This window comes from Geotrypetes seraphini, chromosome 7 (assembly GCF_902459505.1).
Source record: "Geotrypetes seraphini chromosome 7, aGeoSer1.1, whole genome shotgun sequence".
Classification (NCBI taxonomy): Eukaryota; Metazoa; Chordata; class Amphibia; order Gymnophiona; family Dermophiidae; genus Geotrypetes; species Geotrypetes seraphini.
Genome location: NC_047090.1, coordinates 50,247,281 through 50,482,156, shown reverse-complemented (window position 1 = coordinate 50,482,156; position 234,876 = coordinate 50,247,281). Strand labels below are relative to the sequence as shown.

Genomic DNA, 234,876 nt, shown 5'->3' with positions numbered 1-234,876 from the left:
ATATTGGACTACAGGTTCTGTAGTTATTGGCTTGCCCAATAGTAGATTATTGTTTAAACTATGATTCAACAGCATTAACATGTTGGCAGAATTCATGTACAAGAATAAATCCCCCATGTGTCAGAAATGAATATTCCCCATTCTCCCCCAACTCTGAGGGCTCCTTTTACTAAGGTGTGCTAGTGGTTTTAGCGCGCGCTTAGCGTGCGCTACAATGTCCTGCACGCCAAACACTAACGCCTTCATAGAGCTTGCGTTAGTATTTTTTTTTTTTTTGCACGTGCTAAAAATGCTAGCGCACCTTAGTAAAAGGAACCCTGAATGTCATACTTTGGGGGAATGAAATAAGCCACTAAGGACCAGAATATTTATGAAATTCACAAACTTTAAAGTATAGAATGCAACTGGGATTAAATTGGGTTATATATAATTAAGCTCTATGACAATGACAATGAAAATGTGTGGAGAAAGGCAGGTTACTGGGTTTACTATTCCAGCTGTTTAGTTGTATGTGGATGTAGTAAAAATTGTTCACTGAAATGTATGAGGAAAATTTTATTACAGAAATACGTTTACAAAATGCACAGATTTTTGCTTATGTTATTGGAATTGGATTTCTTCCACCCCTCCTTACTCTAACCCAGACACTGCATTTCAATTCATATACATTGCTGAAAATAAAAATAAATTGAAGCTTACAGCTTTGTAACTGTGAAGAACTGAATCTAAAATGGTTTATTACTACCAATTAGAAAAACTTAAAGACCATTCTGAAACACTTTTGGGCCTAGCTACTAAACATTTTCCCACAGACAAAACAATGGAAAGAAAATCCTTTAATATCACTGTCCACTGAAAACAAAGTTTGTATTGTTAGAAAATGGAGAGGCATATAGTGTTCTCTGGATAACAGTTTACTGAGACAAATGAGCTTATCACTTCCCCAATCAACTGAAACATTAGCATATAAATAAGCATCCAATTCTTTACAGCCTTATGGGTTTTTTTTGTCTTTTTTGAATTGCACTAAAATGTGGAATGGAAAAGTTTTAAACTGTATATTTGTGTTGGATTAAGGTTTAACAAGGGATCCTAAATCTAAAAACATCTACCTAAGTATATTTAAGATAAATAGATATGTGCCTCTGGGAATGCCTTTATCTCTTTAAGTCCCTCAGTGCTCCAGTTTATTCTTAATGGTGTGTTTTTGTTCACACTGCTTTCAGGTCAGAAACAAGGAGCTTGATATTCAAAGGCTTTATGTTTCTGAGGTAGGCTCCTAATATACTAGATCCAAGTGTCTAAATTTATACTCCACATTTCATTAAACTTCTAAATTTAGAAGAATAAAGCATGGGTGGTAAAAGAGGAGGATAAAGGTTAGGAATTTGGAACTGATTTGCAACACACTTGGGGGTGGGGATGAGTAATTCTAGTACAGAGCACCTATGTACAGGTGGCCTAGTAGAATAGGAAAGCAGTGGGCAAAACTGAAAGTGCAATAAACCATTTTTTAAGGAAAGTAAGCAAAGGTTTAACAGGAAAAGAAGCTTTGGTTATTAACAGTAGTAGCTGAGAAGGGAAGGTAAAAGAGATTAGTTTTTATAAACTACAAAAGATCGGTGAAAGAGGAAAACATGTAAAAATATCTGGAAAAGTTAAGAAAGGTTGGTTAAGTAGTCGGGAAAGCAAAGATGCAAATGGAAGAAAAAATAGCCAAGACGGTATAATTTTTTTTTTTTGGGGGGGGAGACAATTTCTAGATATATTAGTGATAGGAGGAAATGCAAAAGTGGCATTGTAAACTCAAAGGTGAAGGAAATATGTAGAAGTTGATAAAGGCTGAATTGCCTAACAAATATTTCTGTTCTGTGTTCACAGCTGCAGTTCTGTGAGTAGGACTGCAGAAGACAAATGCAAATAGGTATGGAAGTGTAATAAACCCTGAATAATTTTCAGAGAACTGTGTTCATGAGGTGCTAGTTAAACTAAAGGTAAACAAAGCAATGGGGTCTGAAAAAACTTAGGGAAGTTCCAGTGGCTCTGCTGGCTGACCTTTTCAATGCTTCTCTAGAGTCAGGAGTGGTACAAGAGGACTGGAGAAAGTTGGATGTGGTCCCTCTCCACAAAAGGAAATTATAGGCAGGTAAGTCTGATTTTTGTGCTAAGTAAATTCATGGAAACACTTAAAAGACAGACTAGTGATGTTTCTAGAATCCAGTGGATTACAGGACCTGAGACAATATGGATTCACTAGAGGCAGGTCTTGTCAGACAAATCTGAACAATTTTTTTGACGGGGTGACCATAGAACTGGATAGAGGGAGAACACTAGATATGGTATACGTATTTAGATTTTATCAAAGCCTTCAACATTGTTCCACACAGGCAGTTAATAAATACTATTACTTATCATTTCTATAGTGCTACTAAATATATGCAGCACTGTACACCAATCATGGACTAGTCAGTCCCTGCTCAGAAAAGCTTACAATCTATTTATGAAAGACAAACTGGTAAAAAAAAAAAAAAAAAAGGTGCGTCTATACACAGTACTCAGATGGGGAATTACAGAGGGAATGAAAGACATGGGTTGCAGTTAGGAATTGAAAGCAGATTCAAAGAAGTGGGCTTTGAGCATGAATTTGAATACTGCCAGTGAACGAGCTTGATGCAGTTTGATCCAGGCATGCAATGCAGCAAAGTAGAAAGAATGGAGTCTGGAGCTGGCCATAAGAGAAGGGTACAGATAAGAGAGACTGACTTACTCAATCAGTGAGGAAGAGATGAGAGATACTGAAGAACTGTGGAGTGAATACACTTGTAGGTTAGTAAGAGGAGTCTGAACTGTGTGGAAACAGATAGGGAGCCAATTAAATAACTTAAGTGGGCATAATATTGTAGTAGTGTGGGCATAATATTGGCAGAATAGGCTTAAACAGTATATAAAATTTTAAAATAAATAAATGAAGCGTGCAGCAGAGTCCTGGACAAACTGAAGGGGAGAGAGCTGGTTTAGTAGAAGACCTGTGAGAGGTGATGAGGGTCTTAGCAGTACATTCAGAAAGCAAGGGTCGGATTTTAGTGCTGTTGTAGATAGAGAATGACACAGTGACTGTTACCCGTGGCTAGCCAAGAGTAATCTGCCAGAACGGGGGATATAATTAACTGGTTGCGCAGGTATGGGGACAAGGCCATTCACCGTCCCAAAATGTCCTGTTTAGATTAGATTGTAATCTCTTCTGAGCAGGGAATGTCTATTGTATGTTAAAATGTACAGCGCTGCGTACGCCTTTCAGTGCTTTAGAAGTAATAAATAGTAGTAGTAGAAGGATGAGAGGGAGAAATGTTGGATGTGGTGGAGAGGGAACAGAGGGACAGATTTAAAGGGATGAAAGGGGGAGGAATGTTGGACATTGTGATGGAAAGGTGTGGCATGGTGCTGGAGAGGGGTGATAGGAGAAAGGTTGGGCATGGGGCTGGTGGACAACAGTAAAAAAATGCTGCACATTATCTGGGGGATGAGAGGGAAAAATGTTGGATATGGCAGTAGTTCCCCATTCCATGTACACAGGAGGAAGGGATCATATAATGGTGAGATAATGAAGGCAGGGAGATGGGCACAGGGGAAATACTAGAAAGGGACATATAGGAGACATAGAAAAGAGAGATGCTGAACATGGGGAACAATACATACATAAAGACAGAAGATAGATGAACATGGAGAAAGAAATGTCAAATGGTAAGGAGACTCTGGCAAGTGAGTTAAGAGAAGGCAAAAGAAGAGCCCAGCACCTGAGACCAACATGATTTGAAGAATAAAATGACCAGACAACAAAAGGTAGAAAAAAAATGATTTTCTATTTTGTGATTAGAATATATCAGAATTGAAAAATGTATCCTGCTAGAGCTGGTGTTAGACATAACTGGGGACTCAAAGCCCAGGCCATGCTTCTTTAGCTTTCAGCTGGCTTAGGGCTCTCTCTGACCAGAAGGCAGTTGCCCTAGTTGAACTCCCCTAACATTATTCCTGTCATATGTGACTGCGGTATTCTGTTAGCATGATATTTCTGTGTAGCATTCTGTAATAATTTGGCTTATTCAGTTTTCTTGATAGTGGAGGGGATATATGTAAAGGGAGGGGAGACAGAGGTTTTGTTGATCCTTGCTCCATATTACCGTATTTTCACTCATATACCGCGCACCCGTGTAAAACACGCACACGGGTATACCGCGCGGGGAACACAAATTTATGTAATAAAATGTTAATATAGCGCGCGCACGCGTATACCGCACATGCTAAAACCTCCTCCCGCCTACTCCGAACTGGCATCCTCCCCCCCCCCGCTCGCGTCACCCCCCCTCCCCCTCTGATCCAAGATAATCTGATTCGGCATTCCCCCTGCGAACCGGCATCCTCCCCCCCGCTCGCGTCACCCCGCTCCCCCGCGATCCTACATCTCTCCCAGCACCGCAAATACAACTCTTACCCGATTGGGCACCGGCACCAATGCACAGCATGTGCCAGTGCCCGAAGATCCTCCCTCGTTAGTTTGGGCTGGGCCGGGCGGTGCGAGAGAGATCCTCCTTCTTCCTCTGCTGGGCTGGACTAGGCTTTGAGCATTTGCGCATGCTCAAAGCCTTCTGGTCTCGCTCTCTCCAAGATTATCTCGGAGAGAGCCCAGCCCAGCCCAAACCAACGAGGGAGGATCTTCGGGCACTGGCACTGGCACATGCTGTGCATTGATGCTGGTGCTGGTGCCCAATCGGGTAAGAGTTGTATTTGCGGTGCTGGGGGGGATGTAGGATCGCGGGGGAGGGGGGGTGACGCGAGCGGGGGGGGAGGATGCCGGTTCGCAGGGGGAATGCCGGATCAGAATGTTAAAAAAAAATTGTAAAACGCACTCACATGTATAATGCACATGGTTATGCACGGTTTGTAAAATCGTGCATAACGCGCGCGTTATATGTATGAAAATACTGTATTTGTATTTATAAAATGACCAATTGTACAGATTATTGTTTCTTTTTATACTTTAATAAAATAAGTTCAATATAAAATCATAACTATTTGAGGCTTGTGCGGATGGGATCAGATGGTTTACAGGGACAGGGCAGAGACCCAGCTCATGGGGATGGGGCAGAGATGGGGACCGAGCTTCCAGGGACGGGGTGAAGATGGGGACAAAATTTTTCCCCTTGTCATTCTCTAGTTATGGAGAAAGAAATGACAAGTTTTGGTGTAGAGAATAACATGGGGACAAATTTTCCCCATCCCTGTGGATTCTCTCTATTTCTGTCCCATCCCTGTGAGCTCTGTCCCATTCCTACAAGCTCTGTCCTCATCTGTACAAGCCTCAAACACTTAAAATCATAAATAATAATAATGACAACTTTATTTTTGTATACCGCCATACCCAGGGAGTTCTTGGCGGTTCACATCAATTAATCAGATTTACAAGCAACGGTCATTAAGTTGAGCATGAAAGGAATGTACAAGTCCTTGGAGTTAACAGGTTGGGAATGAGCAATAAGGAGTAAGAGGAGAGGTCAGATCATTGGTGGAAGGGGTGAGAGAAGTGGAATAGATGAATTTTGAGTAGTTTTCTGAAGTCAAGGTAGGTGGGGGCCTCGAGCACAATTTGGGCTAGCCATGGGTTCTGTTTGGCCGCATGGAAGGCAAAGGTTTTGTCGAGGAACCTTTTGAGGTGGCATAGTTTTAGGGAGGGGTAGGCGAATAGATGGATTCTGCGGGAGATCTTATTGTTGCAATTCAGGTTGAAGTGAGGGTTGAGGTAGCTCGGAGATAAACCAAATACAGTTTTGTAGCAGAAGCACACAAACTTGAATAGGACTCTAGATTCAAATGGTAGCCAATGCAGTTTGTGGTAGAAAGGGGTGATGTGTTCCCATTTGTTCAAGCCAAATGTTCGAGACTTGTGCAGTTAAGGCAGAGCTTGCAGATATGAGGCAGGGACAGAACTCGTGGGGACAGGATGGACATTGAGATCCTGTGGGGACAGGGACAAATTTATCCCCATGTCATTCTCTAAATTTGGCGATCTATTTTAATTTGTGAAGAGGAGATAGATGAGTCAAAGATTACCCGAGATTGTGAGGCAATAGGACAGGGAAGATGTTGTCCACAGAACTAGAGAATGGGTGGAGAGGAGAGGTGGGTTTAGCAGGAAAGATAAGGCCATGTTTAGTTTTAGATAGTGGTGAGACATCCAGGTAGCGATGTCAGACAGGCAAGCTGAGACTTGAGCCTGAATGTCTGTAGAGATTTCAGGTGTAGAGAGATAGATCAGTGAGTCGTCAGCATAGAGGTGATACTGAAAGCCATTAGAGAAGCTTAGAGCACCAAGGGAAGTATTAATGGAGAAAAGAAGAGGTCCCAGGACAGAGCCCTGAAGTACACTGATAGATAACAGGATGGCAGCAGTGGAGGATCTACAAGAGCAAATACTAAAAGTGCAATGGGTAAGATAAGAAAACCATGAGAAATCAGAGCCCTGAAACCCAAGCAAGGACAGCATATCGATGAGTAGGTAGTGATCTATCTTGTCAAATGCTGCAGATAGACCAAGAAGGATGAAGATGAAGTAGAGGCCTTTGGATCTGGACAGGAGCACGTCATTGGAGACTTTAGTAAAGGACATTTCTGTAGAATGAAGAGGGCAAAACCCAATTAAAGAGGGTCAAGGATAGCTCAAGATGAGAGAAAAGTCAAGACAACAGAAGTGAATAGCTTGGATAAGAAGGGGAGGAGGCTCAGTGATATTTGGAAGGGCAGGTAGGGTCCAGAGAGTTTTTTGAGGAATTTTGTAATAATTGCATGTTTGAAGGCATCGGGTACAGTTGCGATAGAGAGTGATAGGTTGAGGATATGGCAGATAGAAAGAACAACAGTGGGAGAGAGAATAAGTAGGGGTGGGGATGGGATTAGAAGAACAAATGGCGAGTTTGAAGGAGGAAAGAAAATGAGCAGTTTCCGGGATTAGAGGAACAAATGATGAGTTTGGAGGAGGAAAGAAAATGAGCAGTTTCCTCTTTTCAGGAAAGGAAGATAAAGCAGTGAGGGCTGAGGGGAGGGGTGGTTAATGTAGCAGACTGGGGAAGGTGGCTCAGTTGAGAACTCAAGATTAATTTTATGAACTTTGTCATAGAAGTACTCAGCCATAGTCTGGGGGGGAGAATGACGGATGGGGTTGTAGGTGGAGGTACTTTGAGCAGAGTGGCAAAGAGACAGCGAGGGTTAGAGCCGTATCAGTCAGGAGAGTGTGGAAGTCTTGTTTGACAAGCGAGACAACAGACTGGATGGATATCAGGAAGAATTTTAAGTAAATGAAGTCAGTGTGTGCGGGATTTGAGCCAGAGATATTCAGCAGACCTGGCACAGAAGCGTAAGTAGATGATTTAGAGTTTAGCCAGGGCTGGAGTTTGGCATGCCTTACAGAGCATGGGGTGGGGGAGCAAGGGTATGTAGAACAGAGGAAAGAATGGTTTTATAGGAGGAGACAGCCTCATTTACCAATTTGTGTAGCAAGGTGGTAGAGAGGATGGATGAAACAGTAGTGGAGAGATTGCAGGGGTCAATAACCTGAAGATTCTTAAATGTACAGGTGATCGCCTGGGACTGGGAGGGAGGGTGATGGATTATGAAAGTTATCAGATGATGCTCAGAGAGGGTTAGGACTGTGGTGGAGAAATTTGTGATAGAGCAATTAGTGCAGAGGACGAGATCAAAGCAGTTGTCATTCTGGTGAATAGGGGTGGTGGATCAAAGTTGAAGATCAAATGAGGATGTTAGGACTAGAAATCTAGAAGCATAAAAGTCAGAGCAATTGTTAGCATAAATGTTGAAATCACCGAGAATGAGGGAGGGAGATGAATGTTCAAGAAAGAAGGAAAGTCAGGAGTCAAAGTCAATGAGGAAGGACGAGCGGGACTTTTGTCAGTGGGTGGGTAAATGACAGCTATGCGAAAAGGTAGGGGAGCAAATAGATGGATGGAGTGGATTTAGAAAGAAGAAACGCTTTTACTAACTTATAACATGATATATATTTGTATATTGCATTTTTGAAGTTTAGAAAATCAATAAAGAATTAAAAAAAAAAGAAAAAGAAGAAACGAGGTGGGAGAAAGGGTTGAAATCTACAGGAGGGTGAAAGTAGCAGCCCAACAACACCTCCATGACCAACCAGGCAAAATGTTTGGGAGAAAAGGTAGCCTCCATGACACAGGGCGGCAGCTGAAGTAGAGTCAAGGCAGATCCAGGTCTCAGTTAGTGCAAGCAGATGGAGATATTGATAGATGAAATGGTTGTGAAGGGGGAGTCAGAGGTCAAGGAGACCTTAAAGGCACTCATTCTGCTGTCATTTTGCTGATAGTAAGCATGTGGATGTAGGCAAGCTTATTGGAGACAGAGCTAGCACTTTACAGTGAACATGAGAAGGGTAGGGAAGAAAGGACAAGGAGCTTCGATGTGTGTGGACTTTGATGCGTCATGTAGAATGTTGTACAGGGTGGATCAGATACTAGTGCTTGAAGTTCACTGACAATGTGTGCAGACATGAGGGTTATGAAGAAGACTATATTCCAAGTCAGATATTTGAGGGAAGACGTCACAAGAGGTTCAAAGGGAAACTTCATTAGAGTGGATAGCATAATACTGAGACACAACATTGAGATCCCAGGGGAGGCTTGAGAGAAGGGTTGGTATGGTAGAGGACCTTCATGAATCTGGAACCCAAGAGATGTACAGATAGTGGTTTCTTATTTAATGATGCATGAAAAATACTAATTGCACTGAGATGAACTCAGACTGAATTAGTCTTGAGAATTGGAACAGTGTAGGAGTCAGTCTGGAACCGATGAAAGAAGATGTGATTAGATCTAGTGAGTTGAGATTATACCAGACTGTGATGCGAGTCCACTTGAAATAATAGCAGTGCTGTGTGAAAGATTTTCTAGAAGCTTCAATGATGTCTGACACTGGTGCAGATAGTGCAAAAGCATCTACTCAGTGGAAAAAATACTATGTTGTGAGCACTAGTAAATGTTGGAAATGCTTGAAGTGTGATGGGTTCCCTTACACTGAATTGAAGGAGAAGAGGGAACCATGGTTGGCATGGCCATCGAGGTGTATGAGTATCATGGTGGCTTGATTGTCTGTACAAATAAGGAATACTTGATTCTGGAGGCAATCCTGGAAGGTACGAAGGATGCTGCAGATTGCTCAAAGCTCTAGGAGATTGAGGTGGAGAGTTTTCTTATGAGGGGTCCAGAAGATGCCTTGGGTGAGCTCTCCAACAGAGCATGGAAGCATCTGTTGTAAGTAGCTTCTGGTGTAGTAGAGATTGAAAGAAAGGCTCCTGGTAAGACTGGCAGGAAGTATCCACCACTGGAGGGATTGACGAAGCTCTGAGGTCACTTGTATTGGTTGGGAAATAGCCCTGGTGGCTTGAGACCACTAAATGAAGAAGATCCATTGAGGCACTCTGAGTTGTAGACATGCTAATGGAGTAATGTGAACTGTGGATGCCATGTGACCTAGGAGACGTAACATCTGATGTGAGTAATGCACTGAAAGGAGGAGACTTTCTGACATTTGTGGATAAAATTGTCAAGTTACAAGTGGACAAAGAAATCATCTTTCTATTGCTGGGCCCATTCTCTGGAATGTCCTAACAGGCATATTGAGATTTTGTGGCAACCAGCTACATTTTCGAAAACTATTGAAAACTCGTATTTTTGCTCATGCATTTTTACACTAATGTCTAGTAAGTTTGAGAGCAGAGAATGCATAAATGTCTCGATGCTTAGGACCCTAGGCACACCAGTTATAAGGGTCTGTACCTGAACTGGTCCTTTTATATCAAGTGCATCACTAAAGCCACTAGGAGCCTTGGACATCGATGAAAAAACTACTGACACAAAGTCAAAGGGATCAATGGCCTGGGGAGGTTGAGCAGAAGAAATACAGAAAAAAAGAGTTGATACTCCCTGCATGGGAACAGGCTAAAAAGAGTTGTAAAAAATGAAAAATGTTTTGATAAAAGGGGAAGAAATAAGAACATAATAGTCTTTCTGTGTCAGACCAATGGTCTCACGTTGGCCTGTTCTCACGTTGGCCAATCTAGGTCACTCGTACCTGGCAAACCCCCCCCCCAAAAAAAAAAAAAAAGAAAAAAAAAAGGGAAGGCACAAAAAAGTTTGGCATGCTTAGACAGAAAGACTCTAAAACAGTTTCTCAGCGCCATGGAAAACTAAGAACCGTAGGTCCCTTGAGCTGACGTCAGGCAGGAAAGCACCAGCACACACGTGGCATGGGCAGTCTTAGAGTGACAGTACACTTTATGACAGTCTATGCTGGGTTCTGTGGATGATATCATTCACATGTGAGAATATGTCTGCTTGTCCTTGGAGAACAGACATATACATGTGTCTGAACACAAAAACAAAAGTGGAAACGCACATCGGTGCCTGGTCATCTGAACCTAAATATGAACCTTGTAAAAATTCTATGTTATGAGCAAATTTTGTGAGGCTTATACAAGGGTTCTTCCAAAAGTTTCCATACTTTCATATTTTCGCAGGAAGTGGTTGGAGCAGAACTGGTAAGAGGACGTGTTAGTAGGACACTGGGAAAAATGTATTGCAAAACAGGGTGATTATGTGGAAAAGTGATGTCATTTGCTTTTGAAATATTTAATAGTGTTTAAAAAAATAAAAGAACAGAAACTTTTTGAAGATCCCTCGTATTTAGGTACAGAGGAACAGAAACTGATATGTACTGATATTTTCAAAGTTTGTTTGGACGTACATAGAAGAAATTGTATTTACAATGAATCCTTTGTGTACTGTACAGCATACCCTTTTTATTAGCCAACAAGATTTCTGAACACAAAATTTGCATTCCATCAACTTTTGCATGGAGTGGTAATATGCTTGCAGTAGAAATCATGCATTCAGATATCTGTGTATGGTTCTACCATGAGCCTTTATGCATCTGCCCCTAAGATTGTAAGCTCTTTGAGGGTAGGAAAAACCTATTGTACCTGAATGGAACTCATCTTGAACTATTTTAGTAAATCCGGGCCAGCCAATCACTGCCTGGCTGGCCCGGAAGTTCCTCCCCAACGTTAGAATTGACGTCAGGTGGCGTGAATTGGTCGGCCCCGCGCTGGGGAAGATAAGCAGGGAGAGTTAAGACCTCGACGCTGGCCTGTTCCCCGATTGTGGCGGCAGCAGCCTGTTCCCCGATTGCGACGGTGGCGGCCTGTTACCTGATTGCGGCAGTGGCGGCCTGTTACCTGATTGCGGCAGTGGCGGCCTGTTACCTGATTGCGACAGTGGCGGCCTGTTCCCCAATAGTGGTGGCTTGGGGGAGGGCAGGGAGAAGTAAAGAAAGAAAGGGGGGACAGGGAGACAGAAAGAAAGAAGGGAAATGGGACACAGACAGAAAAAGGCATGGAGAGAGAAAGACAGAAAGAAAGGGCGGGCATGGAGAAAGAAAAAAAGAAAGAAAGGGGGCACGGAGAGAGAGAGAAAGACAGACATATAGAAAGAATGGGGGTATGAATAGAGAGAGAGAGAAAGAAAGAAGGGGGCAGGGTGAATGAAATAAAAAGTTTGGGGAGGGAAGGAGACAGATGCCAGACCAGGGGAAAGGAAGGAAGGAGGGAGGGAGAGAGAGAAAGGAAAGAAAGAGATGTCAGGAAATAGGGAAGACCATGGAAATAGGGACAGAAGAAGAGAGAGATAGAAGGGAAGGTAAGACATGGAAATGTAGATTTTGAAAAGAAAGCAGAAAAATTGAATATTAAGTTAATGCCAAAGATGGATGCAAGGCAGAAAGTGAAGACGGAGAGAAAACCAGTCAAAGGACAAGAAGACCCTGGAAACATAGTTAAATGCACAGAAAAATAAAGTCACCAGACAACAAAGGTAGGGAAAATGATTTTATTTTCAATATAGTATTGAAATGTGTCAGTTTTGCAAAAGGAAAGATATTAAACTTTAAATGTGAGGGCTGCAGAAAAAATAGGGTACTTGGAGAGCCGCGGGAAAAATAGTTAATGACAATTTTGCTTAAGGTAAAACTCTTTATAGTTTATAAATCTTTCCTTTAACTGTTAAAGGAAAGATTTATAAACTATAAAGAGTTTTACCTCATGCAAAGTTGTCATTTCTTTAATAAGACATTAACTATTTTTTCTGCTGCCCTCCAAGTACCTACAAATCCAAAATGTGGCCCCACTAAGGGTTTGAGTTTGAGACCACTGCTCTATACTGTATGGAATTTTAGATGATGAGAGAAAGACGTTCATTCTCAAGGAGCTGCAGACAGATTGAGTAACTTTTTTACAGACTCTTTATATATATAAATTTTGTCTTCTGTCTCCCCTTCGTTTTTAAGGGATTCCACCGAGTTTTTATAATCCTTTACTAATGCAGAGTCAATCAGCTCCTCCCTGTTGATATCAGTGGCTCCTTCTGAGGTTGTCATTCGGCAAAGTGTTTCTAAGAGAGTCTTCTCAGAGACACTGTTCTCCCAAATGTACTCTTCCATGTCAGCTTCTGTTTTCTCACTTTCCCAGGTTTCTGTTTTCTGAAAGGGAAATACAGTGATTAATGAACTTATGGAAATAAATCAGCGCACTAATACCCAGTCATTAAAGCAAAAATTTAAACTGCCAAAATGTTGGAGCCTCTTAATAGCTGGGGGGGTTTTGGGGGGTCTAGGACAACTGGGTCGCTAACATGCCATCTTAAAAGAAGTCTGAGCTGTATAAATAGTGGCCCTTCTCCCCCTCTTTCCCTTATATGGCAGATTTACCCCTAGTGGCAGTTCCATAAGATTTCCTCTAGTGTTCAGAATTAACATTTTGAATCTGGACAGGGCAGGAGTGGGGGAGGACCACTACTGTCCACTATACTAGATTACTAGGGATTGCTTAAGTAAGTGAAGGGGGAGTCAGAGGTCAAGGAGACCTTAAAGGCACTCATTCTGCTGTCATTTTGCTGATAGTAAGCATGTGGCCATGTCCCACTTGCTAGTTGTCGGTGCTCACCATGCCCCGTGGCAACTCACCCTTACCCATGCTAAACAGTCAGCACACACTAACACCCTCATTTAGCTTAGCATGGTTTAGAAAACAGGTGCCTAAGTGTATACCCTGATCTTTACCTCTAAGAATACCTGTTACAGGCAAACAACAATTACCCATGCACCTAGCGGGATAAACCTACAAATGTAGATAGCCCCTTCCCTGAAAGTGTTAAAAAATTTGTTGGCAAAGGAGCTCTGTCTAGAATGTTTTCTTTTGTTGTTTAAAGATTGAGAGTCAATATACTGTGTTTCCTTGAAAATAAGCCCTAGCATGATTTTCAGGGTAGGTCTTAATATAAGCCCTACCCCCAAAATAAGCCCTAGTTAAATCGCCCCTGAAACCCCTCCCTCCCGCCCACAGTTTAAGTTTGTAGTTGCTGTAGCACAGTGGAATTAGAAATATGATTGATTCTCAGGTTTTTCTTTTTGTACTTCTCTAGATTATATATATTAGCCATGAAAGTTTTTTCTGCCTATGATGGATGGATGGTTGGGTGGTTTTCCCCTGTCCTGTATAACTGAGGCTTTTTCTTTTGTTGGCTTTCATATGGATCAGAGTTCAGTGCTTGTTGCTGGGTGTTCAATTCTCTTTTGGGGAGATTTTGTAAATGGTATTTAGATTGAGTTTGAGTAACTGTTTCATGCATTGTCCTGAACGAAAACATTAATTCATATGTTAACTGCATATCCTTTAAGGGGATGTTCATGGACTGCATTTCCTAAGCGGAAGATGGATAGTGTACCTGTGTTTCTCTGTGGTAACTGTAAGGGAAGTTGCTGGGGAACAACCCCAACATTTATCAAACTGACTCAGTACTCACTGCATGACAAGTACAAAACGTTACTGCACTTTAATAAACAGGATCCCACAGTTTATTTTTCAAAGAAAGAAATACATAAGCCTGATATTCAAAAGGATTTAAACAGGCTCCTGTTCAAACCCCACAGAGCTAGTCATCAGACAATATTCAGCAGCAGTTAAGCAGTTAGTCCTGCAGGAGACTGCCGGTGATTTTTTGTTAATACTTGTACTACCACTGTAGATAGTTTTAAGGCAGAGGTTCTCAATTTAGTTAGTGATGTTTTCACTGTCCAATTTAGCCCCCATCTCTCTCATTTGTTACCTAGTCAACACAATACTTAAAACATAACATTAACGCCTTTAATTTCCAACACAGCTCTTAACAGAAAGATCCCATGGTCTGTTCTTATTTGTAGCATATCTTTCTGTATGAGTAACAGCACAGATGTCAGAAACTGTGAATTTTTAAAATCATGCCTGCACCCAATGGATGGTAAATGGAAACTACTACAACATTTTTTTGTTTAATCAATCCAAATGTTTAGTCAGAAACTGTGATTAATATCTCTAAAGGGTTCATGTGCCTGACATTTTAAAACTCCATACACAATGCAGTGGAGAAACGAGAACACCATTCAACTATTTAGGAAAAAAAATCTCTTTCCAGACCCTGCTCCCCTTTCACTCCCTATCACTGCATGTTAACAGCCAAGAATGTATACAGCACGAGTATTCAAATAATGAGTATGGATTTTTATTTTTTCAGGAAAGGCTCTAGATTTCTAGATTCACTAGCCACACCTCATTCGTTCCAGCAACCACTAAAATAAAATATGCTTCCAATAATCTATTTTACCACTGGTCCATGTCTTTTCATGCTTGTTACAGTCCGAGATGGCATTTAAGAGCAAAAGAAATAACAAGCGTCTCTCACAAGGATAGAATTGCTGTGGAGTAATGAAATACAAGTGTTGCACCTGGTCATTCTGCCTAGAGCAGAACTAGTTCTTTCTCCACTGATGTCCTCATTTAACAAAAGATTGTTGTTCAGTTCTCAATGCACTGAAGTTCAAGGGTGCGTTTTTTTTTGTGTGTTTTTTTTTTAAGGAGAGGTAATCAGAACTGAGTAGGATCTTAAAAAAATATTTTCTAAATCTAAAAGCTGGATCACATTCTGAGCAGATAACAGTTTGATAGTGGATGGAGGGCAGAAGTGGTTGCATCAGCCCTTCACTCTACAACCCTCTTTTTTTATTCAAGATTTAGCTTGCACTTTTCTCTCCCTTTCATGACTTAGCTTGCATTTCTTTCTCCCTTCCTTCAGCGTCTCTTTTCTCTCCCCACCACTCCAAAGATGCATAGCCCTGGCTCTTCTTTCTGTCATAGATAATGGCAGTAGATTAACCATCCCCTCTAATTGTATCCCCCCACCCTGGCATCCTGCTTGTCTATTTAGATTGTAAGCTTTTTCGAGCAGGAACTGTCTCATTCGTGACTCTGTGTAGCACTGCGTACGTCTGGTAGTGCTCTAAAAACAATACAAGCAGACTCTCAGCTATCTGGCACCAGTTCTGACAACCCCACCTTCATTCCTCCCACTTACCTGAAAGCAGTAGCAGTGATGTGGCCGAGAAAAGGCCCTGCCAGGGCTGGTCAGAAGCAGCCTCTGCTCACTGGCTGCTACTTCAGGTAAATGAGGGAGGTGGGGTTGTCAAGACCGATTCCGCTGCTTTGGGGAGCAGAGGGAGGGAGGAGGTGTTGTCAAGACTGGCTGCCACTGCTGGTTCGGGGGCTGGAGGGAGATTTGTGGATGCCGCCACTGCTGCTTTGAGGCCTGGAGGGAGATTGTGACTGCCACTGATACTTTGGGGGGCTGGAGGGAGGGAAGGAGAGAGGGAGATTTATGGCTGCCATGGATGCTTCAGGGGCTTTATGGAGTTTTGTGGCTGTCACTGATGCTCTTGGGAGGGAAGAGGGTTATTGGGTCAGAGGCACCCAACTTAAGAGGTTGTCAGGTGAAGAGTGTGGGAGACAATGATTTATTTTTTTTGCCAGTTGGTTGAGAGCGCCAGTTAGTTGAATACCGGTTAACTGGGATTCTACTGTAGTAGTAGAAAGAAACTAGCCATTCTGTCTGCTTCTTGATCCATAAAAAGATTTTTTTACAAACTCATATTGATACCACTACTCATCTTCAAAACATGAGAAAAAGATTTCCTGGTTCCTTAGCTACTTCCTTTTTCTCCTTCAAGGCAGTGCTGTCTTCCTGAGCAGCAACAGCAGAACAGAAAAAGATTCCCTTCTCAATAATACAGCAGCAAAATTATCATGGGCAGCTTCAAGGCACCAACTTAAAAATCCCAGGCACCTACATTTTCAGTCACTGGTCATTTATATTTCTCTAATTGCTTCTCCACTTACATTCTCCAGTAAGATTTTCAAGATGTGTCAAAGACATTATGAAAGTTCCCTTTTTCAACACAAAGAACATATAGATCCTTATTTTACAAGCATTTCAATGTCCAAATAGTATTAGCACATGTAGATTGGCTACCTATGCAAACAGTGTTTTTAGAAAGCTGCTATTCATATACAGAACTATACAGCACATCCAAATTTCAAGGGGTGTAGATACGACAGGTTTGGATGGATCTGAATTACCAACCTATATTTCCCATTTCAGAGACTGAATACATATAGATATCAAAAGGTTTGGGTATGGTTGTAGACTCCAAGGCATGCACAAATGCAAGACTGAAGGGGAAGAAGCAAAGGCTAACATTCAGAAACCCCTGATTCTTCCCACAAGCAGCAACACCCCTCTGGCACCATCCCAACATTAAACTCCCAGGGGGGAATTTCAAACATCAAGCACCCCCAAAAGTGCACAATTTCTACACATTAACACTCTTCCCCTAACGGATGTCTTAGCACACCCACTAGTTCTTATTAGGTGTCCCTGGTGATGTAGTGGAAGCTGGAGAGATCCTGTTTTCCATTCATTTTCTGATAATTCCTAACATTCTATTTGTTTTCTTAGCAGTCACCGCACATTGAGCTGGGGGTTTCAACGTATCCTCAACAATGCCACCTAGATCCTTTTCCTGGGCAGCAATTCTATTCTATTTTGATGATTAATTGATGTGGTTTTAATAAAATGAAATTAATAATTTAGTATTTATATAGAATTCTATAAACTATAACGTAGAATTAAATACTTTAAATTAGATAGATTTATTTAATTTCAAAATTTAGAGTAATGGCTATTTCTTAGCGTATGCAGAGTGAGTTGATGCAACTGCGCATGCTTGAGATCGATTTCAGTTGGAGTTAATAGTATTATCATCTTTAGTATCTGGGAGTAGCTGATTATTAATATAATTAGGAAGAATGATTTAGTCAACTAATTTGTATTATTAGTTTGAATGGGTGATTTGAGATATTGAAATTGTATTTTTGAAAATTGTGCAATAAGAACATACTGCGCATGAGTAAGATGGATTATACTGCGCATGTGTAAAAAAAATGGTGGCTTTAAAAGATGCCAGAACAAATGGTGCTTTCGCAGATAAAGCCTAGCCCCTAAATAAGTCCACTTCAGTTAATTAAAAAGCTCTCTGTGGAATTGATTTTGAGAAACAGTATATGCTATTTAAAAGCTGTAACTGATAAATTTTAAATCACTGATTGTACGGGGTGATTTAGTTTGGTAATTTAAGTGATAAAAGAAATAGTGATAGTTAATTAAATAGCTCTCCTTGGAATTGATTTTGAGTTTTTAAGTTTTATTAAAACTTTGATAAAACGCTTATATCATTTCTAAGCCAGTTACATTAAAAAATTAAAATAATAATTTACAAAGAAGACATATAAACAATACTAATGTTAATACTGACCTACATGAGACATAAGGAAAGAAGGGGGAGAACTACAATTTTTTTTTAAAGCAAAGAGACATTCAAGGTAAACACATTAAGGGAGGGTAGGGTTATTTTTAGCCTTATAAGGCTAGTTTCTGGTATTTTAAAGAGTCTATCTATATATCCCTGTTACTGGATAATTTCAACCGTTTCTGAACTTAATGCTAAAAAGCATCATTAAATAGAAATGTTTTAAGAGCAATTTTAAATTTATCTATACCCTGTTTCTCCTCTTAAGAAAGACAGAAATCAATTCCAAATTTGTAGAGCTGTAATGGAGAAAATCTCCACTCTTCTCGTATTTATGATTTTCAACGATGGAATTGTCAAGAGATTTTGTTCCACTGATCTAAGGGCTCCTTTTACTAAGGTTCACTAGCGTTTTTAGCACGTGGGGCATTGCAACACACACTAAAACTGCTAGCGCAGCTTAGTAAAAGGAGCCCTAAGTGTTCATGAAGGAGCATAAGGCAATAGCAGTCTGTCAAGGATAGGTTGTTGTGTTTGCCGGATTTTAAATGTCAGAAGCACTAGTTTATAAGTTATCCAATGTGGAATTGGTAGCCAATGGGCACTTTTTAGAAGGGGTGTGACGTGATCAAACTTTTTTGAATTAGTAATGACTTTTATTGCTGTGTTCTGAATAATTTGTAAACGTCGTATTTCTTGGGGGGGGGGCAAGTTATTGTATAAAGTGTTGCAATAATCCAATTTTGAAATGACCAGAGAATGTATTAATACATTGAGGGATGCCGAATCCAGTACTTTTGCTAAATATTAGAGAATGACACGGTGGTTGTTACCCGCGAGTAGCCACGGGTAACCCGCCAAAACGGGGAAGAAAAAATAGTGGTCTCTGCGGGGACAGGGACAAGGCCATTCACCGCCCTGTGGAGTGGTGAATGGACTTGTCTCCGCAGTGAGGCATTCAAGGATCGCGTGGTCCCCACCTGCCCGATCGCAGCGTTCCGCCATCTCCCTCCCTCCATCTCACCTTTGATGTAGAGCAGGGCCGGCAAGATGGACAGGCGCAAAAAAAAAAAAAAAAAAAGCCTTCTTCCTTTTCTCCTGCTCTTACCGCCATGCTGCAGCTACTAAAGCCGACAGGAAGTCTTTCCGACGTCAATTCTGACATCGGAGAGGACGTTCTGGGCCAGCCAATGGCTGGCCCAGAACGTCCTCTCCAACGTCAGAATTGACGTCGGAAAGACTTCCTGTCGGCTTTAGCAGCTGCAGCATGACGGTGAGAGCAGGGGAAAAGGAAGGAGGCTTTTTTTTTTTTTTGAGCGGCAGGGAGGCAGCAGGCTGGCTTTGGCTAGGGAGAGAGGGACAGAGGTAGACAGGCAGGCTTTGGGGGTGGGATGGGACAAAGTGTGGAAGGCAGTGAGAGGGAAATAGGAAGGAGGCACTAGGGGCACTAAAGACATGGGAAGGATGCACTGAGGGCACTAAAGACAGGAAGGGGCACTAAGGACATAGGAAGGAGGCATTGGGGGCACTAAAAGACAGGAAGGAGCACTAAGGACATAGGAAGGAGGCATTGGGGGCACTAAAAGACAGGAAGGGGCACTAAGGACATGGGAAGGAGGCACTGGGGGCACTAAAGACAGGAAAGGGCACTAAGGATATGTGAAAGAGGCACTGGGGGCACTAAAGACATGGGAAGGAGGCACTGGGGGCACTAAAGACAGGAAAGGGCACTAAGTATATGTGAAAGAGGCACTGGGGGCACTAAAGACATGGGAAGGAGGCACTGGGGGCACTAAAGACAGGAAGGGGCACTAAAGACATGGGAAGGAGGCACCGGGGGCACTAAGGACATAGGAAGGAAAGAGGGAGGGAATAGAAAGGGACAATTCTTGGACCTGAGTGCAGAAAGAAAGAAATGAAAGAAAGGATACACAGACAGAAGGAAACGCAACCAGAGACTCATGAAATCAATCACCAGACAGCAAAGGTAAGAAAAATGATTTTATTTTCAATTTAGTGATCAAAACATGTCAGTTTTGAGAATTTATATCTGCTGTCTATATTTTGCACTATATTTGTCTATTTTTCTATAGTTACTGTGGTGACCGAGCTCGCGGATATGGGTTTTTAAATTTTAGTCCTAGTTGTTTGCCGGTCCACAAAATAATTCTTTTATTTCTGCCAGTCCATGGGTGTAAAAAGGTTGAAAAACACCGATGTAGAGTATGCCGGCTTTCTTTTTCGCCCAGCCGCACGCGCAGCTGTTCAATCTTCTCCTCTCCTGTAACTTCCTGTTTCCGGTTGCGTCAGAGGAGAATATTGAACAAATGAGCAGCTGCGCGTGCGCGGCTTTTTGAATGCGTGTGGCTGGGCGAAAAAGAAAGCCGGCATACTCTACATCTAAGGTGAGGTGGAGGGAGGGAGATGGCGGAACGCTGCAATCGGTCGGGTGTCTGCTGTTTTTGAATCACTGCCTGCCTGCGCTCACGTTCCAGATCCTCTTGTTGCTCATTGTACTACAGCATCTGTATGATTATGTGCTCAGGTGGGCATTTTTAGTGTGCACAATTGACCTGATTCGAGCTATAGGTGAACATGGGGGACACGTCATTGCAAGGGAGGACAAGCCAATTGATTTATTTTATATTCTGTTTTTACTACAGGGCAGAGGCACTGAAACAGATTCTCAGTGCAGTAGTAGTAGTGGCAGGACTCTTTTCTGTCTTCATGGTGTTTCGCAGTACTGAGGCTTATATGGATGCTACGGGGACAGTGACCGGGCAGTGAATGGTATGGCAGTGACAGTGACGGGGCGGTGAAGGGGATGACGGTGACGGGGCGGTGAAGGGGATGGCGGTGAAGGGGACGGTGATCCGGGGACGGGGCGGTGACAGGGACAGATTTTTGCCCCGTGTCATTCTCTACTAAATATCTAATCATTTTTAATTTAAAGAAGCAGTTTTTGACGGTTGAGCTAATCTGATCATGATAGGTTAATTTGTAATCTAGAATGACGCCTAGGATTTTAACTGAACTGTCAGGTTGAATGATAGATTTATCAATCATAATTGGACTTTTTTGTGTGATGCCTTCCGTCCAAGGAATTAACATTGTTTTGGTTTTGTTGAGATTGAGAGCCAGCATATTGTCTCTTAACCAGCAACTAATTTGTTCCAGTTTTGCATTCAAATATATCAGTTGGGTTCTCAGTGTCTATTGGATACAGGATTTATATGTCATCTGCATACGCATACATTGTTAGACCAATTGATTGACCTAATGCCATAAGTGGTGAGAGGAAAATGTTGAAAAGGAGGGGTAAAAGAATTGAGCCCTGCGGAGTGCCATAAGTATTTGGGGTAGATTCAGAAGATGTGCTATTAAAAATAACCTTATCTTATCTTAGATTCACGATCTGTAAGATATGACTGGAACCAGTTCAGGACTGTATCTGAGACTCCAATAGAAGTCAATCTAGCTAGCAATAGAGAGTGGTCAACCGTATCAAAGGCCACTGAAAGATTAAGAGAAATAAGCATAAACTGATTTATGATGATCCAAGCAGTAGAGTATACGTGTCGTTAAACCTATCTTTGAGTGTTCTGTAGAGTAATTTGTTCTGAAACCCATCTGATTAGGATGTAACACCTGTGTTTTTTCAATGAAGTCAGTGATTTGGTAAAAAAACAGCCTTTTCAGTTAATTTTGCCAAAAATGGTATATTAGCAATAGGATGAAAATTTACTTCGGCGGTAAGATGAGTGGTCTTTAATGATAGGTCGAATGATTGATTTTTTTCCATTGTTTTGAAACAGTGCCTGTATTTAAACTATGTGATTATTTTATGCATTGTAGGTCCAAAAATTGATAAAAAACGGATAAGAATTTTCGGAGGGAGCAAATTGAGTTTAGAAGCTTTTGTATTCATATTTTGAAGAAATCTTTTTAAATCAGACAGTGTGAAATTGTTAAATTTAGAGCATCTGGAAATTGAAAGGAAATTTAGTTCTGCTTTCGTTGAAATTTTTGGTGATCTCTGTGGTTGAATGTTGGCTCTAATTTTCTCAACTTTATTAGAAAAAAGAATGCTAGAGTTTGTGCTGCTGGTTGGCTTTTTTGATCAGTATTTCGATTATGCTTTTAGCCTGTCAATGATTTTAGGATGGAAAATAGCGGAGGAGTTTTTGGCCTTCCTAATACAGGTGGAGTAATATTTCTTTCATGCTTCAACTATTTTTTGTTTATAGAAATTTCCTTGTTCTTTAAATTTATACAGATTGCTTAATGATTTATTTGAGCGCCATTTGTTCTCCAAAGATCTTAATTGCTTTTTAATTAATGAAAGTTCTGCTGTATATTAAGGATTTTTAAGTGTCTTGGGGCTGATGGTTTGCGATTTGATAGGTACTAACTGATCAAGCAGTTTTTGTATAGTGGAGTTTCAAAGTTCAAGCTATATGCTATTTAGAAGCTGCAACTGATGAATTTTAAATCACTGATTGCACAGGGTGATTTAGTTTGGTAATTTAAGTGATAAAAGAAAGTGATAGCGAGATATGGGAATAGTATATTTTTTGAAAATTTGCGTGAAAAGAACATACTGCGTATGAGCAAGATGGAGTACACTGCGCATGTGTAAAAAATAGGGGCTTCAAAAGACGCCAAAGTAAATGTGCATTTGCAGACAAATTCTAGCCCCTAAATGAGGAAGGACGCTTCAGATTGTAAGTCCACTTCAGTTAATAAAAAAATTGATTCTGAGAAATACTATATGCTATTTAGAAGTTGCAACTGATGAATTTTAAATCACTGATTATACAGGGTTATTTAATTTGGCAATTTAAGTGATAAAAGAAATAGTGATAGTGAGTTAAGTAGTAATGAATTGAATATGAATGGAAGTTTAATTTAATATCTTCGATGTGATGACAAAAAGATAGGGCACTGTTGTAAGATTGATTAAATTGCACATGTGCAAAAAATGCAGTTTTAAAACATGCCATAGTAGATGGTGGTAGTTTAATCCTAAATAAGCAAAATGTTTTAAAATGCGTTGACTTATAATTGAAAAAAGTGTTTGTGAAAATAATTTGGAGTGGAATTCACAATAGTATGTTTTAGGATACTGAATAGTTTTAATTATTAATTACACATGGCCATGTAGTTTATGATTTTGAAAAAGGATTAAGTAAGGGTGAATTAAGTTTTAATTCTTAGAATATATAATGAATATTCTTCAATAGAAAACAATAACTTAAAATGAAATAGATATATTTATATGAAGTTTTAACACAGTCTCAGGGTGTTTATAATGTAAACTGTAATAGGTTTAAACACATTTTCTTTATATTATTCAGAGCTTCTTTAGAACACTTGACAAAGCCTTTATATGGCAAATCGGGTCCTGTCAGGGCAGGCTAGTGATTCTGCACATTAAAGATAAGTGAAAATACTTACTGTTATAATGTCTTATTAAGAGTAGTTTATATAACTAGTTAACAACAGCAAGTGTTAAGCAAAACATCAAGGAGGAGGTGGTAATAAGGGCCAATGATTAATACTCTAACCAACCCATGAAGCTCTGAGATTACACATTAAGGCCAGGATTCACTAAACCTTCAAACCGTGCACGATCCATTTTCATTTGCATGCCAGCCGACTGATTCAGTAAAGGCCTGCATGCAAATGGGGACGATCGTTAGCACGCCCCCTACCCACAGCCAGAGCAATCCCCGCTCATGCGCACACCCTGACAGTAGTGACAGGAGAAACAGCCTCCTGTCAGGGCTCAGCCCAGCCCAGATCTCTCTTGCCTGCTCCCGTACTCTCCTGCTCTCTCTGCCGTTCCCTGCAGTGCAAGCCCATGCTTTTAAAGTAGGCCTGCACTGCGGGGAACAGCGGCAGAGAGCAGGAGTCCGGTGAGCAGGGAAGAGAGATCGGGCACCAGCCCGACACACTCTGTCCATGCTCGACACCCTCCCCACCTGCCGACTCACCCACAAACGATCCCCCCTCCCGTGACCTACAAATATCAGGAGGGATACCCACTCCCTTCTGCCACCACCCGATGCTGCCCTCCCTGCCCGTTCCAATATGGCAGGAGGGATACCAACTCCCTCCCGCCACCAACTGAGGCACCCCCTGACCGGCACGCGACTCACTCCCCCCAACCTGCCCGGCCCACCCCTGGTCAGGCCTGGCCCGACCCATCCTGATCCGACACCCCCCTGTTGGAAGCAGGAGGGGTGGTCAGTCCCTCCTGCTCCTTAGGCCTCCAGCGACATCTTCCGGAGCAGGAGGAACCACAAAGCCCTCCTGCTCCTTCGCCTCTTCCCGCTCCCTGCAAATGTGGGCCTTAGGCCCTGCCCCGGTGCATCATGTGATACACGGGGAGGAGCCTAAGGCCATGATTGGCTAAGGTGCCACAGGCCTCTCACAACAGTTTTGTGCATCCGCAGACAAAGAAGGAGTACAGACTTAGATATAAAACCACTTGTGATATCCCTTTTGTGGTATATGGGATTGTATGCCCTTGTTCAAAGCTCTACATTGGGCAAACTTCAAGACCCTTTCAGGTACGGATGAATGAACATAGGAGTAATTTGACTTGTAACAGAATTGAGGAACCACTGGTCGAACACTTCACTGCAGTAAACCATGGCACCAGGGAATTTCAATGTTTTATTCTGAACCATGTGCCATCAATGCCAAGAGGAGGTGACAGAAAATTAGTTTTGCAAAAGAAGGAGCAGGAATGGATATTCTATCTACACTCTGAAGAACCACATGGATTGAATCAGAAAATTGAGTGGCACTTGTTTTTTCATGGAATAGCAATATCTGTACCTTTACTTGGTTGATTATGAGTAGCACACAGAGAGTGAGCCGTGCGAAAGCAGTTTCTGCAGGGCTCGAGAAAGAGGCTCGTTGGTCAGCTGAGCGAGACATCAGATGCCATAAAACAAGGGCAGTTTGCTCTGAAGCCATCTCTGCCGTGGTGAGCTTGTCAAACACAGAGCCGCAGTAAGTTTGAATGTTATTTAGAGAAGTGTTAAGTTTGCTATTGCTGCTATTGCTCTTTCTCTTTTAGACACAGGTCCACAGCCCTGATGCAGCCTGAGGGCAAAATGGCAGCTAGCTTAATGTTGGCGAGAAGACTAGCAGAGACAGCAGAAAAGATTGAATAATGATTTTCACTGCTAACTTTCAAAACACCCTGCCCGGGATTTAAAGTTAAGTCCTTGTTTCTCTAAGAACTCTGAGTATTTTTGGTTAATAACAGGGCAGGAGGGGAACCAGAGCCAGTGAGGTTAATCCCCTTTCTAGTGTGATTGTAAAACATACACAACACATGGGGATCTGAGGCTCTGCTCCTTTGATAGTAATTAAAAATGATTTAAATGTTCAAGAGCTATTCACAGCGGATTAACATCTCTGAATAATCTGGATTAAAAATTTTGAAATTACATTTGAGAAGGGTATTTTTTGAAAAAAGAGCCACACTATTTACCCTTCTCCATTGAGAATATTGACCATTTAAACCCACTCTCTGATTTCTGTCTTTCAATTAGCTCTCAATTCATAAAATGACATTACTTCCTATCCCATGACGTTCTAATTTTCTCAGAAGTCTTTCACGAGGTACTTTGTCAAATGCCTTTTGAAAATCCAAATACACAATAGCAACCGGGTTCACCTTTATCCACATGTTCATTCACCCCTTCAAAGAAATGAGGTAGATTGGTGAAGCAAGATTTCCCTCGACTAAAACCATGTTGGCTTTCTCTCATTAATCCATGCTTATGTATATGTTCTGTTATTTTGTTCTTTATAATAGTCTCTACCATTTTGCCTGACTCATCGATCTATAATTTCCCAGTTCACCTCTGGAAGCCTTTTTAAAAATCGGCCATATTTGCCACCCTCCAGTCTTCGGGTACTATGCTGGTTTTTAAGAAAAAATTACAAATTACTCTATTACCTCTGCAAGTTCATTTTTCAATTCTATCAATTCTGTTCAATTTGTCAAATTGACTCATTACACCATCCAGTGTTACAGATATTTGAATGAGTTTCTCTGATTCATTAGAACTGAATACAATTTCTGGCACTGGTAACTGCCCCCACCATCTTTCTTGATAAAGACTGAGGCAAAGAATTCATTTAATCTCTCCGCTATGGCCTTGTCTTCCCTGAGAGCTCTGTTTATCCTTTGGTCATCTAGCGGTCCAACCAATTCTCTTCTCAGCTTCTTGCTGTTAATACACCTAAAAAAGTTTTTACTGTGTGTTTTTGCTTCCAGCGCAGTCTTCTTTTCAAAATCTCTCTTCGCCTTCCTTATTAGTGACTTGCATTTGACTTGACATTCCTTGTGTTGTTTATAATTATTTTCATTCGGATCCTTCTTCCACTTTCTGAAGGATTCTCTTTTCTTCCTTCACCTCACTCATTAACCATGCTGGCTGCAGTTTGGTCTGCCTGCCTCCTTTTTTAATACAGGGAATATATCTTGTCTGGGCTTCCAGGATGGCATGTTTAAATAACATCCAAGCCTGATGTATATTTTTGACCTTTGTAGCTGCACCTTTAAGTTTCTTTTTTTTACCATTCTCCTGATGTTATCAGTCTCCATTTTTAAAGTTAAGTGCTGTTGTATTGGATTTCCTGTGTAAACTTATGCCAGGGATTATATCAAATCTGATCATGTTATGATCAATTAATAAGTGGCCCCAGCACCATTACCTCCCTCACCAATTCAAGTGCTCCGCTAAGAACTAGATCTAGAATTTCTTTATCTCTTGTTGATTCCTGAACCAGCTGCTCATAAATACGTCTTTATGAAATGGATGGTGGATATATGAACAGCCTTCCGGTAGAGGTGTTGGGGATGGGGATGAAAAAGTATCTGAATACAAAGAAAGCATATACCAAGTATACAGGATCTCAAAGAGAGATGAAAGAATGATATATGGTATGGATGGGCAGACTGGGTAGGGCACATCATCTTTATCTGCCATTATTTTCTGTTTCTATGTTTAATGGCTAATAAAGGCCAAAACAGCCTATCTATCCAGTCAAGATTAATGCAGTTTGTACATTTATATATGAGTTCCTGCTTGCTGGCCCAATTCAACAGCTTCTAGCCATATCTTTTACCTATTAATCTATATAATTCCCAGCATACCCAAAATTTGCTTTCAAAATGGCTTCAACTAGCTTCAGTCTTACATGTTTAACATTGCTTCTTGGAAGATCAAGTCAACATCTAGAGCCACATTCATGATAAAATTCCTCTTATTTACTAACCCTCCCTTTTATGAACCGTATTAGGCTTTTTTTTCCTCACTGGCCATGGCGTTATTAGCTCAGACGCTCACAGAAATTCTATGAGCGTCAGAGCTAATACGACCACAGCTGGCGATAAAAAAGCCTAACATGGCTTTGAAAAAGGAGCCCTAAAATTTGGGATTTACTTTTCTCCAAGCTGTTCCATGCAGGCTATCCTGATGTGCCTTTCAGGAAGTCTGATGCAGTGCTAAAGCATACACATAGTTATTTTTGTTAACTTATGTGGCAATGTTCTTGGGATTACAGATCATATTTTCCCAATTTACTCATTAAAGATCTGTTTTGAATGTGTTCAGTTGCCGTACAATAGAATACCTTAGGATGTAGGAAGAATCTTTCAGAGGCTGACTCAGAGAATGACATCCTGATGATGTAAGCTCCAGCATGAATCATCCTGAGTTCACTTTAAAGGTCATTTCCAACCTATTTATGCTGGAATTTTTTTTCTCACATAGCTAACCAGACAAAAGCATTGATTCAGGGTTTTGTTTTGTTTTTTCTGTTATAGCTGTAAGGGACTTTTTGAGTGCTGATATCACAACTTAAAGAGAAGCTTTTTCCCTTTTTACAGATGACTGTTAACAACTTGTTGAATTAACATTTATATTAGAGGCTCTGAAATAGACCCATTTACAAAGTATGCATTTTCCCAATTAATATTTCCAAATTAATAAAGTGTATTTGCCTATTTGTAAAAGGGTCTCTACCAGAGTCTTTAATTCAGTAGCATAAGTAAATTAAATAACTACTCCTGAAGTTTATGGGGATGGGTGGGGATGAAGAGATTACTTGTGAGGATGGACGGGGATGGATTCAATTCCAGTGAGGATGGATGGGGACGGGTTTCATTCCAGCATGGATGGGCTTGATTTCTGTCCCCGCATAACTCTACTGTTGATGTCAAAACTATCTTCTGAAATTAATTTCACATATTAAACACACTATTGCTACTGTCATATGACAGTGACCTTTTGAAAGCAACAATCAGGCTGCATTTATGAAGATGATGGGCTAAAGGCTATACATCCTACAGAAGATGTAGGTTCAAATATCAGGACAGATTTTTGCTTTTTGGACAGCTAAAGCTGAAAATGCTGTACAGGCAGTGCTTACAGCCTTAGAAAGGAAGAAAATCAGTTACTCTACAACAGGGTCATCTACTAATTTTATTCCTGCAGGTCTTGCAGCAGATAGCATGTGCTAATGCTGTTAGTGAATGCTCATCATTAGTAAATGACCCCTTAGTGTCCAACTCAAAGTACAGTTTCCAGGGTGATCCGTGGTATATAGCTCATAACCTAAGGCTGTCACATCAATAACTGGCCTAATCTGGGAGTTGGAGGAGGGATCCAAGATGGCGTTTGCATGAGCTCGACGAGAGGACGCCTGGGAATTCATCAATAATTTACCTTTTTTTTTCCTCGACGAGAATAATTCCTTCTGGGCATGCCAAAGAGAAGAGGCAGGAGCGCGGCTGGTGCCTTGCGGCGCTCCGGGCCGGCTGCAATCAGCAATATTGATGGACTCCTGCTACGGATGCAGGACATGACAGCGGTGTCGGTAGTTTCCCCGGTGGAGGCGCAGCAACGAGGCGAGATGCAAGCGGTCTCCTTGGGGCTAGAAACAACACTCAGCCCCGACGCTAGAGCACCGCCCCAACAACCCCACACTACTAGCTCTCCGTGGAAGGGGGTGTTGCCAGGAAACGGAGGACACTACTCCAGAGGCCAGAGAAATTGATCAAAGCTTAGGCTCTCATTTTTTTTCAAGAGAGCCTGAACTTGGAAAGTGAAGATTCAACACCAACTGGAGTAAGATCATTCCAGACTGTACAGAGACAGGAAGAATTAGCAGCTGGTGAGCAGTTTGAATTAACTTTACAACCTTTCTTGCCTCAAAAACCCCATGAAGTCACACTAGAATCCTTTGAGACTTGATTTCTAATTTGGGAAAAATCTTTAACTCTCAGTTCTAACAAATAGAAGGGAAAATTAAAAATCATGATAGTGAAACTGTGAATCTGAAAAAAGACCTAGAAGTTTCTAAATCTTTAACAAATAATTTACAAGAAGATATGGGACTATCAAAGAAATTCCAAGAGACATTAGTTAAAGATAATATAAATTTAAGAAGGAAAATTGAATCACTGGAGAACTTTTCTAGGAACAATAACTTGAGATTGATCAATTTTCCAGAAGTTCCTATGATAACACCTAGAGAAATGCTGAAACGATATCTTCAAGAAATATTGGAAATTCCCGAGTCTTCATTACCACCTTTTACGCAAGTTTATTATCTTCCGACTAAGACTCGAGATACTCAACAAGTAATAAACCAAGAATCTATAAACATTTCAGCTGTATTAGAATCATCAGATAGGGAAATGTCTATTTCAGCTACTTTATTGTTCACGCTTGCACTTACCCCTGATAAGAGTTGGCTCATGAGAATGTTTTATAAACATAGGCTAAAGAATTTCTAGATTATAAGATACAAATGTTTCCAGATTTAGCAAGGGAGACCCAAAAACGTAGAAAAGAATTTCTTTTGTTAAAACCTAGTGTTTTGGCTTTAGGGGCAACTTTTTTTCTTAGATATCCTTGTAAATGTGTAATTCATTATAAAACTCAGAAGTATGTTTTCTTTGAACCTCTCCAGCTTTCGACTTTCCTGTCCCTGTCCCGATTGGAGAAAGAGAGTGCTCAATAGAATAAACGTCCTTACTCTCTGATAGCTTATGATTTTATAAAGAATATTTTTCTTTGGTTAACTCGCATTTGAATCACATTTTGGATCAATTTGAGGACTTGAGAAGATTTATGTTAGTATATAATTGCTTATTTAGTTTTGGTGTTATAGTTAATTTTCCTTATCATGAATCCTCTTTCTGTACAAGTTTATCTTGATTGTATAAATTGAAAACTTATAAATAAATAAAATAAAATAACTGGCCTAATCTGGGGACATATTAATACAGAGGATAACCCTGTGGAACTGCAAACACTGCTGAAACATAATACTGATCAGTTCAAGTTAGAAGCTCCAAAAAAAACATGCTTTTGATTATATTCTCTTTGTTCTCTCGAAATTGGTAGCCCAGGAAAAATTATACTTTCCAGTTGTTAAAGGAGTAAAATGTTTGTTATTGTCTTCTTTTCCCTACTAAACTGCTTTGATTAGGAATAATTTACTATCTTAAAGAAGTCAATCCAATTATATGATGTTCCATCATTAACTGAAATTTGACTTGAGAGATTTTAATATGTAATCATCCTTAACTTGTATTTGCTCTACTACTTGAAAACTTATTCACTCAACAGATTTTTAGTTTTGTAGTCTTATTGTACTCTAAATGTTGTGAATATTATTACTATTGGAAGCTAGAAATGCCTATCTCTTTTCTTAATCCACATTGAAATATTTGGTAAATGGCAGATTTGAGTGGGTGCTCACCTGGGAAGTAGTTTGATTTGATATATCGGCTAAAGTGGAGAGCAGCCGCACGATTCTTAAAGTCCTAGATTTCAAATGTACGGACTTTAATGCTATGGGAGAGTACCTGAAGAAAGAGCTGTTAGGATGGGAGGACATAAGAGAAGTGGAAAGACAGTGGTCTAAGCTGAAAGGAGCGATAAAAATGGCTACGGACCTTTATGTGAAGAAAATCAATAAAAACAAGAGAAAAAGGAAGCCGATATGGTTCTCCAACCTAGTGGCTGAGAAAATAAAGGCGAAAGAGTTGGCGTTCGTGAAATATAAAAAAAAACCAAGAAGAGGAGAGCAGAAAGGACTACAGGGTGAAACTGAAAGAAGCCAAGAGAGAGATACGTCTGTCGAAAGCACAGGCGGAAGAACAAATGGCTAAAAATGTAAAAAAGGGAGACAAAAAATTTTTCAGATATATTAGTGAAAGGAGGAAGATGAAAAATGGAATTGCTAGGCTAAAAGATGCTGGAAACCAATATGTGGAAAGTGATGAGGAGAAAGCGAATGTGCTAAACAAATACTTCTGTTCTGTGTTCACAGAAGAAAATCCTGGAGAAGGACCGAGATTGTCTAGCAAAGTTACACAAGAAAATGGAGTAGATTGTGCGCCGTTCACGGAGGAGGGTGTTTATGAGCAACTTGAAAAACTGAAGGTGGACAAAGCGATGGGACCAGACGGGATCCATCCCAGGATACTAAGGGAGCTCAGAGAGGTTCTGGCGAGTTCTATTAAAGACTTGTTCAACAAATCTCTGGAGACGGGAGTGATTCCTGGGGATTGGAGGAGAGCGGATGTGGTCCCTATTCATAAAAGTGGTCACAGGGATAAAGCAGGAAACTACAGGCCGGTGAGCCTCACTTCAGTTGTTGGAAAAATAATGGAAGTTTTGCTGAAAGAAAGGATAGTGTACTTCCTTGAATCTAATGGGTTACAGGATCCAAGGCAACATGGCTTTACAAAAGGTAAATCGTGCCAAACGAACCTGATTGAATTTTTTGATTGGGTGACCAGAGAGCTGGATCGAGGACATATGCTAAATGTAATTTACTTGGATTTCAGCAAAGCCTTTGATACAGTTCCTCATAGGAGGCTGTTGAACAAACTTGAAGGGCTGAAGTTAGGACCCAAATAGAGAGAGTTGCGCGGGGACAGAAATCCCACCTGTCCCCACCCATACCCGCCAAAGTCCCACCCGTCCCCACGAGGAATCCCCCCGTCCCCACCCGTCCCCGTGAGGAATCCCCTCTGTCCCCACCCGTCCCCGCGAGGAAATCCCTCCGTCCCCACCCGTCCCTATAAACTTCAGAAATAGATATTTCATTTAATTATGCTACTGAATTAAAGGCTCCGGTAGAAACCCATTTAACAATAAGTAAAAAAGACTTTATTAATTTGGAAATATTAATTGGAAAGAATACATACTTTGTAATCGGGTTTCTACCAGAACCTCTAATGTTTATAAATTTTTATCAACACAACTAATATATCCTGAAGCAAAAAAAAAAAAAAAGAAATAGAATTTTTTTCCTATCTTTGTTGCCTGGTTTCTGCTTTCCTCATGTTTGCATTCAATTCCTTCCATCCACTATCTCTTTTCTCTCTGCATCTTCCATTTGCTCTGTTACTGTGCCTCTCCCTTTCTCCCCCCTTCCAAATTGGTCTGGCACCCATCTTTTTCCCTCCGCTCCCCCCATAGTCTGGCACCTCTGTCTTCTTCTCTGCCAGCGTCTTCTCCCCACTCCCTCTTCCCCATTTCCTTTCAGTGTCCTTCTCCCCCCCCCCCCATCTTCCCCATGTCCTATCAGGCAGCATCCTTCTCCCCCCTCTGCCTTCCCCATGTCCTTTCAGCGTCCTTCTCCTCCCTCTGCCTTCCCCATGTCCTTTCAGCGGCCTTCTCCCCCCTCTGCCTTCTCCATATCCTTTCAGCGGCCTTCTCCCCCCTCTGTCTTCCCCATGTCCTTTCAGCGGCCTTCTCCACCCCTGTTTTCCCCATGTCCTTTCAGCGTCCTTCTCCACCCCTTTGTCTTCCCCAGTGCTTTCAGCGGCCTTCTCCCCCCTCAGTTTTACCCATTTCCCTTAAGCGTCTTTTCTTCTCCACTCCACCTTTCCTCCCTTTCTCCCTCCCTGTCCCTTACCTTTTGGCACTTCCCCACCCGACCGACAACAGAACAGGCCCGGTCGGACAAATCTCTCTGTCCTGTAGCCGCAAATCTAAATTACCTTCTTACAGAAGCTGGAGTATTGAAGCTGCTGTAAGAGGTAATTTAGATTCACGGCTACAGGGCAGGGAGGTTTGTCGGCCGGTCCTGTTGTCGGTCGATCGGGGGACCTGACCGGCTGTACACACTCCCCGGGGCGGGGCGGACCGCCCCCCTCCTTTTTCGTAAGCCATTGCCTTCTTCCTAGCTGCCCTGCTGCACACAGCCGACCGGAAGTCTTCCCTATGTCAGCGCTGATGTCGGAGGAAGGGAGGGCTTTGCTTAAGCTCTCCCTCCGATGTCAGCGCTGACATCGGGAAGACATCCGTTCGGCTGTGTGCTGCGGCAGGGCAGGTAAGGAGAAGACTAGCCTCGTGGCTCGAGTGCACTGCGATCCAACCCCGCAGGAATCCCGCGACTCTCGGAGGCGTCCCCACGGGATCCCCGTGACCCTAGGGGGCATCCCCACGGGATCCCCGTGACCCAAGGGGGGAACCCGTGGGATTCCCGTCGTCCTCGTACCGTGCAGCTCTCTAGACCCAAAGTGGTGAACTGGGTCAGAAACTGGCTGTCGGACAGGCGCCAGAGGGTGGTGGTTAATGGAAGTCACTCGAAGGAAGGAAAGGTGAGTAGTGGAGTCCCTCAGGGATCAGTGCTGGGCCAATCCTGTTCAATATGTTTGTGAGTGACATTGCTGAAGGGTTAGAAGGAAAAGTGTGCCTTTTTGCAGATGATACCAAGATTTGTAACAGAGTAGACACCGAAGAAGGAGTGGAAAATATGAAAAAGGATCTGCAAAAGTTAGAGGAATGGTCTAATGCCTGGCAACTAAAATTCAATGCAAAGAAATGCAGAGTAATGCATTTGGGGATTAATAATAGGAAGGAACCGTATATGCTGGGAGGAGAGAAGCTGATATGCATGGACGGGGAGAGGGACCTTGGGGTGATAGTGTCCGAAGATCTAAAGGCAAAAAAACAGTGTGACAAGGCAGTGGCTGCTGCCAGAAGGATGCTGGGCTGTATAAAGAGAGGCGTAGTCAGTAGAAGGAAGAAGGTGTTGATGCCCCTGTACAAGTCATTGGTAAGGCCCCACTTGGAGTATTGTGTTCAATTTTGGAGACCGATCTGGCGAAGAACGTAAGAAGACTTGAGGCGGTCCAGAGGAGGGCGACGAAAATGATAGGAGGCTTGCGCCAGAAGACGTATGAGGAGAGACTGGAAGCCCTGAATATGTATACCCTAGAGGAAAGGAGAGACAGGGGAGATATGATTCAGACGTTCAAATACTTGAAAGGTATTAACGTAGAACAAAATCTTTTTCAGAGAAAGGAAAATGGTAAAACCAGAGGACATAATTTGAGGTTGAGGGGAGGTAGATTCAAAGGCAATGTTAGGAAATTCTACTTTACGGAGAGGGTGGTGGATGCCTGGAATGCGCTCCCGAGAGAGGTGGTGGAGAGGAAAACTGTGACTGAGTTCAAAGAAGCGTGGGATGAACACAGAAATCTAGAATCAGAAAATAATATTAAAAATTGAACTAAGGCCAGTACTGGGCAGACTTGCACGGTCTGTGTATGGCCATTTGGTGGAGGATGGGCTGGGGAGGACTTCAGTGGCTGGGAGGGTGTAGATGGGCTGGAGTAAGTCTTAACAGAGATTTCGGCAGTTGGAACCCAAGCTCAGTACTGGGTAAAGCTAAGAAGAAAAAATTAAAAAATTTAAATTGAATCAGGTTGGGCAGACTGGATGGACCATTTGGGTCTTTATCTGCCGTCATCTACTATGTTACTATGTATGACAGTTTTCTAAAATAAAATTAATCAACCTCTCCCTCCTAATAAGTTAACAAGAGCATAAGAATTGCCGCTGCTGGGTCAGACCAGTGGACCATCATGCCCAGCAGTCCGCTCACGCGGCGGCCCTCTGGTCAAAGACCAGTGCCCTGAGACTGAGATTAGCCCTACCAGAGTATGTCCTTGTTCAGCAGGAACTTGTCTAACTTTGTTTTGAATCTCTGGAGGGTTTTTTCCCCTATGACAGATTCCAGAAGAGTGTTCCAGTTTTCCACCACTCTATGGGTGAAGAAGAACTTCCTTACATTTGTACGGAATCTATCCCCTTTCAACTTTAGAGAGTGCCCTCTTGTTCTCCCTACCTTGGAGAGGGTGATCAACCTGTCCTTATCTACTAAGTCTATCCCCTTCAGTACCTTGAATGTTTCGATTATGTCCCCTCTCAATCTCCTCTTTTCGAGGGAGAAGAGGCCCAGTTTCTCTAATTTTTCACTGTACGGCAGCTCCTCCAACCCCTTAACCATCTTAGTCGCTCTTCTCTGGACTTTTTGAGTAGTACCGTGTTCTTCTTCATGTACGGCAACCAGTGCTGTATGCAGTACTCCAGGTGAGGGCACACCATGGCCCGGTACAGCAGCATGATAACCTTCTCCAATCTGTTTGTGATCCTTTTCTTTATCATTCCTATCATTCTGTTCGCCCTTTTCGCTGCTGCTGCCGCACATTGCACAGACTGCTTCATCGACTTGTCGATCAGAGCTCCCAAATCCCTTTCCTGAGAGGTCTCTCCAAGTACCGCCCCAGACATCAAGTTTCAAGTTTATTAGGTGACTTGATTAATCGCTTAATCAAACTTCTAAGCGATGTACACATTAAAATTTACATTTGTTAGGGGAAAATACAATACATACAAATACTTAAATAAGACTAAACTGCACTCAGTTTAACATATTGTAAACATTAGGTAAGGAGGGATGAAATACAATTCATTAAAGTAAAGAAGAAACATTAAGGGGAAATACAAGAGGGTAATAAATAAAAAATGTATAATAAAGTAAAGTGGATTAAAAAGATAATAAAACTAGGTTGCAAAGGCATCTTTAAAAAGGAAAGTTTTTAAGTTACTTTTAAATTTCCCTGTATTCGTGCATGAGATTTTTGTTACCGACATGCATCACTTTACACTTGTCCACGTTGAACCTCATCTGCCATGTCGATGCCCATTTCTCGAGCCTGATTATGTCAGGTTGTAGATCTTCGCAATCCCCCTGCGTCTTCACTACTCTGAATAACTTTGCATCGTCTGCAAATTTTATCACCTCGCTCATCGTACCTATGTCCAGATCGTTTATAAAGATGTTGAAGAGCAGTGGTCCAAGCACCGAGCCCTGCGGCACCCCACTGGTGACACTCTTCCAGTCCGAGTATTGTCCATTTACCCCCACTCTCTGTTTCCTATACTCCTGCCAGTTTTTAATCCACTTGAGTTTTCACCCTCAATTCCATGGCTCACAATTTTCCGAAGTAGTCGTTCATGCGGATCCTTGTTGAACGCATTCTGAAAGTCAAGATATACAATGTCGACCAGGTCTCCCTTGTCTATCTGCCTGTTTACTCCTTCGAAGAAGTGCAGCAGGTTTGTTAAACAAGACCTGCCTTTGCTGAAGTCGTGCTGGCTGATGTTAATCAGCCCGTGTCCGTCAAGGTAATCAATGATGCAGTCCTTTATTAGCGCCTCTACCATCTTTCCAGGTACCGATCAGACTCACCGGTCTGTAGTTTCCCGGGTCTCCCCTCAAACCTGTTTTGAAGATCGACGTAACCTTCGCCACCTTCCAGTCCAACGGAATCTTTCCTGATTCGATCAACATATTGGCTATTAGTTGAAGCAGTTCATCTATGGGCTCTTTCAGTTCCTTGATGACCCTCAAATGGATGCCATCCAGTCCCGGAGATTTATCGCTCTTAAGCCTATCAATCTGATGAGGATTAGGCAACACTCTGAGTTTGCTGAGCAGGCAGCAAACATTTGCCTGCTCAGCCAATCAAATTCCATTAGGCAAAAAGGACCATGTCCTGAGGGCGTTCAGAGGGAGCCACTGAATCTGCAGCCCACAGCAAGCCCATGAGATGACAATGCCCCACCCTATGGCCAGTTCCTTCCCCCCTCCTCTAAAGTGGAGAGGAAGTGGGATGGGAAGCTGCCCATTTCAGCCCAAAGCAGTGTGAAGGCCCAGATATCATTGGAACCTGTCTGCTGTCATGGCCCACTGTCTGACTCCTCTCCTCTGCCTCACAATACCACGGTGCTACCATGGCCCACCACCCAACTCCCCAGCCTCTTGCCGACTCACACCACCATGGCCCACTGCCCATCTCTTCTTCGCTGCCTTGCATACTACTGTGGCTCATCGCCAACTCCTCTATGGTGCCTCCCACCGCTTAACCTTACTCCTGGTCACACTCCTGAGCCGTGGCCCAATGCAGACTAGTAGAGAAAAGGAGAAGGAAGGACTAGATACTTGAAAAGAAAAGGTAAAGATCAGGGAAAATGCTGGATATGCTAGAAAGGAAATGTAGGATGTTCATGATATAAAAGGAAGACTGTGGGAGATGCTGGACAGGACGAACAGTGGATGGGAAGATCAGAGAAATGACTGGGCAAGAAGGAAGGGAAGACTGGAGAGATGCCCAATATAGATGAAGAGGGGAATGTTTGACGTGGGTCAGATAGAGATGGAGAGCTAGATAGAAGCAGTATAAGAGCTTGAAGACTTGAGGATGAAGAGGGATTACATTCGAAAAGTAGACAAATTGGAGAAAGTAGAGCATGAAAAATCAATGAAGAAAACAGGAGAACAGAAAAGCAGTGACAAATGGTCAGGAAGCCCTAGACAGCAAAGGAAGAAGGTAGAAGGAAGAAACAGAAACTAGGACCAATATGATTAGAAAAATAAAATCATCAGATAAAAAAGTAGATAATTTTATTTTTCATTTATTGATTGGAATGTGTCAATGGAGGAGGGCTAGAGAGAAAGGAGAGAGGTGCTAGATTTGCAGGTGGAAGGCAGAAGATAAGGCCTGCAAGGGGGGGATTAGGGGCTAGAGGGAAGTGAGAGGTGCTATACCGAGGGTGATGGTTTAGAGCAGGGGTGTCAAAGTCGGTCCTCGAGGGCCGCAATCCAGTCAGGTTTTCAGAATTTCCCCAATGAATATTCATGAGATATATTTGCATGCACTGCTTTCATTGTATGCTTATAGATCTCATGCATATTCACTGGGGAAATCCTGAAAACCCAGCAGGATTGTGGCCCTCGAGGACTGACTTTGACACCAGTGGTTTAGAGGATGCTGGAAGGGAGAAGGAAAAAGGAGAGAAGCTGGATGGGTGAGACTGAAGATGAGAGACACACAATGGTGTGGGTGAGGGATAGAGGGGAAAAGGTGGACATAGGGAGAATAGTTTCCAGTTTTATGTACACTGCCTTGGCCTGTTTCAGAAAAGGTGGTATAGCAAGTTTACAATAAACAAACAATATACAAAATCAGAGGGGAGATGATGGTCATAGGGTCGGGAAACAAAGCTGTATTATGCTGTATGGGAATTACATAAGAACAGAGGGGCAAAGGTTGACACGAGGGTGGGGCATATGGGAAAATAGGAACTCAGAAGGGAAATGCTGGACATAGAAACACAGTAGGTGATGCCAGACACGAGGAGAGGGGATATAAACACAGTAGAGATACTGGACAAGGAACTATTGGGGCACAGAAGTGAGGTGCTGAACATGGAAGAAGATAGGGACACAGAGATGAGAGGAACTGCATAAAGAATAAAATAGCCAACAAGCTAAAAAGATATACTACTCCCAACAACTATTAAAGACCCCCAAAAGATCAAAAAAACCTTTTTAGACTAACAAAAGACAACATAACAAGGAGACAACCAATGCCTCAACACTGAACTTGATAACGAAACACTCTCAGACTACTTCGCTGACAAAGTACACAAAATACAGTCTCACCTCGACTCCACTGCACTACATACATCGTCCCCCCACAACTCAAACAAGATAATTAAAGCTACAACTAGGAACCTAACTCAATTCAAAACTGTCTCCTATGACAACATCACTGAGATACTAGATGCCACTCACCCTTTCGGCTCAAACCTAGACCCCCGTGGCTATGAAATATGCCTTTGTAGACTCCATCCTTTCTCTCATCAACACCTCTCTACAAATGGGCATAGTGCACACAAACTGGAAGTCAGCAGTTATTAGACCAATCTTGAAAAAACCCCACACTTGACCCTAATGCTGGCAACTTTAGACTTGGCTCCAACCTGGAAAACAGTGTTGAACAAATTACACGGAAGTCTTCCCGATGTCAGCGCTGACGTCGGAGGAAGGGCTTAAGCAAAGCCCTCCCTCCCTTCGATGTCAGCGCTGACATCGGGAAGACTTCCGGTCGGCTGTGTGCTGCGGCAGGGCAGGTAGGGAAAAGGCAGTGGCATACCAAGGGGGGGACGGGGAGGGCGGTCCGCCCCGGGTGCAGCACAGCCGGCCAGGTCCCCTTACCTTTGTGGCGCTTCACCCGACCGACCGACCGACCGACAACAGGCCCAGTCCGACAAACCTCCCTGCCCTGTAGCCGCGAATCTAAATTACCTTCTTACAGCAGCTGTAAGAAGGTAATTTAGATTCGCGGCTACAAGGCAGGGAGGTTTGTCGGACCAGGCCTGTTCTGTTGTCGGTCAGGCGGGGAAGCGCCACGAAGGTAAGGGGGCAGGGAAAGAGAAAGGGAGGAAAGGTGGAGTGGAGAGGAAAAGACGCTTAAGGGAAATGGGTAAAACTGAGGGGGGATAAGGACGCTGAAAGCACTGGGGAAGACAAAGGGGTGGAGAAGGACGCTAAAAGGACATGGGGAAGACAGAGGGGGGAGAAGGACGCTGAAAGCACATGGGGAAGACAAAGGGGTGGAGAAGGACGCTGAAAGGACATGGGGAAGACAGAGGGGGGAGAAGGACGCTGAAAGGACATGGGGAAGACAGAGGGGGGAGAAGGACGCTGATAGCACATGGGGAAGACAGAGGGGGGAGAAGGATGCTGAAAGCACATGGGGAAGACAGAGGGGGGAGAAGGACGCTGAAAGCACATGGGGAAGACAAAGGGGTGGAGAAGGACGCTGAAAGGACATGGGGAAGACAAAGAGGTGGAGAAGGACGCTGAAAGGACATGGGGAAGACGGGGGGAGAAGGACGCTGACAGGACATGGGGAAGATGGGGAAGAGAAGGACGCTGAAAAGAAATGGGGAAGAGAGAGGGGGAGAAGACGCTGGCAGGAAAGAAGACAGAGATACCAGACTATGGGGGGAGCGGAGGGAAGAAGAAGGGTGCTAGACCAATTTGGAAGGGGGGAAGGGAGAGGCACAGTAACAGAGCAAATGGAAGACGCAGAGAGAAGAGAGACAATGGATGGAAGGAATTGAATGAGAACATGAGGAAAGCAGAAACCAGGCAACAAAGGTAGGAAAAGAATTCTATTTTTTTTTTTTTTTTGCTTCAGGATAAAGTAGTATATTAGTTGTGTTGATAAAAATGTATAAACATTAGAGGCTCTGGTAGAAACCCGTTTACAAAGTATGTATTCTTCTCAATTAATATTTTCAAATTAATAAAGTCTTTTTGCTTATTTGTAAATGGGTTTCTACCAGAGCCTTTAATTCAGTAGCATAATTAAATGAAATAACTATTTCTGAAGTTTGTAGGGACGGGCGGGGATGGAGGGGTTCCTCACGGGGACGGGTGGGACTTTGGCGGGGACGGGTGGGATTTCTGTCCCTGCGCAACTCTCTAGTGTAGAGGAGGAAAAATCAAGAAAAAAAATTCTGAACCATATATTTTTTTTCTTGGTTTTTCCTCCGCTACACATAGGTGCATCTTATGGTCAGGTGCGTCTTATACTGCAAAAAAAAATACAGTAAAATACTTGGACATACCAGCTAAGATGATATGCTGAGAATGGAATGCTCCACAGCAAAAAAATTCCTCCTCCCTCCAAATGTATGCGATTCTTCCCCTTTTTTGATACTGAGGCCTTGGAATGCTATCAGTTGCAGACAAAACCAGGTTTGAGCATATCATCATCTTCTCTTCTTATAAAATACCATTTTTCTCACGTTTGCTTTTATTCAGGGACAAGTAAAGATGAAATTTTAAAATGAGGAGCCTAGTTAATATTCATCAAGAGGGGGTTTATTTTTGTAATTCTTACAAGGTGTCCCTTTAGGATTTAAGAACCGCACACAAGGTATTCACAGTTGACTGAAATATATTTTGAGAAATAATATGAAATTTTTCTATTTCCCTTAAATGACTAATGATTTCTTGACCTTTTGTTCTTGATCAACATCAAAATTTGGCCTATCTTTATGGAAAAAAAAATGAAACAATCATTTTGTTTTGGTGGGTCTTTTAAAGAAAATATGATGAAAATACTGCAAATTGTTCTACACAAATCATAATTGTTAAGTATAATTAAATACATCTTTATTAGTTCTCCTTACAGCCAATTTCAATGTCAAAGCTTGGACAATTTAACAGGTTAGCCACATGACTGTAAACAGCTGAAGTTACTGCAAAACAATTTGATAACTTTATGTAGCATGTATAATCTTTGTAACATTTAACTCTATACAAAATTCTATGTAATATGTTGACTGTAACTCGTCTAGAAATGTAATTAATGAAGATTCGGCGAGATAGAAGATAACATACTGTATGTACAATGTACAGTATTTCTTACCCTTTGAAGTAGCAAGTACCACTAAACATATGAAAACCTGGAAAGGTAACTTGAATATCCTGAACATCTGGAGACAAATGCAGCACTGCAGAAAGCATGGTATGACAATTTTTAAATTTTATTTTTTTTTACAACAGATTTATAAGGGTAGTGTTGAGAGGAAAATAGGATCTTGGCAAGAGAGAGTTAAGAGGGACAGATACACAAAACTCCAGCAACCCAGTGGAAAAAAATGGGTTGGGAGCAACTTTCATTTTCCAGGCAATGCTCAATACAAACAGCATGAAAATTATATGCATGCTGTTTGTGCCAAGTACTGGGGTGAAAGTGGGCGGAACTGTGCCTGGCACCTGTGCACAAGAGCTGAACATGTCCAGCAAGTGCAGGGCTATGATTGCGCTCCTAACTGACGTAAGCAGCAACTTTTCAGTTATTGCCATAGCAAAGAGGCTTTGGCTGAAGTTTTTTTTTAATTTTTTTCCAATGCAATTTTGGATGCAATTGTGCATGTTTTATGTGCATGTGTGTTCCGTGCCTATGGCCAAGATGCAGCTGTTAGGCATGGGACACATACACATACTTGGAAACAAATAGGAGAAACCGCCTCCACAAGTGAAGAGCAAGAAACAACAACGAAGGTGACCAATTGGTGCTCAATCCCTTTTATTGTGTTAGACTCGACACAATCGTGTTTTGGCCCTCAAAGGGCCTGCCTCAGGAGTCTTCTTGTTAAAATGCGATGGATAAGATATACAAATTCACATTTGGTGCGGTTAGCAGTACATGCTGTTTTTACAAGCGATGGTATTTTCCACGGTTTAATGTCAACTCATGTGAATTTGTACATCTTATCCATCGCATTTTAATAAGACTTCTGAGGCAGGCCCTTTGAAGGCCGAAACACGATTGTGTCGAGTCTAACACAAAAAAAAGGAATGAGCATCAATTGGTCACCTTTGTTGTTGTTTCTTACACATACGCATATAACATACACACAAACAGTTCCTAAATTCAAGCAAAATGCTTCTTCCGAAGCTACCGACAGCTCCAGAGCTGCTGGGAAAGTTTGCATAATAAAAGATGGGCATTCCTTTTTGTGCATTACATGGAGTGCTCATTTTAATTCTAATGAGCTCCTTGTAATGTATTTGCATAAGATTCTCAGTGGCTGCTACCTTGATCTGTAAAAGTCCCCCAAAAAAGAGATTAGATTCTTATCTTGATAATATCTTTTCCAATAGATAGGGATGGTATGCTGAACCAAGAGTCTTCCATCCCTCTATTGCAGGAGATACTGATCACAGTTTTCAGCACCTCCTTCTTCTCCCTGCTCTCTGCTGCCCCAGTCAGTTAGTTTCAAAGCTGGCGACAGCCCTACAGAAGAGAACAAGAATGGGGAAACCCCCCCCAACAGGAACTTGATCTGCTCATACTGTTCACAGCCATGCCAAAGAAATGAAGGGATTTTTCAGGCAGCATCTTTTATAGGCGTGGCTTGCGGAATAGCACATTCTGAAACAAGCATTTCTGTAGTCTCTAGTCACTTATGTCCTTTAGACTCAATGTTTTTGTTCAGTGTTTTCAGCAGTTACTTCAGATCACCTTGACTTGTTTGATCTAAATTTTTGCCGTTCATCTGTTTATCTTTTATCTTTTATTCACTCAGACTATTTATACTGTTTTGTATCAAATCATCACTGGTTTGGTTTGTCTTTTCGCATTTCATTTTTAAAATTTATGTAAACATATATTTGAGATTTTATTTGGTTCACTATGGGTTTTTTTTAAAAAAACATTATACACTTGGTTTGCTGATAGAGATCTTTTTCACTTTGAAGGTTATTTTCATTAATTTTTTTTGGTCATTATATATATTTAGGTCACATTGTATTTGATATTGCAGTTTTTTTGACACCTTTGAGACTTTTCTCTTTGTTTCATATAGTTCCGCATTGGTTTCTCTTAACTTGATTTCATTAGTGGTCTTATTCATAGGTATTGTCAGTGTTATCCGTGTTCTTTAAAAGGAAATGCTGTAGTGCCCAGAAAGTAGGGATAAAGATAGGGGCAAGACTTTAAGGGATGAAACACCTGTCCCTAAAGATAGGCCCAGAGCACTGCAGCACCAAGAATATCCTTTAAATACTAGTGCCAAAACTGTCAAATCGCCTAAGACCTGTTCAGGTTTTCAAAGGAAATTGATATTAGGGAAAGGCAAAGAACTACCAGCCCCAAGGTGGGAAGTATACAAATCAGGGCTGGAACTGCTAGGACCACCAGCCCATGTGGGAAAGGCTATAATCAGCTGAGAAGAACCCAGAAGGTTGCTGACATGAGACAGGGTAGCTCAGTTGGTGTGAGTTCTAATCAGCAGAGAGTGGGAGAAAAGGGAGTGGCTGCTAGGGAGAAGCCTACACCATTTGCCAGAGCAAGACTGACTAAATTTACTCCAGCACAGGGCTGGAAAGCAGCAAGCTGCCCACTCTCAAGGTTCCCAGGTAAAAACCTCTAATGCTGAATCTGCTAATGATATTGGGGACATTGAAATGGAGCAAGATTCTATGGAAGAAGAAGTAGATGCCTGGGAAATGAGTCTGTGGATTGTGGGGGATGGACTGATGAAGAAGGCATGGAGCTGAGTTAGGAGCTTCTGTGCAGTGAATGTGCTTGCTGACAACCAAGAGGAAAGATTATGGTTTAAAGCCAGTGTGCTCTGCACCTTGAACTACTAAGGGTGAGGTGCAGGAAGAAGGGTTTTGGGAGCAAGGTAGCAAGACTGTTCAATACCTTGCCCAAACCCAAAGACTAATAAGATATTGCCTTTGTCATGATTTATTTTTGTTTCACCTTCTGCTGAAGTAGTATGTTAAGGCCCAGTTATTTTGAATTGTGGGTTGTTTTTTTTTCTTTGTCTTAGATAAGAACTTTTTGAGGCTGCCAGTTTATTTTGAGGATTTCTGTGGGTGGGGAACCTGAAGATTTGGTTCCATTTATGGGAGGTGAAATCCCAAAGCTTGGGGAAGTAATATTCCTGGTTTTCCCCCAAGCACTGGCTATCAACTTGTGCTGTAAACAACTTGTTTTGTTTTTTTTGTTGTTTGCTTACCTGGTTTGCATTGTTTGACCAAACGGGAAGCAGTGGAAGAGAAGGTGAAGCGTGAACTGAGTATGATGTGTTTTTTTTTTTTTTGTTTTGTACCACGGATGGAACTATTGTGAAGCTATACAGAGTGATAAACTGACTTTGTGCAATAAAGTTCATTTCTTTTCCACTTTAAAACCATGTGTTTTACTGCATTCTCTACTCCACTCTCCAAGCTTCGTCTAACCGCTCAGCCAGGTTTGTGTGGTCTGGGCAAGGCCCCTAGCTCCGGCCATTTCGGCCACACCTGGTCACAATATGTGTATAGTTTCTCATACTCTCACATTATCCTGCATGGTATTTACTTTGGCACCTACATTCACTATCCTTGCATACAATTATCACACATCTAATAGCATTGCACTATTAGGATTTTCTCTTATTAGTGATTATTAGTGATTTTCTCTTATTAGTGATAGGCCTGCACTATCCTTACATACAAGTATCACATCATAATAATTTTGTTCTCATATCCACACTTTATTTAACCTTTTCATTTTTTCACATCTACATGTTAACTCACTTATTCATTTACTAGATACAAACTACAGTTTTTAAAGCATTTAATTCATAAACATATTTTTATAGGACCCCTGAGGAAGGCTGTTGTAGCCAAAACACAGACTGTGTTGGGTCCTCAAACTCCTTCTACTGTTACCACTCAGTACAGGCACAGCTTAGTTGCATTACCTGTTGGAAGGACATTTTGGCATTTGCTATTGTACCCATTGGACTATTTTTTGGCTTTGGGTCTTTTGACTCCATCGACTGTTGCTACTCAACACTGGCACAGAATTTTAGTTGTATCATCTGCCGGAGTGATATTTTGGCATTTGCTATTATGTTTATTGAACCATATTTTGGTTTTGGGTCACATTTACTTTTTGGCTTAGAATCACTTTTGGCCTAGAATCACTTTTTGGCCTAGAATTGTTCAACTCATTTTTCACTTTTAATTTTATGACTGTTTTAATGAATAATGAACATATTTTATTTTTCAAGTTGTTTATATGAAGTATAATTAGAAAGAACTACTAATTGGAGCATGTGTGCTAATAATGAAAAAAACCAAAACGTTTGGCTGATATATTACATTTTATGTTGTATAAAAGAAAATAATCTATGTATGAAAGAAATGCAGCAGACCCTCATTGATAAACAACAAAAAGATAATTTAAAAACAATGGCGGAACACCAGTCATTTAGAAAAGGTAATATATGATCTAAAACTAAAATTTGAAACAGAACCATAAACTTAGAAGTATAGAACTTTCCTTAACGTAATAAACAAAAAGTGTATAAACAATAAAGTACAAACTGGTACTGATGAAGAATATATGAATCAACAAGTACCGTATTTTCGCGGATATAACGCGCGCGTTATACGTGATTTTACGTACCGCGCATACCCCTCGCGCGTTATATGCCTGAGCGCGGTATAGAAAAGTTTTTAAACATAGTTCCCACCCCGCCCGACGCCCGATTCACCCCCCCAGCAGGACCGCTCGCACCCCCACCCCGAACGACCGCTCGCACGCGCTCCCACCCGCACCCGCATCCACGATCGGAGCAAGAGGGAGCCCAAGCCCTCTTGCCCGGCCGACTCCCCGACGTCCGATACATCCCCCCCCGGCAGGACCACTCGCACCCCCACCCCGAAGGACCGCCGACTTCCCGACAATATCGGGCCAGGAGGGAGCCCAAACCCTCCTGGCCACGGCGACCCCCTACCCCCACCCCGCACTACATTACGGGCAGGAGGGATCCCAGGCCCTCCTGCCCTCGACGCAAACCCCCCTCCCTCCAACGACCGCCCCCCCCAAGAACCTCCGACCGCCCCCCCAGCCGACCCGCGACCCCCCTGGCCGACCCCCACGACCCCCCCACCCCCCTTCCCCGTACCTTTGGAAGTTGGCCGGACAGACGGGAGCCAAACCCGCCTGTCCGGCAGGCAGCCAACGAAGAAATGAGGCCGGATTGGCCCATCCGTCCTAAAGCTCCGCCTACTGGTGGGGCCTAAGGCGCGTGGGCCAATCAGAATAGGCCCTGGAGCCTTAGGTCCCACCTGGGGGCGCGGCCTGAGACACATGGTCGGGTTTGGCCCATGTGCCTCAGGCCGCGCCCCCAGGTGGGACCTAAGGCTCCAGGGCCTATTCTGATTGGCCCACGCGCCTTAGGCCCCACCAGTAGGCGGAGCTTTAGGACGGATGGGCCAATCCGGCCTCATTCCTTCGTTGGCTGCCTGCCGGACAGGCGGGTTTGGCTCCCGTCTGTCCGGCCAACTTCCAAAGGTACGGGGAAGGGGGGTGGTGGGGGTCGTGGGGGTCGGCCAGGGGGGTCGCGGGTCGGCTGGGGGACGGGCGGAGGTTCTTGGGGGGGGCGGTCGTTGGGGGGAGGGGGTTTGCGTCGAGGGCAGGAGGGCCTGGGATCCCTCCTGCCCGTAATGTGGTGCGGGGTGGGGTTAGGGGGTCGCCGTGGCCAGGAGGGTTTGGGCTCCCTTCTGGCCCAACTACACAAAGGTACGGGGAAGGCGGGTGGGGGTGTCGTGGGGGTCGGCCAGGGGGGTCGCGGGTCGGCTGGGGGACGGGCGGAGGTTCTTGGGGGGGGGGGCGGTCGTTGGGGGGGGGGGGTTTGCGTCGAGGGCAGGGGGGCCTGGGATCCCTCCTGCCCGTAATGTAGTGCGGGGTGGGGTTAGGGGGTCGCCGTGGCCAGGAGGGTTTGGGCTCCCTCCTGGCCCGATATTGTTGGGGAGTCGGCGGTCCTTCGGGGTGAGGGTGCGAGTGGTCCTGCCGGGGGGGGGATGTATCGGACGTCGGGGGGGGGCATCAGGCTTTCAGGATGGGGACAGACCTTCAAGGGGGGACAGGACTTCAAGGGGGGACAGTGCACGGAAAGTCAGGGGGGGTGAACGGAGAGTCGGGACAGCGCACGGAAAGTCAGGGCAGTGCACGGAAGTCAGGGGGGGGTGAACGGAGAGTCGGGACAGCGCACGGAAAGTCAGGGCGGGCGAAAGGAGCGTCGGGCATCATGCGCGTTATATGCCTGAGCGCGGTATAGAAAAGTTTTGGTACATATCATCGTGATTTCTGGCGCTATACCCCTGTGCGCGTTTTACACAGGTGCGCGTTATATCCGCGAAAATACGGTAATGATAAGAAAACGTGCTGTCTAAAACTAAAACTAAACTAAACTTTAGGTTTGTATACCGCGCCATCTCCACAAGCGTAGAGCTCGGCACGGTTTACAGGGTTAGGTTGAAAAGGAGCTACAATGAAGGGTTATAGGATTAAGACAGTGTTTTTCAACCTTTTGACACCTATGGACTGGCGGAAATAAAAGAATTATTTTGTGGACCGGCGGTTGAAGAACACTGGTCTAAGATGCCAGGAAAAAATTTAAAAACCCAGAGAGTCCAGGTTGGGACATATACAATTCCAGTAGTATTTTAGAAAAGGAACAGCTGATGTAGAGTCTTTTCTAAAATATCTGAAGGAATGCATGTGGATGTGATGGCTACATGCAGTAGCAGAATACATTTTGCAAGTCAATGTCTAAAACATCAGTACTGTAGAAGTGGCAGCAATTATGGGCATATGTGAGTATTTTAGAACACAGACATATAATTGCCAAAGAATAGACATGCATGTTGGCAAGTTTAGAAACCTACGTATATCTACTTTCTTTCAGTTAAGTCCAGAGCCACAATCATTCAGAACATTCAATTTGAAAAGAGAGGGGTAAGAAAAACTGGGGTGATTACAGAGGAAAGTTCCCCTAATCCCTCAAGTAGAGAGCTGACCAAAATGAATACTTTTCTAAAAACCTAGATATGCCTGGGGGTAGCTGTAACTCTCAATGTCAATCTCGGTGAGCATAAAAGTACAATTCACTACTAAACTGGGATATTCATGTGTATTTTTTAGACGTACTGGTCCAGTCCAAAACATCTGGAGAATATACTCCTTGCCATATGCACCAAATCGCGATTTGGAAGTGTAAAGGAAAAATTATGTCCTTACCTGTTAATTTTCTTTCTTCTAGACCAGTGTTTTTAAACCGCTGTTCCGCGGCACACTAGTGTGCCGCGAGATGTTGCCTGGTGTGCCGCAGGGCCGCCATCAGGGCAGTACTACCAGTCCTGCATTCAGGGTCCCGGAGCTGACAGGGGGCCCGAGGCAGGGGCGCCAGTAGCTCGCCAAGGCAAAGTGAGTCGATCACCCAGGACTCACTTTGTCTTGGCGATCTAATCTATCGAGCCGATAAGTCTTCTTCTCCCCGACGTCAATTCTGCAGTCGGAGAGGAAGTTTGGGCCAGCCAATCGCTGCCTGGCTGGGCGGAACTTCCTCTCCGATTGCAGAATTGACGTCAGGGAGAGCATGCGTCGGCGTCGGCTTTGGGGCCTGTTATCCATTGGTGGGTCCTGTTCCCCGATGGCAGCGGCAGTGGCAGTGGCTTGGGGAACGGCAGGGAGAAAGAAAGAAAGGGGGCAGGCAGGGAAACAGAAGGAAAGAAGAGAAACAGAAAAAAGAAAGAAAGGTCAGGGAGAGAGGAAGAAAAAGTTGGGGGAGGGAATGAGGTGTGGAGGAGAGAAAGCATACAAGCTGAGAGAAGGGAAGAAAGATTGGATGCACAGTCAGAAGAAGAAAGTGCAACCAGAAATCACCAGACAAGGAAGGAAAAATGATTTTATTTTAAATTTAGCAAAGTGGAGGCAGTATTACCACAGTTTTCAAAGGAATTTGCCCAAATAACTTAATAGTTAACTGGGTAAATTCCCAGAGATGAAAACTTCCCTTCACTTACTATGCACAGTTCTGAATTTATATCTGCTGTCTATATTTTACAATATGGTCACCTTTTGCTAAACCGCAATAGTGGTTTTTAGCGCAGGGAGCCTATGAGCGTCAAGAGCAGCGCTGGGCATTCAGCACAGCTCCCTGCGCTAAAAACTGCTATTGTGGTTTAATAAAAAGGATGACGGGTATATTTGTCTATTTTTGTATGCTATAAAAACCAAATACAGAGAGAGACTGAGAGCTGTTGACAAAGAGCTACGTGTGTGTCTTTCTTCGATTCCAGCCAGAATATCAGCTTTGTGTTCAGCCAAACAGGCCCAGGTTTCGCACTGAATAAAGTATTTTATAATTTTTCACTATTCTGTTTACTTAATATTTCATAATAAAGTAATTATAAAATACTTTCTTTGTGTTTATTTGATTCCTATTCAAGAGAATTACTTTATATATAGTCAATATAGGCACAGAGTTAAATTTTTTAACATTTTCTAATGGTGGTGTGCCTCGTGATTTTTTTCATGAAACAAGTGTGCCTTTGCCCAAAAAAGGTTGAAAAACACTGTTTTAGACGCAGCAGATGAATCCAGAGACCAAAGGGATAGCACACATCTACCAGCAGGCGGAGATAGATAAACTGATTAACAGGTGGTCCTATTGGCTGGCACTCCTCCTGTATCTTCAATATAGCTCCTTGCCCAAGCATCCGTAACCATCAATAGGCATAGCATGTAAAAAACTTTTTTCCTATAACAAATCTCAAAAGGCAATAAAGCAGTGTTACTTACCGTAACAGTTGTAATCCAGGGACAGCAGGCAGCTATTCTCACTAATGGGTGATGTGATCCAACGGAACCACGATGCAGACGCTTCTTTGAAGAAAAACTCGAAGTTTTGAGTCGCCCGCACCGCGCATGCACGAGTGCCTTCCCGCCCAGACCAGGGCGCGTCCCCTAAGTTCTTACTTTTCCACAGAGACGAGAAGTCCGTCTTCGACTCTCTGCGCAAAGTTTTCTTCACTTGTGCCTTCTAAGTCCGCGGTTTTGGTTTTATTTGATCCTAATCGCTGATTTTCGTTGTGTTTTATTGTTTAAAAAAACAAAACAATAAAACACAGAGCTTGCGGCGGAGCCTTTTCGGCCTATGTCCCAGCCTATCACCGGTTTTAAAAAGTGTGACAAGTGCCAGCGCGCGATTTCGCTAACGGACCCTCATTGACGCTGTGTTCGGTGTCTCAGGCCTGAACATCTTCCGAAATCATGCCAGCCTTGCTCCACACTCACCGCACATGCTTTCAAGCGCCATTGCGTCTTGTGGGAATCGCTGTTCATGGAGTCCTCGACGGAGCCATCGACAACGAAGGGACCTTCGCCTTCGACATCATCCGCAACTCCACAGCCTACCACCTCTGCGGTGCCGAGTCTCATCAAGCCCGCATCGTTTGTCCCGGCTCAGACTCCGGTGCCTGCTGCGATGCCTTCCTCAACCTCCTCAGGTCAGGTAGCCCAGCAGCCCATTCCTCCAGTAGTGTTAAAAGTGCCCAAGGCCAAGTCCAAGCACTCACACACTGCTCCGAGGGAACGTGAGGCCCGCGCAGGTGGTCCCATTTCAGATGCGGATCCATCCTTGCCAGCCTCATTCCAGACCATGCTACAGAAGCAATTCATCGAGCTCTTTACCACGATGGGGCCTCAGCTTCTTTCCCAATTCCAGCCTGGGCACGTGGAGGCCTCCCGCGGGGTCGAGCCCCCTCCAGTGCTTCAGCGGTGAACACACTCTCAACAGGGAGCAGAGTCTCTGCGAGTGTCTGGTCTGGCAACAATGCATGCATCGCAAGGAGCAGAGTCTTTGCCCATGCCTCCATTGGAACCGATATACTCAATGCAAGGAGCAGAGTCTTTGCGAGTGCCTCCGTTGGAACCGATTCACTCGATGCAAGCAGAGTCTTTGCAAATGCCTCCATTGGAGCCGATCACCCCGACGGGGTTCGAGCCTCTACGGCACACACCCCTGCTTCGATCGACCGCTTCCAGCCCCATCCACTACCTGAGGGCCTCAGCGAAAACCTACTCACCTATCGAGGCCGACCTCTCGACACAGTCCGCATCACCGATCGAGGCACTCCTCGAGATACTCGTTCAGGCAGGTTTCGCCTCATCGGAAGCAAGCATACCTGGAGTATTCGCCACCGACTACTACTCCCCCATCGATGCCAGAGCTCGAGGACACCTTCTCAATCCCTGTCCCCATGGATCCAGAGGCCTCGACCTCATCAAGCCCGTCCCGGGGCCCTGCAACAGCCGACCAATTGTCCTTCTCCTCGTTCCTTCGACAGATGGCTGATGACATGGACATCCCCCAGGGCCCAAATTCTCGAAAGAATACCTCGAGACTATGCGCCTCCCTCGAGACTATGCGCCCACTTGGGGAGTCCCTCAAGCTTCCCTTACACAAGCTGCTGGACCAAACCTTCGCACGGTGCCTCGAGACACCTTATTCGATCCCCGCAGTGCCGAGTAAATTGGACACCAGATACCGCACTGTCCATCATAAGGGGTTCGACGGCCCGCAGCTCTCCCACCAATCCCTTTTGGTGGAGTCCTCACTGAAGCGGTCCCATCCCTCCCATCCCTCCGTCCCACCTGGTAGAGAGGGAAAGACCATGGACCGGTTCGGCAGGAGAGTTTACCAGAACTCCATGATGGCCTCATGAGTTCTGAATTACAACTTCCACTTCACAACATATTTGGAGTTTCTTTTGTCCGTACTCCAGAAGTTTATGCCCTACGTGGATCCTAGGGCTCAGTTCGAGTACCAGGAGGCGCTGGCCTCGTTATCCCAACTTCGGGTACAGCTTATGCAATCCTCCTACGATGCCTTCGAGCTGGTGGCTCGGGCCGCAGCATGTTCAGTAGCTATGCGCCGGCTGGCGTGGCTGCGGACAATCGACTTGGACCCCAACCTCCAGGACAGGCTTGCCAATGTTCCATGCGCCGGCTCTGACCTCTTTGATGAGTCCATCGAGGCGGTAACCAAGAAGCTCTCGGACCATGAGAAGTCCTTCCAGTCCATCCTGCGTCCGAAGCCCAGACCTGCTCCTCCTCGTCAATCACGCCCACCGTTGATCTACCAGCGGCGTTACCCCCCGAAACAGGCTCCCCCCATCTGACAGCCTGTGAAGAGGCAGCACCCGCAGAAACATCAGCAAAAGCCTCAACCATCTGCTGTCCCTAAGGCTCCTCAGCCCTTTTGACTGTCTCAAAGAGGGCATAACCTCTGTCGCTCTGCCATTTTCAGTGATTCCACTTATCGGAGGTCACTTCCATCATTAGTGAGAATACCTCCCTGCTTGTCCTGGGATAATACAGAATACAACCATCAATAATAACAAACTTTGAAAGTTGCAAAAGAAAAAAACGACAGACAATATCCAGAAAGGGTGGGGCTCTGGATTCATCTGCTGTGTCTAAAGGAAAGAAAATTAACAGTTAAGGACATAATTTTTCCTTCCTTAGCAACAGCAGCAGATGAATCCAGAGACCAATGGGATGTAGCAAAGCAATCCTCAATCTGGGTGGGAAGCAAACGTCACCTCCACAACAACCGAAGCACTAAACGCATCCACTGCATGCGCCCCCACATCCAACTGGTAATGCTGAGATAAAGCACTCTCGGAAGACCAAGTAGCCATGAAACTAAACTCCTCCAAGGAAAAAAGCTCTGGACCGAGTCCAAGAAGTAGCCATCACTCTGGCAGAATGGTCATGAAGTTCTGTCGCCAACCGCCTCCCTGCCATCAAGCAAGCGTAAATAATGTCCTCCTGGACCCATCGAGCGATGGAGGCTTTGGACGCTGCCATACGTTTGAGGCGTCCCTTGAAGAATACAAAAAGGTGATCTAAACAACTAAAAATCGTTAGAAACCTAGCTCGCGGAGAAAGCTACGCACTTTCAAAAAATGCAGTGAATAAAAGCACGTCTCCCCATTTCTCCTCCCAGGAAGAAGGAAGGAAAAGTGAGAGTGTCATAAAAGAAAGGATGATACCTCCTTAGAAAGAAATAGTGGCACCGTCCAAACTGACACCCCAGATTATGTAAATCAGAAATAGGAATCCCCACCGAACAAGGCCTGCAACTCAGAAAACCGCTGAGCTGAAGCCATGGCCACAAGAAACCCCGTGTTCAACGGCACAGCCCTTTAGAGTCTCAAAAGACAAGGATGAAATGAAGCCTTTGGTAAACTGCAAAGAAGTCCCTTAAGACTGTACTCCGGACAGGGCTTTCTAAGAGGTGTACAAATATACCGTACTCCATTTAGGAACTGAACTACATGAAGCTGAGAAGTAAGCGAAGAGCAATATACCTAGTCCTTGTAACAAGCTAAGAATGGCACTTGAAGCTGAAGGGAATTGAACGCTAAGTCCTTGGCAATACACTTGTGCCAAAAAAGAACTCTGGGAAGGGTGCAAATGTTGAGAAGTACCCAAGAAAAGAAAAACCTCCAAAAGGAAGCAGAAGCTACAGGTGAAGACATCTGTATCGCCTGGATAAGAGAAGAAACAACCTGCTTCGCATAACGCTTACACGTCAGCTGTAGCTTTTCAAATATCAAAGTAGTACAAATATCCATGTTGATCGGACCCTAGGTGAGCAAATCCGGAGATACCAGGAAACTCAACAGTCCGGCTGTCGAAAGACTCATCAGATCTGCATGGCAAGGATGGCGCAGTCAATCCAGAGATTCTACAAATACTGTGCCCTGAAAGCGAGCTTGAGATGGCAAATCCAAGCCATCATCAGCCAGGGGAAAACACTGAAAAAAGAGAAACCAGAGGCGAGAAAGAAGCCACGCTGCTACCCCCTCTGACTCCCACTCCCTGTGCCCGCCGAAGAAGCTAGGAAGCTTAGAATTGGGAGACGAGGCCATGAGGTCTAGTTCTAGGAGATCTCACTTCCATAAAAAGAGCTGGAACGCCTGAGCCAAAATTCTCAATATCCAGGATGCAGAAGATTTCACTATTACTAACATTTACACTTTCTAGAGCGTACACAGCGCTGTACACTGTAACATACAATAAATGGGCCATGCTCAGATTTCGCGGAGAGAAAGTCTATCCAAACTCTTTTCCTGACCCATAAAATGATCTGCCAACAGAAGAGGAAGATGAGGGTCCTCCCACTGAAGTAGAACCACAACTTTACCCGCCAACTGAGTACATCACCTACTGCCCAGGCTGTAGAGAAATACCCCCATCATAATATTGACTGAAAAGACCTTCAGTGTCATTCCGGAAGAATGGTCTGAAGCTCCAGAAAGGTAGCCTGACCATGCTCCAGAGTAGAAGAATGAACAAGCACTGAGTCGCCTCTTTAAGACCAGACTCCTGGAGCTGAAGATTGAAGGCACCGAGCTCCCCAACCCAACAGCCCGGGATGTTTGGTGACCATGAGCTAGTCCAGCAAAGACCGAGGCATGCCTTTGAAAAGAGGAATCTCGCTGAGCTACCAAATCATACAGAGTGATGCTTGAGGAGCCTAACAAATAATTGGAGCCCTGAGATACCAGGAACCACCAGAACAAAAGCGACTGCTGTAGTGTTATAAAGGGAAAGCAAGCCGAAGTTCCCAGTGGAGTCAGCAGCATAGATCCTAGAAACTGTACAGAATCCCATATTATTGGTCATGCTGACCGAAGAAGAATGCAAACCTGAGACTGTGACCCATCGCCCTAGTCTCTGGGAAGAAACACATTTCTCTCCTATATGAATAAAAACATCACCCCGATATACCAATACATAGTACAGGAGAAAAGAGCGCTGTGCAAATTTGAAGATTCACGTCCACAGAACTGAGGAAAAGAAACCACCCTTTTCATGTCAGTCAAATGGCCTGACTGGAAGACGTCCGAATCAAGAGGTCAGTCAAGAAGAAAGTAGGTGAATCGCCTGGTAGTGCCAAAACGGTACCACTGCCCACATTTTCTAAAATGTTCGTGAAGTCTTGGGTAAGCGAAATGGCATGTGCCAAAACTGAAAGTGCTGCTCCAAGAGAGGCAAGCAAACCTAGTGTCGATTCGGAGTCCATAGTGAAAATGTAAATATTCTCCCAGTTTTTTTGCAGAAATGTGTAACCTTGAGAAACTAATTCAGCAGAATGGGATCCAGCCTGACCAATGCCCCCATCTTGGGCACCATGCAGTAAGTGAAACAATGTCCCTTAGTTCCTGAAGAACTACAAGAACTGCCCTAAGGACCAGTAATACTAAAAAGGGAAACACAAAAACATAGACTCCAAGAACGAACCGGAAACCTGAGGAGGATGCAAAGTTGCAAGCATCCTGAAAAATGTTCACAGCCCCCTGACCCGACATTATAGCGTCTTCTCCCTCATGAGAAAGCATGAAGAATCATTGGAAGAAGTCAAGATCCCCTCAGAATGAAGTGCAGAAGGTCAGGGAACGGCAGGATGAGAACAGTAGGATCTGTAAGAAGAAAGAAATTCTCCTAGGAAAAATCAAGTTTCACAATGTAAAGAGGAGTATACTGGAACCATGAAAACAGTACTAACTCCATGCAATGTGAGCGAAATACGTATGTCCTTTACTAGATGCAATCAAGATGCTGCATCTACCACCCAGTGGAAAACAGCATCCTAACAGGTATCGGACAAAGCTCACATCGCTAATGAGAGCTTCAGGGTTTCAAATTTCAAGTTTATTAGGATTTTATATACCGCCTATCAAGGTTATCTAAGCGGTTTTTACAATCAGGTACTCAAGCATTTTCCCTATCTGTCCCGGCGGGCTCACAATCTATCTAACGTACCTGGGGCTATGGAGGATTAAGTGACTTGCCCAGGGTCACAAGGAGCAGTGGCGGGGTTTGAACCCTCAACCGCAGGGTTGAGGCTAACAGCCACATAGTGCATGCTCCTCCGCAGGTTTGATAGAATAGGGAACTGGCTCCTGGTTAGAAGGAGCTGTACAGCCTTTCCTGTATGGTCGGGGGTCCGTCTAGCATGTGCCATGAGAAAATGGTGACAGGAGAAACCAGCATGATAAGCATGGAAATCTGAAGCCCAGGCCCCCTCAGGAATAGAGAAAGAGAGTCCTGACCGCAGGAAGATGTGAAGTGTCATTATGCCCATAGAGACAGCCTGAACTTGGAAACTGTTAGTACTACCTTTAGGCATATATATCCTATGCCACTACTAGACACATGCAGCGCAGCACAGAGGCCCAAATAAGAAGGAGAGTTACCAACAGACAAAGGATCAATCTGCAGGGACCCCCAAGAGAGACAAATGAGATACCAGTGTGAAATACAGGGCACTATCTTACTGCTGATCTCACTGTGCCCTGATTTGCTGTATGTCGACCCAGTCCGGAGACAAACCGAGACTGGGTGACCTAGCACAGGTCAGAGTCTCTCTGGTAATCCCTTGAGTTTTAACCCCAGAGTCCGATTAAACTAGCAGCTTCCTTCAAGTGAATACAGCAGGAACACAGACATAGACATATAAATCTGCCCAAGCTTGTCCCAAAGCTGGTGAAACACGTACAACTTGTCTGAACTGGAAAGGAGAGAAGCCGCAGCATACCCTGACCAAAGTCAGCTGGAAATAAACTACCGGAACGCTGCAGCTCTCCCGCCATCGCCAGAGACCCAAGCGCACGCCTGATTCTTGCCGCTGCATCAACGCTCCTAGAAACATAAGTCGGATTCAAGCCCCGCAAATTTACCCTGCCGCGGCCTGCATAGAAAGAAAATCAGACTCGGGGAATGCTTCCCACAGCACCGGAAAAAACATGTCCCATCTCATGCTCGCTGCTATAAACTGGCACCTGCACAATCAGCAGCACATGGCCACGACAAATACCAACGAAAGAGAGCCTCGGAATAAACAGGACTACTACTGCTGCACTGAAACCCAATGAGGAGAACAAGTGCGAGCATGAAATCGCACCGCTACTGCCGCACTGTAACCAACAAGGAAACCAAGAGCGTGCACGCAAAGGGCAGGAAAGTCCCAGCTCCCTGAACGGATTTCTCGTCATAAAACTTAGCCTCAAAATATCCATTCCTTAAACGTACGTTGACTGAACCCACAGTACTAAGACTCCCAAACAGAACCTGAAGTTCAAACAACAGTAAAAAAAAAACCCTCACATACATACTCACAAGCTTGTTGTTAGGGCCGGTTGAAGCCAGTAAGAGCTGGTTGTGCAGCACTAACAGGGCAGAATGTAGCAACTGTGATCTCCCTTTTTTTTTTAAACAGAGAAGGGAAAGAAGAAAAAAGGAGACCCAATCTGACCCTCTAGCAACGGAGGGAGGGTGAGACAGGGACCTGGGGGGGCCCAGATGTAACCCCTAATGCCGGCACCATTCAGCCGGACACCCCTGTCTCACTGAAGAGAAACCTCAACAGGAGAAATAAAATTGCCATCTCACTGAAGAGAAACCTCAACAGGAGAGGAGAAAATAATTTTCCAGTCACAGCCAGAATTCAGGAGCTAGTTGAATAGCAACCATTACCTGCTGGGAGATAGAGCATATTGAAGATACAGGAGGAGTGCCAGCCAATAGGACTACCTGTTAATCAGTTTCTCTATCTCCGCCTGCTGGTAGATGTGTGCTATCCCATTGGTCTCTGGATTCATCTGCTGCTGTTGCTAAGGAAGCCTGGTTTTTGAAAATCAGGTTTTCTTCCTAAATGCAGGATGCATGTGTAAATGTTAGTGTTTGCATGTCCAAATTATTATAGTTTCTAAAATACTTGCTACTGTGTAGGGTTTACCACAATAATAAAGTACATTATATACAATATAAGACCCATTTCACATAGAATAGACACTGAAGCTGAGATGTCTGGACTGGGACACTGAGCCTTTTCTAAGATACCTGGGAGCAGCAGAATAAAAAGTGGAAGTGGAGATTTTGTATAACTGTCTCATTTTACAAAACTACATGTGAAACTGCTGACAACCAGGTAGTGAGGCCACAATTTTAATTTGGTTTCATTTCAAAGGCAGAAATAACAGAGGAATAAGAACTCTTAATACCTTATGAAAATCTCTGGCTAAAACAGGCACTTTTAAAATTCTGTGTGTGGTAAAATGGAAAATACACATGTAGAGTTTTTGCCCTACCAAAGCTATACCCCACTTGAAATCTCTATACATATAAATGTCACTAATTACACATGGAGATGTTTCCAAAATAACAACTTATGTGTTTAAGTGCTATTAATAATTAGTTTGCTTTCATTAAATTACTAAGATTAGTATGATGTATAGGAACTAGAATTCATCATTTGGTGGCAACAAACCATCATTCTTTGTCAGACAATTTGTAGTGCATGAAAAATTTCAACATTATTACAAAAAGAATTAATTTTATAACCTTTTTCATGATCTGTGAAAGTTTCACAAACCTACAATAGTTATTTACCTTTTCCTTACATGAGCATAACTCAAAGCTATTTGTGAGTATAAATAGCAATTTATTCACGTAAACTGACCATTTCAAAGCTACCTTTCATCAAAACAGCTGAAGGGCTGTTCAGTTTAGGCACATTTAGGACAGATCTTGAACCCACAACAGCCCATTCATTAGCGGCTCTGCACAGGACAGGAGTGCGGGAAGACCGCTCCTGCTCCGGTTCACTGCTGAACCATCAGGAATTTTAAAGGTACGTGGGGGAGGTAAAAGCTGCAACAGTCAGCTGGGAAAGGAGGTTGAAGGGATTCCTCCTGTCCCGGCCCATTGCTGGACCACCAGGGAATTAAAGGGTACGTGGGGGAGGTGGGAGGGAAGTGAAAGTTTTAAGAGTCAGCCAGGGCAGGAGATGGGAGGAATCCCTCCTGTCCTGGCCCACCGCTGGCCCACCAGGCCTTACGGCAGGCCCGGTGGAGGCCTGCAACAGGTCCATATGAGGTGGGTGGGTGCTGACCCGAATATAAGATGAGAAATCTCAGCTTATATTTGAGTATATGTGTGAAGTCCTGCTGAATAGTACGGGGGTAAGGGGGGGAACGGGAGAAATACTGTTTTACTGGTGCTAATGTTGTATGGCAGGGGTGTCCATACAGTGTTCCCTCTAAGCTGCGCTGGCGTGCGCTGGCGCACAAAATATTGCCTCGCAGCGCACGTCACGTCACAGCGCACGGCGTACGGAGATGGCAAGCCGCGGCGAGAGGAGAATCGGGCGAGTTGGCGCTGGCGCCCGATATTTTTAGCGCACGGGGAAAAAATTTTGCTCACACCACCCGCCCGCTTAGAGGGAGCACTGGTGTCCAACCTTTTGGCTTCCCTAGGCCGCATTGGCCGAAAAAAAAATTTCTGGGGCCACACAAACACTAACACTAGCTGATGAGCAAAAAAAAGGTTGAGCAGGTCCCAAATTTGCAATCACTAATATAGAAGATGTACATATCTAATAATAAACCTTCATTAAAGGGACACTGTGGAGAGGCACCCAAAAAAGCAGTAATGCTTACCCTGATAGAGTGATCCTCCATGTGCACCGCTGACAGTGGGAGCAGCCACAGGCTTCCAGATCCCCACTCTGATGAGCAGGGATGCGCGCTCCTGGTTCTCCCATTCACTTTCTATTACAGCTATGGTGAGCCTCTTCAGAGGTGAGCCTCATCAGAGCGGGGATGCTGAATCAGCTGTCAGGAGCGCATGTGGAGGATCGTTTAATCAGGGTAAATATTACTGCTTTTTTGGGCCTCCCACTTTGAGCTTAGGCTCCCTCAAAATGAACATCTCCCCTGTTGTAGCTAGTAGGGATCCACAAGCTTCACCAACTGACAGCCACCTCTTCCCCCTCCAACTTCCAAAGTTCTGCAGTTGGCAGCAACATTGCAGAGCTGCTGCCTTCCCTCCTCCCTGCCCCCCTCTTTGGCTTTCATGCATGCATGAAAGCAGGGGCAGCTTGAGGATATTGCCATTGGCTGCAAAGCTTGGAGAGTTTGAGTTGCCAGACTGGAGGAAGATGTCTTCAGTTGGCAGGGCTTGGGAATCCCCACTAGCTCAAGTATTTATAAATTGCACTCAGGCGGGGAGAAACTTTGGTGCCCATCCATTAATTTTGGGCTCCAGTCCCTCCTCAAAATCAGCTGTATATGACTATGCCACTGAATACAAAAATAATTGTGATGCACATATCCCAAAGCTAACATATTCCAGTTAATAAATTTAAAATAAAACAATTTTTTCTACCATGTTGTCTGAATATTTTGTTTTTCCATCATGGGTCCCAGTTTCTCTTTCTGCTTTTTCTATATCTTCAACTAATTCTCTTTCCAGTGTCTGCTGTTCATTTTTTTTCTCCTCTTATGCCTGTCCAACGTAGCAGAAAGAGACTTGGGAGTGATTGTCAGGGAAGACATGAAGTCGGCAAACCAAGTGGAGCAAGCTTCATCCAAAGCAAGGCAAATCATAGGTTGCATACGCAGGAGTTTCATCAGCCGTAAACCTGAAGTCATTATGCCACTATATAGATCCATGGTGAGACCGCACCTGGAGTACTGTGTGCAATTCTGGAGGCCGCATTACCGCAAGGATGTGCTGAGACTGGAGTCGGTCCAGAGAATGGCCACCAGGATGGTCTCGGGACTCAGGGAGCTCCCGTACGAGGAGCGGTTGGGGAATTTGCAGCTCTACTCACTCGAGGAGCGTCGAGAGAGGGGAGACATGATCGAGACATTCAAATATCTCACGGGCCGCATCAAGGTGGAAGAAGACATCTTCTTCTTCAAGGGTCCCGCGGCAACAAGGGGGCATTCGTGGAAAATCAGGGGCGGGAAACTGCACAGCGACACTAGGAAGTTCTTCTTCACTGAAAGGGTGGTTGATCGCTGGAATAGTCTTCCACTTCGGGTTATTGAGGCCACCAGTGTGGCGGATTTTAAGGCCAGATGGGATAGACATGAGGGATCTATCCGCAAAGATAGATAGTGAGGATCACTGGGGTGGGCAGACTTGATGGGCCTTGGCCCTTATCTGCCGTCTATTTCTATGTTTCTATGTTACATAACTTGTAGAAGTGGATTTTACACAACAGCAGGTCCTCCTTCAAGTTTAAGCATGGAATAAATCAGCACTGAGAATTTGCTTCAGAGCAGTACTGTAAAAAGCCCTTGTTTCTGTTGTGTTAATTGTGCAAGGCATGGTACTTTGTATTTTGGGGAACCATTATATCTCGTAATCTAATATGTGATAAATATAAAGAAACCAAGCAAATTTGGCTAGTAATATGGGGAGAGGACACCTCTCACCATAAACTCGGGAGAGAAGGAGATAGAAGAAAAATCTTATTGTGACTCTGTTTCATTCAATATCCACAGATTTCCATATTTGTGGATATTGAATGAAACAGTCACAATAAGATTTTTCTTCCATCTCCTTCTCTCCTGAGTTTATGGTGAGAGATGTCCTCCTCTCCCCATATTACTAGCCAAATTTGATTTTTATGTGATTACAAATGTGATTTTTTTTTATGTGATTACAAATGTGATTTTTATATTTTATACACATGCATACAATTTCACAAAAATACAAGTTTAGTCCATCTTTACAGAAGAGGGTCTCAATTGTAAATCAGCTGAGTATACTGGATTGCCACCATTCACCAACTATGGGATATTCATGCTATTTTCAGAAACCATGCTGGTTATTGGAAAATGACAAACATGCTTGTTGTTCTGATGGCTGGCAACGAGGACCAGCAATATATGAGAATATGAATAGAATTTTCCACTAATTATTTTCTTCATTCACACCATGGTCTACCCAATTAACTTAACTGTCTGGTATTTGGCAGGACTTAATGCCACACAATGATAACATTTCCATTCAATTTGCCTAGACATAGGGTCTGAACTAGAGTACTGGAGGAGAGACTGGGGGTGGGAGGTGGGGGAGAGGCAACTATAGATTACTCAACTGCATTTCTAATAAGTCCACTACTCACTGTCAGCTCCTACAGATGAGTCAATATACTATCCGTACAGCTGAAAATCAACATATGTATGGAATTTAATTTCAGCAAAGCCTTGGACAGTTCCTCATAAATAAACTTGATGGCTGAAGGTTAGGACCCAAAGTGGTGAACTGGATTAGAAATCGGTTGACAGACTGATGCCAGAAGGTGATGATTAATGGAATTTGCTCAGAGGAAGGAAAGGTGAGTAGTGGAGTGCCTGAAGGATTGGTGCTTGGACCAATTCTCTTCAATATGTTTGTGAGTGACATTGCCTCAGGGTTATAAGGTAAGGTTTGCCTTTTTGTGGATGATATCAAGATTTGTAACAGAGTAGACACCCCGGAGGGAGTGGAAAACATGAAGAGAGATCTGCAAAAGCTGGAAGAATGGTCTAATGTTTAGCAACTAAAATTTAATGTAAAGAAGTGCAGAGTGATGCATCTGGAGAGCAGAAATCAGAGAAAGCCGTATGTGCTGGGAGGTGAGAGGATGATATGCACGGATGGGAAAAGTGTCTGAGGATCTGAAGATTACAAAACAGTATGACAAAGATGGTGACTTTAGCAAATAGTATGATAGGCTGAATATAGAGAGGCATAACCAGAAGAAACGAGGTGTTGATGCCCCTGTACAAGTTGTTGGTGAGGCTCCACTTGGAGTATTGTGTTCAATTTTGAAGGCCTATCTAGCTAAGGATATAAGAAGACTGAAGCAGTCCAGAAGGTGACGAAAATGGTAGAGGGTTTGAGACAAAAGACGTACAAGAAAAGACTGGAAGACCTGAATATGTATACTCTAGAGGAGAGGAAGGAAGAGGTAATATGATACAGGCGTTTTAATACTTGAATGGTATTAATATAGAACCAAATATTTTTCAGAGAAGGGAAAATTCTTTTTCAGAGAGGGTTTTTGATGCCTGGAATGGATAGGCTGAAGTGAATTTCAACAGCAGCTCTAGTTGTTGGAACTCAAAGTATCAAGCTCCGACAGTAACTTCAGTAGTTCTGGGTGAACCTCTATGGTCTTGCGCAGAGGTAGGCAATTCCAGTCCTCGAGAGCAGGAGTCAGGTCAGGTTGTCAGGATATCCACAATAAATATGCATGAGTTAGATTTGCATCGCAAGGAGGCAGTGCATGCAAATCCATCTCATACATATTCCATTGTGGATATCCTGAAAATCTGACCTGGCTCCGGCTCTCGAGGACTGGAATTGCCTACCCCTTTCATTTTGGATATCCTGAAAACCTGACCTGGCTCCGGCTCTTGAGGACTGGAATTGCCTACCCCTTTCATTGGGGATATCCTGAAAACCTGACCTGGCTCCGGCTCTCGAGGACTGGAATTACCTACCCCTGGTCTAGCACCCAGTAATATCAAAGAAAAAAAAAACGATTCAATTTAAGCATAAATTTTTATAATGAGTTTAACTGTTGGGCAGACTGGATGGATCATTCAGGTCCTTATCTGCAGTCATTTACTATGGGAGGAAATGAATCTTTTTATTACTTTGATGTTGTACTATATGGAAGGTGTAGCTTCTTGGGATTTTGGTTTAATTTGTGTTTATAATTTTTGGTCAGTTATGTATTTGGCATTTGTGTTCTGTGTTTGTAACCGAGCTATTTCGTTAGGAGGAATTTACTATGTAGCATTCAGTTTTCCTGATAGTGGAGAGTATATTTTATTTATTTAAAATTTTATATACCGCTTTAAACCAAAGCAGTGTACAAGCAAACATACAAAATAGAAACATCTAACACACCATCACTTATTAGTAGAAACAGGTTGTGAGGGGAGGGGTTTTGTTGATCTTTTTGACAGTTGTACAGCATATTGTTCCTTTTTATGCTTTAATTAAATAATTTCAATATAAAATACCTATTCAAGACTTGTGTGGATCGGATCAGACAGAATTCGCAGAGACAGGGTGGGGTTGGGGAATAGAGTCCAAGGGGACAAGGCAGGGATAGAGACAATTTTTTTCCCCAGGACATTCTCTAATTTGTGGCTTTTATCCATTTTTATAGAAACATGATGACAGATAAAGGCCAAATGGCCCATCTAGTCTGCCTAGCCACAGTAACCATTATCTCTTCTTTTTAAGACAGTGTACTTCAACCTTTTGACACCTATGGACCGGCGGAAATTGTAACACCATTTTTTTCCATTTATATCCTATATAATAAAAGGCTAACTCGCGCATGCGCATTCCTATTTGCGTGTTCCGTGCGCTGTAGGTCTGTGGCCTAAGGAGTGCGCATGCGCGCTAATACGTCACCAGCCTATCGCCTCCACAAGCCGGACCGCAGCCAGACGATGTTCTCCGTTTCTCCTGCCGCCGCCGCCGATCTCCGTTTCTCCTTTGCCGCCCACCCCCTTCTTTTCCCGCGGGCCCGAATGGCGATTCCAGCAGCGTGTTCATCAGTCTCCACACGCTGCTTCGGGCCCTTCTACTGCCCTGATTTGCTCTGCCGCGTCTCTGATGATGTCATCAGGGACGTGCCAGAGTAAATCAGGGCAGTAGAAGGGCCCGAAGCAGCGTGTGGAGACTGATGCAAGCGCTGTTGGAATCACCACCTTTGTAGTCCGGCCCGCGGGAAGGGAAAGGGGGGGGGGGGTAGAGGAAACGCTAATGCTGCTGCACAGGGAACTGGTGGGGGGGGGAAGGGAAATGGAGGGGAAGGGAATGCTGCTTTGGACAGACAGAGAGAGGAAGGGAAACACAAAGAAAATAAGAAAGACACAGGGGCAGGTGCACAGGGAACTGGTGTGGGGGGAGGGAAATGGAGGGGGATGGAATGCTGCTTTGGACAGACAGAGAGAGGAAGGGAAACACAAAGAAAATAAGAAAGACACAGGGGCAGGTGCACAGGGAACTGGTGTGGGGGGAGGGAAATGGAGGGGGATGGAATGCTGCTTTGGACAGACAGACAGAGGGAGGCAGGGAGACATAAAGGAAAGAAGAAAGACACAGAGTCAGGGAGATACACAGAAAGACAGACAGGCAAAGGAGGCCAGGGACAGAGACAGACAGAAAGGACAGCGGGAGCCGCGTCAGGAGGGGTGCGGGATGCGGCAGTGGGAACTTTTCCAATGGGTGCAACTGGGCAGCTGTCGGGAACCTTTGATCAGGGGCAGAGCAAGGTAAGAGTATCATAGGGATAAGAAGGAGGAGGGAGGATAAAAAAGGAAGGGATGCCTACTGCTGGACAGGGGGAGAAGGAAAGAGATGCTGATGGACAGGGGAGGTGAAGAAAAAGGAACGGAGGACTAATGTTGGACAGAGGGAGAAGGAAAGAGGTGCTGCTGAACAGGGGGGAGGTAAAACAAAGGGAGAAGGGCTGCTGCTGCACAGTGGAGGTAAAAGGAAGGGAAAATGGACAGGGGGAGCAGGCAAGGGGTGGTGATGGACAGCCAAGGAAAAAGAAAGGCAGAAAGAAAGAAAGCGGCTAAGGAGACAGAGAGAGAAAAAAAGACAGACACACACACATATGTTCTAGCGCCCGTTAATGTAACGGGCTTAAAGACTAGTGTGTGTATATATATATATATATATATATATATATATATATATATATATATATATATATATATATATATACACACACACACATATACATACTTATACACACACAATATAATTGTATTAACAACATAATGGTTAACCACAAAATTAAACTACACAAAGCACACTATGCTTCTCAATATTCATTCCTACCAGAACACAGATAACCCCATGCAAATACAGGACCAAAAACGTCAGAAAGAAGGCTTCCAGTTCAGGCACAGGACGCGCGTAGGAGCCTCTACCCATGGCTTTGTGCACTGCAGCACTGAGGAAGAGGGAGCCGGACCGAAGACAACAACGCATCGATCGCACTATGGACCGTCGGCTGAAGAACACTGTCTGGGGCTCGATAAACGTGCCGGCCCTGTGGACCGGCAGGAAATTTCTGTGGACTGGCACCGGTCCATGGACCGGCGGTTGAAGAACAGTGATCTAAGAGAATCCCCCATAACTATCCCAGGCTGTCTTGAAATTGGACACAGCTTCTGCCTACACCATCTCTACCGGAAGACTGTTCCACTCATCTACCATTCTTTCTGTAAAAATGTATTTCCTTAGATTAATCCTCAGACTATCATCTCTTAACTTCATCCTATGCCCTCTCATTCCAGAGCTTCCTTTCAAATGAAAGCGACTTGACTCATGCACATTTACATCACGTAGGTATTTTAAACATCTCTATCAAATCTCCCCTCTCCCGCCTTTCTCCAAAGTATACAGAATGAAATCTTTAAGTCTGTCCCCAAACGCTTTATGACAAAGACTACTCAACATTTTAATAGCCTTCCTCTTGACCCACTCCATCCTTTATATATCTTTTTAAAGGTGTGGCCTCCAGAATTGTACACAATATTCTAAATGAGGTCTCACCAGAGTCTTATACAGAGGCATCAATACCTCCTTTTTCCTACTGGCCATACCTCTCCTTATGCACCCTAGCTAGCATCCTTCTAGATTTGCCGTCACCTTTTCAACCTGTTTGGCCACCTTAAGATCATCACATACAATCACACCCTAAACTGTACCGTTCCCTCAGGTTTTTGCAGCCCAAATTATATTTGGATTGTTTTATATTCGAGTATATATGGTACTTCTTCAGATGGTAATGCAATTACCAAAACCTAAACTAAGTCATTTGCATATTCACCAAACCAATCATCCAATATGCATAAGTGTTTAGAAGGGAAACAAAATGTTACATTTGTAGATTGATTTCCTTTAACAAAATTCATCCCAAAACTACACTGAAAACCAGAATAGCATAAAAACAAAACACCACCACCACATCAAGATACATATCTTATATATTTCAAAGGACCAATAGATTTCATATCTGTACCTTCCCCAGCAACCAACTAACATACTCAAGCCCACTTATGCTTCAAAATGTCCTCCACTTTTTCAGATTTCTAAAATTAACAACTACAGCTGTTTTCAATATAGATATTTGTATTTATTCTAACAAACATATAGTAGAGGTTTCTACTGCGGACTGGAGTGCTAAATGCTCCAACGCTTATAGAATTCTATGAGTGTCAGAGCAGCGTTGAAGCATTTAGTGCCCTGGGCCGCAGTAGAAACCTCTACCGTGGTTTAGTAAAAGAGGGCCATAGTATTAGCTAAATGGTACTATCATTCTAAGCACATGTTTAGAAAAATTTTTAAAACCATGGGGGACACCTCAAAATACTGTGTACTTAGGATGCATACTACTGTGTAAAATAGTCACAGCGTGGGAGGAGGGAGAGTTAAAAATGTACAAACAAAAAATAGCAACCTGAAAAGAAAGAAATAGAAGCCTATTAATGCATGCCATACCCAAAAGGTACTTACCCAAGATTCATGATAAAGAACAGTTAGTAAATACATTCCATAATCATAATTTTGTCTCCTGAGTGGACACCTGGAATTCAAAATATGATCAAATTTGTCATAATCTCTATAAAAACACTAATAATTACCAAAAATGTTAAAACATAAAATTGGCATACTTGTTTTGTGGCTATTGCTTGTGCTTCTGGTCTTATGCCTAATCTCGTATTTTATAATATTGTAAGCCAAAATTTAGGAACTTCTATCTTAATTGCATTCCTCTTTCCCTACTTCCACCCCTCCCCACCATTTAAAAAACCTGATTCTAAGAGGACCCCTTAAGCAATTTCTTAACACCTCACTGGTTAACCACACTGGTCTTCTGTCCTCCTTTTTTAATACATGGAATATATCTAGTATGGGCTTCCAAGGTGGTATTTTTGAATAACATCCACGCCTGATGTAAAATTTTTGACTTTTGCAGCTGTTCCACTAAGTTGTTTTTTTTTTACCATTCTCCTCATGTTATCACAGGTTCCTTTTTTAAAGTTAAATGCTATTGTACTGGAATTCCTGTGTGAATTTATTCCAGAGATTATATCAAGTCTGATCATGTTATGATAACTGTTGCCCAGCAGACCCAGCACCATTACATGCGCTCCACTAAGAACTAGGTCTAGAATTGCTCCGCCTCTTGTCGGTTCCTGAACCAGCTGCTCCTTAAAGCAGTCCTAAGGAGCACGACCTGCTCCTCTAGCACTCCTCCGTCTTGAGTTGCTACTTATGGTTTGCTATGGTTGCAATTTTGTAAATGGTTCATATGTCAGTTGCTCAATAAATATGAGTTAAAACTAAACTCACAAAATCAGTCAACTCACAAGGACCTTGCAGGGGCACATCCCGTTTCCTCCTTGATTCAGAGGAGTCTGCACATTTACATTTAAACATGACACCGAATCACCTTCTGAAAACTCTAGAAGGGATTTTTAACACAACAACTGAGCTACTACTCCAACCCTTTAGAGCAGGGGTCTCAAAGTCCCTCCTTGAGGGCCGCAATCCAGTCGGGTTTTCAGGATTACCCCAATGAATATGCATGAGATCTATTTGCATGCACTGCTTTCAATGCATATTCATTGGGGAAATCCTGAAAACCCAACTGGATTGCAGCCCTCAAGGAGGGACTTTTGAGATCCCTGCTTTAGAGGGACCAGAGGGGGCTAAGTCCAGCGCTTCTATCCCTCCTCATGTGCCCCACTGCACAAATTTGGCATATCGATGTCAACAGGCCTGAGGAGTCCATAAGTGATTTTACCCAGTGATCCCCAACCTTTTTGACACCAAGACCGCTTTTAGAGAAGCTAATTTTTCCAGGGACAGGTAAGGAGGGGAGGTTCATAGGGCAGTTTTATACACAATATACATTACATTTCTACTATTATTAAGTTATAATATCGTAATAGAAATTATACGACTTATTATAATGCAGAATCAGTGGGAGCCCTGAGCTTGCAGAACTCCGATGACCCCGCCAACCCAAACCCCCTGTGCAGCACATTTCCATCTCTCCCTCTTATCCCCCATGTGCAGCACCCTTCCATCTCTCCCTCCCATCCTCCAAGTGCAGAAGAACCCCGATGACCCCGCCAACCCATCCCTCTGCACAGCATCCTTCCATCCCTCCCTCCTATCCTCCACATGCAGCAGAATCCCGATGATCCCACCAACCCATCCCCCTATGCAGCATCTTTCCATCTCTCCCTCCCATCCCCCACATGCAGCAGAACCCAGATGACCCCTCCAACCATCCCCTTGTGCAGCATCTTTCCATCTCTCACGCCCATCCCCCACATGCAGCAGAACCCAGATGACCCCTCCAACCCATCCCCTTGTGCAGCATCTTTCCTTCTCTCACTCCCATCCCATCCCACACAGCAGAACCCCGCCGACCCTCCCACCGCGAGGCTTACATGCCTCTGTTCGAAGCAGCAGCAGCGGCAGCACTGAACAGGCTGCTCTGCTGCCTTCCCCACCGGGGTCTTCCCTCTGCTGCCGTGTCACTGATGCCACTGACGTTAATTTGTAGAGAATAAAAAATTGGATAATTTAAAGAAAAAAATACACGCGAAAGTGGAAGGGAAGAGCTACGGTGCAGACGTTTCGAAAAAACATGACTTTTCAGCTGAGTGGAAAAAAATGAACTGGGGAATCACGCAGCTACGTCGACGGAGGGGGACACTCGCGCATGCATGGTGTGGTCAATTGTGCATTTTCTAAAGTCTTTGGAAGTGCGGGTGCCCTTTGGCAGTTGCCTGCGCTGGGGCTCCGTGGAATGACATCACCCATATGTGAGTATATCATGCCTGCTTGTCCTGGGATAATCTATGGTCATGACTACTGTACCCTGTGGAAAAATTCCGTATAGTTTTTTTTTCCCCAATTCTTTATTCATTTTTAAAAAATTTACAATAAGTGTAACAGCATTTATAACATTTTAAACTCAAATACAACACTTAATATTCTGTTAAAATCCGTATCAGAATTTATCCCCCCCAATCAATAACATTCTTTAAATTCAAGAAAACCTACCATAAACCCCATTCCTATATACCTTATTTAATAGTCAAATCAAAAAACCCTTCCCCCCTCCCCCCATCCTGGATGTGCATTTTTAAGGGGAAAAATAATATTCAATCATTACAATATTTTGTTAATGGCTCCCAAATCTCCTGAAATTTTCTAAAATTCCCCTGCTGTGTGGCTATTGTCCTTTCCATTTTATAAATGTGACAAAGAGTTCCACTAGAAACTGTAATTAAGTCTCTTCCAGTTTTTCTAATTACTCGTAATCTGTTGTATGGCAACCCTTGTCATAATAAGTAGAAGCCTGTTATTCTTAGATGATATTTGGCTCTTAACCCTCATTGACATGCCAAACAGCACAGTATCATACAATAATGCCAACATACAATTTATTTGACCCCATATTGATTTCCAAAAAGCAAGAATCAATGGACAATAGAATAACAAATGATCTAATGTCCCAGCTTCGAGATGACAGTGCCAGCATCTATTTGACTTAGAGCTATTTAACTTCTGTAAACGAACTGGGGTCCATAATGCTCTATGTAAAAGAAAAAAACAAGTTTGTCTCATAGATGCAGACACTGTACATCTCATCCTCCAAGACCAAATTCGTGGCCATTGAGACGTAGTAATTTGATGCTTAATCTCAATGCTCAAAATGTCCCGAAGACCAGTCTTTGGTTTCTTATTCATAAATCCAGATATTAATTTGTACCACTGAGCAGCCTGGTGTCCCAGAAAATCCACCAGAAAACACAAGAACAGCAAACTATACTGATTACTAAGATTTTTCCATTCAGGGAACCCTACCTGAATGGCCTGCTTCAATTGCAACACTTATAATTTTGTGATTTATTAAGATCATATCTGTGTTGCAGTTGTGAAAAGTCAAGCAGCTTACTATTAGAAATAACATCATCTAAAGTGCGTATACCTGCCTTCATCCAATATTTCCAGATGACCTTAAATCTGCCAATTTGAATCTTGGAGTTTAGCCATAGGGTCTGATAAGTTGATTTAAGTATTGAAATAGGAGTTAAGCTATTAACATATCTTAAGGTTTTCCATGTATCTACTAATATTCTATTTTCTTTATATACCTAGGCATTTTGATACTGAGAACATGGCTTAATCTCAGAGGAAACATGAGATGCCATTCCAACGTCAACCAATCTGGGAACTTTTCCATTAGCTCTGGGAGGATTCAATACATACCTTGACGCATAATATAGGATTGACGATACCTTTAAAAATTAGGAAAATTTACCCCACCCGCCACAATTGGTCTTTGTAAAGATACTAAAGCAATTCTTGTAATTTTACCCTGCCAAATAAATTTTGTCAGCATACTATTCAATTTTTTATAAAAGGACCCCTGAAAAAGAACTGGCAATATACCCATTTGGTAACAAACCACAGGCAGAATCATCATCTTTATCGTTTGAACTCTCCCCCACCAAGAAAGATGTAACGGGTTCCATTGCTCACACATTTCTGTGACCTTTAGCAATAAAGATTTTTCATTTACTTTCATTGTCTCTTCCAGCGTTTTTTTATCCAAATACCTAAATATTTTATGCCCCCTCCCTTCCAAAGAAAGGGGAATGAATCAAATAAACCTTTTGTACAGTGTACATTAAGCGGAAGAACCTCTGATTTACTCCAATTTATCTTATATCCTGAAAATTTCCCCAATTTCTCTATCAAATCCAGCAAATGTGGAATAGTAGTTTCAGGATTCCTCAAATGAAGTAGAATATCATCTGCATACGCAGATACTTTGTATTCCCGACCTGCATAAGGAATACCCTGTATCTCCTCCGCTTGCTGAATAGCCAATAACAAGGGTTCCAATACAATATCAAAAAGCAAAGGCGATAACGGACATCCTTGTCTAACTCCCCTTTTCAGAGAAAAACGTTCTGAGAAATTATTATTAATATACAGTCTGGCAGAAGGGGAACTGTACAAGGTTTGATTCATTTGAATAAATCCTGAACCGATACATCATTCCATTGCTTGATACATAAAGGTCCATTCTACCCGATCAAAGGCCTTCTCTGCATACAAAGGTACTGGGAAGGCTGGATCATTCATATCTTTTGATAAATTCAACATATGAAAAGCCAATCTGGTGTTATTTGAAGAATGTCTCCAAGCAACGAACCCTGTTTGGTGCATACCAATGATATGAGGGAGAGCCTTGGCCAAGTGTATAGCTAATAGTTTAGCCAAAAGTTTTCCATCTACATTAATTAAAGAAATAGGCCTGTAATTTGAAACCAACATGGGATCTTTATTTGGCTCTGGCAAAACTATAGTAAAAGATTCTGCCATAGTACTTGTAATAAAACCCTTAGTTAGTTGAACCTGATATAAATTTAACAGATGTGGTAATAGGGTATTTTGAAATGATTTATAAAACTCTACAGTGAAACCATCACTACCTGGAGCGGATCCAACTCTAAGGGACTTCAATGCTGCTTGTAGTTCTTTCATTGATATAGGCTCCTCAAGACTTCTTTTTATATGCTCAGGAATTTTTGCTTCCTTAATTAATTTTAAAAATTCTATACCTTCTAATTCCTTGTTTGAATAAGGCTCGGATAAGTACAAAGCTTTATAAAATTCCAAAAATTGTTTTAAAATAGATCCAATTTGAGAATGGGTATCTCCCTTCTCATCTTTAACTGCAACAATTTTAACCTTTTTTTTCTTTGCTTTGAGAAAATTTGCCAATAATCTTCCCGCTTTATTCGAGTTTCCATAATACAGGGCCTGCTGAGAAAACAAATCTTTCCTGACCAATTTAGAAGAAATCTCATTATACTTACATTTAGCTTTTAAAAGGGCCTGCAAGGTAATTTGTTCCCATTTTCCAGCCAATTTTAACTCCAAGACCTTAATTTCTTGTTCCAAATTAGAAAATTCCCTTTTGAGTTGTTTCCTAATATATGCTGAATATGAAATGATTTGTCCTCTCATGGTTGCTTTGAAAGCATCCCACAAGGTTTCTAAGGAGATTTCCTCTGAGGTACTAATCTGAAAATATTCATTCATTTTTAACTGAAATTCTTCAATAAAGTTTGAGTCTGCAAGCAATGTATTATTAAATTTCCATACGGGTCTACTACTATCCTGCTCAGCAAATTTAAATTCAATCCAAAATCCACCATGATCTGATAAAATGATTGGGTCTATGATGGCATTTGTTATCTGCTGAACTAATTGATCTGAAACAAAAATATAATCTATTCGTGAGAATGATTTATGAACATGGGAGCAAAAAGAAAATTCCCGTTCATTAAAATGAAGGATCTGCCATATATCTTTCAAACCACAAGATTGTATTAAATTTTCTAATCCCAATGACTTCAAAATCTTACTAGTTTTTTTATCCATCATAGGATCATAACAGCGTTAAAATCTCCTGCCACTACTATATTAGAAGCTTGCAAACCGTGTGGCAAAAGTATTTGTTTGATATAATCCAGACTAATAGTAATCTATGTATGTCTAAAATATGTCTAGATTGCATTTAATTTTTCAAAATCTGACGCCTCAGCCCCACCACTCCACCGCAATATTCAGTTTAGAGAGCGGGAAGTTTGATGTGGGTGCCTCATCATTGGCTGTCGGGTTTGTAACGTTATTTAAATCGTTGTGATTTTTAATTTTTGTTTTTAATTTTATTTTTTATTCGATTGTAAATAAACTTTAAGAAATTTTAAGAAATAAATATTCCAAGACTCTTCAGTTTTTGAATGTCGTGGTGTAAACTCTAAAAGTTTTTTATACTTATCTCAGCATAAACCCAGGGAGTCAGACCCGACATGTTTCACAAAGATGTGTTTTATCAAGGGTCTCCCAAGGGCGCCGCTGCCATCCGACTCCACTTTATTCACCCACATCAAACTTCCCGCTCTCTAAACTGAATATTGCGGTGGAGTGGTGGGGCTGAGGCGTCAGGTTTTGAAAAATTAAATTCAATCTAGACATATTTTAGACATACATAGACTACTATATTAGAAGCAGCCAGTGGTAGTATCAGCTTTTGCAGAGTTTTGAAAAACTCAATTTGATTCGAATTAGGGGCATATATATTGAAAAGCACCAGTGTATTATTTTCCAAGCTCATATCCATGTGTAACCATCTTCCTAAGGGATCTTCAGCAATCAGTTTAAACATAAGAACATAAGAAGTTGCCTCCGCTGAGGCAGACTCTAGGTCCATCCTGCTCAGCGGTCCGCTCCCGCGGTGGCCCATAAGGCCCATTGCCTGAGCAATGGTCTATACCTATCTATACCCCTCAATCCCTTTTTCTTCTAGGAATCTATCCAAACCTTCTTTGAAACCATTTAATGTTTTCTTGTCTACAACAGCCTCTGGAAGCGCGTTCCATGTATCCACCACCCTTTGAGTGAAAAAGAACTTCCTAGCGTTTGTTCTAAACCTGTCCCCTTTCAATTTCTCCGAGTGCCCCCTTGTACTTGTGGCGCCCCTTAATTTGAAAAATCTGCCCCTGTCTACATTTTCTATGCCCTTCAGGATCTTGAAGGTTTCTATCATGTCTCCTCTAAGTCTTCGCTTCTCCAGGGAGAAAAGTCCCAACTGCTTCAATCTTTCAATATATGGGAGATTTTCCATTCCCTTTATCAGTCTAGTTGCTCTTCTTTGTACTCCCTCAAGTACCGCCATGTCTTTCTTGAGGTACGGTGACCAGTACTGGACGCAGTACTCCAGATGTGGCCGCACCATTGCACGATACAGCGGCATGATGACTTCTTTCGTCCTGGTTGTGATACCCTTCTTAATGATACCCAACATTCTGTTTGCTTTCCTTGAGGCCGTGGCGCATTGCGCTGATGCATCTACCATCACTCCCAGGTCTCTCTCCAGGTTGCTGACCCCTAGTGGTGTTCCCCCCATTTTGTATGTGAACATCGGGTTCTTTTTCCCCACGTGCATGACCTTGCATTTCCCCACGTTGAAGCTCATCTGCCATTTTTCGGCCCACTTTTCCAGCTGTGTTAGATCCTTTTGAAGATCTTCGCAGTCTTCCCTGGTTTGAGCCCTGCTGTATAGTTTGGTGTCATCTGCAAATTTAATGACCTCACACTTGGTTCCCGCCTCTAGGTCGTTTATGTAGATATTGAACAGGAGCGGTCCCAGCACCGACCCCTGCGGAACTCCGCTCGTAAACTTAGCTGAACATTTCTTATTCACCAAAACAGCTACCCTGGCCTTCTTTCCCACAGCAGGGGCAAAAAAAACCAACAATGTTTTACCCATCCCTCTTCTAGTTTCCTGGATTCTGCTGCCGATAAGTGTGTTTCTTGGATATAGCATATATCCGCATTCTGTTGTTTCAAAAAATTAAGCATTTTCTTCCTCTTAATGGGATGATTGAGACCATTAACATTTAAAGAGAATAATTTAAGATTCATTTTTCCGTTTAACAACACCTTTCATCAAATGTTTTCTAGAATTCCCACTTAACAGATGATTAATTAAAATATTTCCCCACATCCAAGGTCCATAAAAACATAAGCATTGCCTCTCCCCCAAACCATCCTAAATTTAAACAATCATGCACATCCAGTGTCCCTCCCCCCAAATCCCTCCCCACCCTTCTAATTAAGTATCTCATGGTGAACTCAGACCCATCTATGTAGACCCGCAACCACCTCCCTCCCCTCCCCACCTATTAGCAAATTTTGATTTCCCTAAAGTAAGACAAACATCTTATTGCAGGACAATAATACATTACATTAATACATACATTCAGCCATAAAGTAACTAATTTATATCAAATATATTAGCAAATAGCCCTAGACAAGTCCTAAAATGATTGTTAAAAATTAATCTAATCAATTTATTACTTGAAGATTATAATATATTTCTATTAATTTCTCTATCAAATCCATTAATATATATTTATTAATTTCTCTATCAAATCCATTAATATATATTTATTTATATATTAATATAAATCAGCTAATAACCAAAATCGTAAAACTATATTTCAGAACTTCCTTTCCTAACTCCCCTTTAGAAACAGAACCATTTCCTTACATTTATGCTTTTAACCTAGATAAATTTACATTTAAAATATTTAGCTTACCAAACGTTACGCTCAATTAAGCATTGCAGAGAAATGAACCTAATATTAGCAATAAAATAAAATCAACAGCATATCCACTAATGCCATAAAACCTGTATTCATCACTCCTACATACATATTATTTATTTTCTAGTACTTTCAAAATTAATTATCATCAGCATTAATCTAATTATAGAGATCTACAAGAATGAAAAACTTCATAAACTAAAACTGTTCATTTACCTATGTGACCCTACTTAAAAAGAAAGCAGTTTAAAAAACAAACCACAAAACTGCTACTTTATTTATGAACATTAACGAAATCTTTAAAATGCTGACTGTCCATAAAAGTTTCAAGCAGCACTATTAGTCTTACAGCTCTGCCTTTAACAAAATATTATTCCTTTTCCCTGTATGATATATAATCAACTCTCCATGGCACTGAAGATCCTTCTTGCGTTTCAAATCTCAACATTCCTCCTTGTCTTACTTAATTGCTTCCTTGTTCAAATCATTTCCGTGCATTTCCTTTTATTTAAAAACATTTCCAATATATTCAGTGAAAATCCACCAGATGGCAGTATAGCTATTCAAGCAAAGTTTATTTCAGAGAAACTACACTTCTTGAAATTCATGCAGCCTGCAGCTCATTAAACAGGAAAGGAGACACTGTTCACAGGAACTACCTTTTGATGTCGAAAGAGAATTTCCTCAGGTTAGGTAACTTTATTAATTTAAATTATGATACTTGGAAATATCACCGAAATTCATAGTTTTCTAGACAATAAAGTAAATGTTGATGCCCTCAAAAAGATCGTTATAGAACCTTAAAGTGAATGACAGTTATTCCATTGAATGCAATTGATCAACGAAATCCTTTAAAGACTCAATGTTATCATAATGATAAGTTTTATTATTCAAAGTATTCCACATTGTAGATGGATATAGTAATCCATACCATGCTCCAAGTTGTTTAAGTTGTAGTCTAAGGGTTAGCATTTGCTTTCTCAGATCTGCCGTTCGTTTTGCAAAGTCTGGGACTAGTACTATTTTCCCCTCTTGCCATTTTAAATTCTTTCTCTCTTTAGCGGCATTTAAGATATCAAATGCCTGATTAAAAAGCAACACCTTAAAGATTAAGGGTCATGGACCAATAGCTTTACTGTTTAATCTTCCCAGGATCCTATGCGCCTGCTCTACTTCAAAGGACGCAGAAAATTTGAGGGATAACAATTTTGTGATGAAAGTTTTCACAAAGTTAATTGGATTACCCCCTTCTGCCTTTCCGGTAAACCTAAAATACGGACATTATCCGTCTGGAGCAGTTGCTCATGTCTTCCATCTCTTTATTAAGCTTCTGAATCATCTTATGATCTGCAATGCATATATTAAATTTTTTTTCCATACCTGTAACCCTTTTTTCTAAGTTTTCCGTTTGAGCCATACAAACAGCCAATTGTTGAGATATGTTGGCAACTTCATCTCGCAGATTTGTTGCTTTAATATTGATGTCAGAAAGTAAACTTTTCATGGCATTCATCTCTGTTAGCAATGCCTCCAGCACTTCTGAAGATTCTTTTGGCAAAGGGACCTTTGATGGTGTCAGTTGATTGGTTTTTGATCTCTTTCCCCCACTGGATCCTCCAAAAGCTGTGTCCAGCTTAGTTTGGTAGCAGCCATCAAATATCCAAATTTTAAACAGAAATCTCTGAAAAAACTGATTTCAATTGCAGGGAGGTGAGGAGCTCAGTAACTGAGTCTAGTCTCATCAGCATCTAAGCCACGCCCCCAATTCCGTATGTTTTTAAGTGTGGAACAAACTGGTAGCCTAATGGCTGGGAACAATCTATAACATCAGTACATCTTCTTGGACGGTCAATTTCGATAGCTAATTCTTTTAAGTACATAGGCGTCACATCTGATGCAACACTGACATTCGCGGATCATGTGAAAAATATAGTAAGGCATTATTATTTTTACCCTATATAAATTGAGAGCAGTGCAGAATTTAATAGAGATTCATTTTTTACTTTAGAACATTCATTATTCATGTTTAAATTAGCATATGCAAATACTGTATTACCTGTTTTCTCAAAAGAACCTGAAAACAGCTTCAAACTTTGCCAACCAAACTCACAGGCGCATTTTGCAGAGTGGGCAGGTTTGAGCATGCTACCCCTTTGCTACTTGAAAATCATTGGCTCCCGGTATACTATCTTATATGGTTTAAGATCTTAGTTATCTTATATAAGGTGTTAAAAATTGGAATACCCAAAACATTAGCTAAACTGGTTATATCTTATATTTTATATCACATACTGCGTTCAAGTCAGGCCTCTCTGCTACAGGTGTCAGAGTGAAGGAGGCATATTTGTCCAGTACAATAGGGCATTCTTCTATTTAGCTCCAACTTTGGGGAATGATTTACTCCACGGTTTAAGAAAAGAATTGTCTATAATTTGCTTTAGAAAGCATCCGAAAGCCTATTTTTTCAGTCAGCTCTGAATTACAAGAAATATAATATGGCAATAGAGTACGATGGTAGAATCTGTAAGAGGTGGAGAATACATGTATTTTTGTTAACTTTATTTCTTTAATCTTATGGTATGTATGTTATAGGTTGGGCGTTTGGGAGTGTCTGTTCTTTTATTCATGTAGTTCCTTTCTGGGGAATTTTTTTATTGGTTTTATTATGTACACCGCTGAATGAGCTTGGTCTTAACAGTGGTATATTAAGTACAAAAAACTTGTTTTATCATACCTGTCCGTTGTGATGGTAAGTGTATCTGTATTCTTACAGTACCGCTCTCCTACAAGTTTAATGAGTTTCTTCTTTGCATGGTCATCCACGTTTAAACTGGAGAGCTTAACCTTAGGGGTGGGGGGATTGGGGAAGAAGAGAAATAAAAATCTCTAACTCAATAAATATATATCAGATAGTTTCTATATACACTCTCTCCTGCCCAATTTTCCTTAAAAGCTTATATAATTCATCTTAACCAAAAAGGCAGTAATTATCCCAACTCGGTAAAAATTTAGTAGAAAATAAGAGAGATGTGTAGGATGCAAAATATGTTTCTTCAACTTTTCCTTAATTCCTCTATTAGTTGTCCTCACACAAATAAGCTTCAGCTACTACTCAAATTATTAATTTACACAAACTGTTTCAGCACTAGACTTATTATCAATGGGAAATGGTTCATATCATCACCTTTTTCCATATATAAAGAAAACCATTAATATGTGGACACAATCAGCCAGTTTGCTGCTCAGACATTTCTGATCCAAGCATGAGCTAAGCCAGTTTGAAACATGCTCCAAGTTAGACAGATCTTCTTTTTCAAGATGATTAAATTATCAATGCATTTAAAAGATGCAGAAATGGACAGTAGCCAAGGTTGAAGCCTTGACAACCGGTGCTACTGCTCACAGAAGTCAAATGGATGCTGATTCAATTCCTCTAAGTTAATAGACAGGAAACTGGAGGAGGAGAGAAGAGCTGAAGCTGTAGCTTTAAAGAACACCACCTCTGTTTTAGAATGATTTATCAAAAGGAATCCAGAATTCAAACATATGAATACCTCCAAGAAATATTATTTATACATGAAATCAATGTTTATTGAAAGCTTCTATACCGCAACTAATGACTGGAGAATCAATTCAGAGCGGTTTTTATGAGCTTCTGTAATGATGTTACAATTCTTGAGCTTCCGTAACAGTGTTGCAATACTGTTAGAGTGTTTCTGTGATGGTTTCCCATACATGAGCTGTTGTAGTGTTATGTACCACTTACTGATAAGGTCACAATTCTTGCTTTGGGATTGCGGAGAGACAGTCCTGCTGAAATGTAATCTGCAGTCTCAATTTCAATAGGAAAATGCTGTTCACATTTCTCATCACTGTCTAACACAGCTGGCCACTCTGTACAGAAATCTGGAGTAAAAGAAATACGAGAACAATTGTATTATGTCATAGGTCCGACTTTTATGCAGTCTGTACTACAACAGATAGGGATAAGATACTTCATATCTGGTAATAATTACAACTCATTGATTCTACCAGTTAAAATTGTTTTTCTACTGCTATTATACAGTAACCCTTTTTGTAAGTGTTGAGCCTTTTTAGAGTCTTTCCTCCCTTTTGTTTCCTGGTATATGTATAACTGCAGGTTATTGTTATTTGGATTAAATTGTATTATGTTATTCATAACTGTTGACGACACAACTGTTTATGAATGCTTTTAAAGAACAAAAAAGAACTCCAAAAAGCCTGCCAAAGAAGCTTAGCAAGATACCAGAAAAAGAGGCAGTAAAGATCAATTGGTCGTCGAAGAGACTGCTCACTGACCAACACTCGTGAACACACAAGCAGTGAAACTCCAAAGAGTAATTAGAGTAATTTAATTTAATTTAGTGAAGGAATGCCCTCAGTGTGATATAACAGCAAAGGGAGCAATGCTCCTACGCTCACATCATGAGACAAGGACAACCAGTCCCTGCCCCCACACCATCATGGGGCACTTCCAAGGTATGTGAAATAAATCAATAAGTGCAAAAAGTGCAAAAAATAAAGCACAAAGCAACACACACGAGTGAAGTCAATCAACAGTCTCTTAGAGAACCTCCCCCAAGAACTCCCACAAGAATCAAAAACGCCGACTTAGCTGGAAATAAGTGGTGAGGCAGACACCCGAAAGCAAGGAAATCCGCAAGAAAAGTAGGTCAACCAGGCATGGTTTCGGGAACAAAAACTCCCTTCCTCAGGAACCAGAATAACTAACTCTGAAGACCATCGAGCCGGCTGGGGGAGGGCGGAGATAACAAAGAGGAGCGCAACTGCGCGCTAAAAGGCCAAAGCAGGAAACGTCATCCATCATAAGAACATAAGAACATAAGCAGTGCCTCTGCCGGGTCAGACCACAAGTCCATCTTGCCCAGCAGTCCGCTCCTGCGGCGGCCAAAAACAGGTCAAGGCCTGTCTGAATCATCAGAAGGGGCTCCCTTGCCACCTTGGGTTCCCATTTAAGTTCTGCCCTCCTATCGAAGTCCTAGCCCTCCGGTCTTGCACATGCACGACCAGGTTGGTTTACTCAGTACCCCACGATCCCTCTATCCCTCAGGAATCCATCCAATCCCTGCTTGAATCCCTGTACCGTACTCTGCCTGATCACTTCCTCCGGTAGCGCATTCCAAGTGTCCACGACCCTTTGGGTGAAAAAAAACTTCCTTGCATTTGTTTTGAACCTGTCTCCCTTCAGTTTCTCAGAATGTCCCCTCGTATTTGCTGTCCCCTTCAGTCTGAAGAATCTGTCCCTATCCACCGTCTCTATGCCCCTCATGATCCAAGAAAGGCGGGGCCATCTGTCAAACTATAGTATGCCACTCCATACTGTCGTTCAGTCCAGCTGGTTGTAAAAGGAGCCCATATTGAAGGATTGTAAAGAAATACTTTAAAAAAAAAATAAAACATGTCAATAAAAAAAAAAATATATATATATATATAGTGTGCATTATTTATGAAATGACCCTCGTATTGCTCCCCCCCGAAGGCCCCCCTGCGATCCGGCAACCCTCCTCCCCCCCGCGATCGGGCACCCCCCCGCCGCAATTGGGCACCCCCTCCCGTCGCTGCTTACTGTCATCTGGGCACCGGCATGTCCTGTACGTTGGTGCCGGTGCCCGAAGATCGGCCTCCTCTTCTTGCTGGGCCTTGAGCATCTGTGCATGCTCAAAGCCTGCGAGTTCATGTTCTCTCTGTGAACTCGCAGGCCTTGAGCATGCGCAGATGCTCAAGGCCCAGCAAGAAGAGGAGGCCGATCTTCGGGCACCGGCACCAACGCACAGGATATGCTGGTGCCGGTGCCCAGATGATAGTAAGCAGCGGTGGGGGGGTGCCCAATCGCGGTGGGGGGGGCTCAATCGCAGCTGGGGGGGTGCCCAATCGCGGGGGGAGGGTGCCGGATTGCAGGGGGGGGCTTGTAAATCGAGCCATGCTCAGTTTCCGAGGCGCCGATTTTGCGAATGTTTTGCTCGTCTTGCAAAACACTCACAAACCGGAGCACTTGTAAACCGAGGTACCACTGTATGTGAGAAGGATGGGACCTATTTATCACTGTTTTGTATTAATATAAACACAAAACATTTGTGGATCTGTAAAATGAAGATGATATGCCATCATCCTGTGAGTTAATACTTATGAAAAACACCAGCTCAAATGGTTACAGCCCTGGTATGTCTATGGGATATTATCTTAATGGAAATGCAGACGCACTGGGAAATATCAGTGGATTGTGCCAGTGAATACAGTGCATGCCTGGTTCGCATCAGAAAAGTCTGGCACATGTTCTGAAAGAGGTGAAATGGGGGCCTAGGAGAGAATGTTAAGCTATCACCAGGAATATTTTAAGGCCAGGAATATTTTAAGTCCCACTGCAGAGCAATTTGAGACATTCCATCTTTTACTTCAAGTTTAATCTGGAACATTTGAGGGTTAGGATTTATTTTAATAACAAAACATAATACACTTATATACCGCAGCTACCTGACAGTTCAGTGCAGTTTACAGTGTTTAAAGAGAGACTGCGCATTCACAGAGGAATTACAATTCACTTATTTGAAAATTTTCTCAAAAAGATAAGTTTAACAATTTCCTAAAATTTAAGTAGGAATTGGAACTTGAGATCAAATTACTAAACTTCTTATCCCAAAAGGCTGCTTGATAGGCCAAAATTCTATTGAAAAACCACTTGTAAAGACAACCCTTAACTGAGGGGAAACAAAATTCTAGAGTCACAAACAAAATGTCTTCTGTCTGCAAATTTGAAATGGTCAACAATATAGGTAGGTAGGCACAAGTCTGGTTGCAATTTTTTAAATAATATTTAGTGAAAACTAAGGCGACAGTATCAACCAAAATTCATATACTTTGCTCTAATTGAATTGCTTACAGTAGCTTGCGAGAGTGCTTTTACAGATATTGGGTGTTGTTTTGAAGGTGGGCATAGTTAAAACTGTGAGGAGTTGATGGCTTAGTTGAGATGCTATTATGTTTATATACCTTAATTTATCCTAGGACAAGAAGGTAGCATACCCTCATATGTGGGTGATGTCATCCGCAGAGCCTGGTATGGGCAGTAAAAAAAGTGTACCATCACTTTAAATCTTTTGAAGGTCTTGAGACTGCCTGTACCATACACGCACAGGTGCCATCCTGCCCAACATTGGCTCAAGAGACCATCAGTTCTCAGTTTTCTGTGGGGCTGAGAAGTTGTACTCTTTGGAGTCAGCCCAAAGCGCATCAAACTCAAGTTTTTGTGCCTTCCTGTGTTTATTTTCTTCAGTATTTTTCATTTCCTTCTTCCCTTTTCACAAAAGGCTATTTCTTTCAATTTTCGTTTTCAGGCTTTCAGCCCGTAACAAGTCTGTTTTCAGGTGGGAACATCAAATTGTTTTTGGTGACCCATCTACTCGACCTCCCAGGACAACCAAGTCCTTCGATCTTGCATTGGTGATGTTTCCCTCCAAGCCAAAGCTATCCAATGGTTTTAAGCGGTGTACTTGATGCAGCAGGACCATATCAATTACTGATCCACATAATTGGTGTCTTCAGTGTCTTGGTCCTGTGTGTGGCTCTGGAAGAAAAACATGGCCTTTCAAAGTGTTGAAGTGAACTCCTAGATACTCCAGGGATTGTGAAAGTACTAGATGACTCTTCAGGAAGTTGATCACCCAACCCAAATCTTGCAAGAGTTGGAAGATCCTAGTCACCACTGGAGGGGCATTGACCACTTTGAGATCCAGGATGGGCTTCAACTCCTCGGAGTCTTTCTTGGGCATGATGAAATACATGGAATATCTGCCCAAGCTCGATTCTGTGGATAGCACCTCTTGTATGGCCTCTATAGCTAAGAGCTGCATTACCATCGCCCAAACTTTATCTGCTTTCTTGAGGCATCCAGCGGGAGAGTCCACAAAGAGATCTAGTAGAGGGGATGAAAACTCCAGCTTTTAGCCTTCCTGGATAATGTCTGAGCAAATTGCAGCCTAGGCTTCCCAGTGGGCTCTCAGCCACCCCCCATCTGGGATAGAGAAGCCTCCTCCTTGGCATTATTGGGACTTCTTAGGGGCCACTGCTGGGTGCAACACAGTGCCCTAAGAGCATCTGGCATCCCTGAAATATTGCTGGGAAGCTAAAAACACTCTCTACGTGGAAGAGAATGTTGCAAAGCCTCTAAAGGAGCCCCGATCAGCCCTGCCAGGGACCCGTGGCCTGTTGTCAGGCAGGGACCTAGGCCGCTGCTCCACCATGCAGACCCTGAGGTCATTCAGGCCCTTCTCAAACAGCATCTGCCTTTAAAAGGAATCCAAGCATTCTGCGGGCCGAGCTAGAAAAGGCCAAGACCTTACTCACGCCGCTACTTACAGTCCCAAAGTCAGCACTTCAAACTATCTTTTGAGAACCAAATCCAACCTGCATTCCTGTGTATCTTTTAGGACTCCCCTGCACTCACTGGGAAGGAAAGTGCGGCAGATGACCTGAGCTACTAAGGAATCTACTTTAGGCAAAACACAAAACGTCTAAAATTCCTGAGCCATCGGATACAACTTAATCATTATCTTCGCCATCCACAGGGGACTTTCTGGAACATTCCACTGCTCTTTGTCAACATCATGATGATGTCCGGATGAGAAGGAAATCAGGTAGACTGTGGCTTAGCACAGCCCATGACTGTGCTCATGAGTGGTGAGGAGAATGTAACTTTAGCAGTCACAACGATTCTGTAATTACCACCAGTAAGCCCACTGGTTTAAAAAGGTGCCACACCACTGGGTCCTCCCCTTTATCCAGGATCATTAAAGACTCTTGATCCGGGGACCCCTGCTGGGATCTGGAATCCTCCAAAACCAAGGAATCCACACCAGGGAGTAATAGCATCAAATCCGATCCCCAATCATTCCAATCTCCCTCTGACTGGACATAAGACTCTAGAGCCACCTTCTTGTTGGTTGCCAATGACATCAGGTCAAACGTCAAGATGTCCCCATCTTTTCATTATACATGAGAAGGCTCTCTAGGACAGCGGCCATTCTCCTGGATCTAGAGTTTGGCAGCTGAGATAATACACTTGCATGTTGTCCACTGCTACATGAGCCACCTAGAGCGATTTTGAGCTCATCAAAAGAGCATTTGGGCTTCCAGTCATAAAAGGTGCACTCCCGGTGCCCCCTGGCGATCGACATAGGCTACTGTTGTGACATTGTCCCAAGAAGACTCGAACTGCCTTTTTCTGGAGTGTACTCTCAAACTGCAGGAGAGCCAGCCAAATTGCTCGAAGCTCCAAGTAATTGATCAAACACTTTCTCTCGGAAGGAGACCAACATTCCTGGGCCAGATGGTCTACACAAAGTGCCCCCAGTGGTGTCCATCATCAAGATAACCCAGATGGAGATACGATGGGGAACTCCTATGGAGAGAGGATTCAACCACCAGGTTAGACTGCAAAGAGCTTCCAGTGTCCAGGGGAGAAGTTGATGTAGATCAAAGTCTCTTGAAGTGGGTACATGTGAGCTCTCGCCCAGGGGACCACATCTATGGTTGTTATCATCAATCCCAGAACCTGCAAATATTGTCAGGCTGTTAGGGCTTGTGCTCAGAAAAACACATATCAACTGGAGAAGTGTCTCCTTGCGTGACTCCGGAAGAAACACCTTGTTACACCCGTGGTGAAATGGACTCCCAGGTATTCCAGGTCTTGCATCAGAACGAGGTGACTCTTCCAAAAATTGACCACCCAACCTAGTCTCTGCAGCAACTAGACGACTCTGTGAACTGCTTGGCATCTTTCAGACTCTGACTGGGCCCTGATAAGCCAATAATCTAGATATGGGTGGATTCGGATACTGATCCTGTGAAGGTGTGCCACTACACCACTTTGTTGTGTGCCACTACACCTGCGAAGGTGTGCTACTTTGGTGAAGGTCTGAGGTGCTGTCGCCAGGCCAAAGGTAAGGACACAACTGTGCTCTGGAAAAATGGGAATATGAAGGCAGACCTCTGTCAAATCCAGAGAAGCCAGAAATTCCTCCTGTGCGAATGAGGCAATCACCAACCTCACCGTTTCCATTTGGAACCAAAGAATATTGAGGGCCACATTGACTGCTTTGAGATTCATGATCAGTCTTCAGTCTTTGGAGTCTTTCTTTACCATGATGAAATATATTGAGTATCTGCAGGAGCCTGAGTCGGATTCTGGAACGAGCTCTATGGCTGTTATATCCAGTAATCTCTGGATTGGTATGACATTTGCTTCTTTTTCCGGTTTCCCCACAGGGGAGTCCAGAAAAAGCTCTGAGAGGGGACGATAAAACTCAAGTTTATACCCCTCTCGTAGAATATCCAGCACCCAGCAATCTGTGCTGATGTCCACCCATTCCTCTAGAAATGCCAAAAGCCTCCCTCCAATGGACGGAGGCTCAGCCAAAGCTTGGTGTCATAATTGCTTATTTGGGGTGAAAGCAGAGCACACTCCCGAAAATTGCAGGTGCCTAGCTCCACCAAATCGCTGTCTGGCATTCTGAAAAAATGTTTGGACCAATGGACTTCCAGTATACTGCCGATAAAGCCTGGAAATATGAAAAGTAGTATGTCCTGGTCCTTTAGAGCAGTGTTTCTCAACACGTGGTATGCGTACCCTTGGGGGTATGCGGGCTGCTTGTTGGGAGTATGTGGCCTGGCATCTGCCACCGGGGATCCCTCCCTCCCAGAGCTTAGACATAATCTTTGCCACATGCAGAGGACCTTCCAACACCTCCCAGTGAACTGTGAGCATCTTTGTGATGTCCGGATGGTCAGTAAAACAGGAAGACTGCAGCTTCGTGCTACTCATAAGGGAGCACTGCGCTGCTGAGGTCTGAGGAATCTCCAATTTCAACTCATGAAGGGATTCCGAGATCATCCCTATCAGTGTTGAAGGTTTGAACAGTCTCTGCACAGTGGGATCTTCCCCAAGATCCAGAGCATCACCAAGATCCTGCAGATCCATTATTGCTGCATCTTCCCCCACTGTGGAAGTAGCTGTCAGAGAAAGTAAAGGCATAAAAACAGCATCCAGATCATCTGAATCGTCTGCAGGCAGAATGTCTCCCATCTGCACATAGCTCTGTTGCTGGGGACCCGTACACTAGGGAGAAGAAACCCCAGTGCTAATAGGGCTGCAAGACTGGTCAGATTCATTGAACCCTTGTTAACCTAATAAGCTTGAAAAATCATATTAATAAACTCCAAGGGGAAATCCTTTCTCCTGAGGGCACAGGCCCCCTCCAAAACTGTGCCGAGCTTTTCTGGTATTTTGGTGCCAAATCACAGCTACACTTCACTGGGGATGCACTTGCGCTGCTCTCCGGCACAACTTTGGACTTTTTGATGGTCCTCGTATAGACTGGGCACCAGAACCCCCCCAAAGGGGCAGGGGGAAATATAGCAGATGCTACCTCCCCTCCCTCATGTATTAGCATGTGGAACACGGATGCTCATCCGATAGCCATCCACCACAAAAAGGACATGAATCCACAGAACTGTGCCCTGAAGAGTCCATCCCAACCATTCTTGATCAAAAACAAAGAGTTTTGAAGCAGATAAAATGATTTTAATTCAAATTGGGAAATCCAAGATGGTTACTGAAAGGTAATCTAAAACCCCAAAACCGGCGATTTCAGGTGGGGAAACCCAGGACTACCCACCAAACCTTCTAAATGTAATTTTGGAAGACCCCCTCCAAATCGCTCTCTCAGGCTGTTCCATGCTGTATGTGTAGGAGCTGCAAGATGGAAGCTGTTAAAGCTTACAGGGAGATCCTCTGCCTCAAGAAGCCTGGAACCCGGACTGCCGTTTCTTCTGACTGCCTCTCGGGCCAAACAAACTGGCAAATACCTCCACCCCCTCCAGAAACCAATTTTGGGGGTTCAGAATACAAGCATATCAATGTTCTCCACAGGACCTTTCAAATGGGTGCACTGCCCCACTGATTTTACTGACCACCTGTTTAACTTAGAAGAAAATGTTATCATGAATAGATGCATTGTACTCCCCACCCCCACCCAGGTACTATAATTTTCTGAGAACACTGACTACCAGAGTTTAAGAGGAACCTTCTGCAGATGAGTGGTTACTATAGTTGGGTTGCAACAGAGCAGGATATTAATGGGGAAAATCCCCCTGAAGGGCCTATGACTCCTCTGTTTCATGCATTCACATTATAAACAAGTATAGTAGAATGCCAATTAACCGGAACTCAAGCAACGAAACTCTCATCTACAACTGGCAAAAAATAAATAAAAAAATCACTGACAAAAAGAAAATGGTCTTCCCTTCAGGTCCTGAAGCAGCAGCTGTCCTGACCCACCAACTCCCCCCCCCTCCCCCTCAAACCCCAAAGCAGTGGTGACAGCGGTCCTGACCTGCTAACTAACCCACACACACACCCTCCCTCACTTCTGACACGGCAGAGGAAAGGCTCTGCCGGGGCTGGCTGCGAGCAGCCTGTTTACAGCACTGCCTCCGCTGACCAGTTGCAGCTGCTGCTTCAGTTAAGTGAGGGGGGTCCAGGAAGGAAGCCCATGTGGAGAGAGGGCACCAGTTAAGTGAGGGGGTCCAGGAAGCCAGCCCATGTGGAGAGAGGGTAGACGGGGGGGGGGGGGGGGCGGGTAGGTGGAACAGCAGGGTGAAGGGGAGGGGAGATGGATAGATGCTGGACCCATAAGTAGGGGGAAAAGGGGGAGAGAGAAAATGGAGGGTGGAAAGGGAGGACCTACAAGTGGGGGTGTGGGGATAATAGAGGAGGAATAGAGTAAGGTGGGGAGACAAAACTATTTTTAGAGTAACTCTCAAACAACCAGAAGCTATAGTTATCTGGCATCTACCAATCCCTAAAGGTACTGGATAACTGAGAATCTACTGCCTTCAAGAATGGGAACAGGTCTGACTGCAAGTAGAGAGAAATCAACCCAGGCTGGAAAAATGAAAGATGTCCAAAAGTAAATACACTCACCTTTGAGAGCTGCACAGTGCTTTTTAATTGCCACTGGAGTCAAATGCAAAAAATTGGGGATCTAAAAATAAACATATCAGAAACAAATATATTACTGAAACCAACTACACAATGTATGCTCAAAAATCTAAGTAGATTTACTTGTTTCCAATTATGCAATTTAATACTTAGGGGTCCATTAACTTTAAGAAATATACAGTCTATTCTTAGTAATGCTGAGTGAGAACTTGGAATGTGCTTCTGCTTATTTTAACTTAGCCTATGAATAGAAGGAAAGAAATGTGTCTTCACTTAAAGAAATGTATTTCATTATCTGATACTAGAGAATATTAGGAATCATGATTCCAAAATATACTGTCCATAGTATATCTTTATTCCAAATTTGATGTAATCCCAAACTATGGTACAGCTAAATCTCAGCAATTTACAAACAAATCTATAAATATCAAATACAAAACACAAATTTTAGGACTCGATTTATTAATAGGCACTACTACCATGTTACTTTCTGCTAACATGCATTAACACAATTTACCATAGGTCCCATTTTATGCAAAGAAATTTCTTTACTAATAGCATTAGAGCACTTTAATAAATTTAGCCTTTAATTTTGTAAATGCAGAATAGCACTCTATCTGAACATTCTCTTAACCCAAATTCTCATTATTTTACAAAAAATATGATCTCTATGAACTGATACCCATTAGTGCTGCTCGATTCACCGATTCATTTTGGGTGAAATGATTTGAATCGATTAAAAAAAAAAAAAAAAAATCGGCCTCCCGATTCACTGTCTGACTCTCACCCCCTAAAGCAGGACCGGCAGCGCTGTCTCTTTCTGGCCGGCGCTGCCGCTCCTGCTTTAGAAAGCGAGGGGGGAGGGTCAGTCAGAAAGTGCTGCAGTGTCCGGCTTCCCCCCTGGCTTCCCGCGCCTCCCTGACTGCGGCAGAGAGCAGCCTGTAGAAAAGATCGCGGGTACTTTAGCGATCCTTGCAGGTTACCATAGGCCTCCGGAGCTGTTGTCCCTCTGCTGCGATCCTGCCTCTGATGTCAGAGGAGGGGCAGGACCGTGGCAGAAGGATGACAGCTCCTAAGGCCTATGGCAACCTGCAAGGATCGCTAAAGTAACCGCGATCCTTTCTGCAGGCTGCAATCAGATAAAGGGAGGCGCGGGAGGCCAGAGGGAATCACAGGCCTTCAGGGTGGACAGACCTTCGGGGCGGGGGAGGACAGGCCTTCACGGGGGTGCAGGCCTTCAGGGGGGTGCTGGTGTAGAAGTACACGGAGGGAGGGAAGGGGTGGGTTCAAAGATACGTGCCTATGCCAGACTTTGAGGGGAAGAAATAATGGGTCTAAAAACAGGAGTGGGAGATAGATGGTGAATAATGGGATTTAGGGAGGGAAGGAACAGAAAGGGAGAGAAATTGGACACAAGGAATGGTGTGGAGGGGGGATAAAGATACTGGATAGGAGGGTAGTTGGGAACAGAAAGGGAGAGATGGTGGACCCTGGGGTAGTAGGGAAGGAGGGAGAAATGCTGGATGAAAGGGTAGTTGAGAAAAGGTGGATCTGTGGATGGAGACGAAAAAAAGGAAAGATGCCAGACCTCCAGGGGAGGGAAGGGAAACGGAAGGGGAGGACAGAGATAGAAGATGGATGGTTAGCATGGAGAAAGAAGAAAAGAAGGAGACCCTGGCAAGGCCAGCCAAGGGACAGTGCAAGGCCAGCCGAAGGGAGACTGTAGGAGCTGTGCCTAGTCCTGAGCACTTGGCAGAACAGTGAGCGGAGCAGAGAGTGTGCTAGCAGGAAGAAGCGGAGAGAGGAGCAGAGAAGGAGGTGCTAGCAGGGGAAGAGGCGAGAGCTAACTCCGCCCACCCCCGACATCACCAGCCAAACTCCCCCCATAAAAGGCGCTAAGCGAAGGGCCTCAAGAAGGGCATCAAGGAAGGGCTATCAACTTTAGCCGGTCTCTTAACTTCTACAACTAGCTAATTAACCAATTGACTTCAGTCTTTCTTCAAATTTCTTCCAAGTCTTTCAACTTTCTACCTAACCAACAAGCAACTAAACCTTTCACACTTAACAGGCGGACCACACCAATCACTCTATCCCCAAACCATTTTAACAGGCAGACCACACTATCCTCTAACATTTAATCAGACTGACCTCACTAGCACACTAACAAGCAGGCAACCTTAACTGACAATTAACTAACACCTCCAGGGGAAAGATAGACCCAGAGGAATTTTGGGCCCACTACGAAAAGAACTCAAAACTAAGCGAAGAAACAGAACAACTTATGACAGATAGGATCAACGACAGCACAAACATTTTAAACGAAATAGCCCCCATAAAAACCCGACAAATCAGAACTATTAATCAGGAGGGATGGTTCGATGCAGAGCTACTTCAGTTGAAGAGGGACCTTAGAAAATCGGAAAGAGCATGGCTAAAATCGGGATCCCAGGAACACAGAGACACCTGGAGACTTAAACTAAAAACCTATAAAAACCTTACCAAGGAAAAAAGAAAAAATTCTATTCACACAAAATTGGAGACATTACAAACAACAGTAGCACTCTCTTCAAGCTGGTTAACGACCTATACCACATCGAGACACTCACCAACAACCATGAAGATTCCACATTAACCGCAAACACCTTAGCTGATTTTTTCATCTCCAAGATTCAAAAACTAAGATCTACTTTACCTACCTCGACTAATCCTCTTGAGCTTTTTCCCATTCTTCCTGACACCGACATATATAAACTAGAACAAGGGTCCAGTGCAGATCTAAACTGGAACCAATTCAAAACACTGGACTGGGAAACCTTCAATAAACTCTACAACAAATATTCCAACTCCTTCTGCAAACTAGACACCTGCCCTCCAAACGTCATGAAAACTGCGCCCATCCACTTCAAAGCCAACATGCTAACCTGGGTGAATCTCCTACTTTCCTCAGGATACTTTCCTCCAGACCAAGGCCATATTATGTTAACCCCCATCATAAAAAACACTAATGATTCCCCAAACGTCCCTTCTAATTACAGACCAATCGCTAGCATCCCTCTTTTCACCAAAATAGCTGAAGGGGTGGTAAAAGCTGATCTCACCGCTTATCTGGATAAATTCAACATACTTAGTGACAATCAATCGGGCTTTTGAACAGACTACAGCACCGAAACCATCATAGCAGCCTTAATTGACCACCTGCACACCCTCTTCAGCCTGGGCTCCAGCGCCTTGATCCTTCAACTCGACTTGAGCAGTGCGTTCGACCTAGTAGACCAAAACATTCTCCTTGAATGCCTGACCCACATAGGCATCTCCGACCAGGTCCTCAATTGGTTTCGCGGATTCCTACAAAACAGATCCTACAGAGTACTTAAAAACGACTCTTCCTCACCTAGCTGGATTAACTCCTGCGGGGTGCCACAGGGCTCCCCCCTGTCCCCCACACTATTTAATATCTACCTCGCCTCCCTGGGTAACCTCCTTCATAAACTCAAACTCAAATTCTTCATCTACGCAGATGATATCACAATAGTCATCCCACTCTCCACTTTCTCCCCAGAACTTCTAGCCTACATCACAAACATACTCAATCAGATAGAACTCTGGATGCTATCCTACAGATTAAAACTAAACCCGGACAAAACAAAATTCTTCCTAGCCTCCCCCAATGAAAAAATCAAAGACTCCACAATTCAGGTGAAAGGTCTGGTCTTCCCCCTTGAACAAACATTAAAAATACTGGGAGTCACTCTAGACAAACATCTATCGCTAGAAAATCACACCGATCTTACTATCAAGAAATGCTTCTCGTTGCTCTGGAAACTGCGCACCATAAAAAAATACTTTGACGACGCCTCTTTCCGCCTTTTGGTACAGTCCTCCGTGCTCAGCGTACTAGACTATTGCAATGTCATTTATTTGAGCTCCACAAAGAAAACCATGAGGAGACTAAAACTGATCCAGAACACTGCCGTCCGCCTCATATTCGGCCTGAACAAATGGGACCACATCACGCCTTTCTACCACCAACTGCATTGGCTCCCTTTCGAATCCAGAGTCCTATTCAAATTCGCCTGCATCTGCTACAAAACAGTTTTTGGTCTATTACCAAGTTACCTCAATCACCATTTCACTCTGAATCTCACCAACAAGAAATCCCGCAGAATCCAGCTGTTCGTCTTCCCATCCCTAAAATTATGTCACCTCAATAGATTTCTCAACAAAACCTTTGCTTACCAGGCGGCTAAGCAGAATCCTTGGCTTGCCCAAATGATACTAGAGGCCCCCTCTTACCTTAGTTTTAGAAAACTTCTCAAAACGCACCTCTTCCGCGAACAGGGCTTTTAATCCCCCTGCCCCCGGCTTCTCCCCTGTCCCACATTCCCCCATTCCTTCTGCTCCTTCTCCTCCCCCCCCCTCTCCACACTTGGTCTCACTCTCGTTACCGCTTACCAACCCTACCTTCTGTCTTATCATTACCTCTGCTAAATCTCAGTCATTGAGTTCCCCACGCCCCCCCTCTTCATTGCCTGTAATTTTTTGTTAAAATTCTGTAATTTTTGTAATTTTGTTAAAATTTTGTAAATCCATGTGTCAGCGCGGACCTTAGTTAATGACTGTGAACCGCCTAGAACTCGTTGGGTATGGCGGTATACAAGAATAAAATTATTATTATTATTATTACTCTATCTCCCAGACCAAGAACTAACTAGCTACCTCTATCCCTCCAACCTCAACACTTTCTGACAACACCTAACAGCCCCCATCCTAACAAATATTAAAAAAAAACAAAAAACCAACTTTTGTAAATGGCAGGTAGAACTAGAAGCAGCAAGACTTCTATCAAGACAGGCAGTCCAGTCACCGAAAGTACCCAGGGGATGGCTACGGTCTTCGTACAGATGGAAGGGAAGCCAGGACGGAGGGCAGAGGTCTCTGTACAGACCGAGGCCATCCCCTCAAAGATGTCTACAGTCTCCACACAGACGGAAGGAATGGATCAGCCAGATGAAAGCCTTTTGCTAGAGCTGAGGAGCCTGAGAGAGGAGATTCAGCGCTTAAGATGTATCCGAGACGACGAGACCTTCATTGACGGAGTCATCCAGGAGCTGTCTCAGATCACCGAACAGGAACCTGACAAGACCATCCTAGAGACACCCAAAGCATCCAAACCTGCAAACTTGAGACAAACCGTCGGAATACAGGAAGTGGCAGGAGACGCTGATTCCTGGCAGCTGGTGATTTCCTCCACAGGAAAACGCAGAAGACCTTATTCTGTCTCTTTCTCTCACATACAGGGCGGCTCTACATCGACACCACAAATCACCCTGAGGAACAGATACCAGCTGCTACAGGAAGGTCCTGACAACGAGGAACAGGAAGTTGTTCAGCAGACAGTTCCAGTTCCGGAGTCAACAGATCGGCCCACCCCTAAAAAGCGCAGAGTGGTGGTCATCGGGGATTCGCTGCTGAGGGACACCGAGGGTCCAATTTGTAGATCAGACCTGAAATCAAGAGAGGTCTGCTGTTTGCCAGGGGCCAGGATCCGGGATGTAACCGCTTGCCTGGACAGACTCATCAAGCCCGGTGACCACTTCCCCATGATTCTCATCCACAACGGAACCAACGACACCGCCAGGAGCACCCCGGAGAGCATACCTGAAGACTTCAGAGCCCTGGGTGAGAAGCTGAGGAGGATGGATGTGCAGGTGGTCTTCTCCTCGATCCTCCCAGTAAGGGGCAAGGGCAGTGCCAGGGAGGATCGCATCCAGAGGGCAAACGACTGGCTGCAGGGATGGTGCAAGGAGATGAACTTTGGGTTCTTGCACCATGGAGAGACATTGCAAGGACTACAGGGACCAGACGGGTTACACCTGACCAGAAGAGGGAAGAACGTTCTTGGACACTGTCTAGCCCGCCTACTACACAGGGCTTTAAACTAGGTAAGTTGGGGGAGGGTACGGGCACAAACAACCTACCTGGCGAGCTAAGCTGCCAATACTTTTTTGAGACTAAGGTAAGTAAACACCGATCTGGGTCAGGGGAGAGTATACACACTTTTGAGTCTGGGGTTGGCTCACATTATAATTCTGGGTCTTATTGTAATTCTGGGTCTAGGGGGAGTACACATTGTAATTCTGGGTCTAGAGGGAGTACACATTGTAATTCTGGGTCCAGCGAGAGAACACACATTGCAAATTGTACTAAAGGAGTTCAAGTAGCCCAAGCGGGAATACCCCCACAGGGTACACACATTTCCGAGTCTGAGATAGAAACACACTGTAGTTCTGGGTCTGGGGAGTCCGGGATAGGTGCATGTTGTAACTCTGGGTCTAGGGAAAGTACAAAACATGCGAATAATGCTAAAGGTGTCCAAGTAGCTCAAGCGGGAACATCACCACTGAGACGTAACAAACATACAACATGGAGGGCTATGTACGTAAACGCCCACATTCTGGGAAACAAGATCCTGGAATTAGAAACAGAAATGAGGAATGCCGACCTGGATGTGGTGGCGATATCTGAGACCTGGCTCACGGACTCCCACGGGTGGGACATGGTCATACCGGGTTACAACTTGCTCCGCCGGGCAAAGGGAGGGCAAAATGGGAGGAGCTGTAGCATTATATACTAAAGATGACATTAAAGTCACCAGAATCACAGATGTCCACAACACTGGTGAATCCCTTTGGGTAAATTTGGCCAGAGGGAAGGACAAATGCCTGTATCTTGGCGTAATATACAGACCCCCAAAACAACAGGATGACCTAGATATGGAATTAATCGGAGATATAGAGAATATCACCTTGCGTGGGGACACAGGTGACTTCAACATACCTGATGTGGATTGGGACATGCTTTCCTCTGCTTCCGGCAGCAGCAGGAGGCTATTAAACTCTATGAAGGGAGCAAGACTCAGGCAACTGGTGTTGGAACCAACAAGGGATCAGGCAATACTGGACCTGATACTTACCAATGGAGAAAGTGTCACAGAGGTCTCGGTGGGCGACACATTGGTGTCCAGTGACCACAACATGGTATGGTTCAATCTCAGGAAAGGTTTCACTAAATCTACCACACTGACCAAGGTCCTCAAATTCAAGGACACAAACTTCAAAGAAATGGGAGACTTTGTTCACCAGGCGCTACAAAGCCAAGCAGAAACCGATAACGTGGAAGAAATGTGGTCAACTTTGAAAGCCACCATACAAGAAGCAACAAACCGCTATGTTAAATCAGTAAGTAAACAGCGAAGGAACAATAAGCCACAGTGGTTCTCTGCGGAGATTTTGGACCTCATCAAGGAGAAGAAAAAAGCATTCATCTCTTACAAACAATCAGGGAAACAGGACTCTAGGAAAGTCTATCTGGCCAAGTCAAAAGCCGTCAAAATAGCAGTTAGGGAGGCCAAATTCCACATGGAGGAGTCTCTAGCGAAGAACATCCAGAAAGGAGACAAATCCTTCTTCAGGTATATCAGTGACAGAAATAAGAACTCAGGCGGGATAGTACGTCTTAGGAAATCAGATGGAGACTACGTAGAAGCGGACTCGTAAAAAGCCCAACTGTTAAATGAATACTTCTGCTCAATCTTCACTCGCGAGGCGCCAGGACTCGGCCCTCAGCTACAGACAAGGGTTGACGCAGATGATCCGTTTAGTAATTTTGAGTTTACACCCAGCAGTGTCTACTGCGAGCTGTCAAAGCTTAAGGTTAATAAGGCAATGGGGCCTGACAACCTACACCCCAGGGTGCTCAGGGAGTTGTGTGATGTCTTGGCGGAACCGCTATCCGCGCTCTTCAATCTATCCCTTAGTACGGGTAACGTCCCGTTGGTCTGGAAGACGGCTAACGTCATTCCACTCCACAAGAAAGGCTCCAAGATGGAGACAGCAAACTACAGACCGGTGAGCCTCACATCAATAGTGTGCAAACTAATGGAAACTCTAATCAAACGCCAATTGGATACGATCCTGAACGAGGAGAATCTACGGGATCCCCGTCAACATGGATTTACTAAGGGGAGATAGAAACATAGAAACATAGAAATTGACGGCAGAAAAGGGCTATAGCCCATCGAGTCTGCCCATACCAATGACCTACTCCCTGACTTTTACTCCCCTATTGATCCCATGTGAATATCCCATTTTCTCTTAAAATCTGACACGCTGTTGGCCTCAATCACCTGCTGAGGCAGCTCGTTCCAATGATCGACCACCCTTTCGGTGAAGAAGTACTTTCTAGCATCACCCTGAAATTTCCCTCCCCTGATTTTCAGCGAGTGTCCTCTGGTTATCGAGGGCCCTGTAAGACTGAAGATATCATCTTTCATCTCTATACGCCCCGTGATATACTTAAAGGTCTCAATCATGTCCCCCCTCTCTCTTCGCTCCTCCAGCGAGTACATCCGCAGTTTTTTTAGTCTTTCTTCATATGTGAGATCCCTGCACCCAAGACCATCCTGGTAGCCATTCGCTGAACCGATTCAATTCTCAACACATCTTTCCGGTAGTGTGGTCTCCAGAATTGAACACAATACTCGAGATGAGGTCTCACCATGGATCTGTACAGTGGCATTATGACTTCAGGTTTTCTGCTGACAAAACCCCTACGGATGCAGCCCATCATTTGTCTTGCTTTGGACGAAGCCTTCTCCACCTGATTTGCAGCCTTCATATCATTGCTAATGATCACTCCTAAATCACGTTCTATCGTGGTACTGGACAAGGTTTCACCATTTAGTGTGTAAGTTCTGTGTGGGGTTTTTTTGCCTAGGTGCATTACTTTACATTTTTTGGCATTGAAGCTTAGTTGCCAAGTTGATGACCACTGTTCCAACTGTCGTAGGTCCTGCGTCATAAAGTCAGGTACACTGCTTTTGCCTACTATGTTGCATAGTTTGGCGTCGTCGGCAAACAGTGATACTTTTCCTCTAAGTCCTTGGGTCAAATCTCCTATGAATAAATTGAATAGTATCGGCCCTAAGACGGAGCCCTGAGGTACTCCACTCGTCACAGCTGACGTTTTGGAGGGGGTACCGTTTACCATCACCCTTTGAATCCTACCATCTAGCCAATCCTTTACCCATGTAGTGAATGTATCTCCTAATCCCATCGATTTTAGTTTGTCCAACCTGATCAGCTTCTTTGACTGGGTGATGAGGAAGCTGGATGTTGGGGAGTCCCTGGACATCGTATACCTGGTCTTCAGTAAAGCATTCGATAGCGTACCACACCGCAGGTTGCTGAGCAAGATGAGTTCTATAGGATTGGGCGACACATTGACAAAATGGGTTGGGAACTGGCTTGGAGGTAGGCTTCAGAGGGTAGTGGTGAACGGCACCCCCTCCGAAATGACGGAGGTAATCAGTGGAGTGCCGCAGGGCTCGGTCCTGGGCCCGATCCTATTCAACATCTTTATAAGAGACTTGGCAGAAGGGCTGCGAGGTAAAATAACATTATTCGCCGATGACGCCAAACTAAGCAATGTAGTGGGCAAAAGCACAACAAACATAAATTCAATGTCCGACAACATGATGCATGACCTACTACTACTGGAGCGCTGGTCTAGGTCCTGGCAACTCAGCTTCAATGCCAAAAAATGCAAAGTCATGCACCTGGGCAGCCAAAATCCATGCAAGATTTATACCCTTAATGGCGAGATCCTAACAAGAACTGAAGCAGAACGAGACTTAGGGGTGATCGTCAGTGAGAACATGAAGACTGCCAATCAAGTGGAGCAAGCTTCATCCAAGGCAAGGCAAATCATAGGTTGCATACGCAGGAGTTTCGTCAGCCGTAACCCTGAAGTCATTATGCCATTGTATAGATCCATGGTGAGGCCCCCACCTGGAATACTGTATGCAATTCTGGAGGCCGCATTACCGTAAGGATGTGCTGAGACTGGAGTCGGTCCAGAGAATGGCCACCCGGATGGTCTCGGGACTCAAGGATCTCCCGTACGCGGATAAGTTGCAGCTGTACTCACTCGAGGAACGCAGAGAGAGGGGTGACATGATCGAGACATTCAAGTATCTCACGGGCCGCATCGAGGTGGAAGAAGATATCTTCTTTTTCAAGGGTCCCGCGGCAACAAAGGGGCATCCGTGGAAAATCAGGGGCGGGAAACTGCACAGGGACACCAGGAAATTCTTTTTCACTGAAAGGGTGGTTGATCGCTAGAATAGTCTTCCACTTCAGGTTATTGAGGCCAGCAGCGTGCCTGATTTTAAGGCCAAATGGGATAGACACGTGGTATCTATTCACAGAGAAAGGTAGGGGAGGGTCATTGGGGTGGGCAGACTAGATGGGCCGTGGCCCTTATCTGCCGTCTATTTCTATGTTTCTAAGACAACCAGAGCCTAAGGCCAACAAGATTTGAATATTGACCAGACAACAAAAGGTAGAAAAAATAATTTTATTTTCTGTTTTGTGATTACAATGTGTCAGATTTGAAAAGTGTATCCTGTCAGAGCTTTTGTTAGATCACAAATATGAGCTAGGATTTAACAGAGAGAGGAAAAGTCTTTTTTGTTTATTTTGTTTACACCACAGCACCAGTGTGGTTAGGAGAAGGCAAAGGGGGTGAAGAGGCTATAAAATAAACCCATCAGGATGTTTTATAAAAACACCCAATTGGGCAGGAAAATCGAATCGAAAAATTGATTCAATAGGCTGAATCGAATCGAAATTTTTTTTCCTGAATCGGGCAGCACTAATACCCATCATCCAGAATGGCTTCAGTCCCAACCATTCTCAATAAACACCGCATTTACAGTAAAACCTAGGCTTGCAAGAATAATTCGTTCCGAAAACATGCTTGTAATACAAAACACTCGTATAGCAAAGCAAAGTCCCCCATAAGAAATAATGAAAACTCCACAACCCAAAAACTTTAAAACAAAATACTGTATATGCACTCGTATTGATAGACCTTGCTTGTTTAGAACAGTCACTACAATCCTGCAGAGTGAGAGAAAGAGAAAGAAAAAAAAAAAAAAGAACCATCGGCTCAGTTGTGAAGTGATGTGTGTATACTGTATGTACTTGTATTGCAAGACCTTGCTTGTATATCAGGTTAAAATTTAATAAAATGTTTTGCTTGTCTTGCAAAACACTTACATACCAAATTATTTGCAATCCAAGGTTTTACTGTAGGTTGAATTTAGATGTAAAATTGCATGATGGATTCTGAAAGGACAAAGAACTTTGTTTCCACTTCCTGAAAAAAAATGCAGCTATGTTGTTAAATGCTGCAACCAATAAAACTTTGGAACTGATTCAATCATATAACATTTTGCTTTTGTAAAGTGAAAAGAATTTGAGAGTACCAGGGAGAGGTAATTAGGTTCAATTATAGGCTCAGACCTTAGCCAAGGTTGCAGATACTGTGGTGGTTGCATTCTAAGCTGAATTGAAGGGGAGGGGGGGCTGTAATAGACATTGTACAATGGTGACAGCTAGAAGGGAAGATTATGTACAGTTGACTCCGCTTAAGTGCAAGGCCTCCGAACCGGACCGCCACATGCGCTTAAACGGAGTGTGCGCTTAAACGGAGTGTGCGCTTAAACGGAGTGTGCGCTTAATCGGCGTACCACTTTTTAGTCATGAAAAATCACAGTACGCTGTAGTCAAATGCAATAAAACTTTTATTCAGCAAAAAACCACACCAAATACAATTTAACACAGTTTTTTCAGTTATAGAAACAGCACTGTTCCGACTAATACAATACACTGTAAACCTATTTTTAAACCAACATTCTACTGAAATAATCAGTCATTGTTTTCTGCATGCAGATAGCACAGTTACTTACTGTAACGGGTGTTATCCAGGGACAGCAGGCAGATATTCTCAACATATGGGTGACAACCTCGAAGCCCCGATGTGGGAGAGCTTCACAAGCAGACTTGCTTGAAGAACTTTTGGAAAGTTCGCGACTGCCGCACCGCGTATGGCACGAGTGCCTTCCCACCTGACATAGGGCGCACATCTCTTCAGCGTCTCCTCAGTTCAGATAGCTAGCTAAGAAGCCAACCAGAGGAAGTGGGTGGGTTGTGAGAATATCTGCCTGCTGTCCCTGGATAACACCCGTTACGGTAAGTAACTGTGCTTTATTCCAGGACAAGCAGGCAATATATTCTCAACATATGGGTGACCTCCAAGCTAACCAGAATGGGATGGTGGGAGTGTTGGCAATTCAGGAGAATAAATTTTGTAATACTGCCTGGCCAAAGTGGCCATCCCGTCTGGAAAAAGAATCAAGACAATAATGAGAGGTGAATGTATGAGCCAAGGACCAAGTGGCAGCTTTGCAGATTTCCTCAATAGGAATAGATCTAAGGAAAGCTACAGATACCGCCATGGCTCTAACTTTATGGGCTGTGACTCGACCCTCTAGATGCAGTCCAGCCTGAGCATAACAGAATGAGATGGAAGCAGTCAACCAGTTGGAGATGGTTTGTTTAGACACTGGACGTCCCAACTTGTTTGGATCGAAAGAGATGAAAAGTTGAGGAGAAGATCTATGTGGCTTAGTCCTTTGTAACATAGAAACATAGAAATAGACGGCAGATAAGGGCCACGGCCCATCTAGTCTGCCCACCTCAATGACCCTCCCCTACCTTTCTCTGTGAATAGATCCCACGTGTCTATCCCATTTGGCCTTAAAATCAGGCACGCTGCTGGCCTCAATAACCTGAAGTGGAAGACTATTCCAGCGATCAACCACCCTTTCAGTGAAAAAGAATTCCCTGGTGTCCCCGTGCAGTTTCCCGCCCCTGATTTTCCACGGATGCCCCCTTGTTGCTGCGGGACCCTTGAAAAAGAAGATATCTTCTTCCACCTCAATGCAGCCCGTGAGATACTTGAATGTCTCAATCATGTCACCCCTCTCTCTGCGTTCCTCGAGTGAGTACAGCTGCAACTTATCCAGCCGTTCCTCGTACGGGAGATCCTTGAGTCCCGAGACCATCCGGGTGGCCATTCTCTGGACCGACTCCAGTCTCAGCACATCCTTACGGTAATGCGGCCTCCAGAACTGCACACAGTATTCCAGGTGGGGCCTCACCATGGATCTATACAATGGCATAATGACTTCAGGTTTACGGCTGACGAAACTCCTACGTATGCAACCTATGATTTGCCTTGCCTTGCCTTGGATGAAGCTTGCTCCACTTGATTGGCAGTCTTCATGTTCTCACTTAGGTAGAAAGCCAAAGAATGCTTGTAATCCAGAATATGCTGTTTCTCTAGGATGAGAATGAGGCTTTGGAAAAAAACACTGGGAGTACAATGGATCGGTTGAGATGAAATTCTGAAACAACTTTTGGTAAGAATTTAGGATGAATACGGAGGACCACCTTGTCATGATGGAATACTGTGAAAGGAGGGTCCGCTATTAAAGCTTCATCTGAGGTCTAAAGCATAAAAAACCGCTATCTGAACTCTGAGGGAGACAACTACCAGGCCTTTCAAAGCCCCTCTTGAAGAACGCTAGAACCAAAGAAATCAGACACGTAACCAGATTCACCTTCTTCTGTGCACACCAGCTTTGAAAGCTCTGCCAGGCCTTTGCATAAGTGGCCAACACTGTCTGCTTCTAGGATCTTAGGAGAGTGGCAATAACCACTTCTAAATAGTCTTTGCTCACTAAGGCTGTGCGATGAAGAACCATGCCATAAAACCAAAGTGACTGGGTCCTGTGAGAGTAGCCCTAGATGCAATGCTAATCTGAGACTGGTCCCTCTGCCACAGATGCCGCGGCCAGTCTGGTACGACAAGAACTACTAGCCCGGGGTGAGACATTATTGTCCAAAGAACCCTGCCTATCATGGGCCACAGGTAAAACACATACAGAAGCCCTGCCTCTGGCCACGGCTGCACCAAGGTGTCCAAGCCAGCGCTTCCTGGTTTGTATCTTCGACTGATAAACCGATCCATCTTCTTGTTGATCACTGAAGCCATCAAATCGAAGATCGGACACCCCCATTGTTTCACAATGCTGTTTAACACTTCCTTTTCTGGGTTCTAGAGTATGCCGGCTGAGAAAGTCCACTTGCATGTTGTCCACTCCCATTACATCAGGGGTGCCCACACTTTTTTGGCTTGCGAGCTACTTTTAAAATGACCAAGTCAAAATGATCTACCAACAATAAAATTTTAAAAAACACAAAGTACACTGTACGCAGAGAAAATGTAAATTACAATTTATATTTGGGGCGTTTTCAAAGAAGTCAAGGCAGATGACTTTAAAATATGCAATGTTACCTCAGTAACAACTATACAAAAATAGACAAATATACCCCCTCCCCTTTTACTAAATAGCAATAGCAATTTTTAGCGCAAGGAGCTACGCTGAATGCCCTGTACTGCTCCCGATGCTCATAGGCTCTCCCTGCACTAAAAAAAAACGCTATTGCGGTTTAGTAAAGGGGGCCATAGTGCAAAATATAGACAGCAGATATAAATTCTCAAAACGGACACATTTTGATAACTAAATTGAAAACAAAATCATTTTTCCTACCTTAGTTGTCAAGTTTCAAGTTTATTTAGTATTTTGATTACCTCGCATAGTCCAAATCTGGTGATTTCATGAGTCTCTGGTTGCACTTACTTCTGACTGTGCATCCAATCAATCAATAAGTAAGTAAACAAATAAATAAATAAATCTTTCTTTCTTTCTTCCTCCTGCATGCTTCCTCCTCCAGACCTCATTCCATTCCCCAAACAACATCTCTCTCTGTCCCCTCCATGAGTCCAACTTTTTCTTCCTCTCTCCCTGTCTGCTCCCTGCTACCCTACACACTACATTCCCTCCCCAACTTGTTCTTCCTCTCTCCCTGCCCTTTGTTCTTTCTTTCTCTCTCTCTGCCCCTTTCTTTCTAAATTTCTTTCTCTCTCCCTGTCCCCTTTCTTTTTCTCTCCCTGTCTCCCAAGCCATTGCCGCCGATTTCTCCCTGCTTCCCTGACGCTGCAAAAGCCAGGCCTGCACTGGGCCCACAAGCCTTCCCCCTCCCCCTCCCCCAAACGTCAATTCTGACGTTGGAGAGGAAGTTCTGGGCCAGAATTTCCTCTCCAACATCAGAATTGATGTCCGGGGGAGGCGGGAAGATTTGTGGGCCCAGTGCTTGTGCAGTGGCTGCACACGCCTGGCTTTTGTGGTGTCAGGGAAGCAGGGAGAACACAAAGGCAACGCAAATCTGGGTTCTGCAATCGACTCACGTTGGCCTTGCGATTTACTGGTTAATCGCGATCAACCTTTTTGGCACCCCTGCGCTACATGCACTACTGAGAGAGCCAACAGATGAAACTCCCCCCACTGAAATAACATTTGGTCTTCCAAGCATAGAGGAATACCCTTGGTGCTTCCCTGCTGATGTAGGCCACCACCTTTGTATTGTCTGAGAAAACCCTTACTGCTTTGTTCTGCAGTGAGTTGCCCTGTGACTGCAGCACCAGATGGATGGCTCTCGGCTCCAATCATAGAAATATGATGGCAGATAAAGGCCAAATGGCCCATCTACTCTGCCTATCCATAGTAATCATTATCTCTTTCTCTCTCTCTGAGAGATCCCACATGCCTATCCCAGGACCTTTTGAATTCAGACACAGTCTGTGTCTCCACCACCTCTTCTGGGAGACTGTTCCATGCATCTACAACCCATTCTGTAAAAAATTATTTCCTTAGATTACTCTGGATTCTATCACCTCTTAACTTCATCCTATGCCCTCTCATTGAAGAGTTTCCTTTCAATTGAAAGACTTGACTCATGCACATTTACATTACGTAAGTATTTAAACGTCTCTATCATATCTCCCCTCTCCCGCCTTTCCTCCAAAGTATACAGATTGAGATCTTTTAAGTCTGTCCCCATACGCCTTATGATGAAGACCACATACTATTTTAGTAGCCTTCCTCTGGACCAACTCCATCCTTTTTATATCTTATTGAAGGTGCGGCCTCCAGAATTGTACACAATATTTTAAATGAAGTCACACCAAAGTCTTATACAGGGGCATCAATACCTCATCCTTCTAGCTTTCACCGTTACCTTTTCAACCTGTTTGGCCACCTTAAGATCATCACATACAATCACACCCAAGCCCCGCTCTCCTGTCGTGCACATAAGTTCTTCACCCGCTTAAACTACACTGTTCCCTCGGATTTTTGCAGCCCAAATGCATGACCTTGCATTTCTTAGCATTAAACTTTAGCTGCCAAATTTCAGACCATTCTTCAAGCATCGCCAGGTCTTTCTTCATGTTATTCACACCATCCGGGATGTCTACTCTAATGCAGATTTTGGTATCATCCGCAAAGAGGCAAATCTCACCCGACAACCTTTCAGCAATATCGTTTATAAAAATGTTTAAAAGAACAGGCCCAAGAAATAATCTTGAGGCACACCACTGGTAACATCCCTTTCCTCAGAGCGATCTCCACGTCCTTTGAGAGGAGAACCAACCGTGCACCAGTTGTCCCTTGCAATGGGCTCCCCAACTTTATAAGCTGGCATCCATCTTCAGAATCACCCAAGTAGAGGTGTGTCACAGCACTCCTCGAGACAGAGACTACAGCTCCAGTCACCAGTTCAGATTGCGACATGCTTCTGCTGTCCAAGATAGGGGTATCTGCAGTGCATCTGTCTGTGGGGACCACCAGGTTAAGAGTGCTTCCTGGAGGGGGCATAAATGTGCACTCGCCCAAGAGATGATGCCTATTGTTGCTACCACTGACCCCAGCACCCGCATGATCTTTTCTCTGCGGGCTTCTGGGAGAAAAACTTTGTTCTCCATGTTGAAATGAATGTGCAGAAATTCCAGAGATTGTCTTTTTCAGGTGGCTTTTTCAGAAATTTATAATCTAGCCCAGGCTCTGCAAAAACTGGCACACTCGCTGCATCACTGTCCTGCCTCTGAATTTGGAAGGAGCTCATATCAGTCAATCGTCTAGGTATGGATGCATTTGAATCCCCTCCTTGTGAAGGTGCGCTGCCACCACGACCTTCACCTTGGTGAAATTACATGGTGCCGTCACCAGCCCAAATAGAAGGGTCAAGAACTGGAAGTGCTGCTCCAAGAAGTGGAACTTCAAGAATATTCTGTGATCCATAAAAATGGGGATATGTAAAAAGGCCTCTGTTAAATCCAAAGAGGCAAGAAATTCCCCCAGTGTTACTGGGATCTTGAGAGCTGCACTGACCTCCTTCAAACCCAGAATCGATCTCCAGTCCTCTGAGTCTCTTTTGGCCACAATAAAGTATATTGCGGTATCTTGAGAGCTGCATTGACTGTCTTGAAATATTATTCTATGTCCCACCAAAAAACTGGCCAAAAGCCAGAGAGGACTTTTGTGAATTTGTCCTACATAATTCAATTACTCCTTCATACAAAATCATCGCAGGAGACATAAACTTACATCTAGATGAAGAGGACAATCTAGATGTGAAAGACTTTAAAAACTTTCTATCTTTGCTTAATTATACTCTTCCTGTACCCACACAAACACATGAAAAAGGCCATCACTTAGACATGATAGCTATGTCCACAAAGGAGATTTTAGACCCTTCTATCTCTCTACCTGATGGTACTTGGTGCCACGATATCTGGTCTGACCATTTTACTTATTATTTCAAGTTAAACTGGACTCATTTAAAATCTAAAACACAACCAAGGATAAAAAGAGAGCATCTCACAAGGGGTCCTATCAATTCAGAGGAATATTGGTCACAATATGAACTACAAGCGGAGATAGAAGAAGGGGTCGATTTTTGGGATCACTGGATGAAAACTAGCACATCCATTTTATATAAAATTGCCCCTAAATGAAACAGCAAAAGCTGCTCGAATAAACATAACAAATGGTTTGACACCAAACTTCTAAAAATGAAACAACTAGTCAGACGACTAGAAAGAATTTGAAAAAAACAGGAAAATTGACGGACCGGAACAATTGAAAATCCAACATAAAAATCTATAAACAACTGATAAAAGAAAAACGTAAAGCATTTTACTCTTCCATAATCGACTTATCTAACACTAGCCCAAAAGGTATCAATACAAAAGAGCTGTTCAACCTGGTTACGGATTTATTTAACACCACACTCAACTTGTACATAATATCAAACTATCTTCAGCAAAACCTAAGAATCAACTGCTCGACAAATGACACATATGAACATCAAATAGCCAAGGAAATGCTATTCCAGTTGACATGATTTGGAGTTTCTTTCAAGATTTAGAATGGAATAACTATATCAAATTATATAACAAGTATTCAAAATCATATTGCGTTTTGGACTCATGTCCCCCAGAAATTATGAAAGCAGCTTCATTAGACAACTATCTTTGCTGAATTATTTAACCGATAATCTAAAAAATGGAAAATTCCTCACTAACAATGGCCACATAATAATAACCCCAAATCCAAAAAATAGCAAAGAATCTTCAGCACTAGTCACCAACTACAGACCAGTAGCATCAATTCCATTTATTGTAAAACTCATGGAAGGATTGGTACATACCCAATTAATGGAATATCTCAATCAATTCTCTCTCTTACATGAAACTCAATCTGGTTTTAGACTTCTGTTCAGCACCGAGACAGTAAATGCAGCTATCTTGGATAACTTACGCCTCCTGTTCAGTAAGGGACCTAACGCCCTGATCATGCAATTCGATATGAGCTCTGTGTTTGACTTAATAGACCATGGGAAACTGCTACAATGCTTAGATGCAATTGGTATCAGAGAAGAGGTGCTAGGCTGGTTTTGAGGTTTCCTTATGTCTCGCACCTATCAAGTACGTTTCAATTATGATCTCTCTGTTACCTGGAGCAATCCATCTGGCAGGCTGCAAGGGTCACCACTATCCCCATTGCTTTTCAATGTCTACATGTCTTCATTAGGTGTGCAATTGTCCCAGCTGGGGTTAAAATTATTTAGCTACGCAGATGACTTCATGATCATTATCCCATTCACTAACTCTCTCTCGGAAATCACTCCCAAAGCAACAGAAGTACTAAATTTGATGGAGCAACAGATGACAGAATTCAAATTGAAACTTAACATAGAAAACAAAATTTTTTGTAGCTTCGCCACACCCGCTCAATACCAAAACATCACTATGCATCAATAAATTCAGTTATCCTATTCAATCTACTATGAAGATACTGGGTGTAACACTGGACCAGAGCCTAACTATGAAAGACCAGGTGGACCCATAATCAGGGTTCATAGACCTCCAATGACTTTGGTCTCAACATACTACGCATGGTGACCAAAACGGACACAGCAAAAGACACCAATACCTGGACTAGCTGAACAGGACTATCTGATCTGTCTGAATCAAACAGAAGAGATTGTTAGACAGCTTATATTCTGCCAAGACAAAGGCGCGCGCCGACAACTGAGCGCAAGACGGAGGTGCGCGCCGAAGAAAAAGACTGTTTTTAGGGGCTGCGACGGGGGGTTTTGTTGGGGAGCCCCCCCCACTTTACTTAATACAGATCGCGGCGGCGTTGTGGGGGGGTTGGGGGGTTGTAACCCCCCACATTTTACTGAAAACATAACTTTTTCCTTAAAAACAGGGAAAAAGTTAAGTTTTCAGTAAAATGTGGGGGGTTACAACCCCCCAAACCCCCCACAACACCCCCACAACGTGGCACGATCTGTATAAAGTAAAGTGGGGGGTTCCCCCCCCACAACCCCCGTCATAGCCCCTAAAAACAGTCTTTTTCTTCGGCACGCGCCTCCGCACTGCGCTCAGTTGTCTGCTCGCGCCTTTGTCCCGGCGCGCTTTTGACCTGACACCCATAATCAGAAAGGGGTTTTTCACTCTCTGGAAGCTTCGGTCCATTAGAGCATATTTTGATGTGTCATCATTCAGAATTCTGGTACAATCCCTCATACTGAGACAACTTGATTACTATAACATCGCCTACTTGACAATTTCCCTGAAGAATACACAGCGACTACAATTAGTGCAAAATACAGCGATCAGACTGATCCTTGGGTTGAAGAAATTCGACCATGTTACACCTTCCTACCAACTTCTGCATTGGCTACCGATGGAGGCACGTGTGAAGTTCAAGTTTGGTTGTTTCTGTTACAAGGTACTATTCAGTTTAGCCCCTAAATACATAACTGACCTTTTCTCTTTCTCAGCCAACAGACATAAGAGAAGTTCACACTCAAATTTTGTCTCCCCTCTGGTTAGAGGATATATATTCAAAAGACATCATCAACATCTCCTCTCATACAGGCAGAATTATGGGGTAAAGATCTAGAACAATTGCTTACGTCTACTACTTATGGGGAATTTAGGAAACGCCTAAAAACATATCTGTTCCTAAAGTACTTAGGCAACTAACCTCATCCCACAATAACTGATCCCTAGAGTTGTTAATCACTAGTTTCTAACTTTGTTAAATCCACTCAACTTGTGGCATCTTTCAATCAATGTTAACCGGCAGAACATTGTTAAATCCATTCAATCTGTAACATCTTCTAATTATTGTAAACCGCATAGAACTTCACGATCCTACGGTATATAAACTGTTATATTATTATTATTGAAACCCAGAATCGATCTCCAGTTCTCTGAGTCTCTTTTGGTTAAAAGGATGCTCTGATAATACTAATTTGTGCAATCCTGGCAAGAATCTACAAGGAGAGCCCAAGGACTCTAAACCAACATGTTTTGAGGCAAAAAAAAAAATCTCAGTTTTGGAGAAGCAAGGAGCTTTAGAAAAAAAAAAGACTGCTAAAACTCCAAGATGGCCCTTATCAAGAAATTCACGCCAAAATCACAATACTTTTTACACCTACCAAAGTAAAAAAAAAAAAAAAATCTGTGATTTTAGGATTTTTCAGGTGGGGGAACACAGGGGGACCCCACTTTTCAAACCTCCTCCGATTCACCTCTCAAGCTGTTAACAGTCTATACTCACTGTGCTGCAGCTTGCCTCAGCTCTCCAACAGTAGCTGAATGAGAGAATCACTGCTTCATGCTGGGAATGCCTCTGCAAAAGTTGATCTTCTGCCTGCCAGTCAGACCCTAAGCCTGACTGCACCTCTACCCCTGCGGAACACTGGACATGCACTGGGACGGGTGGAGGCGATAAGATGCAGCCAGCACCCTGTGAGGCACCACCGAATCTCCTAAGGGCACCCAACAGCCTGCTCAACCCCTGCTTAACAGTAGGTGAGTCCACTTCAGGGATGGCCCTAAGCTCCAAAAAAATCTCAAAAAAACCATGCAGGCTGGCTAACAGATACCCACTAGGATTGGCCTGTCACAGACCAAAGTCTGTGTGTTCTCAAAGCAGGCAGAGCTGAAAAAAATGCTCCAAGCACCAGAAACCTCGAAAAAGGGACAAAAAAATACACCGAATAAAATAATAAATTGTGGACAGTAGATCAAACACTCCTGCAGGCACATGTGCTGAAGGGAAGAACTGCAGGTGGAGCTAAGGAGCCCAGTGAAGTACAGCAGAGGCAAAAGGAAAATTCCAGAGTAGATTCCTTCTTCAGGTGGCCTTTACATTACATTAGAGATTTCTATTCCGCCCCATCTGTCTAGAATGTCTCACCTATTGCACTGGAACAACAATTAAAAATTTCAGGGAGTAGGATTTTAGAGGTGAGGAACCCTGTCCTTACCCCCCCCCCAAACTCTTAAAAACCCCTCAATATTTTTCTCATAGGCTATACAGCCAGTACTCATTGTGCCATGCAAGTGCTGGGAGCTATAAGAACATAATAGCCTTACTGGGTCAGACCAATAGTCCATAAAGACCAGTAGCCCGTTCTCACGATGGCCAATCCAGCTATTGATATCCTGGGTGTGCCCAGCTGCTATTAATAATTAAAACTGGAAAATAAAAGCATGCAAGGTGATACAAGGAGATTAACTTTGAGATTATTTGGGGTAAATGAGGCAGGTGAATTGTGGAACTGTCTGTAAAAGGTTATTTTAAATTGGCTATTATTTATTTATTCATTCATTCATTCAATTTTCTATACCGTTCTCCCAAGGGAGCTCAGAACGGTTTGCATTCATTTATTCAGGTATTCAAGCATTTTTCCCTGTCTGTCCCGGCGGGCTCACAATCTACCTAATGTAGAATCAACTGAATAACAATAATAAAGCTTTTATAAGCTGGAATTCTTAGAGAGAAAAAAATAGCCTAGAGTTAGAAAGGAAACAGAACATGCTGACATGAATAGAGGAAGCTTATTAAGAACTTTCAGGAAATGAAACAAGGGGTGATGGTTTTCCCAGAGGGACAAGATGCAGCCTCTGCAGAGAGAGGGAAAGTCTATTCCTTATAGATTAAAACACAAAGGGCTCCTTTAACAAAGCCACGCTAGCAGGTTTAACGCGAACGACTTTTTATCACGCGCTAACCCCCGCACTAGCCGAAAAAATAGCAGCTAGCGCGGTTTAGCACGCGATATTACGTGCGTTAAACTGCTAGCGCGGCTTTGTAAAAGGAGCCCAAAGCTAATTAGGAAAGTTCATACAGAAGTTATGGGGATAGAAAAAGTAAAATACTGCCACCTGTTGGGTTTAAGAATTGGGCTTGACATTGGCAAATTAGGGATTTAAATGTAAAGTGACGTAAGGTATTCCAGGGAAGGAAGTCAAGTGATCAACTGTGCCACTGTATTCTAAAGTATGGTAATTATTACAATGATGTCAGATTAGGTATAAAAAGTTTCTGCTTTTAGCCCTCCTTTGGAGAGCACAGAAAATTTGATGACATTATTTGGCTCTCCCCAGACATAAAAGACATTAATAAATATGAATTTGATTATTAAACGGCTTATTCTCATGTCTGTTATTTGAATTCACGGAACAGAGTCTCTAGCCCAGTCATGTTGGGAGACTGCCTCCATTCTGGCAATTCTTTTGGTCCCGCTGTTTAAGTCTCCCAGCTTGGCTTGAACTTTGCCAAGGCTGAAAATGCAGCCAGGTAAACAAGAAGACTTCAGCCTCAGACAAGTCTGGAAATTGGACAACTTGCTTCTTCAGATTACCCCTCAGTCCAACCAGGCGGACTGAGACCTCAAACCCCACCTGACCTTGGGTCAACATGTCGCCGACCCCAACATTCACACCTTTTCCTACGCAGACGACCTCTACCTCCTATGTGTGGCTAAAGACTCGGTACCAGACACAATTTAGTACATTACTACACTAATAGAAGACTTAAACACATGGTCTCACCAGCGCTTCCTCAAATTGAACAAACAGAAAACAAAGGTTTTCTAGTTTGGCAGCCAAAACACACCGCCTTCATGGGAAATCACTTTGAACACGGGCGAGCAGATACCTATAAGCAGAACATCAAGGGTGCTCGGGGTAATACTGAACTCCGAACAGACCATGAGAGATCATGTCAACTTACTAGTCAGGAAGGTCTTCTTTCAATTAAGACAGCTGAGAACAATCAGGTCAGCCCTAAGCCCGAAAAACTTCAGGACAGTGGCCCAAGTAGTCCTTCTCCCCTACTTGGACTATTGTAACTCCGTCTACTGCTGCATCACAGAGAAAGACCTTAGGAAACTGCAGGTACTCCAAGACACAGCAGCAAGGCTCATCCTTCGCAAAACCAAATATGAGAGGGCAAGTCCACTGCTTAAGGAATTGCACTAGCTACTGGTTAAAATCAGGATTCAATTTAAAAATTGCATGTATGGTCCATAAAGCCATATATGGAAAAAAAACTCAGCCGGTCTAACTTCTGCCATCCCAGTCTTACAGTCCTTCAATGACTCGAGGACAACTCAACACTGGAAGCTACTACTCCCCTACCCACGTAAGGTCCAGAGGAAATCTCTCTTCGAAACCACCTTTGAATTTCAAGGACCCAAAGTCTGGAATGAACTCCCAAACAGCCTACGACGACTTACCACACACTTCCAATTCAGGAAGGCACTGAAAACACATTTATTCTCTTCACTACACTGATCTGTTACAATGTATTCATGTACATGTGGTATACACCTCTGTATCATTTCTAATATTATGTAAGCCACAATGATTCCTAGTCGACATTGTGGGATACAAGAATCTGTATGGTATAGTATGGTAACCCTGCGTGAAGTCAGGGGGAAGAAATGCAGTTGGCCCTGATCCAAGTGCAAAACACCCATGGTGCCAGTCAGCCTGTGCTCAAGTTCTCTGCAGACAAAATTTGGAGCAAGCTTTGCTCCCTAGGGAATGGACCCTGAACTCCCGGACTGTTAGTGCAGGCTGGCAAAGCAGGCTTCCTCTTGACTACAGACCTCTGCCCTCTCGCAGCCAGAGATGACCCATAACCAGGATCCTCTGCAGCACCAAAAAGCCTCATGACTGGATAAACAAAACCCTAATTTAAGGGAAAAATAAGCATGAGCAGAACAGAAAGGCTCCTACCATCTTGCGTGTAGAGAGAAGAATTACAGAACAGCCCAGAGTGATGGAAGGCGGAGCATAAAAATGTAAATGAGGCTCTCTACACAGGATTTTGCGATCAGAGGCTTACAACCCACAGGTTCAAGACGGATGTTCCTATTGCACTAGAAGCTGGATTTAGGGTATCTGTTTGGAGGTTTCAGTTCCCACTGCAGCTCATTGTGACCTTAGGCAAGTTTCTAAGTTTATTTATAATTTGATAGACCGGCCATCAACAAGTTGAGGAAAAAAAAAAAGGAGGGGGGGAGTGAACTAGACAAAGATGACTGGGTGATGGGTGAGTTGATACATAAGGGAAGATTTCATAAATACATCTAGATTGAAAGTAAAATTAAAATGGAGAAACTTTGGGTTCGATATTGATTTGACGGGATTCTAGGCAAATTGGGCCGGTTAGGGTTTCTTTCTTTGTGACAGAAAAAAAAAACAAACAACAAAAGAGTACCTGATGTTTTTTCCAGATTCAGAGACAGTTGGTTATTGCATAGCCATAGGCTGATACTGTCAAGTTTGTGATTTATTTCTTGTATGCCTTTTTGATTTGAAGGGTTGATTGGGTGCAGAAGTTGGATGTCGTCGGCATAGGCAAAAGGGGTGAATCCTATTGATTGAGGTAATGTCAGTAGTGGGACCAAGAAGATATTAAAGAGTAAGGGAGAGAGAATAGAGCTTTGTTGAACGCCATAGATCTGAATAATTGGAGAAGATGATGAACCTCTAAAGTGGATTTGAAAGCTGCGCATTGAGAAATAGGAGGAAAACTAGTTGAGGGCATGTCCTGAAATTCCGCAGTGTTTGAGTCGATGAAGAAGAAGATCGTGATCGATAGTATCAAATGCCGCCGAGAGATCGAGGGATATGCAGTGATCTAAATGATAGTAAATAGTAGTGGTAAGTCCAAGAAGGGACAGTTCTATCGAATGATTAATGCGGAAACCTCCACTGCCCCAAGTACAAAATTTAGGATTGTGAATCTACTAGGGACAAAGGAAGGACCTGTATATAAAAAGAGATTATGTACTTACTCTGGTAAGCTCTTTTCCAGTAGATAGGCGAGACATTCAAGACAAGTGGGTAGTGTCCCATGACTACATGCTATCTACAGAAGGAATCCAGTTTGGATTTTTCTCTGTGCCTCTTCTGTACTTCACTGAGCTCCTTAGTTCCACCTACAGTTAGTACCCAAGCACCAAGAGCCACCAAACCAACGTGAAGCAGAGACACCCATAAAAATCAAGGTCATAAATAACTGTTCTGCTCAAAGAAATAACATGAGAATATCAGCTGCAAACAGCCAGCAAAAACCTCAAGGGAGCCCAGAAACTACTCTCACAGAAAAGAGGAATATATTGTGACAGGGGACACTTAGCTGGTCAAGTGGTAACTTGCCAGGGTGCCCTGTCATAATGGATAGGTGTATGACCTTAGAAAAAGTAACAGTGTCTCCCATGCCCACTGTTATGCAATACTTAGAGGCTGTAACATTAGCAGCTTTTCTGTCCGTGCACAATCAACCAGGCTTCACTCACAGGTAAAGAAACTTCACTTTAATCATTAAATCACAGTTCTGTAATCAATCCATGTCAGATGACCCAAGTGTATGAAAAAAAAAAAAAAAAAAGCTTCTAACAAACTCCTTTTTTGTAAGCCACAAGGCTGTGGCAAAACAGATCAGCCCTGCCCTCAACAAAAACACAGGCACAGTTAAGAGTTCAAAAGGGTTCTCAAAATTCCAGCAGTTCAACAGTTAATAGTTCCACATTGAGGTACATGAGAAATAAAAACACACTACAGTATTAAAGCACTTGCCTTTCAATTCACAAACAAAAACACATTTTTTTTTCATCATACTCTTTCTTTGCTCTTCAGGCTCCAATTTAAACTGGGCTGACAACGAGCCTCTATTACCAGGCAGTCTGAGGAGGGGGGAGTTTCTCCCTACATTGGATACCTCCCTCCCAAAACTGTAAAGCAGCAGCAGTGCAAACAGGAAAGCTATATTCCCATAATTTCACCTCCCTGGCAATTGACATAGGCTACTGCCATTGCATTGTCAGAAAAGACGCTGACCGCTTGGCCCTCCAGCTTCTTATGCAAGTGCACTAGAGCCAGCCAAATGGCTCTAAGCTCCAACCGGTTGTTCGACCATTTCCACTAAGAGGCTCCAACCGGTTGTTCAACCATTTCCACTGAGAAGGCATCCAATATCCCTGAATTGAACGTCAATTGCAGGGGGCTCCCCAGCTCCAAAGGCTGGCATCTATCACCACCACAATCCAGGGGGCAATCTGCAGTGGTATGCCCTTGCATAACAATTACGGAAGAAGCCACCATCATATGGCTCATGCCTCCAGAGTTCAGGGAAGACTGGTCTGTAATGTATCTCTGCTCAGAATCCAGTGAAAGAGTAAGACATGCTGGAAGGGATGCATGTGCGCTCTTGCCTAAGGAACCATATTCAACATGGCAGCCATGGATCCCAGGACCTGAAGATAGTCCTACGCCAAAGGAACTGGTAGAAATCTGGGAATACTGTTTCTGTCTGCAAGCCCTTGGAAGACAGACACCACCCGCAGCCTTGTCGAAGAGAACACCCAGGTATTTCAGAGACTGTGTGGTGAGACATTGCCCTTTCTGTAACTCACAATCCAACCTAGCACCTGGATCACCTGATCCACCTTGTATCGGCCCTCATCCAACGAGGTAGCTCTAATTAGTCAGTCGTCCAAGAAAGGGGTGTACTTGCAGACCATTCTTACTTAAGTAACCCGCTATGACCACATCACCTCAGTGAAGGTAGGAGAAGCAGTCACTAGTCCAAAGGGCAGAGCTCAAAAACCAAAAGTATTTGATGCAAGCTGGAAAGATCAGCTGGAAAGATCAGCATGTGCACATATGCTCCCATGAATCTAGAGAGGCAAGGAGCTCTCCCAAGGCCACTGCTGCTATAACAGATCACACTGTTTCCATGTGAAACTGTGGAATCTCGAGAGCCTCATGTATGTGCTGCAGCAATAGGCCCCTGATTGTCTGAGCCATTCATTGACACGATAAAGTAACATAGTAAATGACAGCAGATAAAGACCCAAACAGTCCATCCACTCTGCCCATAAGTTATAACCATTAAAAAATACATGATTAAATTAACTTGTCCCTTCTTTGATATTTCTGGGCCATAGACAGTAAAGACTGGTATTGTCCTAGGTTCCAAATGCTGAAGTTGACGTCCAAGCTCACTCCATCCTATTCAACCATCCCGTTGATTGTAGGATACTACCATAAAGTCTGGCCAGTAACATCCTCATGCTCCAAATTGATGCACATCCCAGACCATCCTACATCATATATGGGACACAGACATGCAGGTCTGTCCAATACCAGCCTTAGTTCCTTAATTTACATCCTTCGTTTTCTAATTAGAGAACCTCCATTTTATCTCACGCTTTTTTGAATTCCATCACCGTTTTCCTCTCCATCTCTTCCCTCGGGAGGGCGCTCCAGGCATCTACCACCCTCTCCATGAAGAAGAATTTCCTAACGTTGCTCTTAAGTCTTCCTCCCATAACCTCAAATTATGCCCTCTAGTTTTACAAATTTTTCTTCTCTGGAAAATATTTGGTTCTATATCAATGCCTCTCAAGTATTTAAACGTCTGAATCACATCTCCCCTGTCCCTCCTCTCCTCCAGAGTATACATATTTAGGTCTTCCAGTCTCTTCTCATACTTTTTTTGGTTCAAACCTCTTATCATTTTTGTTGCCTTCCTCTGGACCACTTCAAGTCTTTTTATATCCTTCGCCAGATACGGCCTCCAAAACTTAACACAATACTCCAAGTACGGCCTCACCAACGACCTATACAGGAGCATCAACACCTTCTACTGGTTACTCCTCTTTCTATACAGCCTAGCATCCTTCTGGCTGCACCCACCCCCTTATCACACTGTTTAGATGCCTTTAGATCCTCAGAAACAATCACCCCAAGATCCCTCTCTCCATCTGTGCTTAGCCTCTCACCTCCTAGCACATACGGTTCCTTGGATTTCTAACCCCCAAATGTATCACTCTGTACTTCTTGGCATTGAATTTTAGTTGCCAGACGCTAGACCATTCTTCTAACCTTTGCAGATCCTTTTTCACGTCTTCCACTCCCCCCGGGGGGTCCACTCTGTTACAAATCTTGGTATCATCCGCAAAAAGGTTAACCCTACCTTCTAACCCTTCAGCAATGTCACTCACAAACATATTGAACAGAATCAGTCCCAGCACCAAGCCTTGAGGCACTCCACTACTCACATGACCCTCCTCTGAGCAAATTCCATTTAACACTACCCTCTCGCGTTTGTCCATCAACCAGTTTCTGATCCAGTTCACCACTTTAAGGTGGTGGCACACAGAAGGCTGGCTCAACAGATCTTCCAGTTTTTCTCTGTGAGTTGCAGCGCAGCCGGCACCGCAGAACTGCCTCATTTTCTCCAACAGGGGACCACCAGGGAGGGGTCTCAAGGCACTGAAGCCACCGAGAAAATAAACTTTAAGCGAAAAAATAAGAAAAAGAGCCACTGCAAAAGACTTCTGCACAGACTGCTTGCTGAAACTGTAACTGGATATGTTTACTAGCTACCAGGCTAAGGGGGTGGATCATGTGCTCAGAAAAGATGTGGATTTCTGCAACACCCAGACTGCGGGTTGGGACTGAATGCCTAGCATTTGGAATCTGGAAGGCATGTAACAGAAATAGCAAATATTTGGCAAATAAAAGGTAGGGAGAGAGAAGACATGCAGAGCAAGAGCAAGTGCTGTGGCTGGCCTAGAAAATGCAAGTAGAATAGAAAACAGAGTCAGCACTATCCTTGCAACAGTAAAGAAGTGTCAGGAAATCCTGTGGTATCAAAGAAATTAACTTATTAAATGATTGGGTATACTAAACTCATATGAAATTAACCCATCCTGGACACAGTGAAAGGGTTTGCTCAACACTGGGATGTTCAAGCATCCACAGCGTGTACAGGCTGGCATCTATGTCCAGGGTGACATTGATAAACATGATTTAAAGAAAATAATGGAAGCGATTGTATGAAAACTAAAAAAGAATCAGCACACTAGAATACAAGGTTAGAAATATGGACCAGAGAAAGTTAAGAGGAAACGGAGACAAAAATCTCAAAAACAGATGATCTGGAAGCAGATCATGAAGAAACATCAGAATTGTGAGAATGCCTGAAGCCTCAAAGGGCCCAGAATTTGAAAAATGTGTGGAAAACAGGTTTAAAGCCATTTTTGCTGATCAAGTAATCCCAGCATCTTTTTTGAGTAGTAAACCTTGCTGTCCAGTCAGAAAAAGATAAAATGTTTACTTACCTTTAAAAATTAGCAATCTTTGCAATTATCAGTCTCTACAGAGCATATGATAGAAAGGATTTACAGGAAGATCTGAATTTAATTACACGTTTGTAACACAAGCTTTACCAACAAGGACAAGATGGCAAACAATGCTTAAAAGTTACATGTTACATATATATCACTTCACATTCTTTGATGACATAATCACTAAAATTACATGACTTTCTAAACCCAAACTCGAAGTGAGTTACCTTCACATACAGTAGGTATTTCCCTGCTTTCAGAAGGGGTTACAGTTATGAAGGGCAATTCTTATAAATATGCATGCAAGAACTAAGATAACCTGCACATAACATCATTGCTCTCAATTCTACAAAACAGCACATCAGTGCATTAGTGTATAGAGTGCTCCCCCGCGAATTAACGGTTTGCAGTCTCAGTCATTCACAGTATTTTCCGATCGCGAATGACGGGCAGGAGAGGGCAGCCGGAGCACCGGCGAGTGAAGGAAATCACTCGCGATATGCTCTGACCGCCTCTTCCTGTACTAAAGTCGGGCCTCACCAATCAGGAGCTGCGTGTCAAAGCATGGCTGAGTTGTTTTGCAGTGCTATAGATTCGGTGCAACGGCATGAACATTTTACTTTAGTCCACTTGTTATTTTAAAGACCATTTGATACCCAAAGACTCCTAAGACTCCTGATGCAGGCCGGATGGCTGAAACATGATCATGTCGAGTCATTGAGTTGCTTTGGATGTTTGAATTGGTTTGGATGAATAATGATCATTGGATTTATCAGATGAGTTGAAAGACACTTTTTTGTGCACCATTCTGATTGGACATTTCCACTTTGCTCTTGCTTGTTCGATTTTTGTGGAATTGGTTCCCCTGTTTTATTGTTACCAGGAAGCTTACCATCCTATATATGACAGCTTTTGTGTTCTATATCTCCGCCTGCTGGTTGATGGTCATAACCCACTCATCTCTGGATTCATCTGCTGCTGATGACAAGGAATATATAAGTGGGCCATTTTTGAAAACACTGCAATAAAGCTCATCGAAAACAGAAAAACCCGATCACATTACACCACTCCTAATAAAAGCGCACTGGTTACCCATAACACAAAGAATAACATATGTATAAAACTCTATACTCCTTTTTTCTTTTTTAAATAATTTTTATTGAGGTAGCAGTCAGCACCATAACAAGGAAACATAGGCTACAATACAACAGTATTAAATAACAAATAAAACAGGCAGGCCCGGGAGGATGACAGTAATGCTCAACCATGAATAGACAGATGAAATAACACCAGCGACTACTCCTACTGTTCAAAACACGCAACTGTAACCTCCCAGAATTCTTGAATAGAATTCTAATCCCTTATACTCCATCAAGAACGCTCAGATCACATTCTCAATACCTCTTAACCGTTTCATCAAAGTCCTTAGCATAACCAGAACAGCAATTTTTTCTGTTACAGCCCCTACACTGTGGAATAGAGAATGACACGGTGACGGTTTACCCGCGGCCACCGCATTTAAGCCGCGGGTCACCGCCGAAAACGGGGAAGAAAACTAGCAGTCGCTGCGGTGACGGGGACAAGGCCATTCACCGACCGCGGAAACGGTGAACAGGTTTGTCCCCGCGGGCCAATGTACCCCCTTCTAGGAACCGCTATTTACCTGTGTTTCACCGCTCCTCGCTCGTCTGGCCAGCAGGCCTGCCTCCGTCCAAATGAGGCGGGCCCGCCCCTCCCCTCCCCTCCCCTCCCCTGCCTCCCAATGGCCTCCCCTAAGATCGCCGGCAGGAGGGTACCCAACCCCTCCTGCTGGACCCCCCCCAACGAACCCTCCCACCCCGGAACCCCCATAGTCTTACTTTTCAAGTTGGACCGGACAGCTCCTCGCTCGTCTGGCCAGCAGGCCTGCCTCCGTCCAAATGAGGCGGGCCCGCCCCTCCCCTCCCCTGCCTCCCAATGGCCTCCCCTAAGATCGCCGGCAGGAGGGTACCCAACCCCTCCTGCTGGACCCCCCCTCAACGAACCCTCCCACCCCGGAACCCCCTTAATCTTACTTTTCAAGTTGGACCGGACAGCTCCTCGCTCGTCTGGCCAGCAGGCCTGCCTCCATCCAAATGAGGCGGGCCCGCCCCTCCCCTCCCCTGCCTAACCCACAGGATCCTAGGGCCTGATTGGCCCAAGCACCTAAGGCCCCTCCTATAGCGGGAGTGGCTTTAGGTGCCTAGACCAATCAGGCCCTAGGATCCTGTGGGTTGGGCAGGGTAGGGGCGGGCCCGCCTCATTTGGACGGAGGCAGGCCTGCTGGCCAGACGAGCGAGGAGCTGTCCGGTCCAACTTGAAAAGTAAGACTAAGGGGGTTCCGGGGTGGGAGGGTTCGTTGGGGGGGGGTCCAGCAGGAGGGGTTGGGTACCCTCCTGCCGGCGATCTTAGGGGAGGCCATTGGGAGGCAGGGGAGGGGAGGGGAGGGGCGGGCCCGCCTCATTTGGACGGAGGCAGGCCTGCTGGCCAGACGAGCGAGGAGCTGTCCGGTCCAACTTGAAAAGTAAGACTAAGGGGGTTCCGGGGTGGGAGGGTTCGTTGGGGGGGGTCCAGCAGGAGGGGTTGGGTACCCTCCTGCCGGCGATCTTAGGGGAGGCCATTGGGAGGACCGGCAGGAGGGGTTGGGTACCCTTCTGCTGCGATTGTCGGGAGGGCCGTTGGGGGGGTCTACATGAGGGGTTGGGTGCCCTCCTGCCGTGATCGCTGGGGGGAGGGGAGACTTGCAGCCGTAGCAGCATTTAAAGTACATGTCGTGTTTGTTTTTGCATTGCTAGCCCCAGGGGTGGTGGAAGATTAGTGATTGAAAAACTGTATGAAAAATAACTATTTTAAATTTAGTGATCAAAATGTGTCAGTTTTGAGAATTTTTATTAATTAATTTTTTCTCTGCGTGTTTTGTTTTTGTATAGTTATTAACTAATATTTAACTAAGTTTTAAAGTTTTAAAGAATGTTTCCTTTATACGTAAATAAAGAAAAGTGAATGGGATTGCAGTGGCGGTGACGGGGCGGTGAATGGGATGGCAGTGGCGGTGACGGGGCGGTGAAGAGGATGGTGAGACGGGGACGGGGCGGTGACGGGGTTGGTGAGACGGGGACGGGGCGGTGACGGGGATGGTGAGACGGGGACGGGGCGGTGACGGGGACCAATTTTTTCACCGTGTCATTCTCTACTGTGGAACGCAATGCCTACTGAACTATGGGAAGAAACATTATTAGAATGTTTCAAAGGCAAATTAAAAACATTTTTATTTAAAGATGCCTTTAACCTCTAAACTTTCTTTGATCGCCGCTTACATACAGGATCTCTTCCTCCCATTCAATCCCTAAATGGCTTCCAATCCTCTCTGAATTTTATTTCCTAACCTCCAGCCTATCGTTACTGTGCATTAGTTCATTGTATGTCTTGTCACCCAAATTTATAATCTTAAATGTGCACACTGCTCAGTAACCTGATGAGTGGTATATCAAATTTTAATAAAACTTGAATCGGATGTCTAAGTCCGATTTGGACATTTCCTGCTAAATGTCCAAAGTTAGAAGCACAGAAATATCCATTTTTGAAAGTCGAATTGCTAGACATCCAAAAATGTATTTTTTTAGTATCTTCTACATGAATGTCTAGGCCAACAGGACGTCCAACCTTTAGGACACTTAACTTTATACCCCATTTTCGACCAAAGAAACGTCCAAATTGAAAACGTCCAAATCCAGACCATTTGATTGTGGGAAGGGCCAGCATTGTGATGAACTAGCCACACAGACATGCCAACAGAGCAGAGGGACACCTTAGAGGGCACTGCTGTGAACATTACATTACAATGTACTTTTTGACCGTGTAACCAGAAGTTCAATGCGGTTTACAAAAGATTACTGATGAATTAACTAGTCAAATATTTAGAAAAAAAGATAGGTCTTCAATTGTGTTCTTAAGTGTTTATAAGAATAGGCTGTAAACAGGAAGGTTCGAAATTCTTTATCATGGAGAGCTGCTTGAGATACTAACATGTGATTTAGAAATTTCTTGCTTTTGCAGCCCTGAACAGAAGGAAAGTTAAACAAGGGAAGAGTTTTGAAGCTAGAGAAAACCTGTTAACCAATTAAGGAGGAGCTGTACCATAGAGAGCCTTGTAGTAGAAGCAGCCCAGCTTAAACAACACCCAAGCCTCCATAGGCAGCCAATGTAGCTCACAATAAAAGGGTGTGACATGATCATATTTCTTCAAGCCATAAATCATTCTAACCATTGTGTTTTGTATTAATACAAGTCTCGCTAGTTTTTTCTTAGTGGTTGTCAAATAAATAATATTACAGTAGTCAAGAAGACTCAGTAATAACGATTGAACCAACAATCTAAAGGCAGCAAAATCAAAGTAAGCTCTGATAGTTCGTAGCTTCCATAAAGTAAAATAGCTTTTATGTACTACTGCATTTATCTGGGTTTTCATGGTATGGTGCTCATCTAAGTACATATAACCATATACCCCTTATAATTTATGCTGAGCCCTCCAAACTCCCCCAAAATCTACTAGACCCTAGATTTTCTGGGTAGATCTTATTTTCGGGGAAACACGGTAGGCTTTCCCATATCAAGTGCTAATGTTCTAGAGACAGATATGTACTCTTTCATTCAGATTTCTTGGGGGTGGGGACAGGCTGGGAGGGTGTTAGTGAGCAGTGTGGGGGGGATCATACCTTAATGAATCCAGTGATCATCTGGTCAGTTTGGGTACCTTTGTGTCTCTTAGACACATCTAAAACAGGTCTAGCTCCGAATGTCTAAGTTCCATCCAAGACATCTTAGAAAAGGTTTGATTAATTATAGCTGCAAGACATCCAAATTAAGCACACCCAAATCCTGCCCAAAATACGCCCATAACACATCTCCAAGGATGCCACCTGGAACTCTGAACATACAGCAGGAGAAACATCTCGCTAGACATCAAGGAAAAGGGTTTTGATTAACAGCACTTGAATAACCCGGTGATTAGGACGCCCAAGTGCCAATTTAAGCTTTTTTTTATATATGTTTTAGTTTTAAATTAGGAGCCCTTACTCATAAATATTTTTACTTGACAAAGCATAGAGGTTTAAAATTACAGCATGACCATATCCCTGCAATATGGTGACCACATGAAGGCTTATTCTGTTCACTTTGTAGTTAGTTACTGCTTGAAAAGAACATTTTATAGAAAATGTTAATATTAAATTCAATTTACAAATAGAATGAAGATTTTAAATTAAAACTTAAAAATAAGAAAGCCAGACACTTCATTCATAAGAGTGTATATATATCAGAAAAGTTAACTACCTTGATTAGTTCCAAGTTCCCTTTCTTATCTGGAGGCACTCCTCTGTTTACAGGGTAGCCCATGCGCACAGGAAGAGGCACTACAGATGGTTTAAAGGCTGCTGCAGTCGGATAAACATTGCTCCAGTCCTGGTCTTCAGTCATCTTTTCAGTTCTGGGAGCTGCAGGCTAGAAAACAGAACAGGCCTCAGATTCTGGAAATTTATTCACACTTTTCTTTTTTTCAACAGAATGGAAGATTACGTTCTTACCTTCAATAACCTTCTTTCTGGTAGTCCCTGGCGGATTTTATACACAAGGTATCCAACCCATTCCCACGATCCGGGACTTGCAGAAATCCCCACACTTTTCTCACCATGTGCTCCTACTACTACTGAGAGAGAGACTGACAGAGCCCCCTACAGTTACATCAAAAAGTCAAGCCACCATATTGGAACAAGGCAACAATAAATTAGGGGGTATGGGAAAACCTTCCCGGAAACTGTAAGGTTTGGTCTATATTGACTCTTCAAGAAATAAGAACATAATTAATAAGCAGACAACATGCAACACAGAGAACAGTTAGGAGCAATATAGAATTAACCTGCTGTGTGCAATGAGCACCCACTGGAAACCTGCCATCGGTAACAATTGTACTCACACAAGAGTGAATTCGGGGGCAAGATGGCGATTGAGCAAGACGTGCGAGTCCAGGCTCCAGCTCCTGTGTTATAATTTTCCTCACAAAATTCTTCCTACCTATTTGCCTGATGCCTAAAAGAAGAGGAAGACTGAGGAGTAACCTTCCACTCCTTCCTGCCATATCAACACCGCGTCAAACTTCAATAACATCTTTTACAGTACCTTCAGCGATGTCAGGCATATCCACTGCTGTGCAGCAGGGAGGACACAGCTTGGAAAGCATATTTTCGTTTAGCCCATTGGGACTTGAGCCTCTCCCAGTTCCCGGAGAGGCAGCAGAGGCGTACCTTCAAACGGAAGACTCTCGCAATCTCGCAAGCAGGAAGGGAACGCTTCCAGTGGCAAATCCGGAAGGAGAGACCTCGATGCTCTTAGAAGCATCGCTGCTTAGCGGGGGAGATGACCCGAAGAGAAGTGGTGATGAGTTCAGCAGAGATAAGAGCCTAGGAAGTTTCCTACGGCTCGAACAAGAGCAATCTCGAATGCCTGACCTCAAGCCACTTTCAAAGCCCTAGGTGATTACTCTTGACTCCTTATAGGCTGCTATTGAAAATCTCCACATGGTATGTACCAACTTCATTTCAGTAACTTTGAATATTCCAACAAAAATTGCACAACTTGACATGGGAGCTCAGCAGAATGAGAAGAGTGGAGAAGTGGAGAAAACTACTAATGAAATTAAAACTGTAATTAAACAAGACTATGGAAAATTGAGAACTTAGAAAATCAAAATAGGAGTTTGAATTTGAGATTTCTTTTTTTTTAATCTATTCATTTTTAAACCTTCAACAAGTAATTTAAATATACATTCATATATACTTTAATAACATTTATTAATCATACATATATTGTATCATAATAAAATTCCTCCCTACCCTCTCCCTCCCATATAACATTTTCAGAAATAACTAAAATTTACACCCACCCTCCCCCACCCTATATTTCAATAATAAAGGGGAAAAATAAATTATTAACTATAATCAATCCTTACAATAATTTGTTATTTGACTCTTTTTCCTCATTGATGTGCCAAATAGTATCGTATCATATGAAAGCGCTACCGGATTCTCAAGTAAATAATTTATTCGACTCCAAAAAGATTTCCAAAAATTATGTATCAGAGGACAAAAAAATAATAAATGATCCAATGTACCAGCTTCAAGATGACAGTGCCAGCATCTATTAGACTTAGAACAATCTAATTTTTGTAAACGTACCAGGTTCCATGATGCTCTATACAACAAAAAATACCAAGTTTGTTTCATAGATGCCGACACTGTACATCTCATCCTCCAAGACCAAATTCATGGCCATTGAGATGCAGTAATTTGATGCTTAATCTCAATGCTCCAAATGTCTCAAAGACCAGTTCTTGGTTTTTTTATTCATAAATTCAGATATTAATTTTCCGTTTCCTAAATTTATGTCTCTGAGGGAAATTTTTAAGAACTTCCTGATTACTATATTGAAAGTTCCTGAGACCAATTTTTCTCCAGTACAAAAACTATACTTTTTGAAAAGGACTTTTAAAGATAAGAATGAAGTTGGAGAAGATCAAGATGTAACAGCTTTACTGGAATCATCAAGTATTGAGTTCACTGGCCACTGGTTACCTTTGTCTTTTATGCTGATAGTTTGCACAGAAAATGGCTTGGTACATTTACAATTTGGCCCTGAAGCAGTGGATATGAATTGAATTCCACAAAACTCTGGCCACGTTGGTACTTTTTGATACACAAGTACTGACTGAAGCTAAGTAACTTTTCAGTAATATTCTAATGAAACAGAACAACAAAAAATTTTTTTCGTTGAATAGAAATGAAACTCTTTGAATAGAAGAAACTTTTCAGTAACGTCTCAATAATATGAAATAGTGCAGACGAACCCGAAGAATCTGTAGAGTGTGTTATCAGCACATAGAAAAAAGAAAACAAGTAAAAAAGTAGAATAATTTTGCTTCAAGATAGTATAGAATGAATTTAAATTTATTGAAGAATTTTTAGATTACTTATTATTTAATAAAAAGAGCAGAAATAAGCTGTTTAAGATAAGGTGATACAGGAGTATGGTCGATGATTGGAGCAAAGGAGCAGAGCAACTACGCTGATAAACCCAGTCAGTGAATACGACTGTGCGTAGGCTCCATTACTGAGGCCTCCTCCTATATAAAATATACTTTGAAGAGGTAATATTGTGCACTCTTTCATATAAGTGGGAATTGTTTGATTCATGTTATTTTGTTTAATTATTTTCCACTAGGGAACTTTAGTTTAGTGTGTTACCTTTGTCTTTTACCAAGATAGAGAGATGGTTCTAAAGCAGTATTATAGCTTGAAGCAAATTTCCTATTTAGATGAAAGAATATATATTTTTCCGGACATTTCTAAGTGGACTCAAGTTAGGAGAAAGAATTTCTAGCTTATCGGGATAAAGTATTCTCCTTAGGTACTTTTTTCCAATTGAGATTTCCATGTAAATGCTTTATTTCATATCAGGAGGTTAGATACATATTTTATGATCCAGTTCAGCTCTGTTTCTTTCTAGAGGGTAAAGGGATTTCATTTTCAGCCTAGGCGAAAAGTGTAAGAATCAAGTCAGTTAGAAAGTTGAAGGATTTGCTCAATTTCTATGGCTTAGTATTTATTTTTGTCTTAATTTCCTCTCCCTGGAGGATTAATATCATTGCCCCCACCCACTCAGTTTGAGGACTATATTTTGTATTATATTTTCTTATTTATACTGTATAACTTTAATCCCCAGTGGGGAAATTGGGAGAATCATATTCTGGTTCGTTTCTTTCAAAGTTTATGCTTTGTATTTAATTAGATAATTATAAATAAATAAAAAATAAAAAAGAGTGAATTCCTCCACAGGGCACGTCTATTGGCTGGAAGATACTGCGGCATGTAAAGAGAAAAGACTTAGGCAGAAAAAAGGCAGGTGAATCAGAAACCTCCCCACAAAAAAAGCAGTGTTACTTACCATAACAGGTGTTATCCAGGGACAGCAGGCAAATATTCTCACATATGGGTGAAGTCATCCACAGAGCCACGGTACGGACAGCAGTAAAAGTGCACTGGCACTTTAAGAACTTTAGAAAGTTTGTGACTGACCGCACCGCGCATGTACAAGTGCCTTCCCACCCGAAGTAGGCATGCGACTCATCAGTTCAGTAAGCCAGTAAGTGGGTGGGTTGTGAGAATATCTGCCTGCTGTCCCTGGATAACACCTGTTATGGTAAGTAACTGTGCTTTATCCCAGCAGGCAACATATTCTCACATATGGGTGACCTCCAAGCTAACCAGAATGGGATGGTGGGAAGATTGGCCTTTAAGAAAACAAATTAAAGATGCCTTTAACTGAAAATACAATGCTTTTAGCTAAAAACATATTATTTATCAATTTTAGCAATTTCTAAAATTGATAATTTTAGCAGTTTCCAAATTTGACATATATCTTTGTCAGCAATCTTTCTTTTCCCACCTCCCTTATGTATTTTCCTTCTATGTACTTTTTCTTTAAAATTGTAGTTCTCCCCCTCTTTCCTATTGTTTCTTGTGACCTTACAAAGCAGTTACCCAAGTATGTCTCATAATGAATCATGTACGTTTAATTTCTTAAAATGTTAAAGTTCTTTTTATTTATTTATTTTTTTACTCTTTGTACAACGCTTTGTACCTTTGGATAAGCGTTTAATCAAAAACATGAATAAACTTGAAACTTGAATTTTGCAATACTGCTTGGCCGAAGCACCCATTCTGTCTGGAATAGATTCCAGACAGTAATGAGAGGTGAAAGTATGAATCGAGGACCAAGTAGCAGTTTTACAGATCTCATCAATAGGGGTAGAGCGGAGAAAAGCTACTGAAGCTACCATAGCTGGAACTTTATGAGCTGTGACACGACTCTCCAGTTGAAGCATAGCCTGAGCATAACAGAACGAGATGCATGCAACCAACCAATGGGAAATCGTTCTCTTGGAAACAGCATTACCCATCTTGTTATGATCAAATGAGAGAAAACGTTGAGGAGATGTTCCATGCGGCTTTGTTCTGTTGAGATAGTAGGCCAATGCCCGTTTACATTCCAAAGTATGAAGAGCCGTTTCTTCTGAAGGTACCTCAGAAGCAGAAACCCTGTGAAGGAATCTGTGGGACCGTTGGATGATCAAGGAGAAAAAGGGGCGCTCAGAGATGATAAGGCCATAACGGAAAGACTGAATTAATTCTTGCTTCGGTCTTTACAGAAGATGTAACAGATCTACCTGAACCAGAAATGGTTTTCAAGGGTGATGATGCAGGGAACTGAAAAATCTCGGTGAATCTGGAAGATGTACTAAGCCAAATCGACAAGTTACAAAGTGATAAATCATCAGGATCAGATGGTATACATCCTAAGATACTAAAAGAACTCAAACATGAAATTGCTGATCTGTTGTTAGTGATCTGTAACCTGTCACTAAAATTGTCTGTAGTACCTGAAAATTGGAGAGTGGCCAATTTTACCCCAATTTTTAAAAAGGGCTCTAGGGAAGATCCAGGAAATTACAGACCGGTAAGCCTCACTTCAGTGCCGGGCAAAATGGCGGAAAGAATTTTAAAAATTAAAATTGTGGAACTTGTAGATCAGGGGTGCCCAATAGGTCGATCGCGATCGACCGGTAGATCGCAAAGGCAAAGTGAGTCGATCGCGGAGCCCATCCCAGGCTCCGTGATAGACTCATTTTGCCTTGGCGATCTACCGGGCCGATCAGCCTTCCTCTCCCCGATGTCAATTTTGCCGTCGGAGAGGAAGTTCGGGCCAGCCAATCGCTGGAACGACGAGTGAGCTAATTAAATTTGCAGATGACACTAAACTTTGTAAACTGCTCTCAACTGCATAGTGCATTCCCTCGCAATGTATCTTCGCTGTGTATGTACAGTCTCTTGCATTGTAAACCACTCTGAACTGTTTGTGGTATTGCGGTATACAAAAATAAAGTTATTATTATTATTATTATTAAACTGTTCAAGTTGTTGAAACACATGCGGATTGTGAAAAATTGCAGGCGGACCTTTAGGAAATTGGAAGACTGGGCATCCAAATGGCAGATGAAATTTAATGTGAACAAATGCAAAGTAAAGCACATTGGGAAGAATAACCTGAATCACAGTTACCTTGGGGTTTAGTGTCCAAGAAAAGGATCTGGGTATCATCATAGACAATACGATGAAACCTTCCACCCAATGTGCAGCGGTGGCCAAAAAGGCAAAAAGGATGCTAAGAATTATTAAAAAAGGGATGGTTAACAAGACTAAGAATGTTATAATGCCCCTGTATCGCTCCATGGTGCGACCTCATCTGGAGTATTGTGTTCAATTCTGGTCTCCTTATCTCAAGAAAGATATAGTGGCACTAGAAAAGGTTCAAAGAAGAGCAACCAAGATGGTAAAGGGGATGGAACTCGTCTCATATGAGGAAAGACTAAAATGGTTAGGGCTCTTCAGCTTGGAAAAGAGACGGCTGAGGGGAGATATGATTGAAGTCTACAAAATCCTGAGTGGAGTAGAACAGGAACAAGTGGATTAATTTTTCACTACGTCAAAAATTACAAAGACTAGGGGACACTCGATGAGGTTACAGAGAAATGCTTTAAAAACTAATAAGAGGAAAAAAATTTTTCACTCAGAGATTAGTTAAGCTCTGGAACGCGTTGCCAGAAGATGTGGTAAGAGCAGATAGCGTAGCTGGTTTTAAGAAAGGTTTGGACAAGTTCCTGGAGGAAAAGTCCATAGTCTGTTATTGAGAAATACATGGAGGAAGCCACTGCTTGCCCTGTATCAGTAGCATTGAATATTGCTACTCCTTGGGTTTTGGCCAGGTACTAGTGACCTGGATTGGCCACCATGAGAATGGGCTTCTGGGCTTGACAGACCATTGGTCTGACCCAGTAAGGGTATCCTTATGTTCTTATGAGAGTACAGTCTGGTACAGAATTGGGGAAACTTATTGTTGGGGTGGGGGGATGCAACCAAATCAAAATGAGGAGTCCTCCATTGCAAGAATATGGGATGGAGAGCTGTTGAGTTGAGCGTCCATTCGTAAGGTTGAAGAATTGAATCGCCTAGAAGTTGTTTGACTATGGCGGTATAGAAAAATAAAGTTGTTATTATTATAATTCTGCTGATTTTGTCTGCTAAGAAATTCTGTTCCCCCTGAATATAGACTGCTTTGAGAAAGATGTTGCAAGCAATCACCCAAAGCTAAATCTTCTGCGCCTCTTGACAGAGAAGGAGAGACCCCATTCCTTTTTGCTTGTTTATATAGTACATGGCAACTTGATTGTCCGTTCGGACTAGAAGGACATGATTGATCACTAGATGCTGAAAAGCTCTGAGAGCATAGTAAATCACTCTGAGTTTCAAAAGATTTATGTGAAAGCATTGTTCTCTGGGGGACCAGTGAACTTGAGTGCAAAGGCCATCCAGATGAGCTCCCTTCACATAGATTGAAAAATCCGTGATCAGAACTTTTTAATGAGGTGGCATTTGAAACAGACCTCTGGAAAGACTGGAAGAGTTCATCCACCACTGAAGCTGAGCATCCACGCTTAGGAAGGCACTCCTGGTACCCCCCCCTTCTGAATGGCATTCTCCGAGAAGACTCCGATGATGGAGATGATCTTCAAAGTGAAGGAGAGCCAGTTGAATTGCCCAAAGTTCCCAGTGATTGATCAACCACTTACACTCTGAGAGAGCCCACCGGCCTTGAACTGGGACGGTCATACACACTGCACCCCAGCCTTTGAGACTCTTATCACCTACTCTGAAATCAGGAGGGGAAGACCCCTGGAGAATGAGAGAGGTTGCAAGACTATTCCGTGCCACTGCTGTCCAGGGCAAGGGTGCATGTAACGGGTCCCGTTGTGGACTCCGGTGGGAAATCAGAGCATCCTGCAGCAGATGCAAATGGGCTCTGGCCCAAGGGACCACATTGATCGTCACCACCATGGTCCCCAGAACCTGAAGGTACTGCCAGGCCTTGTTGGGACCGGAGTGGCAAGAAGGTCCCGTATACCCTATCAGAGTTCTCCTGAAGGGACACAGGCAGGAACACTTTGTTCTGGCCTATGTGAAAGCGAACTCCCAGGTGCTCCAAATCCTGAGTCTGCTCAATGTGACTCTTCCTGAAGCTGATCACCCAGCCCAGGCGCTGCAGCAACTGCACAACCTGATGAACAGCCTGACACCCCCTTAGAATCCAAGGGAGCTCTGATCAACCAGTCGTACAGATACCCAAAGTGCAAAGATGGGCTGCCACTACCACCATCACTTTGGTGAAGGTCCTGGGCACCATCGCCAACCCAAAGGGTAGTGCTGCAAACTAAAAATGTTGCTCTAGGACATTGAACCTCAGATACTTTTGGTGGTCTGGAAAAATGGGAATGTGGGGGTGCACCTCCGTCAGATCCATGGAGGCTAGAAACTCCCCCAAAGCAACCAAGGTAATCACCAAGCGTACTGCCTCTATGTTGAAGCGAGGCACTTGCAGTGCCACATTAACTGCTTTGAGGTCCATAATCGGTCTCCAGTCTTTGGAGCCTCTTGATGAAGTATATCAAGTATCTCCCAGAGCCCATGTCTTGCTCTGGGATGGGCTCTAGAGCCACAATATCCAGTAATCTGTAGCTTTTGGCCTGTACCTGAGCCACATTCTTGGGGAAGCCTGCCAGGTAATCCAGGAAATACTCAGTCATAGGACAAAGAAACTCTAGTTCACACATGTAAAACACAAGGCCCACAGGCCTAATCTGGCCCACCTGGTCATTTTATGTGGCCCGTGGTGGTGACTGTGTAAAAAAAAAAAAAAAAAAAAAAAACCCCCCAAAAAAAAAACTAGCTTCAATAATGATTCTAAACAAAAGGGTTCAACAGCACTATCAAAGTTGAACTGTAATGCCTTACCTCTATCTTGACCCTTCCACTCTGTGGTAATTTGTTGTCTTGAGACGTTGCACCTACAAAATAAAAGTCAAGACATTCAATACTATGTAATATTTCTGAAATATGCATGGTAAGTGAAGAGATCTCCATAAATGAATTAAATAATCTATTTCTTTAAGATATTAAAATGAAAGTAAACATAGAGGCCCATTTAAAGAAGTCCATAAAGAATTTGTACTTAAAATAACTTATCTTTGGTTCTTAACATGCAATAAGTGTAAACCTTCCATTGTAAATACAGAGGTTATTCCTAGGTCAGTCCATGTCAACTGTACAAGTGATCCCCACCTTACCATTGGCTGTCCATTCAGCAAAGAGTACATTTTAAGGTTAATGCAATTATTCATCAGATATTGTATCATATCTCTCCAAGGGTGTTACAAGAGTTGTTTGAAATTTACCGACCAAGAAGAAACCTAAGATCTGAAAATACGATGAAATTGAGTTTAGAGCAGTGGTCTCAAACCCTTTGCAGGGCCACATTTTGGATTTGTAGGTACTTGGAGGGCTGCAGAAAAAATAGTTAATGTCTTATTAAAGAAATGACAATTTTGCATGAGGTAAAACTCTTTATAGTTTATAAATCTTTCCTTTAACTGTTAAAGGAAAGATTTATAAACTATAAAGAGTTTTATCTCATGCAAAATTGTCATTTCTTTAATACGACTATTGAAACGAACAAGATCCGTTTCTTGGTCCCGAAATCGTTCTGCAAAACATTCTATCATCTATTACAGACATCCGGAGGCAATTTCCTTAGGTAAGAAGGATTCACAGAAGGCCCAAAGAAATTACCTGTTTTATTTCCAGAATACATTCAGTTATATATCCTTTCACATGGGTCAGTGGTAACCATCACAGGAAAAGGGGGATGGACAAGAGAGGGGAGGGGGTGCGTGAGCAGGATATGTACTTCATTGTTTAAATCTTAAAGGTGTTAAGAGCTGTGGGGGGTTGAGCCTTCATGTCTCAGACAACTAACCTAGTTAACATAAATTAAATGACCTCTTCCCAAACCATTAAGAGAGTAAACACCCAACATTCTACATTTGATTACTTCCAGCATGGACAGAGACAGAAAACTTAAAATGTGTCCTTTCATAGACAGAGACAGAAAACCTATCCTTTCCTTTCAATCCCCTCTTACGTCATGAAAATGACGTCATAAATGCACAGTATGAGCGTGGAGGGAGAGATATTCTAGATATGTCTCTTGAGGAGGAGTTTTAGGGGCTGTAATATGAGTCAAACAGCGCAGGAACAGTCTAAAAATTACAGAAGCAACAAGAGTGCAGATAATAATAAAGATTATAACAATAAGAAGGTCTTTTACCCACCCCTGCATCCAACTAAAATACTGGTCCCAAGGATGAGATAAACCAGAGTTACGTTTGAGTTCAGCAGAGAGGTCTTCTAATTTTTTAATGGCCATAGTAACCTTACCCGTGGGACCTGTATTGTCAGGAATAAAGATGCAACAGGATAAAGTATTGGGGAGAATTTTACAGACACCCAACAAAGCGTTGCTGATTATAATAAATGTAATCAATCCAATCAACATTCTTATTGATAGTAATAAGTGATTCAAACCTAGCATTAACCTGGTCTCGGGCCTTGAATTCATCTGGGTCCCCTCTTGGGACCCCTATCTCATCTATGTATAGCTAAAGCGCACTGGCCTATCTACGGGCTGGGTAGTTTAACACGGAGTCGAAGGTCTCCACAGAGCCAGTAAATATCACCTAAAGAAAAATCTAATGCGGACTAGGCTGTAGTTAAATTTCCAGTATGCCTCGGACAATAGTTTCTGATTAATACATTAACACATTTTAGCTAATCATGATTTAATCAGGACTACTTGAAACCGTCTTCCTGCCCTCAGGGTCTATCTGCATCCCCATGCCAGAGTCAGATTGATACAATTTCCCATAGGCCTTTGGTGACACCAGCTATGCCAACCGAAAATGCTGAACGCCTGCAACGGCTATGCTGACATCTTCCATATTCTTTGAAGTGAAAGCAAACTTGTGGTACCCTTAGCCAGCTTGCCTCGCTTATGCCTTGCCAATCTCTAACAGTATATCATAGCTGTGCTCCAAGCTATGAAGATGAACAGTTCCCATTATGAGTTCAAACCTCTGTCTTAGGTTGCATAGGTCGTATCTATATCTTACCCGTTGTTGAGCGAATGAACGGTACATAAGGGGTGTAGGAAACTTTCTCAGGAGGCCCAGGCAAAAAGGTACAAGGATGTCATAAGAGAGTATGTAAGTATGGTATATGGGATAATATTATCTCTGACCCTGGTAATGGTAGTGCAATAGGCCATGCCAAATTAAAACCAAATTAGCAAGTTGTCAGAGAAGATACTGGAAATTCATGTATAACTGCCTTAAGAGCTAGAAGGAACTTTGTGAGAAAAGAAATGTACACGTGTTTCACTCTACAGCAAAGGAGAATCATAACAATACATAGCAAAATTTGTAGAATAGTTAAGATAGGATGAATTAAAACATTAAATACATGGTTTGCAGTGGGCGAATATCCAAAGAAAAGTTCCCAAACTGAGACATGAGCGTCTCGTAGCAAATTTTCTATAGTTTGTGCAATCTGTCCATTTTCAAAAGTGATAGTATGATTCACTTCTTTGGAGGTTTTCTTAAGTTGTTCAATGTAAGTATGGAGTTCAGTAAAGTTCAGCAGCTTTTGGAATGTCTCATTCCCCATTCCAAGAGGTAGTGGATGTACAGCATATGAAATAAAGTCTGAAATGTCCATAGAATAGGTTAAATAGGAGGAATTGTACAGCAAAGCGTTCTTAGGAAGGTGGCTATCTCCGATGAACAGGAAACATTGTGTACAGCATGTGTGGAAAAGTCTTTGCAGTCAGGGTGCAGGGAGATGAATTAGTCCAGCAGGAACCGGCAGTCTCTTTAAACTGGTGAGATGGGATGAAATGATGTTTGCACAGGATCTTTCAGTCACTGCAAATTAGTGGTATTCACCCTTGAGATGGAATGATGTTTGTGCATACAGGGAGGGATTTGAAAAGAGTCCCGATATCATTCAGCAGCTGTACTCCAGTGTGATCCAAATAAGAGATAGAAAATGGAGGAGAAACCATGTTGCCTGTACTGAATGTAGAGAGAGAGAGAGAGACCAGGTTGCCTGTACTGAATGTGGCAACATGTGACAATATTAATACATTTACTTGTTATAGTTATGGCAAAAGAGAGACAATATTCAAGTACTTAAGGTTCTTAATCAGACATTCCAAAAATATATGTTTTTGTGTGCCGCATATAACTATTATGGCAATTCAGAGAGACCATAATTCTGTACTGAATGTATTTTTAAAAAATTATGTCAGTCAGAAATGTGTACTGAATGGTTCATATCAAGTGAGCACCATAGAATAAACACTGTATAGATATAGAATAAAACCTTTTCTTAAAAATATAACCCCTAACTAAGCTACATTTAGCATATGCAAATTATAGGGAAAAAAGAACATTGTGCATTTGGGCTAGTAAAAAGTGGGAAAAGAGCTAGCTCTAGAAATGGCCAATATTATATATCCTGGGGTACCCCTCAAACCAAAACAAGTAGACAAAACACAGACCACATGGCACAGACAAGACACAAAACATATAGCTCTAGGCTTCAAACTATTCTTCCATCGGTCAAGTGTTCAGAGCTGAACTTATCTCTGGAAATAAACACATTGTTATAGAAAAACAAAACAGAGATGAGCACATGAGTAAAGTATATGGACAAATAATGCATATCATAACCATCTCATATTTAGAAAAGCTAATGTCTCTTTGGATCGTCTTTATCTCTGCAGTGACAAAGAGGATCCCTGGAAAACACCAGAAACCAGTTTTGTGCCAAAACTGGGATGGGCATGCATATATCCGAACCGCTGCTAAGAAAAAGAAAAGAAAAACACATTTTAATTTTGCAACATCCTAATTTCAGCTAAAACAATAGGAAGGAATTTTTTTCCAAATCACAAATGTGCCAGCTGTGGCTTTCCAGATTTTATCTTTAATAGTCCTGTTCATGCGTTCGACAATACCAGAACTCTGTGGGTGATATGGGAGATGAAATTTCCACTCAATGCGGAATGCGATAGCTAAATCTTTGCATACTCTGGCAGTGAAAGCAGGACCATTATCTGAGTTGATGTGTGTGGGACATCCCCACCTAGGGATGATTTCGCGAAGTAAAATGTTCACCATAGTCTGAGCAGTTTCATTTGTAGTGGGAAAAAACTTCAGGTTATCGGGAGAACATGTCAACAATAACAAGGGCAGCTGGTATACAGGGTTTCCCCTCTTTGCACCAAAGTCCGTCCGAAGGGCGGCTTTGGGCACCGGCCAGATGGGCATTGATTAAGCCAGTGACCAGGGTCTCCGCAATTAAAACATCCAGTACTTCTAGATGGATTATTACCATCTCAATCGGAGACAGGGGCCCGCCCGCTACGAAACCCCATCTTCCGCGAGGAGCAGACAGGCGCGGTCCCCAGGTAGGTAGCTGGCCCTAATAATGCAGGATTTCCCGAGGCTTAGAGATCTCAAAGCGTAGGAGAGTGTTGCGTAGTGGTTAGCGCTACAGCCTAAGGAACCTGAGGCTTGGGGGTTCAAACCCCGCACTGCTCCTTTTTTCAATCTGAAATTATGCACGAGAACTAGTGGGCCATTCTGAAATCATTTGTTTGACCAGAATCTGCAAAGGAGAACGGAGGTTAGAAAGGAAAGTCTGAAGTAGGGAATCCATATTTGCAGGGGCACTAAGTCCTGCCTCTTGGGTCCAGGTTTCATTAAACCTCTTCCATACCTATCAAGCTCTGTCTGCAATCCTAATCGAATCACATAGGATTCCTGTTACTCATCGCATTACCTTTAAAATCCTACTTTTAGTTTTTAAAACACTGTCTCTGAACGAACCCCAATTCATTAATAACTATTTACTCCCCATAGTATATCACTTTCTTTAAGATCCATTAATCAAAAACTCTTAACAATTCCATCACTGAAAGTTATCGGAACTCGTCATCATGATATCTTCTCTATAATGGCCCCACAATTATGGAACACCTTACCTCAGCATGTAAGAGAAGAAAATGACCTAAACCATTTTAAAAGCAATCTGAAGAGCTTCCTTTTTAAAGACGCCTTTAATTTATTTATTCCCTATTCCTATTGCCCTCACCATTCACGTCTTCCCTTGTGCTCTATTAATACAATTGTAGTTCTGCCCTTTCTTCCTTATGCATCTGTTAGTTTGTATGTCAATATGTCAGGCTCATGTAATTTACTATAAATAAGCATATGTGTACACCTTTTGTTTTTTATTTGTAAATCGCTTAGCAAATTAAATTAAGCTATTCAATAAGCTAAAAATAAACTTGAAACTTGAATCTCACAAATTTCCATATTTTTCTTGCTCTATCTGTAAAACTAATTCTGGCCCCTGTATTAATTAAAGTTAATTTATCCTGACCCTCTTTAAGACAATTGCCTCCAAATTATTCAAAATACTGTCATTAAAATCATTTCACCTTAAAAGCTCAAAAATTTGATCATGTCACACCACTTTTGATTAACTCCCATTGGCTTCCCATAGATCATTGATTTACTTATAAAATAATGTTACTGATACATAAAACCATAGCTTCCGGTCTACCTGATTTCATCAACAGGTTATTAATCTCCCACAACCTACATCGCACATTACATTCTTCTTATCAAAACCTGTTATCCATTCCCTCTTTAAGACACCTTGGCACCGTGCATACTAATAAAGTTCATCACTTGATAAATTTAAAACTAGCTTGAAGGCCTTTCTTTTTAAAGACGCATTTGGAGTATAATAGTCCTTTTAAGGACTGTAATGGGACTTTGCTCCTTGCTTTTCTTATTCATTTTAATCTTTTCTACAAAGTGCTAGATTATTTATTTTTTGTTTCCTCCCTTTTGTTTTCATCCTTCTCTCTTTCTTTTTCATTATAATTTGTTTTGCTTTGTTTTTAAATATATGCCTTTCTGACTGTCTGTTTTAATAATTACACAAATGTATTTCTACCCTTTTTCATTTTGTTTCGGTAAGTTCCTCAAACAAACCTGAAATGAAACCTAAAACGGAATTTATTTTTTATTTTATTTTTTATTTTTTTTCTTTTCTTTCCGGCAACACAGCACAAGAAACGGCAGAAATTTAAACCTATAAGCAGTGCAAACACATACGGGAAAGACAAGCTGCTGAAAAGTTCTCAGCCGGCCTACAAACAGTGCTGAAAACTAGTCAGCCTGCTTGTCACTACAACAAAGGACAAAGACTGCCACAGAATCAGCTCTAGGACACCCACTGCAAAAACCAAACCTGATCTAATACATATATGCAGACGACATCTCCATCCTAACAGCATAACAAATGAAATCTCAAAATACATTACTCATATAATGACTGAAATAGAACATTGGACAAGCAACTTCAAACTGAAACTTAACACAGAAAAAAACAAAAATCTTCCTTGCAAGCCCAACGGATAAAATTGCCAATTCAACGCTACATATAAAAGACCATGATTACCCAATTACCAACACAATAAAAATATTGGAGTCACATTGGACACACACACCTCACTATGGTTGAACACACGAATATTGTGGCAACAAAATGTTTCACGATGTTATGGAGATTAAAGACCATCAAAAAATACTTCGACCCACTATCGTTTAGATTACTAGTGCAATCACTAGTGCTTTCTACCCTGGACTATCGTTTATTTGGGTATCATTCAGAACTCAGCTGTCCGCTTGATATATGGATTAAAAAAGAATTACCATGTCATCCCCACCACAAACCACTGCACTGGCTGTCAGTTGAGGCAAGAATATTATTCAAGTTCTCCTGCATATGTTTCAAGCTAGTTTGGGGACCAGCACCTATGTATCTACAAACCCACTTTGCAATCCACAACCCAACAAGACAAACCAGAAACAGCTATCTTTTTTTTTTTTTTTTTTTTTGCATACCCAAGCATAGCCAATTGTAAATACAAAACCTTTCTGGACAGAACCTTCATGCTCCAAGCAGCTAAACAACAACATTGGCTAGACAGTCACATTAATAAAGCCGAACTGACCTACAATGCCTTTTAGAAAACTCATAAAAACTACCCTATTGGACAGATACATCACCTAAACAGAACCTCACCAAGCACTCTTTCTTTTCACAATGTTCTCTGAAATCCTAATTCGTGCTGTTTCTGAATCTCTAAACAAACTGTACATTGTAATTTTTTCCCTTTTTTTTTTTTTTTTTTTCAGGAAAGCTGTGATTTTTTTTTTTTTTACAGGTCAGCTCCGAAATTCTTAGCAAACATTATATTTTGTAATTTTGATTCCTAATAGTCTCTGTACTCTGTACTCCCTCCACATATTGTAAATCGCTGAATGTTCACCTCTCTTAAATGTAAACCGCCTAGAAGTCGCAAGATTGTGGCGGTATAGAAGAATAAAGTTATTACCATTATTATTATTATTACTGAAGCAAACAAAGTCTCATCTGTCTAGGAGGTGGAGAATCCTAAGTGCCTTTATGACCCATTAGAAAACAATATCACAATGCAGGAATTTTTTCAATAAAAAACAATATAACAATGCAGAAATTTTCGCTTACCTTACCTTATAAGCGAGGTACATTAATAATATACAATATAATCTTATACTCTATAAAATCTTATCTAAGCGATAGAAGAGAAAAGCGCATGCAAAGAATGGTACAGATGACAGAATGTGCAGACGTTTCTATAACTCCACAATAGAGACTTTCCAAAAGTCTTCACTTAATTTCATTCTTCCCGAAAGAATGGCAGCTGCTTATTTTCGCGGCGGGAATTTACCGAAAACTCCACATTAATATTTGTCCTTGCCAAAAGGACAGTAACCGCGGCGGGTTTACCGAAAACCCTACAATTTAAATAAAGGGTTGGAACATGATGCCAATACCTGTGAGTATTAAAGAACAGAATTCAAAATTCAGAAATACTCACAAAATATTGGTAATGTCAAGTCCATCACGGACGTAGCCCCCAAATTGAAACGAACAAGATCCGTTTCTTGGTCCCGAAATCGTTCTGCAAAACATTCTATCATCTATTACAGACGTCCGGAGGCAATTTCCTTAGGTAAGAAGGATTCACAGAAGGCCCAAAGAAATTATCTGTTTTATTTCCAGAATACATTCAGTTATATATCCTTTCACATGGGTCAGTGGTAACCATCACAGAAAAAGGGGGATGGACAAGAGAGGGGAGGGGGTGCGTGAGCAGGATATATACTTCATTGTTTAAATCTTAAAGGTGTTAAGAGCTGTGGGGGGTTGAGCCTTCATGTCTCAGACAACTAACCTAGTTAACATAAATTAAATGACCTCTTCCCAAACCATTAAGAGAGTAAACACCCAACATTCTACATTTGATTACTTCCAGCATGGACAGAGACAGAAAACTTAAAATGTGTCCTTTCATAGACAGAGACAGAAAACCTATCCTTTCCTTTCAACTATTTTTTCTGCAGCCCTCCAAATACCCTCCAAGCTATTTTACCTTCGGCCCTCACAGTTAACATTTAACATCTTTTCTTTCTCAGAACTGACACATTTCAATCACTATATTGAAAATAGAATCATTTTCCCTACCTTTGTTGTCTGGTGACTTCATTTTTCTGTGCTTTTAACTATGTTTCCAGGGCCTTCTTGTCCTTTAACTGTTTTACTCTCCATCTTCATGTTCTGCCTTGCATCCATCTTTGGCATTAACTTCATTCAATTTTTCCCTTTTTTCTGTTTTCTTCTCAAAATCTACGTTAACATGTCTTACCTTCCCTTCCTATCTCTCTCTCCGTCCCTCCCTATTTCCATGGTCTGACATCTCTCCCCTTCCCCCCAATGTAACATTTCTCTTTCTCTTCCTCCTTTCTTCCCCCTGCAGTCCATCTTCCTTCCCTTCCTCCTTTCTGGCCCCCCTCCCAGTCCAACATTTCTCCCTCCTTTCCATCAGTCCAACATTTTTTTCTCCCTTCCTCCTGCTTGCTTCTCCTCTGATCCTCCTTCCATCAACCAAACAACATCTCTCTCTCTCCCTCCATGATTCCAACTTTTCACTCTCTGCCCTCTCCCCCTTCCCCAGTGTAACATTTCTCCTTCCCTCTTTTCTACTCTCCCCATCCATCTTGCCCTCTCCATGAGTCCAACACTTTCTGCCTCCTGCATGCTTTCTTTCTCTGTCCTTGCCTCTTCCCTCAGTGGCATCCCTCCTTTGCACCCCCCAACCCAACATGCTTTCTCCCCATGCACCAACTCACCCTCCCCTCCAGTGTGTAGCACCTTTCCCTTCTCTCCCTTTCTGCCAGGTCCAGCAGCACCTCTTCTCCCTTCCTTTTACCTCCACCTTGTCCAGCAGTACCCCTTCTCCCTCCCTTCCTTCTTACCCTCCTCCCCTTAAACATGATATTTTGAGGGGGGAGAAGAATATAATATAGCATTACAGTGAATATATATTCTGCTTGAGACATGGTATGAGACATGGCTGGCCAATACATTTTAGAAGTGTCCCCAAAATTAACACTTCTCTCTCCATATTCACGGTTTCAGCAATCACGGTTTTGATTATTCGCGGTTTTTAGCTTGCTGGCTCCTTCCCCCAAATTACATCAGCTTGCATAGAGAAATCGCTGATTCCAAGCATTTACAGAGAAAATTGCCAATTCCCAGCAGTTTCTTCACTGTGTTTTGCCTCTCCTTCAGGAACAGGCCAGATCTCCCATCATGTTATTCGCGGTTTCACCATACTCCCGATGGTTTTTAATAGAAAACAGCAAATAACATATGAAAAAGTTATTCGCTGTTTTTCTGTATTTGTAGGTCTGTTAATCACTTATCACAGTGAATACGGAGGGAGAAGTGTAGATACATTGCATTAGAAAGGAGGATTAAGCGAGTTTGCCCAGGAGCAGTGCTGGGATTTGATCACACAACCTCAGGGTGCTAAGGCAGCAGCTCTAACACTAGGCCACTCCTCACCTCAAAGGTAAAGGGGATTGGTTCTTTACTGGTTCTTGATATACCACTTTTTCTATGTGGTTGCAATCAAGCTGGTTTTATACATTTTTGGAAGGTACCGTATTTTTCGTTCCATAAGACGCACCTGACCATTAGATGCACCCTAGATTTAGAGGAGGAAAACAAGAAAAAACATTCTGAACCAAATTCTCCCTGCCAGGCTCTACACCCAACCCCACACTCCTTGCCAAGCTCTGCCCCTTGCCCCCCCCCTTCCCTGCCAGGCTGTGTACCCTGTCCCCCCTCTGGTGGTCTAGTGGTAGGCTGGGACAGGATACAGGACAGGCTGAGACAGGGCACAGGGCAGGTAGGCCTAGTAGCTGGCAGGCAGGGACAGGGCAAGCAGGCAGATTTGGTTTTGCGCCATGACATGCAGAGATCTGTAGTTCTGACATTCTGGAAGTCCATGAGCAATATGAGAACTACGATCCCATACATGCAACGGGACAAAACCTGGTGTGGATCACCCTGTTCAGTTGACCTGGGGGAAGGTGGCAACCCTCATTGTACATGGAATTCTGTATAAGCGAGCTGCCTCCGAGTCTAATATTAAACAGTACGATATCCATTTATGCATTTTTACAGGGATTGTTCTGGGAGGTGAGACATTGAAGTGATCATGATTCTGAGTTTATGAACATGTCAGGGGCCCTGAAGTTAACTGGAAGGGGGAGGAGGAAGGCTGAAGATTCTCCTAGGATAGTTAAGGTCTTGCACTGGCCCTGCTCATGTGGACCTTTGATGATGACCTGCCACTGCCGTGTCCTTTATTGTTGTTGCTACAGAAGTCAGAGTCCCATCCTCCCCATACATTCCTACTCCTCCTCCCCTCCAGTAAAAAGCACAAATCAACCCACCCTAAAAATAGAACCCAAAAGGTCCCACGATACCCGGCCATGTCTGTTAAAACTCAATGGTGACCTGAGCAGTTCCAAGAGGCAGGTGATCCCTACCTCATCCCCAGGCCCGACAGCAGTTCATCCACTCGCCCCCGGTACAAGCTCCTTGCTCACCTCCCCAGAAACTTGACACTCCTCTAACAAAACTGCTTGCTGTGATCCGTGTTGGAGGTCAAGTGTCCGGGCAGGCCCAGCACACCTCCCCGGACTCCAGGGTAAGGAAGGCCGCTGCCACCTAACTCAGGACACCCGTTCTCAGGCTCCGGGCAGCCTTCTTTGATCCAAGCACGCAGCGCTCTGCCATTGGCTGACAAAAGAGGTGATATAGATGGAGCCAATCAGAGGTGCCAACGCTGCAGAGTGAGCCAGCAAGGGTAAGGCTGGAGGCCTGGCAGGTTGGTGATAGGGAGGCAGCTTCTTGTGACAGGTGGTCACATAAAGGAAGCGCTTTCCTTCGGGAGCTGCAGTGTATCCTGGTTGGTGGTTGCGGTCTGAGCGAACTCGTGAGGGTTGCAAATAGTCTCCCCTGTCAGCGCTGGACCGGGAGTACAAAAAGGGGAGGGGAGGGAAGAGGAGGGGTGGGTTTGTGGTATTCGCTTCATAAGACACACCCTTAATTCCACCCACTTTTTTGGGGGAAAAAAGTGTGTCTTATGGAGCAAAAAATTTGGTACTTATTTTGTATCTGGGGCAATGAATAGGGTTGCCAGAGTTCCTCTTCAAAAAAAGAGGCCGCCTCCACAGAAAAATCCCCAAAGTCAAAGGCCGCATTTAAAAGCCTTTGCACATGCACAGACGTTGGTACAATGATATCACTAGGCGACGGCCATGCATGCACAAAAGCTTCCAGATGCAGCCTCCGAGCTCAGAACTACCAAAACCTGGACAAACTGCCGGCTTTTGGAAATCCCTCCGGGCTCCCCAACAGTCCTTTAAAAAGAAGACATGTCCGGGTTTTCCTGGACGTCTGGTAAGTGTTAAGTGACTTGCCTAGGGCAGGGGTAGGCAATTCCGGTCCTCAAGAGCCACAGGCAGGTCAGGTTTTCAGGATATCCACAATGAATATGTATGGCATGGATTTGCATGCACTGCCTCCTTGAGATGCAAATCTATCTCATGCATATTTATTGTGGATATCCTGAAAATCTAACCTGCTTGTGGCTCTCGAGGCCCGGAATTGCCTACCCCTGGCCTAGGATTACCAGATTTCCTTTTTTTTAAAAAAAAAGAGGACACCTGGCCCACCCGTTCCATTCCGCCCCTAGTCTTGCCCTAATCCACTTTCAACCCCGCCCCCACACAAACCCCCACGTCTCCTTCCCCGAGCGCGGGGTCGTGTGCCCGCTTACATCAATTTTCATTGCAATAAGAAACTTAGCTGTCGTACAAAGGACACTAGGCTGATACGAGACAGATAGATCTGCCGTTTGGGGTAAAGTCAATCGCAAACTCGAGCACCCCTCCCTCCCTCCCTCCCGCCCCTTTTTCGGGAAAAATGAATGTTTTCATAATATTGTCCGTTCAATATGATAACGCAAAAAGCTTCCTTCTCTTGTACTATTACACTAATATCTCAATACTCCTTTCCGAGTAACTGCGGAACGCTCACCTCTGTTTCTGCCGGCAGTATTAGTACCGCGAGGGAATAAGGCAGTAGAATACCTGCGGATTCCCACTGGCGAATTCAAAGCAATGAAAAATTGCCGCCTTAGTAGCAGCAGCTGCCAGGGTGACATAGAGATCGGCACCCGTGTGCAAGTAGCCATCTTGCAGCAACTACGGTAAGACTATTTGGACAAATTAAAGATGGCGAAGGCAAAAATTGAAGTCAGCGTCGGTGTTCATGGAAGGAACAAAAAGCTCTAAATTAGAGAAAATCAGAGAACAGCCAATGGTTTATGCGGAAAGGAAAAACGAGGTCCTACTGCTGAGGTATACGTCTTATGTTGCAGAACCTTTGAATGTTTTGACCTAAATTATGTACTTTTATTCCAATAGACCCCACTACATTACTGCTGAAAGCAACTGGTGAAGTGCAGCAGCTCTCAGCTCGTCCAAAGAGCAAGTAGAAAGTGATGAACCTGGATCCCAGCTTTTCACGGTGAGGTGGAAGTTGAAGATCAGAGTAGGAGCAGAAGCCCCTTTTGTCACTGCCCTGCGGATAATGATACCCCCCTTACTCCCCCAGTGGTCACTGCCCTCCCTCCCTCCCAAACATGGGGGAAGCAAACAGTGCATTGAGTGCTTTCCATATGCTGATCTTGGCTGAGGAATAACACCTCCAAATTAACCAAATAAAAAAAGAGCTGTTGAGCCCTACCCCCCCCCCCCCTCCAAACATCCCTGGATCCCCTGACATTTCCCCATCATTCCTGGACCCCCCTCCCTCAACCAGAAAAGGTGCCCAAAATACACACAAATGGCAAGGTAGACACACAGATCAATACATCCATTAGTTTTATAGTTAGAACAAACTTTTCTTAGCCCCTCCTGCCTGCCTGCTCGCTCATTGGCTGGAGCAAGGACAGTTAACAAATGTTTTCTTAGCTGCTTTCTATCTCTTCGCCCCTAATTACCTCTCCCATTACTCTTATTCTCCAGACCTCCGACCCTATTTACAATTGCCCATATTTGGGCCACTACTCCTTCCCTTACATGCTTGCCGCTCATGTGACATCCTTGGGTTATTCCCTCTACTGGAATATGAGGTATTACCTTTTTGTATTAATTGACTCTTTATCAGTTCTTTATTCAATTCATGGATTACCTGTGGTTATGGATATATGCTACCCTTTTTCTTAAAGTGTGTGTGAACACTTTTATGATGCCTTGCAATAATTAGCACTATTAGAAATATATTAGTAATTTCATTTCTCACATGGGACTCAAGTCTATTTTTGTTCTATGTCTGGCCATGCAAAAATTATAAAGCTTTTGGTGGCTGCTCAATGATTTGAGCTCCTTTAATGTTTCTGCTGGCATCTTTGTTGCTCTGTTTAATTGCTCATAGTTCATATGTTACTTGTTTTGAGCAGAACAGACTTATTAGTTGGGGAGGTTTTTCCCATTTCCCTACTTGACCTAATTTCGGTACAGCTCTTGCTTGCTTGGGGACTAACTGTAGATGGCAGTAGCGCTTCCAGTGAAGTAGGAGAGCTACAGAAAAAATCAGGAGTAGATTCCTTCTGCACAGACTTGTGACCATGGAGAGGTAACCCGCTTGTCCAGAATGACACACCTACCTACTGGAAAAGATATTAGCAAGGTAAGAACCTAATCTCTTTATAATTCACTTATCCTGGTACAGTTGTGGAATATGTTATTCATGTGCTTTTTTCATAATACACAAATGTCCCATTTATAGGCATTTAGCAGTAAGTATTTCCATATGTTTAGTTCTAAAGGTTTGCTTTTAAATCTATTCTGAAAATAAGTCAGTTCTCCCCTATATAGAATATCACAGCACATTCTCCATGTGGATTTGTGTGTTATATCTTTCTTCTGAAATGAACACCTTTTCCTGTTTTTCAGTTTGATGCTAATTATGGATTTACTGTGCCATTATCCATCTGAAAGGGCATCTTTGTGCTTGTGGTTCCCTCTCACATCACTGGAAGGAATTTCCTTTTATGAGAAGAGTTTCCTTCTTTCAGAGAAATGAAGACTAATTTTGCAATCAAGGATGTCCTCTGTGCCAAGAAGTGTATCAGTTCATTTTATAATAATAAACTGCTGCCTTCAATGTTCAGGCTCCAGTAACTGAATATTTCTATAGGTCATGGTTCTTATTTTAGAAGCATCTGTACATGTAAATAGGAATGGGCACCCAAAATGTTTTTGTGTTTCTGTTTTATTCCATTGTCAAATAAATGCTGTTACAAATATGCAATATGGCACCTACCCCCAGATTCTGTATATGCTGCCCAGATTTGGGTGTGCATCTGAGATGTTTATGCAACTTAATTGGCTAATATGCTGTTAGAGCAGGGCACAGTAATTAAAGCTACAGCTTCAGCACCCTGAGATTGTGGGTTCAAACCGACACTACTACTTTTGACCCTAGGCAAGTCACTTAATCCTATGGGTACATTAGATAAATGCGACGGCTAGGACAGATGGGGAAAAATGCTTGAGTACTTGAATAAATTGATGTAAACCATTCTGAGCTCTCCTGGGAGAACGGTATAGAAAATTGAATAAATAAATAATTCAATGTTAACAACCAATTATTGGCATTAATGGGCACCAATTAAGATTTATGTGTGTATCTGTGCACTATTCTAAAGTGTTGGGTGCCTAAATCCCATAATGTGCAACCTACAAGAGGGCATGGCCATGTAGGAGGAATGGGTAGGTCATAGGCATTTCAAAACATTGCATGCAGTGTTATAGAATAATGGGTCTCCATGCCCAACTTGGGCACCAGGATTTACATCTGCTTTCAGCAGGCATAAGCCCTAAGCACTATTCCATATAAGGTGTGTTCTGAACTTTTCTAGCATTCTTTGTGAGTGCCATTTATAAAAGCCCCCCATAGTGTTTACCGTACTTTTCTTAAAAGATGAAATACTACTTACACATAATGCGTGCTCTTTCCTAAGCAGGTTCATACATGCATACTAGTTAGTTCATGTATGCATGCCCCTAAGGCAGAAGTGAGTACTCTGCAAATACTGTGCCCTCATTGTGAAAAGTGCACACTATTGTCACATTATATATATGGCATCCTAAAGTTGTACATGCAAATTGGTGTCCACACAACTTAATTGTTTAACAAGCCAATTGCTGCCAAAAATTGGCAAACATACCTTAATTAACACTAATTAGAAGTTATGTGTCCAACTTGGTAGGCACATTCTATAAAATGGTGTGCATCAGTTCTTTGCACAAATGTTAAAAGGGGGCATGGCTAGGAGAGGAGCATGGGAGAATCATGGGCACAGCTAAAAGTTAAGTGCATTGTTATAGAATATACCCAATCCATGCACAAATTTTGGCCTGGTTTTTCTTGGCCTAAATGTTAGTGATGCATACGGCCACTAAACATGATTTTTATATATATATATATAGCATATGCCTTTTATAGAATCATGTTAAGTGCCATTCTGATTGGCAACAATTTTTAGGTACCATATATTAAATCAGGCCCCATGTGAACAACATTCATTTTAAATGACTACCCATACTTATAAAATCATGGCGTTTACATGTACAGTCATGTAAAAATTTATGACACCCCATGAAATGTTCTTTCTTAAGAAATGTTCGCATATCAATGTCAAATCTTTTTTTATTTATCTCTGGAAAAGAAAGTGATGTAATTGCAAGTAAACAACAAAAGTTTTCCTTGATTTACTTATGAAACAAAAGATATCCACAAAAATGTGTATTCTAACTGAGAAATAAATTAGGACACCCTACACCCTAATAGCAAGTGTTACTCCCTTTGGCTGAAATAACTGCACGGAGATGCTTCTTGTAGCCATCTACAAGTCTCTGACATCGGTCTGAGGAAAGTTTGGCCCACTCTTCAATGCAGAATTCTTTCAGCTGTGAGATGTTTGAGAGGTTTTTTGCATGTATAGCCTGTTTCAAATCACCCCACAGCATCTCAATGGGATTAAGATCAGGGTTTTGACTCGGCCACTCCAGGACTCTCCATTTCTTGGTTTTCAGCCAGTCCTTGGTGGATTTACTGGTATGTTTTGGGTCATTGTCATGTTGCAGGGTCCAGTTCCTCTTCAGCTTTAATTTTCTTACAGATGGTCTCACATGTTCCTCAAGCACCCTCCGATACATGGTAGAATTCATGGTGGATTCTATGATGGTGAGCTGGCCAGGTCCTGCTGCAGCAAAGCATCCCTAAACCATGACACTTCTATCTTCATGCTTCACAGTTGGTATGAGGTTCTTTTCCTGGAATGCTGTATTTGGTGTATGCCAAACATGTCCTCTTTTCTGGTGTTCAAATAATTCAGTTCTGTCCATAGAACACTATTCCAGAAGTCCTGGTGTTTGTCTATGTTCTCTCTGGCAAACTTCAGTCTGACCAATGAATACCATTTTTCCCCCTTAAAAATGCACATCCAAGATGGGAGAGGGGGGTGGGGGGTATTTTGGTTTTCTTATGAGTGCAAATTGAATATAGGGGAGGGAGGGATATGAAATCTGAAGTAGATTTTGATAGGCTATTAAGTGATGTATTTAAGTATAAAATGATGTTATATGCTGTTACACTTATTGTAAGTTTTAAAATTTAATAATTTCTAAAAGAAAGCAAAAGTTTTCTCCTTGTATACCTCCCATGCAAGTTAAATTTTGCAGTCTCTTTCTGATTGTAGAGGCATGCACTTTCATATCAATAGTAGCCTGCTGTAGGTCCGATGATGACATTTTAGGTTTTTGGAGACTTCTTTTAGCATCTTGCGATTACTCTGAGGGTCAACTTACTTGGATGGCTAGACCTGGGCATGTTGGCAGTTGTTTGGAAAGTCCTCCACTTGTACACTATTTTCCAGACAGTGGAATGGCTAATGTCAAATTCTTTCACAATGTTTTTAAATTCCTTACCAGACTTTTAAGCTGCTACAATCTTCTTTCTGAAGGCCTCAGACAGCTGCTTTGATCTCACCACAGCAGTCATGAGCATACCAAACTAAATGTTTGAGGTTTAAGTAGGGCAAACAAACCTCCTTCAAAATGATGTTTCATAGTGCAGCGCCTTACACAGGAGATTTTCACGCCTGTTTATTTTTTATTTTGTTTCATCCAATCTGGTTTTCTTTTTTTTTTTTTTATAATTCTTTATTCATTTTCAAAACTACAACTTTGCAATACAACTAATGCAATGCATAATAATACAATAAAAGCACATACATATTTCTCATGTTCATAATCATCCATTTTCCCCACCTGATCAATAATTATTCAATATAACATATATTATCATAAATATCCTATCTTATTCTAAATAATGATATCTTCTCATCCATCCCAAGTATAAATATTCAAAAATCAATTTATGACATAAATAATCCCCTCCTACCCTGTCTTGAATATGTATAGAACAAACTGACTCACAGTCAATAAACAATTATAATGAGGTAACATAAGATGCCAATCTGGTTTTCTGATACTCTAATTACCAACATTTGGAACCCCTGAGGAAGAAGTGTTTCTTCGACACATGGACAGTGTCGGGTCCGGCCCACATGAATATTAATTCCAGTTCTTTGGATATATTTTATGTATTTGTTTTTAGATTTTTGTTATCTTAATAAATTCCTGTACCCTGTACATTTTCCTGCAATTTTGTTTTCTTGAAACAATAGACTCCAACATCTTAGTCAAAACTGGAATATTAGCAATCGGGCAATAACTTGCAGGAATTGAAGGATTTTATAAGTGGACTAAGCAAGATCCATACCACACACATTTTTAAAACACAATTGCAAACTGCAGTTACCTCAAACATCATCTTGTAATTAGCTTTTCAACATACTACATCAACTCTGATGGGTGGCCTAGCAATGTGTGACAGAGGGTGGGGTGGCCAGTTATGATGCTTGTATGTGGACAGGGCTGTAGGCCCTTACTGATAAAGATTCTTTGGGGATGAATGGGGAGTGGAGGAACATATATGGATATAGGTAGGATTCTGTGGGGTAGAGGGAGGGAGAGAGAGAGTGGTTTTAGGTGAGACCTTGTGCTGTGAATATGTATTGGGCTGCTGTTTTTAGACTTTCAGGTATATCTTGCAAGGCAGCACCCTAACCTATGGAGCTGACTGTGGTGTATGCAATAGAGCTTAACTTTTTTTGAGTGGAAAAAAAAAAATTCCCCTATTGTTTTGAAAAGTATTTACCTGTAATTTCACTAAGGGGACCTTTTACTAAGGTAAGCTAGCCGATTTAGCGCTCGCTAAATGCTAATGTGCCCATTATATTCTATGGACGCATTAGCGTTTAGCGCACCTTAGCAAAAGAGTGGTTAGTGTCCCCCTAGTCTTGTCATTTTCGATGGAGTAAAAATTCGATTCACTTTTACCCTTTCTACACCACTCAGGATTTTGTTAACTTCGATCATAACTCCCCTCAGACGTCTCTTTTCCAAACTGAAGAGCCCCAACCTCTTTCCTCATGCATGAGGAGTTCCATCCCCTTTATCATTTTGGTTGCTCTTCTTTGAACCTTTTCAAATCTCACTATATCATGTTTGAGATACAGTGACCAGAATTGAACGCAATACTCCAGGTGAGGTCGCACCAGGGAGCGAGACAGAGACATTATAACATTCATAGCCTTATTTGCCATCCCATTTCTAATAATTCCTAGCATCCTGTTTGCTTTTTTGGCCGCTGCCATACATTGGGAGGAAGGTTTCAGCATTATTGTCTACAATGACACCTAGAACATTTTCTTGGGTGCGCACCCCTAAGGTGGGCCCTAGCATCTGGTAACTATTTGAATTATTCTTCCCAATGTTCACATTAAATATCATCTTCCAATTTCCGAAGGGCTTCCTGCAGTCTTTCACACCATGCATGCGTTTTAACTGTTTAGTGCCCATGGCCCATCCATGTACCTCCCCCTGCGAATGGCCCCTTGCATTTGCATACTAAGGGCTCCTTTTACAAAGGTGTGCTAGCGTTTTTAGCGCACGCATCGGATTAGCATGCTCTAGCTGAAAACTACCGCCTAGCACCTACCGGCTAGCACGCGTTAAGGCCCTAATGCACCTTTGTATAAGGAGCCCTAAAATTACAGAATGCCACTAAAGTCCCAACTAGCTCTTACATGTGTAACAGTCATACGTGCAAGTATGTGCATTCTAGAACACGTGCGTGCAATTTGAGTATAACAGTAGTTGCCAGGGAGGAGGAGCAAATTTACACCAACTAAAACCAGGCATAAATGCCTGCGCTCAAATTCTGTGTAGCAACACAACAAAAACCAAAAGGTTCCACAAAGGAAATGAAGCAGCAAGACCAAAAAAAAAAAAAGATTGTGGAACAGATGATTGGATGCACCAGTTTGAACTTTAATAAGTGTCCAATTAGCCTAAAAAAAAATAATCATAAAAACAATCCTCAAAGGGTGTCTACAGTCACAAGTGACCCACAGGATAGAAACTAAATAATATATACAATAAAAATGACCCAACAGGGGCTGTGTTTTGGCAAAATAAAAATGCCTTCCTCAGGGGTCTTATGGAGTCCTTGGCTGCCTTAAATATAAAAACATAAAAGTCACAACAACAACAAAAAAAGCCAAGTAGTTAAGAGGCTACAAACTCACAAGAATCCAATGTACAATGTATGGCTAAGAGATTGTGGTTAGTTGATCGCAGTGATCTAGGTCAGGGGTAGGGAACTCCGGTCCTCGAGAGCTGTATTCCAGTCGGGTTTTCAGGATTTTCGCAATGAATATGCATTGAAAGCAGTGCATGCAAATAGATCTCAAGCATATTCATTGGGGAGATCCTGAAAACCCGACTGGAATACAGCTCTCGAGGACCGGAGTTCCCTACCCCTGATCTAGGTGAATGATAGGGAATGATCAGTCTTATTGATGAATCCTGGGGAGTGGAAGATTCTTGATTTAAAGCAGTGATTCCCAAACCTGTTCTGGGGGACACCCAACCTGTCAGGTTTTCAAGATATCCCTAATGAATATGCATGAGAGAGATTTGCATATAATGGAAGTGACAGGTATGCAAATCTCTCTCATGCATATTCATTAGGGATATCTTGAAAACCTGACTGGCTGGGGGTCCCCCAGGACAGGTTTGTGAACCACTGATTTAAAGGTTAGAAGTCATATTCTGTAGGTTATTCTGTAAGAAAGTGGTAACCAATGAGCTTTTATCAGGAGCGGTTGTTACATGGTCAAATTTTTTGGCCTTAGATAAGCAGTATTTTGTATGATTTGAAGTCTTCCGAGTTCCTTCTGGGATATTCCCTTATATAAGGCGTTATAATAGTCTAGTCAGAAAAGACCAGAACTGAACCTTGCCACATCATCTTTTGAAGAAAACTGAAAACCCATCTGTTCGATACTTAATCTCCTTTACCCTCTCTTCTCTTTCCCTTCCTCTTCTCTCCCCTCTTTTTCTCTCCCTCTTATCTATCCATCTCCTCTCTCTCCCTCCTCTTTCTCTCCCCTCTTACCTCTTTTTACAGTCGCCTTGAGGCAGTATAGGTATGAGCGACGCACAAATAGAAGATTAGATTAGATTAGTCAAGAGATGACTAGCAAGTGTATTAAAATGTTCAAATACGAAGTTTCCAGAAGATTTGCAATGGAACGAATTATGCATAACCTGTAGAAGCATTTTTGTAACATGGAACTTGTTTGCTAATGGTAGGATAGTTTATCATCAAATGTCGCACCAAGAAGTTTAATAGTAGTTACTGAAGTGTAAAATGATTGTTTAATGTAATAATTGTATAGTTAATAGCGTGTTTTTATGCAGTTTGTATGATTTACCATTTGTATTGCACTATCAAAGTTTAAAAATCAATAAAGATTTACAAAAAAAAAAAAAAATAGTTACTGAAGTGACATAAATTTAAGACAATACCAAAAAGACCTGCTCCAATATTTCAAGAAATTTTGTTTTACACTCAGCACCCTGAACACATCTAAAAACACATCTGTTCCTGAAATATCTAGACAGCTGATCCATACATCTCTTTCTTCTCAATAACGGTTCTCTTGACCTATCAACCACTTGCTTTCACCTCTTTAAGTTCAGTTAATTTGTACCTTCTTTTATTCTTTTGTAAACCGCATAGAACTTTACGGTACTGCGGTATATAAACTGTTATTATTATTATATCGTGTCCTAATTCCAAAATAGATGATTGTTTTGGTCGGGTAGCCAATCAGTCTATGGGAATCTCCATTAATATCTAGGAGATTCATCTGGGGTTATCCACAATATACGTGCACCCTACAGCGCACTGCCGGGTCTCCCCACAAACATCATTCAACGCTAACCCGAGTGTAATTTTTTAAAATCTAATTTTATGGGTGAATATATAATCTAAGTCCAGGCGTGAGGAGTGAAAATATAAAAAGAGATATGTGTATCAAGAGTTCATTTAAAACCTATCAATCACTGAACCCATACTTCATGATAGGCAAGAGAAAAGTTCCCAACTGTGCATCATTAATGAGTCAATTCAAAATGGAACTTATCCACGAATTCCAGCATGTCCTTCAAGGGTTGCCTTGGCTGATTGCCCTACAAAGTACCCCGTTTTGTAATCTTCCTCAGGGGCACATCCTGCTGTGCTTCGTATTAAGATTTTCTAGATTAACGCGGCTGGGCTATATTTTTATCATTGTCTGTAAATTTAAGACAAACAGGGGAGATCAAGCAGTCAACATCGTTACTAGGGGCTCCTTTTACTAAGGTGCGCTAGCGTTTTTAGCGCACACAGGAAATTACCGCACGCTACGCTTCTAGAACTAACGCCAGCTCAATGCATTCTGTAAGTTACGTGGGCAACAACGTCAATGCTGTAGGAGAACTCACAAATCAAAATGTGCAAAACATCTCACGTTGTCTGTGTGAAGCGGCAACCAGACCATACAATTCTTAAATATAACAAACAGGGCCTCAAAGTATTATATTAATTACGACTCCAGGTGCAAAAAGCTCCTATAGGGAGTGCTGTACTGTCTCTAATCATTGGCCCACCCCGAAAACCAAACCAGAGAGAAAAATCTCTGGCCAAAAACAGGGTTTAGCAAATTTTTCAAAAGTCTAATTACTTCACCTCGTTCAGACAAATCAAATAGAATTATGCAGAAGATAAGTCATAATGAAAGAGCGGGAGCAAAAGTATTGATCTCATGTTGAGCAAGCTGCTACTGCTTTGATGTCATCGGAAATCATTCCAAAATAGAATAAATCCTTCTAGTCAACCGATGAGTGTAATCCAGCATTTATACCTCCCACTGCAAGAGGCATTTCAAAGGTCAGAGGCTTTTCGAAATCCAAAAGTCGACCTAGTTACGTGGGTAAACCTGGCACCCATTCTTGGCTTCCCAAACCCAATTGCAATTACACGCTGATCAACTTGTAGGCTTACGTTACACTTCCATGCAACACTCTAACAATCACATCCATCAATCCTAGTATTCTGTTTCCTAGGTGTGCAATTGTCACCAGCGGCGTAGCGAGGGTGAGAAGTACCCGGCATGGTGACGCACCACCCTGCCCTCATTTCCACACACACATCCCCCCCCCCACACACACACACACTCCTTCCTCAAACCCCCTGCCATGAGCGCATACCTCTAGGTCATCGCCTCTTCCCCCATACCTCTAGTTCTTCGCCACGACCAACAACTTCAAAGTGCTCCTCGTGACCGTGTCAGCTCTCCCTCTGATGCCACGTCCAATGTGCGGCACCCGGAAGTGATGTCAACGGGAGCCAACGTGGGCGCGAGGAACACATTGACTTTGATGCTCGCAGGGGAAGGGAAGGGGGTGAATGTGTGGAGGGAGGAGGAGTGGGAAGAGGGATGAGGATGAAGAGGAGGAGGAATGCCCGGGGGCACCTAACTTTAACTTACCTGTTGCAGAAAGAAGGGGTATGTGCCTCGTTTCACCCACATTTCATAGAGGTTTTCCCAGAGCATGAGCAAAGCACTAATCTATCCAAACTGAAACAAATCAAATATGGCCTACCACAGGGGGCACTATTATCCCCTCTTCTTTTCAAGCTCTACATCAAACCAGTACTTGGCATAGCCCCAAAATATAAAATCAAAATCCACTCCTTCGCTGACGACATTCAACTACACCTATCTCTAGGAGCAAATCACGACAACCAGACCACCCACCTCGCACAACTGCTTATCCGAAATGAAGCATTGGATGACCTCGAACAAACTTCAACTCCAAGACTGAACTCCTATGGATTAGAAGAGAAAAATGCTCCTAGACCCACCCTTCCCTAACCTGGGAACCAACTACCTTGATGGTAAAAAAAAAAAAACCCAAGTACAGAGAGCCTAGGAATTACTCTCAACTCAAACCTTTCACTCTCCAAACACATCTCACTGGTAGTGTCTTCATCCTTCTACTACCTCCGCGATAATATTGGGGAGGAGCAGAGATGAAACCAACAATTATCCAGTTAGCAGCAGAGCGAATAGCAAACATATAGTCACCCTACATATTCAGCAGCACCACTTGAACAGACCGTACCACCAAATATACAATTTAAGTTCACTGATAACAGTGGCTACCCTGCCTGAAAATCTCAGTCATTTTAATTGTCAGTTTTCAGTAGGATCCACAAGATGGCAGCACAGCCTTTTGACAAAAGTGTACTAACATTGTTGCACTAATAAAAGCATCGTATTGGGGGTTCCCCTTTTTTTTTTTTTTTTTACCATCTTATAAATACCTCATTACAGCATGTTAATGAAGGAGACCATACAGCCCAAAACTCATTGTTTAGAGTACCTGCAATAGTGTACTAACCCTACCTGTCTTTCTGTCCTAGCCCAGTGCGCCTCTCAAAGTTTCTTGAGCTGGGGCACACTAAAGGTACTGGCCCCACAGCTTGAGGCGCCCAGAAGTGCGTGGATACGTCCGCGCATGTGCAGAGGCCCTCCAGATGGGCCCTGAAATGCCAGCTGGGAAGAGGGCCGGAGAGAAGGAGAGGCACTGGCGCCAGCTGATTGCCTACAGCAGTGTTTCTCAACTACTTCAAGCTAAGTACCCCCTAAGTCTAACAAACATCAACTGAGTACCCCAACCACAGACCTCCTTAGGCCCACCCAAGCTCTGCCCCAGATCCCGTTCCCTTTACTAATTGTAATGCAATTTTTTCCGTTCATTTTTCATACAAATTCTCAAAAATGACACATTTCAATCACTTTATTGAAAACTAGTCTTATAGCCCGTTACATTAACGGGTGCTAGAATATATGTGTGTGTGTCTCTCTTTATTTATTTCTCTCTCTCTCTCTCTCTCTCTCTCCTTAGCCGCTTTCTTTCTTTCTATCTTTCTTTTTCCTTGGCTGTCCATCACCACCCCTTGCCTGCTCCCCCTGTCCATTCTCCCTTCCTTTTACCTCCCCTGTGTCCACCACCACCCCTTCACAGGTCTCCTTATGCAGCAGCAGACCTTCTCCCTTTGTTTTACCTCCCCCCTATCCAGCAGCACCTTCCTTCTCCCCCTGTCCAACATTAGGCCTCCGTTCCTTTTTCTTCACCCTCCCCTGTCCATCAGCACCTCTTTCCTTCTCCCCCTGTCCAGCAGTAAGCGTCCCTTCCTTTTTCTCCCCCCCCCCCCTTCTTCTTATCCCTATGATACACTTACCTTGCTCTGCCCCTGATCAGAGGCTCCCGACAGCCGCCCAGTTGCTCCCATTGGAAAAGTTCCCTCTGCGGCATACCACACCCCTCCTGACGTGACTCCCGCTGTCCCGCACCTGCCCCTGTGTCTTTCTTTTTGTCTTTCTGTGTCCCTTCCTCCCTCTGTCTGTCTGTCCAAAGCAGCATTCCCTCCCCCCACACCAGTTCCCTGTGCACCTGCCCCTGTGTCTTTCTTTTTGTCTTTCTGTCTCCCTTCCTCCCTCTGTCTGTCTGTGCAAAGCTGCATTCCCTCCCCCTTCCATTTCCCTCCCCCCACACCAGTTCCCTGTGCCTGAATTAGCGTTTCCTCTACCCTCTTTCCCTTCCCACAGTCGCGACTACAAACGCGGGCCCGAGTCCTTTGCCGCCCCCCCTTCCCTTCCCGCGGGCCCGACTCCACATGGCGATTCAAGCAGTGTGTGCAGCAGTCTTCACATGCTGCTTCGGGTCCTTCTACTACCCTGATTTACTCTGGCACGTCCGGAGCAAATCAGGGCAGTAGAAGGGCCCGAAGCAGCGTGTGAAGACTGCTGCACACGCTGCTTAAATCGCCAGTCGGGTCAGTGGTAAGGGAAGAGGGGGGGCGGCAAATGACTCGGGTCCCAGGCAGCGGAAAGTTGCTGGGCTCCTCGGTGGGGGCACTGAGTGGCCGCGATCCCTCTCCTCCCAGACACCCCCCCCCCCCCCCCCCCGGAGGAACGGAGATCGAGTTGCCGCCATTTTGAAGATCGTTCTGCCCTGCTCCTTGCCTTAGTATATTTTTAAGTTGAAAGACACGGTGGCGGCGGCTCCTCTCAAGATCCCCGACTGCATTGGACTTCCGACGCAGGTGGGGATCCTGAGAGGAGCCGCTGCCTGGTCTTTCAACGTAAAAATATAGTAAGGCAAGGAGCAGGGCAGAGCGAAGAACATTGATTCCTATAAGATCATCCGCCTCGGGGGAGACAGATGCCGCGTCCGACATCAGCCTCGGGGGAGGAGAGAGGACTTCAGGCAAGGAGCAGGGCAGATCAAAAAACAGCACGGGCCGACAACCGCCATGTCCGACATCCGTCTCGGGGGAGGAGAGAGAGTGTTTCAGGTGCATGCGCTCTCCTATCTGAGATGCTGTACATCTCACGGAAAATGGACGCACGCGATGGGACTGCGCATGCGCAGCCTAGCGTTTTATTATATTAGATAAAATCATTTTACCTACCGGCGATCCTCAGCAGGCTGCTGTAATTAGCTTTAAAGGTGAGACCAGGAGGCCAGGGGGAAGCCGGAGGATGCTAGAGAGAAGGGGGAAACATACAGGCCTTCGGCGAATTGGGCAGCGCTGGCACTGCACCGCATAGGGAAGTCAGCTGGCAGGTGCCTCTCTTCCTCCTCAGTGTGCCATGGCACACTTGGAATCTCAGGAGACAAACTGGTGTTCCTTGCCACACAGTTTGAGATACACTGTCCCTGCCATTGATGTAGTCCTCCCTTTCTATTCCTCTACATGTCAAATATGCCTGTCTTTGTTGTCTAAAATGTATAACCCAGATTTTAAATTTCCGTACTCCGAATAGAAAATTGATAAGTGGACTAACAAGTTTTGAATAAACCTGTTAACTATTTCATGAACTTCCTGTTCACTCCAACTCACAACTTGGAGTACCACCCAGGACAAAAGTCATTTTATGGGTTTTTGTTTTTTTTTAGGGGGGAAAGGGAGGTTGGGTCTTGGATCTTTTGAATGCATGAATCTAGAACTCATAAGAACATGAGAATTGCCTCTGCTGGGTCAGACCAGTAGTCCATCGTGCCCAGCAGTCTGCTCCCGCGGCGGCCCTTAGGTTAAACACTAGCATTACCTGCGTACGTTCCAGTTCAGCAGGAACTTGTCCAACTTTGTCTTGAATCCCAGGAGGATGTTTCCCCTATAACAGCCTCCGGAAGAGCGTTCCAGTTTTCCACCACTCTCTGGGTGAAGAAGAACTTCCTTACGTTCGTATGGAACCTATCCCCTTTCAACTTTAGAGAGTGCTCTCTCGTTCTCCCTACCTTGGAGAGGTTGAACAACCTGTCTTTATCTACTAAGTCTATTCCCTTCATTATCTTGAATGTTTCGATCATGTCCCCTCTCAGTCTCCTCTTGTCAAGGAAAAAGAGGCCCAGTTTCTCTAATCTTTCGCTGTACAGCAGCTCCTCCAATCCCTTAACCATTTTAAGGGTGCAAAAAAAATAGAACAAAAAACCCAGTGTGGATAACAAATGCAGTGAAAAGGGCGATAAGGGACAAGAAGGCCTCATTCAAAAAATGGAAAAAGGACAAATCAGAGGACAACCAAAAGGAGCACAAAAAGCACCAAAAGGAGTGTCACCGAGTGGTTAGGAAAGCAAAAAGAGATTATGAAGAAAGACTGGCGGGGGAAGCAACAAACTTCAAATCATTCTTCAGGTACGTCAAGGGGAAGCAACCAGCAAGGGAGGAAGTGGGACCCTTGGATGATGGAGACAGAAAGGGAGTGGTAAAAGAGGAGAAGGAGATAGCTGACAGGCTAAATGAGTTCTTCACTTCAGTCTTCACGAGGGAGGACACAACCAACATTCCAGAACCCGAGGAGATCGTAAAAGGAGATCAGGATGAAAATCTGGTCCAAGTAGAGGTAAGCAAAGTGGATGTCCTCAGGCAGATAGACAGGCTAAAGAGCGACAAATCGCCAGGTCCGGACGGCATTCACCCAAGGGTACTCAAGGAACTAAGGAATGAAATAGCTGAGCCACTTAGACAAATATGCAACCTATCCTTAAAAATTGGAGAGATTCCGGAAGACTGGAAAATAGCAAATGTCACGCCCATCTTCAAGAAAGGCTCAAGGGGAGACCCAGGAAACTACAGGCCGGTGAATTTGACCTCGGTCCCAGGAAAGATGATGGAAGCGCTGATTAAAGACTGCATCTGGGAGCACATCGAAAACACTGGGCAGCTAAAGCCGAGCCAGCATGGCTTCTGCAAGGGCAGGTCATGCCTCACTAACTTATTATACTTCTTTGAGGGGGTAAACAGTCAGGTGGATAAAGGGGAATCTATACACATCATTTACCTTGACTTCCAAAAAGCCTTCGACAAAGTACCACATGAAAGACTACTAAGGAAGCTATGGAACCACGGGGTGCAAGGGGAGGTCCACCGATGGATCAAAAACTGGCTGGCGGACAGGAAACAGAGGGTTGGAATAAAGGGCCATTACTCAGACTGGCAATGGGTCACGAGCGGAGTTCCGCAGGGGTCGGTGCTGGGACCGCTCCTGTTCAATTAACGACCTGGAAACAGGAACAAAATGTGAGGTTATTAAATTTGCGGATGACACCAAATTATACAGCAGGGTTGAAAGCAAGGAGGACTGCAAAAATCTCCAAAAAGATCTGACAGCGCTGGAAGAGTGGGCCAAAAAGTGGCAAATGAGCTTCAACATAGGGAAATGCAAGGTCATGCATGTAGGGAAAAAGAACCCGATGTTCACTTACAAAATGGGGGGATCACCGCTAGGGGTGAGTAACCTTGAAAGAGACCTGGGAGTGATGGTAGACACATCATTGAAGGCATCGGCGCAGTGCGCCACAGCCTCAAGGAAGGCAAACAGAATGTTGGGCATCATTAAGAAGGGTATCACGACCAGGACGAAGGAAGTCATCCTGCCACTGTATCGTGCAATGGTGCGCCCGCACCTGGAGTACTGTGTCCAGTTCTGGTCACCGTACCTCAAGAAGGACATGGCGGTACTTGAGAGAGTCCAGAGAAGAGCAACTAAGCTAATAAAGGGTATGGAAGACCTCTCATATAGTGACAGACTGAAGAAGCTGGGGCTTTTCTCCCTGGAAAAGCGGAGACAGAGGAGACATGATAGAAACCTTCAAGATCATGAAGGGCATAGAAAGAGTAGACAGGGACAGATTTTTCAAATTACGGGGAACCACAAGTACAAGGGGGCACTCAGAGAAATTGAAAGGGGAAAGGTTTAGAACAAACGCCAGGAAGTTCTTCTTCACTCAGAGGGTGGTAGATACATGGAACGCGCTACTGGAGGATGTGATAAGCAGGAGTACGCTACAGGGCTTCAAAGAGGGTCTGGACAGGTACCTGGAAGACAAAGGGATTGAGGGGTACAGATAGAAGTAGAGGTAGGTATTAGGGATAGGATTAGAGGCAGTTACAAAATTAGTCAGGGGCACTGTTTAGGCAATTAGGCCTGATGGGCCGCCGCGAGAGCGGACCACTGGGCAGGATGGACCTCTGGTCTGCCCCAGCGGAGGCAACTTCTTATGTTCTCTGGACCCTTTTGAGTAGTACCGTGTCCTTCATGTACGGCGACCAGTGCTGGACGCTGTACTCCAGATGAGGGCGCACCATGTTGGGAAGATCGTTAGATCCCCAGCAAGTAACAGTATATATGCCTTTTTTGATATTTGTAACACAGGGAAGGGGAAATTGTAAGCACGGACTAGTGCTAAGAGGGGTTATGTTACTGTTAGCCCAAGTTATTAGTAACTAGGTGGGATTTAAGCTATAATAGCTTGAGTTAGTGGTAAAATGACCTGTCTTATTGGAAACTCACACTGATAACTCCTCCCCTCCCCCCTTAGTGTGAAGAGTTCCAGTTTCTGGTAGCCAGAGTTACTATTGTGATGTCATAATGCCTCATTCCACCAATGCCTAAGAGCCAACCTCATCAGTGATATCACAATGGCTTGACTGAGCTATACTCAGATCAAATAAGAACATATGAATTGCCATTCTGGGACTGTCTGAAGGCGTGGCTCACTGGTTTGAGCTGCTGCCTCTGAACCCGGAGGTCATGTGATCAGATCCCAGTGCTGCTCCTAATCCTTCACTGCCCACCACCTTGAATGTAAGCTTTGAAATGCCACAGCCACAAAAAGGAAATATACACATCCCCATTCCGCTTTCTGTTCTCCAAGGGATGAAGACATGGGAAAAATGATGTGGCTTTTTTCAGATTTTGGCAGCAACAGAGGGCAGGGTTAGACTTATGAAAGCAAAAGAAAAATGAATCAAAGTGAAATAAAACCGTGGCAGTTTGTTTGGATTCTGCAAATTATTATATTGCAAAATTTTATATTGCATTAAGTACAGTTCTGCAAGTCAAAGACAACTCAAGATCCTGGTGCATACAGGCTGCAATTTATGCCACATGAAAGCAAAACTGAAAGGCAAATTGTAACCTATAAACTGTAATTCATGTATGTTGAGCTTAATAAAGCAAAAATAAAAATCCAGAAAGCTATTTAGCAGATCGCATTAAGGACATCTAAACTGTTCCTAAGTTCAGATCCTCACACACTAACCCCACCCCCTACTCCAAAGCTCACAGGAATTCTATGAGCATCGGCGCATTTACCACATCGGCTCACGCTAAAAACTTCTAGCGCAGCTTGATAAAAAGGAGCCCTAAGTTGTGGTTGGATAATAACTTATATCATAAACTGTACTGTAGTTATTGCAAATTGTAACCTGCTAACTCAGGGGTAGGGAACTCCGGTCCTCGAGAGCCGTATTCCAGTTGGATTTTCAGGATTTTCCCAATGAATATGCATGAGCTCTATGTGCATGCACTGCTTTCAATGCATATTCATTGGGGAAATCCTGAAAACCCGACTGGAATACGGCTCTCGAGGACCGGAGTTCCCTACCCCTGGTAAGAGCCTCATTTACTAGCCCTAGAGCAGTGGTTCCCAACCCTGTCCTGGAGGACCACCAGGCCAATCGGGTTTTCAGGCTAGCCCTAATGAATATGCATGAGAGAGATATGCATATAATGGAAGTGACAGACATGCAAATCTGCTCCATGCATATTCATTAGGGCTAGCTTGAAAACTCGATTGGCCTGGTGGTCCTCCAGGACAGGGTTGAGAAACACTGTCCTAGATCATCTAAACCAGGGGTCTCAAAGTCCCTCCTTGAGGGCCACAATCCAGTCGGGTTTTCAGGATTTCCTCAATGAATATGCATAAGATCTATTTGCATGCACTGCTTTCAATGCATATTCCATTGAGGAAATCCTGAAAACCCTGGAATATGGCTCTCGAGGACTGGAGTTCCCTACCCCTGGGCTAACTGTATATTATGTATGTTTAACCTGTAACCCGTTCTGAGTTCTTTGGGGCCAACGGGATAGGAAACAAATTAATGTATTTATTAATTAAATAGCAGTAGATATTCTGTGCTGGTTCCTGCTTAATCGTATTGCAATCCATAACACTCTTACTGTCGAACTCCCCAGACTGCTATATTTATACATAACTATTCCTGAGGGATCCAGCAGTGGAGTAGAAAATGTTTGCTCTGATGGTTATAAATCTCTGATTTCCAGGAACAAATCAAGGATAGTGAGTAGTGTGTCAGGTGCCTACCCAGAGGTTCCCATTTGTGTTAAAGGAGAAAAGCATTAAATTCAAGCATAAAAAAACGCACACACACCAAAACCTGCTAGAACGAGGATCCCTGGAGATTCAGGGAGCCTGCCACCAATGCGAAGGGAGTTAAAGTTCAAGAAAGGGAAGAAAGTCTCAAGAGAAATCCTTGTTCTGATTTGTAACTGCATCCTATAAATTGTTCAGTGTTTTCTGCGAGCGGCTTCCAGTTAAATGCCTTGGGGATGTGTGGCTCAGTGGTTAAAGCTACAGTCTCAGCACCCTGGGGTTGTGGGTTCAAACCCACGCTGCTCCTTGTGACCCTGGACAAGTCACTTAATCCTTCCATTGCCCCAGGTACATTAGATAGATTGTAAGCCCACAAGGACAGAACTTAACACTATGCACATAGTGCTGGGACATGGGCAGAGTCGGGGTTGTTCCAGAACCTAACACTATGCACAAAGTGCTGGGACATGGGCGGAGTCGGGGTGGTTCCATAACGTAACACTATGCATATAGTTCTGGGACACGGGCGGAGTTGGGGTTGTTCCATAACTTAACACTATGCACATATTGTTTGGACATGGGCAGAGTCGGGGTTGTTCCAGAACTTAACATTATGCACATAGTGCTGGGACATGGGTGGAGTCAGGGTGGTTCCAGAACTTAACACTATGCATATAGTGCTGGGACATGGGTGGAGTCGGGATTGTTCCAGAACTTAACACTATGCACAAAGTGCTGGGACATGGGCAGAGTCGGGTTGTTCCAGAATTTAACACTATGCACATAATGCTGGGACTTGGGCGGAGTCAGGGTTGTTCCAGAACGTAACACTATGCATATAGTGCTGGGACATGGGCAGAGTCGGGGTGGTTCCAAAACTTAACACTATGCATAGAGTGCTGGGACATGGGCGGAGTCAGGGTTGTTCCAGAACTTAACACTATGCATATAGTGCTGTGACATGGGCGGAGTCGGGGTGGTTCCAGAACTTAACACTATGCACATAGTGCTGGGACATGGGCGGAGTCAGGGTGGTTGCAGAATTAACGGATGTAGCGGTATATAAGAAATAAATTACATTACATTACATTACACTATGTATATAGTACTGGGACATGGGGGAATCGGGGTTGTTCCAGAACTTAACACTATGCACATAGTGCTGGGACATGGGTGGAGTCGGCGTTGTTCCAGAACTTAACACTATGCACATAGTGCTGGGACATGGGTGGAGTCGGGGTGGTCCAAGAACGTAACACTATGCACATAGTGCGGGGACATGGGCGGAGTCGGGGTTGTTACAGAACTTAACAGTATGTACATAATGCTGGGACTTGGGCGGAGTCAGGGTGGTTGCAGAATTAACGGATGTAGCGGTATATAAGAAATAAATTACATTACATTACATTACACTATGTATATAGTACTGGGACATGGGGGAATCGGGGTTGTTCCAGAACTTAACACTATGCACATAGTGCTGGGACATGGGTGGAGTCGGCGTTGTTCCAGAACTTAACACTATGCACATAGTGCTGGGACATGGGTGGAGTCGGGGTGGTCCAAGAACGTAACTATGCATATATTGCTGGGACATGGGCTGAGTCAGGGTGGTTCCATAACTTAACACTATGCACATATTGTTGGCACATGGGCGGGGTCGGGGTGGTTCCAGGACGTAACACTATGCATATAGTGCTGGGACATGGGCGGAGTCAGGGTGGTTCCAGAACTTAACACTATGCATATAGTGCTGGGACATGGGCGGAGTCGGGATTGTTCCAGAACTTAACACTATGCACAAAGTGCTGGGACATGGGCAGAGTCGGGTTGTTCCAGAATTTAACACTATGCACATAGTGCTGGGACATGGGCAGAGTCGGGGTGGTTCCAGAACGTAACACTATGCACATAGTGCGGGGACATGGGCGGAGTCGGGGTTGTTCCAGAACTTAACAGTATGTACATAATGCTGGGACTTGGGCGGAGTCGGGGTTGTTCCAGAAATTAACACTATGCACATAGTGCTGGGACATGGGTGGAGTTGGGGTGGTTCCAGAACTTAACACTATGCACATAGTGCTGGGACATGGGCGGAGTCAGGGTGGTTGCAGAATTAATACTATGCATATAGTGAATATTGACCCACCTTATTTATTTCTTGTTAGATCCTGTACATTAAATAAACTCCAACCTGTAGGGTGCATCAAAATGGACTTTAAATGTTACAAATAAAAGGCAGTCAAGGAGTCATGAGTAATATGGCCGTCTAGAGGCTATTATACATTTAGAGCCAGCTCTCTCATTGTAGCCCTCCCTTCATCCATTACACTGAGTTGATTTGTCGAAGTAGAGCAGGACACAGCACTAGGCTATGTTCGATCATGTCCCCTCTCAGTCTCCTCTGTTCGAGGGAGAAGAGGCCCAGTTTCTCTAATCTTTCGCTGTATGGCAGCTCCTCCAACCCCTTAACCATCATAGTTGCTCTTCTCTGGACCCTTTCGAGTAGTACCGTGTCCTTCTTTCAAGTAGTGCAAAAGTGCGTTAGGGCCTTAACATGCGGAATAGCATGCTCTAAAATGCTGCGCTCCTAGCCGCTACCGCCTCCTTTTAAGTAGGTGGTAATTTTTTCGGCTAGCACATGCCATAGCACGCACTATTTTTGTGCGTGCGCTAAAAACGCTAGCGCACCTTAGTAAAAGGAGCCCGTAGTGATTTTTCTTCCTTAATCAATGATGGTTCAACTGTTTGCCGCTGTAAGGCAACTGTATATGGCCACTCATTTGTAATAGAAATCCTAAACACACAACACGGTATGTCAGTTGGAAAGTGATAACACAGGCTGACAAGGTCGAAAGTAGAGAATCACACGGTGACAAAATTCATCACCGTTCTCGTCCCCGCGGATAACTGCGGGAAACCATCTTCATGTCATTCTTTAAGGAGAGAGGAAAGAATCAGAGTATAATTTGGGCACAACCACTGACCCACAAGCTTTGCTTTGAAGAATGCTGGTGTAGAAGGACTGAGGTTGAAACAGACACTACAGAATGACAGTCTCTGGCATCCAGAGCAGATTGTGATGTCATAATGCCTCATTCCACCAGTGCCTAAGAGCCAGTCACATCAGTGATGTCACAATGGCTTCATTATCCTTGGCTCACATAAGAATCAGAGTATGAATGGCCACCACTGACCCTCAAGCTTTGCTTTGAAGAATGCTGGTGTAGAAGGACCGAGGTCGAAATAGACACTAGAAAATTACATGAGATTATTTCCTGGGAATGGTGATGAATTTTGTCACCGTGTCATTCTCTAGTCGAAAGTAGAACGGAGGAAGAACTGTGGGTCAGTTGTAATGTGATTAATTGAAATCATGGAGCTAAGTGTTCAGACGGCCAATCATTCAATTAGGGTTGCAGGAGGAGGCATGCAACAAACCGTAGGGAAGCTCACGCTGTTTTATCGTGCCGAGAGGACATCTGCATAGATATTGATATACAAAAAGAGAGACACATTTTTATCATATTTATATTTAATATGGCATTGATTATGTGAATTATGAAATGTTCATTTTGCTCATCATTAGTAATGGATGAGGGAATTAGATGTCCCTTCTGTACTGTTCTAAAGGTATTGTAATACGTCAAAGGCAAGGATCGGTTCTTATGGTAGATAAAAACACCCAGACTCCAAGAATGGAACTTGGAGTCTGAGCGCCGCTCTAGAAAGATATTAATAACTTTCATTATTGTTCCTTTTTTTGTTGTTGTTTTGTTATACTCACTTTGGAACAATATTTAGTTTACTCATTTACCCAGTTGTTGATATTGGGCACCAGAACTTTTTATCTGGGTTAGTTAAACATGGCAACTGCTGGTTGGGATACCACATTATCCTTCACTGAACAACAAGCAGACTACATTTTGTCCTCTTTTAAGCTGTTCACCCAGGAAGATGTGTCTACTACTACAGTGGATTGGGACCAGCTGGCATATTTACAAAAAAGAATCATTAGGGCTGAACTACATGCAGCAACGCTGGCTGAGTATTGTCGGGCCAAGCGTATTCCTAGGGGTCTACGTATGCGCACAGAACCCCGGTTATTTCTTGACAATGGGAATTTTTTGGAGAAATGGAATGCCATTTTGAACAAGTGTTCTCATGACTTAATGTTGCTTATTTTTGATACCACCAAACATGAATTAAGCACATATAACACTGAATATCAAGATAAAGTTACTGCCATACAAAGTGTAGAACCACCAGATGATTTTGTAACTAAAATAGATTCTTTAAAAAAAAAAACAAATGGAGGAATTTAGAACAAACATCAGAAAAACTAAAATAGGCAAATTCAAACGGGATGAGGGCGATTACATCCGGGGGTTTGTTTACCCCTGGATGGATCGCAATAAACGCCTTCGCCAACCTAGGAAAATTACATACGCACAGACATCTAGTGGGTCCAGAGGTGAGGACCCCAGTTCAGATTCCAGCAATTCAGTTAGTTCAGGTCCTGCACAAACTAGATCCTCCACTGTAAATTTTCAAGGGCCAGCCTCCCACAGAGCCGCGGGAACCCGGACTACCAGAGGGAGACGCCCCCCGAAACCGTAACCAGCAATAACGTTTTCAATCTTTCCAGTAGGAACCTGTCTCCCAATGAGTTGACGGTTCTCTCTAAAGGGTTATCGTTTGTTCCTTTCACTAACTACAATCCTTTAGGTACCAGAATAAGCTTGTATAAACTTATCAGGAAATGCAATCTGACCCTCTTTTTTCAAGATAAGACTACTGATCAAGCCTGCAGTGGTTTGTTTAGGCCATCGACATGGAACCCCCCTGGTAACTTGGACCCCCATCTACAGGTTTTTCAGAATTTAGTGGAAAGGGAGTTAATTTGTTTGGAAGGTCAACCGTCCCGCATATGCCGCAATGTTTCTAGAGAGTCTATGCAATCTGTACAAGCTCTTGCTAATGATACGAGTATTGTTATACGGTCCGCTGATAAAGGCGGCATTGCACTCCAAGACACTACGGCCTATGTTAGGGAAGCACATAGACAGTTGAGCGATTCTCATTATTATGAACCTTTGTCCACTGACCCTACAGTTGAGCTATCTGATCTTATCCAACATGTATTGTTGCAGGCTTTGGAGAGTGGGACTATTACTGATAGGGAATATCGCTTTCTTCATCAAAATCACCCAGTCATCCCAGTGATTTATTTTGTTCCCAAAATTCATAAAAACCTCACTGCTCCTCCGGGGCGTCCCATAGTTTCGGGGATAGGCTCTGTGTTAGAGCCCCTGTCTGATTTTGTTGATTTTCATCTTAAAGAACAGGTATTGTTAGCCAAGTCGTACATCAGGGACACAACTTCTATGCTTAATTGGCTTCAGGAATCTCGATCTGTTCCTCAGGGGGCTCTTTTAGTTACTCTGGATATAACATCTCTTTATACAAATATCCCCCAGATCGATGCCATCGAGGTTGTACGGAGACATCTGGGAACCTTAGATTTGTCAGCAGCTAGAGTTGAATTCCTGGTAACTATAGCCAGTATTGCTTTGCAGAAAAATTATTTTATGTTTGACATTGAATTTTTCTTGCAAATCAAGGGTACAGCGAAGGGGGCCACTATGGCCCCTACGTTAGCTTGCCTGTATGTAACTGATTTTGAAGAAACATTTGTTTACTCTTCCAGTCACTACACTGATATCTATGTATGGAAACGATACATAGATGACATCTTTCTGGTATGGACTAATACCCTTGAGGCTTTCCAGTCTTTTTTACATTGGTTCAACACCTGCAATACTCATTTACAATTCACTGCCCTTACTTCTCACACTCAGATTGCTTTTCTTGACATTCAGATAAGTTTATGTCAGGATCATTTTGAGACCACCATTTACCGCAAGACAACTGATAGGAATAATTTGTTACATTATGCCAGTTACCACCCACGTCACCTTAGAAACAACTTACCTGTAGGCCAGTTTTTGAGGCTTAGGCGGTTATGCAGTGACAGAGATGAGTAGAAAACACGTTCTTGTGATATGTGGCAACGGTTTGTTGACAGAGGGTACCCTCATGGAGTCATTAAAAAAGCCTATAAGAGAGCTTTATATGCACATAGAACTTACCTGTTACAGCATACTCAAACTCCCGCAGAAGCCCGTATGGTTTGCACGCTTCCCTATTCATATAAAGCGTTTGGTATTAAAAAGATTATCAAGTCTCATTGGCATATCCTTCAGGTACATCAGGGTCTTGCCCAACCCCCACTATTTGCTTTTTCCAGAGGTAGAAAACTACGAGACCATCTCACCACTTCCCAGTTCATCAGTGATCGCACCAGCACCCCCCCCCCCAACAACTTCAAGGTCATTTCCAATGTGGACATTGCACTATTTGCTCCCACGCTCTTGTTACAGACTGCATTCACCATCCTACCTTATTCAAGTCTCATACTCTTCAACAACATATGGACAGCAAATCACAGGGAGTTGTTTACATGATCATATGCCCATGTAAATTATTATACATCGGACATACGACTAGAAGCATCAAAGTCCGCATCACGGAGCACTTGAGCAAAATTAGGAGGTGTGACATGGGAGCTCCGCTAGTGCAACATTGGCATTCTGCCTCACATCAGCTTTCTGACCTTCAATTTATAGTTTTGGAAGTGGCTCAGCTTGGTTGTGGAAAAGAGAACAGAGATGGATCTACCATTGGAAGACAGTCACCCCTGCTGGTTTGAATCGTGAAGTTGAATGATGGGCGTTTCTTCACAGATGACAGACAGCTGATCACCGCATAAGTACTGGGTGCTCAGCTGAGGTTTGACGTCACAGGATATGAGAGAGTCTTTCCTTTTTGAACTAGGTACCCAGCTGACAGAGTCGTGAGTTTGTGTTTAATTTGCTTTTTCAAGTACATGATTTTGAAATGCATCACCTTTGTCTTTTTTGTTTAGGGAGTATTAATATTTGAGGCTTACAGCACAGCGGGTTCTCTGAAGAAGCCGGTTTGGCGAAACGCGTCAGAACCCCGCCGGACCATCGCTGTTTAAGCATTGAAGCTAAGTAGTTTGAACTTTGCATTTGTTAAGCACTGGACATTCATGCACTTTTTTGAGAGTCAATAATCATTTACCACTTCATGAAGTTATTTTATAACCTTTCAAATTAGACGGTGCAATGATAGATTCACTGAAAGCTTCTGTAGGGGTTAGGTCCCCACGCTGAACTTTCAAGTTCCATTCTTGGAGTCTGAGCGCCGCTCTAGAAAGATATTAATAACTTTCATTATTGTTCCTTTTTTGTTGTTGTTTTGTTATACTCACTTTGGAACAATATTTAGTTTACTCATTTACCCAGTTGTTGATATTAGATAAAAGCACCCTACATAAGAATTGCCGTACTGGAACAGATCAAAGGTCCATCAAGCCCAGTATCCTGTTTCCAACAGTGGCCAACCCAGGTCCCAAGTATCTGGCAAAAACCCAAAAAGTAGCAGCATTCCAGAGCTGAGACTGTGATGTCATAATGCCTCATTCCACCAGTGCCTAAGAGCCAATCTCATCAGTCATGTCACAATGGCTCGATTGTCCTCTACTTGGTTCACATAAGAACATAAGTATTGATGTGTGGGACAGACCAAAGGTCTATCGAGCCCAGTATCCTGTTTCCAACAGTGGCCAAGCAACCTAGGTCCCAAGTACCAGGCAGAAACCCATAAAGTAGCAACATTTCAGAGCTCAGATTTTGATGTCATAATGCCTCATTCCACCAGTGCCTAAGAGCCAACTTCACCACTAATGTTACAATGGCTTACCGGTAATTGTGCTTTACTTAAGAACATAAGAGTTGTCATACTGGGACAGACCGAAGGTCCAACAAGCCCAATATCTTGTTTCCAACAGTGGCCAAACCCAGATCCCAAGTACATGGCAGAAACCCAAAGAGCAGCAGCATTCCAGAGCTGAGATTGAGATGTCATAATGCCTCATTCTACCAGTGCCTAAGACATCAGTGATGTCACAATGGCTTGACTGTCCTATACATGGCTCACACAAGAACTGCCATACTGGGATAGACCGAAGGTCCAACAAGCCCAGTATCTTGTTTACAATAGTGGCCAACCCAGGTCCCAAGTACCTAGCTAGATTCCAAGTAGTAAAACAGATTTCATACTGCTTATCCTAGGAATAAGCAATGGATTTCCCCAAGCCATCTCAATAATGGCCTATGGACTTCTTTTTTAGGAAGTTATTCAAGTTTTTTTAAAACCCCGCTAAGCTAACTGGTTTCACCACATTCTCCGGCAACGAATTCCAGCGTTTTCAGGGCTTGCTTCCCCCACTGTATTCCTGCCTACAGTAATTGACCACAATTAGAAAACTTTAGTATACATTCATACTGTACGCATCTTCTGTCTCTGTAGTAAAACTTTTTGAGTACAGGCCCCAAAGTAGAAAAGTCCTTAACAAAGCATTATCTTAATAGGTAAAAATGATCCCAGCATGCAAATTTTTATCTAATGAAAAGGCATTGTTGTTTATTGCTGTATACATTGTGACTTCCTAATGATAAGTGGACTGATTGTCTCGAGATAACTGTGTGTTATGGGAAACCGCAGGTTCTATGATGTTGTTCTAATCAAAATCCCCAGGTGCATGATTCTTTAACAATAGTCGTACGCCTTGAAGTTGGAGTCATGCTGCTATGAAACGTCTTTTGTGCTTTACATGCACTTTGTGTAAGAAAATTGCTTTATGCTGGGTAGGGCTGACAACTGATGTCAAAATATTTCTCCCGTCACATTAGACATGGTTTAATGTACCTCTGACATGGTTAGGAGCCATTATCATTAAAATGTTCTTTCAATGTACTGTGCATTATAGAATGTTCAATTGTAACTAAACGATCAAATGTGTTTCTCTAACCGTGAGAATGTAATGAAAACTGTCGTTGTTGACCTGTTTCTAAAATACCATTCTAAAAATTTGGTTTGTGACTTTAGATAAGGTTCTTGAATTTATTTGAAAGTTGCTGAATCTGAACTCTCTTCCAGCCCACCTTAGAGAAACCTCTCTAGATAGATTCAAGAGTTCCTTAAAAACTTTTCTCTTTACTTATAATGACTGGTGTTGCCATTCAACAAATTACGTATAATTGGAAAAATTGGAGTAGATTAAATTATAATTTCTGGTGGAATTCTTTATGTCATGTTTATAAAATGGAAAGATTTGTTGCAATACAGCGCGGTTTTTTCAGGAAATTTCAGGATGTGTGGGAGCCATTTACAAAGTATTGTACCGATTAGATGATATTTTTCCCCCCCCCTTAAATTTACAAGTTTGATTGTGAGGGGGGGAAGGGAGGGTAAATTTATTGTTACATATTGTATAAGGTATTGATTATATGATAAGAAAGGGTGGGAAGGGTGGAAGATAAGAGCATATTATTTGTACCATTGATGATTACTAAGTGTTATATTTATTGTTAATTTGTTTGGATATATTGTTACACTTATTGTAAATTTGAAAATGAATAAAGAATTAAAAAAACAAACAAAAAAAAAAAACCACCTTTTCTCTTTAAGGATGCGTTTGAAACGTGACAACATTAATCCAAACTCCTCCAAATAGAACAATACTTATTCCTTTACGCTCCTCTTCCTTCTTTAAAAGATTTTGCTCCTGTTGTGTCCCCGACCCTTTTTATTTTTTTCTTCATTGCTATCTCTTCTAAAACCGTTCTACCTCACGTTTCTGTTTGTAAATTGTCCATTATTTGTTTGGTCTGTTTTTAAACTTTAATAATTAACTTAGCATCCCCATTTCTTTGTACTTCGCTTAAAAATTTTTTAAAAGTAAGCAAAGAAGAGCATAAAAGAAATTTTTTGCTCCATAAGATGCACTTTAGATTTAGAGGAGGAAAACCAGAAATAAAATTCTCCCTGCCAGGCTCTGCACCCAACCCCACACTCCTTGCCAGGCTCTGCACCCTGACCCCCTCCCTGCCAGGCTTTGTACCCTGTCCCCCCTCTGGTTAGTCCCAACCGACTAACAATTTATTTACACCCTCCTACCTTTTTTTAATCCCCCCAGTACCTTTCATTTGTATTTATACCTGCCTATTAAAACATTTCTAGGCAGTTGACAAACACCGAACTTCACTAATACCTCCTATTATTATTTTTTTAATATCAACTTTAAAGTCACCTTGTTTGTCACGGTGGTTCCCTTCTTCTTCAAGCCCTGCACCCCGATGGAATGCAGGCAGGGCAGGATTAACCAATAGGCCAAGTAGGCATGTGCCTAGGGCCCGAAATGGTCAGGGGGGCCCGATGAAGAAGGGCGATGGGCCCCTCCAGCATCGATCGGCAACGCGGCCCCCCCCCATCGACGGAAAGTAAGACAAGCAAGCAACGCGGGTAAGAAAGGCAAGCAGTGCTGCTTGCCCAAAGCGTCCCTCTGACGCAGCTTCCTGTTTCCACCTGGGCGCATGGTGGGGTGGGACGGGGCAGGGGGGCCCAGTGTACTTGTGTGCCTAGAGGCCCTCGATGAATTAATCCTGCCCTGGCTGCAGGAGAAAGAGGAAAAATAACACAAACCGCAGCCCAGTACTGCTCTCACCCTTCATTTTTGCAAAACCCAGAACTCTGGCCACGTGGAGCTACCTCTTTGCGTATGCGCCTCTTTTTCATTTTTTCATCCTCCTCCTCCTGCTCATGACTGACACGGTGAACGAAGGGGGGGGTAACTTGGACGGAGGTCCTGAAGCCGAGCAAGACCCATGCTGCTCATGCGCCAGCGGCTAAAGCTTTACTGCTCCTCACACCGGCAGAAGGCTGACACGCAACATGGGCGGACCAAGGCACAGCTCAAGCCCAACGGCCAGGATGCCAATGCCATGACCCAGCACCTCGGGAGTGGCTCATCTGTACCCGCCTCTCATTGGCTGCGGAAACGAAGCATACAGAGATGGAAGGTGGCCGAGCCTCTTCTATTTACCCAGTTTCTGTTGTGGAAAATCGTGCCGTGAGGGGAGCCTGGTGCGAGGAGTGGAGATCAGGAAGGAAGCGAGCCGGGGGAAGCAGTGTATGAGCAGAAGGTGGAAAAGGAGTTTAGTAGGCTGTCAGGGTAAGGGTGAAGAGAAGGCATTGGTCCTTTTTGGTTTATTACTAATATTGGCATAGTTTGCTTATTTTTTCTTTGGGGGGTGTTTTAAAAAGGTACCGGGGTGGTAGAAATTTGTATCTTCATTGCGTAAGACGCACCGACATTTCCACCCACTTTTGGGGGGGAGAAAAAAAGTGCATCTTATGGAGTGTTTCAAATGGGCTGACTCTATACAATGTAGAAGTTGCATCCATCTATATTGTTGAGAATTAGGTAACCCATAAATTAATTCTTATCCAATGATTCTTCTAAGTTAGATGGCAATAATTGGTGGAATTTGGTTTGTTTAGATGTTAAGTATGAAAAAAATACTTGCAGTCAAGTGTGGCAATGTAAGAATCGTTAACACAATTTGGGAGCCTTTGCTTAGATATAATTAATATATTGTTATGAATTTTATTTTGTTTATATCACAGCTTTTCGTGACTAATGTTTTGTATTTATTATATTGATATGGTTCATTTGGTCTTTGTATATTATGTTATTTCTTTTTAAATTTCAATAAAAAAATTTAAGGGAAAAAAAAGAAATTTTTTATAAGCGTTTTAATCAAATTTTAAATAAACTTGAAACTTAGGGGTCCTTTAACTAAGGCACGCTAGTGCGTCAGCGTACGCTAAATGCTAACATGTGGTAATGCGTTCATTATATCCTATGGACGCATTGCCACGCATTAGCATTTATCGCGCGCTAAGACGCACTAGCGCGCCTTAATAAAAGGACCCCTAACTGTACATATAATGCTGCCTTTATTAAAAGTCCATATTAGAACTGTGGTCCACACTCATTAGCAATCCATTGCAACATTAAAGGGGGAAATTATCAACATTGGCTATCATTAAGATGGGTTATTTTACCACTAACTCATGCTATTTGAGCTCAGGTCCCATTTGATGCAATGAGACCCCATTACTAATAATTGGGGTTAACAGAAAAATAATGCATCTTAACAGTAGTCCATGTTGATCCCTCCCCCCCCCCCACTTAGTTTGAAACGTTTCAGTGTCTCTTGTAACCAGAGCTGAGATTGTGATGTCATAATGCCTCGTTCCACCAATGTCTAAGAGCCAACTTCATCAGTGATGTCACAATGGCTCGACTGCTGTATGCTGGGCTCACGTTTATTATATATAGTAGTGGTTTTTATTTCTAGAGACATTTCTTTTTTCTTTAAGGGAGGAAGTTATACAATCCCTAATACTAAGCCATCTTGATTATTGTAACATCGCCCATCTGGCAATCTCCCAGAAGAACATGCAGAGACTACAACTGGTGCAAAATGCGGTGGTCAGGTTGATCTTTGGGTTGAAGAAGTCCGATCACATAATCCCTTCCTACCGACTCCTGCACTGGTTGCCGATGGAGGCACGTGCAAAGTTCAAGCTGGGATGTTTCTGCTTTAAGGTACTATCCGGTCTAGCCCCTAAATATATAACTGACCTCTTCTCCTTCTCAACCAACAGACATAAGAGAAGTACACACCTGAAGTTCGTCTCCCCATCGGTTAGAGGATATAAATTTAAAAGACACCATCAACATCTTCTATCTTATCAAGCAGCCTTATGGGGCAAAGACCTGGAAAAACTAATTATACACGCAAATAACTATGGTGAATTTAGGAAACACCTAAAAACATACCTGTTCTTGAAGTACCTAGGTAACAAATCTCTGCAATTTCTCCCATCACAATCTCTCCCATAACAACTGTTCACTTAAACTATTAGCCACTAATCTCTAACTATGTATGTTCCACTCAATTTGTAGCATCTTTCTAATAATTGTAAACCTGCGGTATATAAACTGTTGTTATTATTATTATTATCCAATGTGGGCTACTGTTAAGACATGATTGTTCCGGGTCTTGCCGTGTCTGAGTAGAAAGAGCCGTCCCAAGAGCTGTCCCGAGAGTCCCAAGTCTCCGAGCAGGCGCAAGAAGACAGGACCATCTTCGAGACGCACGAACCAACCAGACCTACATCATTGGACGTAATGGTTGAGATGCAAGAAGAGGCTAGAGGCGTTGACACCTGGCAGCTAGTCACCTCTGCAAGCAAACACAGAAGGCCTTCTTCTTCTTATTCATGCAAGAACAGCAGCCTTACATCAACCCCACAGATCACCTTGAGGAACAGATTCCAGCTCCTACAGGAAAGACCTGCCAATGGAATTCAGGAGGATATCCTGGAAAGTGATCTTGAGGCCCAGCGGAAGTCCCCGACTCCAGAAGCAACAGATCACTACCACCCCCAAAAAGCGCAGAGTGGTTGTCACTGGGGACTCCCTGTTGCGAGGCACCGAGGGACCGGTATGTAGACCAGATATACAATCATTTGCTGTTTGCTGGGAGCCAGGATCCAAGATGTGACCACCGGCTTAGAAAGACTAATCAAGCCCCAAGATCACTACCCAATGCTCCTCATCCATGTTGGGATGAACGACACCACCAGGAACACCCCGGAGAAGATACCTGAAGACTTTAGAGCCCTGGGTGAGAAGCTGAAACAGATGGAGGTGTAGGTGGTCTTCTCCTCCATCCTTCCAGTAAGAGACAAGGGACGAGCTAGGGAAGAATGTATCCAGAAGACAAACGAGTGGTTACGCGGATGGTACAGAGAGATGAACTTCAGATTCCTGGAGCACGGAGATGCACTTCAAGGTCTACAGGGATCAGATGGGCTACACCTGATCAGAAGAGGGAAGAACGTCTTTGGACGAAGTCTGGCCCGCCTGCTTCGAAGGGCTTTAACTAGATGAGCTGGGGGAGGGGACCCACTCTCATCCTGGTAGGGTAAACAGTCACTCCATCTTTGAGTCTAAGGTAAGTATTTGCGTCAAAGACAGAAATGAGGGGGACAAACTAACTTGCGACAAACTAACTTGCGTCGAAGACAATAATGAGGGGGACAAACTAACTCAAATGGGAAAATCTCCATGCAGACTGGACAAACATAGTGAATGGACGGCTATGTATGTTAACACATGTAGTTTGGGCAATAAAATTCTGGAATTGGAAACAGAAATGAGAAATACCAACCTAGATGTGGTGGCGACAACAGAAACCTGGTTCTCGGAGTCCCATGGATGGGATATGGCTATACCATGATATAACTTGCTCCGCAGAGACAGAGAAGGCAAAACCAGAGGAGGGGTAGCACTATACATCAGAGAGGATATCAAAGTTACCAGGATAATAGACATCAAGTATACCGGGGAATCCCTCTGGGTGAACCTTGCCAGGAGCAATGACAAATGCCTGTATCTTGGTATTGTGTACAGACCTCCAAAACAACAAGACAACATAGACAAAGAATTAATCGAAGACATCAAGACCATCACACTGCGTGTAGACACTGTGCTGTTGAGGGACTTCAATATGCCTGATGTAGACTGGAACAAACTTACCGCTACGACCAGCGGCAGCAGAAGGTTACTAGCATCCATACAAGGAGCATGCCTCAAACAGGTGGTATTGGAGCCCACCAGGGATCAGGCGATTCTGGACCTGTTCTCACCAATGGAGACAGTGTCACAGAGGTTTCGGTAGGAGATGCTTTAGGCTCCGGTGACCACAACATGGTGTGGTTTCACCTTAGGAAGGGAGTCACAAGGACAAATACATCGACAAAGATTCTTAAATTTAAGGGAGCATGGGAGATTTTGTCTATGAGGTGCTGCAAAACCAGAACATGATGGACGATGTGGAGGTACTGTGATCAGCTCTGAAATCTACCCTGCAGGAAGCAACCAACCTCTACATACAAATCATGAGTAAAAGATGGAGAAATAATAGACCCCAGTGGTTCTCTGCAGAGATCTCGGAACTAGTAAAGCAGAAGAAAAGAGCATTTGTATCCTTCAAACAATCACAACAACCGGAAACTAAAGAAGCCTATCTGGTGAAATCTAGAACTGTTAAAACAGCAGTCAGGGAAGCCAAACTCCGGATGGAAGAAAATATAGCTAGGCATGTTAAAAAAGGGGATAAGTCATTTTTCAGGTATGTTAGCGACAGAAAAAAGAACACCGACGGGATTGTACACCTCAAGAAACCTGACGGTAACTATGTAGACTCAGACTCAGATAAAGCCGAACTACTCAATGGCTACTTCTGCTCGGTCTTTACCTGTAAGGCACCGGGATCCGGACCGAAGATGCAGACAAGGGAGTGCTCGGAGGACCCATTCCGGGACTTTAAATTTACCACGAGCAGCGTCTACCATGAGCTATCGAGGCTAAAAGTGAACAAAGTCATGGGACCGGATAATCTACACCCCAGGGTACTTCAGGAATTGAGAGATGTCCTGGCAGAGCCATTAGCTGCGCTTTTCAATCTTTCCCTAAACAAAGGAAAAGTCCCCTTGGACTGGAAAATTGCTAACGTCATTCTGCTCCACAAAAAGGGATGCAGGTCAGAGGTTGAAAATTACAGACCTGTGAGTCTCGCATCAATAGTGTGTAAACTTATGGAGACGTTGATTAAAAACAGATTGGATATGATTCTAGATGACAAGAGGCTGAGGGATCACCACCAGCATGGATTGACGAAGGGAAGGTCTTGTCAATCCAATCTGATAAGCTTCTTTGACTGTGTAACGAAACAACTAGATAGGGGAGAGTCCCTGGATATAGTGTATTTAGACTTCAGTAAAGCCTTTGATAGTGTCCCACACTGTAGGTTATTGAACAAAATGGATACAATGGGACTAGGGGAAACAATGACTGCATGGGTTAGAGACTTGCTCAGTGGTAGGCTTCAGAGGGTGGTGGTTAATGGTACTCCCTCAGAAACGTCAGAAGTGACCAGTGGAGTGCCGCAGGGCTCGGTCTTGGGTCCGATATTATTTAATATCTTTGTACAAGACCTGCCCCAAGGACTTCGATTTAAGATTACATTATTTGCCGATGACGCTAAGCTATGCAACGTATTGGGCAGCACAAACGTGCCCAACACTATGAGGCAGGACCAAATTTTACTGGAAAAATGGTCAAATACTTGGCAACTGAGTTTTAACACCAAAAAGTGTAAGGTTATGCACCTTGGTAGCGGTAACCTCTGCAAAACATACACCCTGAATGGTGAAACCTTAACAAGAACTGTCGCAGAACGGGACCTGTGCGTAATCATTAGTGATGATATGAAGACTACCAATCAGGTGGAGAAAACTTCAACCAAAGCTAGACAGATGCTGGGTTGCATCCGAAGAAGTTTTGTCAGCCAAAAGCCTGAAGTTATAATGCTGTTGTACAGGTCCATGGTGAGACCTCATCTGGAATACTGTGTTCAGTATTGGAGGAGAATGGAATCGGTTCAGCGAATGGCCACTAAGATGGTCTCAGGACTCAAGGATCTCCCATATGAAAAACGTCTAAGCAGGCTGCAGTTATATTCTCTCGAGGAACGCAGAGAGAGGGGAGACATGATAGAGACGTTCAAATATCTTACAGGCCGTGCTGAGGTGGAGGAAGATATCTTTTTCCTTACAGGTCCCATGGCAACAAGAGGACATCCGCTCAAACTCAAGAGTGGGAGACTTCATGGCGACATCAGGAAGTACTTCTTCACTGAAAGACTGGTTGATCGATGGAATGGTCTTCCACGTCAGGTAGTTGAAACCAGCAACGTGCTCGACTTCAAGAAATGATGGGATAAACATGTGGGTTCACTCCGGGGAAATGCTTAGGGGGAGGGTTCTTTTAAGGGGAAGGTTCTTTGAGTGGGCAGACTTTTTGGGCCATCGACCCTTTTCTGCTGTCATACTCTATGTATTCTATGTATTAATACAGGCCTTTTCCATATCACACATAGATTATTATTATATTACATTACATTACAGATTTCTATTCCGCCATTACCTTTCAGTTCAAAGCGGATTACAAAAAGTGTTATGGAAGAAGGATTACAAAGTTAGATCAGAGATCGTTTCCAAGAGAGGGATAAGAAGGATCAGGGGTAGGGGAGGGGATGGTAAGAAGGGGTATTCATGATATTAAGCTTTATTAAGGAACTTCTTGAAGAGTATAGTTTTTATTTCCTTTCTGAACATCTTGTAGTCTGGGGTTGTTATTAATAGGTTGGAGATTTGGTTATCTATTTTTGTTGCTTGAGTGGCTAGTAGGCCGTCGTAAAGTTTTTTTCCATTTTACTTCTTTGATTGGGGGTAAGTGAATGGGGGGGTTGTTTTTCTATGCCTGGTAGAGGTAGTTTGGATGAGGCGGTCGTTTAGGTAGATTGGGCTGTCTCCATTTATAGTTTTAAATAATATAAAGTAGAATTTAAATTGTATTCTTTCCTGGATTGGAAGCCAATGTGAGTTGATGAAAGCCTCAGTAATGTGGTCATGTTTCTTCAGTGAGTAGACGAGTCTCAGAGCTGTATTCTGAATTATCTGTAGTTGTTTAATCATTATTGCAGGGCAGGGGAGGTAGAGGATGTTGCAGTAGTCTAGGATACTTAGGATTAGAGATTGTACTAGGAGCTGAAATTGTGTTCTTTCGAAGAATTTTCGGACTTGTCTGAGGTTTCTCATTACTGCGAAAGATTTCTGTATTGTTTTGTTTATTTGTGGTTGCATGGTGCAGCCTTTGTCAATAGTCATACCTGGTAGTTTTAGAGTGGTTTGCAAAGGGTAATTGATAGAGTTGATTTCTAAGTTGGTTATGGTTGGGATTTTGTTATTTTCTTGGAGGATGAATTTAGTTTTGTCTGGTTGAGTCGCAACTGTAACTAGAGTTCGATGTAGTGTGTCTGTCATTAAGAGCTTTGGTTGGTCAAAAGGAATGAGGATGGTGATGTCATCAGCATAGCTATAAGAGGTAAGGCCTTGTTTGTTCAGGTAAACGCCAAGAGAGGCCGTATATAGGTAGGGGAATGAGAGTAGGGGTCAGTGGGGATCCTTGTGAAACGCCGCAGGGGTTGGACCAAGGTTTGGATTTTTCTTTGTCTGATTTTACTTTTTATGTTCTGGATTTTAAGAAACCTTCAAACCATGAGTATACTTTATCTGAGATGCCTATTGAGTCCAAGATTTGCAGTAAGATGTTATGGTCTACCAAGTCAAATGCCGCCGTCAGGTCCAACTGTATGAGCAGCATTTTTTTTCCAATGCTGAGGTGTTGTCTTGCTGTGTCGATAAGGGAGCCTAGTAGTGTCTCTGTGCTGAAGTTAGTTCTGATGGAGTAAGTTATGGTCCTTGAGATAGTTGGTGAGGAGTTTGGTAGTAATCCTTCTGTTAGTTTGATAAATAGAGGTATTGAGGCGATTGGTCTGTAGTTGGATGGGTGGTCTGTTGGTCCTTTTGGGTCTTTTAGGATTGGGGTGATGATGATTTCGTTGAGGTCAGTCGGGAAAATGCCAACTGTGAGCATGGTTTGTATCCAGTGTAGGAGTAAGGTACGGAACTTAGTGCTCGCTGATGACAGGAGATATGGCGGGCAGTGGTTGAGTTCACAGGGTGCGTGGATGTACTTATTGTAAAGTTTGGTGAATTTGGTCCAATGTATCTTAGGGAATTGGGACCAGGTTCTGTCTGCAGCACAAGATTCATTTTCTGTGGGAAGTATTGTGACGTCAATTAGGTGGGCTGGGTTACTATTGAGAGTAGCTCTGGTGTTTGTAATTTTATTCTTGAAGTGTTCTGCTAGGAGGGAGGCTGAAGGGGAGGGGTTATTATTATTGGTCAAATAGGGTATGGTGTTGGTTAGATCTTTTAATATTTGGAATAGTTTTTTGGTGTCTTGGGTTTCCGTGCCTATTAGGTTGGTGTAATGTTATTTTCTATTTTCTTTTAATAGAAGTTTGTATTGTTTGTTAATTTTTTTCCAGGCGGTTTTCATGTGATCTAGGTTGGTTTTTCTCCATTTTCTTTCCAGACGTCTACATCAGGGGTGCCCACACTTTTTGGGCTTGCGAGCTACTTTTAAAATGACCAAGTCAAAATGATCTACCAACAATAAAATTTTTAAAAAACACAATGCACACTGTACGCATAGAAAATGTTAATTATCATTCCTATTCCAGGGTTTTTCAAAGAGGTCAAAGCAGATGACTCTATGCACTATCACCTCAGTAACAACCATACAAAAATAGACAAATATACCCCCCTCCCTTTTTACTAAACCACGATAGCAGTTTTTAGAGCGCAGGGAGCTGCGCTGAATGCCCAGCGCTGCTCTCGACGCTCATAGGCTCCCTGCGCTAAAAAACTCTATTGCGGTTTAGTAAAAGGGGACCTTAGTGTAAAATATAGACAGCAGATATAAATTCAGACACATTTTGATCACTAAATTTAAAATAAAATCATTTTTCCTACCTTGTCTGGTGATTTCATGAGTCTCTGGTTGCACTTTCTTCTTCTGACTGTGCATCCAATCTTTCTTCCCTTCTTTTAACCTGTATGCTTCCTCTCCTCCAGACCTCATTCCCTTCCCCAACTTTTCCTTCCTCTCTACCTGCCCTTTCTTTCTCTCTGCCTCCCTTTCTTTTTTTCTGTTTCTCTTCTTTCCTTCTGACTCCCTGCCTGCCCTTTTTCTTTCTTTCTCCCTGCCCTCCCCCAAGCCACTGCCACTGCCATCGGGGACCAGGACCCAAACCACCACCAATAACAGGCCCGAAAGCCGACGACGCCCCAAGCTGTTCCTGCTTCGGCCGACCAGCATTCCTCTCCCCGACGTCAATTCTGCCATCGGGGAGAGGAAGGCTGATTGGCCCAAGATCGCGATCGACCTATTGGTGGAAATGCTGCCGGGTCCTGCCTACGCAGAAACAGAAAGTAGGCAGGACCCAGCAGCAAGAAGAGCAAATGCTTCACTAAGCTGTCTCCCGCCTTAGCCCATAGCAAACGCTTGCTTCAGGGCTCTCAACATGTGCGTGCCGGCTTCCCTTCTTCCCCCCCCGGACATAACTTCCGGTTTCGGAGGGAAGAGAAGGAAAGCCGGCACGCACACGTTAGAGCCACGGAGCATAAGTTCGCTACGGGCTGAAATCTCCAAGCCGTTTTTTTTTGTTTTTTTTTAAATGTTCAGCAGCGGCAGCAGATGACAGCTGGGCGGACCGCCCAGCTAAAAGGCCCTAGAGAGAACCCTGGAGAGGAAGGCTGATCGGCCCGGTAGATCAGGACGGCAACACGAGTCTATCACGGAGCCCGGGATAGGCTCCGCGATCGACTCGCGTTGCCTTCCTGAGCTACTGGTCGATCGCAATCGACGTGTTGGGCACCCCTGGTCTACATTGTCTCTTGAGTAGGAGTAATTCATCGTCGAACCATTGGTCTGATCGTCTGCAGGTTCTGGTTTTGGTTCGTAGTGGGGCTTATTCATCAAGGATGTTATTGCTCAACTTGCCCCAGTGTGAAATGAAGTCTTTGGGGTTATCGTCTTGGATTGTTTCATCTACTTTTGACCAGAATAGGGAGGGCTCGATGTGTTTGCGTGATGTGTAGGCTACTATTTTGGATATTGGTTTGGTTTGGTTTTTGGTCCAGTTGATGTTGAAGGTGTAAGCGTAGTGGTCTGACCAGAGGGATGGGGACCAGGTTCCGTTAGACGTTTGAATTTCTGAAGTAGATGTTTGATGGGTCATGAAGGCTGCAATGTCAAGTTGGTGACCTTTCTCATGGGTAGTTTGTGGGTTTAAAATTTGAAAGGATAAGGCATTGAGGAAAGAAAGGAGGTTGCCTACTTGCTTGGATGAATGGTCTTCAGGATGAAGGTTTAGATCTTCTAGGATAAGGTTGTGTGCTGCTGTTAGTGAGTTTTGGTATATGAAGTTTTCAAATTCAGATCTAACCATGGCCCAGTTTCCTGGTGTTATATAACAGAGCATGCAATTTAGTGCATTTTTTAGTGTGGTGGATGAGATTTGACATGCTAGAAGGTCCATGTAAGGGGTGGATGTTTTTTCCGATATGTTTAGGGTTAGGGAGTCTTTGATTAAGATTGCTAATCCATCTTCTCTTTTTTTCTCTCTGCAGGTCACTGTAATTTTGTATCCCTGAGGGCAGACTTCCGTAATTCTTGGGTCTGTATCCGATGTTAGCCAGGAGGAAGAGGCAGTCTAGGTTTTCGTTTTTTATCCAGTTTTTTATAAGTTCTGTTTTTGGGCCTAGGGCTCTGATGTTTAAGTAGGCACATTTAAGGGTGGTGGTTTCTGTTTGGTAGTTGTGATTCATTTTAGGGTAGATGAGTGAATGTGGATTGTGGTGAGGTTTGGTCTTGGGTTGTGTTGCTCTTCTTCCCCATGCTGGTGTTATGGGGTGTTGAATGCTTGTTTGGTGGTTAGAGTTTCTGTCTGTTGGAACTCTCCTGTTAGGGTGATGGGTTTTGTTTGCAATTGAGCTAGTGGGAATGTTGGGTAGGTTGTTTGCTTCTACCTTATAACTGGAGATGAGAAGGATTATTAATAGGATGATCTGGGTGTTTGTTTGTGGAGTTAGCTTCATTATGAAGGTGGGGGCAGTGTGATTTTCAGTGGTTAGGTAGTTGATTGTGTATTGTGTCTGCCCTTGTGTGCTCCCGGTCCATGGAGGGAGGTGTTGAGGTGTTGAAAATTCACACTGCAAGGGCAGTTGGGGGACGGAGTTCGTCTCCCACGCTGGCTCCAACTCCCCCCCTTGCGGCTGCCGCTGTTGAGGTTAGCTGGGGCAGCTCCCGATGGCAGTGGAGCTGCCTTGAAGATGGAGATCTTTGAAAATTCGCACCGCAAGGGCTGTTGGGGGTCGGAGTTCATCTCCCACACCGGCTCCAACTCCCTCCCTTGCGGCTGCTGCCGTTGAGATTATAACATCTTACGGAATATTCTTGTTGTCCAGGCAAATTCCGAAAGACTGCAAACATTGCAAAATACTGCTTCTTATTTGATCTTGTATAAAGCAGGAAGATATGTACGTTTATGGGGTTTTTTTGTTTCTTGACATACTGTCTTTCAAAGAAGCAGTCGGAGCGCTCATAAAATAGTCAGAAAATAACTATAATTTACAGAGAGGGCAGAGAAATGATAGATGAGAGGACAGCAGGAGAAGGATGGAGATTTAGTATCTGTGCCTATCACTGACAGTGCCCCCATGTCGTGACCGTTTATCTTGGGAAGGAAAGAGAGAACAGATACATTTTCGACACGGTTTGAATTTTGGGTAGCTTAGTTCACTGTGAAGAGGAAAAGGAGGAATGTTCCTGAGGGAAGGCAAGAGATAAAACCAGGCACCTTAACTGGTTAAGGCAAACTGACAATGGGAGATAGGATATAGAGAGGTGAGGTTCTATCACTGAGCAGAGTGAACTGTTAGGAACATAGAGAAATATACTGTATTTATGGCAGATAAAGGCCAAATGGCCCATTCGGTCTGCCTATCTGCAGCTTCCACTATCTTCTCCTCTCCCTATTGGCTAAGGCTCTTAACATTTGTATCTCCTCTTCCTATTGGCTAAGGCTCTTTACACCTGCATTGTGATGTCATAGAGCTTTATGGTCTAGAAACATAGAAACATGATGGCAGAGAAAGGCCAAATGGCCCATCCACTCTGCCCATCTGCAACATCCACTATCTCCTCTCCCTATTGGCTAAGGCTCTTTACACTTGCATTGTGAGGTCATAGGGCTTTATGATTGTAGAAACATTGTATCATGATGAAAAGGCCATATGGCCCATCCAGTATGCCCATCCACAGTAACCATTATCTCTTCCTCTCTCTAAGAGATCCCACGTGCCTATCCCAGGCCCTCTTGAATTCAGACACAGTCTCTGCATCCACCACTTCTTCCAGGAGACTGTTCCACGCATCTGTCAGCCTAGCTATCGCTACCATTCAGCATTTTTAGTTGGCATTACTTATGTCAGCGAGGCCTATGGGAAAATTATATCAATCTGACTCTGGCATGGGAATGCAGATAGACCCTGAGGACAGGGAAACTGTTTTAAGTATCCCTGATATGTTTTAAGTTGCCCTGATTGAATCATGACTAGCTAAAAGGTGTTAATGTCTGATTAAGAGGGTGCTTAGGACAATGGGTCCAAGTGCACAGATCAAGCCAGAGACTTAATCCCATCTTCCATGCTTGCAAGTATCACACCCTCCTTTGTCAATTAAATTGACCATTGTCTCAAACAGTTCTAAACAGAAAGATACTGGGACATACAATATTTTCTCTATTCAGAATGGGATTCCAAGGTATAAAAGCCTCCTCTCTGCAACACACATCTCTCTCTCTTTCTATCTAGCTATCTCTTGGCTCTTGGCTTGGCACTCTGGTTCTCTCTTGAGCTCTCTCTATCTCTCTGTCTATCCTTCTCTTTATCTATGGAACACGAAACATCACCCCATCCCCCTTTCTCTCTCTCTCTCTGCCTTTCCCTAGAACTTCACGCTTTCTTCTGGACTCTGTAAGGCAGGAAACTGCTTTGCTCTCTGCTTAAGTGTAATGCTCTCTGCTTAATGGTAATGCTTAATTGTAATGCTTATAAATATTACTTTTCTGTAAGCCTATTTCTATAATATATTCTTTATGCAATCACCTCTGGCTGTGCCTATTATTCTACTTCCTGGTGAAACTTCAGTGAGGGAACTGAATCTGGGACCAGCGTTGGTCAGTACGCCTTTAACTTAACCCCTACCACCATACATTGGGGGGGCCACTAACAAAACTGACAGCATCTACCACCCTTTCTGTAAAAAAGTATTTCCTTAGATTACTCCTGAGTCTATCGCCTCTTAGGCAAGGAGTCAAACCTCTGTGGAGTGTTTTGTGCATCTTCTCCCCAGATCACCCATTCTCATTTCACATGATGTTGCTCGGGGGACGGAGTTGTCCAAATCTGAAGCTTGGAAAATAATTGGTTGATTGATGGCAGCCCCATTTTATTAGGACTTTTTCTTTGCCAATTGAGGAAAATGACGGTTGAAGTGAGACCACCAGTAATTCATTTGCAGAAATGTGGCACCATGAAACCCAACAAAACTGCAGCCTCAGCCAGGCTACAATTTCTCTTCACAGTTTGAAGGTTTCTGCATTCTTTTGAGCTGTTGTATTCTGCAGTCTGCTTGTTTACCATTTCTCTGCAGTGTTCTGTCTCCGGCAGGCAGCTTTATAGCAAGTTCCAGACCATCTGTCTGAAACAGGCAGCCTTGAAACCCCCTTATGTGAGACGGCAGAACTCTTCCAAAAGAACCTCAGTAATTGCTGCAAGAAACTGATGAAAAACTGTTTAAGATAGCTGCAAACCTTCTGCCTATATTTAGAACGGATTCTGCAAACACACTACGTTTTCTTACAAAAACATTCCAGGCAAATTTATATTGTGAAAAATCAACAAATCATGTTTGTAAAAGCACTTTATAAATTTACCACCCATTACTGCGGTGGTAAATTTATACAGTGATGTTTAGTTTTAGGGGGGGAAAAAGAGCAAAGGGTTAGGAATCACCACAGAAAAATAGTCCATGAAAAAGTAGTGCAGCGTGCACGGTATACGGATGACCCAGGAAAATTAAAAAGTAAAACACAATATAAGTTTATTATATATATATATATTCCACAACAAAAATAACACTGGAAAACAAATCCACGCACCCCATTAAAACAAACACACAAAAAACAGCCTCACAAATACTTTGATGTTAAAACACAGTCGTAAACCTGTTCTCCTACAGCTTATCTTACTTAACAAAACAATGTTCCAATAAGGCCGTTTTCAAACTTTTTCTAAACAGTCTTAACTGCAAGGGTAGGGCGTTCCAACGCACTGGACCCTGCACAGATAACACTGTTTTATGACTCATGGATAGCTTCACAATACTCAAAGATGGCACTTCCAGGCAGATCGCAAAACGCGTACTGGCTGATAAAGCTGCAAAGCGGAGCGTAAGACAGACGGACAATTATCCTGCAGCACACTGAAAATTATGCACAAAACCTTAAATTCGACCCGCGTGCCAATGGGCGACCCATGTGATTCACGCAGGATTGGCGTAATACGATTGAATTTCGAGGCACGTGCAATTACACATGCCGCAGCATTCTACGCTAATTGCATTGCTTGCAGCACACACTTAGAGCATAAGAACATAAGCAGTGCCTCTGCTGGGTCAGACCAGAGGTCCATCACGCCCAGCAGTCCGCTCACGCGGCGGCCCATCAGGACCTGTATAGTAATCCTCTATCTATACCCTTCTATCCCCTTTTCCTTCAGGAAATCATCCAATCCCTTCTTGAACCCCAATACCATATTCTGTCCTATCACACCCTCTGGAAGCTCATTCCAGGTGTCCACCGCCCTTTGGGTGAAGAAGAACTTCCTAGCATTAGTTCTGAATTTGTCCCCTCTTAATTTTTCCGAATACCCTCTCGTTCTTGTAGTTTTCAAAAGTTTGAAGAATCTGTCCCTCTCCACTTGCTCTATGCCTTTCATAATCTTGTAAGTCTCTATCATGTCACCTCTAAGCCTCTGCTTTTCCAGGGAAAAGAGCCCCAGTTTCTCTAATCTTTCAGCATATGAAAAGTTTTCCATGCCTTTTATCAATCACGTTGCTCTTTTCTGAACCCTCTCGAGTATCGCCATATCCTTCTTAAGGTACGGCGACCAATAATGAACACAGTACTCCAGATGCGGGCGCAACATCGCCTGATACAACGGCAAGATAACTTCTTTCGTTCTGGTTGTAATACCTTTCTTGATAATACCTAGCATTCTGTTCGCCTTCTTAGAGGCCACTGCGCACTGTGCCGATGGCTTCATTGTCTTGTCCACTATTACCCCCAAGTCCTTTTCTAGGGTACTTTCACCCATTACCAGCCCTCCCATCGTATAGCTGTACTTCAGGTTTCTGTTTCCTACATGCAAGACTTTACATTTCTCTACATTAAACTTCATCTGCCATCTCTTCGCCCACTCTTCTAGTTTGTTCAGGTCCCTTTGTAAATCCTCACAGTCCTCTTTAGTCCCAACTCCACTAAATAGTTTGGTGTCATCTGCGAATTTTATTACTTCACACTTAGTCCCTGTTTCTAGATCATTTATGAATACATTGAACAGCAGCGGTCCGAGTACCGACCCCTATGGAACACCACTCGTGACCCTCCTCCAGTCAGAGTAGTGGCCCTTCACTCCTACCCTTTGCTTCCCACCCGCCAATCAATTTTTGATCCATCTATGTATGTCTCCTTCCACCCCATGGTTCTTCAGTTTCCATAGTAGGCGTTCATGGGGTACCTTGTCAAAGGCTTTTTGGAAATCTAAATATATGATGTCTATGGGGTCCCCTTTGTCCATTCGTTTGTTAATTCCTTCAAAGAAGTGCAATAAGTTCGTTAGGCATGATCTTCCCTTGCAGAAGCCATGTTGGCTTGTTTTCATCAGTTTATTCCTTTCTAGATGTTCATCAATGCTGTCTTTTATCAGCGCTTCCGCCATCTTCCCCAGAACCGAAGTCAAACTTACCGGTTTGTAGTTCCCCGGGTCCCCTCTCGAACCTTTTTTTAAAGATGGGCGTAACATTTGCTTTCTTCCAATCCTCCGGGATCACATCTGTTTTCAGGGATAGATTGCAAACCCGCTGTAGTAGTTCTGCTATTTCCTCCTTTAGTTCTTTCAATACCTTAGGGTGGATTCCGTCCGGGCCTGGAGATTTGTCAGTTTTTAATCTATCTATCTATCTGCTTGTGTACATCTTCAAGGTGTTAATTTTTCTACTTGATCTCCTTTGAAGATTTTTTTCAGGTTCCGGCACATTGGATGTGTCCTCTTTTGTAAATACTGATGAAAAGAACATGTTTAGTCTATCCACCACTTCTTTTTCCTCCTTCACCACTCCTTTCCTATCTCCGTCATCCAGCGGTCCCACTTCCTTCCTTGCCGGCTGCTTCCCTTTAATATATCTGAAGAACGGTTTGAAAGTTCGTGCTTCCCTGGCTAGCCTCTCTTCATATTCTCTTTTTGCTCTTCTAACCACGCGGTGACATTCTTTTTGATGCTTCCTGTGTTCTTCCCAGTTCTCCTCGGTTTTGTCCTTTTTCCATTTCCAGAATGAATTTTTCTTATCTCCTATCGCTTTCTTCAGTTCTTTAGTTATCCACACCGGGTCTTTTGTTTGGCTCTTTTTGCATCCTTTTCTAAATCTGGGGATTGAAAAGGATTCAGGTCCCAATTCCTGCCCCATACTTTCTCTGTCTCTGTCATATGTAAGTCAGGTACCTGGGGACACATCTTAAAGACCAGAAACCATCTTTCAAATATGTCCGTCTTTTACTATGAGTTTCACATCTTTTATACGAATCAGGTTTGTCAGCATGTGATGGCATGTGACGTAAGGTCACATGAAACTTTAAACACATCAGCATTTTTCCTAGCTAGAGATTGAAGTCCAAAAGGTAAGAAAAAGCCTTGACCAGCAGAGCTTCTTAACTAAAGCTGTCTGTAAATACGGCTTAACAAAACAATTGAATTCACTTCACTACAACTCTGTTTAAACATTCATGTCAAAGAAAGAAAGACAAACATAGATGTCCTTATACCATCTTCAAAGAAGGGAAAGATAAACAGGGCCTACCTTTGCATCTTTAAACAACATATGCCTAAGGACACTTACTAAAGTTCTGATACGTGTCCGTTCAATTCCCCTCTTACGTCATGTAAATGACGTCACAAATACACAGCATGAGCTGGAAGGGAGTGATACCCTAGGTATGTCTCTCAAGGAGGGGTCTTTTAGGAGCTGTAATACGAATAACACAGTACATGAGCAGTCAAGACAAGAGTGCAAATAATAAGAGATTATGCATTCAACTAAAGTGCTGATCCCAAGAATTAGATAAATCAGAGTTACATTTGGACTCAGCAAAGAGGTCTGCTAATTTCTGAATGTCCATAGTAGGACCTATATTGTCAGAAAGAAAAGTACAATAGCATAAAATACTGAGGAGAATTTTTCAGCTAGAATCCTAGCTAGGGCCATACGATTTTGAGAACCATCTGAGAAGTGGAGCCTAATTGATCAGTAATACCTTGCAAGGCGTCCCTAGAATAGTTCACAAAGCGTTGCTGATTATAATAATTTTAACTAATCCGATCAACATTCTTATTGATAGTAATAAAGGGAATAAGGAACTCAAACCCAGCCTTAACCTGAGCTCGGGCCTTAAATTCATCTGGGACCCCTCTTGGGACCCCTATAGCATCTTATGTATACATGTGATCAGATTTATATCAAGACAAAAAAGAGGAAAAACCATGTGAATAGGAAGGATGCCTTTCAGAAACAATATGCAGAAGCATGGTAACCTTAACTAAAGTGCACTGGCCTATCCACTGGCTGGGTAGCTTAACAGGGAGCCAAAAGTCTCCATAAAGCCAGTAAATATCAAATCTGATGCAGCAACAATAGGGCATACCTATGAGCCAAGACAGAACAATAACCTGGGGGTAAATTACCTACAAAACTACCCTGTGTCAGATTAGAAACATGACATGTGTAATTGCCCTTATAGATGATAACGGCAATATCAAGCTTTTGCTGTCCTGGCAACAAAGGGTATTTAGAACACTGCAGTACACAAAGGGGATAGGTAAAATTAGAGGAGATACTGGTAAATAACCCAAAAAGCATGGTTGGATACCAGGAGGGAGGTCCAGAGGTACGGTTCCTAGATGGGGTCTAGCTTGAGCACATATGTAACAATTACTCTTATTATGTTGATCAGCAGTGAATTTCATCCATTCTAACCAAAGGTTACGTTCTGAAAACCCTACCTCAACAGCCACAATATCTTCAAAAGTGGGATTGGCAATAGCCATCATGTCAGTAAGTTTATTGAATGTAGGGGCCAGTGGGTTAGTATTTTTTGGGGCCCCCACAAGATGGCGGGAGAGGATGAGTGGAGGTAGATAGATCCCGTAAGAAAACTGATGATAGCTAGACCCACCCTTAAACCACATGTCCATAATGTACATACCTTCATCAGTAGGTCTAGGGTTGTCAATAGTAAGAGAAAGCTTAATAATTTGTGCAGGAACACTTTTCCTATAACAGTGTCCAACCTTATGAAGGGTCATACAAGTAAGCAGTGATTTACCATTTTGGTCCACTGTTTTTCAGAGTATTTTCTAGTTTATAAACCCAGTCAGTATTAATATTCCACCCTACCACTCCCCAGAATGCACACTTATCCCCCCAACGTAAGTCAGTAACATATACATATATGTCCTTAGTTTTAGGAATCTCTGAGGACCAATGGCACAGCCTTGGGATATCAATTGATGAACAGTCCACAATGTCACAATACTCAAAGGAGAAAGTGGCAACTTGCACACTGCTGGAATTATACCAAAGGGTAGCATACTATCGGTCTTTTCTGGATTCCAATTGAAGGACAGCCTTTGCGAGGGAGTAGTCCAACTTGACATCGTGTTCGCAAAGAGGTGTCGGGGGTGCTGTTTACAGCAGGAGTGTCATTTACAGATGGGTATGGGCAGAAAGTGTCGTGGACCCAGAACACATCATCCCTGTAGACCCAGTTAGAAATGATCCATACAGGGAGAAAAACTAGCAGCAGCGGTGCCAGTATGAGAATGATAAAGTTGGTGGAATGCTGTGATGAGATCATCATGTTGTTCCTCTGAAGGGGGTGAAATCTGCGCAGGGAAGACTTGCTTCTGGGGTTTTAGGTTAACCCTCTTCAAGCGACTTGCGTGGATCCAAACAGGAAACTCCTCAGTGAGTGCAGCGGGCCTGGGCACAGCGATCACAGTAGTGGGAAGGCCAAAGGGGAAATCCGTCTGCTTCCGATCCTTGGAAAGCTGCTGGATAATCACCAGGCTGGAAAAAATGGGTAGGAATCTGTGGAGAGAAAGGAAAAGTGCAAGACACGTTTCTTTGAACAAGCCCTAATATTTCAATTAGCTTTTGGACGTATTCCTCCTGTATCAAGGGAAAATCTACCCATGGGGCGGGGAAAGGTCATCCCGTGAGAACCTCAAAGGGAGAACAGCCAGATGTCTGTGCATACAGAAAGAGATACTTGAAAAGAAATGCTTGGAAAGCATTCCAAATATCATTCAGCAGCTGTACTCCAATGTGATCCAAATAAGAGATAGAAAACAAGAGAAACCATGTTGCCTGTACTGAATGTGGCAACATGCACAATACCAATTCATTTACTTGGCATAGCCATGGCAAAAGAGAGACAATACTCAGTTACTTAAGGTTCTTAATTGAACAATCCAAAAGGATATGTTTTTATCGTGCTGCATATAACTATTATGCACCTCAGAGAAACCATACTGATGTACTGAATGTATTCAGAAATGTATATTGAATGGATCATATGTAGGGAACACCACGAAATAAATGCTGTATAAAATAAAGCTTTTTCTTATAACCCCTAACTAAACTATATTCAGAATATAAAAGCTATAAGTAAAAGAACATTGCGCAGTTAGGCTAGTAAGAAGTGGAAAAAGAGCTCTAGAAATGGCCAATATTATATATCCTGGGGTACCCACTAAACTAAAACAAGTAGACATGACACAGACAAAACATAAAGTTTTAAGCGTGGAGCTATTTCTCCATCTGTCAAGTGTGCAGGGCTGAATTTAACTCTGCAAATAAACACATTGATATAAAAAAACCAAAACAACAAATAATGTATATCATAACCATCTCATATTTGAAAAAAGGCATAAAGCTAATGTCTCTTTGGAGCGTCTCTATCTCTGCAGTGATAAAGAGGACCCGTGGAAAACATTAGAAATATCTGTGCCAAAATGGATCTGGGATGGCTATGTATAAATCCGGAAAAAACATTTTAAATTAGCAACATCCTAATTTCAGCTAAAACAATAGAAAGGAATTGTATTTTCCAATTTATTTTCAATTCACAACCGTGCCAGCTGTAATTATTGAGCTATATATCTCTGTATCAAGGAGCAAAAGGTCAAGAATGAAAATATCACTAGCAAGAAGTTAAAATGTCGAGCGAGCACTACGATAACCAATACCATGATATTGGGCAATGAATAAGGGAGAGCTAGCAGCTGGTATCCAGGGTTTCCCCTCTTTGCACCAAAGTCCGTCCAAAAGGGCGGCTTTGGGCACCTGCCAAACGCCAGGCATCAAATTCAGAGGAAGCTGTGAAAAAAGAGAGGAAGAGAATCCTGTTCACCCTTGAGACCCAGAAGCCTATTTAAAAGAAGGGCTTGGACATGTGAAAAGTATGAAGGGTAATGGGGTGACCTAGGATCAGAAAAGTAACCATCTCTACCACCATAGCACAAGCAGCCAGGGAACTTGAACAGGAGTGACTATAAAAAAAGGCAACAGAGTGTAATTTACCGCCATGTTCTCCCTTCATGGTGTTACAATAGTCCCAAACAAAGAGATAAAACATGTGGGCATAAGCAGGAAAACCCAAACTTGAGCTAGAAACCAAAGCACATCTTAAATGTCCAACATTTCATAAGTCCATCTGATAAGAGCAGTCATTTCAGAAACCAGGGTCTGTCTCAAAATCTGGTCATAGAAGGAACAAGCAGAGATCCATTGGCGGCAGTGACCAATCATAGCAAGAAAAGTAAGCATGTCTTTCTTGGTAGCTGGGCGGGGCAGACCTAGAATAGCAGCAATGCAGAAAGTGCAGATTTTCCTCTGACCATGAGACAGGACAAAACCCAGGTATTTCACTTCAGATGTACACCAGTGCAGTTTATTTCATGACACCTTGTGACCACACACAGACAACCATTATAAAAGGTGAAAATTATCAATCGGACAGGTCTCCTGAATTATGGAACACAAAAAGTTGTACAAAATAAGAATAGGACCATGAGGGGCAGTGCATGACTTGTAGAATAGCCCGAAGGACATTCCACACTAGGTATACTGTTGCTTAAAGGTGAAGGCAGCCTCACCAAAGGGATTAAAAATAAAACATTCTTTAGGATAATGACAGAAAAAAATCATTGGCTGCCGGTGGAATGGTGGAAGAAACATAAGGGCAATGAGAATTACCAAAACATTAACAGCCCGAAAATCTAGGACGAAACAGGGAATGCCATCAGCTTTGGCAACAAAAGCGATGGGCGTATTATAAGAAGAGATGGTGGTTTTGATAATGCCGGAGAAAAGTCAAGAGACGAGCAGTGGAATCTCACCTTACTGCTTTATAAAACCAAGAATGAGTAACTTCAAAGAAGCACTATAGGGGGTCAGTGGAAGCCCAAACAGAGAAGTCTGGGGGAAGGGACAAAAACATTCATGCACAGACCCTGATAATGAAAGCAAAGAACAGATTAGCTTTGCTCTGCACAAGAAAGAAAACCTTTAAAACGGAATTTTTTTTTTTTCTTGTTTCTTTTTTTTTTTATGATCCAGCACAGAACACAAAGAAAGCAGCCATAGAAAAAACGCACAAAATTAGTCAGGATCAAAAGGAAGACAAGAAATAGTGCTTGTGTACAAACTACAAGGGAAAGATCTTAGACTGATTCAAACAGCGCTTTCAATTCATTCCACATAACAGCCTGTCCTACCTCAGTATTAAACATTGGTGACACAGAAAGATGGGAACTGAAGGAAAAATGTCATACACACACACAGCCGTACAAGTCTCATTTGTCTAGGAGTAAGTGCCTTTATGACTCATTACAAAACCCATATAACAATGCAAAAATATTCGCTTATCTTACCTTATAAGCGAGGTACAGTAATAAGAGACAATAAAATCTTATACTCTATAAAAGTGTTAACCTTACAAATGACAGAGTGGGCAGGGGGGTTCTATAAATAATTTCATTCTTTCCGAAAGAATGGCAGCTGCGTATATATTCATGAGGGGCGCTTACCGAAAGTACCCCGAGATTTTTCCCAAAAAAACTCCATAATAGAACCCAAAGCTTGAACTTAAAATAAAGGGTTGGGTACAGGTCACCACTACCCAGTGAGTATTAAAGAACAGAAAAAATTCAGAAATACTCACAAAATACTGGTGATATCATCTGCCCATCGCGGACGTGCCCCCAACTGAAAAGGATTCAGGTCCCAATTCCTGCCCCATACTTTCTCTGTCTCTGTCATATGTAAGTCAGGTACCTGGGGACACATCTTAAAGACCAGAAACCATCTTTCAAATATGTCCGTCTTTTACTATGAGTTTCACATCTTTTATACGAATCAGGTTTGTCAGCATGTGATGGCATGTGACGTAAGGTCACATGAAACTTTAAACACATCAGCATTTTTCCTAGCTAGAGATTGAAGTCCAAAAGGTAAGAAAAAGCCTTGACCAGCAGAGCTTCTTAACTAAAGCTGTCTGTAAATACGGCTTAACAAAACAATTGAATTCACTTCACTACAACTCTGTTTAAACATTCATGTCAAAGAAAGAAAGACAAACATAGATGTCCTTATACCATCTTCAAAGAAGGGAAAGATAAACAGGGCCTACCTTTGCATCTTTAAACAACATATGCCTAAGGACACTTACTAAAGTTCTGATACGTGTCCGTTCAGGGATATACAGATTTTGACCTCGCTCACCGTGTCCTTGAATAAAGACCAGGCTTGCTCTACAGTCTGCAATTTCTTTGAGCTGTTCCTAAGTTTCTTCCTTACCATTCTCTTATCGCTTCGTAGTTTCCTTTCTTGAAGTTAAAAGTTGTCGTTGTGGTTCTCTTTCCCTTTGATATTCCTACTTCAACTTTGAACTTGATCATATTGTGATCACTGTTTCCCAAAGGTTCCACTACTTCCACCTCCTTTGCAGGTCCTCTTAGCCCATTAAGGATTAGATCCAGAGTGGCATTCCCTCTCGTCGGTTCCCTGACAAGCTGCTCTACGAAGCAGTCCTGTATAGCCTCCAGGAATCCGGTCTCCCTAGCGCATTGTGAGTTTCCAAGACCCCAGACTATCCCAGGATAGTTGAAATCTCCCATAACAATCGTGTTACCACTTTTGCATTCTCACATCATCTCGGCTTTCATTTCTTCATCAGTTACTTCGGTGTGCCCAGGTGGATGATAGTACAGGCCCATCTTTATCTCGGGCCCTTTCCTTCCCAGTATTTTAACCCATAGTGATTCCAATTTGTTGGTCGTCGCTGCTGTGTCCACTCTGGTCGAGTGTATGTTTTCCTTTATGTATAGGGCTATGCCTCCTCCTTTGTGGCCTGACCTGTCCTCGCGATAGAGTTTGTACTTAGGCAGTGCTATGTCCCATTTGTTTTCTTCATTCCACCATGTTTCAGAGACCCCAATGATGTCCAGATTCTCTTTTTTGGCCATGACTTCTAATTCTCCCATTTTATTCCCTAGGCTCCTTGCATTAGTATACAGTGGTGCAAGACGAGCAAAACATTCGCAAAATCAGCACCTCGGAAACCGAGGTACCACTCCGAGGAGAGAACGTGAACTCGCAGGCCTTGAGCAAATGTACATGCTCAAGGCCAGCACAGAAGAGGAGGCCAACATGCCGGTGCTACATTAAAGTAAGAAGAGGGCTCTGGGGGACTTCAGGTTGCGGCGGAGGGGTGCCCGATCACTGCAGAGGGGTGCCCGATGGCAACGGGGGAGTGCGCGATGGCGGTGGTGGGGATACCCGATGGCGGGGGGGGGTTGCCCGATGGTGGCAGGGGGGTGCCGGATCACGGCGGGGTGGGTGTCGGATCGCGGGGCCTTCGGGGGGAGCAGCGCTGCTGGCCTCGGTGGGGGGGTGGGAACGTATCAAAGCGAGTTTCCATTATTTCCTATGGGGAAACTCGCTTTGATAAACGAGCATTTTGGATTACGAGCATGCTCCTGGAACGGATTATGCTCGTAACCCAAGGTACCACTGTACATGCAATTTAGGTCCTGGTATTTTTTGTCTTCATTTATTTTATCCTGTGCTACGATCTTTATTTTCTTTTCCTGTGCTACGATCTTATCATCCTCTTCTTGATCTGTCAACTCTTGTTTTTTGCCTGTTGTGTCTTCCCTGCATTTTTCCTACTCAGTTTCCTCACGGGATACCTTCTTCCAAATCGTCGACCCTTGGTCGACTGTTGGCTTTTGCCTTCTTCTTAGTTTAAAGCCTGCTCTATTCCTCTCCTGATGTTGTTTGCTAGAAGTCTAGTTCCCACCGCGCTCAGGTGCAGTCCATCTCTCCTGAAGAGCTTGCTCTTGCCCCAAAACATTGTCTAGTTCCTCATGAAGTGGAGCCCCTCTTCCTCACATCATCTCCTCATCCATGCGTTTATTGACTGTAGTTCCGTCTGCCTCTTCACATCTGCCCTCGGCACTGGTAGGATCTTTGAAAACGCTATCTTCTGAGTCCTCATCTTCAAATTCCTTCCCAGAATCTTGAACTGTTCGATCAGTGCATATCTACTGTAGTCTCTCCTGCTGACATCATTTGTCCCGATGTGGATCATCACTGTAGTCTCTTCCGTCTCTGCTCCTTCTAGGAACTTTTCAATTTTGTCGATGACGTCTTTTGCTCTCGCTCCTGGGAGGCAGGTCACTAGTCGATCCTCTCTTCCTCCTGCTATGTGGCTATCTACTTGCCGTAGGATTGAGTCTCCCACTAGGATTGCAGGCTTTCCCTTCTTCAATTTTCGCTCCGGTCGCAGGTCTGTGTCCTCTGTGTGCTTCGCTGCTTCTTCTTCTAGGTATCGGCAAGACCTTGCCTTCCCTTCCTGTGGGATTCCTCTGTGGGTTTCTACCTTGGAGTCATCTTCCTCTTGGTCTCCATTCCATGTGGGTGTATCTTCATCTTTCCTCTGGTGTTCGTGTTCTTCCACCCTCCTCCGGTAGGCCTCCTCAATGAACTCCTCGAGCTCCCTGACTTCCTCCTCAATGTGTCTCTCCCTCATGTAGGCTTCAGCTGTCCTGGTTGGGTCTTCTGCGATGTAAAGTCCTTCCAGTTCCTGTATCCTGTCCTTCAGATGCCTAACTTCCTCCTTCAAACTTTTCAGCTCCTGACACCGACCGCATACATATGACTCCCTCCCCGAGGGGAGGTAGTCATACATATGGCAGACTGTGCAGAACACTGGAAAGCTCATCTTCTGGATTCCCTCTGCTTCCATTGCTGTCCATCTTTTTAGAGTACTCTCTGTTATTACACTGGTACCTTTTTGCTTGTGTGTGTGTTCTCTTCTGTGCCTGCTGCTTGCTACTTCCCTATTCCCATGTATGCAATCCTAATGTGCCGCGTTTGACTAGTGTTGACTAGTGATGTGGTGTTCTGTGTTTTTAGCAATTTGGGTGCGTCCCCATGTAGGAAGAATCACACTTAGTGGTTCCTAAGTCACACTCCGCCCATAAAAACCCCAGCTTAGGCACTAGGTGCCGCTAAGCGCCATAATCGGGTAGGCGCCTATCGCCCTTAGTAATCATTTTTGTCAGTTATTGAGGCTATGAAGGGGATTTTGCCAATTAAGTTAGGCACCTAAAAGGAGCCTAACTTTAAGTGATCTTTAGACAATCTGGCCCAAAAAGCACAAATTACTTTAAGAAATTAAGTTACATATACTGTTTAATTTCCCACAGATAGATGCATGATGGCAGATAAAGGCCAAATGGCCCATCCAGTCTGCCAAACCGCAGCATCCACTATCTCTCCTCCTCTTCCTATTGGCTAAGACTCTTTGCACCTGCAATGTGATGTCATAGAACTTTATGGTTATAGGAACATGATGGCAGATAAAGGCCAAATGGCCCATCTAGTCTGCCAATCCACAGCATCCATTATCTCCTCCTCTTCCTATTGGCTAAGGCTCTTTACACCTGCATTGTGATGTCATAGAACTTTATGGTTATAGGAACATGATGTCAGATAAAGGCCAAATGGCCCATCTAGTCTGCCAATCCGCAGCATCCATTATCTCCTCCTCTTCCTATTGGCTAAGGCTCTGTACACCTGCATTGTGATGTCATAGAACTTTATGGTTATAGGAATATGATGGCAGATAAAGGCCAAATGGCCCATCTAGTCTGCCCATCTGCAATATTATCTCTTCCTCTCTCTAAAAGAATCCATGTGCCTATCCCACGGCTTTCTTGAATTCAGACACAGTCTCTTCCAGGAGACTGTTCCACGCATCTACCACCCTTTCTGTAAAAAAAAGTATTTCCTTAGATTACTCCTGAGCCTATCACCTCTTAACTTCATCCCATGCCCTCTCATTGCAGAGCTTCCTTTCAAATGAAAGACTCGACTCATGCGCATTTATGCCATATAGGTATTTAAAGGTCTGTACCATGTCTATGCATACTTTTAGCCAGGCAGAGTAACATAGTAGAGGATGGCAGATAACAACCTGAATGGTCCATTCAGTCTGCCCAGAAGAATAATTCTCATACAGACCGATTTACCATGGTAGATGGCTTTGAAAAGAGCCCTCTAAAGATTATTCTGTTAGTTGAACTGCAGATTAGCCACAGAGAAGGACAAAGCTGTTTTGTTTCACTGTGCACCAGCCACCGTTATTAACATTCAAGTACAGTCCCTACTGCAGCATAGCCAAACTCTGGAACCAGAAATAGCTGAAGAGGACACATCTCTCCTTTGTACTGTAGACTTGTAAATTTGCCATCATTATCAAGCAACAAATAATGTCTTCAACTGAGTCATCCAAATGAATGATATTTCTCGCAATACAGTGAATAGGAGGTTGATGGTCAAAAAATGTGCATAGATAACTTAGCCTAGACAAAGATTTGTTTTTTAAAAATTCATCTCTAACACCCCTTTCTCAGCATTTACACTCTGTCTGGCTGACTAATGGACCATATAACATTGATCAACTGCTAAAGAGGCAACACTGAAGACAGTATACAGACACGGTTTGACGTTTGCCAGACAGCACTCATACATACCACAATTTAGCTAGCTGGATAAGTCCTGAAACAGATATTTTCAGCTCTTCCTTATATGGTATCTCTATAATATATATATTTGCAAGGAGAAATATCTCAAGATGACCAACCAATGTTTCCCTGAGACAACGTAACTTCATTCAGCTTAATATTCCACATACCTCTCATATGTGGTTCAAATCAGGCCTCATAAACACCACTCCACCGCTTGAAAAAAAACCTCTCACTGCCGTGAGCTTTATGTGCTTAATCGTCACCGAACTCTTTTTTTAAAAGCTACAAGTAGTTACTTTAGCTTTCTAAAGCTGGAAAGAGGCTGGTGACAATTAGGTGAAGAGGTATGTTTTTATTGCTTTCCTAAAGTTGAGGAGTCCTTCAAGGGATCTGATCTGTGGGGGGAAGTCAATTCCAGTAGCTCGGTATGTAGTGGGAGTAGGAATGTTGTTTGGCAGTTTGCAGTTGCAGGACATATTTGAGGCATATTTCAGCTTGGGAGTGGAGAAACCAGTTCTGTAGGTATGGAAGAAGCTTAGCCATCACATAGCCTGGTGCCATGTCGTGCAAGGATTTGAACGCTAGAATCAGGCCCTTGAAGACACAACGTTTTGCTATCGGCAGCTAGTGAGCCAACACTAGAACCTGGGAGACAGGGTCATAAGATCATAAGAATAGCCTTACTGGGTAAGACCCATGGTCCATCAAGCCCAGTAGCTCATTCTCATGGTGGCCAATCCAGGTCACTAGTTCCTGGCCAAAACCTAAGGAGTAGCAATATTCCATGCCACTGATCCAGAGCAAGCAGTGGCTTCCCCATGTCTTTCTCAATAACAGACTATGGTCTTTTCCTCCAGGAACTTGTCCAAACCTTTCTTAAAATCAGCTACACTCTCCACTCTTACCACATCCTCTGGCAATGCGTTCCAGAGCTTAACTGTTCTCTGAGTGAAAAACAATTTCCTCCTATTGGTTTTAAAAGTATTTCCCTGTAACTTCATCGAATGTCCCCTAGTCCTTGTAATTTTTGACAGAGTGAAAAATCGATCCACTTGTACCCATTCTACTTCACTCAGGATTTTGTAGACTTCGATCATATCTCCCCTCAGCCGTTTCTTTTCCAAGGTGAAAAGCCCTAACTGTTTTAGTCTTTCCTCATACGAGAGGAGTTCCATCCCCTTTACCATCTTAGTCGCTCTTCTTTGAGCCTTTTCTAGTGCCACTATATCTTTCTTGAGATAAGGAGACCAGAACTGAACACAATACTCCAGATGAGGTCGCACCATGGAGCGATACAGGGGCATTATAACATTCTTAGTCTTGTTAACCATCGGTTTTTTTAAATAATTCCTAGCATCCTATTTGCTTTTTTGGCTGCTGCCGCACATTGGGCAGAAGGTTTCATCGTATTGTCTACGATGACACCCACAGGCACGGAGGTTTTTTAAAAGCCTGATCACCGCATTTTGAACACACTGAAGATGATGTAAGTTCTTTGCCGTGAGACCGTTGAATATCGCATTGCAGTAATCCATGCAGGAGAGTACCAAGGCATAGAGTAGTTGGGCGAAGTCGGACTCAAAAAGTAGTTCCTTATTTTTTGGCAGACAGGGTTCCAGGTTTATGTTCTTATGAAAGTGGTCGCTGTTCAATGAAGGCTCTCGACATAGTATTAACACTCCAAACAAAGATCAGGCTTGTCCACGCACTCATTTTCTCAGTGGTCAATTGTGGATGCAAAAGCTGGACGCTACGGAAACAATACAGAAAGAAGATTGATTCATTTGACCTTTGGTGCTGGAGAAGGATTTTAGGCATGCCTTGGATCGCCAGAAGAGCTAACATATTCATTCGAAGAGATCAAACTGGCTACGTCACTCGAAGCCCGAACGATGAAATTATGACTGTCTTATTTTGGTCACACCGTCAGAAGAGAGATTGCTGGAGAAGGACATTATGTTTGGGAAGATCAAAGGAACCAGGCAAAGAGGGCGACCTGCAGTCAGATGGCTGAACACATTGAAAACAATCATGGGGACGACGCTGGAGGGCCTTACTGAACTAACACGAAAATTATTTCTTTTTTAGATCCGTAATTCATCAAGTCGCTGGGACTCGGACACGAGTCGATGGCACCTGACACACGACAGTGCAGATGCACTTATCAATTATTTAAGTGGTGAAATGCATTCACACTAATTGCGCCAATGGCAGAGCGTGGCAACTCTGTGCAAACCGCAATGTGCAGCCTCTGCCCATTTCCCTCTCCTAACAGGCTGGGCAATTAATTCACGAATTAGCACATGCAGCTGTGCCAACACAATTATGGTTACCATGACTGTGCGCTAAGTTACCAAGAACACTTCAGTTAATGAACCTTTTATATATAGGGGTAATCGACATATCTTGAGAGAGAAAAAAATAACGGCAGAACTTATTAAATGGAACTAATTTCACATAAAAGAGGAAATGCAAAATAGTCTTAATTTTGCTTTGTTACTGAAAAAAAAATCTGCCCCAAATTACATTTTAATTAAACAAATAATTCCACCTCTCTAGTGCGGGGTATAATTAAGCCTCATGCTGCGCCTTCTCTGAGATTGAACACAGGTTCTTTTATGAGGACTCTAGTGCTCATGCTTAGATACATTTTGGCTGACAGGGGCACAGCTGTGTGAATCGCTTCAAAGGATAATTAAGTATGAGCCTCGGTTTACAAAGACGATCGCACTGTAAACGATCCCTCAGCAGAATCTAAGCTTTTGTCAGGCTAATAAGGAGATACAATGATCAGCTGATAAGAATAAAAAATGAAGTAAGGCCGCTACATGAATTGAGAGGGGGGTTCTCAGCTCTTCAGTTCCTACCAGTAATTCTAGCCTTGGAAATGATAGAGTACCCTCCCTCCCCACCCCCACCCACTCCCAAATGACCTTTCCCTGCACATTACAACATAATCGCTCCACGTTCCAGATTGAAAATCGTCTATGTCGCTTTATATACCTAACTTTCCTGGCGGTCAACACTCTTTAAATCCTGAGAGGCTGGCATATAAGGCTTTATGGAAGGTGTTTCTGCAGCTTCCTTTGGTTGCTCAGTATGGGGGGGGGGACTGGGGGAGAGTGATTGGGGTGTGTGGCTGTGGTGCGCTTGTTGGTATGGTTGGTTGGTGTTGAGTGAAGTGACAAGCGGCCCCCAGTATGGGGAGTTGCTTTGGTTGGCTGTTTTTTGTCTCTTATAATATTTAAAATTGATAGGGGTCGACGGGGTACCTTGGGATGATGAATTTTTCTGTCTCTTCACCCCTTCTGGGGGGATTTTGGGGGCTTTGTATCTTTTCCCGCCACTGGTATGGCGGATCTTGTCTGCCTTTTATCCCTCTGTATTGGATATCAGATATTTCCCTGTTTTAGTATGCTGGGTGAGGCTAGTTTCCCTCTGATGTTCTACTGTAACTGTATCATCTCTGTGGACTTCTCCTGGGGTGCATAATTCGCTGTTTGTATTTTTGTATTCGCCCTTTTGGGTCACTGTTGTTCCTGTTATCTTGTTGAACCCTTTCTAATAAAAATGATTTATTTAAAAAAAAAAAAAAAAAAAAGAAAGAAAACCGTCTGTGTCAAACATGTTTCCTACAGCCCTAAGGACAGGACTTTCAGATTTAAGTAGATAAAGAAGCAAACAATTTTCTATCGCTATTTTTTTTTTTTTAATGCCACAAAACGTTTTTGATTGAACTAGAACTTGGAAATAATTGAAGGCCAAGCTTACTGCATTATAAAGAAAAACCAAAAAAGCATGCGCAATCCATCCTCAAATCAAAATTTGCTTGTAAGTTCTTATGTAAATAACTGTTCTGGAATGAGATGCCAAATCAAAAAAAAAAAAAAAAATTCTGCTACTAAGCAGCTGTGTAATATAAAAAAGATAAGACGTATCGGGCCTTTTTTTATCTTTAGAACAGAGCAAACAATTGCAGCAATCAGTGATCACAAAGCATGAATGAATCCCTGTATAGAACATACATTCATTTAAGAACATAGGGGGTTGTTTTATTAAGGCCCGCTAAATGCTAAGGCCCCCATAGAATATAATAGGACCCTGTGGTAACATAAACAGAGGCCATGCTGGGTCAGAGCAATATCCAATGAGTTCAACTTGCTGTCTCTGAGAGAGGCCAGTCTGGATCACAAATACTGGCCAGACTCCAAAGCATACAGATCTATTTCCAGGGATAACTGAGGACTTTCAATAATATATACAGGAATGAGAGCGAACAAACTTTTTAGTACTAATATCCCTCTCGTATCGCCTCATACATGTGAATTAGCTCAGAATTGTGAAGATTCCTCGTCATTACTTGTCTCAAATCAATTACAATTTCTAGTTAATGGGGGAAAGATCCCCCGTGTGCTGTGAGTACAAAACTAACAGCCACAGTAGAAAGGGTAACTACCTCGTTGGCTCAAAAAAAAAAGAGTCACATCTAATATATGTATAATTCAATGTATCTTGTGCCAAAGTTTCTCATTCACTCTTTCAAAGCGCTCTAAATAAAGTAGAAGTACTTATCTTGGTCGGGGTTCAGGTGTTAAGCTCAATTGTTATGCTTTCCCACTGAATGCCGTCTTTGCCGGTCCCTTCTTGCCGACGTTAGCTATCTGGCGTTTCGCCGTACAGTTGCGTCAGGGCAATGGACCATTCCTTCCAGCGTCATTCCTTCACGCTCAAAACTGGCTAACGTCGGCATGAAGGGACCGACAAAGACGGCACTCAGCGGGAAAGCATACCAATTGCGCTTAACATCTGAGCCCCGACCAAGCTAAGTATTTCTACTTTATTTAGAGCGTGTTGAAAGAGTGAATGAGAAACTTTGGCGCATGATACATTGAAAAAAAGCTCCAGCTTTTCTGGTGCAGTCTTGTTAAGATATATAGGAACCTATGGAGACAATTCTATAAGTGAGTGCCTGCTTTTAAATGCCTGATGCAATGCAGTGAACGCTTAAAACCAAAATCCACACCCCATTTTGGGCACAAGGATTTACACTAACCGAGGTCAGGTGTAAATCCTCATGCCTAAATTAGGTGCATATCTGCCAAATTCTATAACCTTTGAAAAAGATAAGTGTCTTGTCACCTAAGCATATGATTAATATAAAACTAGTTGACTGTGCTATATGCAACTGGTCCGTCGCATTCTGCGTGATTTCTTCTCTTGACTGAAATCTGGTACTTTTCAGGGGTCTTTTCGGCTTGGGGAAAAGCCAGAAGTCACACGGAGCCATGTCGGGAGAGTAGGGAGCCTGAGGAATCACAGGTGTGTTGTGTTTGAACAGGAAACTCTGTATCAAATGTGAAGGTGCGTTATCGTGATGAAGACGCCAATTGCCCGCTGCCCACAGGTCCGGCCATTTGCGTCTCACAGCGTTACAAAGTTGACGCAGAACCTTTTGGTAGTACCCCTTGGTGATTCAACGCTCCTGCATCACCAGGGTCCTCACTTGGTCCATGACAATCTCATTTCTGGATGTTGAGAGCCTACCAGAACGTGCTTCACTCTCCATTGATGTGCGACCATCTCTGAAGCAGTTCTACCACTCCTTTATCTGTGTGGTTTCCATTGCTTCGTCCCCGAAGGCCTGTTGAATCTTGCGGATCGTTTCCACTTGGAAATCGCCAAGCTTAACACAAAATTTAATGCAGCAGCGTTGTTCAACTTTTTCTGTCATTTTGTCAAAAATGAAAATCGGACGGCACCCACATTTCCTCACTAATCGGCAGTCTGCCGGCAACTGACAGCTTCTGTAGGCCGGAAACAATTCAAGCATGCGCATTAGGGTCGCCTACATACGTGCACCGAACCACGCCTCCCTAGCTTTTATTTAAAACATATTCGATGACTGGGTGGTGAGGTGATATTCTTGGGGTTCGCCCCTTGTTTATGCCTTCAAGTCTCTGAGCATATATCGTATTTGGAACTATGAACTATGAGAGACATTGAATTTATGTGAAACTTTTTGAATTCCTAATAGAGGAGTGGCTTTCTTTTTTGATACAATATCGATTTGGTTCACCCTCATTCGTATACTTTTCACCGTTGATTTGGTTTCTCCATTCATTGACTGACTGAATATTCTATAATCGTGCATGCATGTTTAGCAAAAGCCCTTGACCCACTCATGCCCATCCCATGGCCACACCCCTTTTCAGTTGTGCGCTGAAAAAAGTTTGTGTGGACCTCTTTATAAAATAGCACCTAGCAATGCATATGGGTAGATTCGATTTGTTGCCAATTATCATTGTTCAATTAAATTGGATGCATGCCCAAATTTGCATGCAGGATTTTGAGCATAATTTATAGAATTTGGGGGGCATGTGTTGTTTATTAAATAAGCTAAAAAAAAAAAAAAAAGATAACAGCCTCTGTGCCTTCTCCACATGGGTGATTTGTTACAAATTACCCCAGTCTACCATAGACCGATTTTCTGTTGAAGAATGGCTATGCTTTTGCCATTCCTGTAGAGCGTCTTTAATGTAATCTGAAAAATCAAGGTACTTGAGCAAGTAATGTACATCTGTGATTTATAGTTATTAAATAAAAGGTTTGACAGTCACACATATATATTAAACTCTTCTTATATTCCTTACTTGTTCAGTACAATATGTCTCCTAATGGAACTACGTACGAGCCATGAATAAAAGCTATTTAGTCACTTCAGTTTCCTGGCTTTTCGAAGCCAGCGCTGCTACAGAATATAAAAATGCTGATCGCACTCATGAGCAATATTTCCAAACCACAGTCAAATGTAAAACGTCAGCCGTGTGTTCAGAAAGCCAGGGACTCGGGGAAGGGGTAAAACGCGGACCTTACGGACCTCGCAGATCTAAACCTGAACATCCTTAAAAATCTGAAGTCCGTGCCACTTTTAGTCTTAGCATAGGTTATGGCTCTGACAGACCTCCATGACACTTTAGCTCTGATGGACCCTAATGCTTCTCCCTCCCTATGCTGAGACTAAAAGTGGCAACACTTTTGCCCTGAGGTCTGTGACACTTTTAGTCTCAGCATAGGGAGGGAGAAGCATTAGGGTCCGTCAGAGCTAAAGTGTCATGGAGGTCTGTCAGAGCCTAAGGGCTCCTTTTATCAAGCCGCGCTAGCGGGGTTAGCGCACGTGACTTTTAATCACGCACTAACCCCTGTGGTGGCCAAAAAACTACCGCCTGCTCAAGGCAGGCGTTAGCAGCTAGCACAGTCGCCGGTTTAACATGCGCTATTACGTGCGTTAATCCACTAGCGCAGCTTGATAAAAGGAGCCCTAAAAGTGGCGGGGTGCTGGGTGGGTGAGTCTATTTTGTATTCTGGTTCTACTTTGTTGTTATTCCACGGTTGCCTGTACTTTGTAGGTTGCTTTTCTGTTTGAGAATAAAAATTGATTACACATAAAAAGTGGCACAGACCTCAGATTTTTAAGGACGTGCGGGGTTTAGATCCGTGAGGTCCGAAAGGTCCGTGAGGTCCATGTTTCACCCCTTCCAGGGACTCTGCTTAAACCACCCTTTTTACAAAACCGTAGGTGAAGTGTACATGCATTGCTTTAAAGTTCAAAGTTCAATAAAATTATCTAAGCAGTTTACAAAATTAAATTTAAAAGAAATAATATAATATAATAAAGCCCTAAGCGCGCATGCGCACTCCCACCTGCATGCTCCCATTTTCCGTGCGCTGTAGGGCACTGCAAGTAGGAGTGCGCATGCGCAAGAATCCCCTGTGGCGGATGTCGGCCACGGCGGCTGTCAGCAGCTGCAGGCCGCGGCAGCAGATGTCTGAAGCCTGGCTGGAGGAGGACAAGGAGGAGCTGCGAGAGCTCCGCAGAGGCAGGAGGTGAGGAGAGAGAGACAGAGACAGATGGATGAGAAGGACAGAGGGGCTACTAGAGGGACCAGGAAAGATGGTAGGGGATAGGGAGAGATAGACTTCAGGGAGTGTGGAGGGGGCAGGAGAGAGAGATGGTCTTGAGGAAGGACAGAGGAGGTCAGGAAAGGGAAAGATGGCAAAAGAGGTGAAACAGGGTCAGAAAGAGATGGTAGAGGGTATGAAAGGGGGAAAGAGAGAGATGGAAATGGTAGGACCCACTGCTGCTTTGGGGCACTGAGGGAGGAAAGGTTGGTACGTCAGGACTGCTGCTGCTGCCTCGGGTAAGTAAAGACCCTGTCAGGAGGGCCAAAAGGGTACAAAGGAAATGGTGAAAGGTGAGGTGGTGGGACTGGGATCAGTGGGAGGCAGGGTCCGGGCATGATAGAGGCGGGGCATGGGTTGGGTCAGAATCAGGGTATAGGTGGGGCTATTCTAGCACCCGTTACTGTAACAAATGTAACAGGCTAAAACACTAGTTAAATAAATTAAAAAAGAGATAAACAAGAAAAGGGGGAAACAAACAGGGATTCTAAGCTACTCGTATTATAAGGGAACAGCGTCAGGAAGGAGATTATTATATCCTAATCAAAGACAAAAGGAAGGGAGGGAATAACAGAAACAAACATACTACTACTTCTACTTATAAATTCTATGGCGCAACTAGACATACGCAGCGCTGTACATCAGAACACAGAAGAGACAGTCCCTGCTCCAAAGAGCTTACAATCTAATCAAGACAGACTCAGGTGGAGGAACTATATAGAGCTGCATTATGATGTCATCAAGAATTCTGAGTATGACCCAGATGCATTATGATGTCACTGAGTATTCGGACAGCTTCTATTACTACTAATCATTTCAATAGTGCTACTAGAGACTACGCAGCGCTGTGCATCAAAACACAGAAGAGACAGTCCCTGCTTAAAAGAGCATACAGTCTAGTCAAGATAGACAAACCGGGCAAGCAGGTGCATCAATACAGAGCGCTCAAGTGGGGGAATTACAGAGGGAATGGTAAGACAAATATTGGTGTTTAGCAGATAGGAGAATTATAAGCATGGAAGGTATCACTAGCCAAGTTAATTTTCAATGAAAAACCAGTTTAATTCAGGAGTTCATCCAAGGTAAAAAAAAACCAATTTTTAAAAAGAGAGAGAGAGAGAAAACCTATGACTGACTAATAGCTCCATCTTGGATTGCTCCAGGACTCACTTTCCACAACCAGACTGAAAGGAGAAGAGATTAAAGAAATAAATATGCGCCTTTATTGTTTGGATTTTTTTTTAATATATATATCTTTACCTCCCGAAGTATGAATGACCTTGTCTGACGCTGTTATGTGGCTCAGCCTGGATCTTAAAGTGCGCAGAGCTGTCCTCCGCAACGGTAAATCACTCATTCCCTGAGAGCAAACGTCACTCATTTCACACTCTGATGGGAACCGTAATTTCACAAAAGGTGATTGTAAAATCTCCTTGGGCTCTGGGAATGACGCTGCTCTCTCCAGCGCTGTAAAAAGCATTTGCAACAAGTATTAATGGTTTCTAGCATTGTGCTCAGTATAAAAGCATCCCCCCCCCCCCATTCCCCATCATTTTCTGGCACCAAAACCTGTATCTTCTGCAAGTATTTGCAGAATTAATGCACCTGCTAATTATACTGGATGTGGGTCAGCTTTCAAATTGGATGTTCAGTGACATCTGCTAATTTGCCCGAAGTATACACGTGGATTAAGTGCTTTGGGCCACATTCTACATATGAGGGTAAATCAAAATGCAAAGGCAAAATACATTTAACGTAGCACTTTTCCACAGTCGCCATGCAAGATGACATACACATCTCCCTCATTATTCGCGGGGGATAGGGCCAGAGCCAGACCGCGAATAGGGAAATACCGCGAATATCCGGCTCTGAACCACTCCCGCCATCCTGGCCTTACCTGGTGGTCTAACGGGCTTTCGGGGCAGGAGCAATCTTCCTACGCTCCTGCCCCATGTAGATCGCCAATAGGAAATGGCTGTAGGGAGTCCCGTCGTAGCCTCGAGAGACTACAGGAGCTCATGGCAGCCATTTCCTATTGGCGATCTGCACGGGGCAGGAGCGTAGGAAGATCGCTCCTGCCCCGAAAGCCCGCTAGACCACTAGGTAAGGCAAAAATATTGGTGGGGGGTTATTCCCTTCCCCCCCAAAAAAAATCACGATTATGTGAAATCGCGAGTGAGGAGGGGGAAGTGTATTTGTTGTATCGCTCAACTAACTTCTGCATTCCTGCAGAGAAGAAGTTTTTCGGCTGCTCCCGAAGCCAGGTGAGCACCACGTCCTTTACTTCATCATGCTTTGTCTTTTGTTCTGCGTGTCGCAGTGATGCGCCCATGTCTCATCGCCGGTGACAATCCTCTCCAGAATACTCGGATCTTCTACACACCGTCTCAGGAGCTGGGTCACAACCTCCACATGCTGTTGCTTGCGCAGATCGGCAAGCTCGATGGGAACCCATCGTCCGCAGACTTTCCTGTGTGACAAATGCAGATCCGTAGCTGAAATCCAAACGTGCAGCCAATCGAGACACCGTTACCCGTCGGTCTTCTCTAATCGAGGCATCCGCCTTGTCGATGTGCTCCTGGTGCGCGCTATGTTGATGGGCGACCAGAACGACCTTCGTCGGTTACACCTGTCCTTCCTGCTGTAATCCTTTTTACCCACACATAAACCTTTCGTTGATTCATGGTGCCGTGTCCATACCGAGTCAACATCCGATGGTGAATTTCCACAGGTTTCACGCCTTCTGCCCAAAGAAAGTGCACCACTGCACGTTGTTCTTCGATGGTGCGATCTTGCAATGGAGCGTCCATGTTTCTGACCTCGTGGCTGCCACACGACTAAAGGCCGAGTGCTGCACTATCCAAAAGGCAATGTATGAGTTCTTATGTTGCATTTTGCTCTCTTCCGGTTATCGTATAATTTAACAATTGTCTTTAATTTTTGATTCGCCCTTGTATGATGTCTGTATAAAATATGTAAACCACATTGATTGAAACCACAGAAAGGCAGAATATCAAATCCCGTTCCCTTTCTGCTCTAAATAAAATGAAACATTTGACAGAGTGCCAACTATGTAGCTGCGGTTTGAAAACTAACCTCCTAGTTTCCAGCAGATTATCGGGACTGGTTTGCAAAAGTATATTTTCATCTTACAAAAACATTTCTCCCTTGCAATCCTGTTGGAGTGGTTTCTTTCAAGAGTTCTCCATTTACTTAGACATGGGCTCTCCTGTGAATAGAGACTTAGCGCTACATGCACTAAACAGGGTCGGTAAGACCGCCTGGGTCTGCTTCAAGGGAAGGGGTAAAACGCGGATCTCACGGACCTGATGGACCTCGCGGATCTAAACCCGCACGTCCTTAAAAATCTGAGGTCCGTGCCGCATGTAGTTAGTTTCTGGCTCTGACAGACCTCGGTGACAATTTAGCGCTGACGGATCCGTCCGAGGTCTGTCAGAGCCAGAGACTAGTGCTAGTGCTGGAGCGGCTCTAAAACAAATCCTTTAAACTGGTTTCCTGCAGCCCCAGTAAATCAGCTCTGACAGATCTCGATGACATTGTAGCACTGACGGATCCTAATACTTTGCTGAGACAGATCCGTCAGCGCTAAATTGTCACCGAGGTCTGTCAGAGCCAGAAACTAACTACAAGCGGCACGGACCTCAGATTTTTAAGGACGTGCGGGTTTAGATCCTCGAGGTCCGTCAGGTCCGCGTTTTACCCCTTCCCCCGCTTCAATCCGATTTTTGGGCAGGTTCCAAAGAGCTATTGATTCCCAAAAAAGTCTGAATGCAAAAGATTTGAGCGGAGGTTCATTGCAATCCCTGTCTGATCCCACCAATGAATCACTGTGAGAGTGACTCTCAAACATAAGCAGAGCCGGCAGGGGAAACCCGAACATCTGAGAGACAAGAGAAGCCTGGAAGCAGCCCCCTGCCACTCAGATCTTAGGGGCAGGAAACCTTTTTTTTTCTTTTTTTAAAGCCCCCCCCCTTCCAATGACGGCCCTCCTCAACATCCCCCCTATGGACCAGCACCAGGGCTGACTCTCCCCCTGCGCCAGCAAAAATTGGCAGGAGAGATGAGGGATGCCCACTACCTCCTGCCCCCCCCTGTGCCAGGCACCCCCCAAACCATCCCCTATACTTCCCCCTTACCCCCCCAAAAGGCAGGAGGAATGCTCACTGACACCCCCTCCCCCCCCCGGTACCTTTATCAGAAGTTGGGAGCAGGAGGGAAGCTCCATCCCTCATGCCCCAAGGCCTGCCAGTCCAAAATGGTGGGCCTTCCTCTCCCCGGTGCATCATGTGATTTTCAGGGAGGGGCCTAAGGCCCTGATTTCATCAGACACCTAAAGCCCCTCCCAAGGGTCTTACACTCTTCCTTCTGTACCCCGTGATACAGAGGGAGGAGCCTAAGGCTTAATTGACTCAGATGTCTAAGTCCCCTCCCCTTGGGACCCCTTTGGAGCTTCCCGCCTGCTCCCAACTTCTGACAAAGGTACAGGGGAGGGATCGGGGAGCATCCAGTGGCAGGAAATGTGTTCACAACTGCATTCATAGTCCCCAGGGAAGGAACTGTGGTCATTGCTTAAGGATGATAGGTTGTATCCAGAATTAGGAATTATGACTGGGTGTTCTAAAAGGGACGCTGGTGTATTACCACTGTCTTAGGATCCTCAAGGCATTGACCAGACTAGATACATTGGGGAGGGGGATATAGACTAAGAGAAAGTGTAATAATATTTGTTATTATACATCCTAGGTTCCAAATGAGCCAGGAATGAACATAAGAATAGCCTTACTGGGTCAGACCAATGGTCCATCTAGCCCAGTGCCCATTCTCACGGTAGCCATTCCAGATTACTAGTATCTGGCCAAAACCCAAGGAGTAGCAACATTCCATACAGAATCCCAAGGAATAGCAAGAATCCGGAACCCCAAGAAGTAGCAACATTCCACGCTACCAATCTAGGGCAAGCAGTGGCTTTCACAATAACAGACTATGGACTTTTCCTCCAGGAACTTGTTCAAAGAAAAGGTGTATGTGGAAAACCCTTCTTTTATATGCGTCCCTGTGCCCGGGATGGGGCATGTCTCTTCCTATCGTTTTGCTTCCTACAGAGCCGTGTGGTAAATGAGAGCTTTTTGAACTTTGTTCAAGCTGACATTATAGCAATTCCAGATACTGGCGAGATCAGGAGTGTGGCTCTGCTTCTCCCAAAAGGGATCCTAAAGATCGTGCCTGTAATCATCAAGTTGCTATTGTGCGGGAGCGATAATTCATTTAAAAAGCTTTCATAAAGAAGATATAACCAGAGTTCTTTCTGCTGGAAATTTTTCAACGTTCATTAATCTCTGAATGTTGTTTTTGTTTTTTTTTTTCATTTTTTCATGTTAGCAAACAAGGCAATTTCCAAAGATCTGTAAAATTAGAATATCCGTGTGCAATCAACAGGATTATCTTTGAAGCAATATGAGTCAATATTCAAAATCATTCATGCAATTAGCTTCGAAACTAATACCTTAGGCGCAGGGATCTCAAAGTCCCTCCTTGAGGGCCGCAATCCAGTCGGGTTTTCAGGATTTCCCCAATGAATATGCATTGAAAGCAGTGCATGCACATAGATCTCATGCATATTCAGTGGGGAAATCCTGAAAACCCAACTGGATTGTGGCCCTCAAGGAGGGACTTTGAGACCCTTGCCTTAGGGGGTGATATTCAGTACCTGCTTATAGTATTAGGATATGTAAACCATTTTGACTGTATCCACAGAAAAGGCTGTAAATGAAATCCATGCAGTGGCGTAGTGTGGGGGGTGGGCGAGAGGGCGGTCCGTCCTGGGCGCCATGATGGGGGTACCAGAACCTCTTCCCCTCTCCGCCCCTTCCCACGCTCCTCCTTTCACCATGCACACACACCCTCCCCTTCTTCAGTCCCTCTAGTAGCTCATCGCTGCATGCAACGACGTCAACGTGTTCCTCGCAACTGCGTTAGCTCTCCCGCCGATGTCACTTCCAGGTGACAGAGGGAGAGCCACTGGGGTCGTGAGGTGCATGAAGTTGTTACTCGCAGCGAGCAACTGGAGGGAAGGGGACGGGGGGGTGGGGGGTGATTGGGGAAGGAACAGGGGTTGGGGAGGGGCACCTCTACCCCAGGTACCTCTCACCCTCGCTTCACCACTGAATTCATGACCCTTACCTTTTCCAGCAAAAGTCAGCAATGGCGCACCTAAGTGTAGGCGAGCCAACTTATGCTGCATCTATAGCACGCATAAATGCCTGCGTCTAAATGATGGCGCCTACATGCGCAACTTGCAGCATTCTATAAATGTTGCATGTACGTGTATGCCCCGCCCAAGTGCATGCTCCCTCGCGGTTATGTGCTAAAGCACTTAGGCCCGGATTTGCGTGTCAATCGAACGATGGCGCCATTCGTGCTTCCAGCAAAAGTAGGTGCTGGAAATGTAGGCCAGGGCTTTCAAGGCCTACTTTTACAGCGCCTACCTTCGATGTGAATCACGCCTCCAGGAGGTGCCTACTGATGCCTAACGCCACTTCTACAGCTACAGTGATGTTAAGTGCCAGGAGGTACCTCTGGAGGGGCAATTGCAGCGCTGTTTTTTTTAAGGTACCAGTAGGTGCCTTGTAATTGCTCTTAAGTCAGCTTTTAAATGGCATTTTGGACTTAACTGCTGGCACCTAAGTTAAGGCATCATTTATAGAATTTAAGCCTTAGTCACAACCTTATAAAAAAAGCACCTAAGTGGCTGACTGCTGTTTATCCAGTTTTGGCCCGTAACTTCCATTTTAGAGTCTAACAGCATCCGATTCACAAAGAGGGGCCTAACTCCCGAACACACCCAAGCCCATTTTTAGCGGAGGCGCCTACTTTTTATAGAATCAAGATTTTCGAGTCAGGCGCCTTTCAATTAAGTCCAATTCAGGCCAATTGTGAGGAGCTGAGAGCTAATATCAGCACTTATTAAGCCTATTGCTCATGTTACGGTACCAAAAGCCTAAAAGAGGAAAGGTCAAAATATGGCCTAATTGTTCAAAGCTTCCATAACAGAAAGGAACATTTTCTAACAAGAGTGTTAATGTGAATATCAAATTATAAATTTTCATCAAAGTGGATTCCCAAAATTTTAATAACTGGTAGAATGGAATATGTTATTCCGTTCAAATTTATGGAATCCTCCTTGATCTTATTCGAAAGAAAAGCCAGGAAAAATTTTGTTATGTCAGGATTAAGTTTCAGTCATGTCAGGATTAAGTTTCAGTCTGAAATCTTTCATCCGTGTTTCGACAGCTTCTAAAACAGTATGAATTGTAAAGTATCCTTTGAGAAAGCTACAATCGGAATTACTATTGTAGTGTCATCTGCATAACTGTAGAGCTTAATTCCAAGGTTGAAAAGTCTGGGAGACAATGGGGAACCCTGGGGAACCCCACATAGATTTTTCCATTTAGGAGAAAAAGAGTACTCAGAGTGAATCTGGTAAGAACAACTTTCCAGAAAAACCCCTAAACTAATTGAGGGCATGGCCAGATATTCCAATTGCAGCCAAACATCTCACCAGGATTTGATGATCTACTAAATGAAATGCACAGCTGAGATCAAAGTACATAATCAAGGCACTCATGCCTACACTGAAGAGTTGGTGAAGATAATCAAGAAGAGATGCCAACTCTGTTTCAGTACTATAAAGTGGACGAAAACCTGATTGGTGCAAAGCTATAGAGTGAGGGGAAAAGTCCATAGTCTGTTATTGAGAACGACATGGGGCAAGCCACTGCTTGCCCTGGATCGGTAGCATGGAATGTTGCTACTCTTTGGGATTCCGGAATCTTGCTATTCTTTGGGATTCTGCATGGAATGTTGCTACTCTTTGGGATTCCGGAATCTTGCTATTCTTTGAGATTCTGTGTGGAATGTTGCTACTCCTTAGGTTTTGGCCAGGTGCTAGGGACCTGGATGGGCCAGCGTGAGAACGGGCTACTGGTCTTGATGGACCATTGGCCTGACCCAGAAAGGCTATTCTTATGTTCTTATGAATATCATGCATGCATGCAGAGTATTTATGCTCTACTTGAAGTCACTGTACAAGCCTGTTTTATAAAGGCACACAGATGCCAATACTTGCTTCCATAAAACAGATATAAAATAAGTCCCCACAAGCATGCAGTAATGTGAATTTTTTAAAGCTCAGTTCTGTAGATATAAAGCCCTTAGCAAACATCACTTTAAACAGAACACAATAAAGTGAATAGGCTCTTTGGATTTGATTGCAATTCTATTCTTGGACATGTCAGAAGCAGCGGGTTGGCTCTTTAGCCTGGCTTTATAGGTTTCAATGACTTCTGAAGTATCTCTTATCTATTTAGAAGAGCCCAGGTGGCTGCACAACCACAAACCCCGAAGGGCTTCCTGTTGGCGATAGTTTGCTACTAGGCAAAAAACCAAAACAAAACAAAAAAACAGATCTTGTAGTCTAATGGGGAAGATGACATTGTCTGTGATAGCCCTACGTTCCCATGCCCCATGGAAGGTACGATCTCTAGAATTACAAGAAAAACAGGATTAGAACAGTCCGGAATACAGCAGCATCATGCATCCTATGTTATCTGAATTAATGTACAGTATAAGCCTCAGCTCTCCATGGAAAACTTATTATCGGATCAGTGTTATTGACATGGCTCTCTAAGACTTACTGTGGCAATTTAAGGTTGCTTCCAGTGATTTGCACGACCAGGTAGCTCCCTGTGAAAAGGACCAGAGTGAACTAGGCCCGACTGTAACCAATTTCATGCAGGGAGATATAGTTTTGGTTATCCTACACAATACTCCACCTCCCTACATGAAAAAGAACAAAACCAGGACTGGCTTGGCGTGTTGCTTTTAAATTAGACTTATATCATCATCTAGGCCAGTGGTTCCCAAACCTTGTCCTGGGGGATCCCCAGCCAGTCGGGTTTTCAAGATATCCCTAATGAATATGCATGAGAGAGATTTGAATACCTGTCACTTCCATTATATGCAAATCTCTCTCATGCATATTCATTAGGGATATCTTGAAAACCTGACTGGCTTGGGGTCCCCCAGGACAGGGTTTGGGAACCACTGATCTAGGCCTATTGTGGGGGAGGGGGTGCTCTTTGAAGTCTTTTAGCTCATCAACACCCTCCCATTCAGTCACTGGACCTGCATTTGAATCCATTGTAGTAAAAATTGTCCTGTAGAATTCCACAGAGATCTTTTTTTTTCTCCATAAGCTAAAAGGCCCCAACCTTAGCAGCTGGCATGTCTTACAGTTCCATATTTGAATGCAGCAAGTTGTCAACTTTAATCCAGCACTACCTTCTTGATACTTCATTTGCATAAATTCCTCTGGAATCTTTATAGATATTCCATGTGAAAAGATGGAAAGTTTAATGGTGGGAGTATACTACCATTCACCTGAACAGGATGAAGAAACAGATAGTGAAATGTTAATAGAAATTAAGGAATCTAACACATTTGGTAACACAATAATGGGAGATTCCAATAATTGCAATATTCAGTTGTAAACGTCTCAGCTGGAAACAACGACGAAGGTTACAAATCGGTGCTCAATCTTCTTTATTTTGCAATAAGACTCGACACAATCGTGTTTCGTCCCAAATGGGCCTGCCTCGGGAGTCTTGTTATCTAATTAAGAGACAACTGTTGTGGAGTTTCACAGTCCTCACATTGCTCATGTTATACTTTGTAAAATAATCTCTTAAACCAAGAAAAGCAAAAGCTCAACGGTTCATAAGCAGCGATAATGCGGTGATACTCGCCGTTGAGGTTTACGGTATGTGCTGCTATCCTACCGGAAGTGAAAGTGCTTTCTTGCTTTCCACGTCCTGTGACGGTGGGTTCTCCTGTTTTTCCGAAATGTCTCAGCTGACCATGCTAGGGAAGTAAAGTTTTTAGATAACTTTTTCATGGAGCTGATAACAGAGAAAAAACAAACTTTAAAGCTAGCTCTTACTGGAATGCACGACCTGGTGTGAGTGGTAACGTAATTGGGGCTGCAAGAGAATAACTTAACACAATACAATCAGATTTGTCAGAATTTGTAGAAGGATAACGAAGACGACTACTACTGTCCAACATTTAGGGCTCCTTTTAGTAAGATGTGCTAGTGTTTTTAGTGCGCGCTGAAGATTATTGCGCGCTAAATGGAAAATACTAACGCAAGCTCTATGGAGGCACTAAAACCACTAGCGCACCTTAGTAAAAGGAGCCCTTAATCTTAAAAAGGGAAACTATAACTTGAGGAAAATTAGAAAGAAACTGAAAGGAACAATTGCTAAGGTCTATAGTCTGTTATTGAGAAAGACATGGGGGAAGCCACTGCTTGCCTTGGATCAGAAGCATGGAATGTTGCTACTCTTCAGGATTCTATAATCTTGTTACTCTCTGGGATTCTGGAATCTTGCTATTCCTCGGGATTCTGTATGGAATGTTGCTACTCCTTGGGTTTTGGCCAGGTACTAGGGCCGGGATTGGCTACCATGAGAACGGGCTACTGTGCTTGATGGACCATTGGTCTGACCCAGTAAGGTTATTCTTATGTTCTAAGGTCAACAATTGGCATGAGTTATGGACATTATATAAAAATTGTACAAACACAAAAGAAGAAAACAATCAATATTAACAAACCATTATCTCATATTAAAGTGTAGTGGCAAATGAGAGGAGTTTCACTTAGGACCTCTAGAATGGCTTCAAAACCCCAGTGGAGAAAAAGCCTCAAAAATACGACAGCCTCAAACAACAGTTTTCAACAGCTGCCTGTTTTCATATCACTGGCAAAACTCTGGTGGAGTTTTTTTTATGCCAATGATGTTTATTTATTTAATCATTTATATCAGGGGTCTCCAAAGTCCCTCCAAATCCAGTTGGGTTTTCAGGATTTCCCCAATGAATATGCATGAGATCTATGTACATGCACTGTTTTCAATGCATATTCATTGGGGAAATCCTGAAAACCCGACTGGATTCGGCCCTCAAGGAGGAACTTTGGAGACCCCTGATTTATATTCTGCTTAAAACAGGGGTGGGCAACTCCAGTCCTCGAGGGCCGGAATCTAGTCGGGATTTCAGGATTTCCCCAATGAATATGCATTGAAAGCAATGCATGACATAGATCTCATGCATATTCATTGGGGAAATCCTGAAAACCAGACTGGATTCTGGCCCTTGAGGAGGGAGTTTGACACCCCTGTCCTAAGTGAAGCCCCCTCTCATTTGCCACTATGCTTTTGATATGATGTAGTGGTTCATTATATAAAAATACCATTACGCTTCACGATTTTAAAGAAAGGTTGAGAAAAAGATTTAAATGGCTGGAAAGGAAGTAAAGGTCTAAAGGGAATCATTCAGAAAATAAAAAAAGCAGGCCTTAATGAGGTGCACAGGGATGAGCGCAAGCATTGGTGACTTAGATGTAAAGCAGCAATAAGGCAGGCCAACAGAGACTTTGAAATAAGGCTTGCCAAAGGCAAAAACTAAGCACTAAAAACATCTTCAGCTACAGTTGAAAAAAAAAAAAAAAAACAGCGGGGAGTCAGTTGAGCCGTTGGCTAACCAAGGGGTAAAAAGGAGTTCTCGGGAACGAAAAGGCAAGAGCAGAAAAACGACTAAGCTATCGTATTGTATTTATTATGGGGTCCTTTAATTAAGGCGTGCTAATCAATTTAGCACATGCTACATTAGCGCACGCTAAATGCTAAGGCATCCATTATATTCTACGGGGGCCTTAGTATTTAGCGTGCTCTAACCTGTAGCAGGCGCTAAATCGGTTAGCGCACATTAAAGGACCCCTATATATATACCGCTTATATAAAACTAACATCCCCTCCCCACTGTTTTCAAATCCACAATAGCATTTTTTTAGCGCAATCCAGCACGCTGAATACTCTGCGCTGGTCCCGACCCTCCTAGGAACTCTATGAGGTCTGGAGCAGCACAGAGCATTCAACATGCCGGCCTGTGCTAAAAAAACACTATCGTGGTTTTGTAAAAAAAAAGTGGGGGGTGTAAATATGGAAAGAAATGGCCTTACTGTGCCCTTAAGCGGGTCCCATGAACTAAGGCCATTTATCTGCAGCTATTTAAAAAAAAGTCTTTTAAAAAATTATTTTCATTATGGCTGGTGGAGGAGTGGCCTAAGAACCCAGGGAACTGGGTTCATTTTCTACTGCAGCTCCTCCACTGCCCCCAGAACAAAATAAGTACCTGTATATAATGTGTAAACTGCTTTGATTGTAACCACAGAAAGGTAGTCTATCAAGTCCCATCCCCTTTTCCTTGCCATTAGCAAGGGCTCCCATATTAACTGTATGCTACCCAGTAAGTAAGCATACAGTAATATTGATGTGCTAACTGATCAGTGAGTGCCCACTCTCCACCCCCTCAAGAACAATTACCATGTGGTTCACATGCCAAAACAAATGCAAAAAGCTTCAATGTATCCCATGTTGGACTATTTTTGCTACATTAGCATTTAATGCAGCTTAGAAAATGGTCTTCTAAATTAATTTTCTGCCTCTGTCTCTAATGTAAAGAATGTTGGACTTCTACCCACACTGGAAATCTTCTGTGATGGTAATGATTCCTAACAACTAAATAAAATCACTGCGAATCTGGAAGATATAACAGCAAACTGAAAACTAAAAACTGCTAAATCACCAAGACCAGATGGCATCAATGTGCATGGATTGTTTTTTTATTGAAATATCAATAATATCAGATATTCACGCTTGCAATTAAAAAAATGATCTGTACACCTAGTTTTCTTTCCCTCATTTGTTGGACGACCCTGCTGTGTTTGCATGCCTGTGTGTATTTTGCATTTCTAGTTCTTTTCTCCTGACCTGCCTGCGACTTTTCTGCTTCTCTCAAAGCACCATGTGGGAAGAATTCAAGTCCTGTTGACAGCACAGAACTCTTATTTTAATAAACTAAGCCTGACACCCGGGGTATTTTTCCTCCAAATAAGGTCTAAGTAGCACATTCCTTCTAGTAAGCGCAGGTGGTAGGGAGCTGCAGAGGTTAGAAAAACTGATTTTGATCCAGATATAATTCTATTCTATTCTCATTTTATTTCTATTCTGCATTATTCTCACAATAGATTCTAGGCGGATAACAATGATTTTAAAAATATTGTGTCCAAACAAAATTATTAATTTAACAATCGTTAAATATAAAAACTTTTTTTTTAGCAATTTTCTAAAGATGTAAGAAGAAACGTTTCTTAGTGCAGTTGGAAGATCATTCCAATAAACTCAAAAGATTTGTTCATCAAAGATATTTATTTATATATTTCATTTTCGATCCCGTTGTTCCCAAAGAGCACAGAACGGCTTACAGGTTAAACATGCATAATTTCAGTACAAGATTACAAAGTAAGTTTTCATCCTAGTTGGCACATATTAGGTGTTGTTATCCTTACATGACACAGACTGGTTCGGTTACCAATATACAATTCTTTGTAGTCCATGGATCAAGGGCAGGGGGGTCAGAGGAAGAGGTAGGTTTTTATTGCTTTTCTGAAGTTGAAGAGACCTTCAAGAAATCTGATCTGCGATGGCGGTCGATTCCAGTGGCTCGGTATGAAGTGGGAGTAGGACCGTCGTTTGGCAGTTTGCAGTCGAAGGTCACCACCAGGGGGCGTTTTGAGGTGTATTTCATCAATAGACTGGGTCCCTGATGGTTCTCTGTCACATTCGACACTCACTGCTCCCAACTTAAGTTCAAGAATTTATTTGATATACCAATATAAAACCAAGGTTACAATCGAAGCGGTTTACAATAAAAGGATTTTTAAAAAAGGGGAGGGTCATTAAAACAAGAGGAATGAACGGTAGGAAAGAAATTACAATAAAATCTTAAGTAAAAAGGATATGAAGGGAAGGAAAATTGGGTTTTGGAAAAAGGAAATTTGATACTGCAACCTCCCCTGCCCTGCTACAATGACTAAACAACTACAAACAATCCAAAATACAGCTCTGAGACTCATCTACTCATTGGGAAAACACAACCATATTACAGAAGCATATATCAACTCACATTGGCTACCAATCCAAGAAAGAATACTATTTAAATTCTACTGTATGTTATTTAAAGCCTTAAACGGAGACAGCCCAACCTACCTGAACAACCGCCTCATCCAAACACCTCAATCAGACATAGAAAAACACACACCCCATTCACACACCCCTCGATAAAAGAAATAAAACGGAAAAACCTATACGATGGCCTCCTGGCCACTCAAGCAGCTAAACTATATAACCAAATCTCCAATCTACTGATAACGACACCAGACTACAAGACGTTCAGAAAAGAAATAAAAACTATACTCTTCAAGAAATTCCTGAAACAGCCCTAACTTCAAACTTACCGTCCTTCCCACCACCCTCTTTCTACCACACAGAAACTACATAACCTACTCTTTACCTCTCTAGAAAGGATAAATGTTCTTCCATTGTAACCCTCCGTTTTTTATCTCTTTTGTAATCCGCCTTGAACCGCAAGGTAATGGCGGAATAGAAATCTCTAATGTAATGTAATTTTGGACTTCCATTACTGAGAAATCTTCACTGGCTCCCTGTTCATCTTAGAATTCGATTTAACTGTGCTTGCATGATATTCAAAATTGTCCATGGTCTATTTTTGCCTCTAACGTGGAATTCTCTTTTCTCTGTTTCGAGGAATTCTCAGAAGTACAAAACTTTCATTTCCTTCAGTGAAAGGGATAAAGATTGTTGGTAATATCTCTCGCTCCTTTTCGTATAGGTTTACAACGATTTGCAGTGAAATTCCCAGTTATCCCCCCACCTTCCTTTTACTAAACTGCGATAGCAGTTTTTAGCGCAGGGAGCCGCGCTGAATGCCCCGCGCTGCTCCCGACACTTATAGGAATTCTATGAGCGTCAGGAGAAGGGCGCGGCATTCAGTGCAGCTCCCCCCGCTAAAAAATGCTATCACGGTTTATATTAGAACACTTTTCTCTCTCCAGATTTTTCGCAAATGAATTTAAAAAATGCTATTTCAACAGTTTTGGGGGAAATGGTACTACGGAGTGTCAATTGTCTTTTGTTTAGTAATTCACATGTTAGTTAAACTGATTTCCCTATTTATTAAAGTCTTATGTAAACCGAGTCGAGCCCCTACTTCAGGAGATGATACGGTAGATAAATCTTAGGCTTAGATTAGATTAGACAATCCAAAAGGTAATATAAGAGGGGGAAAAAATATCCTGAAAAACTAAAAATTATGAGAGAAATGTCTGAGTGAAATAGTGACCTTTTAACTGGGTTGTAAATGTTGACTATGATTTTTCAGTGAGATAAAGGGGGAGCGAATTCCAGACAGTAGCAGCCATGACTGAGGGAGGAAACAGGCAAGGGAGAGAGGGAGAGAACACAGGAAATGTAATAAAAGCGAATGAGAAAGAAGGGTGCCATGAAAGTAGAAATGGGAGAAGGTCTCAGGGTAGCTCAACACTCCCCCCTTTTTCCCACATCAGCCTCAGTGGTTATTTCCCAAATGGAACATCTACCTACCGTTAACAAAATGCTGCAGTAAAAAATTGAAATTTTAAATTCGTATCAGAGAATTCCTTCCTCCTCTGAATGTTTGAAAAAAAAAAAATATATATATATATATATCCAGTTGTTTGGCATCTCTGCTTCATTAAAAAAAATATTTTTTTAAAATGCAGCTAATTTACTTCCAGATGACCCTGAAGGGGAAGTTCTGTCAAACTCCATCTGTCTGCATTTCAGTGGCAAGGCAGCAGAAACACCAGGCTGAAAGCTGGAGCCTGGTGCGTCCGTGAGGGAATCCTTCACGGTATGTAGGCAAGAAATTCTTTCACTTATACCCTCTTCTGGCGAGTTAAAATAATTTAAACACCTCCTGCTACTTGATAACGCATCGGCGGATGACGGTTTAATAACACATTCTTTCTAAGAGGTGGGACTGTGCATATATTGTGAAAGGGAAGCTGCACAGCATAAAACGCAAGAATTTCCACCCAGGACTTTAGGAGTCTACTGTCTGGAACACATGTGCATGTCCATGGAGCATGGATATACGCGAATTGAAAAAAAAATTGCTCCTGTTGCTTTTACATTACTAGAGAGTTGTATATGCTTAAGCCTATTTTCCTGTAGGAAAATTAGCTAATAACTGGACATATTAACCCAGGTATTCAATGTCAGCTGATGGCCAAGCACCAGGCATTGAATATCCATGTATGACTGGCCAGGAGCTAAGAACATAAGAATAGCCTAACTAGGTCAGACTCAAGGTCCATCAAGCCCAGTAGCCCGTTCTCACAGTGGCCAATCCAGATCACTAGTTCCTGGCCAAAACCCAAGGAGTAGCAACTTTCCATACAGAATCCCAAAGAGTAACAAGATTCTAGAATCCCAAAGAGTAGCAAGATTCCATACAGAATCTCAAAGAATAGCAAGATTCCAGAATCCCAAAGAGTAACAAGATTCTAGAATCTCAAGGAGTAGCAACATTCCATACCAATCCAGGGCAAGCAGTAGCTTCCCCCATGTCTTTCTCAATAGCAGACTATGGACTTTTCCTCCAGGAACTTGTCCAAATCTTTCTTAAAACCAGCTACACTATCCGCTCTTACCACGGGTACTTGTGCACGTTTATATATTTACCCCCTCCTTTCCTAACACGTAGTGTGGGTTTTAACGCCGGCAGCGGGGGTAACTGCTCCAACGCTCATAGGAATTCTATGAGCATCAGAACAGTTACCGTCGCTATAACCCACACCACGCATTAGTAAAGGAGGGAGTAAGTTAGTTAGTTTCCTATCCCGTTATCCCCAAAGAGCTCAGAACGGGTTACAGGTTAAACATATATAGTATACAGTTAGATTATGATTTGCGTTGGATTTGCCAAAATTTCTGTACAAGTTTACGATACAAGTCTTTATCCTAACTTGACACATACTAGGGGTCTGATACCAAAATACAGTTTACCAGCTAGATTTGCCTTAGTTACAGTGCACCCCCTTGCATACTCCCAAACTCTCCAACTCCCCTTTTGTATTCTACCAATTCTTTCATTCAACTTCCCCAAATCCTCATGGCTCTGTACAATCTCCCCACTGTCCACCTCCAGGACTTACCAGAGGTGTTCCTTGGTGTCTAGAAGACTGGATCAAGAGTGGTCTCCCTCTACTGCTACCCCATCTGGCTCAAGATTCCAAAATGGTGCACTGACCTCTTGTGGAAGTCTTACAGTACTACTGCCAGTGATCAATCTTCCATACAAAGGCAGTTAAGTACCACTGAATATTGGCAGCCTCTCCTAAACCATACAGAATATTGGCCCATCTAAACCAGGTTTGTAAACAGAAATATGTAACTTCAATGTATTGTTGTGTTTAATTTGATTTAATAATTTTAATATAGTTTTAAAGCGGTTTGCAAAGCAAAATAAGAATTATAACAATATAAACTGAAAAGAATAAAAAAAGAAAAAAAAAAACCTTAAATAAAATTAAAATACAATAAGAAAGAGAAAAGGAAAATTCACTAATACTCCTACAGTCCAGCAAACACATGCTGAAACACATCTTCTAAACCTTTCGAAACCCATGGTAGTTCTTAATGATTCTCTAAAATGGTATGTAAATTTTTTCGTAAAAACTATGTTATGTGCATTCCTACTTGACTGTGGCTTTACAGAAAAGAAAAAAAAAACCTGTGCTATAGTACATGAAAACTTTTACTGAGAAAATAAAAATGATAAGGATCTCCCAGGCCTGTGCTTATTATTCAAATGTAGACACCTTCGGGTTTCATCAGTTATACAACCTTTATCGGAGAAATAATCTGTTTTTGTAGACCATGTCAGCGGTTCTTAAACCAGACCTTGTGAACCCCCCAGCCAGTTGGATTTTCAAAATATCCCTAATGAATATGCATGAGAGAAATGTGCATGCCTGTTACCTACTTTATAGACAAAACTCACTCATGCATTTTCATTAGGGATATTTATTTTACTATTTATACTTTAGTTTCTTGTGCAGTGGTTAAAGTTACAGCCTCAGCACCCTGAGGTTGTGGGTTCAAACCCAGGCTGCTCTCTATGGCCCTGGGCGAGTCACTTAATCCCCCCATTGCCCCAGGTACATTAGATAGATTGTGAGGCCACCGGGACATAAAGGGAAAAATGCCCGAGGCCCTGAATAAATTCATGCAAACCGTTCTGAGCTCCTCTGGGAGAACGGTACAGAGAATTGAATAAATAAATAATTAAGTTCAGATCTGATGGTTGTTGGGAGGTTGTTCCATGCCTTCACACCAGAAAATGTGAACATTGAGTGGAATACGTGTTTATACTTGAAAACCTGACCGACCCGGTGTTTCCCAGAATAGGTTTAAGAACCACTGGACCGTATCATTGCCTCATTAAAGTTAGTTTTCATTTTGAGTCATGCACTTTGCAATCCAGTTTCCTAGCATAAAGAATTAAGTGGATTCCTCCCCTCCATCAGAGTCCAAATGTGGCATCTTACTGGATGAAAGTATCTACACTGAACCCTGAAAATACTTTCATCTGTAATGTTATAGGAAACTCTAAAATAAACCTACAGTAATGAGTAGAGATGTCACTTTTATTATTTCCTTCATCAAACTTGCATATTTTCTTCCAGGCTTTATTCTCTAACGTTATATGCAAAGTTTTCTGCATGTAGATCCCTGCAAATTTTTATCTTTTTTCATAGCAGACACTGCGCTGTCCTGTTCTCCTTTTCATTCAATGAAGTTACATTTCTGGAGGGCAGCAATCGACTGCCCGTTAAAAATGTGCAAATCTTCAGCATTACTTTGCAGCTTCTACCAAGCACTCTGTAGACTCAGCCTAAAGGTCAACAAGAAACCCATGGCAACTTCAGAACTGTCCTTGGTGCTGACCACAGCTTTCCCCTGACTGTTCCTGAATTCCGCCCACTGCAGAACTCTGGGCTTCCCAGCGTCCTTGGGACCTCACAGCTAGTCAGGATGTCGGAATATCCACAAAAAATAAGCAAGAGATATATTTGCATAACCTGGGTCTCCAATTGCTGCAAATTTACCCACGATGACAATGCATGATATATCCTGAATATCTTACTGATTGTGGGGTCACCAGGATGGGTTTAGAAAGCCATAATATAAAGCTTGAACCTCACCTCTTTTTTTTTTTTTTTCTTGTTAGGATTGTAGTTATAAAGGAACTGTCTAATCACAGTAGGAGGTGGTTATTTTGGAAACAGCATCTGCTTTAAAAAATAAGTCTCTTTTTATGTGAATATGATGTTTAAATCAATCTGGCTCTGAGTGCTTTCATGCAAGCTAACAGACACATAAATATTCAGAGTGAGAAAGAGACCAAATACTGGTGAGTGCTAAAAGCCTCCATTTCAGGTACTGGAGCATGAATATAAAATGCAAATTAAGACAGTTCCCGAAGCTAGAAGGCAAGAAAGGATACGTGGTCTTACAATGTCAGTCTTACATGGATGATCCTGCTGACATAAAAATATTAAGAAGTTCCATGCTAGGTTAGATCAGGTCTGTTGGGGAAACTGAGAACTTGCCATCATAGTCATACCACGATTTTAAGCAGGATGGAAAACAATCTGTATGCTGTGTCAACAATAGTGCTTCAATGAGATATTGTGAAAGACTAACTCCCGATGCAGGCTTCACTGTCAAAACTTGACCATGTTGGGTCATCTTTACAAAGAAGCCTTTGGTGACAACCTGGTTGTACTTTCGTCACTTCTCACGATCACCTCTGCACTTGACTTACACAACTGGTTCACCACCGACAAAGGTTCTCTCTCTTTGGAGGACAGACATGTCATTCTGTTGACATTAGCCAATCAGGGTATCGCAGAATAAATACCCAAGAAATCCATCTCACTTTGTTCATGCCCAGCTCCCAGTTGTTAGAGGTGGAAATCCCCAGGCCTACCTGGCTTATATCTATATATCCCCCAGAAATTTACCCACATCACTGTTAAATTCAGATAGGCTATTGACTTTGACCATATTTTCCAGCGAGTTTCCACAGCTTAGTTGGGCATTTATTAAAAATATTTTCTCGAAACGGAGAAAAACGAAGGCATTTGAGGGGAAATTCTATAAGAGATGCCTAAAATTAGGTGCCCAAATAAATAGGCACTTAAAGTTAGGCATGTAACATACCACACACACACACCTTTTACAAAACCATGGCGCAGATTTTTTTGCCGGCCGTGGCGGTGACATTACTACGGTTTTGTAAAGGGGGGGGGGGGTTCATTAGTAAATCAGTTTCAATAATGAACTTTAACAAGCTCATAATTGAAAAAAAATATAATTTAATTGGGAGATAGTGCCTATCATCTTAGGCGCAATTCTACAAAAGATAGGCGCCTATGGCATGGCACCCAATGGCACCTAATGCTGAAGCAGGCGTGTTTAGGGGGTGGAGAAAGACTTAGGTCCTGCTAGGCACAAAAGGATTTAGGCACCTATAAGGTAGGCCTTTAATACCTAAGTTAGGCACCACTAAGCGTGATTCTGTAATCGGCGCCTAAGTGTAACTGACTTTAGGTACCTATCTTTTTAGGCACCCAGTTACAGAATCTGGTCCATAAAGACCATATGGCCTATCCAGCTTGCCCATCTATGCCATCTACTATCCTGTACTGTATGTATGTATTTAGGTATTTATATACCACCTATCAAGGATATCTAAGTGGTTTACAGGTACTCAAGCATTTTCCCTATCTGTCCCGGTGAGCTCACAATCTATTTAACGTACCTGGGGCAACGGAGGATTGAGCGACTTGCCCAGGGTCACAAGGAGCAGCACGGGATTTGAACCCACAACCTCAGGCTGTAGCTCTAACCACTAGGTCACTTTCTCAAAGACCCTATGTACTTATTATCTCACGCTTTCTTGAATTCAGATAGAGTTTTCAGTGCATCGTTTGAGAGTGGATTTACTGTTGCATTGGAGTTTCAGGTCTTTCTTATTAAGCAGGCCTTGGCCTTTATGCTAATGTGTCATTAGGGTTTTGAATCTTAAACATCCATAATGTTTCATTACAATAAAAACAAAATTAACTTCCTGAAAATTGATCTTATTTAGACATGAGTAATTTTTGGAACCCAGGTTAGGGATTATTAATGCAATAAATACACGGGTCAGCAGTCGAATGCTGTGATCGGTGCATTTTAAATGGCAGATTTGTCATCTAAATATTTAAATGAGAAAATGGAGAGGTAACAGACTGCAAGAAAGCCTCACTAAGCTGCAACATTTATACAAGAAAATGTAAATGGAGCTCGGCATGAAGACTGCAAACGCACAGATGAAACTGCTTATCATGCTCGTTAATTCAATCCCCGTCTACTGCACATAGAATAGACATTGAAAATGGCCACTTTAAAAGAAATATTTCCCTTTGCACATAAAATTAATTATAGTAACTGTACTTATCCGAATCATGTTTCCACCTAATGGTGACTATAATGAATAACCGCCGTCATTCACCTCACTCAGGTGTCATTTCTCATTTGTACAACTGCGTGGGGTTTCTCAGTCAGTTGAACTTGCTTCAACATTGCAGCTCAACCAGTTTCTCCGGTTGCAATGTTTACACAAATGCCACGGTCTTCCTTCCCAAGGCAACCTGCCGGGAAGGGGTAAAACACGGACCTCGCAGATCAGAACCGCAGGTCCTTAAAAATTTTCATTTATTGACAGCTGAGGTTTCATATTTCATTCCGCGTTTTAGCCCCATTCCACCTCTGTATCTGTTGCCGTTTCTGACCCCCACGGATCTGTGCCGACAGTCTTTTATTAATAACACTTCAACTAAGGGAGCTCTGACGGACCCTAATGCTTCTCCCTCCCTATGCTTTGACTAAAAGTGGCAAAACTTTTGCCCTGAGGTCACAGCATAGGGAGGGAGAAGCATTAGGGTCCGTCAGAGCTCCCTTAGCCGAAGTGGAGTCAGAGATGGCAACAGATACAGTGGTGGAATGAGGGACCTGCACACATGAAATATGAAACCCCAGCAGTCAATAAATGAAGAAAATTTAAATTGAATCAGGTTGGGCAGACTGGATGGACCATTCGGGTCTTTATCTGCCGTCATCTACTATGTTACTATGTATTTTTAAGGACGTGCGGTTGAGGTCCGTGAGGTCTGCGTTTTACCCCTTCTTCAACCTGCCTAACCAGAAACAGGAAATGAGAGAAGCATTAGGGTCCGTCAGAGCTCCCTTAGCCGAAGTGGGGTCAGAGACGGCAACAGTTACAGTGGTGGAATGAGGGATCTGCACACAGTCAATAAATGAAGATATTTAAGGATGTGCAGTTGAGGTCTGTGAGGTCTGCGTTTTATCCCTTCTTCAAACTGCCTAACCAGAAACAGGAAATGAAAAATGTGATATCAAAAGGTCTAAGGTCACAAACTTTCCTTGCGTGCAAACATTTCTCGCCATTTCATACAGATCAAAGAGCAAAGTTCCAAGTGGCAACAATCTGCAAACAACATTTTTGAAGATCACCTGTTGCCTTTAGTATGGTTACTAAAGGTGCACTAACCGATTTAGTGCGTGCTAATCATTTTAGCGCCCACTAAATGCTAAGGAATCCATAGAATATAATGGGTGCCTTAGCATTTAGCATGCATTAAATTGGTTAGCTTGACTTACTTTAAGGACCCCGTAGTGTTTTTGAGAGAACGGTGGTAATGAACTAGGCAGGCTGGCTACAGAAGTTGCTTTCTCACCAAGAGTAATTCTAGCATTCGCTTATCATCCAAGATAGATAAATGTATAGATTTCGGGATGATATTTTAAGGTATAATATTGTATTTGGTGTGATTTGGACATACTGCATCAAAGAACCCGTTGATTTTAAGATGTAGTCAGGAGGGAAAGCACACGGTATAGACAAAGGCCCTGGTTTTATAAATGGCGCCTAGCTGATTTCCGCGTGAAATTTAAAATTTGTTAATGGGCTTAGATGTCATGATAATTGAAAATGCCATTAAAGGCCAGTTAGAAATCCACTCATTCAAATTCCTTGCAAAAATTGGCGCAGCACCGGCTGACGCCTACCCAAAAAGTGGGCATTGTTAGGAGCTGAGTTTGGGCATGGAACTGACTTAGGTGTCGGTAGGATCTGTGTTTTGGCACTGGTAAAATTAGGCCAGGAAAACCCTGACATAATATAAACGAGCTTAACATTATGACGCCTGCCAGCACTTAAGTTGAGTTAGGCCCTGCTAGGTGTGATTCTATAAACAACGTCTAACTTTGCGTTAGGTGCCATTTCCAACGGTGCCTACTGATTTAGGAGCAGTTCATAGAATCATGGCCAAATAGCCAACAATCAGACCATTTTAATATTGTAAACCGCTTAAGTGCCTAAGAGCAGGCCCTTAGCGGTACATCAAGTGCGATAATTCAATTTTAGAAGGTGAAGCTCTATTATGCTCAATGATACATGGAGTTTTATGGCAGAAATTGTTTTCTGAAAAGGCCTGTGCAGTGGCGTAATAAGGGGGGTGTGGCTGCCCCGGGCGCCAAGTCGGTAGGGGATGCTGACACCTCTCCACCGCGCCCTGCCAAACCACGCCACCCTCACGCCATCCTTCC

The 234,876-nt window shown here is 43.1% G+C and overlaps 1 protein-coding gene and 1 long non-coding RNA gene across 2 annotated transcripts; one reads left to right on the top strand and one right to left on the bottom strand.

Moving 5' to 3' along the window:
• Positions 1-12,177: 12,177 nt before the first annotated feature.
• On the bottom strand, positions 12,178-146,170 carry MRPS35 (mitochondrial ribosomal protein S35). The gene is made up of 8 exons (XM_033953294.1): positions 145,986-146,170; positions 133,305-133,357; positions 124,681-124,848; positions 89,489-89,549; positions 80,237-80,376; positions 79,205-79,314; positions 67,775-67,844; positions 12,178-12,615 (listed from the first exon to the last, which is right to left on the bottom strand). The coding sequence occupies exons 1-8, from the start codon at positions 146,140-146,142 to the stop codon at positions 12,337-12,339; spliced, it is 1,038 nt and encodes a 345-aa protein (XP_033809185.1). The 5' UTR covers positions 146,143-146,170; the 3' UTR covers positions 12,178-12,336.
• Positions 146,171-146,173: 3 nt separating this feature from the next.
• LOC117364268 lies at positions 146,174-148,265 on the top strand. Its single transcript, XR_004540196.1, has 2 exons — positions 146,174-146,308; positions 147,908-148,265. It is a non-coding gene; the product is annotated as an uncharacterized LOC117364268 (long non-coding RNA).
• Positions 148,266-234,876: the final 86,611 nt, after the last annotated feature.

Excerpts from the sequence above, each read along its gene's own strand:
- MRPS35 (XM_033953294.1), bottom strand. The coding sequence starts at position 146,142 with ATGGCTACTTGCACACGGGTGCCGATCTCTATGTCACCCTGGCAGCTG. Across the intron at positions 133,358-145,985 it reads TACTGCCGGCAGAAACAGAG|GTGCAACGTCTCAAGACAAC; the intron begins GTGAGCGTTCCG and ends TTTATTTTGTAG. Across the intron at positions 79,315-80,236 it reads CAAGAATTGTGACCTTATCA|GTTAAGCTCTCCAGTTTAAA; the intron begins GTAAGTGGTACA and ends CCCACCCCTAAG.